Source organism: Vulpes lagopus, chromosome 4, assembly GCF_018345385.1.
Source record: "Vulpes lagopus strain Blue_001 chromosome 4, ASM1834538v1, whole genome shotgun sequence".
NCBI lineage: Eukaryota > Metazoa > Chordata > Mammalia > Carnivora > Canidae > Vulpes > Vulpes lagopus.
In genome coordinates this window covers 18,393,155-18,639,220 of record NC_054827.1, presented here as the reverse complement: position 1 = coordinate 18,639,220, position 246,066 = coordinate 18,393,155, and the positions used below count along the sequence as shown (strand labels likewise).

Genomic DNA, 246,066 nt, shown 5'->3' with positions numbered 1-246,066 from the left:
GCTCCTGAAGCATACCATCCCAGGACCCACACACCTGACCACACACCTTCAACTGTCAATCTCTTCATCATTGCTTTTATCTGCAAGAAGCTCCTTTTTCAATATTCCTCTTTTCAAATCATAGCCTCTAATAATTGGTGGTCCATTATGAACAACTAACACATTCTTTATAGTGTAAGAAAGAAATATTACCAACTTCAACCATCCTTAACCTCTGACTGAGAGGAAGGAGTTCGAGCTTTCTGACATGGTTCAATGTTACTTAAAATTTCAAATCTCTTAAATTAGTTTGTTATTTTGAAATGTCTTTGTGTCTATACTTAATTCCCACTGATTTTAATAAGTTGGGGGGAACACCATGTTGAATTAAAACTGTAATACCAGTTTAGCCAGCGTTGAAGACCAAGCGGAAACAGCAAAGTATTTACCAAGCAGAAGCTAATTTATCTAATTGTTGGCTGTTACCATTGTTACTAGGCTTTCATGCCCTGTGTCCGCCCTGGTGCCATGTGATCCCATGAAGGCAATTAGTTGCCCGAGGAACTGCATCTGGTCTGTGGGTACAGCCGGGAACTCAGACAATAAGAATGCCATCTCCTAATGTTCTTTTTTAAAATATTTTTTTATTTATTCATGAGAGACACAGAGAGGCAGAGACATAGGCAGAGAGAGAAGCAGGCTCCCTGTGGGGAACCCAATGCGGGACTCAATTCTAGGACCCCAGGATCATGACCTGAGCTCATAGCAGACAATCAACCATTGAGCTACCCACGTGCCCTGTCTCCTAGTGTTCTTTAAAGAAGGCCACCAATAGGCTTCCTTTTCAGGTGAAGGGATCAAAGCCCACTTGCTAAGAGATTGTACTGAGAAGTCCCCATCTGTGTGGAAGAAGTGATTCATTTCATACCATAAAACATCTCGGGGGGGGAAATCTCAAAGACCTACCAAGATAACCCATTATCACAGTATCTCAATTTGTCTTTTAAAGTAGGTCAAAGTAGGGGTGAAACTATCCAGAAAGAAGATCAATTCAATGCTGATTTACCTGAATTTTTCTAGTAAAAGCTGGATAAAGAATCCTTGTTGCTCTCTGCTAAAATGAGCAACCAAGCGTATTCAGGTGGCTCAGTTGGTTAAGTATCTGACTCTTGGTTTCAGCTCTGGTCATGATCTCAGGGCAGTGAGATGGAGCCCTGGTTGGGTTCTATGCTTAGCGGAGAGTTAGCTTGGGATTCTCTCTCCCTTTACCTCTCCCTCCACTTTAACACACATGCGTGTATGCATGCTCTCTCTAAAATAAATCTTTAAATAATAAATAAATAAAACTGGAGCATCCAACATGGAGAGGAAAATAAGACTGACTGTACCACCCAGGAGTACTCTACCACTCAAGGTGGGCCCATATCTCCCTAATGGAGAGCAAGCTTGTTTCTGGACTCTGGGCCCCTTAACCCATTAGTACTACACTATTGGGGAACATGAGTACCCCAGTGGCTGAGCCTCCAGGTCTCTAAAATCTTCCCCCACCTGTGCACTGATATCTGCCATTTCTTCAAGCAAGGACTCAGGAGTTCATTGTCCTGGTACAAATCAGACTCAAAATGCTATTGTTCTTGGAAATGAAACATTGACCTGGCACAGAGTTGTAAATGACTGATAGAAGGTACTTCAAAAAAAATGAGCATTTATGGGACCCCTGGGTGGCTCAGTGTTATAGCACCTGCCTTTGGCCTGGGGCGTGGTCCTGGAGTCCCGGGATTGAGTACCATGTCGGGCTCCCTGCATGGAGCCTGCTTCTCCCTCTGTCTGTGTCTCTGTCTCTCTCCTCTCTCTCTCATAAATAAAATCTTTTTTTAAAAAATGAGCATTTAGAGAAAGTAAGCAGGGAAAAATGGATAGTTGATAGTTTACCACTAAAAAAAGAAAAAGGAAAGAGAGAATGGGCATTTTAAGTCACTTACATGTTAGCCTAGAGTTGTCCCTCTCCCCCTAGCCACTTAAAGGCTCTGGTTACCAAGAGACAAGAAATACATTTTTACAGCATGCTATATCCTGGAGCTGAGAAAGTACTTGTCTTTGTTTCACCTATTTTAAGTAAACCAAATTTCTGGGACCCCCATGTGTCTCTTGATGAGTAGCTACAGGAGCATCAACAATGATTGGCATTCTATTAGATTTTCAGAGCTGTATTTAAAACCACAAAAGTTACCTCCTGCTAAAACCTTGGTTTAAAAAAATATTCATCTTGGTTGTATTTCTAGTTAGTGAAGACCAGTTTGAGGAGTGAAATGTCCTGATTTTGGACTTTTTTTTTTTTCCTTCAGCTTACATAACAAATACCTGTTGCTATATACAGGTTCAGAAGGGGAGAAGAGTAGAGGGAGCAAAGGAGTAGGGAGATTTTTCAGGACAGGTTAGTCATAGAAAACTTATTAATTAAGATTTATAATGAAAATGCAACATACAAAGTAACTCACAAACAAGGAAATAGTAATAGTGCAGACCTTTCACTTTGGCCTTTGGTAACCTAAAGGGATTGCTGACACTGCATCCAGGGGATACACATTGTGCTTTTAAAGACAACTGAAAGCAATACCCTTCTCTAGACCTAAGTCTCCAGAAGCAGCCTATTCCCCATCCCTGATGCCACTCACTTCTCCCTTCCAGTTCTCAAGTTTTGCTTGTCCCTTCTGCCGCTCATCTTTTTTCTCCAGCTTGTCATTATTAAGCCAGTGCTAGGGGCTGCTGTTGCGGCTCTTTAAAAACAGGCAGTAATGTACAGTCCCTTAAGTAATGCTATTTCCTCCCAAGGGTGACACTGGTTCCCTGGACACTATTTTTAAAAGGCCATTGCTGTGTTTCCAGCCTCTCCTCTTCCTACATCAGGAAGGATCAAATGGTTTGGAGAAGGCTTGGACTCCCTGATTTGTCCTGTCCCTGAGCCACTCTGTGTTTCATGATGTTGGGGGTCAGTGGATGACAAACAGTAAAGGCTGCTGTGCAAGGGAGGTGGAGGGAGCCCACAGGCAGCAGCTAATAAAGTGGGTATTGCTGGTAGTATGATCATTTATCTAAAAACCCCCAAAATCAGGGATCCCTGGGTGGCGCAGCGGTTTGGCGCCTGCCTTTGGCCCAGGGCGCGATCCTGGAGACCCGGGATTGAATCCCACGTCGGGATCCCAGTGCATGGAGCCTGCTTCTCCCTCTGCCTATGTCTCTGCCTCTCTCTCTCTCTCTCTCTCATAAATTTTAAAAAAATTAAAATAAAAAAATAAAATAACCCCCCCCAAATCAGTAGAAAGCTATTTGGACTAATAAGAAGGTCCATTAAGGTGATCAGATACAAGCACACAAAACTTCATCATGCCTTAGGAAACCAGGCTTCATGTTGTATTTGACTTGGACCTGTAAGAAAATGCTTATTTTAATTGGCCAGTATTCCAGCAATTGTTGCAGGAAGGATGGAAAAGACCAAGGCAAACAGAGAGTCTAGTAATAAAATTCTTTCTCACTCTAGAGAAGAAGCAAATGGGTTTTTACAGTGAAATACAATCCATAAAAATACACTTTTGGCAGTTTTATTTTTCAAATTCAGTCATCTTGAGATGGTCTCATTCAAGGATAATAAGCCTGTGATTAAGCAGCTACATGTCTTAGAAAAGCCCCTATATTTCTTGTGACTCTTGCTCCCAACCTAACAGACTATTTGTTCCCTTGGGCTGCCATAAGGAAGTAATGCAAACTCACAGCTTAACCAATAGAAATGTATTTTCTCACAGCTCTGGAAGCTAGAAGTCTGAGATTAAGGCGTTGACCGGGCTGGTTTCTTCTGAGCCTCTGTCCTGGGTTTGTAGAAGGTTATCTTCTTGTATCTTCATGTGGTCTTCCCTCTGTGCCTGTGACTAAGAGTACCAGTGATATAGGTTGAGGACTCACCCTAATAACCGCATTTTAATTTAATTATCTCTTTAAAGACCATATTTCTAAATACAGTCACATTCTGTGATATGAACTTTGGGGGACACAGTTCAGCCCATTAACACAGACTTCAGATAAGTTTAGATGCCTAAATTTATCTAAAATGCATGTGATATAGAAGAGACTGGGGAAGTAAAATTCTAAAATCATTTTTGATGTACCAATTAACCAATTTGACAAGGCACTGGGAGAAAGTCATTTGTAATGGCAAAGCAAATAAGCAAGCAAAAATAAGAAATAAGGCTTGCTTATTATTATTGCATCCTATTAAGAAGCAAGACTTACATGGAAAAAAATAGAACTGTGAATTTAGCTATATAAGTGTTTAGCTACATAGCTAAACACACACACACACACACACACACACTCACACATACATTTAGGTAGCCAACATTTAGCTAAAGATATAGGATACCAAATAAACCTGGAAATGCAGACTTTTAATATTGTTGTAATACCAGCATTAACCTTAACCGATTATAAAGTATAATGGGGACCTAAAAGTAGACTTTCTGAATAAATTGAAAGCTATATTATAGCATTCCTGGATGGAAGACTCAAATTGTAAATATGACCATTCTTCCCCCAAACATAAATTGAATGTAATCATTATCAAAATACAATAACGTTTTTATGGAGATTGACAAGCTAATTCCAAACTTCAATGATAAGTAACAAAAGAACAATGATGGAGACCAAAACAAATGATAAAACATACTAAGTCAGTACCAATTAAAGCAGTCTGATATTTCCATAGGTGTAAATAAAGAGATTAATAGAATAAAACAGAACAGACCCATGTGCATATGTAATTTAATACACACTAAAGGTCTATTCAAAAAGATGGAAAAAGGACCAACCATTTAACAAATGATAACGTGACGTTGACCATCCAATTGGCAACACATAAAATTAGATTTCTAACTTGTGATACTAAAAACAGGAAAAAATTACAGATGGTTTTAAAGACCAAACATGACAACAAAATTATGGTTTTAGGTGAAAATACAAAACAATTGGAAAACTGGAGGCAGAGAAGACCTACCTTAGGAGATACAAAACTGAGAAGCCATGAGAGACGTTACTGAAAATGTAATTGCTTAAACATTGGTTGTAACTGTTTGAAGAAAGACACGATTAAACTAAAACACCAGCAAAGGATTAGAAGAAAATATCTGCAATATGTATAACACCCAAGAGCTAAAGAGCCAGAATATATTAAGATTCTACTATTATAAGACAATAATAAAAATAACTCAATTTTCAAAAATAGGCAAACACAAGTAGCTAATAAAAATATGATTAAAAGCTCATTCTCAATAGTAACAAAAGGAATGGGAATTAAAAGAACATAATGAGGGGCATCTGGGTGGCTCAGTTTGTTTGTCAACTCAGGTGTTTGTCAGCCTTTGGCTTAGGTCATGATCCTGGGGTGTGGGGAGCCCCCCCCTGCTCAGCAGAAGAGCCTGCTTCTTCTCCCTCTTCCCCTCCAATCTCCCTCCTTCGCTCATGCTCTCTCTCTTTCTCAAATAAATAATAAATTAATTTTTTTTAAAGAGCATAATGAGATCTCCCCACCCCTCCCCAGGTTGTAAATACTGAAGAGCACGACTGCGGGGGTCAAGCTGCTCCCAAGGAAAGCGGAATTGGCTGTAAACAGGGACAGCTTTGTTGAATTGGCAGTGTTCACCAAAAATATGAAAGATCATGAACTTGGCTGAATGATTTCACTTCTAGGTGTCTATCTTATAGAATTTTCATGAGCATCAAGATATTTTGATCACAATAGTTACTGCAGCATTTTTTGTAAAAGAGCTTTTTAAACAACCAAACTAGCTATCAACAGAACAACTACTAAGCCATGGTGCATCTTGCCTGTGGACTATTTCATAGCTAGTAGGAAGGGTAGGGGACATGAAAAGGTGTTTTTACTTTTTTTTTAATTTTTTTATTTATTTATGATAGTCACAGAGAGAGAGAGAGGCAGAGACACAGGCGGAGGGAGAAGCAGGCTCCATGCACCGGGAGCCTGATGTGGGATCCGATCCCGGATCTCCAGGATCGCGCCCTGGGCCAAAGGCAGGCGCCAAACCGCTGCGCCACCCAGGGATCCCGGTGTTTTTACTTTTATCATGTTCTGTTGTATATAATTCCGTGGAGGTTTAAAATATTTTTAAGTGGGTTAATTGAGTAATTTGGGGGAGGAGAGGTTCTTTAAATAAAAGAAAACATGTGGAGCAACTGAGTGCAGCTCTTCATTAACGCCAATTCTCTTCCTATGTGGTGCCATCTGGTCTCTCTTCCTTGTCAACACCACGTAGGGGCTGATGGGAAGAGCTCCTGAGTGATTCTGGACTCTCCTCATGTCTGAATGAAGATTGATCCTCAACCTTCATTTCAATCTGCATGAGGTTTTTTTTTTTTAAACAATTCATTACAATTTTAGCTTTGTTCTTCAATGGCTGCTTTTATGGCAGCCATCTACTCTGCGGGCTCCTACAAAAGGAGGAGCAGAGTGTGTGTCTGCTGTCCCCGTGGAATGGTGTGCAATTCCACTCATCTGGTTCCCTTGCTATCTTGTACAACATTGAGGCAAGTCACAACTCATTCGCCTCTAGTCTCAGGAGCTTAAGAGGGACAATTTCATGGCATCTCCAGTTTATAGGTCAGGTAGGCCCTGTTTGACAGCTTTTATCCGTAGTGGTTTCAGCTCTTCATTTTAACCAGTAGAGCGAGGGGTTAGATCTGCAGATTTGGAAGTCAGGCAAAACCTGTGTTATGATTCAGCTATAAGTTTACCTTTGGGCACTCTCATCTATAACATGGGGACGATATTAACAATACAGCCTACCTTATAGGCTTGATTGGATGAACAAGAAATGGATGCTAAGGGTGTTACACATTGCCTGGAACACACTTAGTTCCTAACAAATAATTCCTTCTTTCCAGAAACTGGTGGTGGAATACAAAATTTAATAAGATGCATTTCCCTGCCTTGGAACTCCTGGAATAGTGTAGGAGAAAGAAGCATAACGGATTCACAGCTAAATTCTGCCTTTTGTTCTAAGTGCTGTAATAGAAAATTTCATTACCTGAGAAGTGCTAAGCCCAGCTGGGAGGAGGCAAGGTCTGAGCCAAGTCTTGGAGGGCAAGCGAGGCCAGGATTTAGGGTGTGGTGAGAGGGCAGGCAGGTGGTATAACAGGAGAGGGGGGTATGGGGGGCAGTGAACCCACAGGATGACTAGGGGGTGGGCAACAGTGTGCTGTTGCTGTGGAGGGCATGACAGAGAGTGGCACCTGGTGACTGTGTGGAATTGGGGAGAGGAGGTGTGGGTGGAACCCAGGCTCCAACATAGAGTAAGAGGTGAGGTTGTCAACTTCATGGAGTCAGAATGAAAAGGGATCTCAGTGGGGGCAGACCAGGCAGATTTAGCACAACTGTTTGTGCTCCATGACTGAGACGCACCCCATTGCGGTGGTTCAAGTGTTTGTCTTCAGGCTAGTAAACACTCCATAAAAGAGCAAGGATGGCTCCATCTTCATAAGAAACACCTGGTAAACACATGTTGCACTAATCCTCTAGGTCCCTCCCTTTACCAAGGAGAGAGCCCAAATCCTGAGAAGTTAAGGGAATTGAGGGCTTATGGTGGTACCAGAACTTGAACCTTGGTCTCCCATGTTCCCAGGCAACAGTTCTCTCCACTACACCAGAGTAGGGGACAGGAAGCCTTGGTTCCTCTGGCATGAAGTGGCTGATAAGCACTGGTTTGTGTTCAGCTTCTTTTCTTCAGTCTTGAGGGAAAAGTTCCTTTCCTGCCACTTTGAATTAAGCTCACTTTAAGAGTAATGTTTGAATGAAGGGGCTAGGAGTCCAGACCCTGCTCCTCACCCGGGGGAATGTACCTGCATGCCTGTACCTGCAAGCTGCTTTGGCCATGAGTCTGCAAGCTCAGAAACCTATGACCCTCTCTGCCGAGGCCCACATGAAGGCCTAACTCCTCCACCTCACCACAGCCCCCAGACGTTGCCTCAGTCTCCTTCCCACACTCCTCCCACAGTGAAGCTACCCTTCCAGCCTGGCCAGCCTGTGCCACCTGGTCAAGTCATGCTTTGTGCCTCAGCCCACGCTCTCCTGACCACTGGCCAAGCAATCAGTAAGGACGCACTCCTGACCCCTCCAATCCCTCCTTTACTTTCCAGAGTCAAGCCCTAGCCTGTGACTTCCCATCATTTCTCCAACCTGCACTGATTTCTTACCTCTGTGAACTTCACTAATAGCCTACATCACACCATTTAGCTTTTAATTATATTTTGGTTTGCAAAACTATCTCCTTTTCCTTATTTTTAAAGATTTTATTTATTTATTTATAAGAGAGAGAGAGAGAGGCAGAGACACGTGCAGAGGGAGAAGCAGGTTCCATGCAGGGAGCCTGACATGGGACTTGATTCCTGTCTCCAGGATCACACCCTGGGCTGAAAGCGGTGCTAAACTGCTGAGCCACCAGGGCTGCCCTCTCCTTTTCCTTTTAATCACCACCTCCTCATGGTTCGATAAGCATACAGAAGGGTCCATGCAGCACCATTTAACCTGTCTGGGTTTCCTAACCTGAAGGAGCTGGGGAAGTTTGCTAGAACTGAGGACCCTCCTGAGAGAACACAGATAGTACATTGAAAAGAAACCCAGAGTGCTGATTTGGACTCAGAAGGAAAGATGTGTTTGTACGTGTTGGGGACCAAGGGGCCCTGAGATGGTGTTACTTGGAACTGTTTTCTGGCACAGTCCGTCCTCATACCTGACTGTCACACAGGGCAGTGGGATTTCTTTTCTTTCTTTCTTTCTTTCTTTCTTTCTTTCTTTCTTTCTTTCTTTCTTTCTTTCTCTTCCTTCCTCTTTTCTCCTTCTTTCTTCCTTCCTCTTTCTTTCTTTCTTTCTTTCTTTCTTTCTTCTTTCTTTCTTTCTTTCTTTCTTTCTTTCTTTCTTTCTTTCTTGGGGGGGATTTCTGAATAAAAAGGACCGAGTCAAAAAAAAAAAAAAAAAAAAAAGGACCGAGTCATTTCTCCAAACGTGTGCTGGGATCCTGAGGAAGGCCTGCGTGGTCCCTCTGATGGAAGGCCAGCTTCCCCCTCTGGGAGCCCCAGAGTTCTAGCATCCCCGTGGCGGGGGAGATGCCGGGGTCCAGCAGGAACAGAGCTGGGTGCAGAGCCCATCTCTGGCCACACACAGAGGAACAGTAAGAAACAGCCGAGGGCAAGGGCCTTGCTAGTGAGCGCGAATACATCGAAATATTTCGAGGGCGCTTTCTACAGAGCATTACGGCTCCGCCCGAGCCACAGGGGGAAGAGTGCTGGTGATAGTTGACAATCATGGCTACGTATGACCCCAGCGGGACCTGCAGGGCTTACACTGAGCCTCGTCAACGTTTTGAACTCGGTGAAACCCTCAGGTGGAGAAATTCAAGGAGGGACGGTCGTCACCGCCGTCCTGTTCTCTGCGCACCAAAAAGCGCGTCTCCCCGCTGGCCCGCCAGGGGGCAGGAGAGGTCACAGTACAGATTTTTTTTTTTTTTTTTTTTTAAGAAAGAAAAGAAAGACCAGAAAAACTAAAGTTTTCCCCAAAACTGGTTTCCACTTCATGAAACCGAATCCTCCGGCTGCGGCGCCCGCCCCGCCCCGCCCCTCGCCCGCCGCCCCCCTGCGCCCCTGCCCGGGCCCTGCGCTCCCCGCGCCCGCCGCCCCGGCCCCCAGGATGAACGTCTGGCTGCTGCTCGGTCTTCTGCTCGTGCACGAAGCGCTGGAGGACGGTGAGCGACCCCGGGGGCACTACCCAGCTTGTGCCCGCACTGACCCCGCTCCCCAGCAGGGTCCTCCCGCGGCCAAGTCCTCCAGCCAGCTCTTCCCGGAACTTTTGACCCTGCCCTGTGCACCTGCCTCTTCCTAACCCCCCTCTCTCCACCTCCCCGGGGCTCCCCTGGGCGGCGACCCCGACCCCGACCCCGACCCTGGGGGTCCCCGCTAGGGCCGCCCCCGCGCTCCCGGAAAGCCCTTGGCGGGCCGAGCGAGCATCCCCCGCCAGCGCCTGGGCCAGCCCCGAGTGTCAACGTGTCCTGGGAGGCGGCGGCGGCGGCGGGCGGGAGCGGGGGCTCGCCTCCACCCTGCGCGGGTGTCCTCCCCGGGTCTCCTTCCGAGGGCGGGTGCCACCCAAGCAAGCCACCGCTGATGCTTTGGCAAGGTTGGAAGCCTCCCCCTCCTCCTCCCAGCTGCAGTCTTTGATTTGTTTCCTATACCACCTTGGGCTTCAATCCTGCAAGATCTACTTAAATCTTGGACCAGATATTATGTGTATTAAACCCCAAAATGAATCAAAACCCTGCAACTGTTAACCCCTCTTAACTGATTGGGGAAAGATGAAGAATGCATTTTTGTGCAGCATATGGGAGCCCTTGTGCCTCTTTACTTTTTTGAATGTGTGCCTGCCCTGGGTCCATCCTGTTGTTTAGACTCACAGGCTTTGGGGGTGCGTGTGTGTGTGTGTTGTTCTTGTATCTATATTTTTATATATGACTTTAACATTTGTTTGGTTGCCCCTCTTTTTATCCAAACAATGTTATTTGTTTGTACAGTACATTTGGCGCCTGGGTACATCTTGGTATTCTGGAACCTCCCTCGGAATTCCTCAGCTACAGCCACGATTTTTGCTTAGTTTTGCTTGAAAGCCGCTTTTGCTGTTATGCAATCTCACTCTGGAGCCACCTCAACCTAGCTCACATTTTATCCACTATTCCATCCTGAGCAGTTCCTGTATTTCCCGAAACTGGAAGCATTTGCACCCCCCCCCCCCAAAACCACATTCTAGTTAGCAAAGTCCAAAATGGTCATGGAGTTTGAAGCTGAGGTGAGGACACTCCAGCCTGGAGCCTTGCTGAATCAAGTGTAGGCAGTGCTTCTGCACCAGGAGCAACAGGCACCTTTTCTCCAGAGAGGAGTTGGCATGAGGTCACATTATAAAATGCTCTATTAAAAGGCTCCTGGCAGGTCCTGGTATGTGACTGCTCAAATGAGAGAAACGCAGATTCTGGTATCTTTTTTTTTTTTTTTTTTTTTTACTAGGGCAGGAGATAGCCAGACAAAATAACTTCAAATAGCCCACTCACTTGGCTGTACAGTTCACCCAAGACGCCTCCCTCCAAGCATCAGGAGGCAGGTTCACCCACTGCCTCCCGGATCTTTCCTAGCCAATATGTGTCCAGACCCTGAGGATGATTACAAACATCTGCTTAAATCAATTAGCATCCATTTAAGTCAAATGTAATTTATATCAGCAATAAACCTTTATGAGACAATCAGAGAAAACTGAGCACAAACGATATCTTATGAGAAATAATTAATACATTTTAGGTATGATGATAATACCGTGGCTTTGTTTTTAGAAGTATAGGTATACTAGTTATCAAGAAAATATTGAATATATAATTAGAAAAGTATATCTGCTTCATTAAATTACATAACGGTTTTCCTAAACCCATTAAGAATGTTTGTTTTTGTTTTGTTTCTATTTTGAGTTAACATGCGGCTGGCTGGGCCAGGAACAGGCCAAAGGGAGAGGCATATACAGAAGCCCTTCCAGCACCAATCTCCGATGGGCAGGCTGGAATATGCTGCACCCTGTCCACCCCAAAACACACACTGCATGCATAAGGCCCATGACTCAGCTCATCCTTTGGTTGAGGTTTTTGCTTTTCTGATCATTTCTAGAAAAAAATCTAATAGTAAAAGACTTCCTTGCAAGCACATATTGGTTCTACATCTCTTCTAAGCCAGTGAGGTTTGCCTTGCCTAAACCTAAAATGCTTTATTTACATTTTTAGAACTAGTGTTATTCTCGTGAAGAGCAGGAGGCAGAAGGGCATGTACTACTCAGGTGGCGTGAAAGTGAGGCATGAAAACAGTTAATAAACAGCCCAAGATCCCACTTAGAGGCAGGCATGACTTATAGCACATGATTGTCAGCATTTGTATAGGAATAGGTACCACTGTGTTCTTCATGGGGTGCTGCTATTTTTACATAAAAATGTAGAAAACCACAAGCATTTACCAATTTTTCATTATTTAAATAGTTTTAATATATAATATTTATTTACTAAATACATTAAAATGGATTTGTTACTGTTTTGCTGAATTTATCCCAGACCTTTGGTCAAGCTAATGTGATCTTCAGTCTAACATGGGCTTATTTGGTATCCTGGGAAAGGTTCTCTCTCTGGGAGGACTGCAGAGATTTGTTGTGATGTGAGGGCAAAGCAGTCAGATGTCTAAGGGGTAGAGAAGGAAACACGGCCAGTGATTTTTCAAGCAGGACTCTGCAGCATTTTTGTGTCTCAATGTATTCCTTGGAAAAGGAGTGTAAAAATTAGTCCAGAAATCCTTATAATGAAAAATGAATTGTGAAAATTCTCATCATTTATGGGTGCAAATAATGTTTCTAAGCATGTGGGATCTTGGCTCCTATGTTTGAGATACAAAATAATTTTTGATCTTTAGAGCCAAAAATGAGAAAAATTTGAGGGTAACACAGAGAGACAGGGCAGCGTGCTGGCCAGAGGACTGAGTCCGGAGGATTGATGGACTTCCCTGGACAGGGTTGAAAAGCCCTGATGTCGTGATGCCCGTAATCTAGTGGAGAGGACAGACAGTAGACAAGATGAAATATCAAGAAGTGCTAAGTGGCATGAAGAATCAATAGCCAGGATGTATTAGTTTCCTATGGCCACTGAAACAAAGTACCACAAACCAGGTGGCTTAGGACAACAGACATTTACTCTTGCCCAGCTTAGAGATCAGAAATCAGAAATCTACGTGTCAGCAGGATGATGCTGCCTCTGCAACACTAGTGGCTTCTTGCCTCTTCCTGGCTTTTGCTGGTGGCTTGTCTGTCCTTGGTGCTCCTGGGCTTCCAGCTATACCACCCCAATGGCTACTTCTGTTGCCACATGGTGGTCTGTCTTCCCCCATGTGTCTTTGCCTTCACATGGCATTTGCCTCTCTCTCTCACTCAAGATTTATTTATTTGAGAGCAAGCAAGCAGGGGGAAGGGGCAGAGGGAGAGAATCTTGAAGCACCATCCCCTTACCTCCCCACAACCCCACTGAGCATGGAGCCCTACCTGCGGCTTGATCTCACAATCCTGAGATCATGACCTGAGCCATATCAAGAGTCAGATACTTAACCCACTGAGCCACCCGGGCACTTCATGTGTCTTTTTTTATAAGGACAGCAGCACATTGGATGGGAGCCCACCCTGGTGACTTCATCTTAACGTGGTTACAACTGCCGAGATCTATTTCCAAAAAGGTCACGCTCAGCTGTACCAGGGGGGTAGGACTTCAGCGTGCCTTTTGGTGGGCACAATTCAATGTGTAACACGGGGTACGAGGATGGAAGGAGCACAGAGGGGAGTGAGAACTTGATTTGGACAGCAGAGTCAGAGGCCTGCCTGGAGAGAGCAAGCATGTGCACAGCAGGTGTCACAAAGAGCCAAGGGCACAGGCTGGGGGTGGATGGGAGGTGGGAGGGGCAGCGGCTTCCAGGCAGCCCCGGGCTCAGGGCTGCCAAAGGACCCTTAGGTGGGAGACAGGAAATGGCAAAGCCTAGTAAGCACAGGAAGACTTAGGGCTTTATTCTACACTGCAGGGTCTTGAGCAGAGGAGTGCCCATGATGCGATTGATGTTTTCAAAGGTAGGAGCTCTAGGGAGGAAGTTGGGAGCTTACCCAGGGAATAATTTTAATAGTTTCTGTGCAAAATGGCTTGGTGAGTGCAGCCGCAGTGGATGTAGGCCGTACTTCCTCCAGACAAGGTTCTGGTTCTATTAAGCCAAAAGGATTTGCTGCTGGATTGGATGTGGCCTAGGAGAGAAAGGAAAGAACGATGTGGGACTCTGAGGCTTTTATCCTGAGCAGCTGGGTGAATAGAGTTGTCATCTATGGGTAAAGAGACGCTGGGGAAGGAGCCAGCCAGAAGGGGCATCCAGAGGTCAGTTTGGACACGTTCAATTTGAGATGCCTACTAGCTTTCCAAGTGGCAGTGCTGAGTAAGTGGCAGACTGTTCAGATCTGGGATTTAGAGGCAAAGTCAGGACAGGACAAGGCAGCAGCTCTCAGCATATAAATACTGCTCGTACGGGGGGGTGGCTGTGTGAGGCCACTTAAGAGAATGAGTGTCATAAATGATTGAGGTGAGTTGCAAGGATTAAGCCCTTGGGACTCAGGTCAGGCAGGAAAGGAAGATGAGGAAAGGATGCTGAACAGAGTTGTCAGCAATGGAGGTAAAAATAAAACAAGCCCCAAAAGAGAGCTCTGTGTATTAGGAGCCAGGCAAATAGAGTGCTTCAAGAAGACAGTGATCATTTCATAACACATACAAATAGCAAATCATTATGTTGTACACCTGAAACTAATATATCAATTATATTTTTTTAAAAAAGAGCACAATCTACTCTGTTCTAATGGATATAATAATGTTTCAAAGTAAAGTTTTTGTTATTATTGAAATATTAACATACAGTATTACAGTATTACATTAATTTCATGGGTACAACATAGTGATCCAACATTTATATCCTTTATGAAATGCTCACCACCATGACTATAGTTACCGCACAAAGTCATTACAATATTGTTGACTATATTCCCTAGGCTGTACTTTATATCCCCGTGACTTACTTATTTTATAACTAGAAGCTTGTACCTCATATTCTCCTTCACCTATTTCACCTGTTCCCTGCCCCCACCCGCCCACCCCGGTGTTAGTAACCTGTAGATTATTTCTTGTATCTATGAGTCTGCTTATGTTTTGTTTTAGTTCATTTGTTTTTTAGATTCCACATATAAGTGAAATCTTACAGAATTATTCTGTCTGATATATTTTGCTTAGTATAATACCTCCTAGGTCCATCCATGTTGTCACAAATGGCAAAATTTCATTTTTTGTGGCTGAGTACTATTCCGTTGTGTATGTATAACACAGCTTTATCCACTCATCTATCAGAGGACACTTTGGTTTTGCTTCCATATCTTGAGGCTGTTATAAATAATGCTTCAATGAATGTAGAAGTGTATATATATTTTAGGATTTAGTGTTTTAATTTTCTTCAGATAAATGCTCAGAAGTGGAATTGTAGCATCATATAGTATTTCTATTTTTTTTTTTAGTATTTCTATTTTTAATATTTTGAGGAACTCACATATTTTATTTTTTTAATATTCTTTTTTTTTAATTTTTTAAAATTTATTTATGATAGTCACAGAGAGAGAGAGAGAGAGAGAGGCAGAGGGAGAAGCAGGCTCCATGCACTGGGAGCCCGCCATGGGATTCGATCCTGGGTCTCCAGGATCGCACCCTGGGCCAAAGGCAGGCGCCAAACCGCTGCGCCACCCAGGGATCCCCTCACATATTGTTTTCAATAGTGGCTGCACCAATTTACATTTCTACCAGTGGTGCAGGAGGGTTCATTTTCCTCCACATTGTCGCCAATGCTTGTTGTTTCTTATATTGTTGATTTTAGCCATTCTGACAGGTGTAAGGTGATAGCTCACTGTGGTTTTGATTGGTATTTACCTGATGGTTAGTGATGCTGAACAGCTTTTCATGTGTTTGTTGGCCATCTGTATGTCATCTTTGGAAAAATGTATATTCAGGTTCGGTGCCCATTTTCTAATCAGACTTGTTTTGTGGTGTTGAGTCGTGCAACATCTTTATATATTTTGAATATTAATCCTTTTAAAAAATTTTTATTTATTTATTTGTTTGGGGGGGGGGGTGGGCACAGGCAGAGGGAGAAGCAGGCTCCATGCAGGGAGCCTGATGTGGGACTCAATCCTGTGTCTCCAGGATCACACTCCGCTGAAGGCGGCATTAAGCTGCTGAGCCACCAGGACTGCCCTTAATCCTTTTTTAGATACATCATTTGCAAATACCTTCTCCTATTCAGCAGATTGTCTTTGGTTTCCTTCGCTGTGCAAACCTTTTCAGTTTGATGTAGTCTCAATTGTTTGTTTTTTTCATTTGTTGCCTTTGCCTATAGAGAGATTAAAAAAAAATTGGTAAGACTAATGTTTAATAATTTACTGCCTATGTTTTCTTTTATGGTTTCAGGTCTTACATTTAGGTATTTCATCCATTCTGATTTTACATAATGATTTGTATATTGATTCTTGTGTATGGTGTAAGAAAATGACCCAGTTTTATTCTTTTGCATGTAGCTCTCCAGTTTTCCCAACACTATTGTAGAGACTGTTTTTTCCCCATTACATATTCTTACTCCCTTTGTCATAGATTAATTGACCATAGAAGGGTTTACTGCTGGATTCTTTATTATGTTCCATGGAGCTGTATGTCTATTTTTGCACCAGTACCACACTGTTTTAATTATTGTAGCTTTGTTGTGTACTTGTAATCTGGGAGCATGATACCTGAAGCTTTGTTCTTCTTTCTCAAGATTGCTTTAACTAGGTCTCTTGTGGTTCCATACAAATTTTAGAATTATTTGTTCTAGTTCTGTGAAAAATGCCATTGATATTTTGATAGGGATAGTATTGAATCTGTAAATTGCTTTGGGTAATATAGACATTTTAGTAATATAAACTCTTATAATCCATGAGCATTTCTTATAATCCATGATCCATTTCTTTATGTCATCTTCATTTTCTTTCATCAGTGTCAGTTTTCAGAATAGATCTTTCACCTTCTTGGTTAAATTTATTCTTAAATATTTTATTCTTGGTGAGGCAAATATAAATGAGATTGTTTTCTTAATTTACTTTCAGCTAGTTTATTATTAGTGTTACAGAAACACAACAGATTTCTGTATGTTAATATTGTATCCTGCAAACAAGTAAATAATCTCTTTGGTCTGAAATAAGTATTGTTACCCCAGGTCTTTTTTTTTTAATCTCCATTTGCATGGATACTCTTTTTCTACCCTTTCACTTTTGGTCTATATGTGTGTCTTTAGTGCTGAACTGAGTCTCTTATAGTAAGCATAGAGATGGGTCTTGTTGTTTATATGTTCACTCACCCTATGTCCTTTGATTGGAGCATTTATCAACATTTAAAGTAATTACTGACAGATGTATACTTATTCATTGTTTTCTGGTTGCTTTTATAGTTCCTTCATCTCTTGCTCTCTTTTGTGATTCGATGACCTTCTTTAGTGTTATGTTTAGAAATCTTTGTTTTCGTTTTTTTTTTTTTTTTGTAAAACTATTATAGGTTTTTGCACTCTGGTTACTATGAGGTTAATATAAAACATGCTATGTAGATAGCAATCTAGTTTAAGTTAATGATTGCTTAAGTCTGAACACATTCTATAAGCACTACACTACATTTTTACCTTCTCCATGTTTTATGTATGTGACATATTACATTATTTTTTGTGTGTATCCATTAAATAATTATTGTAGATATAGTTGATTTTACTACTTTTGTCGTTTCACCTTCCCACTAGCTTCATAGGTGTTTTTGATCTACTCCCTTTACATTTGCTTTTACTGGTGAGATTTTTTTCTTTCATGATTTTCTTCCACTTATGGCTTTTTCATTTCCTCTTTTTTTTTTTAAAATTTTTATTTATTTATGACAGTCACACACACACACACACACACACACACACACACACACACAGAGGCAGAGACATAGACAGAGGGAGAAGCAGGCTCCATGCACCGCACCGGGAGCCCGACGTGGGATTTGATCCTGGGGAGCCCGACGTGGGATTTGATCCTGGGTCTCCAGGATCGCGCCCTGGGCCAAAGGCAGGCGCTAAACCGCTGCGCCACCCAGGGATCCCTTCATTTCCTCTTAAAGAAGTCCCTTTAACATTTCCTGTAAGGCCAATTTAGAAGTAATGAACTCTTTTAACTTTTGTTTGGGAAACTTTCTCTCTTTTTCAATTTTGAATGATAATCTTGCGGGGTATTCTTGATTGCAGTTTTTTCAGTCCACACTTGGAATATATTGTACCACTCCCTTCTGGCCTGTGGGGTTTCTGCTCAAAAACCATCTAATAGTCTTTTGGGTGTTCCCTTGTACACAACTAGTTGCTTTTCTCTTCTGCTTTCAAGATTCTCTCTTTGTCTTTAACTTTTGACATTCAGTTACAATAGAATTGAATGTCTTGGTATGGACATCTTTGTGTTTTCTGTTTTGTTTTGTTTTTGAAGGGTTTTTTGTTTAATACATCTGAAAAGAATGCATATACAAAGAATTGAGACATGAGAAAGCATTGGTTCAACACTAATGAATCTACAAGAATTAGGATTTGGGGAAGGGGAAGAAGATTACCTAAATATTTTTAAAAATTGGAAACTGTGACCAAAATAAGTGGACAAAATCCCTATTAATGCTTATGAAGAGTCTTCATAAGACTCCATGATTTTTTTATTAAACTAGAGAGCCTTGACTAGCTACTCTAGGGTTCCTCATATGCAAAACAGAAATAAAGGGATTCCCCTGACTGGTCCCCATGTTATTAAATGTTCTCCCCACCCCACCCCCAGCTTCTTCATGAAGTAGGTCTCCATCCTCCCAACTTAAAAGAGGATGTGCACCATCCCATAGACATCTGTCTCCTAGCGCTACCTCTCACATTTCTTCGATTTACCAGGTCTTCAGTTGTGTTCTAGGAACACCATATCATACACTATTAAGCTGGACATCTATGCTAAGCATATAAGACAATGACAGGGAAAAAATGTTTTTTAATTACATACTCAATCCATTTGGTGTATTTCAAAAGGTGCAATACTTTTCTTCATTTATCAATGAAAGAAGTTAGAAATTAACTTCAAAAAAATTCAGCAAAAAAAAAAAATCAGCAAATGACAAACAAATTTCCTTGAAAGTCACAGTCACATATATAGTGCATCCTAGAAAAGAGAAGGGGCAAGACAGGTTCCATCCACTTTCATGAGTTTCATCAAATACTGGACCTACCCAAGGGTGGAGAGAAAAGGCAACTTTCAAAAAGGAATATGTTATTAAATGAGGCATTTACTATACTCCTTCCTAAGAGCACTAGGTGGGGAACAAGTTTTCTAAACTAGATCTAGGAAGTGGAATGTGGAATCAATCCATCCTCCTCCCCTTACGGGCTGTCCAATGGTTAATGAATTTAAAAAACATGACTAAATAAAAACAAACCCCCCACACACACTCCCTGCACCACTATCCCACCCCTGCAAAAAAGAAAAAAAAAAGGAAAAGGAAAAAGAACCCTAAATGTCTCAGATCATTCTCCAGAGTGAATGGAGCCCAGCAGCAGTTTCAACAACCCAAATTAGTCTGTTACAGAATCATCACAAGCACGCCTTGCTTTTAAACAACAAAAGAATTTTTTTTTGAAACGACAGAATAACTAGTAGTAATCACTTTTCTGACAATACACAATTACTCAAATTAACTAGTACTGAGAGGGGGAAGGGGACCATACCTATGGGCCTTGTCTCACATGAATGCGGGTGGGTAGGTGCAGGGCATTTGTCATTATTGCAAAAACAAATTTTAATCTTTAATCTTTAGTTTGATTTAACACTGCTTTTAGTATGATGCTGACACCAGCTGTGTGGAAAGGGCTCTGGAGAGATGTTCATGGCAGCACACACCTGTGGCTCTTCTTTGGTTCTGGAGGCTCCAGGGCAGCCAATATTGCTTCATCAAATACATTCTTTAGGCCTTTTGGTACTAGCGCAGAACACTCCACGTACTTGATCGCCTTCAGGTCACAGGCCAGCTTTTCAGCAGTCTCTGGAGTGATAGGCTTCTGCTTGTTCTTGGCAAGTTTCTCAGTAGTAGAGGGGTCACCTCGGAGATCAATTTGAGTCCCAACAAGCAAGAAAGGAGTCTTTGGACAGTGGTGAGTTATCTCAGGCACCCACTTTTCCCTCACATTTTCAAATGAGGATAGAGAGACCACTGAAAAACAGACTAGAAATACATCTGTTTGTGGATAACTCAGCAGTCATAATCTGTCATAATCCTCTTGCCCTGCAGTATCAGAAAGTCCAAGGGCATATGGCTCTCCACCAATCATAACCATGACTACATAGTTGTCAAAAATAGTCGGTACATACTCTGATGGAAATTTGTTGTGTAGGATATCAGGAGACATGTTTTACCAATGGCACCATCACCCACAACAATGTACTTAATTGTCTCCATTGCTGAAACAATTTTGTATCCACTTTAAATATCTCAAATTCGATGATGACCTCAGCTTCTCCTGGTAAGGACATCTTTGGGTTCATCTTATTTGGGGCTTTCTGTGCTTCTTGAATTTGAATGCCTGTTTCCATCCCAAGGGTAGGAATGTTTTTGGCCATTATATGTATATTTTAAAGATTTTATTTATTTATTCATGAGACACACACACACACACACACACACACACAGAGGCAGAGACACAGGCAGAGGGAGAAGTAGGCCCCATGCAGGGAGCCCAATGTGGGCCCAATCCCGGGACTCCAGGATCAGGCCCTGGGCTAAAGGCAGGTGCTAAGCCACTGAGCCGCCCAGGGATTCCATTGGCCATTGTTTTCCAAATAAATTTTCTGTCCTTTTGTCTCTATTCCTTCTGGAAACTCTATAATGCAAATGTTAGTATGCAGGATCCCTGGGTGGCTTGGTGGTTTGGCGCCTGCCTTTGGCCCAGGGCGTGATCCTGGAGTCCCGGCAGTGAGTCCCACATTGGGCTCCCTGCGTGGAGCCTGCTTCTCCCTCTGCCTCTGTCTCTGTCTCTCTCTCTCTCTCATGAATAAATAAACAAAATCTTTTTAAAAAAAAATGTTAGTATGCTTAATCTTGTCCTAGAGGTTCCTTAAGCTATTCTCATTTTTTAAAATCTTGTGTGTTATTTCCAGTACCCTGTCTTCCAGATCACTGATCCATTTTTCTGCATTTTCTTATCTGCTATTGATTCCCTTTAGTGTATTTTTTTATTTCAGTTATTATATGCTTCATCTCTGATTGATTCTTTTTAATATTTTCTCTCTTTGTTGTAGTTCCCACTGTATTCATCCATTCTTTCCCTGAGTCCAGTGAGCATCTTTATGACCATGACTTTTACCTCTTTAGCAATAGATTGCTTATATATCCATTCTGTTTAATTCTCTATAAGGCTTTGTCTTATTTGTTTGGAACATATTCCTCTGTCTCCTCCTTTTCTGGCTCTCTGTGTTTCTATGTTTTAGGTAGATTAGTATATCTTCCAGTCTTGAAGAACATAGTGTCATGTAAATGGCATTCTGTGGGTCTGGAAGTGCAGTCCTTCTGGGTTGCCAGAATCAGACATTCCAGGGTCACCTTGTGAGGGCTGCATATGCCTTCCTGCTGTGGCTGGGCCTTCCTGCTGTGGCTGGGCCACAGCTGCTGTGGGTGGGCCCATACTCTTGGGTGAGACTGGTCATGGGGAGCCACTTTGGGGGTGCACTGGCCCTGGCAGAGGCCAGCGACCTAGTGCAAGTTGGGCAGGAGCTATCAAAGTAATATCTTTATCCTGTAATAGAAGTATTTATTCTTAGAAATACTTTAAGTAAATGATACTTTAAGAAATGGCAGGAGGGTATTTTGGAGTAGGGTTCTCAAAGGGAGTAAGGAAAGGAAAGCCTCTCATTTTTACATTTTCATTTCCCAGTTTGTCATTTCTTTCCCACCTTCTCAGAGTTGTTCTTGGGTTCTTGTGTTTTTGTGAGGTATTTCATGAAGAAACAAAAAATTAGAGTAGGGCATATTCATCAGTTTATATAACTTGCTGGGGAACCCTGAGCTATTCAATAAATTTATAGTGTGGTTATTTTCATGCTACCCTCACATTAGATCAGATCTTCACCCTTAACCATCCATGAGGAAAAAAAGGCAAACAGCTACAGATCTTTGTATTAATGATTGTATTCGTATTGAGTTCTCATCTGAGCAGCTGTTAGGGATTCTGCTAGTGAATTTGGCTTTTTTTCTTTCTTAACTCATGCAACGTAATTCTCATCTACAGAATTAGGATAATGGTCAGGTCACCTTTGTTAAAGGTTTGATTGGAATCCTCAGTACTGAAGAATTACAATCTTTTGTCCTGCTTACTTCTTGTTTTATAACATTTATTCTTTCTTTCTTTCTTTCTTTCTTTCTTTCTTTCTTTCTTTCTTTCTTTCTTTTTTTCTTTCTTTTCTTTCTTTTCTTTCTTTCTTTCTTTCTTTCTTTCTTTCTTTCTTTCTTTCTTTCTTTCTTTTCCTTTCCTTATTTGGGGGGGGGGGGGGCAGGCTTTTGACCAGTGTCTCTTCACTTAGGGATTCTAATGAATGCCTGGAAAAGCATAACCAGCCCTTCCAGGAAGGTTGTACTCTTCTCCCTGGCATCATGTTCTGTTTGATTTGGAACTTCTTGTCAAAGCCTGGGGCATGTCACACAAAGAAACCACTTAGACAAGGGTACTACACATGAGGTTTGTGAAGAAAAAAAAGAAGCAAAGAAACTGTTTATGCTAATCTTTAAGTGAATCAAAAGACAATAGCATGAATTGGAGAAGACTCTAGACTTGGCATCCAAGGGTCTGTTTCTTCACTAGCTTCTTAGTAACCTGGGATGAGCTACTTGGCATCTGAGATCTCAATTATTTCCCTGTAAATTAGGAAGAAGAATAACGGCTTTACTGTCATCACAAGTTTATCATGGAGATCACCATGAAACATTATCATGAGACAATCACAAAACAGTAAGCAGCACTTAACTAGCACTTACTTAAATGGGTCTGACACTATTCTCAGCATTTTAAATGTATTAACTCATTTAATCCCCACAACAGTCAATGAGATGGTCATTATTACCATATAATTCTCAATTTACAGATGAGCAAACTGAGAGGATAGATAACTTCCCAATGTCACACAACTACTAAGTGACAGCTAGGTCCTGAAGTCAATAATATTTAATGATTTGTGAATTTTGCCACCTTTTTCTCTGTAAAATATACTATACTGCTATAGTCTCAAAAATGCAATGGTAATGGGCTTTCATTTATCTATAATACAATTTTTTAGTCCTTTGGAAAATAATTTATATAGTTAGGTAGAAAAGTCATATTCCTTAAGAAGTTAGACATGGAATTTGGGAATCACTCAATTCCAGGTCTGTCTGGGTATCTGTGGGACCAGTAGGCTGGCTCTACTAATTTAGTGTCATTGTTATCAAACCGGGATCCATTCCATTTTCAGGCAGCTGGACAAACTATACAGGTAGATGTGTTGATAGGTCTATTTGGTGAACAAGTCAGATTACTTTGCAGGGATAATACCACATATTTGGATGCATAATATCCAAAATTAGGTAATCTAATGTTCCTGAGTAGCAGAGTCCCACAGGATCTGAGAGCTTAGAAGTCAGGTGAGTTGCACTGGTTGTCTAAATTCCGCAGGATTTACAGACAGTTGTCATTTCTGATAGCTTGGATTCCTGTTACATGATAAAGAAAACACGTCAAATTAGACTTCAACCCAGAGGTCCATGAATCCCATAGGCACAGTGTGATCAAAATGCCTGTGGGGCACAGATGATGGACATTATAATGGTACACTTTAATTTTCTGCTTTGAGTAAAGTACTGTGACTTTGACTCTATTGCAAACTTAAGGCTTCTGTTCACAATAGATGTTGCTGGATTAGTTTATTCATGTTGATCTGACATGTTCCCAGTGATTACAGTGCTTCTCCTTCTGGAAGGTTGGGGAAATATGTGCATGTGTGCCACTGCCCACCCTCCTCTGTCCTTAGAACTTCAAGGGTAAATAAGCCAAATGTGCAGGATCAGGAGAAATCTTGGCAAACAGCAGATTCAATGGCAGGCACTGGGGACTCACTTTGGAGACTGGTGCTCAAGAACACGATTCTATTCCCTGGAAGGACTGAGAAAGTTCAGCAGGGCCCATGACCCAGAGCAGCCAGAGTAGAGGAAGAATGGGAAATAATAAGGGACTCAGGCCTAGGAAAAGAAGGATCTCAACTGAACCTGAAGTGGTAGAAAAGAGCAGGGCTCAAGGAGCAAGGCATACAAGAAGGCAGCATGTTGAGGTGTTGATGTTGATTGATACTGGGTTCAGAGTGAGATTAGTTCCAGACTCTGGGCTCAGCTGAACTAAAAGTGGAATCTGAATGGCTCCTATTTCAAAGGACAAAGGGCAACATGCAAAATAAGCCAAATTTATCATTACACAGTTGAGTCCAGATCAACTGAACTTTTAGTATATAAGAGTATGTATGGTTCCATGAAATGCTCCCAAACTGCACACACCTGTAACTAGCCCAGATCAAGAGAGAGTATTCCTGGAAACTCTCCCCATAGCCCCTCCTGGTCATCTCACCCATCCAAGGAAAATTACTACCTGACTTCTAACCTCAGGATTCACATATGAAATTTCTAGAAATTGAGTTTCTGATATTTAACAATCAGGAAATCTACATTTCTACCATCCTTTGAGGCATCAGGTCCAGCAACAGCAGGTCATGGCCTTATCAGGCCCACTTGGTTTACTTTGCTTGGCCACCTACCTGGTCCACTGGTATAAGAGTTTGCAACACTTACTTTTTTCCATTTTTTGATCCTAATTTCAATATCTTTGTACTTTTAACCATGTTAAATCTGAAGTATACCAGTTATTAGATAAATACATACATCAAAAAGGAAAAGATTTTCTCCTGATTTGTCACTTCTCCCCATTTTATACAAATGCCCTGTAATTCCCTCAGTTGGCCAAGATTTGTGTGGCTATCTATTCAAAATATATACAGGGTATTTATCTACATATAGTGAAATAAGCACTTGGGAGAAGAGTCAGAAGACCTGAATTCTACTCTCACATTCTGCCACTAACCAACTGTGTGCAACTTACTTAACTTTTCAGGATCTTCTTAGTTTTTTAAGTCTACAACATGAGAATTTTACCTAAATGGCCTCATGTTCTGCCATTTTATAATTTTGTGGGTATATAGTGAGGTTGCCCTTGAGTTCATGCAGACAGATGGGCAAACTGAAACTGCATGGTCTTCTTTTCATTGTTCTTGCTGGATGGACACAAGTCCATGGCTGTACAGGCATGTCGGACATTTCAGGTTTCTGGAGCCCAGAGGCATACTAAGGGAAGGGAAGTGGAAGCGATCTTCCCTGGGTGCAGGCAATAGGGTGAACTCTCTATAGAGAAAGGAAATACAGTAATAAAATGGACCCAAAGTAGGTCAGCTTTTTATCTCCCTTTGCCAGCAATTATCACCCTTTGCCAGCAATTATCAGCAATGTTGGTGATAAAATAATCCCCCAAATCCCCAAATATTTTGTGGGCTAAGTTCTAAACCATTGCTACAATTACTGTTGAGCTTTTAATAACTTATGTGGAAGCCTTAAATGAGCACAGGTTTGGGACACCTGGGTGGCTCAGTCAGTTACACCAACTCAGTTTTGGCTCACATCATGATCTTAGTGTCTAGGGATGGAGCCCCCTGTTGGGTTCCTCACTCAGCAGGGAGTCTGCTTAAGATTCTCTCTCTCCCTCTGCCCCTCCCCTCACTCATGTGTGCGTGCACGCTCTCTCTCTAAATTCTTTAAAAAATTAAAATTAAAAATTAAAAAAATTATAAATGAGCACAAGTTTAGGTCCTATTCTTTCCTAAGCTTTGTATGCTGTGTGGATGTTGTCCACTCAGATACAGCCAGACTCTGCTGTGCACACTCATTTGGGAGACAGTTCATAGTGGTTTGGCCTATTCTGAGTGTGCTTGTGGTGTAGTTTGTGTCTGCGCTCCCTGGAGGCTACCTATTTCTGCATTTAAACAGTAAATTCAGAATGAGCAATGATAGCCCTGACACTGCAAGGACAGGAAACAGCCTTGAGTAGCTTTGATGCTTCCATTCTCTGTGACCCCTTAGAGACTGTGAGACAGGGTGAATTACAGGAATAGTCTTGTTGTTTGGTAAGTGCAAATTTTAGTTCATATGTGCAGTATTTTGCTGAATTTGAATAAAATCTTTGAAGCTGAAATGTATTCCCTCTCAGTGACTCATTGTTTTGCAACTAAAGAATGAATTGAGAAAATAAAGATTATTCCTGAAAATAATTTTCATGGATGAGAAGAGTGTCAAAAAGTTACCTGCTTGAGATGTTGAATCCTCTGGTTCATTACTATTTGAGTGCATTGTTCTTTCCTCACGTTTGTACTAGTTACTGGCCAGCATCCTCCCAAGAACAAGCGTCCAAAGGAGCCGGGAGAGAATAGAATCAAGCCTACCAACAAAAAGGTGAAACCCAGAATTCCTAAAATAAAGGACAGGGATGCAGCTGATGCTCCACCAAAGACACAGTCAATAATGATACATATGATGGATAAAGGCCGCTTCCAGAAACCTGCTGCTACCTTGAGTCTGCCAGCAGGGCAAACTCTAGAGCTTCGATGTAAAGGGAACAAAATTGAATGGAGTTATCCTGCCTATCTTGACACCTTTAAGGACTCTCGCCTCAGGTGAGCATTTATTTATTTATTTTTACTTGTGTTGGTCAAGGGTTTAGTGTTAAATACTGCATTGTTTCTGCCATCTACCACTTCACCTTAATAGCTTATAAAAAATGAAAGCTCAAAGAGCAAAAGCCTTAGATTTTCTTTGACCACTTTTAAAAAAATTATTGCAAATACTCTCCACATGAGTTAAAAGGGTGAAATTTTATAGGAAGCCAAAAGACAAATAATTGAATATGATGTATAGATATTTAAGAATTCATACCGTTAAAAAAAATGAGCCCCATCACCGGTCTCTGTTATTTTTTATGTAATCATAATGAAAACTTGAAATGACCTACTTGGAGATGCCTATAAGGGAGTTGAGGAGAAGCCAACTTAAACTGATTTTGAACTTTTCACCTGCTTCTGGTTTGTGTTTAAGTTTCCTGAGTATGTGAGGTTTATGTTCAGAGCTTCAGTTGGTGACAGGACCACATTTGAGTGTCTTCTGGAGGTTGAACGAAAAGTGGCCAAGGTGATGCTTAGGAAAAGTGTTAAAAAGCAAGAACATGGAGCATGCTTCAGTAGGTCCTAGGGGGGCCCCGGGGCCTTAGGGCTGGGGGTCCAGTGCATCTTTGGGGGTCCCCCAAAATCCCTGAGCCTCCCTTTCCTCATGCACAGAATGAAGGGACTCAGACTGCATGATACCTAAGATTCTTTCCAGCCTTTTCTTCATATGACTTAGGAAAAGGAAATTCAGGATATTGTCTATTTGGGATAACTTGACTGGAGTAAGAATGGGGATCTTGGGCATTAAAACTTCTCTGTATTGCTGACAGTTCATTTTCCACACAAACTCCACCTTCGCACCTCTTCCCCTCCCTCCAGGACACCTGCACCCACTCAGCAGCTCAGATGCTAAACTGGGGAGTATCCCTATCTCCTCCATCTCCCCTCCCAATCCCACATCCTCTCAAACTGTAAACCCGTCTGACCACAGCCCTAGCCAGTGTTGTCCCTCACTCTGATCTTGAAATGCAGCAACCACACCCCTGTCCTCCTGGGCTCCTTGACACTGCGGCTGGACAAAGGTCTTAAAAATGTGGATCTATTCATGCCCTTTCCCTGCTTAATGGGTGAGGCTCCACTGGGGATACAGTCCAGCATCTTCACCTGACTAATGAGACCCTCCCTGAACTCAGAATCTCTCTCGAGTTGCTTCTAATCTCTTGATTAGCATCTGATTTCACTGGCCTGGGCTCCTGTAAGATCATCAAATGTGCCTGGCCCCGTCTTCACCTGGCTAACTTCAGCCTGCCTGCCTGGCTTTCTCCTGGAGGCCGTGTTCCACTCCCGGGGGTGTGTTTTCCCATGGCCCTGGGTACCTTCTCTTTTAATCACTCTTCATACTTATGACTCCTTTTGTTAATCTGCGTTTCTTACAGGGCTTACTGGAGTCCTTGGCATTTAGCTTTAGCTATTGAATGATTAGGTAGTCTTCTCCCCTTCTTACACACATACACCTCGGGGAATAAAGAAGTTAAAATATATACAAGTAATATCTCTTCATCTATCTTCCCTTTTGTATTAAGACTTTTTCACATTTTATTCTGAAGATACTCTTCTGGCTTCGGGGGATATAATAGTGTAGAGTTTTCCTTGAGGGATATTGGGTTGGAAGAAGAGTGGTATGTGTGGTGTGTGTATATTAAAGTATGTGCATACGTGCCCTGCTTGGGACAAATCTGGAAAGATTTACTACCGTATACCTTTTAAATGACTTAATTTTTCAAAGTGATATTTACACACTTAAAAAAACCAATTAACTCTTTTAACTTATTATGAACAGTTAGTCTTTGATTTACACATAGTATTTTAAACCTACATGATTTGGCTCTTGAAAATATAGTATTTTCTGGAAGTATTTTCTTTTTTTTTTTCTAGAAGTATTTTCAAAGTTGTATTAGTCATAGTATGTTTGAAAATATCTTAAGGACTCAAAGTAAAATGAACATGAATCTGAATTGAAGAGAAATATCTGAGAGCTAAAAAAAAAACCCCAACTTTGACTTTTTAGCATTAAATTGTATTCATTCAAAATACAGTCAGGGCTTTATAAGAAAGTAAAGACAGATGTGAGCCCCCAAGGACTTTACCAAAAAATGTGAAAAATGTGAAAAACATCTAGTCATAACTTTATATCAAACAACAACAAAATCATGATTTATTTGACACCAGAGAATCCACAAATTAACTCTTGACATCTTTCCCAGAACATGGTACCCTTGGATAGAGAGGTATTCATCCTGTGTTTTCTTTCCCTGTGGAATGAGTTCTTACCAGTGTTCTGACAGCTTTGGGTTTGGAAGCTCCCCAGGTGTGCTTCCAACAAACCCGGGTCCCTTTAAGCAATTTTGGTAGCTTTCTGGAACAAAGTTCACAACGCTGCCAGATTTGTCCAAATTCAGAAGAGGGAACAGGTTATAGAACAGAGAGGTCAGACAGAGGCATAGTTAGATTCAAATCCTGCCTTTACCACCAACCAGCAAAGTGATCTTTGATCAGTAATTTGCCTAAAAAACCCACTTTCCTCATCTGGAATATGGAGATTATATTATCTATTGTAAACACTGCCTGGCCAATGGCAAATGTTCTGCAAATTGCAACTAATTGTTACTAAACAGTGTATATTTCTTAAGCACAACAATCAAGTGATCTTTTGGGACGGTCAATTCTGATCAAGACTCAAATGTCACACAGCCAATGTAACTTTTAATATAGAGGGTCCACAAAAGATTGTACACTTCTTTCCTTTTTCATTTAATTGATTAATTCTTTACAAACTGGAGCCTATGTCCATCTTCCCCCATGAAAATGTAAACCTGTTGTGGGCAAATACCATGTTTATTTGATTCATCATCATATTCCTAGCACCTCCAACAGAGCCTGACATACACCTAAACTAAGGAAATAGATTTTGGTTTCTCCATGGATTTAACGGTCATATTAGAAGCCAGTTCCTGGTCATGCATTTGTACACTCAACATTCAAAGATAAATACATGTGTGTACTATACATGTAGGGCAGAGGGTGACAACAAAATGTGAACATATTTTATATCTAGGGTGATATGCCACCTTGGATCCATCCACACTATCTCAGAGCCTGATGTTGCTTCCCATCATGGAGCCATTTTGTTAGCTGACTTATACACACACACACACACACACACACACACACCCTGCCCAGGAATTTCTCCCTCTTTATCCATCTAGTCCCCTTCTGTGCTCATTAGACTCCAGGGTCTGTTGTTCCTACCAACCTCTTGGTAAACCTAAGTAAATTATGTTGCCCTCTGTTTTTTGTTTATTTCTTCTTGGAAATTTCCAACCTGAAATGAACCTGTTCACCCACTTCTTCTTGTCCACACTTGGGCACTGAACACTGATAGAGGAAACCATGCAAGTAGGTGGATGGGTGCCATTAGATTATGATCACTTCACTTGTGTCTGGCAATGCTGGATAGATTTCTCTAGAGAGCTCACTTTTTCTCTCTTTCTAAACCTCTGATCTTTTCCATCTCTCTCACTTTGATCTAATTCATTTCTCACCTAACGTATTGAGAAGTTAGAGCCCTTGAATTGCCTTGACTTCATCTTATCACATCTCTTCCTTCCCTACTCTGACAGTTACAGTGGAGGAAGGGTTTCTCTTCCTAAGGCCAAACTCTGCCTATGTCCTGGATCTCACCCTTGTATGTTTTCTCAGCAGCCCTGAGATATCAGTTGTTGCCTCCCTCTTTGGCATTGTCAACCTCCCCCTTCTCAATGAGATCTCTCCCAAAATCCTTCTCCATATTAAGAAACCCCACCAACCTTGGCCCCATGTGCCCTCCAGCCACCTTCCTCTCTCACCTTCAGAGCCAGGCCCCTTAGAAGAGTCTCTGTCTACCCTCATCATCTTCACTGTCCTCTCCTATCACCCTCCACCTAAAGCACCTGACTCCTGCCCTATTTCACATGCACTTCATCACCAAGGTCAAGGTCATTAAGTCCAGTGTTTACTTTCCAGTCACCATGTGACTTGCCCTACCACATCCATTCCACAGAAAAGAATGATCTGCTCTTGGCTTCCACAATGTCATTTTTTGCCAGTTTTCTTCCTGGCTCTTAGGCCTCTCCTTGAAGTTTGCTTTGGCAGCTCTGTATCATCTACTCTCCAAGACATAAAATATTAGTTCCGTGTCTTCTTCTCTTCTCATTACATGCTACCAAATGCCCTCCATTGATCATGTGGCACACCTAGATGTTTCTGCTGAGTTCCAGATCTGACTCTCTGGTGGCCTGCTCAACTACCTGAGTCTTTCTCTGAACAGAACCATCTAAAATTGAGCTCATAAGCCTTCTCCACACCCAATGTCCTTCAGTTCAGTGATTAGCACTAATTCTACCCAGTTGCCCTTGGTCAAAGGTCTGGAATCACCTTGGATGCTTCCCTTTTACTTCCACATCCAATCAACGACTATCGGATGTCCTGATGATGTCGCTATTTATTTATTGAATCTTCCTTCTTCTTTCCATCATGGAAGCAATGACCCTCGTCTTGTACATGGACTACAGCATAATCTTGTAACTAGCTTTTCTGTACCCAATCTTGAACCTGACCTCAGTCTTTTGCAAGCAGTCAGATCTTTCAGAAGAGCATATCTGGTCCTGCTACCTTTCTGCCTCAAGCCCTTCTACAGAGTAATTCTGTTGCTCTTAGAATTGAGTTGAGGGGCACCTGGGTGGCTCAGTTGGTTAAGCATCTGCCTTTGGCTCAGTTCATGATCCCATGGTCCTGGGATCAAGCCCTGTGTAGAGCTCCCTGCTCAGTGGGGAGTCTGCTTCTACCTCTCCTCCTGGGCTCATGCTCTCTGTCCCTATCTCTGTCTATCAAATAAATAATTCATTTTTTTAAGATTTTATTTAAGTTGAAACTCCTGATACATAATGTGGCCTCTGCCTTCCCCTCCTGTTTTGTTTCACTTCCATTCTCTTATTCATACTTCAGGCTCTGTGGACTCTTTCTGATGCCTGGATGTTCCAGTCTCCTTCTTGCCTGGGCCTTTGCCCATTTGAGTCTTACTTCTTGTAATGAACATACTGGAAAAGCTGCTCAGCAATCTTCAAACCCAGGCCTGTCCCATCCTTTCAGCCCCCTGCTAGGCTGAGTTACACACCCTCACTGAAGCCCTCATCACCAATTGTGCAATCACTGTTTTATGTTTGTGTCCCTGACTTAGCTGTAGGCTTGACAGAGATGATTATAATTATTCATCGATACACTCATGCCCTCCATCAGTATCTCAGTATGAGTATGGTGCGGGGGACTGAGCATAGAGTGCGCCGAATGTCAGGCCTCTCTGGGGTCATGAGGCCTGTAACTCAGGAACAAGTTCATGGAACTTGAGGGATCAAAGGAACCTTAGTAGTTATTATGCCTAAGCGCCTCTTTTAAATATTTTTTAATTTATTTATTCATGAGAGACAGAGGCAGAGACATAGGCAGAGGGAGAAACAGGCTCCATGCAGGAAGCCCAATGTGGGACTCAACCCCGGAACTCCAGGATCACACCCCGAGTCAAAGGCAGGCACCAAACTGCTGAGCGACCCGGGTATCCTCTAAGTGCCTCTTTTTAACAAATGAGGAAACTGAGGATCATAGAATGTAGATGGCTTGTCCCAAGTGACAATGGGTGAATAGCAGTGTGAGCCTTAGACCCCGGCCCCTTGGTCCCAATATGGAGCTGCTGTTCTGCTCAAGTGCTTTAAGCTATGTCACATGGGACACACTTAGACCAGAGACCACCTTTGGCCTTGTGGAGGTAGTAACTTCAAGGAAGATAGATTTGTTGTTGACTTCCTTTCCTCCTCCTCTTCTCCTCCTCTTTTTTTTTTTTTTTTTTTGTTGCTTTTTGGATACTTTGATTTCTACAGTTAGGACCCAAAACAGATATAAAACATGATTTTCCAAAGGGATACTCTGATTTCTTGCTAGGATAGCTTTGAATTGAAAGTGATCAAAATTTTACATTGATTTCCATTAACCTTTTGGAAATCAGAATGTGAAAACATTACGTTGGGCTACTTGAAAAGAAGAGCTCTGTCAGAAGGCCGTAAAGGATCCCTTATCCTGAAAGGTAGACGTTGACCATCAGGGAAGACCAGAGATGATGCATGCATGCTCTTGGGTTTCTTCCAGGTCTTCCTCCTGTGATGTTTGCTTCCTTCACATTGGCGAGCTCATGTCATTAGAAGGCCCACTAGATGGCAGGTTTCAGCTGTGTTACACTTCTCTTCCTTTCACCAGGAAAAAACATTTCAAAGGAAGGTGGGTGGGGTAAAATGATTGCATACTTGTGCTGATGGTTCTTTCATTCTTTTGGGCTACTCAGTGGTCACAGTTTCAAGTTATATTTTAAGCAGTCTAGAAATCAGTTTCCTAACAAATAAAAAAGGGCTGGGCATTTTTAAGCTCATGTGCCCACCCTAGGATAAATTCATTGGTAGTGCTGAGTCCTCCTGAGTCTTCCCAGAGCTCTGGGCCTTTGAACAGCTTGGGCAGTGCTTCAAAGCTAATGGTAAGAGTCTGAATTTTTAGGTGATAAAGTTGATTCAGATTTTAATTCTATATTCAGTCCATTCCAGATCACATATATCTCCACTCTCTTTTGAGATTGGAAACAGCAAGGATATTTTTCTGACTGTTTGGTACCATTTATTGACTGTTCTGTTTCCTGACTCCTCTTCTGGCCCCCCTCCTGCTTTCCTGCTTTTGTCCATTCATCTTCCCCCACCACTCTCCCTTAATTTTGTTATTCTTCTTTTCCAACAATTATTATTATTATTATTATTTAGTATTTATGATGTTCAAGGTCCTATGCTAGGTAGATGCTGGAGATATGATGATGAGCAAGATAAACACAAAGTCCGTGCCCATTGATCTTTTAATAATAGGGAAAGACACTATTAAATAAGCAATTTTAATATATAGCTGTGTGAAGCACAGGGTCAGAGGAGAGAAAACTCAAGGTAATAACCTGAAGGCTGGGAGTTAACCAGGTAAAGAAGGGGGTGGGAAAAGAATGTAAGAGAATTCCAGAAGGAGGGAACAGCATAAGGAGCTGCCTAGAGCTCAGAGAGTATAGCACCTGGAACATTGAGGATGTTGAGGGGAAGATGGGGTAGCTTGAGGTAGTAGAACAGAAAGGAGGTGACCATGGAGAAATGATGCTGGAAGGTAAGCAGGAGTCGGCCTGTAGAAGACTCTGTTGGTCATGCTGAGGAATTTAGAGTGAAATGTAAGGGCATTAAGAGTTGTTGACTTAAAGCCTTCACAAATACACATCGAAAGTACAGAGGGATCTATACACCACACTGTGAGGGTTATTACTCCTCACTGCCTTTAAGAGAAAGACAACATCACTTTCTAGTGTCAGGTGTACCCACTCTCCCTCCATGTACCTCACACCCATCTTCCACAAACTGAGATCTACAGACATATTCTAGGCATAATGTTTCCATGCAAATTAAAAAAAAAATTAAAAACTTGCTTTTTTCTGTTGATACTATAAAAAAACATTAAGAATATTCTGGACCATCTGATCAACCTCTACTGGGCAAATAATATAACTCATTTCCATCTTTTCTAGAAACCTTTTATTCCTCTCATAACACACTTTCAGAGTTTAGAACAGAGGAATCTTGGCACAGTATTGAGCTGGGGAAGAAAATGAACAACAGGAAAGGTGGCCCAGATGATGGCTTAAATATAAATCAATGTTGGGCAAGAACAGACAGATGCTGTAGATTTAGGCTAGTTTGTTAGGGTTGTCAAAACTGTAAAAAAACAAGCTGGGCTGATGTGGTCATAAAGAAAACCTGGCTCTCCTCCCTAGAAAATCAGGGCCCAGACATTGTCTTTCAGGATGTTTCTGTGTGTCTGATCGGATGTTAGCATTTTCCAGTCAAGAACTTTAAGTTGGGAGGAGTGGGTGGGGTACAGGAGATCTCTCTGATGGCTGGTTCCTCTGAAAACAATAAATAGCTTCCAGAAAGAAGGGAGGGCACCGGAGTTCTCTCTCCACCACAGTGGGCAACAGCTCACTCCACCCGCAGACAACACAAAGGGAAGGCAGGCCAAGAAGCAGACAGCTGGCTCCAGGCCAATCTGATCCTTCATGGCATCACAAGGGAGTGTGGTCTGGAGGACATTTTAAAAGAAAAAGAGAAGGAGGTTAAGAAGTGTTTATAAACAGAAAAATCCCACTGTCCAGATTTTGGTAAATATTGTGAATAATATTCTGGTGTTATTACCGAGCAAGATGTCTTTTTTTTTCTTTGATATATTTTATGTTAGTCAAACGTAACACAAAATTGACTATTATAAGCATTTTTTAAGTATACAGTTCAAAGGCAGTAAATACTTTCATATGGTTGTGCAGGTTTCTTTTTAATTCAAACTCATTTTCCTTCAAAGCTCATTTTGCTTTATTTTCTGAGCAGAACAAATGACGGGGTTTCATGAAAATTCTGGCGCTCTCCCTCGGCTTTGGGATTTACCTGGATGTGCCCCTCAGGATCAATTTGCAGCAGTAGGAAATAGAAGCTATATTGCAACCAAACTCTGATGCTTACCTTCAAATGGCTCTCTACTCCAGAAAACAGTTGAATTAAAAGTAAATAGTAGGGGCACCTGGGTGGCTCAGTTGGTTAAGTATCTGACTCTTGATCTCAGCTCAGGTGTCTCAGGGTAGTGAGTTCAAGCCTCATATTGGGCTCCCGGCTAGGCATGGAGCCTACTTAAAAAAAAGAAAAAAAGTAGCTTATGGAGCCCTAAAGGTACAGCTCTCTCTTCCCAGACTCAATGGCGCCGGTGTCAGGCCTTCCAGCATTTCCAGAGATGGATTGGCGGGGGTGGCAGGGCACAAGACTTCTCTAGGTGTACTAGATGTTCTTACGGTGTTCAGATTGCAGAAAAACACAGCTATCTTCCGTTCAGGACTTGGGTGGGGCAGGACAATAATAGAACCAGCCGCATTGTGGTGTTGTCAGGATAGAATGAGGTCATGCAAGTAAAGCTTGGCATACACAGTAAGCCATCTCAGTAAAGATGAGCTATTTTTATTCAGAAGACTACCCCCAAAGAATTAAATCATGAGAAAACAGCCAGTTTTTCAGGAATTGTTTTTAAAAATTGTTGTAGACATTTATCTCAATCTGTACAAACTCTAGATGGTCTGCAATGCTACCGAGTGCTTACTGATATGTAGACTAATAGTCCTTAGTACTTGAAGATAATGTATCCTATCTCCTAGGCATTTAAGGTGGAAGATTGGGTTGAAGTGAATTACATAATTTGGGGGGAAAATGCTTCCCGCACTTATTTAAAAAGAATTGTCTTGTTAGCCAAAACATTTCATTTCCTGAGCGTTCTCATAAGGCTGGATTTATCCCAGATATGTTGCACAGTATCAAAATATAGTAAGATTACAGTAAAGTCGAGTTAATGCCTCAAACCAAAGACACTATAGGAATATCACAACACGTTCTTTCGTCATAATTTTGGAGACTCTTTGCAAAACGGGGGGATTGCTTATAGGATAGCATTAAGTGATTGCCTATATTTAACACATGAACCCTGCTTTAAAAAAGACGTATACCCACCACACGCAAAAATGTATATATGCGTGAGATCGGGGATGTAATGTACAAAAAAGTGAAAACGGGTGTTAACATAGTATGATCACCTTCTGACGAGCACTTAAATATGCAAAATGTAACTAAAGCCATTTTGAAAGGTATGTCAGAAGGAAGCAAGAAGAGAGGAATTAAGGATAAACTATAAAATGGGAAATTTTGGGTTCACTGGTATATAAGTGTATACAATGGCACATTATAAAAACCAGCTAAACTGAGATGTCAGAGCTTGGCTTCCCGGTTGTGGGCTCAGCTCCCCTTAACAGCAATATTCTCTAGCATGGCCCTGGCTGTGGGTGGGCTGGTGTGAAGTCACTGCCCTAGAGGAATATGCCCAGATGCTCGGCTGTCACCTTCTATCATCCTACATTTGCAAACTGTCCACTCTGCCCTGGGGCCTCTCCTCTTCTCTTGCTTGATGTTTTACAGTGCAAGCCCTTTTATTTAGATTATTTGGGGCTTGATCTTGACTTTGCCCTGGATTCCATCTTTCAGATCACTTCCTACTGTGTACTGCCTTAATTCCAACCTCACCCTGGCTACCTCATAGTAGCCAAGTCCCCTGATGCCTCACTTGGCTCAGAGGGGAGATCAGATGGTGCAGACTCATACTTCCCCATTAGAACCTTGCGCTTCCTTGTGAACTTGACATGGTAGCTGGGACAAAGCATGATGTGGGACCCTGTGTACCAACCAAAAATTATATGAGAGAATATGCCCTAATACATTTATTTACGTAGGTGGCTCACAAAATGGTACAAGATAAGCAGGCCACCCTGGGAGAAGAGGCAGGTGACCACAACCGTATGTATAAAAGCAGAAGGGGGGACAAGGGCACGTGTGTCGCAGCTTGAGACTAATAGGCATTTAGCTGAGCAGAGTGTGTACCAGATAGACTTTCTGGTAGCTTCATTTATATATAAAGACATCCACTATGTCAGGAAAGCATAGGTGAGAAAAAAAACAAAACAAAACAGAAATGGTCCAGACCACAGAAACTTTTGAACTAGTGGAATAAATTACACACATACCATATGTAATTACAGAGCAACTACGGACAGCTTGTGGTGAAGCGCGAGTATGTGGGGGCTGATGGGAAGGAGAGAAGGTGGCTGTCAGCAAGGGCTAGAGAGGCAGATCAATTTATTGAGTGATTGATTATTTGATCACAGCAGACTGGCCTTGAGGATAAGATGGAGAGATGTGGAAAGAACATAAAAGTTCTCCAAGAGGTCAGCTTATGCCATCAGCTTGGGGAACCACAGCTTCAGCCTGGACCCTATGTTTTATAAGTGACTAGGTTAGACCCACAGAGGGTCTAAAAGGGTTTCTAAAGTTTGTGCAGTTTTTAGTAAAAGTAAACTAAGCTTGAATCTAAATTCCAATGCCCCTCTAGTCTCAGGAAGGCAGTCTGTTTCTTCAGGCTCGTTCAGATTTACCAACCAAGTGGTATTAGCGTGAGTGGACACCTTGAAAATGTCAGCAAGATGGGAGATTTGGTGGATCTTTCTCTGCTGTGTATTCTTGTGCAGGGTGTGAATGGGGCCTGGCCCTCAGGCTCTGCATTCACTATTATAACTTGGCCATAATACACTCACTGTGGCTGTATGCCAGCAGATTAGTAACCCACAGCTTGTTTTCCTAACAAGGGTGGTGGAGGCTGGCTCCATTGTCTTCTGCCCCTCCTCTTCCAGGGTCTATTCTTCCCTGAAAATGTGGTCTTGAGCATTTAGCTAAGCAGAGCTGGGGAAAGCTTTTTTTGTGTGTTACTCACAGAAGTGCTGATGGGCTTCCTCTACCTAATATGATTAGAATTGCCAGAAATATAGTAATGTGAATTGTTAACATAAATAACCCCTATGCCTCAGAATCCTATGGTTGCCAAGTCTGAAAGATGACCTGGTCAGAGTTACAAGACAACAATGATCTGTTATTTCTATGAGTGTCTCCACATGGTGAGTGCACATCTGCTATGTTTATCTCTTACCAGCACCTGTAAACTTCCTCTAAGTCACACATGAGGTCAGAATTTGGCTATGTATTGGAAATAATACATAGGTTTCCATTCCAGTGCACAGTGGAAAGTATGCCAAGGGAGTCCATTCCCAGCTCTGGCTCCAACTGGCTGTGTGACCTTGGGTGAGCCACTTGCTCTCTGTAAAATGAAGGATCCAACTAGATGATTCCTAAGGTCCCTTCTAGTTCAAAAATGATTTTTGGCATTTGTACTTAATTTAAGTCAGATGGTGTGGGGCCAGTGAGTAAGAACCTTCAGCTCTGTTTCACTCACTGAATTCTGTTCTCTTCTGCTCAGTCACCTATAACTCTCATCTGTATAGCATTATGCCAGGCAGAAGGCAATGGGTGATACAGACAAACATGGTTTCTGCTTGGGAAGGGAGCATTTCACTAGAGAATAGAAATAATAGGGAGTTGAGAGTTACACACTGCAAAGCACTATGTGATAAAGGTATTTTAAATGTAGGGTGTAAGAAGCTTTGATCAGTGTTTACTGGGGCCGTCCCCAATAGCATCTAACATTTGTGGGCTGTGCCCACCTAGGCTGTGCCAGCGTCCTTCTAGGACCTTGGTCATTTACTAGTTTAATTCTTATAACCCTACAAGGTAGGGACTATGATTATCTCCATGTCTCAAATGAGAATACTGAGCACAGTAAGATTAAGCAACTTGTTCATGGTCACAGAGCTCTTACCAGGTGAGTTAGGGAGATCCTGAGCATTAGGGACTCCACCCAGCCAGAGCTAAAGGAGTTGCCAAATTTTCTTGACCTTATCACAAGAATGAATTCAAGGGCAAACACTAGCATAGCATAGAGGATAAATAACACAAACAGAAAAGTTTATTAAAGTGGAAAGTACACTTTCAAGATAGGAGAGCAGGCGAGCCAGAGGGTGTTCTTCCCCCAAGGTTTGGGTTTCTAGCTTTTATCAGGAGTTGTCGACTGGGAGCAGAATAGTTATTATTTGGGGCAGGGAAGCAGGGTTTTGCACTTCTTCCCAATTAGGTTGGGGGTATCCTGCCATGGCATCTGCCATCTTGGGCCTGTCTGGTTTGATCCGGCTTCTTGTGGAGGGCTGCCAAGTGAGGTCTCTGATCTTCTCAATTGCTGGCCCTGACTTCCTCATTGCTGACCTCTAGGTATCCTGTTAGACCCCGTCTATCCTAATAGAGCCAGTCATAAATGGTGGAGGCAGGATCTGAACCAAGGAAATCTGACTCCTGAATGCATGCTCTCAACCACTCCTTGAAGAACAAAAATTGCAGGCAGACTTTAATGGGCAGAAATGGGGTGAGACAGGAAGTCATTAGGAAAAGAAAAGAAAGGTTTGTTTCAGGCAAGGTCAACTTCCCTTAGGGGGTATGGCAGGAGATCTTATCATACTTCTGACCTCACAAGTGCCCATCAGGAAATTCCAGATTCATTGGTTTAAAATTCTACTCCAAGAAGAGACTGAAACTGCAGTTAGATTAGATATTAAGTCTTGGTGGAACTTAACATAAGTGACTCCATCTTGAGCTTATTATTTCTCTTTAACAATTTCCCCCTTTTGATGAAACTCAGCCTGAGAGATGTAATAAAGATTTAAGGCATTAGCACCACTCTCAGCTACCAGGTTGTTCTCAAAGCTTTCATGGCTCCTATTTTTTCCTGAATCTCTGTGATATTCACAGGTCATGACTTAGGGCTCACAGCTTTTTAGTCAACCATCCTCTTTGTTCCTTTTTTGACATTCCAGGTTTAGGAAGACATTTGCTTGGTGCTTGGTGCAGACTTGCATTTAAAGCTTTTGAGAGAATACAACATGCCAGAGAGATTATTATTATGGTAACTAAGCAGGCTAATTCCCAATGTTTGGAGCACACTTTGGAGTCATGGCCCCCAGGACACAAACCAAACAGAGACCCATGTAGATTGAGTCCCCCTCTTAAGCCTTGTGGCTTGCTCAGTGACCTTATATAACTGAGTTTCAGCTATCCCTGAAGTGATAGACTAGGTACTGCAGGTGCTTTTGGCCACTGCACGGGCACTTTTTGCTCAGCTGAAAGATAGTTATGTTTTCAAAAATAATTTTGGCCAGAGAACCTAAGGATCTTTGCTGGGCCGTTAGTATCTTGGCAATGGAATTTGAAGTGTCTCTGAGTTAAGGAGAGGTTTCTAACCATATTCTCATTTGTATTTATTCCTAAGCCAAGGGTCAGGGAGGTTTTTAGTGCATATGGGAAGAGAATCTCCTATCCTGAAATAAAAGTCATCCAAAATGCCTCACAAAGGTTAGTGAGATCTCGTAGTCAGTGGAGGTAAATCAGATCTGAATAATCATGGAAATGTGGAGACACAAATGTACTCAGATTCCCAGGTGGAAATGTGTCTAATTGGACACATATTTCTAAGGTGGGTCAATTGTAGTTGCAGTGACATTGGGAATAGAGAAAGTGGTCACAGGGGAGACCAGTGCATCTCTTACACCAGGACAAATCTAGCAATCTGAAAGTTTATCCCCTTAGTTGTGCCCTGGGAGATATAGATGAGGGCATTATCGTTCCAGGCCAATGATACAAGGAAGAAAAGAAAAAAGGAGAGAAGGTTTCTTGTTGAGTTTAAGTATGAAGTCTTGATTGGGCATCTTATGCAGAAGTAGTCTACTTCAATGTCAGCTATTTCTCTTCCTTGTCAGTTTGAGTTGTAGCATCTGTTCAGGGCCAAATGTCAGGTGGAGGCTTCTATAGCTCGAAGATGTGAATCCAAGGCTCAATGCTTTCTAGTCCTGCAGCAATGTCGGTGGTCAGAAGCACTTGGTAAGGTTCCTTCCAACAAGGCTCAAAGACTGTCTTCCTCTGCTGACATTTCTAGAATACCCAGTCATCAGGCTCTAGAAGGTGAACAACAGGATCCTTTGAATTGGGTTCCAAGAAAGCCTCTTTAATCTGTTGATATTAGCTTGAACATAAAACATTAAGGATGTACACTAGCTGATCATACTAACATGAGGAAACAAGGAATTGGAAGAAGTTGCATATCAAGAGGCATTGGTCTGCTTATGACTATCTTGTATGGAATGAGTTTGTTTCCAGAGGATGTTCTATGAACAGTCAGCAAGACCAAATGCAATACCATAGGCGGGGGGAGTCCAGTAGCTTTGGAAAGTTTAGAAATTTTAAATTTAAGAATCTCATTAGTTCTCTTGACCATGCCTGATGATTGAGGATAATACAGACGGTGATAATTCCAAGAAGTTTGCAAGGTTTCCCTTAAGGCTTGTATGATTTTCCCAGTGAAGTGGATGCCTCAATCTCTGGAGATTGAGGAAAGTGTACCCCAAGTGGAAAACACATTTTCTAACAGTTTCTTTGGCACTGTGAGGGCATCAGCTTTACACTAGTAGAAGGCTTCAACCCATCTGGAAAACACATGTTGATAACCACACTAAGAGTACTTTGAATGAAGCCAGCTGAAGCTGTTCAAAGTGTCCAGAGAGAAGAGGTCTGAAGCCTCTGTAAGCAAAAATAGTCTTTCCAAGATCATGAACCTTTCAGGTAGACTATTTTGGTAATTTTATAGAAATCTCCCTGTTCCAGATTTGTGTGGCGCCTCAGTGCCCGGGTTCTTGGTTCTGCCTTTCTGAAGAATGAAGGGGTAGACCAGACAAAGAGTGGTGGGCAGCAAAGCAAAGTTTATTGAGCAAGGATATAAAGCTCCCAGAGAGAGAGGGGATCTGAGTGGGTTGCCCTCAGAGTTTCTAAGTTTAGGGAGTTTTATGAGTTCTTTTGTGGAGCTATCTTAAGTGATCAGGGTGTGCTGAGTCGTGCCAATCGGGGCCTTGGTAACACATTTCTCTACCTATAGGTTAATGTCCATGTGCCTTTTTATTTTGTTGAAATCTGGGGGCTTAGGTCTTCATTGCCCCTTGCCCATGATATTGGCAAATGCTTCCGTGGTTCGTTGTCTTATTTTACGGTGTTTTGCAGAAGTCATTTCTGCAAAGGCTGCAAAGCAGAATGCTAGTGTGGTCCAGTCTAAGCTGCAACACAGGATGACAGTGCAGTTTGATTTTAGCTGTCCTGACTCTGTATCTTCTTGTCGGGGACTCTGGCCCTGACTACCTACCTGTCTAACTCAGTCCTAATATCCCTACTAGTGTTGATTCATAATTTGAATCATCTAAATGCACTATGGTGGGTGAAGAAATGCACAAAGTGAAAAATGAGGTTTGCCAGGGAGCCAAGAAGAATCATGCAGCTGTCTTGAGGTTCCTGTAGTCCCAACTGGTCATTTACTTAACAGTTATTGTTGGCCCATCTTAATTTCTGTGACTCAGGAACAGATAGTTGCCATTTTATGAAGACGTCAAGATGGCAAAACTCTGAGATGGAGGGCCATTTTTTTCGAAAAGCAGGACAGACTTGATCGACATGTACTACAATCTCTATGGATTCTTTTGGTGCCACCTCTGTAGGAAAGTCAGCTGGGGCATTTCCCTGATACTCAGGTCCAGTCCCTTTAGTGTGAGCCTTGATTTTGATTACAGCAATTATAGAAAGTAAAAGTATAGCAGTAAGAAGATTATTTACTTGGGTCACCTGGGTGGCTCAGTTTGAGTTCAGTTTGAGCATCTGCCTTCAGCTCAGGTAGTGATCCTGGGGTCCTGGTATGGGGTCCCACACCAGGCTCACCGCAGGGAGCCTGCTTCTCCCCCTGCCTATGTCTCTGCCTCTCTCTTTGGGTCTCTCATGAATAAATAGATAAAATCTTTTTAAAAAAAAAAGATTATTTACTTGTTGCTCATTTTTCTCCGGGGTCCCAGGGAAGATGTCGGAAAACCCCTTTGCTGCCATAGCATCCCCAAATCGTGAATAATCCCAAAGGCATATAGGCTGTCGGTGTAAATATTAACCGTCTGTCCTTCCAATAACTGACATGCTTGGGTAAGGACACAGAGCCCTGCTTGTGGGGTGGCTTTAGCTTGGAGGAGTTTTCTGCTTTTGAGTAGGTCATAGTAATAGCATAACCATCTTAAAAATTCCCTTTTTCATTCCTACAGTTTGACCCATCAACAAACAAAATTAGATCAGGATTAGTTGGAGGGATATCTCAGAAATCAGCAGTCACAGAATGGGACACTATTACCTCACAGTTACGGGACTTGCCTGCCTTGAGTGCAGGTAGTAACACAGCAGGAATATGGATATTGCAGTGAGTAGGATGTAGAGTAGATGGTGAAAGCAGAAGGATCTCATAGGAAGTTAATCTACATACAGAGAAATATTGGATGAATTCAGAGTTAAGACGTTGGAGCACATGTGGAATTTGCAATTAAATGCCATTTCCTAGGGTCAGATCTGCTGAGTCCTCCGTTATCTTGCAGCTGTGGCTATAGCCTTACAACAGCAGGGCTAGGTAGGAATGAACAACTTAATCATGTCGTATGCTAGGATGGGCAACAAGTCTATGTTTATTACTATGTTCCTGCGTGAGCATTCTCAGGGCTTGAGTATCCCTTTCCTGCACAAATAAAGTGAAAGCTTTTGAATAGTAAGCTCCAAGGTGGGTGGCTCTTACAGCACTCCTATTAGCTTAGTAAAAGCCTGCTCATGTTTGTCTTCCCAAGAAAGGGACTCAGGGATGGAAATTTTAGTAAGTTCATATTGAGTAGGGAAGCTAATAGAGAAAAATTAGGAACCCCTAGTCTACAATAAGCAGCCAGGCCCAGAAATCCATGAAGGTGTTGCCTGGTTGTGGATCGAGGAAATTCCTGGATTAGTTTAATCCTTTTTGGAGACAGCTGAATTTCTTCAGCACTGAGATGATGACCTCAGTAATGAACAATGCGTGGAGATAATGGCAATTTTTCCTTAGAGGCGTTGTGTCCCTTTCAGCTAACTATTTGCAGCAAGTAAATGCAGTCTCTTAAGGGTGCCCCTTTGGTAACGGAGCACGACAAAAGGCCTTGTCCAAATTGTGAAAGGGTCAATTTTGCAGGGAACTAGAGGAGGCTTAAATTTTGGCTAGATACTTGAGAAAATAAGAAAGGCGTCACTGAACTCTTGAGGCATAACCGTCAGGGTAGATTGTCTGTTGTTCCAAGTAAAGGCCAACAGACATTAGCTCTTGGTGTCTGCAGGGATGCTGAGAAAGACTTCGCAAAAGTCTACAATAGTGAAGCATTTTAAGTCTGGTGGAATTTGTGACAGCAGGATATCCAGGTTTGGGACTATTGGGCGAGTAACTTTGTTATCAATAGCTCTCAGATCCTAGACAAATTACCATCCTTACCTATTAGGTTTCTGGGCCGGCAGAGTCTGCCTATTGCAGTGACTAGTACAGGGAATGATTAGCCCCTGGGTGATGAAGTCTCCTCTGTGGGTGAAGCGTTGTATGGCCTCAGGTTTCATGGATATTGAGGTACTTTCAGGAGAGGTTTAGTTATATATTTTCTGAATCTTTAGAGATTCTGCACTTTTTATTCTTCCAATGCCCACATTAGAAGTAGCCCACAGATTTGTGAGCACCTCAATTAAATTAGAGGACTTTTGTTGGAAACCTTCCTCTTTCATTACAAAGACAGAATGTAGAGAACATAAAAGATCAGGTTGGTCAGGAAACTCGAAGGTGAGGTCTTCATTGAACATAAAACATACTATGTTTTAATTTAGAAAGATCTCTACCTAGCAGACTGGTTAGGGTTGTCTCACATAGCAGAAAGGAATGTTTTTCAGTCAAAGGTCCCAGAGTGATCTGTGCTGGTTGAGATAAAAATTCTCTCTGAATATGAGATACCTCCACTATGGGAACCCCTGTTTTACTCTAAAGGATTTGTTGGCCTATGAGGGTGGGGTTTAAAGGAGAAAGCAAAGCTCGAGTATTAACTACAATTTGGCAAGCTTTCCCATTAGTTTTGATTTTAGTTTCCCCATGGCTGTGTAAAGGAATTACTATAGTCATCATTTACTGGCAAATTCCTCAGTCCCATTAATTGTGGGAGGTCCTCTATAAGAACCCTCCTTTACAAGGAGGGATGAGGGCATTAGAGATGAGTTTGCATATGACCTTGAAGAACAATCTCTTTTAATGTTCCAGTAGATCATAGTGGAGAAATCAATCTTTGGACCAGAATTTTGAAGGACCCCTAACAGGGTGCATTGTGGGAGCCCCAGGTATTGTTTGAGTCTCTGGCCTTGGAGCTCTTGTGGCTGTAAAGCTAATCACCTGGGCAATTTTTGCTTGCAGTCTAATTCCAGGGTCCTTTTAAAATGCTTAACTTAGGATCACCTGGATGACTTGATCAGTTGGGAGACCAATTCTTGATCTCCAGGTCCTGAGTTCAAGCCCCATGTTGGGTTCCATACTGGGTGTGGAACCTACTTAAAAATATAAAAAATAAAATGCCTTGCTGAGACATGAATTCAATCAGATGAGTGGCCTCCTATCCTATTTGCTGTCATTTTAGAGCCAGTGGGGTGAACTTATTGTATGGAATCCTGAATGGCTTTAGGAAAAGGATTCCAAATGGGCTTTAAAGTATGCCACGGATTTATCTTTTTTGTTTGTTTGCACATCTATATTTTAGATCAATCAGTGTAGGCAGGGAGGACTCTAGGAATGGCTTGTAAGGGTTCTGTTGCTGTTTTTTGAGCTTTTCCTGGTCCTCAAGATATTAAAGATTGAGGATCTCAGATATCATCCTCAGGGTTTTGCCATCTTGCTTCCTGCATCCATTTTGGGTGTTACCAGGTCCTATTCACATGTGTATAGGTTGAGAAAGATCTGGCTCCCTGAAGACATAGGCCCCCCACAAATGACTCTAACTTCTTCAAAACACTTCAAAAAATGTCTTCAAAAAACAAAAAAATTCCTCCCTAGGCTTAGAAATTTCTTTAACAATGGCCCTTAATTTGGTTTTTGACCAAGGAATGAAGGATAACTGAGGTGGTTTGTCTACAACCTCAAGTAGTTTTATTTTAAAAGGTAACTGGCTAATAGTCTCTTCAGAGTGAAAAGGCAGCTCGGAAAGAGAATTAGTAAAATGTGAATACTCAGGTTAAAAAAAAAAAAAGATGCGAGAAAGTGGGAGTCACATCCACCCTATCATCTTTTGCTTTAAGTACCTCTTGTGTTTTTAATTTTTCATTGGCCTTTTGTAATGGATCTTTCAATGGAGTTATTTTGGGATCCTGAAGACTTCTGGAAGCATACCAATTAAAGAAGGCATCCTGTTCTGTTTGTTTTATTTGGGATCTCCTGCTGTCAAGTGCATTTCTTAAATAAGCCCACATCCTAGGCCCCGTCCAGTTTTTAGGTTGGACCTAGTCCACCTGTGGCTGATAACCACCAGCAGTTCCCTATAGCGAATCTGGAGGTTGGGGGAAGGATTGCACTAGCAGAATCCAAAAATGGGGACTGATTCCAATACATTAGGAGTTGCAGCCGCCAACAGCAACAGGGATAGAACCAAGGGCTCTAAAGGGAACTATTGGAAGCCAATGAGATCTGGAGCTGGACGCACAGCGAGTGGAGCTCAGAACCAAGAGGAGCTTACCCATAGGCCTCAGAGAGGGAGAGAAAGAGAACACAAAGTGTTTGCGGCTGCCATACCCGTGTTCTTGTTGTCCACAGAGCTGCTAGAAGTAATGAAGGAGAGTCAGAAGAAACGCAGGCAGGACGAGGGGCCCCTGTCCTAAGAGGAAAGTTACCTTGCAAAGGAAAAAGACCTCATCCTGTTATTCTCAACTTTACTCAGTGTCCTAGCTTTAGGTCTTCCTCCTGGGGGAAGGCTTATGACTTGTGACCAAAAGGAAGGGAATGGCCTTGGAATGGCCTTAGGGAATGGCCTTGGAATGGCCTTGAGCATCCTAACCCAGGCCCCGGGGGCCAGCTCAACAGCCAGTGTGATATTTAAACAAACAGTTTGGTCTGGTGGCTTGTAGCTGGCCGGCATGCCTTAGGGCAGTAGTGGACATGAATTCTGGATTCCAGAGGCTAGGAAACCTTTGGAAGGAGCCTTCCACCCTTTCCCTTGTGAACAACTCTGATCAGTAGAGGAGCTCATGGACAGAAACCTGACTGGGTGACAGGTGCATGGGGAGTGGGGTGTCAATCAGATTAAAAGAGCCCATACCAAAGAGCCTATAGAAGCTCCTAGATTTGAATGCCAAATCAGCAGGTCCCCTCCCTCTTTGGGAGCTTTGTACTATCACTCAATAAACGTTGCTGCCCACCGCTTTTCATCTGGTCTCCCTCTTCATTCTTCAAAACAGCATGATCAAGAGCCACAGGTGCTACAGGGAAAGAAATCCCATAGCAGAAGTCTCTGGCAGTTCTATGACTGCCACTAAATCTGTTAAAGAATAAAAATCTGGGGATCCCTGGGTGGCGCAGCGGTTTAGCGCCTGCCTTTGGCCCAGGGCACGATCCTGGAGACCCGGGATCGAATCCCACGTCGGGCTCCCGGTGCATCGAGCCTGCTTCTCCCTCTGCTTATGTCTCTGCCTCTCTCTCTCTCTCTCTCTCTCTCTCTCTCTGTGTGTGTGTGTGTGTGTGTGTGTGTGTGACTATCATAAATAAATAAAAATTTTGAGAAAAAAAAAAGAATAAAAATCTGACCAGGAATATTCAAAGATCTAACTGGTTTCACTCAAAGATTCATAAATCGGGTAGCATCTCAAAAACAAAATAGAAGAGGCTCCCAAGAGCTATACAGAATGGAGGGCTCCTGTAAGAAGAAATTGGGGAGGGGTAGGGACAAGGAAATTATTAGCAAAAGAAGAGAAAGGATAGTTTCAAGCATGGTCACCTTGGCTCAGGGGGAGTGGAAGGAGGTTTATCATACAGATGACCTCACTAAGGCTAATCAGGAAATTCCAGATTGATAGGTTTAAAATTCCACTCCTAGAAGAGGCTGAAATTACAGTTAGGTTAGGTATTAAGTCTTGGTGGGACTTAACATAAGTGACACTATTTTGGGCCTATTCTTAATATCACCATTTTAGAAATGTCACTGAACACAAATGTTTCTTTCTTTCTTTCTTTCTTTCTTTCTTTCTTTCTTTCTTTCTTTCTTTCTTTCTTCTTTTTTCAGTGAAATGGGAAACACTCAAGTAGACAAAGGTGTCTTTTTGTGAGCACATCCTGTTCTGTTTAAAGATTTTATTTATTTATTCATGACACAGAGTGAGAGGCAGAGACACAGGCAGAGGGAGAAGCAGGCTTCCTCTGGGAAGCCTGATGCAGGACTTGATCCCAGGATCCCGGGATCATGTCCTGAGCCATAGGCAAACCCTCAACCACTTAAGCCACCCAGGCACCCCACAAATGATCTAAGAATACAACTCTGAAGAATAAACAGGTTTAGCCCAGATGGAAAATAAGAGAGGCTTTCAGTGGGAAAGAGATGGCTGGAAGACTGGGATGGAAATAAACCAGTGTGTCTGGGGTAGGAGGGAGTTTTGTTGTGTAGAGAGGGGGGTAAATGATGGAGGTTTTGGGAGACTTGAATACCAAGCATAGATGACCACAGTTGACTCTCTGTGCTCCTATTATTATAAAGCTGGAGGTAATAACAAAACGGTTTCTAGGAAAGTATATCTGACGGTTTTGTAGAACATCTGAAGGGGATAGAGGAAGTGTTTTACTGGAAGGATCAATTTGTTGGTTGATAAAACGTAGGGAATGGAAACAGCATGGAGAGTCATTGATGTCATGACTCAGCTTGATAATCAAGATTCAGCCTGGGTGACAGCTGGAATTGTGGCTCCATTAAAAAAACAAAAACAAAAAAAAAACTGAGAGTGGGAACCAGGTGAGAGGGGAGGCTGAACAAGATCTGGGAGCCTGGGAAGCCAGGGTTAAGTTCCAGGGAAGTGGCACAGCCTGGACAGGTTACATGTGCAAGAAGAGTAGGGCAGATTTGAGAACAAAGTCATACTGTATTCAGTTACTTTTACACTCCAACTGGCAATATTTTTCTTAATCAGAACAAAATAATAGACTGGATTTTTCGGGCCTCCAAATGAATCTCTACTGCTCCTGCCTTTTGGAATTCACATGCTAGAAAGGCAACATAAAAAAAAAAAAAAAAAAAAGACTCACCTCCAGATTTTTAAACTACAAAAGAGCCAACCATGACCACATATTTATAGAATATATGTTCTAAAGTTTTATAAATGGTTTTAAGTTGCTTTGCTTTCATTATAGTTTTTATTTTATTACCAAATAATCATGTTTATATAATTTAGAAAGTTAGAAATTATAGGTTAGTAAAAAGAAAAGGTTACTAAAAACCCCAAGATCCACTGTTAACACCGTAGCATAGAATCTTCCAGCTTTAGTTTTATTTTTATTAGGTTATAATTAACACATAATGTTATACTAGTTTCAAGTGTATAGTGTAATTATTCATCAATTCAGTATGTTACTCAGTGCTCATCATGATAAGCATACTTTCAATCCTCTTTACTCTTTCACCTGTCCCCTTACCTACCTCCCTTCTAGCCAACCAGCAGTTCTCTGTATTTAAAGTCTAGGTTTTCATTTGTTTGTTTGTTTGTCTCCTTTTTTCATTGTTCATTTGTTTTGTGTCTGAAATTCCACATACGAGTGAAATCATCTGGTATTTGTCTTTCTCTGACTTATTTCACTTAGCATTATACCCTCTAGGTTTATCCATGTTGTTGCAAATGGCAAGATCTTTCTACATTCTTTTTTTATAGCTGAGTAATATTCCACTGTATATATACCACATCGCCTTTATCCACTCATTTCTTGATAAAACACTTGGGTTGCTTCCATATCTTGGCTCTTGTAAATAATGCTGCGATAAACCTAGGGATGCATACATCTTAGCGACTTCGTGTTTTTGTTTTCTTTGGGTAAATACTCAGTAGTGAAATTATTGGATCATCTGATAATTCTGTTTTTAATTTCTTGAGGAAATTCCATACTGTTTTCCATGGCGGCTATACCGATTTGCATTCCCACCAACGCTGCATGAGGGTTCCGTTCCCACCGCATCCTCGCCAACATTTATTTCTTGTCTTTTTGATTGTAGCTGTTCTTACTGATGATACCTCATTGGGGTTTTGACTTGCATTTCCCTGATGATTAGTGACGCTGAGGATCTTTTCATGTGTCTGTTGGCCATCTGTATGTATGGCTTTCTTGGAAAAATGTCTGTTTAGGTCATCCACTCATTTTTTAGTCAGGTTATTTGTTCTTTTGATGCTGAGTTATATAGGACTTTATATATTTTGAGTGCCAGTCCCTGATCAGATAGATCATTTGCAAATATCTTCTCTTGTTCAGTAGGCTTACTTTTGTTGATGGTTATTTTGGTGTCGTCATAATTGTTTACTTTTGCTTTTGTTTCAGGAGAAGACTTACCTAGAAAAATGTTTTTATGCCTGATATCAAAGAAATGACTGCCTATATTTTCTTCTGGGAGTTTGATGGTTTCAGGTCTCATATTTAGGTCTTTAATCCGTTTTGAGTTTAGTTTTGTGTGTGATATAAGAAAGTGGTTCAGTTTCATTCCTATGCATGTAGCTTTCCAGTTTTTCCAGCACCATTTTTGAAGAGACTGTCTTTTACCCATTGGATATTCTTACCTCCTTTGTCATAGATTAATTGACCATGTAAGTGTGGATTTATTTCTGGGCTGTCTATGCTGTTCCAAAGACCTATGTGTCTATTTTTGTGCCAGTTCTATACTGATTTATTATAGCTACAGAGTGTATCTTGAAATCTGGGATTGGGATATCTCCAGCTTTGTTCTTGTTTCTCAAGATTGCTTTGGGTATTTGGGGTCTTTTACGGTTCTATATGAATCTGAGGATTTTTTGTTCTTGTTCTATGAAAAATGCTATTGTTATTCTGATAGGGATTACATTAAATCTGTAGATTGCTTTGGGTAATATGGACATTTAAAAAATATTTATTTACTCATGAGACACAGAGAGAGAGAGAGAGAGAGAGAGAGAGAGAGGCAGAGACACAGGCAGAGGGAGAAGCAGGCTCCATGCAGAGAGCCCGACGTGGTACTCCATCCCAGGTCTCCAGGATCACACCCTGGGCCGAAGGTGGCGCTGAACTGCTGAGCCACCCAGGCTGCCCTAATATTAGGGCAATATTAATTCTTTTATTTTAACAATATTAATTCTTTCAATTCATGAGCATGGACTATCTTGCCATTTGTCCCATCTTCAATTTTTTTCATCAGTGTTCTATAATTTTGGAAATACAGGTCTCTCATCTTCTTGGTTACGTTTATTCCTAAGTATTTTATTATTTTTGGTGCAATTGTAAATGGGATTATTTTCTTAATTTCTCTTTCTGCAGCTTTATTATTAGTTTAGAGAAATGCAACAGATTTCTGTATACTAATTTTCTATCCTGTGGCTTTACTGACTTTATCAATTCTTGTAGGTATTTTTGTGGAATCTTTAGGGTTTTCTTTTTCTTTTTTAAGATTTTATTTATTTATTCATGCGAGACACACACAGAGAGAGAGGCAGAGACACAGGCAGATGGAGAAGCAGGGTCCATGCAGGGAGCCTGATGTGGGACTTGATCCCAGGTTCCCAGGATCACACCCTGGGCTGAAGATGGCACTAAACCGCTGAGCCATCGGAGCTGCCCTTTTTAGGGTTTTCAATATATAAGATCATGTCATCTGCAAATAGTGAAAATTTTACTTCTCCCTTACCAATTCTGATGCTTTATATTTTTTCATCTGATTCCTATAGCTAGCATTTCTAGTACCATGATGAATAAAAGTGATAAGAATGGGCATCCTGCTCTTGTTCCTTATCTTATGGGAAAAGATCTCAGTTTTCACCACTGTGATGTTAGCTGTGTGTTTATTATATATGGCCTTTATTATGTTGAGATATGTTCCCTCCAAACCTACCTTGTTGAGAGTTTTGTCATGAATGGATGTTGTACTTTTTCAAATGCTTTTTCTGACTCTATTGAGATGGTCAAATTTTTTATCCTTTCTTGTGTTGATGTGATGTGTCAGGTTGATTGATTTGCATATATTGAACCATCTTTGCATCCTATAAATAAATCCCATTTGATGGTGAATGATTTTTAAGTATATTGTTGGATTTGGTTTGCTCATATTTTGTTGAGGATTTTTACATTGATTCATCAGAGATATTGGTATTTGGTTTCCTTTTTTGGTAGTGATTGCCTGGTTTGGGTATCAGGGTAATGCTGGCCTTATAGAATGAATTTGGAAGCTTTCCTTCCTCTTGTATTTTTTGAAATAATTTGAGAAGAATAGGTATGGTTTCTTTAAATGTTAGGTAGAATTCAGCTGTGAAGATCTCTGGTCCTGGATTTGTGTTTGTTGGGAGTTTTTTGATTACTGATTCAATTTCATTGCTGGTAATTGGTCTGTTCAAATTCTCTATTTCTTTCTGATTCAGTTTTGGAAAGTTATGTGCTTCTAAGAATTTATCCATTTTTTTCTAGGGTGTCCAATTTGTCGGCATGTAATTTTTCATAATATTTTCGTATAATCTTTTGTGTGTCTGATGTGTTGGTTGTTACTTCTCTTTCATCTCTGATTTTGAGTTCTCTCTCTTTTTTTCTTAATGAGTCTGGCTGAAGATTTATTACTTTTGTTGATCCTTTCAAAAAATCAGCTCCTGGGATCCCTGGGTGGCGCAGCGGTTCGGCGCCTGCCTTTGGCCCAGGGCGCGATCCTGGAGACCCGGGATCGAATCCCACGTCGGGCTCCCGGTGCATGGAGCCTGCTTCTCCCTCTGCCTGTGTCTCTGCCTCTCTCTCTCTCTCTCTCTCTCTCTGTGTGACTATCATAAGTAAATAAAAATTAAAAAAAAAAAATCAGCTCCTAATTTCATTGTTCTGTTGTATCGTTTTTTAGTCTTTATTTCATTTGTTTCTGCTGTCATCTTTTATTTACTTCTTCCTACTGACTTTGCACTTTGTTCTTTTTCTATCCCTGTTAGATGTAAGGTTCCAGTTTTATTTTTATATATAAAATACTTGTATCAAAATGTACAAACTGTTTTATGATTAGTTTTTTCCCTAACATATCATGCATACTTTTCTGTGTTATGCCTATAATGCCATACTATGTTTAACTAAATCCCTATTGCTAGAATTTCAGATTATTTCTCACTTTTCCTATCTGAGTCATTGCTGCCATAAACATATAGGTAGCTATGATTTATTCCTACAGATGGAATTGCTGTATTATTCTTTTAAGGTATATTTGAATTTGGCTTGCTGATACTTGAGAATTTTTGCATCTGTGTTCATCAGGTATATTGGCCTATAATTTTCTTTTTTAAATAATATCTTTGGTTTAGTTTTTAGGATAATGCTGGACTTGTAGAATGAATTTGGAAGCATTCCTTCTCTTTCATTTTTTGGACTAGTTTGAGAAGTATGCTGTTAACTCTTCTTTAAATGTTTAGCAGAATTCACCTCTGGAGCTGTCTGGTCTTGGACTTTGTTGGGAGGTTTTGTTTACAATCTTATTACTAATAATCATTCTGTACAGGTATTTTATTTCTTTCTGATTTTAGTCTTGGAAGACTGTATATTTCCAGGAATTAATTTTTTCCTTCTGGACTCTTCAAGCTGCTGGTGTATAATTGTTCATAGCAGCATCTCTTACTCCTTTGTATTTCTGTAGTATCAGTTGTAACCTCTCCTTCATTTCTGATTTTTTTGGGGCCATTTCTCTTTTTTCTCCTGATGAGTCTGGCTAAAGGTTTATCAGTTTTGTTTCTTTTTTTCCCAAGAAACAGCTCTTGGTTTCATTGATCTTTTCACTTTTTTATAGTACATATTTTATTTATTTTTGTTCTCCTTTTATTATTTTCTTCCTTATACTACTTTGGTTTTGTTTGTTATGCTTCTTCTAGTTACTTTAAATGTATGGTTAGATTGTTTATTTTCTATCTTATTTCTTTAGGTTGTCTGTGTCGCTATATACTGCTCCCTCCAATTATGGAGCATGGTGATTCCATTTTAATTTTTCTCAAGGTATTATAAAATTTCCTCTTGATTTCTTCATTGACCCAGATTATTTAGCAGCATGTTATTTAGCCTCATTTGTGTTTTTTTCCAGTTTTATTCTTGTGAAATTTTCTAGTTTCAGATTGTTGTGATTGGAAAAGACCAACTGCTTGATAGGATTTATTGAGACATGTTTTGTTACATAACACGTTACCTAATTTGGAGACTGTTCCCTGTGCACTTTTAAAAAATGTGCATTCTGATGTTTTTTGATAAAATATTCTGTGTATATCTATGAGGTTTATGTAGTCTAATGTTTCATTTAAGGCCACTGTTTTCTTTATTTTTATTTTATTTTTTATTAGAGAGTGCAAGCAGCGGGGAGCAACAAGCAGAGGGAGGGGGGAGAGAGAAGCAGACTTCCCACTGACCAGGGACTCAGTGTGATATGGGGTTCCATCCCAAGACCTTGGGATCATGGCCTGAGCTGAAGGCAGACACTTCACTGACTAAGCCACCCACTCTTTCCTTATTGATGTTCTGTCTGGATAATCTATCCATTGATGTAAATGGAATGTTAAAAGTCACTTAATGTCATTGTATTACTCTCAATTTCTCCCTTTATGACTGCTATTATTTACTTTTTATGTTCAGGTGCTCCAATGTTGAGTGCATAGATATTTACAATCATTATATCCCCTTGGAGTGATCCATTTATCATTATATAATGCCCTTTTATGTCTCTTGTGATAGTCTTTGTTTTAAAGTCTGATATAAATATTGCTATGGCAGCTTTCTTTTCATTTCCATTTTTATGGGATGTCTTTTTAAAAATCTCTTCATTTTCAGTCTAAATGTGCTTTTAAGTCTGAAGTGAGTCTCTTGTAGGCAGCACATAAAGGAATCTTATTTTTTTACCCATTCATTCACTGTATGCCTTTCTTAAAAAAAATATTTTGCCTATATATTCATGAGAGACACAGAGAGGCAGAGACATAGGCAGAGAGAGAAGCAGGCTCCCGGCAGGGAGCCAGATGCAGGACTCGATCCCAGGACCCCAGGATCACTACCTGAGCCAAAGGCAGATGCTCAAACACTGAGCCACCCAGGTGCCCCTCACTGTATATATTTTGACTGAATCATTTAGTTCAGTAACATTTAAAGTAACTCTTGATAGGTATGTTTTTATTGCTATTTTTTTTTCTGGTTGTTTTTTAGTTCTCTGTTACTTTTTTCCTTGGTCTCTTCCCTTTGTGTTTTTTATCATGAAATTTGTATATAACAACCTATGTGTATAATAGCCTACTTTAAGTTGATGGTCACTGAAGTTTGAATGCATTCTAAAAGCATTAAATTTTATTCTCCTTTGCCATGTTTTATGTTTTTGACATCATATCTTACATATTTTTATTTTATATACTCCTTAACTAATTATTGTAGGTATAGTTGATTTTACTACTTGTATCTTTTAACCCTCATACTAGCTCTATAAATGTTGATCCAGTAGCTTTACTTATACATTTACTTTTATCATTGATATTTTTTTCTTTTGTAATGTCTTCCAGTGAATCCTTTTAACATTTCTTGTAAAGTCTATTTAGTGGTAAAGAACTCCTCTAACTTTTCTTGGTCTGGGAAACTCTTTACTTCTCCAATTTCAAATTATAACCTGGGTGGAAAGAGTATTCTTGATTGCAAACTTTTTCTTTGGCATTCTGAATATGTCATTTTCTTCTGGCTTGCAAAGTTCCTACTGAAAAATCAGCTGATGTATATAACTTGTATGTAACTAGTTGCTTATGTTGCTGTTTTTAAGATTTTCTCTTTATATTTAATTTTTTTGTAGCTTAGTTATAATGTGTCTTGGTGTGGACCTTATTAGGTTCATCCTATTTGGTGCTTTTTCACTTCCTGGACCTGGATGTCTAGTTCCTTTCCCAGGTTAGGGAAGTTTTCAGCTATTATTTCTTTACATAAGTTTTTTGTCCTTTTCTCTTTCTCTTTTCCTGGGATCCCTATAATGTGAATTTTATGCTTAACGTTGTCTAGAGGTCTTTTAAACCATCTTTATTAAAACAATTTTTTTCTGTTCCACTTGGATGACTTCCACTGCTCTGTCTTCCACATTACTGATTTGTTCTTCTGCATCCTCTAATCTGATGTTGATTCTCTCTAATGTATTTTTAAAATACTGATGAGTTCTTTTTAATATTTTTCTGTGTTGAAGTTCTCACTGTGTTCATCCATTATTTTTCTGGGTTCACTGAATACCTTCACTTAACCACCTGAGCCACCCAGGTACCCCAGTGAACACCTTCATAACTATTACTTTGAACTCTTTATTAGGTAGATTGCTTATCTCTCTTTCATTTAGTTCTTTTTTTTTTTTCTGAGGTTTTGTCATATTCCTCTGTCTCCTCATTTTGTCTGACTCTTTGTGTTTGTTTCTATTTATTAGGTAGATAAGTCTTGAAGGAATGGCCTTATGTAGTAGGTGTCCTCTGGGGCCCAGAAAAGCAATCCTCCCAGGGTCAGCAGAACCAGGCACTCCAGGGGTGTCCCCTGGGTGATCCATATACACCTTCTTGTGGCTGGGCTATAGCTGCTGCAGAGCTGGAGAGTAGGGATGGCCTCTGGTTCAGCTAGCTGTGAGGACCAGTTGTGATTTGTGGTAGTGCTGGTGTATGTGGTTGTGCTGGAATATGTGGCAGGCTCCCCCTTCTCAGGATGTGATTCACTTTGAGGGATAACCATCCATACCACAGTTGCCCACCAAGTATGGCAGTTGAACTGGGGAGTACCAGCCCTAGCCAAGACTACCTCCTGGGTGTGGCAGAGTGGCAGCCACTTTGGTGAGGCATCTGCTGGTCAGATGGGTCCACAGAAGAATTGTGGAGGTGGGGTGAATGGTGCTAGCAAGGTAGAGAGCATGTGTCAGAAATGGCACCCACCAGTGTTGGGCCCCCTGCCCCAGGTAGATAGAAGGAGAGTAAAATAAGATGATACTTGCCAGCACTTTCCTTCCTAGATGAAGTTCCTAGGGATCCCTGCCCCTCCAGCCCTCACAAAAATTAGTCAATAAATCTCTCTGACATGTGACTCAGACACTTTTTAAAAAGATATATATATATTTGAGAGAGAGAAAGAGAGAGAAAGCACAAGCTGGGGAAGCAGCAGAAGGAGAGGAAAAAGCAGGCTCCCCACTGGGCATGGAGCTCGACATTGGAATCAATCCCAGGACCCCAGGATCATGACCTGAGCTGAAGGCAGATGCTTGATTGACTGAACCACCCAGGTGCCCTTCCCCACCCCACCCTCCAAGCACTTTTCAAACTCCTGCCTCTGTGCTAGGTCTTAGTGGGAGTAATTTGTGTGCAAGCCCTTTAAAAGTGGAGTTTTGGTTTTCTATAGTCTCTGGCTTTCTTGGAGTTACACCTTGTTGGTTTTCAAAGCAAGACATTATTGGGGCTCATCTTCCTATTTTAGGTCCCCAGGGCTGGGGTTCCTGATGTGGGGCTTGAAGCTCTCACTCCTCAGGGAGTACCTCCTCATTGTTCCAGGGTTGTGGGTCCTGATTAGACCATGTCTTTGACCCTTCTCCCTATCTCAGTGTGGCTTTTTCTTTATATCTATAGTTGCTTTATATCTAGTGTTGCTTTTTCTTATATCTATAAAGCTGCTATGCTAGCCTTCAAGGTGTTTCCAGAGATAGTTGTTCTATATGTAGTTATAGTTTTGTTGTGTTCTGGGAGGAGGTGAGCTCAGGGTCCTTCTATTACTTCTTTTTTTTTTTTTTAATATAGAAGAATCTGGCATAAGTCATTATAGTAGAAAAATCCTGAGTCCCATTCACATACATGAACATAACCTGTTGTTGGAATAGAAGTATGGTAGTTATATTGCAAGAGTTTTGAGTAGGTCCTTGAATTGTCCTCAAACATACAGTGGGAAGAATAGAGGGAAGGAGGTGGGGGAGAAAAAGGGGGCAATGAGGGAGAGAAGGGGGGAGAGACAGGGAAGGGAGGGAGAGAGGGAAGGAAGGAAAGAAAGGAGGGAAGGATGTTTCAGCTTAGTTTCTGATATTGAAACTATATTCACTTAGTTACTCATTTTGCATATTTGTTTTTTTTTTTTTTTTAAGATTTTATTTATTCATGAGAGACACACAGAGAGAGAGAGCGGCAGAGACACAGGCAGAGGGAGAAGCAGGCTCCATGCAGAGAGCCCGATGTGGGACTCGATCCCGGGTCTCCAGGATCACACCCTGGGCTGCAGGCGGCGCTAAACCGCTGCGCCACCGGGGCCGCCCTCATTTTGCATATTTGGTTCTCTACTAGTTTCTCATACATATTTCTTTTCATCATTTTTTTAAAATCATAAACTGTGAAACTTTGGTATGTTTTACCAGCTGTCTGTTTCCCAGGGTTGTACTTTGTTGATATGGCTCCATTCCCAGAATATCGTGGAACAATTATTTTCTGACACATTCTTAAAAAGAAGCTTAAACACAAGCCCTGTACAAACACTTGAAATATGAACAAGCAAATATACATGAATCTTTATCTCCTTTGATACTTGGCATAGTTCCTTGCATGTGGTAGAAGATAAATAATTAATTTTTTGAAGTGAATGTTGAATGAGGATGATTCTGGATTGCATCTTCCCCCCTTACTCCTTATGCTTCTGTTTCATGTCAATAGAGGCAACACAGTCTCCATTGCAGAATATCTGTGTTCATATAGTTGAGTGGCCCTGGGAACGTTATTCAAACTAACCTTCTAATTCTTCTTCTGTGGTTCTAACACTTAACTCGGGAAAGCTACCTAGCCTCTTTGGCCTCAATTTGCTCACCTATAACTTGGGGCAGATAATAGCACCTACTTCATAAAGCTTTTATGAGGATGAAATTAGTCAAAATCTATAAAATGCTTAAACCAGGGCTTAACACTACTAAGCACTACCTATGTATTATTATTAGTTTGATCATCTCCATCTCATGGGATTGAGGAAAAGTAATGTGTGCCTTAGGTGCTGTCCATTATACAGTAGATTTTCTTTTTTAGATTTTATTTATTTATTCATGAGAGACAGAGAGAGGCAGAGACAGGCAAAGGGAGAAGAAGGCTTCCCTCAGGGAGTCCAATATGGGACTCATCCTAGAACCCTGGGATCATGACCTGAGCTGAAAGTGGGTGCTCAACCACTGAGCAACCCAGTCATCCCTATACAGTAGATATTTAATGACTAGTTGTTTTCCTGCTCTTGTTCCCTTCAATTACTCACTGAACTGTTAATTGGCCATTTAAATAGAAAATGGGATAGAATATTACTCAGGTAATTTAATCAGATCTTTTATGTTTTTGTTTGAGGTGTGTGTCCATATTCAATAGGATTTGCAAGCTAGTTAGAGGCACCATCCCTCAGTCAAAATTCCTTTAGGTTGCTTCATTTCAGTATGATAGAAGCCCATGGCCTTTTCATTTACAAACATTTTAAGCTGAGTCTTCATAACACTAAGACTAGAAGCTCTACTGTTCCCACTTTGAAAACAGTGGACAGGATACTTCTCTAAGTTTCAATGTCCTCATCAGTAAAAGAGGAAAAATAACGCCTCCATCCTAATTGGTCATGAGAACTAAAGGACCATAATAATTAGCAATATCCAAAATATATTAAGCTCTTACTCTGTGTCAGGCACTGTTCTAAGTCCTGAACTTATTCAAAGGGCTTAGTGCAATGCCCCACACTCCTAAGTGTTATCTGTTGTTAATTCAAGTCTGAAGAAGTAGGTGTGGTCAGCCTGTGAAAGGCAGGAGCTCTAGCTAAGGAGTCTGAAGGTACTGGTGGAGCTAGGCTTTAAATCCCATCAATCTGGCTCCAAAGTCTATGATCTTAAGCCTCAGGTGACTGCTGCCTGTCACCACAGTCCTCTGTCCACCTATGTTCCAGTCAACTATTTCTTTATCATATGAAAAAGTACCTTTTGTTTCTTTTCAGGGGATCTCCTTAACTTGGAATGCATGCCCTCCTACTCTGTATATGTTGAAATCTTTCTTTTCTCTCAAGACTTTCTCAGCCCAGAAGCTTTTCCTGGTTTCCCTTCTTGGACTTCCATGGCATTTTGTATACAGGAAACTTGAAAGGAAGAAGCTATTTAGATAACATTGTGTCCCTTACTGTCTACTTTGGAATCTCTCATTTAATTTGCACTCATTAAGTATTTATGGGACTGATAATTATTTTGTAATCTAGAGCTAACCTACTGCCCTTGGCTTATAGAGTATTAGGGAAAGGTTAGGAACATCATTACCTGGTCATTGGCCAGGTGAGATCCACAGTGGTCCCTAACTTTGAGAGTTATCAACCTCCTTTTCTGTGTCCCATGACATAGCCTTCTTACCCCTCCAGAAAAGAGTAGGCTGGGCAACATGCTAGAAGCTTCAAGCCTCTATTAATAGGAACAGACTGTTTGTAAAGGCCACATGTATACTCATGTGTGGATGCACATACACAGTCCTATATTTTATTTTTTATTTTATTAAAAGATTTTATTTATTTGAGAGAGAGAGCAGGGGGAGGGGCAGAGGGAGAAGCAGACTCCACCAGCAGGGTGCCCAACACAAGGCTCAATCCCAGGACCCGGAGATATGACCTGAGCCAAAGACAGATGCTGGGTGACTGAGTCAACCAGGTACCCCCACAGTCCTAAATATTAAATACTCTTAAATTTTAAATACTCTTTGAAACTTGGACTTGTCTATCACTAAGCTCATTGGGCCAGGTCTGGAAGAGAAAGACCTAGCAGAGGTGTGCTGGGATGCCTCTAATTAGTGCAAATTCTGTTTATCTTAAATATAATTTGGGGGGATACTTTGTCATGGCACCTCTTTTTCTCCACTCAAACTTTACACCATCCACTGTTCCATTCCTGGGGATCTGTTAAATGGTTATAAGAGAAAGGGAAAGTCCTTATATGAAGTGTCTCCCAGTTCTTTGCAGGGCTCTGTGAATCTTAGTCTCCATTTCAGTGTGCAGACTCTGTCCCCAGAGTCCTTAGGTCATAGTCCACCCCTTTGGGTAGCCTCCTGCTTGGACTATGTGAGACCATTAAAAGAAATGGACATTTTAAATCCAGGCATTTAAACTGTAATCCTGCTAAATAATTTGTTTCCTGTTTTATATTGTTTGCATACAAGAGGGGGTGGAAAAATCCAGAAATGTTTTCCAGCGGATTTCCTTCCTTCCACCCCCAATCCTGCTAAAGATACAGCATGCAGATTTCATGATGCTAGGGTTATTCCCAAGTGTTAAATTTTTATGTGCCCAATTACTTTCCTAGTAGGAATGGCATCTTATACTTTCTATCACTACAGTGCTAGCAAGTGTTGGGTCTGTAGAAGGTGCTCAACATTTATCAACAAAATACTGATTTTATACCCCAGTTCTGAGCTCTACAGGGAGTGTGGTCAGATATTTTGGTCCACCTAGGAAGATATCCACCTCCGTTTTCTCTCTACCTTTCCATTTTTTATCTGCTGAATGCCAGCACTATCCTCCCAAATGAAAATACCCTTTTGGTCATTGCCAGAAACTATCATTCTGCCAAATGAAGTGTGTGTGTGTGTGTGTGTGTGTGTGTGTGTGTTCATGAATCTCTCTTAAAGGCATATGAAGCTTTCAAGCATCCATCTTTCCTTTTTATAAAAATTTTTTATTGGGGTTCAATTTGCCAACATATAGCTCAAGCATCCATTTCTTGACCCTTATCCTTGAAGATACTTTCTTGCTTCTCTCTTCTATCTACATTTCCTTTTCCTGTTGGGCCCCCATTTTTGCTCTAGATTTGTCCTCAATCTTCTATTTCTTTTCTATACTTTCTCTTGTTGAGTTCATTCTTTTAGCTTCACTTTTTACTCTGGAGATGACTCTCCCAAATACAAATCTAGTACTGTTTCATCTTTTCTGTGTCCCAGCTTGTGTTTCCAACTGTCACATCAACTGATATCCACACTTCAGTGACCCAAATTCATCACAAATTCAAAATCTCCAGTGGCGGATCTATTATTTTGCCCCCTAATCTCCTTTCTCTTCTCAATGATTCCATCTCAGTTGGTTAAAACTCCATTCTTGCCGACACATAGAAATACAAATTAAGTGGTCATGACTAATGTATCTCTTTCTTCCACCTCTTATACCTGGTCTGTCATAAATGTCTCCCAAGAAAAAATGCCTTGAATTTGCTTCCATTCCTCTGCCAACACCCAGACTGGCCCCAGCACTTCCCTTGCTGTTCATCACAGTGACAGGCTCTCAGTCCTACCTCCCCCTCTTCCTCCTGCCTCTCCCACGTGTGTTCTCCTCACTCTTGCCCTGGCTAAGGTGGGCCACCACTTAACACCTCCAAATCTGAGGATCTCTGCTGCCTGTTCTCAAGCAGATGCCTGGTGACTCCCAACCCCCTCCCACCGTCTCCTCTGTGATAATATATTAAATCCCCAAATCAGTATTGAGTGCCTTCCACCCACCAGGCACTCAGGCCATGGCATTGAGGTAAAATGAGCAGACCAGGTCCATCCCAGCCCTGCTGGGGCTGTAATTTCCTGAGCAAGTGAGCTCATTTCCCTGCCACTCCACCCCCGGCCTTTAAAAGGCTAGTTTGTCTCACCTCCTCCTCAAAGCTGCCTTCAGCCTCTTCAACCCACAGGGATGAATCCCTTTTCAGAATTCCTATTGTTCTTGTTGTGAATTCCCCTTTTGTCATTCCCTGATCCTTTCATGTTTATTAGTCTTAACCCCTTGCCTGGATTGTAGTATCTTTGAGATCCACTCTTATTTGCTGTGCTAATTATCTCCAGTGTTGGGTGTGTATTATTTGTCATTGACTACATCTGGTAGTCACAATAGTTACTACTAGTCTGCAATTATATGTAATTAAGCTATAATCAGAATAATACAATGAACCTGGTGTGGCATGCAGCGCTTTATATGCATTTGCTTATCTAATGAGCGGCTATTCAGTACATAATTGATTCAAGTTTTTGACTTAGTGTCCTCCAGTTGTGGGTCTCAAGAAAGTCACTTCTCTCTGAGACTCAGTTTCTCCATCCAGTTTCTTCACCCAGCTCTCTAGTACTTTCTTTTTTCCATATATCACTGAATGGATGCCTTTTTTTTTTTAAGATTTTATTTATTTATTCATGAGAGATACAGAGAGAGAGAGAGAGAGAGAGAGAGAGAGAGAGGCAGAGACACAGGCAGAAGGAGAAGCAGGCTCCATGCAGGGAGCCTGATGTAGGACTCGATCAGGCTCTCCAGGCTGATCGAGGGTCTCCAGGATCAGGCCCTGGGCTGAAGGCAGTGGTAAACCACTGAGCCACCCGGGCTGCCCAGGATACCTTCTTTTTAAGAGTCTTTCCAGTTCTAACCCTGTGGTTCAATTCAATTTCAATGCCCTCATTTCTAGGGAATTTTTACAGTGTGCTCTGCACAGATTTATTGCTTAGGGAATATAAAGCAAATATGGCACAGTCCCAGCCCTCAGAAGTTTTTACCATCCATTGTAATAACAGGAAGCCATGGGTGTCTGAGGGGTAAAGAGCAAGGGAGCTAATTACATCACTAGGAGAAATCCAGAGTTGATTCTAATTAAAAGCTTCCTGAAGGAGGAGAGATTTCCGTTCGGTTGAAAGGAGGCAGTTGATGGAGTGGGAGTACAGAGGCACCTCTTGGCAGAACTGGTGGGCAAAGCAGCCATTCAGTGGTCAACCAGAACAGGGCTGCGTTTAGGACCAACCTGACATTTTGTTGTGTGCTAAATTTAACATGGTGACCACACTGATGTTGCTGCAAAATACAAACAGGAGAATCTCAACTACATCACAAAAGCATATGGACCTCAGAGGGGTGAGCCATTTAGATATTTGAGATGCATCCTCAGATTAAAAACATTTCTTTTGGCATCCCTACATGCAGAGGCTCATAAGCCGCAGGGGAACATCTGTTCCATTGATGAAACATCTGGGCTCCTGTCACAATATCATATAATTAATTACCATTACGATCAGCTAATAAAAGTGTTCAATGTTAACATTTATGTCTCTCCTCATTTCAGAAGGAACTGAAGCAGTTTGCAAACATATTCACATGCAACAGGATAAAAATACAAGGGACAAAACAAAAAAAAATTAAAGTAGAAACAATAGTGTGTAAGGCTAGAGGAAAAGTTAAATGCCCCAAAGTTCTAAATACTGTGTCAGAGGTGGGCTGCATCACTGAGGCTCAGGATCTTAGCAACCAAGCATTTTCCCCCCCAAACTTCCAAAGGGAAGTTTTAATTTTTATTATAATAATGTGGCATCTCAGAGATTCCAAGCTCATATTCAGAGATTTATGCTTGTTGATCCCAGAGATTTTGCATACTGGATAATGGTGTGTGCTTTCATTCGTGTTGACTGCTGTTTAAACCAACTCCTGAGAAGCAACATCTGCCCAGAGCTCTTTGGTTTTGTTTCTCTGGGTGTGTGGCTAATGTACCAGTGATTTTACTTAAAGAAACTCCAGAATTTCCTCTAGTTGTAAACATAATTGTTATTTCTTCTTTTTAGAAGCTTCTCTGACTACCACCCTACCCCTACAAACACATTTCCCCCAAGTCTGCTTTTCGTAGTTTGTGCCCTCTGTGAGGGCACGCTGCCTGGGCCACCAGGGATTTACGTGTGGGAACAGTGTCGCGGAGAGTGGGGGCTGCAAGGCCCCAGCCCAGGTGAGCTGGCTTTGCTTTTATTGACAGCGTGAAGCAGCACGAGCGCTATGGCCAGCTGACCCTTGTCAACTCCACGGCGGCCGACACGGGCGAGTTCAGCTGTTGGGGGCAGCTCTGCCACGGGTACATCTGCAGGAAAGACGAGACCAAAACAGGCTCCACCTACATCTTCTTCACAGGTAAACTCTTTGGTGTATTGGTGGGATTCTTCAGAATTCTGGACTGGGCCAGAGTTTCTGAATATCTAATGATGAGATATTGAGAACACTCCCTATTTGCTGGGCTCTGTGGATTTATGTCCATCATTTCATGCAAGTCTCACACCAACCCTCCAGGGTAAGTACTAACAGCATTTCCATTGCTTCCATGGGAAGAGGGGGTTTAGAGAGATTAAATACTTCCTTGAGGTCATATGCGTAAGTGACGGTACCAGGATTTGAACCCAGTCTGATTCCAGAGTCTGTGCCTGCATTGTCCAATACGGCAGCCTCTAAACATGTGTGACTATTTATTATTCATTTATTTTTGAGAGAGAGAGAATGAATGTGTGCAAGCCAGGGGAGAGGGGTAGAAGAGCAGAGGGAGAGACGGGATCTTAAGCAGGCTTCATGCTCAGCACTTGATCTCATGATCCTGAGATCACAGCCTGAGTGGAAATCAAGAGTTGGCTGCTTAACCGCCTGAGCCACCCAGTCGCCCCCATGTGTGACTACTTAGATTTATATGGAAATTACTTGAAATCAAACAATTTAAAATTCAATTTCTGAGTGGCACTCACCTTGTTTGGAGTGCTCCGTGGCCACATGTGGCTGGTGGCTCCTCCTGGCCACTGCAGACAGAGAACATGCCCATCATCACACAAATCTCTATTGGACAGCAGGGCTGCAGACTCTTAGTCACTGTGCTCTCAGGACCTATGATGACCTTTCTAGAGCTCCATAGTCATAGGATGCTCAGTCAAAGGCCTCCTCACATTTGTTCCTAGGAATACTGTGAGCGGAAATTTGGGGTCAAGATTCCCAAAGGTTGTGGCCCTAGTGGCTCCAGCCCCATCCCTGTGCCAAGTGAGGTGCCTAAAAATGCACAGGTCAGAGGGAAACCTCTTCTTGGGCAGCCTTGGGTGTGTTTCTGCCAGGTAAAATTTGCTTTTGGAGAAAGAGGCATTGCTAAATAGCTTGCCAGTCTCCTTTCTCTGCAGAGCTGTCTACACAATGACGTTTGGGGCACAATGTTCTCCAACAGGTTCAGAGGTAAGGAACAGCTTTCCAGAATCCTACAAATGCCACCCTCTGGTGCTACTGTTGTCCTTAGTACTTTGGATGAAGCCAGAAGGCTTTCTTTTATGAGCTTTGTCTACATCCTGAATCCTTCCACCTTTCAGACCTCCACTGATGTAGCCACTGTGACCCAAATGATCTTAAGACCTGGCCATTAGTGAATGCTTTAGCAGGATCTCATGTGTGTCCCCTTCCCTCCCACATAGCTCCTCTCTAGCAAGAAGATGCATTAGCAGAGCGCTCTGCGATTTGGGAGTTACATGTATCTCATTCCATTATCACCACACCCCAGGAAATAAGTAGAAGTTACTTTACTGTCTCTATTTTAGAAATTATGATGCTCACACCAAGACTTGAAAGGGCAAGGTGACTCGTTCAGTGTTCCATGTCAGTAGTGGGGAGAAAGAGTCAACCCTTATTTTCCTGACCTGGGATCTAATGCTCTTGCTGCCCTGATCCATTTCTAGGACAAAGTGATAGGTAGATAAGCAGGCAGAGGACACTAGCTAGCATAACTGGTGTTGTCAGGAGAATTGCTAACAGTTGTTCATAGGTAATCCCTTGTGAGCCTCGTTCTGGAATGTGCTGCACAGAAATGCCCATGTGCCCTTAGAGCCTGTTATTCTGGACAAGGACTGATGCCATATCTCAAATTGCAGAATGAAGATTTCCTGCCATGATTAGCACTAGCACATCTTCCTAAAATACTGGGTTTTGAATTGAAATTTTGAACTAAAGGCCCTCCCCCACCCCTTGAGCTGAACATCCCACTAGGGTTAAGGGCCGTCTGAGTTTCAGAGCCAGGTCCTCATTCTTAATTTATGGCAAGCTCTTTAGTGAATCCCAGGAAGGCTAAAATATTTACTTCAACTTTAAAGAAACCTGGATGAAAAAGGGACATGACCTTATGAGTTATATCATTTTCTCTTTTCTCCACACCAAGCCAAGAGACCAATTAGATTTTCAGTATAGGGTTTAGCATTTATCTTTTCAGGCATGGGTGGGTTTGTGAAACCAAGATGAGCTATTCTGGAAGCTGAGCTTCCCGCTGCTGGCTCTGATTCTTTCAGAACATATGCTGCCCCGCTACCCACGTAGAGAAATGTCTGGCATTCATTATGTTTGTGTGTTTCCCAGAGTTTGATTGCAAACACTATGAAGCCTCTTTTTGACTGTTGTTGATTTGTACAATTTTTGATTAAGCGACTGCCACATATTCTATTTAATCTTTATCTGGGGTGGGGGCTCTCAGGGTTATTTTTTTCTCTCTCTAAGCTCTTATTGAAGTATATATAAAGAAATCTACACAAAATATAAGTATACAACTCAATAAATTGAACTCAATAAATTGAATACGCATGTAACTACCACCCTGGTCGAGGGGAGAACATTACCAACAGCAGGGCTTTCTCCCGGCAAAGCCTTGGGCACCAATTATCATATGTACTACAACCACATTAATGAGCACTTTACTAAATATGGAGTTTGCTGAAATCTGGATATGAATTTATAGCCTATTTAGTTTTTCTTTTGAATATCTGAATTTCCATGTGTTTAGTTTTCTTAAAGTAATGCTTGCCATCTACTTGATTAGCTGCAAATGTTTGCAGGGGTCATATGTCATCTAAAACTTTTTAGATGAACTTCAGCAAAGTTTTTGTTGGTGGTTGATGGAATCTGCTAATTACAAATATGTCTTTTTTTCTGTTAAAGCAACTGGTGTGGTCACTTCTTTCAGATATTTTTTTTCTGTATTTAAATTCAATTTGCCAGTATATAGTATAACACCCAGTGCTCATCACATCATATGTGCCCTCCTTAATCAGAGACTGTTTTATAGTACAAGATCATATTTTTATATTCTGGGATTCGGATTATTCACTTATTTTCCTGGCTTTGTTTACTGGTTCAGTTCCCTCTATAAAACCTTAAAATAAATGTCGCTTCTAAATCTCACAATCAGAAATTCCACAAGTGCTTTTGCTCAAAAGCTATCTTTACTACTCCAGATTCTTCTCTGTGCAAATGGGATGTAGAAGCACAGAGATTATGTTGATACATCCAAGGATATAGACTTACTCTGTGTGAACACATGGGTTTTAGATACAACATTGACCAAAGTGCCCCTTAACTTTCAGCCAATTTATCATGAAAGTGGCACAAATCACTCAGTGTGACATAGAGCCTTATAAAGATGGAGATTCACTGAGCCATGACCTATTTCAATTCCTTCTCCATCTCAGAGCCAGGGAAAGACTTCCCTGTCATTGAACTTGGCACTCATAGCCAAAGAACTCTTGACCCATGAAGACATTTGATGTTGTGTCTAGGAATTCTGTCCCCAACCTAAAATATCATATAACTGACACAATGAGGGCTAGTGGAGGAGAGAGCCAAGAATAATTATTTGTTTCAGGAACGTTGAGAGGGAAAAACAGGGAACAACTTAATAAATGTTGGAGTATGATTACGTTCAAAGATTTCTCTTAGCAAGAACTATAATATTGCCTCACAGAATCAGCCAGAAAACAAAGGATTTAATGTGCCATGCCAAAAACAAAACCCTAACCCACAGTCCCTTGACTCTCCTCAGGAATAAATGTATGGGCAAGCTGGTCCTTGTTTCTCTCATTTCTGTAAGACCAAATGCCATCATCAGAATTTAAAGTACAGGGAGAGTGATTTCAGAGGAAACAGGAAGATATAAGAAATGGACTGAATTCCCCAGCCTAGAGTTAGACAAGCAGAGCTCAGAACCTGAGACTAGTGAACTGGCTGTCCTTACTTGATTCTCTTTTCACTGACCTTGGCAGGAAATGAGGTCCTCTGGGTTGTAAGGATATATGAGGATACCAGCACTCTTGCTGGGCTGGGCCTCTCAGAGGTTCTGCTGGGCTGGGAACCATTCCCACTGGGCCATTACGGAGCATGTGCTCTGGGGCTAACGTCTCCAGACTCACAGCAGATTGTTCAAGAGTTTTAAATTTTCTCTTAACCTCCTAAAGACATCAGTCTCCTTCCCTGCTTCCTCAGTGGGGTAATTCATGGGCCTGATTTGGGCTTGATCTCAAACCTCTTTGTTTCCTTTAAGGAGATGGGAAGTAAAATCTGTTTTATAAAAAAAAAAGGCGGTGGGGGAAGCATTAAAAAAATAGCTTTTTCTATGCATAAAGACTTAGTATCGGAGTATATTGGCATTGCCCTTTTTGTGCCCTTAGAATGTAAAAATCCTTAAAGTACTCTTGTTTCTCCAGAATAAATAAATCTCTATCTTTCCCTTTGCAGAGAAAGGAGAACTCTTTGTACCTTCTCCCAGTTACTTTGATGTTGTCTACCTGAACCCGGACAGGCAGGCTGTGGTTCCTTGTCGGGTGACTGTCCTGTCAGCCAAAGTCACCCTCCACAGGGAGTTCCCAGCCAAGGAAATCCCAGTCAATGGGACAGACATTGTTTATGATGTGAAGAGAGGCTTCGTGTATCTGCAACCTCGTTCCGACCACCAGGGGGTGCTCTACTGCAAGGCGGAGGCTGGGGGCAAGTCTCAGATCTCAGTCAAGTACCAGCTGCTCTACGTGGAAGGTGAGCCTGCTCCTACCAGTACGTAGACTTTAGTCTCTTCCGGCTGGTCAGTATCATGTACTGCTGTTCCCAACTGTGGATGGAAATTAGGAGGCACAGAATGCTGTTCTTAAAGGCTCCTCTGCTCTACCGCCATTTCTAGAATTGCCTGTGACCTGACCCAACATGCCTCGACTCCCTTCATCCACTATTCACTCTGGTGCTACCTCTGTGTGATGGATCAGCAATTCTCCAGTATTTCCAACCTCTTAGAACATCCTCTCTGATGAGAGCATCCTCTTTGTTGTAACCAAAATCCATGGTCTCCTAAGGGCACCATCCCTCCCCAACTCAAGGTCAAGTTTTTCTTGTGCCCATTCTCACTTCCTCACCCTCGCCCTCCCATCCTCTGTTAGGAACCTCTGCTACTCTGAGTCTCATGGCTTCACCACCTTTCTCTTCTCCTTTCCAGTCACTGCCTTTGTTCGCTTGTTGTCCTCCTTGTCACTTCACTTTCTGGGTGATGTCAACATCCACTTGGAGTTCATCGCGCCTGCTTCACTGACCACTTCATCCCTTCCACCTCGGGAACCCCTCCTTCAGCTGCAACTTCAGCCTGTCCTCAGCCACAGCTGCTCTAACTGGATAGTCACTCGCTGAGTCAGACGTCCAGTTCACACACGGCCTCATGCCTGCTCAGATCGTTGCTCAGTCATCAGTGACTCTGCTGGGCCTGTCCTCACCTCTACCCTCCTCCCCACATTTCCCAGTGCCCTCCTGCCCTTCCTGCCCTTCCAGCTTGGGGTGCAGGCCTTGACATTGCTATGCTTTCTGTCAGTGCCCTCAATTCCTTGCCCATCTGTTGTCCTCCCACTGTCCATGGAAATACCACCCTGAAGAACATGATTCTAGCCTTTCCCGTGCTAAGAGCTACTGGCAAATGCTATGGATGGGTAAGTTCAGTCTCTTCCAGTTGGCCTCATTTCCCACTTCTTGACACAACTTAAGTATGCTCAAATCTCTCTGGTAAAAATGGAACTATTTTTTGAGTGATTATAGTGAGTTTTGACTCAGTGAGTTCATTCATATATGAAATACATCTTTCTCCTCTTCTTCAACTCTGCCATATTGAAACCCACTTTCCTAAGGGACGTGGGTCCCTTAATGATCTCAGTCCAATTCAACATTCAACAGGCACTTTGATTAGTAAGACAGTCTCATTCCAGTTTCTAACACTGTTCATTTAAAATCTTTAACCCTACATTTGACATGAAGTCTGCTTCTGCTCTGTTCACCTGCATGCAGGCAGTACTGGTGACTCCAGCATCTCGGAGTCGGTGCAGGGTGGGGGGGTTGTAGTGGTGGAGGGGGTAGAAGGAGAGAGGCTGCAGTCCAGAGGCAGTTGTCTCTTGGTAGTATTTACTGACCTGGCTTATCCTTGAACCCAATGGGACAGATGGTGGCTCCAATATCTTGCCATGGATAAGGAATTCACCCCTAAGCAGCCCCTGTCGTGCATATGCCTTTGTCGGATTCAACCCCATTCTCCTTTTGGGTCCTCTGCTGAAGGCCCTGCTGTTCACATGTACTCTTTGCTCCATGGTGTGGTGTCGTCTCAGAAAGTATATAGCCCCTGACGTCTCTATGTCCTTCTGTTCCCCTAACTCTGGAACATGTCAGAATGAGAAACTTACAGCAGAGACACAATCTAGGTCCCCTGTCCCTGCCCTGGTGGCACAGGGGCAGCCAGCAAAGAGTTTCCTACTGCAGGATAACATGTTGCCCCCTTAACAACTGATTTTTTGGGGGTTCCCTCTCCTGACTTCCAGGGCAGAAAGCACCCCCTGCCCATAGCCCCTGTAGGTGAGTTGAAGAAATGGTTCCTTTTCATGTACTTTTCCCCCAAGAACTCTTCTTTGACCAAGGTGGGTGGTCTGTGTGTGCAATCCTGCTGCTTGAGCAGCCCTGAAGAGGCATGAGTGGTCCCAAGAACAAATGGTTCTCCAAAATGAGAATTTGGACTCTTTATTGATTTAGCAGGCAATGGCCCCCAACGTGCCACCACCAAGTAAGTCTACACCCTCCTTGACCATCGTCAGCCATCCACTAAGGTCTTCTCTTTATCCCATCACAGCCAAATGCCCTGAGAGGGTGCTCCCCATTCTCCATGTTTCCTTCCCTCCTACACTCTCCTCATCTCTCAACCCTGTGTCCCACCAAAGCAGCTCTTGCTCAGGGCCTTGGAACTCACAGGCTATTAAATCCAGTAGATAAGTGTCCGTCTTCATCCTATTAGATTACACGACACCTATGTGAAATGCCTCTTCCCTGGCTTCAAGTTTTCCTTTCCCCTGACTTTTCACATTCTCATTTGTCAGCGTTTTGCTTCTCCCCAGCTTGTGAATGTTGGAGGTCCACGAGACACTCTTCTTCCTCATGCCTATTCTCCTCCTGGCCAGCCTCGGCCATACCCACACTCTGCTTCATGTCTGCTCATCGGTAGCTCCCGAGTGTGTGTGGCCCAGCTCTGGGAGTGCCAGCTTCTGGTGTCCAACCCCCCATCTGGTATCTGCACTTGGTTGCTTCATGGGCCCTGCCTCAAACTGAGTCTTCCTCCAGGACCTGGCTCTTCAGTTTTCCCAGATATAGCAATAGCACTAGTCACCCATGTGCTGGCCCAAGACTGGGAGTCACCCTGACAGTCCTGTCTCCTCCCTCCCAGTCCTTTTCACTTCTTCCATCAAATCCTTTTCACATCTTACTTTTCATGCCCTATTTCTCCCCATCCTTACTGCAAAAAAAGTTCAAACTGTCATCATCTGCTCCTGGGACTGTATTAGTTGTATTAACTATCTTTTCAATTGATTTCCCCATTTCTCTCTGTCCTCCGCATTGTACCTGATTAGAATTAAAATTAAAGCCATTTAGTAGGTTCCTGCTTTTCTCAGGCCTCTAGTCAGAATCTTGCTTGTGGACTCAAGTGCTTGCTGGACCAGCCTCTGCGCTCCTCCTCCTCCCTGCCCTGCAGCCCACCTGGCTTTCATCCTCACCTTGGAGGCTCTGCATGCTGTGATTCCCAGGCTGTGGCTGCCTCCTACCTTCTCCCTCTGTTAGGGAGACCTGTTAGGCTCACCCTTCAGGTTTTAGTCCAAACACTGCTCTCCCAATCATGGAGGCCTTCCTTGCTTTTCAGACTGCTCTGAACTTCTAGAACATACTGGGCTTCTCCATATTCATAATACAGCTCAAGTTTTACATTTACTGCACAATTACTTGCTCAGTGTCTGCCTTCCCCAAACCACGACTAGAGGCTCCCAAGGGCTCAGAGACCACGTCTATGTTGTTTACTGCTACAGTCCCAGCTCCTAATCCATTGCCTTGCTCGAGGCTGCCATCAAAATGTCCTGGGGGAACGAACCCCTAGTGAAGAAACGTTTCTGCAGTGCTGTGAAGTAAAGGTACTATGAACAGATTTAGTATTCGTGCCCTTCCTGCAAACGTTTTTCCTCAGATTCAGACATTCTCCTCTTCCTTCTGAGGATGGGCAGCCCCACACTGGTCTGTTTTTCACCCCTTCAGCTGCCCTCCTCCCAGCCTGCCCCTTCCTGACAGTCTGCTTGCTCTTTCCCCCACACTGTCTTCTCATGTTTCTTATTTCTCTTATTGCCAGAACTGTCAGCCTCCTCTCCTAGTGTAAATATAATGGCGGGGCCCAGGAGTCCTGGATGAGTACCCCATCCTGGACCATCAAGGTAGAGAGGTGGCATCCAAGGAAACCAGAAGTGGTGGGATAGCCTAGGCCTGAAGCTGGCTGGGAAAGCTGGAAGGCAGGCAGAAATGTTACAGTTCCTTTCAAAGAACTGAGCAGGTCTCAAGATTTTTTTCCATTAGAGACAAACTCATGGATTCCATCTCACTTTCCCTGTCTCCTTTCTTTCAGTTCCCAGAGGCCCTCCATCAACAACCATCTTGGCATCCTCAAACAAAGTGAGAAGTGGGGATGACCTCAGTGTTCTCTGCACTGTCCTAGGGGAACCTGACGTTGAGGTGGAATTCAGGTGGATCTATCCAGGACAGAAGGTAAGGGTGGGCTCTTTCCATTCACAGTTTTGTCCCCCATCCTCACCCCTAAGTGAAGAGATAGGAACTTAAGAAGTGTGAGAAATGTGTGAAACTATGGTAGAAGTGCAGGCTTATTGGTTTTCTAAGAGATTTCAGTATATTTAAAAGTATCTTTTTTTTTTTTTTTTTTAAAGGACAGGGAAAAAGTGGATTCCATTAGGCACTTCAGCATACTCTCTCTATAGGTTTTCTTCATAACCTTTAAGCAAGGATGGGGCCTCCCTCTTTCCCCACCCCCAATGCTGGGTCGATTGGAGGCCAATTAGTTTCCAGCAGAGTGCTCTCCCCATACAAACTGTGCCCTGTGGTGAGGACATCCACCAAGTGGGCATATAAGCCTAGGCCATGGCAAAAAGGTGCTATGAGGCCAGAGATAATTTTAAAATAGACTTTCCAAAGAGCAATAACTACCCATTTAGCCTCTGTGCCTGTTTTGCTCACTAAAATAAACAGCTTTGCTACCAACATGGAATAATTTCTTCATTGCCAGAAGAGATTTGGCCTCCCAAGACAGACTCAGTAGCCAATATACTTCTGGCTTATGGGCTATGATTGGTGGAAAATAACTCTCCCCAGAGAAAAGTAGTTTCCTGGTAAAGGAAGTGTTGCCACACTTCAAAGACATCAATGATGCTCAACAGATTTTTTTTTTTTAATGAGCAGAAAGGGTATTTATTAACATTGGTAATATTACAGTTATGTTAAACTAAACCAGAACACACTACATTCTTATTACCAAAGTTGGATGAAGCATCTTAAAAGTGACCATCTTACTTTCTAGAAATAGGGAGTTATGTCATCGAGGGCATCATGTTACCTATCCTCGGTACAACTTTTCTCCCCACTGGAGCCCTTTGGCATATTTGACTAATTCTACTTCTCCCTCCCTCAAATCTGAATAGTTAGGAGCTCTTATTCATTCACATTTGGCTTTAAATTCTGAGACTAAGAACTATTGAGTGAGCAATGTAAAGAAGAGAGCAGTGGAAACTTTTTCCAATTTTTTTTTTGCCTAATACCAGTTCCACATTCTTGGGGTTCCAAAAGAATAAATTTTGTATTAAGTAGCCATTTACTGAAGAGCAGAAAGAACGTGCCAAACAGTATAATGTTTATACAGCATAAAAGCTCCCGTGTGCTACACATACCAAATAGTCTAAGTACGTATTTTACACTTTGAAAAGAACACCCAACGGTGTTGGGTGAATGGGAGCTGTTTATAGCAGCTTGTTGCTTGTGCTTCAGCGCATGGGGGTGTCATTCAACAGGATGAAAGGCCTGTGACAATTCAAGACACTTGGCGGCTGATCCATAGAGGCCTGGGGCACACCACAAGAATCTCCCAGAGCGTCATGACAATCGAAGATTTGGAGACCACTGATGTAGGATACTATATTTGCACTGCTCAGAATCTCCAAGGGGAGACTACAGTTGCCACCACTGTTGAGTTTTCCTGACTTGGAAAATGAAGTATAATGAATTGATGGAAAGTTCATTCGTATATACATGACCCGCTTTGGGGTTCTTTCGACTCATGCTTTGCCAGAGGCTGATGTCAAGTGCCAAACCCCACCCCCGGCCCTGTGAGTCAGACCCAGACATCCAAACTAAAAGGAAGTCACTCGGTCTAATAATAGAAGTGTTAACTCCTCTGACAGAAAGCATGTATTCTGATTGCTTACCTATGTACATGCATTTTCTACTTTTTTATAATAAAAAAGCATTGATAAAATTAAAACTCTATTAAATGAGCAAGTTTTTATAAAAAATATAAAATGAGCCAAGTATTTGTTTAGGAAGTACACCCAGAAGGACTTGTTGGCAGCATGCCTGGGTCAATACTTAAGATACTATTTGATAACACAACCATAATACATGAGGATCTAAAAATGGAACAGTACATGGTTCAACTATGTATCATATTGCATATAAAGTTATCAAAAAAAAATGACGTTAATTTGCTTTTTTCAGCTGCTGCACTCCAAAGTACTAGCTCTAGATGGGTCATTCTAGAGTATGTGTTTTGAAAGATTTTCAGTACAAGATAGATTTCTAGATCAAGGAGGATTCAACCTCATTTAGGCTTTTTTACCATCTTCAAAAATATTTAGAGCTTAGCTCTTCCCATTTTCTTACCTTATACAGCAAAATTGTTAAGATCAGTCAAAATTTCTCCAATACACACAGCTTAGAATTCAAAGAAACTTACCTGTAAGTCTGGCTCTCAGAGCCAGATTTCAGCCTGTGACCAATTTGGTCATTGCATTGGAAGCTCCTGGGAAACAAATGGTCACCTGGGTCTTGAGAAGGGTGAAAAATTGGGTTCTTTGGAGGGTGGAGTAGGTCAGAGGTTGCGGTTCTTATATTGAATATTCCAGCATTATTTATTTGATCAAAGTAAAATACATTTTCCATCACTACAAACTGAGCACAACTAGTTTACACATCCATATTTTTATGACGTGCCAACATTTTGCATCCTACGTGAAAAACATTTGGTTTGGAAAAAAATCTTAAAGTTCTCAGTCTCGTTTCCTATCTACTCTCCTGTTGTCTCCCATTTTCTGAAGACATTTTGTACTAATTGTGTGAGATTGATTTCCCCAGACACCTAAACAGTATGGAGGACAGCAAGGAACAGCACAAGATTTCCCATGTGTAGGAGATGGCAAACCCAACTTTGGCTAATGGCATTGAAAACAACCCAGAAGGGCAGGCAGAGAGATATTCCAGGAGGCGGCAGTGAACCCAGATTCCCATTTATCAGAAGCAAACATAGAAGGTTATATACATAAGAAGCTGTTGGAGGTTCAAGGCTTCAGACACAATCACTAATAAAACCACCATGCATCCCACCATGCACCATGAATATCAGTTCGCTATGTAGTGTGTGTGTGTAAATGAGGACTCAAATATCCACCTCTAGTATCCCGACTGTTACTACACTATAGGGGTCACTTGTACAGCCACTGGACCTCAGCAACACAGGTTAGTAAATACTGACTTGCAGGGAGAAGGAGATAAAGCCACAATTCTTCCTTCTACTTCCCTCCAAAGTATTAGAACTGGGGGAGGTAATAAGTTCTGAAAAGAAACTGAAATATAACTCAGAGCTGTGTATACTACAGATTTTCCATTCATTGACTATTCTGCTACTCTCATGGCAGGATTCCTCAAAGGGTACATGGAAACTTAGCATTATCTTCCTCTGCCACCCCCCAATTTTTTATTTTATTTTTTAAATACTGTATCACTGCCTGAAACAGGCTGTTCCTACGCATCAGTAAGCATGGAATCCTACCATAGCTAATGACTTATTCTTCATCCTCTCTAGGGTTTCCCAAAATGTGTTCTATGAGAGCCAGGCCTTGGTTTGTTTGGAAAGTGGTTTTGGCACTTTGATGATGAGCTGGCTCTGGAAAAGCATATTCCTTGTCCCAGAGAAAAGTAGGTAGGAGGTAGAAGGTTTGCCTTTGTGGCTCTGGTGAGAGGTGGGGTGGTGGGGAAGGAGGTGTGGAGAAGAGGAAGGGGGGGGAATGAGGATGATGGGAGAGCAGATAGTTTCAATCTGTGGGCATAGATCAAAGTAAGGCAGAAGCAAATCCACTGGTGCTGCCCTTTTTCTTTATACAGATTTTTAGAAAAGTTAGGGTTCTATATTTGCTCATAGCCTGAGAAAATAGATTGTAGACTCAAGTTAGGTTCACATGGGTACGTTACAAATCTACAGAAAAAAAAATCTAAGTAGCATCAACTGACATGGTTCAACACCGAAACACTGCCAAGTTACTCCAGAAGGATACAGAACTGTGTAGACGTGGACAAGTCAAAGCCTTTCCTGTCATTACTGCTCCCCACTGTCAAGGGCTTGAGCCGATTTGGTGCTAGAGAATCTTGATCCAAGCAACTATTGCTCCTCCTTCTATGGCTTTTGCAGAAATGCGTACGCTATTATTTGATTAGTACATACCCAGATATATGCGTTTGACTTTGAGTACACAGCAAAGGAGACAGCATCAGACACACGACACTCCGGGCATCCATCTCATTCATACATCCCCAGTCAGACCAAAGTAAAAATCACAAGAAGGTGTCTGTGGTGACGAACATTATAAAGGTTATAAATCTTAACAGGCCCCTGAGAGTTTTTTCCCCTTATGCTTAGGTGAAAAAGGCAATGAACAAGACCCTCTCATTCTTTAAGTGCTTTGTGCAACGGTGTCCATGTAGATCCGTTCGGAGATCTTTGGGGAGGAGGCTCTTGGGCTGGGTGCAAGTCTTCCTGCAGCATTCCAGTCTCCTATGGAGCCTCGGGGGTGGCGACCCTCCAGTCCCAGCGTGGGCATCACACGTCCATCACTGTAGCTCTTGCTCCCATGAGCATGGTGAGGGTCAGTCCCGCAGACCTGTACAGATGCTTTCGGACAGTCTCCTGGTTTCCAGAAAGCGTCATCTGGGTGAGATGCTGGGGCTGGGGAAGGAGCCGGAGTTCCTTGGGGACTGGAAGGGGACAGCGGCAGACGTGGGGGACCGCTTGGGGCTGCACAGATCCCCATTATGCAGCTTCCACAGCAGCTCCTCGTTCTCCATGGACAGTCTCTTGTTGACTTTGGACTCCTTCTCCAGAGACTCCTGCAGAACGGCCTGCTCAGTGGACAGTTGCCTTGAAGACAAAAAAAAAAAAAAAAAAAGGGCACTTGAAAAAAATGCTTAGCATTTAAAATTTGAGCCCCCGAAACAAGCCCTTGGGAACAAAAGGGGAGCCCTGCACAGAACTGCTGGGCAAGGGGGTGTGGCTGCTGGCCACACACCAGGAACCTGAACCTGAGCCAAAGGTAAAGTACCATTGTAGGGGGGCAGGCTGGGGAGGGGGTCATGGTTGGCTGGGTGACCCTCCCACAGCCTTTCTCCATGTCTTCTGACTCTCTTATATCTGGGGCTGTTTCTTATTTGGACTTGGGATGCTCCTTCCCCAAAAGGACGCTCAGGATCAATAAGCCAGGGACCGCAGTGGCCCACACTGTGGTGGCAAATGCACTAAAAGTGTTCCCATCTAATTTTCCATGGGGCCGTGAGCACTTGTTCAACCACATGCTTCAGTCCCACTTGCAGAGGTGCATCGCTGGAGTAAGGTTGAGAGAGCAACACTTGTCGCTCAAGGAAGGGAGGAGCTCAGGAAACGCAGGACCGTTTTGTTTTTTGTTTTGTTTTTTCTTTTTTCTTTTTTACCTTGAAATTGCCATGTGCTTGTCCATCCGAGCTTTTAATTCCTCATTCTCCTGCTGGAATCGCTTCAGTTTGTCAACCAGCACGGTGTTGTTGTCCACCTTGGTGTAAACGAGAATGCCAATGTTTATAGGTTAAAAATAAAGCCACTCCCTTCAGCACATTCCTCACCCCAGAGCACTGGCAGATTTAATTAAGGTAGGTTTAGTAATAGACTGAAGTATCTGCATTCAAGAAGAATTAAAGCAGCAACACAGAGCATCTAGGGATATATTTTTATTATTTTAAGTTATTTTTTATTTTTTAAAAGATTTTATTTATTCATGAGGGACACAAAGAGACGCAGAGACATAGGCAGAGGGAGAAGCAGGCTCCCTGCAGGAAGCAGGATACAGGACTTGATCCCAGAACCCCAGGATCATGCCCTGAGCCAAAGGCAGATGCTCAACCACTGAGCCATCCCTGGAAACAGATTTTTAAAAAAATGTATGCCAGGCCACTGAGACACCCAGGGGGAATGGATTTGTTCCGGGTCACATTGTTTTAGAACCACCCCTGAGAATCGGTGCTCTGCCCTGGGCAGCACTGGGGGCTGTGCACCTCTTTCAGTTTCAAGGTGGTAAAAGGAGAACAGCATCTCGCCTGCACTACAGCTTCCTACAGTAAATTCGGGAGAAAAAAAAATTCCCATGTTCGAAGAAAATTCCTAGCAGGCCAGCAGTTAACAGTTCTTGGCAATGTCTACTGTGGCCCTCCACATGGTTTCCAGGTTCTCTGGAGCCTTTACCTTGGGGTGGCCGCACAAAGTGCTGATTCTCAAAGCTCTGTAGGGCACCAACCGGGAAGAGGGGCATCAGAGAGAGCCTCCCTCTTCGGTTCAGTGAAGAGACATTTGTTCTCCTGCTGGCCTACCCAGGCTAAGCTTTCAAGGAAAACAAATTGATCAGGGGAGAGATTAAAAGATATAATCCCAGAAGACATCTAATTGCTTAACGTGACAAAGAGGTGATTACATCCCATGACTTTCTCAAGGTAAGCTGTTATTACTTGCTTTGGTAGTGACATCACAGCTCTGACAGAATTAATTCTAATCCCTGTCTCTACAGCGTATGACTCGTCTGCTCTGATTATGACTTTTGGTTGGGAGTCCTGGTGTTCTTACCATTTCCTATGATCCAGAAAATGCTCGGGACAAGCCCGTCAGGTGGAATAAATTTCCCCCAAATGAGACAATGTAAGAAAAAAAGGGAGCCTTGGAACTCCCAGTCATCACAAAGGAATTCAAGATAAAACATGAGGTGGTGAGATTTGGAATGAGAGACTGGGCAGGGACTGGCCTGATAGTATCATCTCATCCAATTCTTCTTTTTATAGAAGAGACTAGCCCCAGTGATGCCACACAGCTGACCACTGGCAAAGCTAGTCTTCATACCAAAATTTTTGTGCTGAGAAAGCCTCCTTGCTTTCTACGAGCCTTATTTCTACAGAGGCTTAGAGTTTACAAATACAAGCATACTTCATTTTATCATATTTCACTTCCTTGTGCTTTGCAGATATTGTTTATTTTATTTATTTATTTATTTATTTGTTTGTTTGTTTGTTTACAAATCAAAGATCTGTGGCAATCTTGTGTCAAGGAAGTCTACTGGCACAATTTTTCCAATAACATTTGTTCTCTTCAAGGTCTCTGACATTTTGATAATTCTGGAAATATTTCAAACGTTTTCAGTATTATTACATTTGCTATGATGACTTGTGATTACAGTGAATACTGATTACAACTCACTGAAAGCTTAGATAGCACTTTTTATCTAAAGTATGTGCATTGAGGTTTTTTTGTTTGTTTTTACATATAAAGCTATTGTACACTTAATAGACTTTTATATGCACTGGGAAACCAAAAAGTGCATTTGCCTCACTTTATTGCAATACTGGCATTGTGGGGTCTGAAACCTAGCCCACAGTAACATTCACTGAGGTATACCTACCAACAGGTAAACCCGTGACTACTTTATCAATCAACTCATTCTTCTGCATATGTGCATGCAATGCTAATACCATGATAACCTCTTGGACATGGCAAGAAACAAAAATATTTATGGATCAACAAAAATTATAATGTCTTGGTAATTTTATAGCAGAGACTGTTCTTCATGTATATGGTATTTCAAAAAGTTTGGATGCATGAATGGCATATGGGGCAACAAATTATTAACCAGGTTAACTGTATCACCAGTGAGCGCCACGTTAGCTGAGGTATCAGGCTTGATGTTACAGGATGCCCTTTGGCAGGAACTGGTGTCTACACTAGATTAGGCATGTTAATAAATCCTAAGGGTTCTTCTTTCCTTCCCTTAAAAGAAAAATCAAAACTTCCTGGCAATTCAAAGCACTCATATATCCAGATGGGGGCTTCACCTTTACCTTCCCCTCCACAGTGAGGTAATGGTGTCTCTAGAAGAAAACTGACCCAAACCAAACGCCAAAACCCGAACAAACAAAAAAGTAAACAAAGAGTTGCCTCTAGACTCCCTGTTGTCCAGAGCTGGTTTGAGCTTGAACGAGGCACTCAGTACTCAATAATGAATCACTCATAACTAGGGGACAGAGGACAAGGGACAAGCACCGTGAGGCAGCTGGCACAGTCAAGAGCAAAGTACAGCAATGGCTGGGATCACTGAGGCTGCCTTGTCAAACCCTGCCCACTTGGTGAGACTCCTGGCTACCAGCAGCTGTGTTCCAGGGCTGGGCGAGCACGGACTTCCGGGGAGACTTGTCATGGGTTGACATCAGTGCTCTGGCCTAGGGGCCTCAAACTCAGCTTCATTCATATTTTTCATAATGTTTGCATTTATCCAACCAGATTAATTTTCTGAGAGCACGACTCTTCTATCACATTCTACTTCACAAGAGAGATTAAGAATTTAGAAAGAGGGGATCCCTGAGTGGCGCAGCGGTTCGGCGCGTGCCTTTGGCCCAGGGCGCGATCCTGGAGACCTGGGATCGAATCCCACATCGGGCTCCCGGTGCATAGAGCCTGCTTCTCCCTCTGCCTGTGTCTCTGCCTCTCTCTCTCTCTCTCTCTCTCTCTCTCTGTGACTATCATAAATAAATAAAAATTAAAAAAAAAATAAAAAGAATTTAGAAAGAAAGTTGAATTGCCCTAAGGTGGTTAGCTTACATATTCAACTGCTTTGGGCATACAGACACCAGCCTAGAGTTGGTGATATATTCAAGTACTGATTTTTACATGATTTTAAAATTCTTCCTAGATGGGTCAAGATTCACAGATGCCTGAAACAGAAGCCTAATTAGTTTGTTGTGATTTTTCCAAGGACCCAAATGCTGCTTTATATGTTTCTTGAAAAAAATGTTCCAGAAGGCAGCAACAGATAAGCCTCAAGCAAACCCACAGAAGAAAATGTAACCTCTTCTACTGTCTGCACATTTCCAAGTATCTTTAAGCAGCAGTTAAAACGACTCCACAGTTCTAGTTCAGAGCTCAGTTCCTATGCCACAGACATTGTTCTATTGGGTAAAACTCTGAAAGAAACATACCAGTTTCTCCATTTTCATTAACTTGATGTCCTGTTGATGTAGTTTCTCATTCTTGATCTCCAGCACGGCTTTCAGGCTTTCTAACTCTTGCTCCAGATACATGAGCTGAGGGTTCTTCTGGAACAGACACAACAGAACACAGCTCTGACTGATTGTTTAACACATGTTGTTAAATTCTTAATAGAAAGTGTATTTGATTAGATTTAGAAATTGGGCAAACAAATAGCAAGAGACTTTCTTACAGCAGCTTCAGAGAAAGAAGTAGAAAAAAGGGTTAAGAACTGTAATCTCAAAGGCTTTGGTTATAGGAATGAAATTAAACATATCATCTTTGAAAACAAACATTTCACTCATTCATCAGAACTTACCATGGAAAAATATTGGTCGTACCAAGTACTTTACTGGAAGAGAAAAAAACCCATTGCTTACAATACAAAACAACTTTGGCTAGAGATGAAGCTATTACAAGTCCTTTACTGGTGTTTGGAGGGAAAAAGGGAATAATTGTTCTCTCTCAACAAAGTCAGTAACTGATCAGGAATGAAAAGGCAGTCCATTTATAGGGTGCTCTGCAAAACAACAAAATGACAATAATGTCCTGTGTCTTTGGGACTTTTATTACGATAGGACTATATTGGCCTGGCCTATACTTCTTTTTTATTCTGTGACCTGACCCCTATATGGCATAGAGCACATGCACTGTGAAAATTCTGTCCAAAATAAACACCACATAAGGGGAGACATCCTCTTGGAGCACACCACCAGGGTGCAATCCTGACTCCTTGTTTTATTTATGGAAATCCAAGTGAACCATTCAAAACATACAAATTGATAGCATCAGATCTACTGATCAGCTGTTTAATAGGGATTTTCTCAGACAAGTGTCAATAGTGTTGATCATCCAAACTATCCTGCTAGTAGAGTTATTGATCATCCAACACTATCAATAGTGTTGATCATCCAAACTATCAGTGGTTAATGCTCCGGATCAATCCTTAAGGAAGATCAGGGAATGGGTCCTCGCAGATTACTTATTCAAACCCCTCACTTCACGGGAGATAGTGAGTTCCACAACTCAGACACCCAGATCTGGGAACATGCCAGAGCCAGAAAGTGCCAGAGCAGGCATAACACCCAAGCCTGCAAACCCAGGGCTCGTTCCCAAATTTCAGAGGTCTCAAGTACTGCCATCCTTTTACATATGGTGTTCCGCCCTCCCCAGAGGTAGCAAATCCCATCTTGTTTTTGTTAAAAGGGGACAGAATAATCACTCCATCCATCCATTTTTTTTTTTTTTTATAAACAAGTTGCTCTTTATTTTTTTTTTAAAGGTTTTTTATTTATTTATTCGTGATAGACAGAGAGAGGCAGAGACATAAGCAGAGGAAGAAGCAGGCTCCATGCCCGGGAGCCCGATGTGGGATTCGATCCCAGGTCTCCAGGATCACGCCCTGGGCCAAAGGCAGGCGCTAAACCGCTGCGCCACCCAGGGATCCCCATCCATCCATTTTTAATAGTGGGGCATTCACAGCCCTGTCCCCACAGCAGCTCTGCCGACTTCCCAGCCAGCCTGTGCCTGCCTCAGATGTGCTCCCACAGAGGTCAGGCATCAGGTAACCCTGCTTTCCTCAATCTGTTTCCGTTCATTTTCAAAAGCTGCTGCAGTTCCAGGAAGCTCTTTAAAATCTGCTTCTGGAACCACTTGAAGGTTTACACCCTGCATGTAAGTCTAGAGATTCTTTTTTTTTTAAATCGCTGCTTTGTCTAAGAATCTTCCAGAATAAATAGCTTTGAAGTTTCACTGGAGATGATCTCATCTAATTGTATTCAAGTGTCTAGAGGGTGTCCTCCAAAGACATCAGCAAAAGATTTCACTGAGAACCCATACACACGTACTTTTCAAGCTGGCAGATTTTAAGTGGCAAAATAACTTTGCTTCTGCAGTTCCATGTACAAATATATGGAATGGAAATGGTGGTGGAGATAGAAACAGAAAAGAATTTTTTTTTTCTCAAAAGTAAGGTGGGGGCGGGGGAGTAAGGATACAAGTTGCAAGAGAAAGTTGAGCTTATGAGATAAATTTGTACTTTTTCAAAAGTGAGGATTATCCATAGGACATACTGTTCAGACATAAATAGGAACACAGTGCCTACACATATTACAATATGCATCAACCTAGAGAACATAAGCTGAGTGAAAGAAGCCAGACAAAAAGGCCACACAGAGCAGGATTCTATTTGTATGAAATGTCTAGAATAGGCAAATCCATGGAGATAGAAAGTAGACTGGTGGTTCCCTAGAGCTGGGGGCAGGGGGTACATGGGGTGTGGAGAGGAAGGGGTACAGGTTTTCTTTTGGGGATGGCAAAATGTTTTGAAAGTAGATAACAGGTGACTGATGCACAGCTTGTGAACCAGAACTGCAAATCTAAAGAGGTGAATGTCCTGATATGTCAATTATATCTCAATATACCAGTTAGTTAAAAAAAAAAAAAAAAGTGTAGTTTTCCCATGATACCCTAACTCTCATTGTCAGTTTTCTTGTTTTCCTGTGGCTATCAGCTTAGGCCACTTGCAATGTACTGAGCTTCATCTGTATGTCAGTTCTGAGGCTTTCTAAAAAGACACCAGTAAACAAAGAAGCCAGTTTAAAAAATCATTCTGTAAAATATGAAAAGGACCCCAAACCCATATCATTTCTCTAGCTACTGAACACTTAATTGACCCTCCAAGGCAGCTGAGCAGAAGAAAACTCGGTAGTGATGGAGAAGCACACACAACTTACTAAATTTGCTTTCTCTCTTGATAGTCTTTTTTGTTCTTCTGATTTCAACTTTTCATTTAAAGCATCATTTTCACTCTTCAGATCATTGATTTGTTTCTAAAACAAACAATGAAATGTGGAGCACAAGTTAACAGGCAGAGACCAGAAACATAGCAAATGTACACAGAAACACTGCCCAAACCACACAAACTTCAGGAATGAGGGTATTTTGGGGAAGCAGGTGTAAATAAGATTTACCGACCTCCAGCGATTCCTGCTTTTCGTGAAGCATATCCTCAAGTGATTTCTTTTCCATTTCATGGCTTTTCTTGATTTCTGGAAAGAAGGGATTTTTTTGGAGGCAATGACATCCTATGAGATCATTGTATTCTATAGTTGTTAAAGCACGGAGATCTAAGAGTTGATTATGAGGCCGTATAACTATGTTACTTTATATTTGTAAAATGCTTTTAAATGAATTAAGCTAGCTATTCTCCAATTAGCCCTATGATGGGAGGAACACAGATACTTCCATTTCATGATGGAGAGCACAGAGGCCCAGAGGCCACAGGATACAGAATGTCCATCTCAGGTGTGTGGGCCTCAAACACTGGCCTTCACACTCCTGCACTTGAGTTCCTGTGCACTTTTCCATTTGCTCTTCATGAATCAAACACAAGTCTAAAGTTGAACCCAATTCTAGCAGGAAGGAAGAATGACAATGTTTACTAAATATCTACCCTGGGCCAGTCACTTTTACATATTATCATCTCTGACTTCATGTGACAACTCTATTTTTCTGATGAGAAAAGACTTTGCCAAAGGCAGGCCAGCCAGTTCTTACCCCGTGTCTACAGGCTTCTTCCATGGGACAAGCAGAGCTAAGTGTAATAACTTCTACTACCCTCTGTGTTCTTAAAGAAGTGGCTCCTTCTATTCCTTCTACTTCAATCTTTCTAATCATGATAAAATAATTTTTTAAAAAATTATTTCTTAACTCAGCAAGTGCCATGTTCTTTTCACAGCATTGTCTGTTGTGCAAGACTATTGGCAAGCAAGTGTTGCTTAGCATGGGTCCTTTACCATGTCCAGGATATAAACTAACACTTTCAACCTCCCGCAACTTCAAGTGGTAAAGAACAACCACTGCCAAAAAGACCTTTATGTTCTATAAAAGTTAGTCTCACATCTTAAAAGGCATTTGTGACAAACTATTATTTGCATCCGAAGGGGGAAAGGGCATCTGCTTACAATGAACAATGCAAAAAGAAAGCAAAAACATTCCCAACTGAATACCACAGGGTATTCTCTGGAAGGGAAAGTTATGAATCATTTCCATTTTAAAACATATCATGCTGTTCCATTAGATCTGATTCTATTTTAAAAAAAAAAGAATTCTTGCCTGAAAGGGAGGTTTCATAGGCCTTCTTTAGTAATTCAATCTTCTCTGAGTGGCTAGCTTCAATCTCCAACTTAGAAGTTTCATGGGCAGCATTTAAGTTGTCGAACTAGAAGCGAAAAAAAAAAATAGTTTACCAGTAAAATTAAAAGTCTTAAGTTGAATAATAAGCAGCAGTATTAGGACACTTGACACATAAACTTGCGTTCAAGTTAAAAGGCTGCCTGACAATATGGATAGAACAACCTAAGCTGGATCTGTCACTCCCAATTCTCCACTCTCCCCGCTCAGGAACACAAACACACAGGTTCTCCAGAGTTCACTGATGCAAAAGGCCAAGTTCATCATAATTAATGAGGATATGTTTCACGGTGATAGGACCACAGAAGATCCATGCCTGTCATACTGGTCTTCATATCTGCAGTCCCTGGCACGTGCCCAGCATATAGTATGCACTCAGTAAATACTTACTAAATGGAGAACTGATTTTAAAAGGAAGTGAGAAAATTAAAGAGAAGCTTATGATATACTATTAAGTGAAAAATATGGGTTATTAAGTGTCAGTTTAAAAAAGAAGAAATGCAAACCAATCATGTAGCAGTATAACATCAAAAGGGATTACTTCCAGGTAGTAAGGAAGGTTTTTTTTTTTAACTTTTCTTTTTTTCTTTCCTTCTTTCATTCAACATTGCTTTGATCCTAAGAAAAAAATCGAAAAACCTCTTTTCGCTTATTTAAATAAAAAGAAGTTCAAAGGAAGTTCTTCGTCAAACAATTGGAATTCAAATAGTCATGACCAAGGACATGATCAGACTCCAAAGGCACAGACCTGCTCTTGCAATTGAGTTTTATACTTCTCTGCTTCTTCAATATAAATATTCTGGAACTTTTCACATTCCCCGGTGTAAAATTCTTTAAGCCGATTCTCTAGCTCTGATAGATCGGTCTGGTGCTGCTGGTTCAGCTTCTGGACAAATCCTTCATAAGCTATTTGCAACTCATTCTTGGCTTTTTCTAATTTCTCACAGGTAGATGAAGCAGTGACTAAAAGAGAGGAAAAAGGCAAAAAAAAAAAAAAATTCATCTGCTGAATATCCTAAATTCACCACATTCTCACATAGCTGTGAGGACTCTGGAAACATTAGCACAGTACTCTGCATACTTTGTTGTCTCTTGACCAGATTTTCAAATATAATGGTATAAAAGTGAACGATAAATAGGAACAAGAAGAAATGGTCACTGGCAGCAAAATAAAAGCCCCATAACCACAAAATAAAAACCAAAACCAATACCCCTTTTCGACCCCCTCACCCCGCCTAACACACAACCATCTAGCAAGTAGTAACATTAGTACTTGAAAAGAACCAGGTTTCCAAGGGAGAAGCACCCTTTGTGTGTTGACCGATCAGTGCAGGGGCCATAAGGAGGGGAGGCTCTGACTGGCTGAGGCGTCTCTAAGGCTGAAGAGCCTGAAGGGAGAAGCTAAGACACGAAGGGCAAGGAAGATCGGAGATAAGAAATAAATGGATTTTAAGCTTCTACTTAATTTAAGCTGATTTCAAAAATACAGTAATAAAAACAAAGTATTAGAGTATGTTGAACACAAATCACCAGAGCATACCTACTTTAGAAAGAACACATTTTAAAAGCTACGACATAGGGGTGCCTGGGTGACTCAGTCCCATAAACGTCTGCCTTGGGCTCAGGTCATGATCTCAGGGTCCTGGGATGGGACACTGCATCCGGCTCCCAGCTCAGAGCAGCGCCTACTTCTCCCGCTCCCACTGCCTGTATTGTCTCTGTGTGTCAAATAAAATCTTTATTAAGCTGAGTGGGAAAAATTAGAGAGGAAGATAAACCATGAGAGATTCCTAACTCTGGGAAACAAATGAAAAAAAAAAAAAAAAAGGTTGCAGAAGAGGGGGTGGTTGGGGGGATGGGGTGACTGGGTGATGGCCACTAAGGAGGGCACTTGATGGCATGAACCCTGGGTGTTCTATGTTGGCAAACAAAATTTAAATAAAAAATAAAATCTCCAAAAAAAGCTATGTATGAACATATCAAAAGGGTATTATTTTTAAAGACAAAGTAATCTGAAAAACATAATTTAAAATCAGATCATCTTACCTCTTCATCACCACTACTGAAAACGCATAAGGATTAACAATACATTGCAGAACTTGCACATAACTGCATACCCACTCACACTATAATAAATCCTGGAAGATCTCTATCATTTCTCAGGAAGCTTGACTTTTGATTTTCCAGCCTTCCTTCACTGACATTCAATACAGGTGAAAGGAGTGCTACTCTGTCAGGAAGATGCAAGTTCTCAATATCCTAAAATACCCATGGATTAATATAAAATCAGTACCAATAAGTCAGTTGTTAGTCCTCACCTCTCTTTTGGTAAGGATTATATATTTCTGCAGTTGTGGAAGGAGTATGAGTTTTAGGGCAGAGAGAAGGATAGGTTAGCTTAATGATCATTCTACTTAAGTCATGTGAACTGGCTGGTTCCTGGGATGAATTTCCAACAACGAGGTAGACTTGTTTTCTGGGGAATATGCCATGTGGCAGTAGAAATATTAGTCATGTGTCCCCTACTGGGATTCTTTCAGAGGCAAAATGGACCATCTTGAATAATGGCAAGGAATAGTGTCTGCTAAAGAGAACCACTGAGATTCAAATAAATCCATAAATATTTATTGAAAGGGAAAGGAGCATTAAAAAAAAAAAAAAAGAATAAAACTACTACTCAGTGACTGGCACAGAATGAAGCTCCCTACACATTATCCGATCCTCCCAGAAGTTCTGTGAGAACCTCATCACTAAATGAACAAGGGAGCCAACAAAGGTTAAGTAGTTCGCCTATAAGCACATAGCTAAGTAAGCGGCAGAAGGCTGGACTGTGGTAAGCAGTTTGGATTCTGAAGGTCTGCACCCAAAGCCTGTGCTTTCTCCCATCCCACCCAGATGTTTTTTTTTGTGCTAGAAACTAGTGAGAAACAACATGGAGCTCACTGGGAAGCTCATAGTGTAATTGAGAAGACAAGACATATACTTTTGAGAAGCAACAATACAGGGCAGTACCTAAGGATCCAATAAATGGCCCTCAAAGTGGTTTACATCCAGCTGGGATGGTCTGGAAGGTTTGGTAGCATATTAAAACAAATTTTTGTACAGTTGTGGCAAAATATATACAACATAAAATTTACCATTGCAAATCATTTTTAAGTGTATGGTTCAGTGGCATTAAGTACATTCACACTGTTGTGCAACCATTGCTGCTATCTCCAGAACTTTCTCTCTTCCCCCAAACTCAAACTCCCTACCACTTAAACAGTAACTCCTCAATCCCTCCTCCCATGGCAATTATTTGTACCTTGTCTCTGCGAATCTAAGTACCTCATATAAATGGAATCATACTGAATTTGTCCTTTTGTGCCTGGCTTATTTCACTCAGCATCACGTCTTCAAGGTTCATACATGTTGTAGTACATGTCAGTATTTCCTTCCTTTGTAAATCTGGATAATATTCTATCATATGGATAGCTCACATGTTGTGTATTCATTCAGCTGTCAATGGACAGTTGGGCTGCTTCCACCTCTTGGCTATTGTGAATGTTACCGTTATAAACACGAGCACACAAACATCTGTTCAAGTCCCTGCTTTCAATTCTTTTGAGTATGTACCTAGAAGTGGAATTGCTGGGTCAGCTGGTAATTCTGTTACTTGAGGAACCACCATCCTGTTTTCCATAATTCCTACACCATTTTATGTTCCCACTAGCAATGCAAGGCAGTTCCAGTTTCTCCACATTTTCACCAAAACTTGCTTTCCTTTCTTCTGAGCCATTCTAATGGGTGTGAAATGTCATCTCTCTGTGGTTTTGATTACGTCAGCACTTTAAAAAACTGAGCCATAGGATTATAAATGCCATTCTGATACTGAGAGTGACAACTATTCTACTGTAAGCAACGGTGGGAGATGATGCAGTGTGCCTTGGGAACTAGAACATCCATGAGGCAGAACAATGGGAGATGAGACCCAACAAGGTAGATGGGGGCCAAATTATAGAGGCGATCAAATGCACCATCACTGACAAGCAGTCCTGTGGAACTAAATTTTGGAAGTTCTTTCTTTTCTTGAAAAGAACTTAATGAAAGATAATGACTATGCTGATGGTCACACAAAACTCTTTCCACTTTTCTTTTTTATTGTATTATTCACAATGATTCAAGTAGGCAAATGTTTAGGGGCATCTGGGTGGCTCAGTAGGTTAAGCATCTGCTTTGGGTTCAGGTCATGATCTCCGGGTCCTAAGACTGAGCCCTGCATTGGGCTCCCTCCGCAGCCGGGAGTCTGCTTCTCCCTCTCTATTTCTTCCTCCCTGCTTGTGTGTGCTCTCTCAAATCAATCAATCAATTAATCTTTGAAAAAAGTGTTTTAAAACTTAAAGACAAATGCTAGTCAAGCAAGTACACACAACATGAGCTTCCATTAACCTTCCACTAACCTTCCCAAGTACACAAACAAAAGGACAGCCCCACATGCTTTTGTGTGTGAATTCCACACACTATATGAAAGTAGCCAATAGAAAAATATTCTGCAAGCAGTCAGTAAATACATCAAACAACTTTCTAATCAGGGCACTCCTGGTTTCATACAGCCTTTTCACTTAATTCCATTGGAATTTCAAATGTCAAAAAATAAAAAGTTATAGTATGATTCCAGCTGATTTGAATGTTCCTTAATAGAGACAGAAATGTCTAAGGGAACCTAAAACTAGACGATCTTGTATGTGAAGTTAACAGTATGTTACTTCTGCTGAATTTTAACAGATTTATTTGTAGTGAAACAACTGTCAGTTTGAATGTATACCTATGGTGCAGACTTCAAAATCAAATAGGATATATGGAAATCCTCTCACATGAGCCACTGTTAAAAAAAAAAAAAAAAGGCGGGGGGCACCTGGGTGGCTCAGTCAGTTAGTTAAGTGTATGCCTTCAGTTCAGGTTGTGATCTCAGGGTCCTGGGAACGAGCCCCCTTGCATCACTGGGCTCCCCAGGGAGTCTGGGGAGTCTGCTTCTCCCTCTCCCACTCATGCCTGCTCTCTTTCTCAAATAAATAAAAATCTTTAAAAAAAAAAGAAAACAAAACAAAACTTAAAAGTGTTTACATTTGGTTGGCCACTGTGAGCTAAGTGAAGCTAAGTGAGCTAAGTGAAGGGAAGGGGAAGGAAAAATGGGTCAGAATGGGAAGCAGAGGATTTACTGCTGTTAGTACAACAATCCGAAGCACAGGCCCAACCCCAAGCAGTGACATCAGCCCACAGCTGTGCACAGACCTTTGCTCTGCTACTGGCTTGGTGTGCCATGTGGACAACAGCTGGGCTGAAATCATCCCTCACACAAACAGCTTTACTTTGAATTAATTGGCCCCGGGCTCCTGAAGGATCATTTTTATTTGGCATAAAGACTCATGAAGTACTTTTTTAAAGGACATCCATGTAAACATCACATCAAGGGGTCTGAGTGCTCCTTTGCTGCCAGACACACACTGTGTGGGGAACCAGGGGGTGATGGATGTGACCCTCTGGCTTTAGTCATGGACTTTTTTTTGTGCTTGTGACAGTTTAGGAGAGATTTCTAATGCCACCTGTGCTTGCTCTTACCCCTTGTTCTCAGCCTTGTCTCTTCCTCAAATACTCTCCAGAATTCCACTCCCTTTCAGGCAATTCATCAGGTACCCAACAAAAGCCAAAACAAGAGGAGATCTTTCAGAATTTCCAGTAAGCAAGCAAGGAGTTTTCACAGTGTTAGGTAATACTGTTTCAAGAAGTTATTGCACAAATACAAAGTCCATATAGTACAAAGTATTCTTTTTGTCCTGATATTTAAACGTTTCTATTAGGTGATTGTTAAAAGCCTGTCTGTGATGAAGGATGCCTGGTGAAGAGCTGAGGAACTGTAACTTTTGTACACATGGGTCAACTACAAAAGCCCTCTCCAGCAGTCCACCTTAGAATGAGAAAGAATTTTCAGAATTAGGAAAGAAAGAAACTAACTCATTTACAAGATCAGGCCTAAAGCAGGAGGCCATGTGACAGAAGTTGACATTTTCACCCTGGGACAAACCAAGCCTGTAAAGAATTCTAGGCCAGTGACAAAACAAGGAACAACATGGTTTAAGCATATATTACCGATCAAGGAAAAAATATTTCAGAAAAAGTGGTGAAGTGCTAAAAATTTTCTCTTTTCATATAATTATCTGGATGACCTCTAGAAAAGGCCCAGTGTCATAGTCAATTATAACCACTGAAAAATAGAACTGGATTCATCCTGGGCCCTTTAGCTATTAGTCCCGAGGAGCAGAAGCACAGCCATTACCTAATTAGTCCTTTCTGACAGAGGAAGGTTAGATTTGTATTCTCTCCATTTCATAAAGACCAATTTCCCTTTGGAGATTGATAAATGTACTGTTTACAGAGAAAAACATTACACAACCATGGCCTTGAAGTTGTAATATTCTTCTGCAATGATACAGAGCTTTCTTCACTTCTATATCTGGGTAGCATGCTTCATCCTGAGACAACCCAAAATATTTTAATTCTCAAGAACATAAATAAATGACTTAATAGAGCTGGAATAATTAGGTTAATTCTCAGTCACACCATTTACCTGCCATGTGATTTGAGCAAATTACTTAAGCTTCCTAAGCCTTTATTTCCTCTTTTTTTTTTTTTTTTTTTTGAAAAATGGAGATAATATTAGTACTTCCCCTGCAGGATTAGATAAAGTAATACATGTGAAGCACCTGACCCAGTGCCTGACCAGAGTCAGGACACAATAAATGGTGCTGTTATTATTATTCCTGGTCTTGCAAAAGTCCACCAGTTCAAATGTGTCTGAAGAGTCCTCAAAGGCACGCTTGAGGTTCCATAACAGAATGTGATAGTTAAAAAACAGCCTTGCAGGTCCCTGGCTGGCTCAGTCAGTTAAGCATCTATACCTTTGGCTCAGGTCATGATCTGGGGGTCCTCGTCTGGAGTCCTGCATTGGACTGCCTACTCAATGGGGAGACTGCTTCTCTCTCTGCCCCATCCTCCTACTTGTGTATTCTCGCAAATAAATAAAATCTTTAAAATAAAAAAAAAGCAGACTTGCTTGTCTAGTATTCAAATACACACACACACACACACACACACACACAAACGCACACACGATAGGGCACTATAATACCCACCCCACTTCCAATCTTCACTTCCTGTTGCTCTTAACATTGGGTACAATAGAACTTTGCCAACTTTTAGATGATTTTATCTAAACTGGACATAAAATATAAAAAAAGGAAAAAAGGAGGAGGTAAGGTCATATGGAAATCATACCAATTTTCATGATGCCACATAGGAGGTTGTAACAGAAAATAAATAAATAAATAAATAAATAAATAAATAAATAAATAAATAAGAGAATAAAAGGACTTCATTCTCCGACTAGACAGTCACACATTCTCTAGGTGCTTCTGGCAGGCCTGCTATAGTTGCCACCTCTTCTTTGAGCCGCGTTCCCCTTCTCTGCACCAGCTATGAGAGAGATGAGATGCTTTTGTCCAGTGTTTCTTGCCTGCTTTGGGTCCCTCTCTCTTTCTGGCCACTCAGGACGTAAGGCACCTGCTTCAAGTGCTAGAGACCTTTACTCCTTTCACCTGGACGACTTTCTTATATCGTATAAAAAAATAAATTCAAAATGGATGACAGACCTAAATGTGTGATAGAAAGCTATCAAAATCCTAGAAAAGAACACAGACAGGAATCTCTTTGACCTTGGCCATAGTGACTTCTTACTAGACATGTTGCCAGAAGCAAGGAAAACAAAAGCAAAAATGAATGACTAGGACTTCATCAAGATAAAAAGCTTCTGCACAGCAAAGGAAACAATCAACAAAACTAAAAGGCAGCCTACGAAGTGAGAAAATATTTGCAAATGAGCTATCTTATAAAGGGTTAGTATCCAAAATCAAGAACTTATGAAACTCAACACCCAAAAAACAAATAATCCAGTTTAGAAATGGGCAGAAGATATGAATACATTTTTCCAAAGAAGACATCCAGATGGTTACACATGAAAAGATGTTCAACATCACTGATCATCAGGGAAATACATATTAAAACAATGTTGAGATACCACCTCACACCTGTCAGAATGGCTAAAATTAGCAATACAGGAAGTAACAGACGTTGGTGAGGATGCAGAGAAAAGGGGAACCCTCTTGTGCTGTTGGTGGGAATGCAAACTAGTACAGCCACTCTGGGAAACAGTATGGATGTTCCTCAAAAAGTTAAAAATAGAACTACCCTATAATCCAGCAATTGCACTAACTAGATATTTACCCAGAGGATACAGAAATACAGATTTGAAGGGGTACATGCACCCCAATTTTTATAGCAATATTATCAACAAGAGCCAAGTTATAGAAAGAGCCCAAATGTCCATAAACTGATGAATGGATAAAAGGAGTGGTGTGTATACACACACACACACACAATGGATTATTACTCAGCCACCAAAAAGAATGAAATATTGCCATTTGCAACAATGTGGATAGAACTAGAGGGTATTATGCTAAGCAAAATAAGTTAGCCAGAAAAAGACAAATACCATATGATTTCATTCATATGTGAAATTTAAGAAACAAAAAAGATAAACATAGGGGAAGAGGGGGCAAAAGAGCAAGAGGCAAACCATAAGAGACTCTTAACTACAGAGAACTGAGTTTTGATGGAGGAAGGTAGGTGGAGGATGGGCTAGATGAGGGGTGGGCATTAAGGAGGGCACTTTCTGTGATGAGCACTGGGTGTTGTATGTAAGTGATAAATCACTAAACTCTACCCTTGAAACCAATAACACACTATGTTAACTAACTACAATTTAAATAAAAATTTGAGAAGAAAAAGAAGTACACACTTTTCAGGGAAATACACTTGCTTTTAAAAAACTTAATTGTGGAATAATTTTACATCTATAGAAAACTTGCAAAGATAGTACACAGAGTTCCTATACACTCTCCACCTAACTGTCCCCAAATATTAGCATTTTACATAATCATGGGGACATTTGTCGTAATTAAGGTTTTAACACTGGAACAATACTAGTAACTGTACTATAGACTTCATTTGGATTTCACGAGTTTTTCCACTAATGCTTTTTTTTAAGGAAAAAATTTTAGATTAATTTTAGATCTTCAGAGAAGCTGCAAAATGCAATAATTTCCAGATACCTCTCACCCATTCTTCCCTAATAACATTGCACGTTACCAAGGGACATGGTCGGAACTAAGAAACCAACCTCGGTACAATATTATGAACTCAACTCCAAATTCTGTCCCTTATTTCTATTCTAGGATCCCATCCAAGACACCACATTGTCTTTAGTTGTCATGTTTCCTGAATCTTCCCTGGTCTGTGAGGTCTTTCCTTTTTTTCTTCCCCATAATGGAGTCAGGCGTCCCTCAATTTTGGCTTGTCACATTTTCTCTGCATAGTCCACTGACCCAGCAATTCCACCAGTAAGAATTTATCTTATATTCCCACATATATAAAATGAAGATGTTTGAGGTTTTTCATTGGAGTACTTCCATAACAGCAAAACATCAGAAACAACCTAATGTCCACTAGGAAGGAACTGGTTAAATTAACTGTAGTGTATCCATACAATGGAATGTTTTCCAAAAAATAAGATTATTTAATAGTTCTTTAGACTGGTAACAGTTCTTAAAGTTCAATATATAAAGAATGTTAAGTGTTGAGAAGCAAGGTGCAGAAATGGGTGGCTCAGTGGTTTAATGCCTGCCTTTGGCTCAGGGTGTGATCCTGGAGACCCGGGATCGAGTCCTGTATTGGGCTCCCTGCATGGGGCCTGATTCTCCCTCTGCCTGTGTCTCTGCCTCTCTCTCTCTCTCTCTGTCTCTCATGAATAAATAAATAAATCTATAAAAAAAAGAAATGCATGTATAATATGCTCCCAACTGTGTATAAAAGTAAAGGGGAAACAAATATGTATCTTATCTTACTTCTCCTGTACCCCAGCCCCAGAACCATGAATGGGAACACTATACTTTACCACAGTAGCATAATTACTTCAAAATATTATTCTTATTCTACCAAGGGCTATTCGGTCATGACACACTCCCAGGAGAATGCCTATGTAGGTTACTCTCTTAAACCAGGGTCTCGTCTGTTTAAAATGGAAGATAGTAATATAAGTGAATAAGGTTATCAGTATGCCATTTTTAAGTAGTAAATTGCTACTTAATAGAGGGGCAGTAGCTACTTAATAGAGGGGCAGTAGCCTACAAACCTCAGGGTAGGGACCTAGACTATCCAACAGTGGGAGATTCCAACTTCCCGCCTCTCAGTTCCCTGGGGAGCAAGGCAGGAGGAGCACATACCACCTGCTCTGCCAACCTTACAGTTTGGTGATGGTTTTGTAGTCTTCACAAACTGTCTGCGGAGTGATCAACTCACAAGAGCTCCAGTTTTGCTTTCCAAAAGGTACTACTTTTTCATATGATCAAGAAATTTGGCAGTCATGAGGCAGACCGTGGTCTCTTTCTAAATTTCGAAATGAGCCACAGATGGCTTTCTGATAGCTCTTGGGACTTCTATGAACCAACGTGAATTGATTTCAAAAGCCTCTCACTAGTCATAACTTATGAGGAATTTGCTTTTACAAAATGCCTGCACTCTCAATTCTCCCGTAACTCATACCAGTTTACTTTTAAAATTCAGTTCGTACTTTACAAAGTGCTCTCATGCCTATGATTTCATGTAATAGTGTTTTTGAAGTTAATAAGATATTTTCTTAAATCTCATTTTCCTGGAAAGGGAACTGAAGTAGCAAACTGGCAGAACTGTGTCCAGGACTCCAATCTGCTCAACATTTTCAATGCGGATTCCACAGCGCAGAGCCCAGAACCTGACCTGCATGGCTACTTTCTCAACTTTAGATGCGTAAGAGAGAATTTAATCCATACATATTCTAAGCCTGAGAGTCTTAGGGCTTCATTCTCTTGTGCAAGCTAGAAAGACTGACTGCAAGATAAGGCAGGTAAACAAATCTTTTTTACCCCCATTCGAATAAGATTAGTCCTGACAAAATCTTACTCGAATAGGGGAAGATGATCTGGCCCAGCCAGCTAATCTGGGTACATAGGTGCCAGCTGGGCCTCCATGGAGCCTCTGGTTCTTCCTGCCAATATGAGTCTGAAAAGGCTTTGCTGTTTTTCAACTTACTCACTGGCCAACAACATGCTGCAAAACAGATGCTCTCATAATCACAGCAGTAACATTCCATGGACCAATGAAAACATTTGAGCATGAAAGTGGATCAGAGATGCAAGCCTGGCTGCGTAATTGCAATAATGTTCTAAGCTTCAGGCCTGAGAAAAATCAGTTAGGACTTTAAAGAAATCGCATTGAAATCAAAATAATAAATGTAATGTTCATTTGGAAGCCTATGTACAAGAATGGACTCAATTCAGCTGGTGTTATTTGGAATTTACTCTCTCTTTGTGCTTATTTGATTTGTATACACTTTAAATAAAAGAAACCACATTCTGGACAACCCGTGTGGTGTCAAAGTATAGCCCACAGAGCACCTACAAGATAATCACCTTCATGGTCATTAAAAGTAGGTTGCTGAGTCAGAACTGTGAATCAGCATTCTAACCCAATCTATTTTATTACACCGTGAAGTCTGGGAACCACTGTTCTGGACAAATGACATTAAATTAGTCCAAACTGAACCTATCAAAACTGGACAAGGACAATTTAGGACAAGGAAGAGAACAAGGAAGACGACTTCATAGGCTTTGAAAACAGATAACCTTGGTAATGCCGTGCATCTGTATAGGTGACTGTACATGACCTTTTACTTACAGACACAGCCAGCCAAAGGCTGAGTTTGGGATAGATGGATATGGTTGGGAAAAATGAGCTAAGTCTCAGGTGGTATCAAAACTATCCTCAATTGGGACACCTGGGTGGCTCAGCGGTTTGGCGCCTGCCTTCAGCCCAGGGTGTGATCCTGGAAGACCTGGGATTGAGTCCCTCATTGGGCTCCCTGCATGCAGCCTACTTCTCTCTCTGCCTATGTCTCTGACTCTCTGTGTCTCTCATGAATAAATAAATAAAATCTTAAAAAAAAAAAAAAACCTATCCTCAACTCAGTGAGAGAAAGAATTCTCTTTTGGTATATGGTTGGTTTTCATTATATTAACTATTTCTTCATTAAAGTCCACTTCAAAAATCACTTCTGGAATGCTGCAACTCTTAACTTTAAAGTTAAGTCACTGTAAAGAGTTTTAAAATTACTTTAAAATACACAGGCTGTTAGGCCAAGACATTAATTTTGTAAACAAAACTAATGAAAGAATTAACACATTCCACAAGGTGTATGGTAGCCTCAAGTTCATAGACACAAGTGTTGATTAGACAATTTATATACTGTTTCTGGCAGAATCAAGTCACTTTCCTCTGATAATAACAAGTCCTATTTTAATCTAACAGTACTTCTTGAACTCTTGAATCAAATAAAAAGATTCCAAAAGTTGCTACCAACACAAAGGAGGATTTATATCACATCATTTTCTGACCTTTCAAATATTTGCATCATGCTTTTCCTGTTACCGTGAATAGGAGTTTGGACCTACCTATCCTAGGTACTTATCCAGGCACTTTGCTCTCTAGCTGTTTGACCTTAGGTTATTTCACTTTCAAACCTCAGTTTCTTTTCCTTCCTCTTCCCTCCCTTCCCTGTCCTGTCTTTTAATAAAATACTAACCAGCAGGTTTAGGGTTGAATATTGCTGTCAGGAAAGAGTTGGCACTCAATAAATGTTACTGCCATACTCAGCTCATTATTTTTATATATACAGGAAAAAATCAACTGGTCTTTTATATAATTATTATGGGAATTACTGTAATTCTTAGTGAATTAAAGGTTCAAATCCCATTTGTGTCATTAAATGGAAACAATTAGGATAAATGTATAGAGAAGATGTGCATTGTCTGAACAGCTCAGTAAAAACAGTACTAAGTTTATATGAATGCCTGGGAATAAAGGCATTTCAAAGTTTTGAAATCTAGTTCACTTGACCAGATATTTAAGTCTCAGTAGGATTTAGAAGAAAAAAACTTAAATAAAAATAGATGGAAGGCTCTAAAAGGGATATACATTAGCTATTAATTCTGATGGCTAAAGATTTTGAAAGAAAATACCTTTTCTTCATTAATTTAGATAAAAATAGGACTCTAATGATGAACATTATCAAAAAGCAGTAGGAACCTTCAAAGACCATAATTATGGTTCTCTATTATACTGGTTTTGATCCAATACAACTCCTAAAAAAATCATTGACGTGTTTATCCTCTATCTCAGAGGCCAACTGCTTGCTGTGCATAACAGACCATTAAACTGAACTGTTACCTATTTCAAGGGCTGACACTTTCAATATGATCCAACTGGGGTGCTCAGACATAATTATAAAATGTTTCCAAGAGAATTACAGCTTGCCTTACTTTATATTACTATTCATTTCTAAAAACATACATGTTATTTTTAAATGGTTTACAGGAAAACAATTGTACACAAAAACCACTATTAGAATATTATAAGGATAAAACCAACTTTCTTTGGTTACCATCTTCAATGTGAAAGTCATTCATTCACTGAAGTAGTTAAGTGCCAGGCACAAGGTATCGGCAGGTGGAGCAGCAAATGTGAGGGAGATGCTGCCTTTGCAGGGTTCATGGCTCTGGACTGTGAGAGGAGGTCTAGAAACAACCCTAAGAACAGAGCATCCTGAAGGACACAGAAGGCACAAGTAACTTGCTTGAAACTTCACTCAACTGAAGATATGGTATTTTAATTAGGACTTAGCTAGGTATTGTAGCTAGTGAGGAGTTTAGGAGACAAAAATAGAAAGGCAGTGAAAAAGGAGAGAGCATTTCAAGCAGAGAGGATAACATGTGCCAAAGAGGTCCAAGGAAGTATGAATGGACTCATGGCTGGGGCATGAGGAGGGGAAAGAAGGTGTAAAGAAAGGCAAAAGAATGTCCTGACATCCTAAAGTTGGGCTGGCAGATTCCAGTCAAATCATACATGGTGCCTATAGTATATCTGGACTTTTTGCCAAAGCCCAAATTAAGTCATTTATGTTTGTTAAAAATGTCCAGTACAGGACAGATGTGAGATTTTAAATACAGTCCTGGTAGCACAGAGGACAGAAGTAGTCCTGGAGCAAGGTGACCTGCTGGGTGACCACTGGAATATATTTGGGGTGACAAATTATGAGGCTTAAATTAGAACAGCAGGAGCCAGAAGGCTGAGGAAGGAAAGATTCAGGCGATACTCAGAACACAGATCATTATCATGTAGAGGATGGAGGAGAAGGTGTGTGATACTTTAGGTGGTGAGTGAATTATCAGGTCACTGCAAATGATGATGAACAGACCTTGAGGAAGAGGTCTGAATCAGGAGACACTGCAGGGGTTCTAGGAAGCAAGGGGCTGGATAGTCAGAAAGGTCTGATTACATTGAACTGGCTCTCCTGGAGGCAGCTCTTCACTGGGAAAAATGTATCTGCAGCTTGAGAGGAGAGAACTAGAAAAATAAATCTGTACACCATCACCCTATAGGTTGTAGTTAAAACCAGGGGAATGGATGGGATAACAGCAGACGATGAAACCCTCGCTCTAACACTACAGGGGCAAGTGAAATTAAGCTAAATCCACTCACTAAGACTTTCTCAAGTCATTCAGCATAATCTAATGAAGATTATAAGACAACATGGCAAAGTGTTTGACACAAGCTAAACAGATCAGAATACGCATAAAATAACATGGATGAATCTCAAAAACCATTTTGCTGTATGAAAAAAGCCAGACACAAAAAGACCATAATGCATGTTTCTGTTTATATGAAATTCTAAAATACACAAAACTAACCTATGTGATAAAAATCAGATCAATATTTGCTTCTGGGGAAGGAGGGGTGTCATCTACTAGAAAACAGCATGAGGAGATTTTCTGGGAGGACAGAGACCTTTAATACCTTGTTAAAGATGTAGGTTACATGAGTATATGTGTCAATAAAGCATTCCGTTGTTTGTAAGTCATACCTTCATAAAAAAACTGAAGATATAAAGTCATAAATATTCATATAAATACACAAGAAAATATGCAGAAACAAAAGCTCTGTCAGGGGTACTAAAACCATTGGCTATTTTCCTTTCACTTTGCAATTTTAATTTCTGCACAACATCCTTAAATAAAAAGAAATTTTAAAGCCCTCAAATATTTCAAATACCCATAAATATTTATCAATTACTTATGAAAATGAAAAGCATATATATATATATACACATATATATATATATATGGGGTTTTTTTTTTTTTTGCATAGGAAGCAGAAAGGAATCTCTGAAATTAAGCAATTTACTATCTGAAGACAAGAAAGCACAAGATTAAATAAATACATGATTGTAAAGTACAGAGGACTCCTTGGAGGGAGGGGAGGCTTGCGGTTTTGTTCTGAGCCCAGTTGGGTGAACTTGGCAGTAGAGGACACTTGTGAGACTAACGAGTGAGACAACAGGAAAGTCGGTCAGTGGAGAGGACAGGTTGGAGGCAATTAGATTCTGAAGGTCACTATCACAGACTCTCTACTTGGGTTTCGTTGCTCCTAAGTTTCAGCTGTTTTGTGTTTTGTTTTGTAGTTCTTAGTTTGGGAACCTTGCCTCTGTTTTCATAGAGAAGCGGAAGAAACATTATTCAACGGGAGAGTGACACCAACAGCCCCCACCCCATTATTTTGGAGAGAAATGGTGGCTACTTGGATGACGGTGATGGTAGCAGCTTTCTGGAAGTGCCTGTGGTGGATGAGGCACTATGCCAGTTGCTTCATACAGACTATTATTTTACCAAGCTCCATGACAATCCAGCAAAATACATAGTAACTTCGCATTCCCAGTGAGGAAACTGGGCTCAAAGAAGTCAAGCAACTCCTAGCTGGGGATACACAGACAGAAATCCTAGACTATGGACTCCATCCATACTGCAAGCACTTCTACTGGGCAAGGAGAGAATCAATCTCGTCTCACTGCCATTGGAGTCTGAAGACAAAAAAACAAAAAAAAAAACAAAAAAACCAACCAACCAACAAACAAACAAAAAACCCAACCCATCTCAAGGGATTTCTAATACTATTTGGTCTAATTTCAATTCCTTGCTGCAGTAGTCACTGCCCACAAAATAGCAAATGTGGGCAATTGCTACACAGCTGTAAACTAACACTCAGTGCCAGGCACTTTACAGTGAGTTACTTCCTCATGAACACCCCTGAGCAGATAATTTTTAGTGCCATTTGACGGAGAATGAAATTGGGACTCAGGACCTGTAATGTCACTTGCTCTATGTCACTCAGCTACTGAAGCTTTGGACCTAGACAGTGTGGCTACACAGTCTAACCACTTTAAACTACTGCCTCCAATTTTAAAACTGCATTTCCAACTTTGCTCAGTAACCTATAGTCTTCCATTTCAGCTGATGCTACACACAGTCCCACCGGCAGCTTTCCGAGTATCTGTCCTGGATGGTTTCATCAGAAGAACTACATAAAGGCTTCTCTTCTCTCCCCTCACAGGACTGAAACCATTCCCAAAATGTTTTTCGTAGTTCCTTGAGCAGTTCTACCTCATGGCCCTGGAACATCATCACATTCCCCCTTGTCCTCTCCACTGACAGACATTTCCACTGTTGTCTCACTCATTACCCTGACAAGAGTCCTCTACTCCTGGCATCACCCAGCTCCCACCTGGGTGACTGAACGATAGGCATAGGCCACCCACTGCATCTGGATACTCCAGGGCACACTCTCCTTATCACAGATGAGGTACAAACTGATGGCTACTTCCTGTCAGGCTATGTGACCAACTGGAGGTGCTAAGGACCTGGGTCCCAATTCAAATCATTTAATTGAGCTCTCCACTAAAAGGTAAGAAGAGGATCCCCCATTCAAGCAGCATGAATGAGAACAGTGTTCTGCTGGCGTTTCTGCCTCCTTCTGGGGAGAGGCTGAAATGTGAACCATCAGGTAGGCTCATCTCCACCTCCACTGGGCCATAATGAACTCTGAAACACATACACAAAAAGGCCTCTTTCCTGACCTGCTCACTCTATATCCATTACGTTATTTAAGGCACAGACAAAAGCAAATTAAGTTGCTCATCTGGGTAATCAAGTTAAGTAACATTGCAGAAAGCCTTGACCACTACAGCCAGGAGCCTGATTCTCAGCTGTGGTTTCCTTGAACTGTATCCCCTAGAACTCACAAGTCTTTGGGGTCCCGAAGTTCCATTTGTATTAAAATTACTTTTCTATAAAGAGTTCTTCATTTCCATAGCCTAAAATAAGGTCAGGAGAAAATGAAGCCCCAGCTAGGTATTAAGAACCTGGAGGGTTAGCTAGGAGTTCAGGGCTGCCTCCTGTCGGAAGGTGAAGAGGGATGTGGAACAGGGACAGGCCTTGGGCCCACATTCATGGCTATCTGATCTTTGCCTTGGTGGGGGTGGAGTGCTGCAGGGGCAGAAAGACCTCAAAACTTCAAGTCCAGCAAATTACATCTACAGTGCTGAAATTCTAGTCTCGTCCAAAGAAAAGTGAGCAGAGCTTCTTCTAGAACTGGACAAACACAATTTTCATCTCTGGCTGTTGCTTTTGCATTATTTATACACATCGCTACTCACACGTTAAGAGGAGGCTGCCAGCATACATAGAAATTGCAAAGGGCAAGGAACCGAGCCTTTTAATGAACAACTCCGGACCTGGCTGAGGCTAATGCAGGAAGCTGATTCTGTAGGGCTGAGGTGCCCGTGGCAGACAGGGGAATCCCAAGACAGCTGGCTCACTCCAGCACAGCAGCTGAGGTAGGAAAAGGCAGGCCTGAATCTGTTGCATGAGCCCTGAAGACCCCTCCAGGAGAGACCAGAACTGAAATGGAGCTCAGCCTGGGAAGAGCAGCAATGGGTAGTGAGTGCCACAGACATCAGAGGCACAAGCCTACCAGTGCCCCTACTTGGGTCCTTATTCACCACCAGCACTGTTCATATTGTGACATTAGCACAGAATAGGCCTTCTTTAGACAGGCAACCCTGGATGCATTGCATCCTTCTTTTCTATATACTCACTCCTAGCAAAGTGCCCTGAGCGAGTGTAATGCGAGTACCATAATCAGAGAAGGCATTTTCTCACCATCCTTCTATATGGACAGAGGTTCAGAAAAAAATATGATGGGATTATCTAACAGGAACCCACACAATCACAAAAATCACTCTGTCCCTGCCTTCAGGAAGAGCCATGTTTTGGTCATCAGAAGCTCTGCTAGGCTTAGTCAGATGAGTGCCAGGAATTCTGTGAACTTGAGGTCAAGCTGCCAAGATTCAAAAGAAATGTTGATATTAAGTGTTTGCACAGATACCAGAGTGGGACAGCTAACAACTGCCAGCATGCAACTCCAGCCACAATGCAGAGAGGAAAACCAAATTTTCCATTCGTCCCATCTTATAAAACTTAGGCAGAAAAAAAAAAAAAAAAAAGGCTCTTACCTAGCTCTCCTCGAAGGTTAACAAGTTCTTGAGATAGGGTTTTGTGTTGTTTCAGTGCTTCCTCCCGCTGCAGAAAACACACATCAAGTTACTAATGTTTTCAAGAGGGTCCCTTTCAGTAAGGCACACATTTGTTATCACCAGGAAAATGAGACTCAGAACGGAGAAGCCAAGATATGAATCATTTAGGCTAACAGTTTGTGTTGTAAAAAAACACAGATGTCCCTTAGTTGTTAAGGAAATTCATGTTTCAAAAAATCTTTATTTTCTCAGGTCCCCATGAAACTTTCGTTTGAGGCACTTTAAAAATATTTACTTTGAGCCATGCTTCATTGCTGATTCGCAGAACCTTTCAGCAAATGCATACTTAAGTCTTAATGCATTCTCCTCCTCCAAGGGCAATAAAGCACTAATCAGTTTAAGATAAATATTTAATGTTCTAAACATATGCACTTATATGCACTTTGTCCTGTATTTGCAAATAAAAAAGTTTCATTATAAGGTCAATCCTTCTAAAAGGAAGATAGAAGTTTGTGGTTAAGCTACAGCGAAAAAGGACCCTTTAAAAAAAAAAGGCAAAATTAAACTAATTTTACCCCATTCCACATTATTTTTCTAAGGATTATTATATTTGGGATCAGCTATGATTGTAAGGAGACGTTAGAGAAACAAATCAAAGAAAATCAGGCAACTGTTTCAGTATCAGAAAAAACTATTTATCCTGCAAAAAAAGAACAATTTCCAAGTTACCACAACTCAAAGCAATCTCTCTCTCTCTCTCTCTCTCACACACACACACACACACACACACACACACACACACGTATAGCAGCAATAGATACAGTTTCTTAAAAGGTAGATTCCCTACCACCAGGGCATGACTGAGAAAAAAAGCAGGATTCAAAGCTCTCTGAAAATGCCCTTACTAGATCACCCAAGACGGAGCTCCCGCCGCATCTTGATCACACTATTGCAGAGATCATGAGACCCAAGTCTTTTGCGGGCAAAAGTTGCTTGTCATTCAAAGCATTCCCCCCCTAATTCCAGACAACCTCTGCCTCCGTCTCTGACATTCTTCCAGAAAAGCACTATAAGCAAATACTAATTACCCTTGTTGCTGCACATGGAGCATAGAGGCACATTTTGCTGCTGGAGCAGCCCATTTCCAGCTTCTGTCTCCAACTGCCCCCACCCCCCCGCACTGTCCAAGAAGTGCACAGGTGGCCACACCACCCACCGGTCGGTCTGCCTACATTCAAAGCTCTACCAGGAGGAGCGCCATTGGTCCTCGGGAACCTTCCTTCCCGTCCTGCAGGTTACCGTATGCCTCTCTCCTGGCAGAAGCTGATTCTGCAGCCTCTGCCTTTGGCACGAGCAGCCTGCGATTACTTAAAGCCACAGCCCTTCATTTATGAAAAACGAGAGCCAGACATTAGACTGATCGATGGCCACTTACTTAAATATCAGCTGGTACAGTGGAAAGAAAAACTGACCTCCTCTGCCTGGATGATGGAGTTATTTTTAGATTTGTGAGCCTTTTTAGTCTCCTCTTTAATTGAGGACGTTAGATTATCACACTTACTAGGGGAAAAGAAAAACTTGTTCTCCAAAACCTGTGGACGAGAGGAGCCTGTGAACTAGGTGAAGAGCAATCCAAGTGTGTGTTTTGTGACTTACAACTGAAAATGACATTAGGATGCAGCGCATGGTGTTTGCCACGAAATTTAATCGGGATGCTTTAGAACATGGTCCGCTGATGTTTATAAAGGTAAAGTGTGAAATGCTGATTTGAGAGTTGGGGATCAGATACCTTCTAAAGCTTTTATTTTGTGATGGTCTCTTACTAAAGACCTAAGGAGGTTAACAAACAGTCACCAACGCTGTCTTACGGATAATTAACAGTGATGAGATTTAAGGAATACTTCTTCATGAGTCCATTTTGCCATTCTTGGGATTCTAGATGCTTGATCTTTAAAGTGAAGTATTACGTGGTTCTGAAATTCCAAATCAGTGAGTCCAGGTTTTTAAAAATGAACAAGTCAGGAGTTTTCTAATGTAGAAATTAAACTGAGGAAAATCAAGCTGGATAAAATTGGAAGAAAAGCATAGAAAAATGCATACAATACATGTTTCTCCTGATCTCATAAACTTAGGGCTTAATTTTGTTTGCTTAGTAATCTAGGTCAAGTAAATATAAGCAAGTTTTGTCACTCAATGTCAAGAAAACTAAAAGACAGTATAATACCCATAAACAATCCTGCAACACATTAAGGAACTTGCTTAAAATTCCCTTCCCAACGAGAGTTAATTTGCTAGTAGAAGGCAAAGCTGCAAGAAGCTAAATTACTTTTCAAACTCCAGAAATGTGAAAAGTGAGGACTGGAAAATTAAGTTGGTATATCATTTCCAGGAGTAATTTTGTGAAAATGCTTACATCTTAGCCCAAGTACATACCATGTGATCTCTTGGCTTATTAAAGAGATTTCTGGGGACAAGGAATTTCAATCCACGTGAACATTTCCCCCCAGTTCTACTGCGCTCACCCTTCCTGTACTAAAGCCCAGAAGCCACTGATGTCTCTCTTCCAAGCTCTGTCAATCTGAGTGCATGGTGGCAGGAAAGCCAGGAGGTCATCTCTGTCTCTTGTCTAAATGGGTTGTTCCAAACTCAGTCACGTCTTCTAAGGTGTCATGAATCTATCACACTTTTTCTATTTTTTTTTTTCACACTTTTTCTATTACTGCTACCTCTACCTCGGTCCTGACCTCCACCAATTCATTCCTGCACTAGTGAAAGCAACCTTTCCCATGACCCTGCAGAGGGCTGCTAGATCAATGTCCCATATTCTTTGTACACATAAATGCCCTTCCTCACAAAGAGTATTCCATGGAGTACACGAAAAAGAAACTTTACCCTAGTTCCATGAACCTCAGTGTTCCGGTACCTGTTTAGACTCACATCCCTTCCTGTTTTGGTCAAGTCATGCTTGCCATGCGTGTCCTATCTCCACAATCTGGGATGCATGGTCTTTATCTGATCTGTTATATAAACTTTCAGGGAATACTCCATGTAAACCATAGTCACCATCTCCTTCCCCCCAAAGCCTAGAGAAGACATTTATCTTTCTGAATTGATTGGCAAGTTATTACTCTGTACCAATTAATCAAGGACCATTCCAAATGCTAGGGAAAACATGGAGGAAATTTAAAATCTGGTTCTCACCTTCAAGAAGCTTGGGATGGGGGTGCCTGGGTGGCTCAGTCAGTTAAGGGTCCTGAGATCCAGTACTCTGTTGGGCTCCCTGCTCAGTGAGGAGTCTACTTCTCCTTCTCCCCCTCTGCTAGTTCTCTGCCTTCCACATCAATAAATGAGTGTGTTTTTTTAATTTAAAAAAGAAGCTTGAGACCTAGATAGAACTAAAATGTCCATACTCAATTCTTCAGTCATCACTCAAGGCAGATGACCTCATCTGCGGGGAAGCAGTACAGAATAATGGAAAACCAAGGTTTTTATATATGATCCTATCTGAAATGCCACCTGCAGTGCCCACACCATAGTAAGTGTCAGCTTCTGCCTCTCTTTGGGAGCTTGCCCTTTAAGATACCTATCCTTCAGTTGTAGATGATAAAAACACATTTTGTCACTTAGGTACTGATTGCCTGTTTCTTTTTATTCAGCTGCTCCTATATCAGTGTTTATGCCTTAGATAATAAACTCTTTATAGTCTAGATAATAATTTTTTTTAATCCTCTTTGTATTTTAACCTACAGAATTCCACACAACGTGAAAAAAGAGGGAGGTGGGAATCTGGATAGAAATATGCTTTCGTACGCATGCATTAAATATATTAAGTGCTCCAAGGAAAAAATGGATTCACCATAATTTAATTAGGAGGCCCTGGGACACAGGCACTTAATCTCTGGCTGCTGTCCCATCAGTGGGCCTGAATTTGTTGGCTATTGAAAAGCATCAACAGCACAGGGGATTTTGCAGAAAAGAGTCACGTCAGATGGCTCAGATGTGTGCTATCTCTGACCTCTTCTTCCTGCCACTCACACAATGAATCATATCCACTCTTTTGTTGTTGTTGTTCTGAGATATTTTTACTTATAGTAAACAGTGTCACTCCAAATTCACCTTATTTGGCTGCTACTTTACGTTGGATTTCACTTTGGCTGTTTGTACAGAACACTGCACAACTATGCAAGGATAAACCAAGAATGGGAACAAATTAAAACTAGCAATAGTGAGTCCTCTGGGAGACAGAAAGCATGGTATTAGTTTCCAGATTGATGAGATACTTATCAGAACTTCTACGTAATGGGAATCCCTGGACAGTTCAGTGGTTTAGTGCCTGCCTTCGGCCAAGGGCGTGATCCTGGAGTCCCGGGATCAAGTCCTGCATTGGGCTCCCTGCATGGGGCCTGCTTCTCCCTCTGCCTGTGTCTCTGCCTCTCTCTCTCTGTCTCTCATGAATAATAAATAAAATCTTTAAAAAAGAACTTCTACGTAATGAATTATGTCTGCCACAAAAGTGGAAAGTTATAGTTGTTAAACAGACTTGCAACAAAAAGATAAGTCTTGGTTCTAGGATTCCCTATAATCAATCATCTTTACCCATACCTCTAATGCTCTAAAACCATTTAGAAAAACAATAAGATATATATGTATATATAGATCAGTCTACATCTACAATCTACATCTCCTTGTCTATACATCAATCAATCACTTCTATAATGGGTATGAGAGAATCGAAGGGTTAAGAGGAAAATTGTTCTGCAGAATTACTTAACTTTTCCCCTGGTTATGTCTTTCCTTTCTAACTGTTTTATAATAGTGCCCTGTACATATTAGGCAATCAGTAAATATTTGTCGATTGGTTATAAAGAGCAAAGAACATTTACATAAAGACTTTCCATGTTCATCTCACATCTGGCAGTTCACCCTGTCCATTCATTTGTTCATGCAGGCATACACTGCACATCTGTTATGTAGAAAGCCCTACCATAGATGCTGGGGTGGTTTCCTAAGAAAGAACTAGACACAGATCCTGCTCTCAGTGAGCTTCTGGTCTTAAGCAAAATGAGTACAGATGGCTATCTGTAATATATAATAGAGAGCGACAGAGAAATACAAGTGCTCCTAGCAACCAGAAGGTGAACAGAATAGAGAAATAGAAGGGCCAGGAAATAGGGAGGTTTTTTGTTTTATTTTGTTTTGAAGACTTGTTTTAGAGAGAGAATAAGAGACAGACTGTGAGAGAGTGTGCACGTGCATTCATGTGTGCAAGTGAGGGGAGGGGCAGAGGGAGAGAATCTTCAAGCAGACTCTGCTAAGCCTGGAGCCAGATGCATCCATGGCTGTGAGATCAAAACTGAGCTGAAACCAAGAGCCAGACGCTCAACCAAGTAAGGTACCCAGGTACCCCTAAAAGAGAGTTTTTGATTTTAAGAAATGGAGTGGAGTTACAATTATATGGGCATTAAAACCTAAATCAGATGCAAGATGAAATTCACATACAGTTGAAGTCTCCCAGAAACTCATTAAGAGTTTGCCCTGTTGTGGACTGACAAGACATCTCTCAGTATGTCCAACCAAGCGAGGTTTTTCTTCTAGTGTTTGATCTACTCCTTCTCTAACTGAGCATCTGATAAAGTGTTTGGTTTGTATTTGGGGGCCAGGTTGTGTGGGGGGAAAAAGTATTATGAAACACTGGGATTACATGGATTGTGGAAGGTTCATGCCATGTGAGGGATTTAGGAACCAAAGGAAGAGCAGACACCTTTCATCTCACAGTCACTTCTGGGCCTTTCCTCACTGAGAGGCCTTTCCTTGCCTGATCTATTTAATTTGCATTTTCTACTTGTTTGTATAAGAAATTGTATGTAAATTAAACATAGGTAGTGATGCGATGCCACTGAATATGTAGGTATTAGGGAGAAGGGCAATAGCACAGCAATGGAATATGAACAAAGGATAAAAACATCGAGGAAGTAGGACACCTGGCTGGCTCAGCCATTGAGCATCTGTCTTCAGCTCAGGATGTGATACTGGGATCGAGTCTCACATCAGGCTCCTTGCAGGGAGTCAGCTTCTCCCCCTCTGCCTATGTCTCTGCCTCTCTGTGTGTCTCTCATGAATAAATAAATAAAATCTTTTTTTTAAAAATGAAAATGTACAGGAAGTTCATAGGCAATTTTGAGTTTCTTGTATCCTAGACCCAAGTTCAAGTACTGGTCTTCCTCTAACCAGCTGTCTGCTGATAGTCAAGTTACTTAACAGCTCTACATCTCCATTTTCTTCCTAGTAAATTCCAACTTATGTTTTTGGACAAGACTTAATAAGAATGTCTATGATGTAGTAAATAAATATCCTAAGGAAGGCACATGATGAGATGAGCACTGGGTGTTATACTGGCAAATTTAATTTAAATAAAATACATTTAAAAACAAAACAAAACACAAAAATAAAAGTACCAATAGCCTCCCACACCCCCTAAAAAAACTTAGTAAATATTCAATAATATTAGATTCCTCTTGCTTCTCCTCTACCTCACTAATCATACTGCAGGAGCAGACAGGCAGTGAGGTGAGGCTAACAAGGGCAGCTTGTGCCAAATTAGAAACTTACATTCCAAGTTATACCCCAGAGTCATCCAGAGGAAATCTAATGTGAGCCATGTATATAACCTTAATTTCCACTAGCTACATTTCTTAAAAGTTTAAAAGATTAAATTTTAATATATTTTATTTAACCCAGAATATCCAACATATCACCATTTCAACATATAATCAACAGAAAAGTTATTCACAAGGAATCTTACATCACCTCTTATCTACAGTCTTTGAAATCTATGTGTATTTTAACGCCTATCTGCATATCTTAATTCAGCCTCATTGCACTTCAAGTGCTTGGTAGCTTCATAAAGCTAGTAGCTTCCATATTGGACAGGTCAGCTGTAGACAATGGAGAACCACTGAAGGTTTTAATCAGTAGAGTGGAATGCTTTGGAAAGATAAATCTGTTAGCAGTGGTTGGGGTAGATTATAGTGAAAAGAATGCAGGTCTAAAGACTAAGAAGTTATCATAATCTAGTGGACAGTTATCCAGAGTCTGAACAAGGCTGGCATCAGTATGAATGGAAAAGAGGGGATGAAGGAGAGCCACACTGTGGGAATGAGGGCTCACAGCACTTGGTGACTCATCTCATGTGAGAGGGAAAGGAGAGAAAGGGGTTGAACATGGGATTGTTCCAATTTTAGTATATGTGCTGCCGAAGCGAGCATTGAACATGGGATTGATTGGGCTAGATATAGTAAAACAAAGTAATTGGTTTATTAGAAAATAGACAAATTATTTCCTACATTTGATATTACATGGCTTCCAATTTAGCTTACTTGGTTATATAAACCAGCTTTCCAATTCCTTCCTTACATATTAAAGAGAAACAGAAAGACTATATACTACTGTAATTTAAAAACTAGGTAAATGTTTACAACTCCTTCTCAAAAAAATATTTTTGGACAAAGCTGTAAAATGTTCATCAAATATTGATCTTACTATTAGCTTGGTAACTTGCAAAGGCACAGAGCAAGTGCCTGGCTCTCCTGCCCCAGACCAGCAACCATATCATAGTAGCCTCTGCAGGAAATGAACATAGATTTGTTGAACTGAACTACAGAACAAGCAAATTGGACAGTTTTCTTCTTGAGATGTTATGTAATATGCCTCTTTTTAAACTGTGATTGAAAAATATCAAAAGAGGGGAGGGAGCCTTGGTAGCTCAGTCGGTTAAGCGTGTGACTCTTGATTTTGGCTCAGGTACAATCTTAGGGTTATGAGATCAAGCCCTGGGTTGGGCTCTAAGCTCAGCAGGGAGTCTGCTTGAGGTTCTTTCCCTCTGCCCCTTCCCCAGCTCAAGTGCACACACTCTCTAATATGCTGAGTGAAATAAGTCAATCGGAAAAGGACAAACATTATATGGTCTCATTCATTTGGGGAATATAAATAATAGTGAAAGGGAATAGAGGGGAAGGGAGAAGAAATGGGTAGGAAATATCAGAAAGGGAGACAGAACATGAGAGACTCCTAACTCTGGGAAATGAACTAGGGGTGGTGGAAGGGGAGGAGGGTGGGGGGTGGGGGTGACTGGGTGGCAGGCACTTAGGGGGGCACTTGATGGGATGAGCACTGGGTGTTATTCTGTATGTTGGCAAATTGAACACCAATAAAAAATAAATTTATTATTAAAAAATAAATAAATAAAATCTAAAGAGCTTAAGTACAATCTCATCCCAGTGGGTTTTTTTTTTCCTTAGATATTTGTAGTTTTTGTTGCTAGGCCAGTAGCATATGTTCACAGAAACTTGGTTTTCTCAATGAATTTTAAGCAGTCTCTGAACTAATATCCTTGTAGAATGTTATAGAAGAATAAGTAAGCAAAGAAAACCTGTTTTGCATTTTTTGTACCAGAAACTAGTTTAGAATTAGATGGAAATTCTGAAGGGTCCCCAGACCCATAATGGGGATTACTTCAGAAGTGTTCTTTGACCCACAAATAAAATAAATCTCGTTTTTCAAAGCATTAAATTAAAGGTGATATGGAAAGCTACATACAGTTAGACAACTGTAAAATAATGCCAATATAGGCTGGAGATGTACGTAACAATTACCTTATGTCATTGTTGGTCTAAATGATTCTGGAAAAGAAAAAATAGGGAGAAATGTTTCGATCCCAAATTTCTAGAGAATGACTCAGGTATCAAGTGAGTTGACAAAGCATAATTGCAAGAATTATATCTGGTCTTATCATTCATTAACTGAACAGTACTCACAAGAGCATGAACACTGGCCCCCCCTCCTACACCCCTCAACTCAATCAGAAAAACTGTTTAGAGGGTAGACATCCTTACCTCAGAGAGTAGGTGCTGAATCACAACTGTTAATGCTTCAAACTTGATATTGCCACAGGAAAGAAGCTGCTTGAGATGCAGGATAAATCCACTTTGGTTTTCACATTTTGTTTTATACTGGGCCAACTCAAGTGTTTTTTCAGAGGATAGCACATCTGGAGATGTCTGTGTCTGGATACACAAACTTCTGGGATTCTTTTGCCTGCCCTTTTCAACTGTAAAGGGAATAAGTATACATAGGAAAATATGTGATTTTAATTTTTATAATCACTACCATCTGGGTTCAAAAACAACTAGATAAACCACAGAAATACATTTAAGCTATGTTTACGTAAGGAAAGCATATGGATCAGAACAGGAATTAATCAACTATCTAGATGTTTGGAACTTATAAACACAGACAATGTCTTTAGCTCCGACTTTAAAAGATTTACGTGGGGCAGAGAATTAGGTATATGAAACAATTAGATTTAGCAATCCAAAAACATGAAAATTATGTGCAAAATAATATTCATATCATAATTTCTAATTTTCTAGGTAAACTGGTATAGTACCCTGTGACAATTTCCCTGACTATATTCTGATCACATATGCTGAAAGAAAAACACAAGTGATTGGCCTTTCAATGCCTCTCCCTCTTCCTACACATTTTCTACATCTTCCCATCTTTTCCTGCTGATGGCCAGGTTATTACAAAGATTTATATTGCTGATGAGTCATTTCCTAATCTCTAGTAAATCATTACATATATTGAAAAATCTACTCACATTTTTCCCCTTAAGTGCTAAAAGCACTTATACTCTTGACTATACTTTTCCGTTTTCTATGAAACACAACGTTTACTGTTTTTCCCTTCTCCAAGTAGTAGTAAGGGCCTATGTATTTTTTTTAAGCTCATAATAATACTCCAAATCCAACTAAGATGTTGTGCTGATTATTCATTTTCTATGCCCCAGTGTCCTGGGAATTAGTCTCCTTTAAATGAACAACTGTTCAGTGTTGGAACTATTCCAAATGTCCCAGTCACTTTAAATATCAAACAATTTTTTAACGGAACACACAAAACAAGCTCCTTAGCTTCTTGAAATAATAAGTAGGCCAAGTAATCAAAACAAAACTAAATCTGAATAAAAGATACAAGAAGCTGAGAGAGAAAAAAAATGTTCCCTTGTTCTCAGAGGCATTCCCTACAATATTCACATTCTGTGGTAGCAAACCTAAGAACATTTTATAGACAGGAATTATTTTCTATAATTCTTCAGAGGGCAGCCGCAGTGGCTTAGCGGTTTAGTGCCTGCCCTCAGCCCAGGGCGTGATCCTGGAGACCCGGGATTGAGTCCCACCATCAGGCTCCCTACATGGAGCCTGCTTTTCCCTCTCCCTGTGTCTCTGCCTCTCTCACTCTCTGTCTCTGTCTCTCATGAATAAATAAAATCTTTAAAAAAAAAAGAAATCTATCAGATTTCTTTAAAAAACATTCTTCAGAGGAGGAAAGCTACAGTAATTTCTTGAAGGAAAATAAACAATCCTCAGTATTTATGCTCCAAGAACCAGTGACAAAATATACTCAATATATTCTTTTTAAAATAGGAGATGGGGGGAGGCTCTCATTTTCTATGGTACTTTCTATGGTTAAAGAATTCGTATTTGTGTTAATACTTGATAACTCATGATTCTAAGATGACTAAAATATCTATTGTGTTTTAAAAATACTTAAAGAGAAGAGGAAAGTATTTGCCTATTAGTCTTTCTCAGTAATCATTAACGGCTGTTTAGCACTAACCACCACTTCCAAAGCAGATGAAGAAAAGTGACCTAGTTCATAGTCATAATATTAAAATCCTGAAGGGAGAACTTTATAAAGTCCCATATTAATGAACTAATTAATGAAAAATAATCTAAATATTTTACAGTTTGTCAAAGTACTTGAAATTAGTAATCCTTTATTTAAATCATTTCCTAAAATGTTCTTAGGTGTTCTATTTCTCATGTAACATATAATAATTACATAGTGTTTTATTGCTCATTGAGTGTTCTCACTTTTCCTCTCTTTCATCCACTCAGTAACTCTCCACAGGGAAAGCAAGGTTCCAGGATGGGAAGGGTGTTGTCCATGCACGGATGCCCTCCATAGGACAGGTTCAAAGTCAGAAGCTAGGCTTCCTCCCATTCTCTACTGTTCCCACCCACCTTGGAAAGTGGAGATAGGGTGGAGATGTCCTATAATACCAAAAATAGGGGCACCTGGGTGGCTCAGTGGTTGAGAGTCTGCCTTTGGCTTAGGTCATGATCCAGGGGTCCTGGGATCAAGTCCTACATCAGGCTTCCCACAGAGATCCTGCTTCTCCCTCTGCCTATGTCTCTGCCTCTCTCTATGTCTCTCATGAATAAATAAAAGTCTTTAAAAACTAATTTAAAAAATAAAACTAGGGGATCCCTGGGTGGAGCAGCGGTTTGGCACCTGCCTTTGGCCCAGGGCGCAATCCTGGAGACCCGGGATCGAATCCCACATCGGGCTCCCGGTGTATGGAGCCTGCTTCTCCCTCTGCCTGTGTCTCTGCCTCTCTCTCTCTCTCTCTGTGACTATCATAAATAAATAAATAAATAAATAAATAAATAAATAAATAAATAAATAGAAATTTAAAAAAAAACTAAAAATAACTATTTATGCTATAATTGTAACAAAATGTCATTTTAGTATATCAAGCCTGTTATTTGGATACTCTTCAATAAACCTACATATAAACATCTGTTTTTTATTACAGTTTTACATAATTGTATACAAACAGCAAAAAATAGCCTTTAACTCTTTGGTAATCTAGAATTTCCCGTAACCTATTGATATAAATGCATTCTTCTAATATCATTGCTATGTCCTACCAATATTTACTGAAATATTCTTTAATTTATTGATAGATTGCTTTATCATTTCTTGAATCCCTTAACAATGTTTGATTCTCTTTCTAGAATTTCTATGCTAATTATTTTTTTAATTTAACACATCAGAGTTTGAAAAATGTTAGGTTATAATTATTTATAAAATTTGAGATGTAAATATTTTATATTAACATTTTTGAAGAAAACATTCTTTAAAATTCTTGCCTACTGAGACTTCCAGATGAATTTCACTGGTCATGTTCTAGTAAGTTATTTCATAGGGAGATACATTTAAATTAGTTTATTGAACATTCTTTTTCCACCTTCAGGTTCAAAATACAGGTACTCCTTTTGTAACACCAGATTTTATATCTTCCTTCAAATTTCTTATGCCAAAGTTAGGCAAGAGCTACATATCATGTTTGTTTTTTTCGTAAACTAAGTTTCTTTCACTGTATGTTCTTATGATTTACTTAAAGTATTTGCTAGTAATATTGTTTGGATAAATCACTTGATATTGTTTATCTTTTTTTCTTATTAAACACTTAATTCCATTTCTAATATTATTTTAAAAAGAGAACGATAGCTTTATTTTTCTCTGGTTTAAGATTAGCTATGTTTCTCAATGTACATAAAGTATATTTTAAAATAATACATCTGTATCATGCCAAGAATCTGTCCACACTGTTTTTGAGGTGTTTAAAAAACGTAAGTTGGATTTGTCGCCTGTATACCGGGCCTCTGAAACCATTATGGTTTTTACTAGCTTGTTTAATTTGATCAATTTTGTTAAGGTTTTTTTTTTTTTTTCTTAAGATTATATTTATTTATTCATGAGAGATACAGAGAGAGACAGAGACACAGGCAGAGGGAGAAGCAGGCTCCATGCCGGAAGCCCGATATGGGACTCGATCCTGGGACTCCAGGATCACGCCCTGGACCAAAGGCGGGTGCTAAACCGCTGAGCCACCCAGGGATCCCCCATTAAAGGTTTTCTTAAGCCATAGTGGCTTCAAATTCCTAAGACATATTCTTTCCTTTTTTAAATTAATTGCCCCCCTTTTACCATCTGAAATATAATTTCTCCCCATTTTTTGAGGTATAAATGACATTTAACATTATATTAGTTTCAGATGCGCAATGTAATGATTCACTATATATTGGGAAATGATGATGCTAATAGTCTAGTTAACATTTTACCAGACACAGTTACAACTTTTTTTTCTTATGAGAACTTTAAATATCTACTCTCTTAACAAGTTTCAAATATACAATAGAATATTATCAACTCTAGTCCCATGCTGGATATTACATACTCACGGCCTGTTTATTTGAAAACTGAAAGTTTGCACCTTTTGACCTTATTCACCTATTTCACAACCCCACCCTACTCTCCAAGACAAACTCTTAATTTTTTCCAATATGTCAGTGGAACAGGATCAACCATTCCCTAGTTTGCTGCTGAGAATTCAGATGGCTTAAGTCCATGAGTGAGACTGGCAACTATACATTTCCTTTATTATTTTGTTTGCTTTAGCTTCTCATAACAAAGTGGCATCTGTGCTTATAAAAGTCCTATTCTCCAATATTTTGGAACTGTGAACTGTTTCAAGGGCACATAAACTCTGTGGAAGGGTAGAAAATTCTCTAGGACCCAACAATGTATTAGGAATGCTAAGATCACTCTAGAATGAACGTGAGTAGTTTTTGTTAAGGTACAGCCTGGAATACATCAATTGCCCAAGTCTGACTACACCCAGTCACACACATCTCTTGGTGCTTAGCTGTTTTTCATTTGTGCTTTGCCTGGTTCCGGCTTCACCTGCAGCTCTGGTGCTAAGGTGTTAACTCTAAGGATAGGAGGGGGGAGCGATGACACCTGTGCTTCAATAAAAGCCAGCTGTCCACATGATAGCCACCTTTTCTTTCAGGCTTTCTTCATGGTTAGGGAACTGGCATTTTGAGAGTCAGGGAGCCCCTAGTATCAGCATCAGCTCTTACCTATGCAGTCATGAAGACCTCAGACGCAACCCCTCGAATGCAACACTAGTCTGCCTCTGGTAGTAATGAAATAGTCAGACCTGAGCATCATGAGGCCATTTTCAACACTACCCACCAAGAACTGCATTCAAACATTTAAAACACTTCTGATCATGTTGGTCTGCATAACTTTATACACTCATAAGAACTTAAAAGCTTTGTGATAAGCCTTCTCTACTACATTCTAACATCAACTGTTGACTTCATAGCTGGTCAGCAAGAACTTATCTTATTGTGAATCCTACACAGGAGTGCAATGACATAACTGAAGGATTGACGTTGCAAACTTGTTTGCAAAGACAAGATCAAGAAACAAGCCAACTGTCCATAAGTAGAGGACTGGCTAAACAAATTTATGGTACATTTATATAGTGAAATATCACAACTGTAATGAAGAACTAGGACAGACTCTGCAGTAAATGAGAAAACAGTAAAGAGCAAAGTAGATAATATGCTCTGTTGTGTAAAGACAATGAAAATGTAAGAGTACCTTTTCTATTCTGCTTATAAATTCCTAACAAAATTATTACATAATACACATACAAGTACTGACAATGTTTACCTTTTCAGAAAAGAGAATAGGAACCAGACAGATACAAGGTGTTCTAGTATATTTTTTTTATACTCTTTAATCATTGGGTAAACCTATCACCTTTTCAAAAGTAAGAAGTATTTTTTAAAGGTGGTTAAACTGAATTCTGAGCCCTTTAATCATCAACACTTAGCCATAAAAAAACATAATTAGTCCGTGTTTCTTCCTTGGGGAATAGAGATGGGAATCTAAATAATACAGATTTTGTTGTTATATGTGACAACTCAAAATAGATTTACATTTAAGGAGGAAAGAAAACACTGACATATTAGTCTTCTAAGAGTAGATGTCTTCAAAATTTAACTTAAGAGCAAATAAACTGTAAACAGACTGCCCTCCACCTAGAGCTGGAAAATCAAGTTGTGACCTCAATCTTCTGCTCCATATACAGTACTCCCAAAGGATAAAATCATACATGGTAGCTGATGACCTAGTTTGAGCATCTTTCCTCCCTCCTCACTCCTGGCCCAATTGAAGATCAGAGATGATGCAAAAATCTCCAGCGATGCTCAAAGCCCTAATGCTCATAAAGAGGGTACTTCATAATACTAAAGGAACAGTTTTGCTTAAATCCTATAGGAATCATGATTTATTGCAAATCAAAATATGAACCAAACTTGCCCTTGTGTCTTTTTTAACATGTTTCCATTTTTATAATGCAGCTGAATTTAAAAATGTAAAATCATTTATTTTACCATTAACAGGACATGTGATTTCAAAGAATCAACTTAGAAACCCTTAAAGTTGCATTTTACCTTCTACACAGATCTGGATATCCATCAACAAGATAGTTAGAATATCGTGTCTGATCCAATCTTCCTGGTACCAACTCTAATGAAACTGAAACCTCCATCAGGAAAACAAAAGTCGTGAATTTAAGACATGTGCTTACTTGAAAGCCAATTGGATAACACTGTTTGCTACCTTTGCTCCTTTCAATCCAAAATTTCAATTTAATAAAATTTCAGACTAGCCTAATGAATGTATTTATCACTGTCTTGAAGAAAGTAGTAGGGTAAAGAGAAATAGGCCCTCTTTTTAGGCTTCCAACATTCAGGCATATAGACCCCCATGACAAGACAAAAAGGTTTTTGAGAAAAGTTTAACCACTAAGACGTGCACCAACCTATTACCTCCTGAAGACACATTCACCTTAAGGTCAAACAAGCCATTTATTGAACATGCTGACTTTCCAAATATTAAAGTCAAATAAGAGACAAGCCCTGAAAGAATAGTTTGCCTTGGCTTCCATGAAATGCAAAACTATACACTGTTTAGTAACCAACATTGCCTAGTTTTTTTGTATACCTATTGACCTAGTCATTTGTTCACCAAATATTTTTTTTTCGAAATCTACCATGATAACCTTGTGGTGGTAGGAGGACCTGTCCTGGTGTCTTCTGGGGGAGAAGGAGGTGGTGGTATACAGGGATGCATGAAGACCCCCTCCCAGCATCTTGGCTGAATCATATTTCCTTAGTTTTCATATCTTCCTGTTCAGTTATCTTAGTATCCACCTATCTGCACTGAAAACTATTACGTGTGGGTTAATAAAATGTAGCTAATGAACTAATGGGCTGGTGAGGGTCCTGTCTCTGCTAGCAGCTTGGACAGACAACTAATTCCCTTCTTTCTGCCTTAACCTGACCCAGCACTCCCAAACCCTTTAAAGGGACCCCTATCTCTATGTAAGTTCTTTCAGTCCATTTCCTACACATTGGGTCATGGGTGCTTACCCTGGGATAGCCCATGGAAACAAAGCACTAAATGGGAACTACTGGGAAATACATGTTCTAATAGGAGGGAGTATCCAGTTTGGAATTTTTAAATGCGTTCTTTTCTCTGACTTTTACATGCTGAGCTAGCCAGCTGACATGAGGTCACTGATGTGCCAGTGAGGCCATCCCCTGTGGGTCAGTGCTCTGCAGCCACAGAGAGCATCCGTAACCACTGTATCTCTGTTCCTGCAATCCTATGTTGCAAAATAGGGACCCTAGGAAAACTGCATGACTGAGCCCAGGCACATGTAGGCATAAGACCTGAATGTGGGGGAAAAATGTGCCCAAATGTGCCAAAGTGGGTCAAAGATGTGTATTACAGTACACACTGTCTTACAGTTGAAATGAAAAAGCCAATTAAAACAACCAACACTAGAAATTTTTATGACACAAATAACGAAAAAAGAGAAGGTTATTCTCAAAAATACTAACCAGTTAAGGAAAAGAAATTGAAAAGACAAGCGCCTCAAATTCAGGTCCCTTTGTTCTCAGGGAACAAAGGGAAAAAGGGCAAGTCTCTCACCCAAAAGAAAGCTCTATTAGTCTTAATTTTCTCCAAGAGCCAGACAAATGGTATTTATAAAGAGGACTCTCTTGTGCTAAAATAACAACATATCACCTAAGACAACCACAGAAAAATGATGTTCAACATTGGAAACATTTAAAGCCACATCTGATGTCTTTTTACGTAATAAATAATGTGTATTTGCAATTCGTGTTTTTAGCTCTAAAACATGCTTTAGAGCTAACACAAAGTATTATAATCTGTATTGTTTTATTTATAGGATGATTTTCTGTTAACCAAAACTCAATCAGAATATTCTAATTGTTATAATTACGTATTTACTAAATTTTCTTGCCACACTCCTTCAGTAGTTCCTGGTGAAAAACACTGCTTATTCTTCCCATCCTGAATTCAACTCCAAACTGTAATGTATGATGTAGTTTCCACGTTTGTGAGAAAACAGATTACTACATTAAAACACAACTTAGTGTAGTAAAAGACTTCAGCTATGTGAAACTTGTGAGTTACATCTAACTTCTAAAAATTTATCAAAATATAACCTGTTATGAGTGAAAGTTGATTTAACACATCCCTGTCTTAAGTAGACCGCTCTAACTGCATAAGGGTACATTTTAGCATCATATCAAAGCTGTAGCTCTAAGACTGCCCCAACTACAGGAGCTCAGTATGGATCACTGACAAATGTTTTTAGCATAATGTCATGCACCACCGTGAGTGGCCAGTGTGGCAAAAGGCCAGCAAGATCTTCAAGCCTGCTTTCAAGGAAGCCAAAAGAAGAATGTGGATTCACAGTACAGTAACAAAGGAGTGGTGGAAGGCTACATCTCTCACCTTTTATTCTTGAATTTGGTCCCTCTGATGTCTTCTGTAATCTACAAATGACTGAATCTTTTAACTTTTTACACACAAGTTCTAATACATAGCGTTTTTAATGGAAGCTTTCTAAAATGGCTTCATTGACTCCTTCATTTTGCCATGTGAGAGAGAAACACAAGAGAAATTCAAGTTTATTTAGGGTCACCTTGGCAATACCTACCACAAATGTACTAATAAAAACATTAACCTATCGTTAACATGTTTTACATATATAAAAGCCATATGTCGAGTTGAGACGTTCTTTCTCAACGTATTATTTTATCACTGAAAACTACTTCACTTAACATCAAAATCAAATAGAGTGACTTCAAAGTGTCTAACTGAAATAATGACAAAATAGCTAACCACAACCAAAACCCATCCATGTCACAAAACAGAAAAAAAATTAAGTCTGTTATAAGATCAGACTTGTTAAATGATATACTCCCCTTTTTATAAGCAGCCAATATCAGCTTTGGAGAACTAAGGGTTTAACCCTCTCTGGGTCAGGTACTCTACCGAGGCTCTAATGCCTCTTACACCTGCATGCTCTAGAAACTGGATGAGTCACTCAGTTCCCTAGCCTACCTTGCAGGTCACTAGCCAGGTGACTAAGAATTAACCAATGAGATTAAGCTTTAGTGATTTGGCACCACCTCCAATCTTTTTTTCTGCCTAGAGCAGCATTGTGAGATCATGAGACAACGGTCACGAGGAGGAAGCTAAGAAAATAAGCAGAGATGTTGATACATTGCTGAGCCACTGGACAACATTTTAGCTGAGACAAACAAGTTAGGTGAAACAAATAATCTACTTTAGTCAAGCTGTCTTAAATCGCAGCTAAAAATCGTTCTTGACAGTCTCAAAAATGAATGCCAAACATAATTTAATGACTTCCATTCTAATAAACAGATTTATTCATATTCTACCTGGCTCTTACCATCTAGTCAAAATGTTTCTCTTTCGTGTGGCTTTAAGTAAATGGAATATTTTGTTCAATCAGTTAGACTTCTGTCCCTCCTCTGAAACTCCTGGGCAGCTCAGTGGTGAGTGCTCAGGTCATGATCTCAGGGTCAGATCACGCCTCAGCTCTCTGCTCAGTGGGGAGTCTGCTTGACATTCTCTCTCTCTCCTCCTCCTCCTCCTCCTCCTCCTCCTCTCGCTCTAAAAATAATATTTCAGGATCCCTGGGTGGCTCAGTGGTTTAGCACCGCCTTCAGCCCAGGGCGTGACCCTGGAGACCCAGGATTGAGTCCCACATTTGGCTCCCTGCATGGAGCCTGCTTCTCCCTCTGCCTATGTCTCTGCTTCTCTCATGAATAAATAAATAAAATCTTTAAAAAATGATAAAAATAAAAAAATAATATTTCTGCCCCTCAATATGTATGTACTACACTCCTTCCCTTTGCTATGATAATTGCTTTTTTTTTTTTTTTTTTTTTTTTGGAGAAGGGGAGGGAGAGAATCTTAAGGAGGCTCCATACCCAGCACATAAGATGACCCAGGGCTAGATCTCACCACCCCGAGATCATGACCCCAGCTGAAATCAAGAGTTGGATGTTTAACCTTATTAAACCACCCAGAAACCCCTATAATAACTGTTTTTAATATCACTAGCTCAGCAAAATGAATTCGAAGTGCAGTAAACTGCTTTCACTTTAATAAAAACATATATTAACTCTTTGAGGTTCAAAATGGCATTTTTAAAATAATAACTAGTACAGGTATCTCCAGGTTCAAAGAAAAACTGAATTCTAATAAAACCAGGGGTAAGTAAGATTTCAACTGAGAAGATTCTTTTCCTTCCACAGACTCATTATAAAATCAGAACCAATATGCAGAAGCAAAATTCTGAAATAGAGCTGACAATTTTAGCAAGAGAGACTACTGCCAGCATTTTGGCAAGTCACTGAAACCACTTATAGACTTCTTAGAAGATTAGCACCTTCCCTGACGCAGAGATCTTCATCCACGCTTGCCCTCCTGCAAGATCACTCAGAACTCTGACAAATTCACTCTTCCTTTTCTTGGCCCTATTTACAGACACCATGACATCCTGGATTCGACAACACATTCTGTGAATAGGTGCCACACGATAACAACATACTGGATGGTGCTCCTTATCTAAAGGTTCAATGAGAGGGCCTGGTCTACCTGGGTCCCTGTGATTACTTCCTTCTTGCTAACACCTCTGTCTATATTCTATGCTCAGACCTATTAAAATTCTTTTGTTTCCTTGAAGGAGCCAACCTCTCCCTAAGCTCCAGGCTTTCGCCTCACTTTGTTTCCTGGCTAACTCCACGTATGCTGAGATTCCAGCTTAACTAGCACTTTTTCCGGAAGGCCAGGATAAGGTTAGCTTCATCTGCTAGGAGTTGCCTGGGCATCTAGTCTATGCTCTATTGTAATCACTTGATGTTCTGTTTAATTATGGGCTGTGTGAAGGCAGGAGCCATGTGTGACTCAGTCCTGGTTAGATTATCAGCATCTAGCACTGAACCTGGCACACAGTCCATGTCTAAATAAGTATTTACTTATGAAATGGATGAATTAATCCTAGATTGTGAAAGACATTTTGGGAAGAAGTCATAAGTGGGTGCCCGGCTGGCTCTGTCAGTAGAGCATGGAACTCCTGATCTCAGGGTCTTGAGTTCAAGCCCCATGCTGGTTTATTAAAGATTTAGAGCTTATTTAAAATAAATAAAAACTTAAGAAAATTGCTTGAAGTAATCTCTATACCCAACATGAGGCTCGAACTCATAACCCTGAGATACAGAATCACATGTAGAGCTTACTTTAAAAAAAAATAAAATAAAAATTCATCACTTAGAGAAATGGGAGAGGGGGGTGCTAGTGGCAAAGACCAAATACAAAATCCTTCAAATAACCCAAACATATGAAACTGCCAATATGTGGCCATTTTTCACTTACAAGAAAAGTAATTTCAAGTGCTTCCACCTAATAAAAAAGACAACCAGAGCAGTGGCAGAATAAAACCAAATAGAGATTTCAGGGGACAGAGTCTTAGGTTCTTACAACCAATTAGTTGTGGTTAAATGAGGAAGAACAAGGATTCACCATGACTGATGTTATATGACAGGATAAAGGAAAAACATGAAAAACATGGTGTCCTGAGTATTAACTGAGTTTGGGCAATAAGGAGAGAATTCATTTAGATAAGATGCATTTTCATATGTAATTCATCCAGGGTTTTTTAAATCTATAGCCAGGAAAATCTATAGCATGTGAGGTTAAAGGAACTTCACAAATAATTTCATCTGATTCCTTTATTTTATAGCTCTGTATGTGTAAGTGATGAAGGTCATTCACTTGGTTACTAGCAGAACCAAGGCTACAACCCCAGGTTCCTGGAATCGAGGTCAGCACCACTGCCACTCTGACAACCAACAGCATTCACTTCATTAAGAATACAAACACAAGTTACAGCTTATAGACCCTAAGAATACATGCGGGGACTTTAGTACCCATTTCTTTGCAAGATTTCTCTGACCTTAAAGTTATGTAATACAGGATAAGCTCACAAAAGATTCTTACAGGGGCTAAGTAGAATTACATTCTTTACATAATTTTTAAATGCTTCTCACGCAGGGGGAAAAAATACAGCCCTCTTATTCATCATGACTATTCACCAGATCTAACAGAATTACAGCAAAAGTCACAGCCAGGAAAATCTAGAAGCCAAGAGTTCTAAACAGAGGTCTCAGTTTTCATCCCATGTCTGCTACAGTGGGCCCCTGAACACATTAATCCACATCTCTGGGCCTCTGACTTCCTGGTGTAAAAGAAGGTAAACTAGATCACTTTTTAAAAAAAGGTTTTTTATTTATTCATGAGAGACACACACACACACAGAGAGAGAGAGAGAGAGAGAGAGAGAGAGAGAGAGAGACAGAGACACAGGCAGAGGGAGAAGCAGGCTCCATCCAAGGAGCTCAATGTGGGACTAGATCCCGGGTCTCCAGGATCACGTCCTGGGCCGAAGGCAGCACTAAACCGCTGAGCCACCTGGGCTGCCCAACTAGATCACTTCTAAGTACACCCAGGCTCTAAAAATTTCACTGCAGCCAAATTAATGTTGAAAAGTATTTTTAGAGAAATTCCAAAATCAAAAGGTACCTAAAAATAGCAACAATTAGTCAAACTCTGATAATAAAAGCCTTTTGTCTTTTGCTTCAACTGCCTTGGAAATCTATCTGCTTCACAGAAATACAATAAAAACCTAAAATGTTCACTAGGTAAAGGGTGTGCGGGTGGCTCAGTAGGTTAAGTTTCTGCCTTTCACTTGAGTCATGATCTTGAGGCCCTGGGATTAAACCCCACATCGGGCTCCCTGCTCAAAGGGGGAGTCGGCTTCTCCCTCTGCCCACCACCCCACCAAGCTCATGCTTACTCTTTCTCAAATAAATAAATACCTTTATTTTTAAAGATTTTTTTTATTTATTTATTCATTCATTCCTTCATTAGAGACACAGAGAGAGAAAGAGAGAGAGAGAGAGAGAGAGAGAGAGAGAGAGAGGCAGAGGGAGAAGCAGGCTCCATGCAGGGAGCCCGATGTGGGACTCGATCCTGGGACTCCAATATCACGCCCTGGGCTGAAGGCAGCACTAAACCATTGGGCCACCTAGGCCCCAAAAAATATCTTTTTTAAAAAAACTGGTTAAATAGATCATGGTGCCCATAACTATTAAAAAGCAGGGATAAATGTGTTAACATGAAAATCTAAGTTATATTAACTTTAAAAAGCAATTTATAGAAAAATGCATATATATATATTATTTCTGTATAAGGAAAGAATCTATAAAAATTTACACAGGCTTACATATAATGAGCAAGTTACCAGAAGGCTTTGCAAGCACCCACAAGAGTGGTGGTCCCTGGAGAGAGGACAGGGGTCCCGTGCAAGACACAGACTCACTTTAAATTATATAACCTCTGTACAGTTTGACTTTCTCACTTGGAGCACAGATTTTTTTTTTTTTTAACTTGGAGCTATTTTAGATCATACAGATTATTGCAAATACAAGGCAGCCTTTTCCCCCTTTTTTTTTTAAAGGCAGAAAAAAATGACAGGGGCATTTAGGCTGGGAGAGGGCAAGCCACTGTTCTGCCTCCTAACAGCTCTTTTACCTTCAGTTGCCAGCTCAGACCAAGGGAAAGGTTGGCAGACTTCAGTGACAGGTCAAGGGGAGTTATGAAACATGAGGAGAAGCTGCTGGAAAAAAATGAAAGATATCCCTCAGGGAAGGGAGATGCCTCTGGGAAAACTAAGAACAGTCCGCTGAAAAAAAAATCACTAGGTATGGGATGGAAAACAAGACACATCAGGGCTGACACAAATATGAAAGAAGAAAAAAAATCTGTTTACATATTCAGACAGTCCTATTACAGTCAACGCTAACCAGCCAGAGTAAATATACTACCACACCTGTTTTTACAGCATAAAACAACATAATTTACCATAGCTGCAGTTATTATGTGAACAAAAGGGAGCAATGTGAGGCAATTAATTGAATCCCATGCAGGTTTACATATGCCTAAAATATACACTACATTGATTTCCATCTTAGGCACAGAGAATAAAAGACAGATACAAGCATAAATATCAAAGGCAGTCTTTTGCGATTGCAAACATTTTCACCAGGAAGCTAGGAAACTTACTTTTTTGGGGGGAGGGGCCTCACTTATTACCTCTCCACAACTACTAGGATGTTTTACTTTGGAAATATTTTGAATTTAGAAACCATTTAGCAAATTAAACTAACCTATCATAATCTCAGTGAGACAGTATCTAATAAAAAACTATAGAAACCCTCTCCTTTCATCTCCTTTAAGGATCAGAGAAATGTCCATATGTCCCAGCTCCAAAATCATCTGAAGCAAAAAGTAATTTAACAGGTGTGGTTTTCTACAGATCTTAAGTGTCAGAAAGGAGCCAGGGAGCTCCAAGGCAACAATTCTGCTCTCTCCAAACAAAACGCACACACATCTGCTTACACGGAATCAAAGTATCAGACGCTCATGTGTTGAAATGTTAAGAACAAAAATGCCTGTTTCTACCAAGAAAGCCTCATTCTCTCCCAGCTTTCTTTCCTCAATTAGGTATCTCCTTAGACTATTTCTGATAAGCAGCTGCAAGTTAATCAAGATGCCCCCCAAGCAACACTAAACCGGCATGTATGCAAGACAAACCTGTATGGAAAATGACAGTGCTTTTCCTAAACCCTGAAGGAAGTCGAAGGTTTCGAAGCAGTCCTTTGGCGGTCAGTCGGACGTGAATGGTGGATAAGGAGAATTTGGGAGACAACAACATGTCTTCAGAGCAGGTAAAAAGATTTCACAGAAGAAACAGCTTCCAGAACTATCACATACTGTCTTTTTAAACTCAGTACTCTTCAAAGCCAAGAAATAACCGCAGGAGAAAACATGCCTACATAGCAAATGTCATTCCACTGTACAGACACAAAAGGGGGGGGGGAAGGCAACCCAGAGCTATCCAAATGTTCCTGGCTTCCGTTTTCACTTCCAGATGTTGCCAAAACAATACCCGTCCTCTGACTAAAATCTCCTGTTAGCAGATCCAGCAGTAAGGAGCCTCCGAATGACATCACACTGTGCACGCTTAAGGGGTTGTTATGGTTTTCATCAGAGATGGTAAAGGGGAGGAGAAAGTGGGTGGTCTTAGGAGCTTTATATAACCACCAATAATGTCACAGATTCTCTCACTACTTGAAAGATGGATGAGGGAAATTAACTACTTTGAGTATCTCATGCTGATTTAGATATTAGGAGAAAATTAAGATTTCTTTTCAGTAATCTAGATTCTGATTTAAAAAATTTTAATTATATTTACACTAATAACACTGGGTATTTTTTCCCAATAAACATAAAACATATGTTTTATTTTTTCCCAATAAACATATAAACATATGTTTATATGTTTTATGTTTTGATCTCAAAAACCTAACACTTTTGAACATAAATCTCTATGTAAACCTGATACTTTGGATACACTTTTTTTTTTTTAAATGCCTTCAGGTAATGGATGCTCCCATGTACGGTTTTTAATAAAACTTCTATTATGACAGATTGACAAAAAGGTTAAAGTTCAACTTTAATAGGTTCTGAGGACTGCACTAATCTACAGAAGAGGTTAATGCAATTTTTCTCTATCAGATGTAATAGAATAGTTCCAGAGGAATAAAATTAATCAAGCCACATTCTTAAGACTACAGTTACTGCTTTATAAATTGCATTTATGGAAAATCAGGTGGCCTCTCATGGTGATGCTTTGAAACTAGGAACAAGCTAGGATCTGTTTTACTGGGATCTGTTCAGTGTTTATTTTGGTAGTTTGTAAAAGTACATTAAAATGTGGTGGCAAAAACTAAAGGAAGATGAAGGTAGGAATATAAATAAAGAAAAGTAGCCCAGCAACATGCTCACTTAAGCAAAGGTAATATTATTAATAACCAGGAATAACCCAACACTTAACCCTTTTTGATTTAAAAAAGAAAACAATGTATAAAAAAGGATCTATGCTTGTTTCCAAGATTTCCTAAGAAAACAAGACTTAGAAATAAATATAGAAACTGTTAGTGATAAATTTTGAATAATTCCTTTTCCCTCCTCCTCCTCCACCCAGGAGCCTAACATCTTAAAAGCTGTCAACAAGGGACACAAACCCAATTTTCTATCAAGGGTTAGCTGTGGGAAAGATATAACTTGTTAACACACACAGGATGGATCTCAAAAACACCCTGTATCCATGGCAACAGAACCACAAATATCCAAGGAATTAAGGAAGAGCTACAGTTAGATGTTGTCTTTTCACTTTATCACAGTTTATTATTAAACAACTACCCTTTTCCCAGGTTCTGCATATTAATATGCTGTAACTACCTTTCCTCCTGCCAACATCCCTCAAAAACTCGTGACTAAAATATCAATCAGGATTGCTTGCTTGGGAAACTCAGGTGAGACTTGAGGCTCAGAAGTCCTGCGCTGGTAGGTGGGTGCATACGCAGCACGCGCTCTCGGCAGCTGGTCCGGGGCTAGTAGAGCTACCAGATACCTTTGCCATATGAAGTTGAACATGGCAGAAGAAGAGGACTATATGTCTGATTCCTTCATTAATGTCCAACAAGACATTAGACCAGGATTGCCAATGCTAAGGCAGATCCGAGAAGCCCATTGGAAAGAAGAAAAGCAACAGAAGCTAATTTGAAAAATAGGGAGAAGAGTTTAAAAGAAGAACAAGAAAGACATGACATTGGGTTGAAGAATGCACTAGGCTGTGAAAACAAATGGTTTGCCTTGCTGCAAAAGATGGGATATAAAAGTGGTCAGGCCCTTGGCAAGAGTGGAGATGGTATTGTTGAGCCAATCCCCCCTTAACGTCAAAACAGGAAAAAGCGGCCTTGGTCATGAGGCATTACTGAAACAGAAAGCAGAAGAAAAACTAGAAAGTTCTAGGAGAAAGATTCACATGAAAAACCAGGCTGAAGAAACAGCTACAGAGCAGTTTTGACTGCGACTTAAATATAAGCAAGATGAAGTGAAGCTGGAAGGGGACCTGAAAAGAAGCCAGTGAGCCTGCCGGCAGTTGGATACACAGAAGAACATTCAGGTTCCCAGGGAAGCATGGTACTGGTTGGGGCTTGAAGAGGAGACTGACGAAGAGGAGGAGAAAGAGCAAGATGAAGATGACTATAAAAGTGAAGACTTAAGTATACTGGAAAAATTACAAATACTGACTGGTTAAGAGAAGAACATCTGTATTGTATTTGGTGTGGAACAGCCTCTGAAGATAAAGAAGACCTCTCTTCAAATTGCCCAGGACCAACTGCTGCAGATCACGACTAAGATTACTCTCAATAAGTACAATCTTAGAAAATGTTATTGTTGGCTAAAAACAGATAGTTGAGCAGTTAGAATTCCCAAATTATGTCAGTAAAGAAAGATGGCCTTTTATATGTTGTGTTCTTTCTGTAACTTTGGAAATACTTTGTACTTTATGGTTGTTCATCAGTTTCAAGAAAATAATGGAATGCTATCTCAGAACTCAAGGACAATTACAATTTATGACTCGATTGTGATGCTTATGGGGCTTAAGGACACCCTCTTTACTTTGGAACAAATTAAGAAATAAAACATGGGAGTCAGAGAGAGATCAAAATGTCAGCTTTATTATCAGGGAAGCCAAAGTAGAGAGCCAGGTTGTCTTGTTTTCCTATCAGGCTCCCTAAAATATCTCGCTGCCTGCATACAACTACAAACCTCTGCCTTGCCAGAGATAGAGCTCACCTTGGCATTCTGAGACCATTTAGCTTTCAAGGTGAGAGAACCCACTGGGGGCTGGGCCACACTTGCTGAGTTCCTGCTCCCAAAACCACTCATCAGATGAGAGTCTTTTGAGAGGAAATGAATGAGGATTCACAGAGCTTGTTCCCACACTTCTGTCTCCCAGGGAGGAAGAAAAAGTCCCTTCTGTCCATGCGAGCATGTGGAGGGAAAAGTATTCCCCTTGGTAAGACCAGTATAAGAGGCAATGTTCCATTAACACTACTTCATTGACATTACTTCATTCTAGCCAGTTTTAGAAACAAAATCATTATGATACTTCTGGAAAAATCATGAGTTTTCACAACAATGTGAACATCCATTGTAGGTGATCGATTGCAGGTTTTGGCTAAAGAAACTTAAGAATTGGGAGTAACCTTAGATATCAGGTGATCCAACTACTTACTAAATTTGAGGGCCTTTGGACAACATTCCCAGCAGGTGGTAATCCAACTTCTGCCTTTATTTTTCTAGCTATTGAGAGCTCACTGCCTTAAAATAGATTGTTCCATTGCTGGATAACTCTATGTGATTTTTTAAAGTTATTTTTCTAAAAATCTGCTTCCCTATAATTTAACCGAATATAGCTAAGCACATACCATGTGGCACACCTCTAAATATCTTCAGCCAAAATTTGGCATCAAAAATCATGAACTTTTTTTAAAGTTTACAAGCTCAGGTACCTCCCCTAATGATTTTGATTCAGCTGGTCTAGAATAATTTCTGGATATCTGTATTTCTTTTGAAGTTCGAAGAATGAGCCTGATAAGCACCTGTGGATGAAGACTAGTTCTACAGGTTAGAAATAGAGCACTGTTACATTCTTGGGGTACAATTTTATAGCTCACCTTTCAGTACCGTTGAGCAAAGGATCAGCTTCCTTCCTTTTATTAGAAACCGCACACACAAGAACACAGCAAAAGCTAAGCTATATTTGAGTTAAGATAATCAATAGTACAACTTGTGTCGGCCTCTGACCTAATAGGACCTAATTCATTTGTTCTCATGTTTAGCTTGGGGAACTTTAAAAAAGGATAATACGAACATCCTACCCCAAGAGATTCAGATGTAATTGGTCTGTGTGGCCTGAACATTACTACCCTTGATTCTGAGACTCAGCAAAGCTTGTGAATCACCTAGTTAACTTCCAAGCCTCTGTACTTCATCCAGAAAATGAATTATTATTTTTATTAATATAAATATACATATTTATATATATAATACTAGAGTTTATACAGTTGGATAATAGTATTTAATATTTACTTTTTCACTTAAGAAATAAAACTGAACTAATAGCTAAAACAAAGGAGTTCATCTTTCCTTGGAATTACAGTCAGATGTGTTGTTGTCATTTCAGCCAGTATGCTGACATTCATACAGCCATTCCCAAAGCCACATGGATTGTTCTAGATGGAACAGAGTTAGGTACCAGCTTCTTTTTCTCCACTAACTATTGGAACAACTTCCCACCTGCCTAGTGGCCAAGAATATTTTTAAGGTGTTCATGAGTAATTAGGCTGAGAATGTGCAAATAACCTTGATGGGATCTGGGACTCCACCAGAGTTATAGTCTGTGTTTCCAGGTCAAGGGCTAGAACTAGGCCTACCTTGGACAGCGGGAAACATCCCTCCAGTCTTATCCATCGACAATGAAAAACACAGGCTTTCAATATGAGTAAAAATTTATTTTTATTAATAAAAGTCTGTTGATATCATAATGACAATGAAAACCAAGGGAAGCAAAACATTAAAAAGAATTTTTAAATTTGAAAAAAAATAAATAAAATATCAATCAGCATGACAATCATAAATAGAATCAAATTAAATGTTGGTGTTAAAAACAGACCTGATACCACCCCATTTCAGATGTCATGCAGTTTTTTGTTTTGGATAACTTTTTGCCTGTTAGTTAATAGTAAGCTCTAGGTTATCCTGGTTAAAATGGAAATCTTTTGTAAGATTTTATTTACTTGAGAGAGAGAGCAAGCATGAACTGGGGGCAGAAGGAGAGGGAGAAGCAGGCTGCCTGCTGAGAAGGGAGCCCGATGTTCCACTCAGTCCCAGGACCCTGGAATCATGACCTGAGCAGAAGGCAGACGCTTCACCGACTGAGCAATCCAGGTGCAAAAGGGAAATCCTTTAGCCCAGACTATCCAAAAGGAGAAATTAGCAACATGCCACCAGCTCATCACATTCATTAAAATTTTGTCTTCAACTGGACTAAGCTCCCACATCTATCAGAAGTAAATGTCGCTAATGATCTTTTTTAAACAGAACAAGAAACTATGAGAATGAAAAGCAGCAGCACTAGTCAGAAAGTCAAAAGTCAGAAAGCGGTTCTTGCTGGTGCAGTCAGGTGTATATACACACGCACACACACACAGGAAAGGTGTTCTAGCTCCAGCTGGGTTTTCACTTCTTTCCCAGCACAGTCTGCCCCCTGGTGGCGATCACACGTGCGTGAGCCAAAGCAAAGGGATGCTCTTTTCATTCATACTAACAGCCAACTCAAAAAAATGTGCCAGGTACTCCCCTAAACACTTTATATGTATTTGTTTTTAAATAAGTGAGCAGTTATTGAGGAGTTACAACTATTTTTATAACATATGAACTTTGGGGAGGGGTGGATAAGGAAGCATGGATTTAAAAACTGGCTCAAAAAGGTTCCTTGATTACTTATTTGGTCAGCTGTTATCACTTCTGCACTAGCGGTAGTTTCTGAAGTTATGCCAAATATAGGAAGAGTACCTAAAGATAAGTGCCTATCTTTGTTGCTATACAAAGTCTTAACTGAAGAGAATGTCTAAAGATCACTGAGGACAGTAAAGAAAAACCTAAGGAACTTTTGTTACCTAAGAACAATGTTATTACAGTTATAAAAATTAGGAATAAGAGGAGTTTTTATGAAGGGGAGCAAAGCTTGTATTAGGATATCAAGTGGAAAAACAAAAACCATGATTTAAAATTGTATGAATAGTAAGATCTCAACTTTAAAGAATAAGAAAAAAAAAATACCTGAAGCCAAGTATACAAAAATGTCAGCACCACCGAGAGTTGGAGTAGGTAGGATTTTTTTCAATTTGTCTGCCATACTAGCAGACAAATTTTCCCATTTTAAAAACAAAAATTATAGGAGCCAAAGAAAAAAATAGACTTTTAAGCAAACTGAAGTAACAGCTTTATTAAAAGGGTACAGAATAAGCTGAGTTTCTATTAATGGCACAAATAAAAAAACAATAAACTGTGGAAAGTCTTTAGTAAGGCTTAATATACAAACAAAAGAAGATGTGATATGAATGATACAAGTGTTTGGCAGGCCAATATGTTACAGTATCCTAGTACATTCAAGAGAATCACAGATTCCACTGCAGTCTGCATGGAAGTGTGTGTGCACATGTGTGTGTATGTGCAGGTGCTTAATCAGACTCAATTTAGAATACAGTGATGTTATGATTCTAGATGGGATTCAAGCATATGCTGTGCAGGGCTGCTTAGATGCTAGGAAATGCAACTACACCAGGGCTGATGTGTTTCCTGTTAATGATCATGAAGAATCTGCAGATTAATATTTAAACCAGGGATTCAAGCCTCTCTATCCAATCTTCCCCCAAATTCTAACACCAAGTATATCCATCTTAATCTTTATTTCCTTACTTTCCCAACACGACACGACTGCCATACTCATTTTTATATCTTGTAATCTTTACTGTCTTATGTTCACATCTCTGTTCCAATTGCAGGAAATTTGACTCAGGGTCCAATTTTTCCACAATGTCCTCTTCCTTAATAGGAAGAGGAATGCCTATATTATGAATATTTTAAAATCCACATAAAACTATTAGAAAAAAATTAGCCTCTGTCTACCTATAAGACTATAAGTTCTCCAAGACCAGTGACATTGCCTTCTATTTCTTTGGTCTCCAAAAAATGAAAGCTGTTATGTTTTATCCATGTAAAATGTTTTTAAAAACAAAAACCCATCTTCACTGTAGGATATTTCTTAAAAAATAGAAGTGAAATTACCTATACATTATAGTGCTCTGTAACCAATTTTTGAACTTAACACAAGCTTAATAAACTTAGTAAATTTAAAAACTTCCTATCTTTCCAAGGCATTAGCTACCCCTTTATATTGCTTTAGTGGCTTCAAAAATGTCACTGAAATGTCAGTGAACATAATTTCAACAAGTGGTTTAACTTAAACAGGTGTTGCTGAAATCATTCAGGTTGTTTCCAATTCCCCCTCCCCTTCTAAACAACTTTGAAAGGCAATTTTAAAAAAATCAGTATTTTCACTTTAAACAATTCTGATAAAAGGAATTCCTGGGTAGAAGACTTTTTTTTTTTTTTTTTTAATTCATGAGAGACACAGAGAGAAAGAGAGGCAGAGGGAAAAGCAGGCTCCATGCAGGGAGCCTGACATGGGACTCGATCCCAGGTCTCCAGGATTAGGCCCTGGGCTGAAGGCAGCGCAAAACCGCTGAGCCACCCAGGCTGCCCAGTAGAAGACTTTTTTATACCCCCATTGTACCTCCAGAAAGGCTGTTGTAATTTATACAGCCTCAGTACTATGTGTGTGGTACCTGGTCCTCACTCATACACCAAAACCAGTATTAGTTTTAAAAACACACAAGCTGGGGATCCCTGGGTGGCGCAGCGGTTCGGCGCCTGCCTTTGGCCCAGGGCGCGATCCTGGAGACCCGGGATCGAATCCCACATCGGGCTCCCGGTGCATGGAGCCTGCTTCTCCCTCTGCCTGTGTCTCTGCCTCATTCTCTCTCTCTGTGACTATCATAAATAAATAATAAAAAAAAAATTAAAAAAAAAAACACACAAGCTGGTTCAACACTCGTAAAACCATCAGTGTGATTCATAATATCAGCAAGAGAAAAACCAAGAACCATATGATACTCTCATTAGATGCAGAGAAAGCATCTGACAAAATACAGCATCCATTCCTGATCAAAACCCTTCAGAGTGTTGGATAGAGGGAACTTTCCTCGACATCTTAAAAGCCATTTACGAAAAGCCCACAGCAAATATCATTCTCAATGGGGAAGCACTGGGAGCCTTTCCCCTAAGATCAGGAACAAGACAGGGATGTCCACTCTCACCACTGCTATTCAACATAGTACTGGAAGTCCTCGCCTCAGCAATCAGACAACAAAAAGACATTAAAGGCATTCAAATTGGCAAAGAAGAAGTCAAACTCTCCCTCTTCGCCGATGACATGATACTCTACATAGAAAACCCAAAAGCCTCCACCCCAAGATTGCTAGAACTCATACAGCAATTTGGTAGCGTGGCAGGATACAAAATCAATGCCCAGAAATCAATGGCATTTCTATACACTAACAATGAGACTGAAGAAAGAGAAATTAAGGAGTCAATCCCATTTACAATTGCACCCAAAAGCATAAGATACCTAGGAATAAACCTAACCAAAGAGGTAAAAGATCTATACCCTAAAAACTATAGAACACTTCTGAAAGAAATTGAGGAAGACACAAAGAGATGGAAAAATATTCCATGCTCAAGGATTGGCAGAATTAATATTGTAAAAATGTCAATGTTACCCAGGGCAATTTACACGTTTAATGCAATCCCTATCAAAATACCATGGACTTTCTTCAGAGAGCTAGAACAAATTATGTTAAGATTTGTGTGGAATCAGAAAAGACCCCGAATAGCCAGGGGAATTTTAAAAAAGAAAACCATATCTGGGGGCATCACAATGCCAGATTTCAGGTTGTACTACAAAGCTGTGGTCATCAAGACAGTGTGGTACTGGCACAAAAACAGACACATAGATCAATGGAACAGAATGGAGAACCCAGAAGTGGACCCTGAAATGTATGGTCATCTAATATTCGATAAAGGAGGAAAGACTATCCATTGGAAGAAAGACAGTCTCTTCAATAAATGGTGCTGGGAAAATTGGACATCCACATGCAGAAGAATGAAACTGGACCACTCTCTTTCACCATACACAAAGATAAACTCAAAATGGATGAGAGATCTAAATGTGAGACAAGAGTCCATCAAAATCATAGAAGAGAACACAGGCAACACCCTTTTTGAGCTCGGCCACAGTAACTTCTTGCAAGATACATCCACGAAGGCAAAAGAAACAAAAGCAAAAATGAACTATTGGGACTTCATCAAGATAAGAAGCTTTTGCACAGCAAAGGATACAGTCAACAAAACTAAAAGACAACCTACAGAATGGGAGAAGATATTTGCAAATGACATATCAGATAAAGGGCTAGTTTCCAAAATCTATAAAGAACTTATTAAACTCAACACCAAAGAAGCAAACAATCCAATCATGAAATGGGCAAAAGACATGAAGAGAAATCCCACAGAGGAAGACATGGACATGGCCAACATGCACATGAGAAAATGCTCTGCATCACTTGCCATCAGGGAAATACACAATGAGATACCACCTCACACCAGTGAGAATGGGGAAAATTAACAAGGCAGGAATCAACAAATGTTGGAGAGGATGCGGAGAAAAGGGAACCCTCTTACACTGTTGGTGGGAATGTGAACTGGTGCAGCCACTCTGGAAAACTGTGTGGAGGTTCCTCAAAGAGTTAAAAATAGACCTGCCCTACGACCCAGCAATTGCACTGTTGGGGATTTACCCCAAATATTCAGATGCAATGAAACATCGGGACACCTGCACCCCGATGTTTCTAGCAGCAATGGCCACAATAGCCAAACTGTGGAAGGAGCCTCAGTGTCCATCGAAAGATGAATGGTTTCTAAAGAAGATGTGGTTTATGTATACAATGGAATATTACTCAGCAATTAGAAACGACAAATACCCACCATTTGCTTCAACGTGAATGGAACTGGAGGGTATTATGCTGAGTGAAATAAGTCAATCGAAGAAGGACAAACAGTGTATGTTCTCATTCATTTGGGGAATATGAATAATAGTGAAAGGGAATATAAAGGAAGGGAAAAGAAATGTTGGGAAATATCAGGAAGGGAGACAGAACATAAAGACTCCTAACTCGGGGAAACGAACTAGGGGTGGTGGAAGGGGAGGAGGGCGGGTGTTGGAGGGGAATGGGTGACGGGCACTGAGGTGGACACTTGACGGGATGAGCACTGGGTGTTTTTCTGTATGTTGGTAAATTGAACACCAATAAAAATTAATTAAAAAAAAACACACAAGCGTGAAAAAAACACAAGCATTGTTAGCACATTATTTTAATTAGCCATTTGTAAACCTTTTCATGTTTCCTAGCCCTTCATGTTTTTTCTTTTGTGTCTGTCCATTTATTTGTCTATTGCTGGGGTCATCTTTACTTGCTGGTTTGAAATATGGAATGTGTTACATGTGCAGTCCCAGTTTGTTGTTTGCTATTATTGCTTATAATTTTTGTGATATAACCGACACAGAACATATTAGTTTCAAGATCGTTGAAAAATGATCACTACAATAAATCTACTTATGGTTAGCGTCCATCACTGTGTTTACAATGTTTCTGACAAAAGGGAAGTATAAAACTTTTGTTGTCATAATTATTCATCTTTTCTTTCGTACTAATGTTCCTGGAAGAGGTCTTTTCTATCCAAGTCGATATTCTTAGTGTTTCTTATCATCCTATTTTTTTGTTTAAAACTTCCATCAATATGGACTATATTTGTATGTAGTATGTAAAGTGGGAATCTAGCTCCTGCTGAAAAGAGATCCTTTGTGTCCCAACAAGATTTGCTAAATAATCCACACTTTGATGTGAAACACTAAATTTATCACATATCAAAACAAAATCTGCTTTTTAAGTAGGATAAAAGTTATAATCATAAACCAACAGTGAAAAGATAGGCTCATCCCTTTTCTCACCAGAGGAAATGCTGGCTATGTGAGTATTACCTCATCAGAGCAGGTTTCCAACTCTCAACTGTTTCCTAACACTTGGAAATAAGGGATACAAAAAAGCAACCTTATCCTCCTGTGCTGTATTTAGTAAATGGGTATGCAGAGAGCAGTACATTTCCTAGTCTCCAAGGCAGACACTGTGGCTCCTGAGCCTGATGATCTTGTGTAAAATACTTAGGGGACTGGATAAATACATCTCTCATGCTTTGGTATCCCAAACAGCTTTAATGTGTGGTAGAACCAAGGTAATTATAGTATGTGGTATGTGGGACATCTTCCTTCTAAAACCATGTTTTATTTAGAATCAATGTTGGCTAAAATCTTTTAGCATCAGATTCTTTAAATAAATTACAGCAGCTAGATCCCAGGAGGATGGTTCTTGACTTTAGGTGTTTTTTCCTACTTGCTTTGAGAATAATTAAACATCTGTAAAAGAACTCAGAATAAGTCACTAGAACCCTAAGCAATGGAAAGGGTTATCATTATCACGATCCCTAGCCCCAGAAGCAGCTACCATTTGAGAGCTTTTTATACAAAAATTCTATGAAGCCAAAATTACTTTTATACTGGGAATTATTCCTACAACATTCTCATATTCCCAAATGAGAAATCTGAGACTTGGAGAGGCTTGGAAACCAGCTTAAGGTCAGGACACAAAAAGAATGTGACAGGACCAAGATTCAATCCAATATTCAATGCCTCAAAAGTTTATTCTCTTTCTGCTCCTCTTTATTGCCTAATGTGATAATGGAAGTGTCTGAAGTAACTGTTGAAAAGTTAAACTAAAACAGTGACATATAGTTTTCAACTATTACATTAGCCACAATTTAAAAATAATACCCAATGTTAACCAGAGTATAGTGAAGCCAACACTCTTCTGTTGCAATCATGGTATACAGGTATATGGAGATTTTAGAGAGTAATTCACTTGAGTGAAATGACTATAAGATATGCAAAGGTATTGATTTGTTTAAACTACTTTTAAGAATCTATCTCAAGAAACTTCCCCAAACTTTGAAAGAGAGACTTGTCCATCATAAAATCATTTATGTGACAGAGGTGTCTCAAATATTCAAGAGGAAGAGTTAAAAATTTCTGCATTGTCTAAATGTAGTAGTCAATAGAAGTGATTACTCATGTTAAGTAACAAAACAGGACATAAAGTTATCTGGATTTATTTAAAATCACAAATTTAAAAAAACTATTGGGTTGATGTTTAAACCTCTACATGCTAAACTTTTTAGAATTTAGTAAACTTCTACAATTAAGTGACCATTTTACTAAAACAAAATATGAAGAGATGGCCAGATTAATCTTCACAACTATTTGTTGCTAAAAAAACAAAAACAAACAAAAAAAAGCCTATCTCAAAGCCATGGTATAGTTATTTAAAATTTAATGCTCAGAGGAACATGTTTGCATGTGGAACATTGTCTTCTGTATCATCTAAAAGAGCATTTGCAAGCAGAATATAAGGAAAGTCAAGGTGCTTTGTAGTCATAGAATACTATAGCAGAGAGAAACCTTAGTGATCATTCGTTTCAATTACACAGAAAACTATTATCAGAGAGGTTACATGATCCACCCAAAGTCACTGGCTACTTGGATACCACTTCTTAAAATCAAAGCTGTTTTTCCAAAAGCCAAAACACTGACTTTTCCTCAGTGGGCTCATCATAATGCTAGGTTAGTCTTAAATAATAAGTAACTATCAGCCAGGGGGAAAAATGGAAAATCATGTTTATGAATTTTGAAAAATACATGTTCATACCACATAATATAGATTAAACTGCTATCCAGATCCCTTAAAAAATCTTCCCCACTGCAATTATTATAACATTAGTTATTAAGGGTTAATTGGAGACAAGAATTCTCTATCATATCCCTCATTTCTACTCCATAGATAAAGGCTTTGCCAAAGAAAACCACAATCTGATTCCTATTTTCCACTTCCTTTCTCATTTATTCAGGAGTTAATTTGCCAATCTGATAACCACACTTGTCAAGGGTTACTGATACATCAAGAGTCAATGATATGCTTTGGAAATAAGGCATGATGTAAGTCCAACATTGTATAAAGGAAAAATGCAAAGAGTTTATTGTAGAAAAGTCTAATGCAAATAGTTTATTGTAGAAAGGGAATAATATACTGGGATTATTTACTATGCCTCTCAGAAAAAAATATCCTTTATAACAGTTTACATATAGACTTGAGACATGAAGAATGTCTTTCCATATTTCAGATTTAACTGAGATTAAGATTAGCATATTACATTGATTTAACCAGCACTTTTATTGTGACCAATATCAATAGCACCTTCCAAAGCATAGAAAAGTTGCATACAAATATTCACAAAAGAACTTACTGAAAGAAACTAAAGAAGATCAACACATGATATTGTAAAAATGAGAATACTCCACAAATTCATCTACAGATCCAATGCAATGTCTCACAAAATCCCAGCTGACTTCTTTGCAGAAATGGACACTGATTCAAAAGTTCACATAGAAATTCAAGGAACCCAGAATAACCAAAAGAATCTTGAAAAAGAACAAGTAAGAAAATTCACACTTCCTGATGTCAAAAGCTTATTATATACCACAGTAATCAACAGTGTGGTATTAGCAAAGAGAAACACGTAGATCCATGGGATAGATTTGAGAATACAGAAATAAATCCTCACATTTACAGGCAACTATTTTTAACAAAGGTGCCAAGACATTTCAATGAGGGGAAGACTACTGTTTTCAACAAGTGGTGCTGGAACAACTGGATATCTATGTGTAAAAGAATGAAGATGGACCCTCCACTTCATTTACAAAAATGAACTTAAAATGGATCACAGTCCTAAGCTGAAGAGCTTAAAGTATAAAAATGTTACAAGAAAACATAGGCATAAACCTTGCATCAATCAATGGCTTCTTCCATGGAACATCAAAATCAGAGAGAGGATGAAGGTGGCCGAACGGGAGGATCCTGAGCTTACCTCCTCCCCCAGACACACCAAGGCTTCAACTACATGTACAACTTTCCAGGAGAATGCCCTTAAAACTAGTAGAACAGCTCTTCCACAAAGATATAAAGGAAAAGCAAGATCAAGATAGGCAGGAGAGGCAGAGAGACAGTTTGTATGGGACCCATACCTCCAGCACAACAATACACAAGCAGGAGGGATTGCCCTAGAGATGCTCCCTGACGAGCAAGGCATTCAAGCCTCCAGCCCTGGAGCCTGGTACCAAGAAATGAGTACTCACTGAAAATCAATGAGGCTTAACTCTGGGAGAGCTGGAGGGCTGCAGAAAACCAAGACTCCATTCTTAAAAGGCCTGCACACAAACTTACTTGATCTGAGACACATCAAAGCAGCAGTTTGAGAAACACCTGGGCTATATATGAAAGAGATGTGCTGACTGATTTTAGGGCATGTGCCAAAGGTGCAGGGATCTGCAGGAACTTTCTCTGGGGCAGAAATGCTAGCAGGTACCATTTTTCTGCCCTCCTAACTAGCTAGCCTAACACTGGTGGGTACCATTTCTGACATTCTCCCTCTATATTACTAGCACCACTTGGCTACCCCAGCACCCCTCTGTGGATGTGCCCTGCTCAACATACCCATAACAGAAAACACACCTCCAGCCTACTGGCTCTACCTCACCTAGCAGGAGATCCCAGTTGGGACAACGGCCTCCCTCCCCCGCAATGTATCAAGGAGCTTTTATCTGCAACATCTAGCAAGTAGCCTCAGACAGCATGAAGCTAAAGCAGCTCCTGCCAGGAACTGGAGGGAGACCAGCTCCACCCACCAGTTTGTCCACAAGAGTAGTGATCCAGTGAAAGGGGAATGAATACATAGCCCAAAAAAGAAAACACCATGGAGCACCTGCTTCTGATGCTGGGGGACTTGGGGCAGTGTTTCCAGGCGCCAGAGGACACTTTTAACATAAAGCCAATCCTTCAAGATCAGGAGATAGCTGATCTACTGAATACATAGAAACAAACACAGATAGACAAAATGAGACAAGAATAGGTTTTTAAACAAAAGAACAAGACAAAACCTCAGAAAAAGAACTAAATGAAACAAATATAAGCCATCTACCTGATAAGAGATCACAGTCCTAAGCCTAAATAAAACTGATCTAACACCAGAGAAATATGGAGGAACAGAGTGAGAACTTCAATATGGAGATAGATAACATTAAAAAAAAAACCCCACAATCATAGCTCAAAATACAATAAATGAAATGAAAATACACTAGAGAGAATCAGCAGCAGATTAGAGAATGCAGAAAAATGGATTGTTGTTCTGGAAGACAGATCTAGAAGACAGAGTAGAAATGATCCAAGCTCACCAGCACAAAGAAAAAAAATGTTTTTAATGAGGATAGTTTAAGAAACTTATGAGATAATATCAAGCAGACTAACATTTGTATTGTGGGGCCCCAGAAGGAGAAATAAATGGGAATATAGATTTTATTTATTTATTTTTTAAATGGTTCATTTTTATTTTTTTTTTAATTTTTATTTATTTATGATAGTCACACAGAGAGAGAGAGAGAGAGAGAGAGAGAGAGAGAGAGGCAGAGACATAGGCAGAGGGAGAAGCAGGCTCCATGCACCGGAAGCCCGACGTGGGATTCGATCCCGGATCTCCAGGATCGCGCCCTGGGCCAAAGGCAGGCGCCAAACCGCTGCGCCACCCAGGGATCCCAGGGAATATAGATTTTAAAAACAAAGGGAAAATTACTGAAAGTAAGAGCTGGTTCACTGAAAATATAAAAATTGATAAACCTTTAGCCAGACACTTCAAGAAAAACAAAGAGTACCCAGATAAAGTCAGAATGAAAGAGAAGTTACAACTGACACTACAATGAACAATTATATGCCAAAACACTGAATTATTTAGAAGAAATGGATAAATTCCTACAAATATACAATCTTCCAAGACTGAATCAGGAAGAAATAGAAAATCTGAATAAACCAATTACTACTAATGAAATTGAATCAGTAATCAAAAAGCTCCCAATAAAAGTTGAGGAATAGATCATTGAATAGATACATGCACCCTTATGTTCAGTACAGCATTATCTGCAATAGTCAAGTATGAAAGTAACCTACATGTCCATCAATAAATAAATGGCTAAAGAGTACATGGTACAGATATACAATGGAATATTACCCATAAAACGAATGAAATTTTGCCATTTGCGACAACATAGATGGACCTAGAGGGTATTATGCTAAGAGAAACAAGTCAAACAGGTAGAGATGATTTCACTTATATGTGGAATCTAAAAAATAAGAAATGAACAAAAGAGATAGATGGTAAATATAGCTGACCCTTAAGAAATCCAGGAGTTAGGAGTGCTGACAATCTCCCAGGCGAAAATCTATATACAACTTCTGACTCCCCTAAAACTTACCTATTAGCCTACTGTTGACTGGAAACCTTACCGATAACCTAAAGAGTTTATTAACACATATTTTTTATGCTATATTATATATTATATTCTTACAATGGAGTAATCTAGAGAAAAAATGTTAATAAGAAAATCATAAGAAAACACATTTACACTACTATACTGTATTTATTGAAAAAGTCTTAAAGTGGACCCATGTAGTTCAGATCCATGTTGATCTGGGGTCAACTATAAAAGAACAAAGTGGTGGTTGCCAGAGAATAGGGTGGTGGGGGGATGGGCAAATAGGGGAAGGAGATTAAGAGGTACAAACTTGCAGCTATAAAATAAATATGTCACAGGGATGTTAAGTACAGCATTGGGAATACAATCAATAATGCATTAATAATTTTGTATGGTGTTAGATGGTAACTAGACTTATCGTGGTGACCATTTGGCTATGTATATAAATGCTCATTCCATTATATACCTGAAACTAATATTGTATGTCCACTCTACTTCAATTTAAAAAATACAACAAAAGCCTAAGCAATAAAAGAAAAAATCAAGGGATCCCTGGGTGGCGCAGGGGTTTGGCGCCTGCCTTTGGCCCAGGGCGCGATCCTGGAGACCTGGGATCGAATCCCACGTCGGGTTCCCGGTGCATGGAGCCTGCTTCTCCCTCTGCCTGTGTCTCTGCCTCTCTCTCTGTGTGACTATCATAAATAAATAAATAAATAAATAAATAAATAAATAAATAAATAAATAAATAGATTCTGATTCTTTAAAAAAAAAAAAAAAAGAAAGAAAAAATCAAGTAACTGGACCTCATCAAAATTGGAAATATTAGTGCTTCAAATGACACTATTGAAAAAGCCGAAAGAGTGGGGAAAAATATTTGCAAATCATTTTCTGATAAGGATCTGGTATCCAGAATATATAAAGAACTCCTACAATTCAACAGTGCAAGTAATTTTTAAATGAATAAACATTTCTCCCAAAGAGGACATACAAATGGCTCAATACCATTAGCCATCAGGGAAATGCAAATAAACAAAACAAAAACCCCAAACCACAGTGAGATACCACCTCATACCCATTAAAATGGCTATAATAAAGAAAGATAAAAACAAGTGTTGGTAAGAATGTGAAGGAACTGGACCCCTCATACATGGTGGTGGAAATGTAAAATGGTGCAGTCACTTTGGGAAACATTCTGGAAGTTTCTCAGTTAAACAGAGTTATCATACCATCTAGCTTCCTATTAAAAGTTATCTGATTTTCTAACATAAAATCATTCTAAAGCACATTAGCTCTCTTTTTCTCCCAAATACCAGGATGTGCCAGAAATTTAAAACAAAAGAAAATAAAAATCTCAATGTGTATAAGGATACTTTTTGTGTATTTTTAATTAGAAAAAGTTTAGTAAAAATATTTGAACTCACGCCACTGGAGACCTTTAGAATTTAAATCACTCTGGATGGCTGAGTCTTCTCTAGCTTTAAAAACTTACAAAAGGTTAACAAATTGTGATATAATTCCCTCACGCATCCCTGTTTAAGCTGAGAAACTGGACACAATTTTGAAACATCAAGCATATTAGTTATTCCCTACATAAATATATCAATCCTATTTTCTTAAATTACTGCCTAAATACAGTGCCTCACAAATTTATACCTCCTGCCGAGCTTCCTGAAGAAAAGGGCCTTGTTCATTTCTGGCTCACCATTTTATCCCTAGCACTCAACACTGTCATAAGCATGGTAAACCATAGTCAGTGTGCTACAAAACCTTTCTCCCTTTTAAATTGCTGTTCTAACCTTCAATGCATTTAGAAGGCACATAACTGTCTTATGAATAAATAATAAATTAGAGAATGCAGTAGTATATGGGGACCTGGTTAGCTATCTCGATCAAATATAGGAACTGTAGTAAAGACATTTTATGAGTTTTTAAGGCTTTTCAAGAGACAAAACATTTAGATTCCCAGTAGTGCTTCAAATAGGTGAAGCTGTTTTAAGGACAGATGCAAGTTTGTTCAGAAGCATAAAAAAGAACAGAAAAATGTTAAGGTGAACTGTTAAAAGGTGTTAAAACCTGATGCTAAGGTTTAGCAATGGAAGACTATACAATTTTAAAAGAGCATTTATTGTGAAAAAGTATATTCTCCACTTTAGATCACATTTTTAAAAATAATTTTAAAAATCTAAAATTATCTGTTATTAATAAAACGTCCTTTTGCATCCAATAGCTGTTAATCATGTTGACCAAATTTTAAACTATTCTGGTCCAAGTCATCAGCAGTTAAATTCATGCCACAAGCCTGAAATTCTTTCAATTTTTAAGCAAAAATAGTGAAAATTATCACCTAAATACTTGCAACAATAACATGACTTTACAAAAAGATTCTTTTTTCTCCTTCCATATTTAAAGTTGTCACTTACCCACATTAAAAGCTGTAAATAGGTTTTTTCTTGAGGGACCTAAAAAATAAAAAAAAAATTGTAAAACACACATTTTAAGTGAAATATCACACAAAAATTAGCCATTTAAAAATATTTTCTAAAAAAAATATTTTATACACAAAAACAAAACAAAAATATTTTCAAAACAAAGAAAGTATTTTCAAAAACAATCCACTGTCTACATTTTAGGTTCCAGATGAGAAATACCACTGAAATACAATCAACTTTATCAAGTACACTCTAGGTATAAAATGATATTCCAAATAACATCAGGATGTTAGTTTAAGGGTGATATGAATTCACTGTCACAAATTAAATATGATACAAAAACTAAAGTATTTTTTCAGTCAAGAACAGCTGGAATACAAATGTTAACCGTACTGAATTTACACACATATTACACAATTTATGCTATCCCACTGCTGACAGAGCAAAAAAGCAGGGTATTTATGAAAGGCAGCAACTAGTGTGTGATTTCTAAAACTGCCAGCCATTAAATCCAATACACCCGCTATTCAGCTATGAAGGAAAAAATACTGAAACTTTTTCTCCAAACTGACACAATATGAAACATAACTAGGGGATCCTTTTGCAATGGGTATGTCTATCAAACCACCATACGTATTACAATTTTGTTAATTATACATTAACAAATATGGCAAAAAATACAAGTGGTGGTGGTAATACATACAGGGCTACAAAGATACGTCACTAGAAGAAAACTAGGAATGCTTCTACTTGACCAGAAATTGTCATTTCCAGAGCATAATCTGGAAATTATGTAAAATTATGTAATGAGTAATCTGTAGATTACTTGTTAGAATAGCTGCCACATTCTATCTATAGAATTTTACAGAGACCATAATCTCTTAAATATGTGAATCTCTTAAATATGTGGCCATCAAGGGGCACCTGGGTGGCTCAGTTGGTTAAGTGTCTGACTCTTGGTTTCTTTTTTTTCTTTCTTTCTTTCTTTCTTTTTTTTTTTTTGACTCTTGGTTTCAGATCAGGTTATGATCTCAGAGTCCCCGTGTCAGGCTCCATGCTTAGGAGCCTGTTGAGATTCTCTCTACCCCCCTCCCCTAGCCCCTCCCCCAGCCTTTCTTTTTCTCAATCATCAATCTTTTAAAAAAATATGTGGCCATTATAAATAAAAATCATTCATTCTCAGTCAAGTAAAATCTTTGTGATTATATAAAAGCTTTCAAATTCAATAGCAAGAAAAGCAACTCTATTCCATAAAGTTGTCAGTGGAATCAAAGTCCCAATTCTCTGAAGTTATTTAGCATCAAAGTATGACATCTCTTTTTAGTTACTGGTGTTTGTGTAGATATTAGGGCTTTATTATTGTCAATAAAACCTGTAGATTCACATACTGATGTGATTCCAGGAAGAATGGCATCCCAGCAATGGGTCATCTGATGCACTAGAAACGTATTTAAGACCATGCACAGATAATAACCTGCTGGTACACTGAAGAATCTTTTTGCCAGTATTTATGCCTATTTTCTCTTCAATGGTGTAGAAAAGAGAAAGCATGGATATGTATTACTAGGTGATTAACCTCAAGTTATCATAGGATTCTTTACATACATTCACACACGTGGAGAAGGATGAATAGCAATGGACACTCTCACACTGCTGTGAGAGATTAAACCTTTCTGGAAAAGTGCTGAGTAACATATTAACAATTTCAAAAAGATTCATACAGTTTAACCAGTAATTCCTCTCTCAGGGATATCCCATCAGAAGTAACTAGAATCAGAAAGGAGGAATGCTTACACTCAAGAGATGTTTGTTCCTCTCAGTGTTATGTGCCACAGTAAAAGTCAGAAATAGTCCAGGAACTTATGGAATTGGAAAACAGAGTAGGTCATAGCCATCAAAAAGGAAGCAGCTTTTGTGATAACGCCACACAATAAAAAGAGCAGAGTGTACACGCTGCACCCTGAGAAAAGTGGAAGAAATGCAACAGCTATCTGTGGTTGATGGAATGAAAGAGGACCCTGTCTATTTCTCTGTTTTCCTGGACATTAAAGTGGGCGAGTGTGTACCACTGTGGCTACTGACACATTCAGTCATTGTTAAAAGTAGAGGAATTGCCAAATCAAAAGGCTAATTCATACAGGCTAAAAAAAGAGGGGGTCCTTAACTACAACTCAGGATCATAACCTGCTGACTTGTATTTCCCTTGAACATAAGGTGAAACTGAGATATATAAAAGTCGAATGACTTCTTGTACATGGTGTCATCGAGGCAGATATTCTTCAGTCATATTTGACAAGATGTTCTCTGTTCCAGGCTGGAATACTTCTCTTGCCTCCCTGTCAGCTCACTTACACAAACCACTGCATTGTTTTCATGAAACTGTTTTCTAATTGAAATTGTCTATTAAGAAAATATTCGCAATCTGTTTTTCCTTTGTTTTTATGACTAAGAGAAATCAAGAAAATTCATTAGATAGGTCTTAACCTAGATATCAGGGTAGGGTACATACATATTTTAAATTCCTCCCCCCCAAAATCATTAATTGTTTCTTACTCTATAACTAAGCAATTTCGTCCTGTTAAAATTGGAATACTGGAAGATATTTTTCCTGTTACTGATAAGACATACATATCCCAGAGTAACTACAGTAGCTGAGATCTATTAAGTAGCATAAATAGAATACTTTTCTAAAAAAAACTAATGAACCATCACCTCTAATATGGGTCACACATATCAGAGCTCAAGTTTGTCATCCATAATTCTTTCAGTTAAGCAGTCTTTCAATTCCCTAAGCATGAATCCAACTTCTAATGGGCTTCAGATGCACTTGAGATTTGGTGATAAAACTGCACATTAAGTATATATCACATATTTTATAAACCTGAAAGTCCTTCATAGTCACGGCAGTTACCGAGTACTACACCAAGGGAAAGAACAGAAAAACAAACAAACAAACAAAAAAAAACATGGCTTGGACCAAAGGTGGGAAGTAAATTATGCATTTCCATCTCACTGTTCAACAGCACTAGCTTAGAATAATTTAATTCTGGAAGTCTCATTTATTTTTACCTTATACTTGTGTTCTATCTCTTAATTTATATATGTCAAGTTTTAACTATAAAATCTACCCACTCTCAGAAGAAGAGTTCCTTTGCTGTAAAAATGTATCGTGTCTTTTTTCAGAGAGACTCTGTAAATAACTGTTCAATATACCAGGAACCTAGCTGTCAAAATTTAACTCTCTACAAGGTAAGGACTTAAAAAAGTCTTGTCTTCCCTTTTTTCACTGCAATGAGGAACATACCTTTCGGAGGAGTTTTTAGTAAGTGTGCATGAGCTCTGGATACCAAAGGCTTTAAATATAAGGATCCCGAGGAACCATTCTGAAATGCTGGTTTGGGAGGTTTTTCTTCGTACTTGATGACAGCGGCATTACCAGCTGCAACAAAACAGAAAAGTGCATTTTATTTATAGATAAATAGAGCATCAATTTTCCAAAATGTATTCCTTCCTCCATGAATTAACAAGTGTTCTCTAAGCATCTACAATGTGCCAGTCATTACTGCACCTTGGAAATGTAATGATTGATAATATGTAGCTCCTGTCCTCAGGGATGCAAGGTAAATGCTACAACCAAAGCAACCATACATCCTGGCATAATCCAAGTTTGAAGTATATGTTTTCCAGTTGAGCTTTCATCCCCAATAAAAGTTGGAAGATAAATTATATGGCCATCCATGCCATGTAATAAGCACGCCCGAGGTACAGGTAGGAAGAGCATCCATCTTCAAGAAGACAAGGCAGATGTGCCAATAATCTAACATAATAAACACAGGCAGCCAACTGTGTTAATAATGTGGGAACAACTAAAAAATTAGTCTTTCCTTAAAACGCCATCTAAACTCACCATTCTCTATAACTAAGTCATCTTTGAAAAAGTACACTGTCCAGAAGTTTAGCTTCTATAAGGATTTTTAACATTACTGTTTTGTTTTTCCTAAGGGATCACCATGTTACACAATGCTCAAGCATAAACCCAGGACTTGGTCCTTTTCTCTCCATAGCCAAGAAAAAAAAAAAAAAAATCCAAACCAAAATACTTGGGAAAAGTTTTCTGGTCCCCTTCTCCTATAAAAGTTGATCTTTTTATCCATGTTCCGTTACTAATCACACAAACCACTGGCATTTTCATATACCTATAGACTCACTGGGCCAGAGGGGAAATCTACAGGTGCACTCATTCACTACCTGGTTCTCAAGATTAAGCTCCCTGCCACCAACCCAGATTGGATTTTTTATCATCATTTTCAATGGTGTTCAAATCTTAGTTCTAAGCATCCAGTTCTATTCTAATATTCAACACATAATCATACATTTATCACCAGCCTCGATTCTATTCTTCATCTCACATTAGAAAAGGGTAAGATTCTACTTCATTTATAACTGTTGTAAATTTGAAAGCAGAAATTTTCGCTAGGTTATACCATCCTAACTCCTTCAATAGTGTTTATAGATGCCACAATTAAACCTGTAAAGACATGTTATTCTTCCCTGATCTACATCAAGTCACTCTATAATGAACCATCTGTCCCTTCTTCCTGTGACCATGTAACCTTTCCAATACTAGGTCATATCAACAGAGTCTTCCCTCCTACTGAGAGATCTGTCAACTTCCTATTTTCCTTTCCAGTTCTCTTTCTCCAGAACCCAAAGACTTGGTTTTTCTCAAGCTTAAAATTACAGGGAGCTAATATAAATAATAATAGTGAAGATACAACTACTATAAAATTCAACATACTTTTTAAAGGATGGATGGAATAGGACTTCACAGTCTTAATAGAAGCAAAATTTCATCAAAAACCTATCTTAACAAAAGCAAATTTTCATCAAAAACCTATCTTAAGGTTTTCATATAAAATGGATATTGGGTTTCAATAGCATTTAGCTTTTGCTAAATCAAAATTCCAGAAAGAAGTAAATCATGTTAAGGTCTTAACCATGTATTATAACAACCTGGATTTTGTCTTTCTTTTCTTGAAACTTGTTTTTTTAAAGATTTTATTTATTCATGAGATACACAGAGAGAGGGCGAGAGAGGCAGAGACACAGGCAGGGGGAGAAGCAGGTTCAATGCAGGGAGCCCGATGTGGGACTCAACCCCGGGTCTCCAAGACTACGCCCTGAGCCGAAGGCAGGGGCTAAACCGCTGAGCCACCCAGGGATCCCCTCTTGAAACGTTTTTTTCAATTCATCAGCTGCACTGATGATCATAAGTGACATCATAAGTTACTTCTTCAGATTTTGAAAAGTTTGAGTTTAATTTATAGACCTAATAAAAAATTGATGATCCCAAATTCATTCATACTTTTCATTTCTCAGCTTTAAAAACAAAGACCTCAGTTTCCAAAGAACAAACTAAAATGATTTTTACTAAAGCACAAATTTCTCAAGAGGCACAATACTCCTATCCCTGGACTCTGCCACACAGAGAGACAGGAGGTGCTGTCCCAGAAACAAACTGCCACTCTTCAGGCTCAGCATGAATATTAGACCCAACAACAGATCTATCATCAATTTCATAATATGGGTCAAAATCCATACACAAGGATAAAATTTCTGAGTTTGACTAGGTACAATCACATACACACATACACACACACACACACACACGTACTAACATACTTTTTCTGATCATCTATGGCACATACTTCCCACCTTCACTCTTTCCCAGTTCACTAACGGTGGGGACATATTATACTGAGCTGCACACACTTTGATGACCAACAATTACACATCGTTTAATTCCCTAAATACTCTTTGTTTGTGCGTTGCTTTCTAGTAATCCCTACTTGAAAAATGTTATTTCTCTATGAGGCATGATATGCTGAAAATATTTCTCCTGCCTTCTCTTTCAGTTCCTAACATGACAGCTGGTTGGGTATCCTGATGGTATCTAAATTTTCCCTTGTCCAGAGCTATTATATCCAAATGATAAACTCTAGTGGCAAAAGTTCCAACATAATAACTCATAATTTCAATCAATGGAATGGGATCTATGATATTTCAGTTCTGGTCCTGACTTGGCCACTGCCTAGTTATGAATCCCTTCATCTCTCTATGTATGATGAGTGGGTCTGAAAATCAAGTTTGGAAATGGTACATACGCTCTCACAGGGCCCTCACTAAACAAATATGGTAGTCAGTACCTGTGAGATAATAGAAAATATATATCAGGCTTCTGCCCCTAATTCCTAACACACATTTCCTGAAATCCTTGTAATTTCTTTGGTGACAGGAGTAGCTTTTGTCTATGAGGTGACTCTGTGTGGGTTTCTGGACAGAGGCCAGTCACTGGAAAGATCAAGCCATGATTAGAATCTTAGAATTTTCGGCCCTGCTCTTCATTTTTTTTAGAGGGGAAAAGGGCTAAAAATGAATTTAATGATCAATCATGCCCTTTTATGGAAGCCTTCAGAAAAATCCCCAACTATAGGGTTCAGAGAGCTTCTGAGCTGGTGAACATGTGCAGGTGCTGGGAGAGTAGCACACCTGTGGAGGGATGGACACTCTTCACCCTTCCTGCATACCTTCCCCTAGCATCATTTCCATCCTGTATCCTCTTGTTATATCCTTTTATAATACGTTGGTAAATGTAAATAAATGTGTACTTCAGTTTTGTAAGCTGCTCTAGCAAATTTATCATACCCAGATAGGAGTCGTTGGAATCTTCCATCTACAGCTGGTTTGTGAGAAGTCCACGTTGTCACCTGGACTTCTGACTGGCATCTGAAGGGGGTGAGCCCTTAACTTGTGGAATCAGATGCCATCTCTGGTAGACGGTGTCAGGATAGCAGACCACCCAGCTGGTGTCTAGTGACTTGCTTGTGGTGGTAAAAACTGCCACACATCTGGTGACCAGAGTGTTGTGAGTGGGGTAGCAGTGTGAAAGTCAAGGAGACACACATTAGGAAGGACTGGCTTTTCCTTATATGGGAAGGAAGAACTGTAGGTTTTCTATTATAGTCCCACTGAAGCCACATGCATCCTCAGAATTCTCAACACAGTGCTACATGGGCCACCACCCCTCGGTGACAGTTTGTCTGTAGAATCAATACATGATATCCCACGTGTGGTCACCCAGGCCCCAGCAGCTGTGAGAGCAATTTAGAATTGCCCCTGTTCTGTTGTGAGCTTTGGTCCTAGCAGCCTCAATTACGGCAAAATAATAGATTCTCTGGAATCCTTAGTTTCATCTCCCCATGGTCGAAATGTGATTCAAACAACATAAAAGAGTAAGGGAGATGAAGAAAACACAAAGAGCATTCTCAGAGAAGTCTGGGCAAAAGAAATTATTTTCTTATTACAGAAGGGCTTCTCATTGTACCAGACTTATTTGCAAACTAACATTTCATAGTACATTCTAGCATCTGGTTAACATTAGCTTTTGTTTTGTTCGTTGAGTTATGTTTATACACAGAGCCAACATTCTGTTATTTCTTGAAATTTTTTTTTTTTTTTTTGTCAATCTGTGTAATGCTACCCACTGTGCCAGATCATCTGCCCACCTGGCTTGAAACCAAGTCGCTACTGAAATCTACACTTTCAAATTCTAAAAGCAAAGTTACTCAACTGTGTAGTAACAAGAATGTCTCATTTGCACCCCCAGAAAAACACTGCAAAAATGAAAAAAAAATTAATGCCGGTCTAGATAATAGCATTTTCTTTTTAAGTAGTCCATTTGGATGGGCATAGTATCAAGCATGTAATACAGGGCCAGAGTACATCCACTGCCTCTCACCCCTTCTGCACCTATGGCAGACATCCCTAGTGAAACATAAACTTTTCAATGATCTACTCCAGGTACTTCTGACCAACTGACCTGTGTTGGCAGGTGAGACAATACTCACTTGCCATCAGACTGTGGGTAAATAAGAAGAACCCTTCTATCAGCTTGATCACTCCAACAAATCAAACACCCACCTTCCATACTACCAGACACCATCTTATTGTAGTAAAGAAAATCGAAGTGGTCAGAAATATTTGTTGCTGCAAGGATTTTTAAGATGATGTAGTACTGCCCCCCCATTTATCAGGTGAGGATCCCGAGGCTAAGGATAGTGGAAGATAATTCAACTTCCCAGGAGTGAGCAGAAAAACTAGGATGAGTCTGAGGTGAACGCCCTTTTCTATATAGCACACCTGCTAAGCCAGGGCTGGTGAAGGTAAAGAATACTCCATTTCTTTAGCTATGCTTCTATTTGCCTCAATTCCAAGAGTACAAGCAGCTTTGGTGTGCATCTCTTGCAATTCCCCCCTCACCATCAACTGTCTCTCAAAAATAAGTGTTTTCGTTTTTGTTTTTTTGCCAGCGTTGAAGAAGGAAGCCTTTGGATTTCACATTCACAAAGCGGGCAAAATTACACATTGGCTAAAGACTGCCTTCTACAATTATACAATATAGCCTCTAAACCTACAATATGTATTTTTATCCAATGATCTTAAAAATTGGACTTTAACTGAATCTCGGAGAGCTTATCAATGTCTAAACTCTATCCATGAGCACATTTGACATAGAAACTACTGTGCAATATTTCAGGCTAATATCCAAAAGAAAACCATTAACTATTAAATGTTCTATGCATAGAAGAATACACAGAAAGAACCTGCTAAAACCTCCAAAGAGAAATTTATTCTTATATATTTAGTCTTTTGTTTTATAACTCGGTAATTTCTGAAGGATTCCAAAGTACCAAGAACCAGCTGCTCATTTTACAACAGCACTGTGCAATCTCAGAAGTTCTTAAATGATGCCACTAGCAGGATCGCATCACAAAGAAATGAGCAGCAAAGCAAGAATACATTCTTGAAAGGGGTTTAAATGTTTAACCCAATATGTACCAAAAAACTGATCAAGAGATTTCCTCACATGACCCATCATTATCAGAAATAGAAAAAAGACCATTCAAAATGATTTTTTCATGTTTTAAGGTGATCTTTAAAAGGTACACATCTTTAAAATCTTTGCTTATAATGAGTAAAATCATCAAAGATGTGAGGTTTGAATTCTAGAAAAATATTTTTCTATACTCACACAACTGTAAGCTACACACGTAAAACTACTGGTTATTTAATCAGAAATGAGGCCAAAGACTTCTTTAATAATAAGGTAATTCCATGTGCCCAGCACATCAACAACACCACTGAATTATATTAACAGCCTAAAAACACAGAAAAATCTAGAATAAGATCGATTCTATTAGAACCATTCACAACTTAAATTTAAATACGCCCCGTAATTATGGCCATCAACAAAATCGCAAGTTATAAAAAAAAAATAACAATCAAGAGATGCTAAATCCATTTATTGAATAAAATGTAAGCATGCTTACAAAGAAAAGAATCAAACCAGAAATCGTCGACCTACTTCTTTTCCCAGTAAGCGTGGCTAACAAAGGAACTATACAAAGGCTGTAGGATCCGAGGACCAGCAGTGTCAACAAGGTAGCATCATAGTGCCTCTCTGAGCCAGCCGGTGGGGTGAGTGTAGAATTGATAAATATTTTTGAAGAAATATCCGTCTCTGTACAACTGCGAAATCCTCCTGGTACAGTCATTTAAAAAGATCAAAGCGATCTTAAGCAGGAAAAACTGCAGCCATGTTCACTCTCCTATCCCTCATGCTTGCTCTTGGTGAATTAGAAGGGGGGGGGGGGGGTCTGTAAGCTCCAAGGCACTACACAGAACAGATCAGACCAGCTAGCAAATCAAACTCAGAAAGACTCGTTGATTTGAATGCTTAATCTGCAACGGGGACACATTGCTGCTAGACAGGCTCTGTGGGTGTAGGGTAAACTCCTTTGTTAGGAGACAAAAAGGAAGGGACAAAAGCATTTTACAACCTCCTTCGGAGAGTCAGACACAGGACTGGAACGGTGGCCAAGCCAACATGCTGGCCCTGGGAAGCGCCGGGCAGGGCGCCGGGCACTGCAGCCAAGGGCCACATTCCTCGGCCACTGGGCTCCCCCAGAGCACACTGGGCACCCCGCTTCGCCAGTTTGCTTTTAAAATTCACACCGCAAACGGAGGAAGCTGCAAGGGGAAATAAGCTTAAGATAACACGCGTGTGAATGACCTTTGCGAATTCACAGAGCCTTGCTGGTTCCACGCAAACCTTTCCTATTTTATGCCACAACTTTAAAGGTGAAATGATAAGCGGACAGTCACCTTTTTTAATTTTAAGTGACCCATTTTAATATTCCCCAAGTTCCAGGACACGGCTACTCACTATCCTGTGAGACAAGCTACTGCTACCTCTGGGAAATGTGCTCAGTAATTCAGCCATTAGTTGGATGCCTCGTCCTCCACACGCTCACATTCTTGGTTCTCTCACGCGCTGGCTGAGGGCCCCCCTGGACCATCGACAACCTCTCTGAGCCTCCCTTGCTCACCCCATGGATATAGTCAGGGCAGTGGTAGAAGTTATAGGAGAAAGAAAAAAAAAAAAGAAAGAAAGAATGTATGGCAACCCTGTAACAGCGCTCCACACCCAGAAGGTTCAAGAACTATGACCACTTTGTCCTTGTTCTTCCACCAGAAACAAACGGATGCCTCCTTAAAGCAGAGAGAATTGCCTTCCTCTCCAACCTCACCCCCAATAATCCTATTTTATCTGGTATTCTAGTTACTCACGTGATTATCCTCTTCAACTACCTTTTAGATATGGACCAGTTCTTTTATATCCCATATCCCTCACAGCCAGCATCTGTCGTGGTGCCTGTACACTGACAGTCCACAACTGCTCAAATTAATAAATCTGTTATTTGGTGAGGAAATTTTAAAGAGGAAATGAGCAAATAGATACCAAGACCGAACAGGAAAAACATAGCTCAATTAAATCATCCATTTTATACACAGAGAACAGAATTCCTCATAGGCTTTCCTTGAGGTTAAAAAAAAAAAAGTTTCATTTTGAAAGCTTTAGGCTTATAAACTTAATCTGTGCTAACTACTGAGTCAAAACACAAAATGAATACTCAGAATCATGAAATCTTCACATAGGCGTGGTTTTTTAGTTTTGATTTAGAGGCAGAAGAGCAGAGGCGATGAGGAGACCATTAGGATATGTGAAGGGTAGACGTAACCCTGTAACCTGGAGTAATTAACTCAGTTTTGTGGGACAGAGCAATCAATCAAAAGAGCCATGTGACACAGGAGCTTCTGGCAAAGTTAAAATCAAAGCTATGACTTCTGCTCATACTGTTGATTAAAAAGTAAACAAACTAGTCCATTCACACACTAGGCTACTGTATAAATAGATGACAATTTAAAAACCCCAACAGAAAGAAAAATTTGAGGGAAAAAAATTCATTAAAAAAGTTACCTATTGCCTACCACCAGGTGGTGCTGTACTATTTTTTTCATTCCCCTTTCATCTTGACTCTATTTGTCAAACTTAAAATGGTTTTCATTCAAAATTTCTTGCAGCCTGTGCAGCCCTGGTGGCCCAGCAGTTTAGTCCAGGGCGTGATCCTGGAGCCTCAGGACTGAGTCCCACATCAGGTTCTCTGTATGGAGCCTGCTTCTCCCTCTGCCTGTCTCTGCCTCTGTGTTTCTCTCATGAATAAATAAATAAAATCTTTAAAAAAACAACAACAAAATTTCTTTTTTTTTTTATTTGTTTATTTTAATTTATGATAGTCACAGAGAGAGACAGAGAGGCAGAGACATAGGCAGAGGGAGAAGCAGGCTCCAAGCACCGGGAGCCCGACGTGGGATTCGATCCTGGGTCTCCAGGATCACGCCCTGGGCCAAAGGCAGGCGCCAAACCACTGCGCCACCCAGGGATCCCCACAACAACAAAATTTCTTGCAGCTATTGGGACTTCATCAGATAAAAAGCTCCTGCACAGCAAAAGAAACAGTCAACAAAACTAAAAGACAACCTACAGAATGGAGAAGATATTTGCAAATGACATATCAGATAAAGGGCTGGTATCCAAGATCTATAAAGAACTTATTAAACTCAATACCCAAGAAACAAACAATCTGATCATGAGATGGACAAAAGACATGAATAGAAATCTCACAGAGGAAGACATGGACATGGCCAACAAGCACATGAGGAAATGCTCCGCATCACTTGCCATCAGGGAAATACAAATCCAAACCACAATGAGATACCACCTCACACCAGTGAGAATGGGGAAAATTAACAAGGCAGGAAACCACAAATGTTGGAGAGGATGTGCAGAAAGGGGAACCCTCTTGCACTGTTGGTGGGAATGTGAACTGGTGCAGCCACTCTGGAAAACTGTGTGGAGGTTCCTCAAAGAGTTAAAAATAGACCTGCCCTGTGACCCAGCCATTGCACTGCTGGGGATTTACCCCAAAGATACAGATGCAGTGACATCTGCACCCCGATGTTTCTAGCAGCAGTGTCCACAATGGCCAAACTGTGGAAGGAGCCTCGGTGTCCATCGAAAGATGAATGGATAAAGAAGATGTGGTCTATGTATACAATGGAATATTACTCAGCCATTAGAAACAACAAATACCCACCATTTGCTTCGACATGGATGGAACTGGAGGGTATTATGCTGAGTGAAATAAGTCAATCAGAGAAGGACAAAGATTATATGGTCTCAATCATACAGGGAATATAAGAAATAGTGAAAGGGAATAAAGGGGAAAGGAGGGAAAATGAGTGGGAAAAATTAGAGAGGGAGACAGAACATGAGAGACTCCTAACTCTGGGAAATGAACAGGGGTAGTGGAAGGGGAGGTGGGCGGGGGGTGGGGGTGACTGAGTGATGGGCACTGAAGGGGGCTCTTGACGGGATGAGCACTGGGTTTTATACTGTATGTTGGCAAATCGAACTCCTATTTAAAAAATAGCAAAAAAAAATTTCTTGCAGCAGAAGCATTTCCACTTGGCAATGAAATATGTATGCTTCATATTCTCTGGCATATTTGAAACCACACAATCCTGATGCTCACACCTGCTACCTGATTATGGGCATTTCCCAAATTCAACCCTTACAACTTTCTTCTTTCCTATCTCTCACAGAATCTTCATTTATTTTACTCTAACCCTGTCCATATGGATGCATCCCAAATTCTCACCTGCAGCTTTATCCTTTCTGGATACTAATGCCACTCATATTTTAAATTCCTTGCTGAATATTTCAATTTCAACACTTAGATGCCTTTCTCCCTATTTCTGCTAATTATAAATCCATTTTTCCTTTTTCCCAGCCTCAAAACCCTGGAATCAGCCTTTCTTCCACACATCCCCATATAATCTAACATGAAGACTCTCAATACTATAGTATTATGCCACTGAAAAATATGAAGAGCTGAAAAAACTTAGATGAAAAAGATGGTGTCAGATATTCCTAATGGCCCTATAAGTGAGTAAAGTAGTATTTCTGGGAAGTGATGCTCATTGCTTTGTAGAAGTTCAGTGATTATGCTCATAAAAATTTCATCTTAATAGAGAAGGAGCTTCAACTCCTTAGATCCAGCATTTAAAGTCACACACATTGAAGTTCTACATATCTCCAGCCATATCCTTGTGCTTAATAACTATAAAAATCAAATGGCCAGTTATTTTATTAGCAAAAGAAGAGTTTATTTGGTAATAGAGAATTGCAACTCAAGACCAGCAAGCCATGGCAAAGCCATATGCAGGTCCCTCGAACATAGGAGAGGGCAATGGGAAGTTGGGAAGGCTGTTATAAATAAAAAGTCTGCTGGAGTAAGCTGGGAGTTGGATGTATAAAGGCTTTTCACTGGCTGGGTTGTTTGTGGGGTGGGGGTGGAGGGCTTCCTCCTGCAGAGACAATAGTATCTGCTTGCAAGTTAGTCTTCTTGTTGGTATATACAACTATATTAGACTCCTAAAGTTATGTCCATCCACTTTTTCCAAGTCCATAATGTTGATCTCCTGAACATGAAAAAACGGTCATGACCCAGTATAAAATTGGTGGCTCCCCCTTATCTACAGGGTAATCTTATTTTTAACCTTAATATTTAATTTTAAAGGTGGAAATGGCAGTCCTAGGATTGATTCCAATCAGCTTCTCCCCCATTATGCTTTGCCATGCTCCTATTCTTACACATGCACACACACCACCTTATTTCTGCAGGCCTTTTTATTTTTACTCTATTCTTCAGCTATGCCCATCTTTGTGAATGAACTAGCCTCTTTTCCATCTGGTGCCCTCCCTTGCCTGGTGAACACAAAGTTGAACACAAAGGTGAACACACAGCTCTTTTAAATCCTTGCCACTCATTTGTAGCCCCTACTCCAGATCTACTGAATCACAACCTCCATTTTAACAAAATCTCCTGGTGATTCAAATACACGTAAGTATGAGAAACACTGTTGAGAATCCTAACTTCTTTGTAAAACCTCTCCTGCCAGGTCACCCTCCCACGTGTGCCATGGGCCATACCTTCCTTTACCACACCAGCACTTGCTTCCACCACAGCATGTTTCAGTAGGGCTCTCAGACTACTCTCTAAGATCCCCCCCAAAAAAGATCAACCAAAAAAAAGAAAGAAAGAAAAGAGAAATACATGAGGTGAGGGATAGGTTAATTAACTCCATAACTAAAGTCATTCTGATTCTGTTTTGTATGTCAAATCACCACAGTGTACACTTTAAATGTCTTACAATTTTAATTGTCAGACTTCAATCAAGTTAGAAAAAACTAGATGTAGAATTATACAGATGATAGTAATAGCTATTAATTTTTTTTCAAAGGCCAGGAGTAAATAAATTCTGATAATACCTTCTGTCATCTACACTGAAGCATTAAACACTTAATTTTTACAAGCTTATTTGTCCTTTGTTAATATTAATAGACTCTTCAGTCTATTAACTAGATAAAAGGAAACATTTTCCTTTATAGTCCTTATAATAATTAGCAAGTAACAGATATTCAAATATTCATTTGATTTTTAAATATATATCTAGCCACCAGTTTTACTTGCTTTTGGAGATACAGAAACATATCTTTGAGAATATGCATTTAGTAAATTAGGGCCCCTTGAGAGCAAAAACATATGATGAGTCTGCATCATCCCTGGAAATAGTAAGTAAGGTAGATAGAGCAAGTAACAGATGAAAATTTCTGGGCTACAGCCACAGTATAGTCAAGGCCAAACAAGTTTGGGAACTCAACTTGTCTTTCAGAAAAGGATGTTTCATAGCATTGTTTCTGACAGCATCGTGAGTTTACAGACATTTCCCAGCGTGCCTCAGAATTACTACAGACCTGCACCCTTTCTGACTGTAACAAACAGCCAGGCACCAGAAGCAAGGTCACCCCGTCAGCCTGTGATTTCCATGACCTGCCCTACAACATTCACATGGCTCACTGTCCCTCCCACCCAGATCCACACCCTCCACTTAATAGCAACTTGTAGTCTTAGCAAAAGACTTCCCCATTGGGCCATTAGTCTGACTGGAGGACAGTAAGGGTACTAAACAAAGCCTCCATCACCACAGAATCAGCACTTTTGAACCTCAGAATAATCCTAACAGTGCACTGCCATTACTATTTCCAGCTCACAGAGGAGAGAGCTACTTGGGAAGTTAAACGGCTTCCTCAGGTCGGACACCGAAGTAGTGACAGTGATGCCAGGAAGGCAGGCAACCTACCACCACCAGCCCAGAGTTCTCTCTACTCAGCAGCAGAGCAGAAGCATTAGGCTGGAGGCCTCCTGAGCTCCTCTTTCTAGAAGGGGGCTCCCCTAGTGCAATGGTAAACACAGTGGAGATACGACCAAGGTATTTCACTGTTTTACCAACAGTCCTAATGTTTAACTGTAGAGCAAAGTTGACCTCAGGTACCTGTAATTAGACTTCATCTAAAGAAGCAGTAAAACATATACACCATAACTAATATTAAAAGATGTGGCAATACTGGGCTGAGAGACTGAGTCACCTGCACACCAAATTCTTCAACAAGGAAATCCTTATAGGACTGCTCTTACAGTTCAGAGGGGTAGTATTTAACCCTTTCACTTCACAGCATGTAACCCACCCTAGGTGTAAACCATCAAGATTTAAGACCTACCTGCAGAGGTATCACTAGCCTCAGTGGTTTTTTTAAACTTAACTTGTTAGCATAATCTTCCACAGAGACAACAGATTTGTTTTGACCCTGTAATTATTACCATCTTTTGTCTACGGGAAACACTGAAGGAACAGCATTTGCACTTAGCCTCAGACAGTAATACAGAGAGTCTATTGGGCTTAAAGTATGGCTTCATCAACAAGCAATGTACTTGGACATCCACCTTGGAAAAGCCAATTAAACGTGCTGCATTTAACAGCAAAACATCATTAAGGGATGCCTTGTAAAACTAAAAATCTAATAAAATGATTAAGTGGAAAAAAGATATTAATATTACCCTATTTTTTAAGCTCACACTTACCTATATATCCAAAAATTCCAGAAGATTTGCCAGGATCTTAGGAGGCTGTTATGAAATGCAGCACAGTGGCACACAGAGGAAAGAGGAAGGAAAGAGGCAGAAATAGGCAATTTTCCCTTTACACTTTATATGCTTATTATTACTCCATGTGTATTTTCTTTTGATAATAAGCATATTTTATCATAAAAGCTAACATAAAACATTAAAACACTAATAGATATTATTAAAGTCAGCGGAGTCAAATATTTAATCAGATAAATGATGTTCAAAACAGATAAACCAAGAAAAGATAAATTGGATCAACAATTAAAGTAAGGAGAGTCTAGGGATCCCTGGGTGGCGCAGCGGTTTGGTGCCTGCCTTTGGCCCAGGGCGCGATCCTGGAGACCTGGGATCGAATCCCACATCAGGCTCCCGGTGCATGGAGCCTGCTTCTCCCTCTGCCTGTGACTCTGCCTCTCTCTCTCTCTCTCTGTGTGACTATCATAAATAAATAAAAACTTAAAAAAAAAAAAATAAAGTAAGGAGAGTCTAATCATTTTTTTATTCCTGTGCTTCTGCAAGCATCAGTATTCTTCACTCCCATTAATTTTACTAAGAAAAACACAACAAAGACATCAATGGCCTAATTGAGGCTTTTATATGGTTATGATGAAAACAGTCCCTTTGCTACTGGAAAGTTCTTCATGAGACCATAATGGTGTGTTCCTAGGACTCAAAATTAAAGCCAAAGAAGGAACTCCTGAATGGTACTCCTTTGTTTCAACACTTCTATTAAAGGATTCATTGTCCAGGAGAAAGCTCCCAGGGCATTCACAGGTGTACAGTGTCCTCTCTCAGCTCCAGACCGGCTTCCTCTGCTCTTGACAGGAAGGCTGGGAAAGAAGGTGGGTCCCAGAAGATTGCAAATGCCTTCAAAGTAAGAAGAGCAGTTTTCCAGGCCACAGAAGTATCTACCCGTCAAAGCAAGTTCTCCTCTCTGAACTCTTAACCAGACCAGGAGAATTCAGCTTTAATATATTTTTCACGAGATGATTCAGCAGTAAGCCAAATGACCTGTTCTTCACATTTGATTAAATTTAAGTGTTCTGAAGTTTCAAGGAACTGACAATAATAAAAAAAAAAAAAAAATGAAACCTTAACTGCTATATAATCTCTATTAGAAGATACAGATCTTAATAAAAATCTGGACAACAGATTCACAAGGGGGTGATGCTATAGAAGCATTTACTTCTCTGCATAGTAAGGTAATTGCAAAGTAAGGTAATCCCAAAGCATAGATGTATAGTGTGCTAGAAACACCTGACATCTTTCTATAGAAATCACTGCCAAATATTTTCAGTAATAATTATGAATACTAGAGAATACATAGTATCTCATTAAAAATTTTTTAACGGGATTGTGGTTTACGTGGCATACTAGGTATGCAGGTATCATGGGGAAGAAGATGATGACATTGGAAAGGTAGACAGTTTACTGTTCAGGATGGCATGAAATACCAGGCTAAGAACTTCAGCGCTTAACTGTTGTGGGTGGGATGTGGTGGGAAGACTGAGAGGGCAGGGGACTGCAGTTTTCTTGGCATTTGCCCTGGGGTTTGATCAAGGGGTGGCGGCGTGCTTAACCAACCAGGAGGAAGAGTTTGAATTCAAGTCTGAAATCAGAGAAGGGCTCAGGAGGCTAGCACACTTGCCAGCGCTGGAGGCCATGGAGATTTTCACTGGACAAGGCAACAATTGCCAAGGCCAGTCTAGAATACAGAAACTACACATTAACATATACAGTTTAAATATAAGTCATTTTATAAAATATAATAAGTATCAATAAGGTAGGGCCATTAACTAGTCAGGAAGAGAAAGTGCCAAATAGACAGCTAAAAGATGAGAATACGTTTATAGCTATAATTATAACTTGGGCGGTTTTAGCACAAGTCTATAGAAAAAGTGACCTTTAGATAATAATCTACAGTAGCAGGGAATTATTATAAAGCTAAGATCAGTCTACCCAAAGGGATAAAAAAATAAGTTATGGGAGAAATGAATTATGTTCAAAACTGTGGCTGCAGGTTCATTTTTACTTAACCCAAAAGGACCACGTTTTCTCATTAATACTAATGTAGATGTTAGAAAAATTTAATTTCAATGGTAAGTGTTATTGTCTAAAAACTACATAAATAAACCTGATAAGCTGCTTATAAAAATCAATACTGTAAAACAGCTTTTCAATGTAGCAGCAAATGGAAAAAAGATCCTTTACTTTAGCAATAAAAATCCTTGCACATAGAGACATGTACATGTACACACTATTTCTATAAATTTATCAAAAAGTGCTATGACAGAAAAATATTTAAATGAGGGACATAAAAGATTTGAATAAGTGAATATCCATGTTAATTATTCCCTAAATTAATATATTAATTGAATCATATTCCAATCTAAATACATGTGATTACTTTAAAGGGGGATTTGGGAAAATTTTTAGAAAACCATTTAAATTAATTTAAAGTAACTAAGAATAGCTAAAAATTCTGGAATATAAACATGAGGGGATGACAGCTGAAGAACAGAAAACTCAGATTTTAAAAAAAATTGGATAAAGTACTTGAATAGACCTTTCTCCAAAGAAAATATATATAATGGCCAACAACACTTGAAAAGATGCTCAGTGTGAAGAAGTTGGAATTCTGTGCATTGCTTAAAGAGTAAAATGGCGAAGTTGCTGTGGAAAATGGTATGGCCATTTGAAAAATGAAACGAAAAATATACTAGCATATGATCCACTAATTCCACCTCTAGGTATATACCAAGTTGTTCCAACGGACAACCCAAGTTGTCCACTGACAGAGGAATGGATAAACAAAATGTGGTACATATGTACTATGACATATTATTCCATCCTTTAAAAAGGAAGGAAATTCTGACACATACTAGGATATGGATGAAAGTTGAAGACATTATACTAAGTGAAATAAGCCCCTCACAAGGAACAGATATCACACGATTCTTCTTATATGAGGCACCTAGAGTAGTCAAATTCAGAGACATAGAATGGTGATTGCCAGAGACTAAGGGGGTGGAGAGCGAGGAGTTAGTCTTCAATGCATAAAGAGGTTCAGTTGGGGAAGAAAAAGTTCTGGAGATGGGATGATGGTCACTCTTGCACAACAGAGGGAATCTATTTTATACCACTGAACTACAAGCTTAAAAATGATTAGAATGGTAAATTTTATGTGACAAATTTAATCACAATAAAAAAATTAAGAGGTTGTGTTATTAGTTATTATAGGATGTTACAAAATAATAGTCTGTTGTTGGCACAAAACTATATTGAAAGATTAATAAACTGCTGTATAAATCCCAGAAATATAAAAATTTAGAATAGGATAAGGGAGAGTTTTTCAAATAAGAGATTTATTTGTAGTTTTAAGACAACTGAATTTTTAAAAATTACAATTTGAGAAGCGTGTATGATGTAGTGATTAAAAGTGAACTTTCCAGATCCAGAATGCCTAGGTTTTAAACCCAGTTCCAGCACACACTGGCTGTGAGCAGGTTACTTAGCCTCTCTATTCTGTTATTTCACATATGAAATAATGGGCATGATTATAGGGTTACTTACTTTATGTCTTCTTTTAAAAGTTAAATAATTTTTATTTTTAAAATGCTTACAACAATACCTGGAACATCTTAAATGACCTAAATATTTAACGACTAGTCTCATCACACACACACACACCACAAAAAATAAAATAGGATTATAAAGAGTTTAGAACAAAACCATACAAATTAGCTGTAATAACTCGATATAGATTAGTCCCTTTCAATAGAGAAGGTCTTGTTCGGTATAAAAACATAGGCAAAATTAAAGGAAAACATGTTGGACCATATAAAAAATTGAAAAATTTAAGTCACCATATACAAAAAGAAAAAGGAAATTAATAAAACACAAGACAAAGGACAATGAACAATATCAAAACAAAGAATCATATGCTTCAAAATGTAAGCGAGCAAAAGCTCTTAATGAAACAGTAAATAAAAATAGTCCATATAATTTTTAAAAATGTTTAACCTTACTGTGTCTAGCATCTTTCCTGGCTCCCCAACTGCCATCCCTCACCCCCATTTCCATTGCTCACACACTATAGAAAGATTTAAAAACCCTAATTCTTGCATTCCCAATCTTTCTTCAAGCTGGAGTGACCACGCATCTTGGTCTGTGCCAATACGACTTAAAGACACAAGGGTTAGACGTAAGGTGCTGAACAGGATTTTTCCTCCCCAATAGAGATAGGCACACATGCTGGGAGTAAGCTTCAACTCTAGGATGTTGTCCTTCACCTTTAGCCTTTTACATAGTAGCAGGAGGACTTAGCACGTGGAACTCATAGCGACCACATTTTAACTGAAGTCACTGACAAAACAACATGCTGCATCAGGAAGATGACATTATTGAATCACCAAACCTAGACCTACCATCTCTAGACTTTCTGTTAAACACACAACCTCTGTTTTGAACCAAATGGCATTCTTAACTACCAAGTGTTCCTCTCTCAGCATCTGATGCAGTTGATTCCTCCTTCCTCCTTGAAAGGTTTTCTTTACTTGGCTTCCAGAACAACACTCTTAACTGACTCCCTCCTACCCTCCTGGCTGTTTCTTTTTGGTCTCCTTTGTGATTCCTCCTTATCTCCCTAATCCTTTAAAATTTAGGAGTTCCCCAGTGATATCCTTGACCTGTTCTCTTCTGTGCATTCTCTTAGTGGTCTTATCCAGTCTGGCAGTTTTAAATACCATCTAAATATTGATGAATCCCAAATTTATACCTGTAGATCAGACTTCTATGCACTCTACACTTGTATATCCCAGTTTCTACTCTACATTCACTTATAAGTTATTCATCTCAATTTAGTATCTCTATAGCTTGGTTCTTGCTACCCATCTCCTAATATCTGTGTCACCACCATCTATACCTATCTCAGTGGATGGAAACATTGGCCTTCCACTGTTTGCACCCAAAGTGTGTAGAGTCATCCCTTTTTAGTACTTTAGATTATCAAGCATCCTATATACTTTTACTTATGTATTTATTACCTGTCTCTCCCACCAGAATGTAACTTCAAAGACGGCATGGTTTTATCTTGTATTCACTTCTGTACCTCAGCACTTTGATCACCAAGTCTACATTTACTCAATAAAGACTTAGTGCCAAGCATATGACAATTAAAATAAGATACCGTTTTGCACTTTCTGAAACAGTAAACATTTGAAAAGAGTGTTAGCAATGTCAAAATACTGGCAAGGGTGTTGGAAAACACTTACATACTCAGAGTAGGAGCACCGACTTGTAGGCTGTTTCTGAAGGGCAATTTGGCAACATGTATCAAAAGTCTTAAAAATGCTCACACCCTCTGATTCCATCTAAAGGAATGTATCCAAGGAATTTATCTGACCAGCTCTATACTCATGTACAAAGTTCTTCAGTATGGAATTGTTTCATGCACTATAAAAACAAAATAATGGGGCGCCTGGGTGGCGCAGTCAGTTATGTCTAACTCTTGGTTTCAGCTCAGGTTGTGATCTCAGAGTCGTGAGATCGAGCCATATATCTGGCTCCGAGCTGAGCATGGAGTCAGTTTGAAATTCTCTGTCTTCCCCTTTCACTATGTTCATTCACATTCTTTAAAATAAATCTTAAAAAAACCTGAAACAACCAGACGTTCAAAGAAGTCTGAAGAAATATATGGCATTTCAATGATGAAATATTTTAAGGTCATTTAAAATCATGTTATTAAAGAATAAGAACTTAAGAATCTAGGAAAGTTGGCACTCCACCTCTTAAATGAAAAAAATTCAATCAACTCATTAAGTGCCTATTAGGTGTGGGATTTCTGAAACAGTGGGAACTGTTTGTCTCCATTAAATATATTTAAGCACACATACAGGAGAGAATGCAAAAAGAAAAGGTATTGAATCATTTATTATGAAATTTAGAAGTATTTGGCATTAATGAAATCAAGAGTGATGTGATTTTTTTTTTTCTTTCCCACTTTTCACTGAAGAGTTATACTTTTAAAATAGCCTACTAGTAGAGGTGGGAGTGCCTGAGTGGCTCAGTCAGTTAAGCATCCAACTCTTGGTTTCAGCTCAGGCCATGATCTCAGGGTCCTGGGATCCAGCTTCATGCAGGAGTCTGCACTCAGCAGGGAGACTGCTTGAGATTCTCTCTCCCTCTGCCCCTCCTGCATGCACTCACACATTTGCACTCTCTCTTCTCACTCTCTCAAAAATAAACAAATCTTTAAAAAAAAAAAAAAAAAGCCTACTAGGAAGGAGGCAGCAGAAACCTGATGAGCTATCCAAATTAACTGGTTAATTTCAAGATACAAGAGAGGTAAAATAAGATTTCCTTTGCCTGAGACCATGTTTCACCTTTCCTGACATTGACATTGAGCCCATTGACCTGGGCTCTGTCTGGACCCACTGATGGCCAGAACACCAACGGATTGGGGCCCAGCTGCCCTCCTCTGTATTTCCAATTACTTTTATTGACTTGGTCCTTCAATCTCTACATTCCATACTCTGAACTCTAATTGTCCCTTCATTTCTACTTCCTAGTATATCAGTTAAGTCCTAAAAATTACCTCAATCCAGATGTATCCTTTTTAGTTGTATTTCTAGAGTCCTTTTTTTTTTAAGGACTCCCCCCCGCCCCCCATGAGAGAGACAGAGAGGCAGAGACATATGCAGAGGAAGAAGCAGGCTCCTTGCAGGGATCCCGATGCGGGACTCAATCCTAGGACTCTGAGATCTGACCTGAGTGGAAGGCAGATGCTCAACCACTGAGTCACCCAGGCATCCCTGTATTTCTAGAGTCTTAATGGCAAAAATTAAACAGCAGAAAGCATCAACACTAAACCAAGACTGGTACTTATATTTTAAGGGTATACTTCAATCATCTTATAGAATTATCTATATTCTAGCAAAAAATTTTCAGCAAACTTTGGTATTGGTAATTTTACCCTATTCTGAAATCCTACAGTTTTCTTTAAAGTATCCTAAGGATACACGTGATAAGGAATGAACTCATCACCTCCTCTACCTGACTGGTCATAGCTGAGGGTAAACACCATGTCTTACTTATCCCACAATTCCTCTGGGTCCCCAGTACGACTTACAGAGCACACACTCCCAAGCTGTCAGGTGAATGAATTATCTTCCAAAACACAGAATTTCAGTAGCCCTCTATATATATGTACTGCAAAATGTGACTTTCATAGTCCACACTCTTGAGTTAGCCAAGACGAGGTTGTATTAATAAGGCATAAGAAATGGCAGCTTAAACTCAAGAGTAAATGCAAAAACAAAGTCACAGTAGTACAGGTGAGTCATAATAAAAACACAGCAAGTATTAAGAGGGTGGTAATTTGACAGAGAAACAAGAACATCCCACAGAGCAAGGTTCTCACGAGGGCTTGAGTTGCATAGAAGCCCAGTGTTCATGGTGATACTGTCCGTACCTGCCTCTGCAAGTGTACTCACAAGAGGTCTCTTGCTTCACGTGGAAATGAAACCAAAATAACTTCCATGGTCACGGGCCTGAGAATATGTGTCCCACAACTAAAGGAATAATAAACTCGAGAGTATAATATACTCAAGGGAAACTTAAAAGAGTTGCATCCATTCCCCCAGCTACCATACAAAGAGGATGAACAAGGGTCTTCATAGGTTTGTCAACAGATTTACTTATGTGGTGGTGAATGAGCTCACTGGCACTCCAGTGGGAAAAGGCACATGGTGAGCATCCTGGCTCATCAGAAGCCAAGGCTCAGCAGCAGAGCTTCTTTTGATGAGGTCATGGAGACTCAAAAGCAAACATCATCTTCAGTTTACTTCCTTTTCCAAGGTTACAAAAATAAATATGTGAACAGATCTTACACAAACTCACTTCAAAGATATCACCTAACCTCAGAAAAGTGAGCTGGCCAATATGAAGGAGGAAACTGTCCAGTCCATTACCCACCACTGCTATTCTGACACTTGACTCAAAATTCCCCACTTGATCTCCAGGTAGGTCTATACCGACACACTGCTGCATTCCCTTTATTTCTAAGGCTTAACTTGCCTGTACCCTGGACGCATTCGAATGCTTCAGTAGCTGACCATCAGCCATCCGCTGCCCCCCCCCCCCCGTTTTTTTAAAGATTTTATTTACATTCCAAGAGACAGAGAGGCAGAGACATAGGCAGAGGGAGAAGCAGGCTCCTCGCAGGGAGCCCAATGTGGGACACGATCCCCAGGACCCCGGGATCATGACCTGACCCAAAGGCAGATGCTCAACCGCTGAGCCACCCAGATGTCCCTGCTTTGATCTTTATCAGGTCTTTTCCTACATGCTTCCTAGCTCTCTACACATTTTTATCCTCTTAAACCTGAAACATTCACACACTCTCTGAGGTGCTTCTCAGTCTCTTCATATTCAACATGCCCCCAACTAAACCCATTGTTCTTTCTCCTCCTGATAATCTCTTCTTACTATTTCTCCATCTCGCTTCATGGCCACCCAAAAAGCAAACAGAGGAGACATGTGGGACTATTTGCCACCCACAGAAGCTTAGCAGACCCTCTTCTTCCAAAACATTTTTGATATTTTCACCCTGCTTCCTATCCCCACGTCCTGGCACGACTCTTACAAGTTTGTGTCTCAACTACGAAAGAATTGATCTGCCTCAACCATCTATGGGACTCATCCACCACTTACCCCAATACTCCATCTGTTCAAGGCATGCCAACCTGCCCTCGGTGTTTCCAGACGCACCATACCCTTTCATAACTCTCCACTTGCACCCTTGGGAATGCCAGCAACTTTCCACGTCTGGCAAACTTCTATGGGCACATTCCAAGGCCAGTACAAATGTCATCACTATTCTCCTGCCTGCCCTTAGGCCCAGTCAGTGGTGTTCCCTTTACTGTGGACACACAGTACTTTGGAGATGTCTCCATTTGAATCAGGCCAGACAACATTTTTAAACACCTGTTGTGTAATAGGTCTGCTGTGCTGAGCACTGAAAAAAAATATAAAAATAAGACCTGGACTCTCCTTATGGACCTCACAATTTAGGAGACAGACATGTACAAAAATAGTTACAGTACAGAATAAATGCAAGATATCAGGCCAGGTCAGCTGCAATTTGAAAAATTAGTTTGCATTCAGATGACGTGATTCAATACCCCTTTCCACCTCAGCCTCCAACTAGTGAGATCATTATATAAAGGCCTATTATTTCATGTTTGTATTCTCTGAATCTAGTAGACTGCCCAGTACACAGCAGGCTCTCAAGACTTTTCTTGAATTCATAAGGTAAGAGAAAGTTCATAGTGACCTATGAAGCCTCCTTATGTGTCATTCTATAAAGCAATCTTCTCTGCAATTACTTGCCAAGTAAGAACTGAGTGGAATGCCTGTAAGATGGAGAATTTACAGTGAAAATGTCAGGAAGGAATAAAAAAGAAGTCACTTGTCACCCAGGTGCCTGTAAGACCCTACTTGGTTGGCCTCATTGCTACTCTCTGCCCCCTGCCGCCCCCCCCCCCCCCCCCCACTGCACACACTGGGCAGCTCTCTGTCCCTCAAGCACCCCAGTGCTCCCTCATCTACACCTCTGCATTTGCTGTTCGCTCTGCCCCGGAAGGCCTGTCATCTCATGTCCTAATGCCTCCCTCCTTCTGTGCCTTCAGGCACTGGTTCATTTGTCACCTCCTCAGTGAGGCCTTTTGCAACCACCTGATATTAAGATTTAACTCCCTTCACCACCTTTTTTCCTCAGCACTTATCATCTTACATTCTAAATATTTTATTTAATTTTCTGTCACGCCTGACTAGAACTGAAGCTCCACAAAGTCCAGAATTTATCTGTTTTGTGCCTTTCTTCATGCCCAGCACAAGCAGGCACTCACTAGACACTTGCCAAGCGAGGAAGTCAGTGTGTCGGACTCCTGGATATACGCCACAGAGGCCAAGAGCGCCAACCCCAGCACCAGACTGCTTGTTCTGTTTCCTGTCTCCACCAATTATTAACTGTGTAACCTTGTGTGAGTTACTAAGATTTCAAAACTTCAAATTCCTCATCTGCAGAAGAGGGATAAGCATATTGTCTATACCTCATGAATTGTGAGAGTAAATGAAGTGAGGCTAAGAAAGCTTAGAACAGAGCATGGCACATCACTGGCCCTCAAAAACATTACTAGTACTATTATTTTTATGCCAAGAAAATTTGGGATATATTTTTTACAAGGGGTTTTAATTACATGCAAACACAGAAACATCCAAACCAACACATTAGTTTTTAGAATAAGTTATTAGGTGATAATTTCTGGTTATTATGAATTTATAGTGAGTATCTCCCCTCATAATTTTGCTAGCTATTTCTCTCAAACTCTCACCTCACCATAAAATGATATAAAATTGAAATAATTTTAAATTCCCTTTTAACACTAAAGAGACAAAATTAGTTCGCAAAACACAACTATGCAAAAAACAACGTAGCAAGAAAGCTCAGAAACCTATGATGCTAGGCAAGTCATTACAAGTTTGGGATGTACTCCTGGTTTGAGAAGAATCTATTTTATTAACCCACAATAAACTGAATTACAACAAAGGATTATCCTTTTAAAAAGTTATTTTTCTTTCTCCAGAAGAAAAACTAAAGACTGTTTCTTTCATGAGGCCTTTCTTCAGGCTCTGGTATAATCAGACCAACCCCTGAACATTCTTCTTTTGCCCAAAGTCCTAAAGTACTTAGGGGCTTTTTCCCACACCCTTAATACACCCTTTTTATGCTGCTCTGTGGTTGCATCATAAGCATGCACTTACCCTCCCCAGGTGGGTTATAGGATCCACGGGGCAGGGAGTGTATTTTGTCTCACTTCCGTAATCCTACCTTGCCCAGGCTGGTCACTGGAAGGGCAATTATAGGTGTGTCTGAAGGAACACACACATTCATAATCTAAAACCTGATAAGAACTGGTACCGCCTTCACAAGAGGGTGGCAGGTAGGCCTGAAAATGCCTGAATGAATCATGAAGTATTTAACTGTGCGGTGATTTCCTTACCAGCATTAATTTGCAATAACCATATAACATCTTTTAAATTATGGTAAACTGACAGAACTTTAAGCCAAGGCCCTGAAAAGAGAAATGCCAATTTCTAAAGCACTCAGCTGAGTGTGAGAATTTTAATCTTTCAAAACTCAGAGTCCTACTACAGTAGGTTGTATTTTTTTTTTTTTTTTAAGATTTTATTTATTTGAGAGAGTACAGGCACAGGGGAGGGGCAGAGGGAGAAGCAGACTCCACACTGAGCAGGAAGCCCAACGCAGGGCTCGATCCGAGAACCCCAAGATCATGACCTGAGCCGCAGGCAGACACTTAACCAATTGACCAATACAGGTGCCTCAAGAGTAGTTCTTTAGACCAATAATGTGAAGTTTAGGAGAATGGGCTCCAGAGCTCTACTGCATGGTTTGAATCCTACCTCTGCTACTTGCTAGCTGCACAACCTTGACAAGTTATTCAATTTCTGTGTGATGTTTTCCTCAATCTGTAAATGAGAATAAGCCTCACAAAACTACTGTGAGGATAAACACATCTATAAATGAAATGATTAGGACAGAGCCTAAAACTTGATAAGCATTTTGTAAGTGTGTTATCTCACTGGCATTATAATTATTATTATCCTAGTTTTCCTCACTACCTCATCTTATTTAATTGGAGTGGTTAAAACACATCCATAGTCTAAACAAAGATACTTTGAATTTGGTCTGTTACTGGTCATAATCTGGTTTCATACAAATTTCCTGATTTTTAAAATTATTTTTCCAGTTTTATTGAGATCTAGTTGGCACACATCACTGTGTAAGTTGAAGGAGTAGAGCATAATGGCTTGACTTAACATGTACTGTGCATTGGTGACCTCAATAAGTTTAATTAGCATCCACCATCTCACAAAGACACAATAAAAAGCAAAAAAAAAATTTTTCCCTTATGATGAGTATTTACTTATTTTTCATACATATCGTACAGCAGCATTAGCTATGGTCATCATGCTGTACACATCACCATTTCCAGATACTGACAAGTAAAATGGAAGAGCTCCATTGGGTTTAATTATAATTCTTTCTCCTGCTCAGTTTAAAGCTTCAAGAAAATGGCTATTTCAATTCCAGATCTGGTTTTCTACTTAGTTCTCTGAAAGGATTTATTGAAAACCCCAGTCGGCTGGAACATTCCTGCTGCTTACCTTTCAGGAGAGTAACTTTGTATACAGAATACAGAGGATGTCCATTTGGTTTCAATTTTCTAATACACAAACACCACATTGTACAGTAAATGGCAACACACTCTCAATGATCTAAAGGCACATTGTTTTTGCTCCTTGATCTTCTGCTCTACTTTTAACTCTGTAGTGATTAAATTTCCTGTCCCCCACGACAAACACCTCTCAATTTATTGTGAGCATCCACACAAGCTAGTTGCTGTTTTTTTTTTTTTTAAATACAGCATAATCAAGTTAGTCTTCAAACAGTTCACATAAAAACTCAAATGCAAATCCATGAAGTTTCTGGTTATATTAACTTTTTTTTTCCATTTCTACACAGAAAAGCACCAAGTAAAAGAAAACTTAGTTTTTAACTCAGATTGAAAACTTTGAATACATAACTTAGTTATCAAGTTTCTTTATACAGGTTAATCAAAGCTCAATAAATGTCCTTGTCTTTTCATAAGAGTAAACAGACCTACTTTCTCTTAAGGCATGATATTATATAATATACAGAAAAGGGACTTTTAAAATGCTTAACTTTTTGGTAGAACAGATCACCTACATAAATGAATCCCAGTTTTGAAAATATAGTTGGCCCTCCTTCTCCCCATCTTCCCATCCACAGGGGATAGGTTTCAAGACCACCAATGGATGGCTGAAACCACAAATAGTACCAAGCCCTATGTGTACTGTTTTTTTCCTATACATACCTACCTGTGATAAAGTTTAATTTACAAATGAGACACAGAAAGAATAAAAAAAGAATTATAACAATATACTATAATAAGAGTTATGTGAATGTGGTCTCTCCCCCTCTCTCTCTCTCTCTCTCTCTCTCTCTCTCTCTCTCTCTCTCTCTTTTCAGCCTTCTTCCTGTGAAGGGGTGAGCTGATAAAATGCCTTCATGAGGAGCTGGATTGAGGTGAATGATCTAGGCATTACGATTCAGTGTCAGGCTACTCCTGACTTTGTAACAACACATTAGAAGGAGGGTCACCTGCCTCTGTGCCATGCATGACTATGGCTAACTGAAATCATTGAAAGCAGAACCCCAGATGGCTGGGGACCACTGTCTATCCTATCCTGGGTACTGGCCTAGTCTCCTGAAAGTATGTGTGCTTCCAGTTTTCTGAGTTTTGAGCATCCTGTGGCCTAGAGAATCATACTAGTTGTAGCCACTGCTCAGAAAATTTGGCGAGTCCTCAAACTTCCCCCCAGAAAGATAAGGACTGTGAAAGCTGACAGGTCCTTACATGCTCAAATCCTCGTATTTCACTATGCAAGGCTGAAGCCCAGGGTGGATAAACAACTTGCTTGTGCAGCTCACTGGTGCTGGTGTAGTACTAGAATATAGGGCTCCTAAACTACAGGCCATGGAGTGATTGGCCATGACTCTGCAGCGCCACCAAGCCATAGGTGCTCCTAATATCCAAACAGAAAGAGAACTCCCCATTATCGGGCAACCACCACTACGCTTACCTATCATCAATGATAAAAACCAAAGCTTTGATCTCCCTAACGGTGGCATATCTATAATCAGGATCATTATTTCTCTTCTGTTTTTCTCCCCAATGAAGACGACTTCAAGTGAATTCTTTCTTCCTATTCAGCTCCTCCAGGGATGGGAATAGAAATGTGCTGCAGATCCTTTCTCCTCCCCCCTGTACTGCTTTCCTGGCTTTGCTCCTCAGAACCTCAAGATCTTAATGTAGGCCTGAATCTAAATAAATCACCCTTAAAATACTTCTGCTCATTATAGGCTTCTCAAACAGGAGTTCTCAAAACAGAATTAGAAAAGAAAACCTAAAACTATCAAGGTGTAGAGTAGTATGGAGATCCTCTGGGATCTGCTTGGTTTTGTTAGTTTCTGCAAAATGTTCTCATGTGTGTTGACACATCAGTCTAGAGGCACTTTTTCTTCCCCCCAGATCATTCAACAGTAGTTGGTATTTTTATAAGGGAACTTACTTCTAAATCCATCAGGCTTGCCTTTAATTTGCTCAAGGTTGTACCTGTTAAAATAAAGGTTGTTCCCTGCAGAGTGTTCTCAGTCAACTGGAATGGCTAGCAGTGTTTTTGGCTTAGTCTCTACAACATAGGCTGACTTTTCCATTTCCTGTTCTGATCTGCAACCCAGAGAAGTCTGTCCATCTGCCAAATTTTAATAAGACACTTAACAGCTACTCTTAAAGTGCTTCAACTTCATAAATCTAGCAGGAATTTGAAATTACTGCTTCTAAGATATAAACATAAATAAATGTTCATCTTAGCGAAGTTTAACTTCTTAGTCACTCTTACATCCCTGCAAATTTATAATACATCTTTCAGTAAAAGTTAAGGAAAAACTAATCTCTTTCCACTACCATGAGTCCAGGATATAACACTTAAGTATTATTAAGCACGTAAACATTTACAAAAAAAAAAAACTTTTCTAATTTTGAAATTATTTGTATGTAAGAGGGACCCAATTATTTGCTTATAATTTTTCTTAGTATTATAAGTTGGTTTATACACCTATATCTTTCACTGAACTAGCCTTTACATCACTCAAAGATCAGAGCTATGTCTATAACTTCTTTTTCTACCTTCCCTGTGTAAGATGCTGGTCAGCAAAAGCCTAAATGTTGTAGTGGACAGAATGTGTTAGTTTTATAACCAAAACCTGTCTTTCTGCTCTTTGACATGCCTATTCCTACATTCAAATAATTCATAAACTGCTATAAGGCACAACTGATTTATTTTATTCTTACCAGAACTGGACACACGCCTGATCCTCTGTGGAGATAAGGCCCGATCAGAATTGAGATTTCTACTGTCACTATTCCGCCTCAAACAGGAAACAGAAGGCCCCGCTTTGGCTTTTGAACCAGATGTTTTCCTTAAATTGGAGGAGTCAGGCTTGGATATGTTCCTACCTGATGTGGCTGCAGTTTTTGAAGCAGAACCCTGTGAAAAAATAGTTAAGATTTTAATCCAGATCATACCTTCCTCCTACCATTTCCTCTTGGCACTACGTCAAAGCAACAATTTCTGTCTATGCAGATATGCCAGATGGATGTTTAAATGTCATTTTTAGTATGAAGGAATTAAACCTCTTCATAGTTCTCTTTTCAATCCACCAAGATCTGTCTTTTGTGCCCATCCACGGAACTACTCCCAAGATGACCAGTGCCACGAACTAAAGTCAAGCTACAGCTTTCATCCTGTTCCTTGTAGCCCCTCCTGAGGCATAGGATTCTGTTGGCAGGGTCTTCCTCTGACTTCTCCAACAGAGCACTTTCCTGGTTTTGTTTCTACCTGCCTGGTTATTTCTCCTCTGGATCCTGTCTCAATGTTAGTGGTCTCAAGGGTCCTAAACTTGACCCAGGTCTTTCCTTGCTATATTGCTCTCCCTTGGTGATCTTGTCCACTGTTCAACTGCCACCTACACCCTATTATATCTGAAGTCCACGCGTCCAAGTTAGCACTTCCTGCATTTCCCAGCTTTCTTTACCTTTCCATTTAGCATCCTTTAGGCACCTCTGCCTTCCCATATTTACCACAACATACCCAGGTACCCAACATACATAATAAAAGCTATTTCTAGGTGCTTCCTTTACTTCCTAAATCTTGGTAGACTGCTTTCTCTTTTGCATCCACCTTAGCATGAGCCTGAATTACTGAAACCATAACCTCAGGATTTCTGGTTTCACCAGCTTCCACTCAAATCCATGTTTTACTCCATTGCTTAGGTAATCTCCTTAAAGGCCAAACTGGATTAGGCAGCTTTCCTCTGTCTTCCAGATAAAGTCAACTGTTAACAAGGCACACCCAAACCTTTTGGATCTAGCAACCTCTGCTATATCCTTCAGTTTAACCCTTAATATTCACAGTCCTATACCCCTGGCTCCCATCATACTCACTACCCTGGAATCCCCTAAATGAGAGTATCTTCTCATATTTCTTCATCTTTGTATATTTTATTTCCTCTACCCAGAGTACTCTTCCAATTTATACATGCCCTTTGAGTTCCAGCTAGTGGCTAATGTCATTGCTCCCCTAAAGCCTCTCTTGACAACACTCCCCATTTCCCCCCACCCCATCCTGCCTTCTGCAGCTCAGTAGTTTATACATACTCCCAACTTAATATTTTACATCCCCTTTATCTTCTACTGTTACCTACCATACCAGGTATGAGGTTCGACCAGAGATGGTAGTTTTCCTTTCTGTATCCCAACAGTCACCATCATATACAATAGGCAGTCAATAAATATTCCCATTCTACCCACAGGAAACGAGAACTTGAGCTTTATTCAAGGGCAAATTCCAACACCATAAGCTATTATTTGCATTCTCCCTTTACAAAAAGAACTGAGTCTCATAGAGACTAAGTAATTTGCCCAAAGTCATTCTCCCACTGAACGATGGAGCTAATCTGAAAGCCTATGTAACTCTAAATCCATACTCCTAATATCTATGCTGTGTATTTCCCCATTGGTACCCTTCTTTAATAAGTCATAAGTAGATGATTTCTAACACAGATATGTAATTCATTCACTGACAGTTGAATTCATACACCAGGTGAATTAAAAATTTAGTAGGGCAAGACTTCCAGGGAAGATAGTGGAATAGCAGGACCCTAAGTTCATGTCCACCCACATATACTACTATATAACCCTCACATTACTGCAAATAACCTGGAAAAGGACCTGAAGACTAGCATAACAAGCTCCACAACTGAATGTGAAAAAGAGGTCACACATAGATCAATGGAACAGAATAGAGAACCCAGAAGTGGACCCTGAAATGTATGGTCATCTAATATTCGATAAAGGAGGAAAGACTATCCATTGGAAGAAAGACAGTCTCTTCAATAAATGGTGCTAGGAAAATTGGACATCCACATGCAGAAGAATGAAACTGGACCACTCTCTTTCACCATACACAAAGATAAACTCAAAATGGATGAGAGATCTAAATGTGAGACAAGAGTCCATCAAAATCATAGAAGAGAACACAGGCAACACCCTTTTTGAGCTCGGCCACAGTAACTTCTTGCAAGATACATCCACAAAGGCAAAAGAAACAAAAGCAAAAATGAACTATTGGGACTTCATCAAGATAAGAAGCTTTTGCACAGCAAAGGATACAGTCAACAAAACTAAAAGACAACCTACAGAATGGGAGAAGATATTTGCAAATGACATATCAGATAAAGGGCTAGTTTCCAAAATCTATAAAGAACTTATTAAACTCAACACCAAAGAAACAAACAATCCAATCATGAAATGGGCAAAAGACATGAAGAGAAATCTCACAGAGGAAGACATGGACATGGCCAACATGCACATGAGAAAATGCTCTGCATCACTTGCCATCAGGGAAATACAAATCAAAGCAACAATGAGATACCACCTCACCCCAGTGAGAATGGGGAAAATTAACAAGGCAGGAAACAACAAATGTTGGAGAGGATGCGGAGAAAAGGGAACCCTCTTACACTGTTGGTGGGAATGTGAACTGGTGCAGCCACTCTGGAAAACTGTGTGGAGGTTCCTCAAAGAGTTAAAAATAGACCTGCCCTACGACCCAGCAATTGCACTGTTGGGGATTTACCCCAAAGATTCAGATGCAATGAAACGTCGGGACACCTGCACCCCAATGTTTCTATCAGCAATGGCCACAATAGCCAAAATGTGGAAGGAGCCTCGGTGTCCATCGAAAGATGAATGGATAAAGAAGATGTGGTTTATGTATACAATGGAATATTACTCAGCAATTAGAAACGACAAATACCCACCATTTGCTTCAACGTGGATGGAACTGGAGGGTATTATGCTGAGTGAAATAAGTCAATCGGAGAAGGACAAACAGTGTATGTTCTCATTCATTTGGGGAATATAAATAATAGTGAAAGGGAATATAAAGGAAGGGAAAAGAAATGTTGGGAAATATCAGGAAGGGAGACAGAACATAAAGACTCCTAACTCGGGGAAACGAACTAGGGGTGGTGGAAGGGGAGGAGGGCGGGTGTTGGAGGGGAATGGGTGATGGCACTGAGGTGGACACTTGACGGGATGAGCACTGGGTGTTTTTCTGTATGTTGGTAAATTGAACACCAATAAAAATTAATTAAAAAAAAAAAAAAGAAATGCAACAACAAAAAAAAGAAAAAGAAAAAGAAAAAGAGGTCACATTAAAGAGGGTGAGAAGGGCACACACATGGTGAAGAGCTAAACACAGAGGGTCTGGATACAGAAAAGAGGGAGCTTTAAGCACAGGAGAGCCACAAGAAACAATCACACCAGGGAAGCTGCATGGGGAAGACTAATCCCCATAACATTCGACTTTGAAAATCAGAGCAGCTGATTTTCATACAACCAGTTGAACTTAAAAATCAGCAGGCTGCTCAGGGAAAGACTGGAGGGCCAACAGGAAGCTGAGTCCTTGCCCTTAAAGAGATAGCAGCACGAACAGCCTGAGGAGATACAGTTTAGAAGCAGCAGTTTGAAAATGCCTGGGGTATACAAGAAGGAAAGTTAGTTACTAATCTCAGAGTTCCCTGAGGGACTTCTCCAGAAACAAAGGAGCTGGCAGGCACCATTTCCCTCCCCTACCTCCAGCATAATCACCAAGCCAACTGCAGGAAACAGCTAGTACTCACTACCAAACCTGCTTATGCCATGCCCTGCTCCCTCCAGCTGGGCCAACCCCTCTCCTGGTGCTGTGGATTCCCTCCCCCCCCGTGAGACCCACCCAAACCCTGCCAACACTGCATCTCCGACCTCCCTCAGAAGAGGCATGCACCTTGTTAAAACTATACCCCTACCCAAATGCACTTCATGGAGCTGCCATGGGCAGCCCCACTCACCACAGTGTCCCCTGTGGAGAAGGAATGGTACCTACAGCTTGTGGCACCAAGACTTCTCCTGCCATACTTCCCAGAGCTGCTCCAGCTGGCCTCCAGTCTCCACAGAGGCTGCATGATCCTGGTGGAAAAGGACCCACAGGAATAGCTTGCAGCACCCTGCCCCCACCTGCATGCACTTTATGAAGCAACCCTGGTAGGCCTGATCTTGTAGGCAGTGGCAAGTCCCCTGTGAAGAGGACCAACATGGCCTTATTATTTAAAGTGTGGTTTCATTGCTTTCAAGAGCAACAGACATAGCTGACTTTCACAACACACAGAAAATACACAGAGTTAGGCAAAATGAGGAGACAGAAGAATGTGTCCCAAATCAAAGAACAGGGCAAAAATCATAGCAAGAGAAATAAGTGAAATAGAGTTAATAAACCTGATAGATAATTTAAAGTAATGATTATGAAGATACTAGACAAGAGTGGAGGACATCAGTGAAACCCTTACACAGAACAAAAAAGAACCTATCAGAGATGAAGAATCCAATAATTGCAATTAAAAATATGTTTGTAGAATAAGAGACTAGAGGAAGCAGAGGAACAAATTAATGACCTAGAAGACAGAGTTATGGAAAGTAATCAGGCTGAACAAGTGAGAGAAAAAACAACTATGCAAAATAAGAACAGATTTGGGGAACTCAGGGAATCCATCAAGTATAATAATGTTCACAATACAGGGATCCCAGAAGAAAGGAAAAAGCAGAAAATTTATTTGAAGAAATAAGAGGTGAAAACTTCCCTAATCTGGGGGAGGAAATATATCCAAACTAGGAGTACAGAGATTCCCCATAAAAAACATCAACCCAACGAGGTCCACGCATCAAGACACATAGTAATTAAAATAGCAGGAAGTAGTGATAAAGAATGTTAAAAGCAATGAGAAAAGATAGTTACATACCAGGGAAACCCCATAAGGCTAAGAAAAAGTTTTCAGGCCAGAAGGGAGTGGTATGATATATTCAAAGCGCTGAAAGGGAAAAATCTGCAGCCAAGAATACTCTATTTTGCAAAGCTATCATTCAGAATAGAAGGAAAGATAAAGAGCTTCTTAAACAAAAACTAAAAGAGTTCATGACCACTAAATCAGTCCTATAAGAACTTCTAAAGAGAACTCTGAGTGGAAAAGAAAGATCATAAGTGAAAGTATGAAAAGTAGGAAACATAAAATAAGTAAAAGTAAATATTTCTGTAAAAAACAGTCAAGGGATTTATGAAAGGATGTAAAATATGACATCATATACCTAACACATGGTGGGAGGGGGATATGAAGAGTAAAGAATGGGTTCAACATAAGAACCCATCAACTTCATATAGATTGCTATTTGCAGAAGTTGTCATACAAACCTAATGTTAACCACGAATCAAAGCAAACCAGTAAAAGATCTGCAAAGAATCCAAGTACATCACTAAAGAAAACCAGCAAACAACAGAGAAAGTGAAAGATCAGAAAATAACTACAAGAACAAACACAAGACAAGTAATGAAACAGCAATACATATCAATAATTACTTTGAGTGTAACTGGACCAAACTCACCAATCAAAAGCCATAGGCTGACAGAATGGATAAAAAAATAAGACCCATTTCTATGCTACCTACAAGAGACTCATTTCAGACCTAAAGACACATGCAGATTGAAAGTGAGAGGATGGAGAAACATTATGCAAATAGATGTCAAAAAGAAAAAGCCAGAGTAGCAATTGTTTCATTGGGAAAAAATAGATTTTAAAACAAAGACTAGAGATTCCTGGGTGGCTCAGTGGTTTAACATCTGTCTTCAACTCAGGGCATGATCTTGGGGTCCTGAGATCAATTCTCACATCAGGTTCCCCACAGGGAGCCTGCTTCTCCTTCTGCCTGTGTCTCTGCCTCTTTGTGTCTCTCATGAATAAATAAAATCTTTAAAAAAAAAAAAAAAAAAACAGACTGGAACAAGAGACAAAGAAGGACATATATAATAATAAAGGGGACAACCCAACAAGAAGAAATAATAATCGTAAATATTTGTGCACCCAACAAGGGAGCACCCGAATACATAAAAGTTAATAACAAAGGAACTGATTGATACCAATACAATAGTAGTAGTAGACTTTAACATCCCAGTTACACTGATGCTCACATCATCCAAAAAGAAAATCAACAAGGAAACAATAGCTTTGAATGACACAATGCAACAGATGGATTTAGCATATATTTAGAACATTCTACTCTAAAACAGAATACACATACTATTCAAGTGCATGTGGAACATTCTTGAGAATAGATCACATATTAGGACACAAAACAAGTCTCAACAAATTAAAAAAGACCAAGGTCATACCATTCATCTTGTATGACTACAACACTATGAAACTTGAAATTAACCACAAGAAAAAAAACTAGAAAGAACACAAATACAAGGAGGTTAAATAACATGCTACTAAACAGTGAATGGGTCAACCAAGAAATCAAAGAAATAAATTGCATGGAAACAAATGAAAATGAAGACACAATGGTCCAAAATCTTTGAGATGCAGTAAAAGCTGTTCTAATGGGGAAGTGTACAGTAATACAGGCCTATCTCAATAAGAAAAATCTCAAATAAACAACCTAACAACCTAACCTTATGTCTGAAGGAGCTAGGAAAAAAAAAAAAAAAAACCCAAAACCATTAGAAAGAAGGAAATAATAAACACTAGGGCAAAAATAAATGATACTGAAACTAAAAATCCAATAAAACAGATCAATGAAGCCAAGAGCTATTTCTTTAAAAAATATCAACAAAATTGATGAACCTCTAGACAAAGTCATCAAAAATGAGCAGAGTCAAATAAATAAAATCACTAATGAAAGAGGAGAAATAACAACACCACAGAAATACAAACTGTAAGAATACTATGAAAAACTATATGCCAAAAAATTGGACAACCTAGAAGAAATGGATAAATTTCTAGAAACTTATAAGCTATCAAAACTGAAGCAGGAACTAGAAAATTTGAACAGAGCAATGACTAGCAAAGAAACTGAATCAAACTCCCAATAAAGTCCAGGATGAGATGGCTTCACAGGTTAATTTTACCAAACATTTAAAGAGAGTTAATACCTATTATTCTCAAACTATTAAAAAAAAAATTGAAGAGGGAAGAAAACTTCCAAATACATGCTATGAGGCCACATTACCTTGATACCAAAACTGGAAAGACCACCAAAAAAATTAATTGATTAAAATAAATTAAAAAATAAAAACACTACCGGCCAATATCTCCAGTGAATATAGATGCAGAAGCTCTCAACAAAATTCAATAATACATTGAAAAAATCATTCACCACAATCAAGTGGGATTTATTGCTTGGATGCAAGAGTGTGTCAATGTTCACAAAAATCAACATGATATCATGATATCATGTAATCAAGAAGAGAAAGGGAATCAAAAGAGAATCAAAAGGGAAAGGATAAAAATCATATTTCTAAGATGCAGAAAAAGCTTCTGACAAAGTATAACATCCATTTATGATAAAACACCCCAAGCAAAGTATGTTTAGAGGGAACATACCTCAACATAGTAAAGCCCATATATGAAAAACCTACAACTAACATCATACTCAATGGAAAAAAAATGGAGACCTTCTCTCCCTGAGGTCAGGAACAAGGCAAGGATGTCCACTATCACCACTTTTATTCAATGTAGTACTGGAAATCCTAGCCACAACAATCAGACAAGAAATAAAAGGTATCCAGTTTGTAAGAAAGAAGTAAAACTTTCACTATTTGCAGATAACATGATACTATATACAGAAAGCTCTAAAGACAAAAAACAAACAACAACAACAAAAAAAAACAAAAAAAAAAACACCAAAACAAAAACAAAAACATACTGGAACTGATAAATGAATTAAGTCACAGGATGCAAAAATCATTGAACAGAAATCTGTTTCCTTTCTGTACACTAATAATGAAGCAGCAAAAATAGAAATTAACAATCATGTCTACAACTGCACCAAAGATAATAAAGTATCTACGAATAAACCTAGCCAAGGAGGGGGAAGACTTACACTCTGGAAACTATAAATCACTGATAAACAAATTGAAGATGACTCCAAGTAAGAAAAAGACATTCCATGCTCATGGACTGTAAGAACAAATGTTAAAATGTTTATACTACCCAAAGCAATCTATAGACTAATGAAATCTCTATCAAAGTACCAAAAACAGGGTGCCTAAGTGGCATAGTCAAGTGTCAGACTCTTGGTTTTGGCTCAGGTCATAATCTCAGGGTCATGGGATCGAGCCCCACATCACACTCCATGCTCAACACATAGTCCACTTGAGATTCTCTCTTCCCCTCTCTCTGCTCCTCTTGCTTATACTCATTCACCCTCAAATAAATAAATCTTAAAAAAACAAAACATACACATACACAACAAAAGCGTTTTTCACAGTACCAGAAGAAAATTCTAAAATTTCTATGGAACCACAAAAGACCCTGAATACCCAAAGCAATCCTAAAACAAACAAACAAACAAAAACTAGAAGTACCATAGTTCCAGACATCAAGTTATATTACAAAGCTATAGTGATCAAAACAGTACAGTATTGGCAAAAAATAGACACACTGAGATCAATAAAACAAAATAGAGGGCTCAGTCCAGAACCTGTAAACCAGGGAAAATTTATGACATAGATATACTAAACCTGAGCAAAGTGGTCCAGAGCAGGCATCACAAAAATATCAATTCCTTCCCTGTTACTGTTACTAAAGGGGTGGTGAATCACTATCACCAATACATAACGTCTGTAATGGGTCGCTATGCTCAACTTGTATCAAATTAAAATCAAATTCCTTCTTCCAAATAAGCAGGCTTTCTGAAATTTCAGATAAACCATGACCAAACAACTGAGACTGTAGGCAACTTAGGAATTCAATAAACTTAGGGGCCCCTGAGTGACTCAGTCGGTTAAGTATTCCACCCTTGATTTTGGTTCAGGTCATGATCTGAGATCAAGCCCCAAGGCAGGCTCCATGCTCAGCAGGGAGTCTTCTTGAGATTCTCACTCGCTCATGCTCTCTCTCTGCCCCTCCTCCCACTCACGTGTGGGTGTGTTCTCTAAAATAAATAAATCTTTAAAAAAAATTACATAAACTCAATGCCTGTTGTAGCCCCCAGACCAAGAGAACACAATGAAAATTAACATCCCTCCGTTACTATCTCATCATAGATCCAGGATGTATTTAGAATCTCTGGGTACTGCTTAAGTGATCAAGAAATGGAAGTCTGAATCAGCATCAAGCAAATTTTCACTAATTCAACTCTCTACAATAAGCACAGAATCTGTGGCCTGTGATGGTTTGTCCTCTCCCTTCCCCAGGATATATGAAAATACCTAAGAGGTGAACCAGTGCTATTGGAGGGAATTGAATTGAAGACATCAATAAAGAATAAGTTGGGTTTGTTTTGTTTTAGTACCATTTGATAAGTATCTGTGCTGAAAATATGGGAATCCTAACTGCAAGATTCCAGAAACGGAATGTGCTTCTTCCCCAAGGTACTGGAATCCATTTCAACCCAATGATTCTATCACTTGACTCCATATGGAGTCTGAAAAATGCCTTTCTGTTTCCCATGTGTAGAATGAAAGCCTAAGATTTACTCAATGCACACAGAAAAACTTTTAATTTCAAAATTATACAATGAATTTATATTCATGGCAAATGTTCTTTAGAGAAACTTTATGCTGTTTTTTTTTTGGGCAGTAAGATGTCAATACACAATGAAAGCCTACCATAAGTCAAGGAGGAATAAATGTTTTTATTCAACTACGAATGTTGATTAGAATTACCAGAGGTTATAATTTAATTTGGCAAAACATCAAATTATCAATGATATAAGACAAGCTTCCTATGTTTCACCTGAAAAGAACTTAAAAATAAGACAAGTTTCGAAATACAGTTGCATTAGTTTAGACATCATCGTGGGGTATCATGGTTCCCCCAAAAAAGTTAGAAAAGCCAAAACATCTCTAACCTGATGTAGCTCAAGAATATCCAGTCTTTCCTAACTTCTCTCCTAAAGGGACCTAACAATTCCTTAACACACCCTAAAAACACTTCTAAAACAGCCCATTGACATTTCATTACACCACATGTGCTTCTTTGAGACATGAACCCTCCACGGTGAACACCCATGTCTCACATCCCTCCTACCTGGCACCCAGTTCCATTCCTGGCCCAGAGGACAGAAGCCAAGAAAAGCCTACGTGGGGCCAAAGATACGTGTTAAGTCCCTATGGTGAAAAACAGGGCTCAGGACAAGTACACAAAGCTCAAAACTGGCCTGACAAACATTTTTAAAACTCAGAAACTAGTTTCTTCATGCTATTGACAAAAAATATAGGTGTATTTAAAGAAAAATAATCTTCAAACTGCATGAATTTTTTGTTTAAATGATCTAGTCTCCTCCTCCCACCCCACAAACATCAGATATGCCACAAGTGCTATAGACAACAGGCTGCTTTTTCACTGTACATGAATCAAAAGGGTTTATTTTAACGGACCAGGAATCAACATGGTAGGGCTACAAGAGACCTCAGACATCTACCAGGCCAACCCTTTCACATCTGGGTGTCCAAGATTTTTCCACCAAAGTCACACTGGCTGATCCAAGGCAGAATTTGCAATTACCTTGTTCACAGGAGAGGGCTCCGCTTCCCAGAGCAGCCTCCTCCACAAGAGACCAGGAGTTATTTTTATGTTGATACTGTTTACCAGCTCTCCCCAGCCATGCCATTTCTTAAATATGGCCCAATACATCTTAAAGTTCATGAACAAATCTTTCTTTTATTTTCGTAAGTATAAAATATTATCAGATACTTAACTCCAAATAACTAATTACACCAAAATATTAACTTATTGTTTCACCTTATTAAAAGGAACATTGGTATGCAATACAAAATATTGCACTTGATTATTTTCCCCATATGCAGTTTTCCGATGTTGTAATACACAGGAAACACTTCAGAATACCTTAACATTCTAAAGTGTGCAACCTACAAGACACTCTAAAGTGTGCACCTTACAAAACAAAGAATTACTGAATAATCAACACCTGAAAGCAAATTTGCACAACTACGTCTGCAACATTTTTGATTACTTATAATAATTGCTAATACATCTCTCAGCTTCCTCCACCCTTCCCTGAAGCAAGCAAAAAAATCTTACTTACCAAAAACATAGAACCATATTCAAAGGTCTCATTCATAATTTCCTTTTTTAGCTCTTGTTTTTCCATAGGTATCCCATTTTCTTTTTCACCCTTCTTTTCAGGGCTAATCCTATCAATGCTGGAGGCATATGTTATTTCCAAACATTCTGTGCTTTCCATTTTAACAGGGAGTATGTCTTTAATCTTCTGGAAAAAGGGAGCCACGGACCCGGTCTCACATGCTGAATTAGAACTTGCTTTGTCAACATCTTCCTGATTCGATTTCATGGCAGATGTTGTTCTTGGAACCTTGTGTGAAGCATTTTTAGAATGAGTTGTAACATGTACAGCCTGGCTAGTAATGAGTTTATTAAATTGCTGCTTATGCGTCTTGTTAATTAGGATTTCTGCTTTTGTATCTGCATTCAAGTCAGACCTTGGGGTTTTGCTCAAAGTTGTCAACTGTCTTGAAGAGAGAGATGAGGGTGGTGAGGCACTGGTTAACTGAGGACTGGGGGTGACCTTTGATAATGCAGGGTCTTTGGACTGCAGCACTGGTCTAGACACAACTTTTGCTTTGACATTCTTGAAGTTTGGTCTTGGGTAACTTACAATTTCAGTTTTTCTAACTTTGCTCCCTATAGGGGTATTTATTTTAGATGTCAATTTTCCTAGATTAGGCTTAGACGTGGTCATCGGTGCCCCCTTCAAGTTTGGTAAATTTCTAAGCTCTCGATGACTCTTCTCCACTTTACTACATTTCTTGGTCGCTTCAATAGGTGAAATAGAAAAGGTTGCATTTGGGGAATCTAGGATTGGCGTTGACATGCGATTTGTGTGATTTGTGCTAATGACCATATCATTTGCATCCCAACTCAATTCAACTGATGAAGCCATCTTTTGTCCTGGTGGGCTACTCAAGATCAGTTCTGTGGTACGATTTTGGGTTTCCAAATCCTTTTCATTAGAGGCATTTTGTGTGTCTTCAGCCACAGTGACTTTGTGTTCTGGGTTCAGCAGTTGGGCTTCATTTTTATCAAAAGCTGGCACCAGTAAAGGGCATTCATCATCCCTAAGAGAATTGGACACTGTTTCTCTTAGATTTTGGCCCATTTCCTTTTGCCCATATGAGCTCTGTGAATGTGTCTCACTATTTGGTTCATCTTTAGATAAACAAAAGAACTCTTGTAATACAGACCCATTGGGAACATCCATGCCCTCAGAAACTGGTGTTTGAGCTTGTATCTCTTTTTCTCCAACCACTCTTCGCTGTGACCCATCTGTGTAGTCACTGGTGACCTGTCCTGACGAATACTGACACTGATTGCCAGTATCTGGAACACCACTATCAGTTTGCATCACATCAGAAAACACTGAGTAAGTTGTGTCTTGGGCCTCTGCTGCTGGGGCTTGTGTGTTTTCAAAGCGGTCTTGATCATAATTCATTTCTCTCACATGTACCTCAGCAGATTGGGAAGATGTATGAATGGAACAGGATAAAGATGGATTTCCACTCCTTGTGCTGGTTGGCTGCAGATTTCCAGGGGTATGCAAAGACTGATCCTTTCCAATGGCACGACGTGTTATAAAGGTGCAGTTAACATTATCCACTGTCATGTCAAATGTTTGGTTTAGCTCCAAGGCAGCAGGACAGTCTGTGTAGTACAAATCCTCGTTGTTGGGTTTCCACACGAAAGGCAGAGCTGTCTCAGCACTCTGGTCCTGAAAGGATTCTAGGGAATGACAACTGTTAGACAGGTACTTGGGCTCCTCTGTGCTTACAACATGTGCGCAAGACTGAAGTGTGGAATCTTTATGGAGATCTAACACCTCCCTACCAATCAACTCACTTGAAGACTTCTGGCAATCAAGTACTTCCAAACACGGAGGGGTTAAAGCAACATTTTTGTCAATGTCCACAGCAGAGTTGGTTTCATAATCAACCACCATGTCATCAGGCTTGGCGGAATTCCAATTCACATTACTGGCTGAAGAGTTTTGTGTATGTGGGGATTTTGGGTTGAATGCATATGTGTTTCCGTTTTTGTCACTCATAAATAAGGAATGCAGTTCATCTTCTGTCTTCTCATCTGAATTATCATCATTCATCCTGAATATTAACTTTAAACCTCTGCCATTTTATTCTCTTCGTTAAATCCTTTCAAATGAAAGGCAAGAAAAAATTGTCCATCTCCTAAGTTTTAGCACAGTTCAAAGTTTCTAAGATGCTTTGAAGTTATAATGATTTGCTGTTCCCTGGAAGAAACAAAATGATCAATTCAAGTAAGTATTATTAAAATTAGTAAGTCACTGCTTGATTTCAATCACTTTATTTTTACATTTGGAACCTATACCTGTGGATAGAGGTAAAAAAATATCTTTAGCTCAGTATCACCTCCTTTCAAAGATGCTTTTTTATGTGAGGAAATGGGGCAGAAGACAGAAACACTGCTAAAATTGTACCATGACTGACTTTACATCTGAGATACCTCCCCTCCCCATATTCTCATTGTCAGAAGAGAGAAGAAAATCTCACAAGAGCCTTTCCTTCTCGTTGGTTAACCATTGATCCTAATTTGCTGAGGACAGTTCCAATTTATGCTTGTTGTCCCAACATAATTATAATAATATCCTTTCCATTTTCAGAAGGGTTCCTTATTGTGTCCATAAAGGGTGATTACCAGACAGACCTATCAAACACAGCAAATGAGCTGAAGATCAATGAAGATTTAGGGCATTTCTCTTTCCCTGCTTTCATTTCTTAAACATACTTCAGAGTTGAAAAAAAAAGTTGTTAATTCTTAATAGTTAAAGTGGTACCTGTCGGAAGTCCCTAAACGTGTTAAATTGCATGACACAGGATTTCTACTCTGAAGTATCTACTAAAGAGAAATGAAAACTTATGCCTACACAAACACTTGTACAAATGTACAGGATTAATAGAAGCATTAGTCATAATAGCTAAGTAGAAGTCAATGTCAATTAACTGGTAAATAAAAAAAAAGACTGGTAAATACCAAAACGTTGATACCCATTCAACAGAATAAAACAATCAGCAAAAGAAAAAATGGAGTATTGACACAGCCACAACATGCATAGTGTTACAAATCAAAAATATTATACTAAGTGAAAAGCCAGTGGTAGACAACTACTTATTATATATTATATTTACATGAAATGTCCAGAATAGGAAAATCTATAGAGACAAAATAGATCAGTGATTCTCTAGAACTAAGAAAGGGTAAGAGGGAAAGGAATGAGCAGCAACTGTTAATCAGGATGGTGTTTCTTCTGAGAGTCATGAAAATGTTCTAAAGACTATGATGATAGTTGCACAATACTATATATACCACTTAAAACTACTGAATTGAACACACAAAAGATCATTAAAAACAACCCACTAAAGCTTTCCAATCCAAAGATTTCTGCTAATAACTAAGTTTATTATGCTTTTGGCCAAAGTTACGTGCTTAAAAAATGCATTCGATCAAAGACCCAATGTTCAAGAGAGGACTGCAAGTAAGTCACAGAGATATACATTCACTTGAGTTGAATTTCTAATCCTGGTATTAAGGGTCAATCAGATGTCGCTGTTCTGACCTAAAGAAATAAAATATACATGGGGGGGGGGTGACATTCCGTGACCTGTAAATTTGTGAATTAAGAGATCTCATTTTTCCATTTTGTAATCCTCTCTGTAATCAAACTTCAGTGACCTAAATACAACCAGAATTGGAACCATGGAAGAACTGAAAGGATCAGTATCTTTGCTAACAGTACTCTGTGTGTTTCTGGCCATGTATCCTGAAATCAGTTTCTACTGTGGGGAGAAAGAAAGGCTGCAATGTTCAGCGCAATAGCATGCATGTGTGCGTATACAAGCACATACACATGCACACACTCAAAAGGACATTCTGAATCCTAAAATAAGGCCTATATGATTTATACATACTGATGGGAAATATAAATTTCTGTTTTTCCACCATTAGGTTTTGTTTATTTTGTTTTTTGTTTAAGATTTTACTTCTTTGAGAGGGAGAGGGAGCCAGACTGGGGCTCAACCCCAGGACTCTAGCATCATGACCTGTACTGAAGGCAGATACTTAGCCAACTGAGCCACCCAGGGACCCCTTCCACCACAGTTCTGAAGTCAATAAATTCACTGAAGTAATAGTTGTTTGGCTAATACCCTAATAAAAGTTTTGCTAAGATGCATTAATTATGGGGAGTAGGAAATATGTTCAAGCTAAATATTTATTTTTTTAAAGATTTTTTTATTTTATTTATTCATAGAGACACAGAAAGAGAGAGAGAGGCAGAGACACAGGCAGAGGGAGAAGCAGGCTCCATGCAGGGAGCCTGACGTGGGACTCGATCTGGATCCCAGGTCTCCAGGATCACGCCCCGGGCTGCAGGCGGCGCTAAACCGCTGCACCACCGGGGCTGCCCTCAAGCTAAATATTTAAACGAAGAAGTATATTTATTCACCTTTAGACTTACGTGTGTGGACTATAATTTCAAAAAGCAGTAAATACATTATAACTGTCTGTTTCCATGAAGGTCAATATTCATTTAAGAGATTCTAGTAGTAGAAAATATAAGCACTGTAAACAACAGCTTTTAATGTAATTCAAAGAAATTGTTTGTCTACATAAACACAATCATTAGATTCAATTAAGGAGTTTTACTGAGTTCCTTCTTCCAAAGTACGTAGAAAATTATTTTTTTAAAAAACTCTGATAAAAACCGAATAAATTATTCATATGTCAAGGCATTTCAAGTTACTTTTGAAATAAATGCATAATAGAATACAAATGTATAATAGGACACAGACATTCTATACTTAGTTTTTCCCCAGTTTTTCTCCTTTATAAATAACACTAAACATACTTGCAATCTTTGACTACCTATGATTATTTCCTTTTGAACAACTTCCTAAAAATATAAGCATGTACCAAGGCAGGGCAGCTCAGGTGGCTCAGCTTAGTGCCGCCTTCAGCCCAGGGCCTGATCCTGGGGACCCAGGATCGAGTCCCACTTCGGGCTCCCTGCATGAAGCCTGTTTCTCCCTTTGCCTGTGTCTCTGCCTCTCTCTCTGTCTCTCATGAATAAAAAAAAAAAAAATCCTTAAAAAAAAAAAAAAACATGTATCAAGGCAAAGAATGTGATTTTTTTTAAGAGTCTTGATACAGTTCGCCAAGTTGTTAGATGGAAGGGGGGAGATTCTTTATTAAAAAAATATTCATATATATATGTATATATGAATACATATATATATGAAACAGATAAAGGACCTGAGTTTTACTTTTAAAGTTCATGTATTTTATTCAGCATTTTCCCCCAAATATTTTTCCAAGTCATTATACTATAAAAACATTTCTAATGGTTGTTAAATTTCACTAAAGTTTAAATGTTTTACATTTATAAGTTAGTAGTTTATGAAGTGTAATGAAAAAACCCATCAACCATTCTAATCTTCACATGACTGCTTAATATATTTGTTGTTTTGTTGTATTTTTTTTAAATTCACAAACAACCAAACTAAGTGAACAAAGCTATATAAAACACACACACACACACACACACACACACAATGCATTGAGAAGTACTTCAGGAGAGTTTTGATAGGAAATGAATTTACAGAAGTATTTTCTACCTTTGTAGCTAAGAGTAAAGAATTTGCTGTACAAAGATTTGGATACTAAAAATTTCTTAAGTTTATCAGTTATAGAATTAGTTGGAAGATAAACTTTCTCTAAAGAAAACAAAAATTTCAAGTCATCACTACGAAGATAAATCCATGGTCAGGAAAGGATTCCCTCAGGAATTCTTTTTTTTTTTTTTTTTAATTTTTTTATTTATTTATGATAGTCACAGAGAGATAGAGAGAGAGGCAGAGACACAGGCAGAGGAAGAAGCAGGCTCCATGCACCGGGAGCCCGACGTGGGATTCGATCCCGGGTCTCCAGGATCGCGCCCTGGGCCAAAGGCAGGCGCCAAACCGCTGCGCCACCCAGAGATCCCTCCCTCAGGAATTCTATCAAAAAAGCTGAAAGCTATTTTGCCTGAAGGCCAATTTCATTCCTTCCCTCCCACTTAAAGAACAGTACCCTAAATTTCTACTACATGCTGGACTCATGTTCTGTGATAATCTCACCTGATCCATGAATTTGTGTCTTTGTATTTCTATAACTCCAATGTCATTTGTGACACCTTCAAAGTTACTATTTGGGCAATGTTTATTATTAAGCAAAATCAAAAGTTAAAAAAAGGCAAAAAGGTTGAAATAAATTATTCTCCCTAAAGAGTTCATTTCTCAAGTTGTCTTTCAGCAGCATTATCTATCAAAACAAACAGAATGGTCAAGTTTCCTTTTTAAGAATGCCATTTGGGAAAATAAAGAGATCTTTCTCAAAGAACATTTTGGATGAGGGAGAATAAATACCCTACCTACTAAGATCTGAGAATATGATAGGCTAGCTCCTCTTGATTCAAGAGGAGTAAGGTTACCAAAATATATATTTTTATAATGATTTATAAGGTTAAAAACTATTTGTACTAAAAGAAAAGGTCAATGAAAATAACAGTGTAAGATTTGAGCTATTTCAATACTTTTGGAAAGCATAAGATTACTTTCTAAATCTTAGTTTAAGAACAATGATTGTTTTCCAAAGGTAGAAATTCCATTTTTATTACACTGAACAGATACACCTAAAAAGACCATTTATATAAATGATATCCTTGTGATTCAATTGAACTCCTTCTATTAATACTAGAAGATATTTTAAATATCTAATTCAAAAAAATCTAATTCAAACATCTTACAAATAAGAAAACCATCTGTACGACAGAAACTACAGGACTCCGTCAAATGGGTTGCTAGAACACTACTACTACGTTATGCAATAATTATGTTTCTTATTTGCCAACTGAACTATAAACTCAGTAGAGGCTTATACATCAATACATATCTTCTACATCTTCCCATTACCTATAATATCTAACCTGGTAATTTGAACTTAGTACAGATAAACTTGCTACCTCATATGGTAATTAAGAAAGGAGGTTTCCAGAAGTCATATACAGAAACTAGTTTCATTACTTTGTAACCATAAAGAACTTTAATTTTACTCCTTATTTATGTCTACATATGGCATACCAGCCTTAAGATTTGAATATAGTTATAATTTACAGCTTTCAAAACATGCAATCATGTCAGCTCTTATAGTTTCTATGAACTCACGAATCCTACCACTAAAGCTCCCTAGGCTTCAAAACCCAAAATATATCTGGTCTTGAACTTATTTTAGAACAACAAAAAAGACGATCTATGTACAATATCTGAGCTACCCATTTTATTTTATTCGAAAGTGAAAAATAAAGAAGTTGAACAAAAAATCATCAGCATGTGTTGCTGACATACTCATAAATCTCTCCTGTTGAAACCATTTAAGGTACTAAAAATTTTACCCTTAAGCCTCATTATAGTATCATTTTTCACAGTTTCAGCTGGAATTCTTAAGTTAGCTCCTGCAACCTACCTTTTCACAAACTCGACCTCCTCCAGTAGAGTTTAGTAAAGCACATCTTACCCCTCAGAACCAAGAACAAGCATACCAAATAGTCCATTTCCTAAGAGCAGGAGGGTTTCTGGTGAGGCCATTTAAACAGGAGGATGGCTAGCATTGGTTTAATGGATTTCAAAATGAAGGCTATGGAAGTGTCACAGCACAGCTGGCTTTACACACAACTGGACCTTTTGTGGAGAAAATGCAGATGGATTCAGTAGGTCTGGGTTGAGGCTTGAGATTCTGCATTTCTCTCCATCTCCTTGGTGATGGAGAAGCTCTAAATCCATGGACCACTGTTGGAGCAAGGAGGATGTAGCAGAGCCTTGAGGAAAAAATGTTCATCTAGACAAGCCAGTCAATATGCTCTCTGTGGGCTTTCAGAGCCAATTACCTCCACACCCAACTGTAAAACTTGTTACTCTGAAGATAGGCTTTCCTTACCTCTGAACCCTAATGTAGGCTTTTATACTTTCATCTCTGAGCATGAATACTCCCATTCATAGAAAACTGGAAATTTGTACAGTCATGGAGAATGTTGCTTCTAAATCCATCTGCAGAGGAAGTTCAATTGGTATAATTCTTCTGCCCTGTTCTGTCCCTTTACTTGCTCCACCCAGGAGAAATAGAGTGGATTAGTAGATTAGGTAAATTTGGGAAGACCTAGCTGGGCAAGGACTGGGGTGAGGGGAGTGTCCTTCAACCCTAGGCACTAATTTTTTTTTAAAGATTTTATTTATTTATTCATGAGAGACACAGAGAAAGAGAGGCAGAGACACAGGCAGAGGGAGAAGCAGGCTCCATGCAGGGAGCCCGATGTGGGACTCGATCCCAGAATTCCAGGATTCCGGATCTAAGCCAAAGGCAGACACTCAACCACTGAGCCACCCAGGCATCCCTCAGGCACTAAATTTAAGACAATAACTAACTGTGCCCCTTTGAGCCATATTGGAGCCTGAGGCAAAGAGAAAAGTCAGAATACCAACCCTCCTTGTAAAAGTATATATTTCATTATTATAAACAGAATTGATGGAAAAATCCATAATGTGTTAAGTATTACTTATCTTGATCACTGAAGGTTTCCTGGGACCCCTCACATTTGACTTGAGGCCAGGCCCTCACTCACCTGATCCTACCTTAGTCCCAATCCTGCTACCCCACAGTACAAACTCTCCCCTCCTCCCCCCGAGCAGGCCCTGTCCCTATGGCAGAGGGGTACATGCGAGACCTGCCCTACTGCTGCTCTACAGTCATGCCTAAGTGGGTCTTTCAAACACAGTCCAGCCCATCAAACTACTTTTCATCTATAATTTGTCTATAATTGTGGCTAAAATTCTATAGTTATAGAATCTGCAATTATAATTCATCTACAATCTCATCCGTAATAATTTATGGGCCTTATTCTTTTTGTTTCTCAAACGTTCATAACCAGAAGAAAAAAAAAAAGGCACGAACACTACTCTTAAGTCAACAGCCAATCCTGAACATGTACTGACCACAGCCCTGGAAGCCAGAGCCCTGGTGAGCCAGCCACACCCCTCAGGTGTAGGATCATGGAGGAGGTCCATGGAATCATCCAGAAAGGACTGCAGTGGCTGCAGCAACCCAAGGAAGCATATGGGGTTTTGGGAAGTGACTTTTCACAAATTGTTAAAATATTTTCTCCTGAAACAACCAATTCAGCCACTCCTAATAGCATTCTCGAAAAGGGGTTATTCTTGGGCAGCCCGTTGGCTCAGCAGTTTAGCGCAGCCTTCAGCCCAGGGCGTGATCCTGGAGACCCTGGATCGAGTCCCATGTTGGGCTCCCTGCATGGAGCCTGTTTCTCCCTCTGTGTCTCTGCCTCTCTCTCTCTCTCTCTCTCTGTATCTCTCATGAATAAATAAAATCTTTAAAAAAAAAAGGAAAGGGAAAGGGAAAGGGAAAGGGGTTATTCTTCATTGGGCCCTCTCAGTACTGTAAAGACATTAACTGAAGGAACAAACCAGGAGAAATCAACAAGGAGTAACACCTACAGGAGCAAAACACACGTAGAGTAATCCAGGCCTTTGCCATGAGCAACGTAGATGGCACTTTGGCTCAAAGCACAGGTCAGGTGTTTTTACATATTGGTGGTTTGCCACCTATATCTGGCTAATCCAGCTCACTTTTTTCAGTGAGGAGGATGGTTTTATTTTTTTATTTTATTTTATTTTTTTTTTTTTTAGGAGGATGGTTTTAAATAGCACAGATTGAGAACCTTAAGGAGGAGCTTAAGACCATACATCCTTTTGATCTGAGTAGGAAACTCTAGCTCATGGCAACTCTATCGGTAGGTGGTGTGGCCCGTTCCATGGAAGGAACACTGCACAAGTCTGTAACTCAAAGAAAACAAGGCCCAGGCTGCACAGCTAAAACAAAACCATTCAGAACTCAGCACAAGCACTGGCTTTTAGCAGGCTGTCTTTTTGTGCATGCCACACGGATACACCTTCAACTACCCTCCTGGCAGGTATGTGCAGACAGCTGGTAGGCAGACACCAGTGTGACACAATTACTCTAGGCAAGAGCATCTTTACAGGCCCTTTTTGACATGAGTGGCCGACAGGGTACTTATTGTTTTAAAATAGCAAAGCAGCTTTCTGTCCCCCCTACAGAAAACTAGAATGTTCCCAGCTTTAAATTGTTAATAATAGGTCTGATAGGCAATGCTAGGCTAGTAAGTCACTGAAATTCCACTCCGTATTTGAGAACAAGAAGGTAGTGGTGGATGGGAGAAGCTGCAATCCATGTGTGTGTTTTTTTTTTTTAAGGACTCAAGAATCACAACTTCACATGTGCGCATGTGCACGCACACACACACACTCACACCCCACCACCACAGTGTTCCCAATAAGCACTTGATTGGATTGTTAGATATTAGAGATCAATCTTCCTCAGGAATCATGTTTCTTAGAAGTAGATTCAGAGCATGAGGCAGTAGAAGTAGCTCTTGTGGCAGAAATCTGAAAATGCCTGTTCGACAAAGAGTGAAAGGTAGGTCACTAGGCAGGGCTCAGCTGGTGCCACAGCAGTCTTCATAAACACTATCAACTACATTCCAAGAATGTGATTTTTGCCCTGATTATTTCAGGATTAGAGGATTGGGTTGTTTTCAAAACCTGGTGATTTGGGGGCAGTGGGAAGGAGAGAAGACCATTCTGTGATCACCTGCATCCTCCTCACACACCAGGGGCTGAGAACCAGCACAACTTCAGACACCACGAGAAGACAGACCTTCTTGTGAAGCAGCCCAGACTATGGCTTCCAGAACAATCAGACCACCGAGGCTTCTAGAATACTTTAGCCTGGTAAGCTAGGCTTATTGGAATTTGAGGGGTTTTGTTGTTGGTTTTTTTTTTTTTTCTTCAAAGTCTCAAAAAAAAAAAAAAGATGTTGTAAGAGAGGGCACATGAGCAAGAAGGGGACAGAGAGAGACAGAGGGAGAAGTAGGCTCCCCACTGAGCAGGGAGTCTGACACAGGGCTCCATCCTGGGACCCCAAGATCATGACTCAAGCTGAAGGCAGACACTTAACCAACTGAACCCCCAGGCACCCCTATTTTGAACTTTTCACTCCATTGGATTTTAACATATTGGACTTGAACTTGCAAAGTTAGACCATCCTACAATTAATTTTTTTCCTGGGCATGTGACAGAAGTTTATTTTCAAATGTAGGCAACCATTATGTTCCTGGCACCTTAACTTTGTCACGGGATCTCACTACACACCTCTAAAAAGCTATGCAAGACAACATGGCTGTAGATCATTTGAGATTGAAAAGAGGAAAGCAAACTTAAGCCCTGAGCAGAGTGGTCTTGGGATTGATATAATTAATTGCCAGAGCCTTCCAAATCTCTACTGCCCTTCAGAAGTGCCAGGAAGGCGCCCAAAGGGACAGTGGACTGAGAAGCAACCTCTTGAATAGGAGGCACTGATTAACCATGGACTAAATTGCAAGCATGGTATGTGAAGAGAACAAGAAGTAGGGATGTTGCAGGGGATTGCTTCTTCCTCCATGCCTGATGCTTCTTTTAATGGGGGAGCTCAGTATATCCTTCTTTGCTTTAATCTGACCTTTTACTTTCATCCTGCCCAAAGAAGTACAGTAATGTATCTGATTTGAAAATTTGGGAGAATAAACAGAGCTCCTCCCACTGTCTTCTTGGTGATGTTTCAGTTCGTGGAGAGCACGGGAGCACTCTATCTTCAAGAGCAGCCCTGTGGTAACTGCGAGGACCAAATTCTGGGGTGTTCTGTTAGGGAGCTCCTTTTTTTTTTTGTTAGGGAGCTCCTTGATCACTCACACTAAGCTATCCCCCTCCAAATAGCCTTCAACAAAGATAGTTTGATTCTTCATAGACCAGATACCTTACTCTGTCTCATTTCTCCATTGCTCCTCAACATAGGTGGAGAAGAGGGGTATTACTTATCAGACAAAAACTATGTAATACTTACTGACCTGTTTTTCTCTAATTCTTTTTTTTTTTTTTTTTTAATTTTTATTTATTTATGATAGGCACACAGTGAGAGAGAGAGAGGCAGAGACACAGGCAGAGGGAGAAGCAGGCTCCATGCACCGGGAGCCCGACGTGGGATTCGATCCCGGGTCTCCAGGATCGCGCCCTGAGCCAAAGGCAGGCGCCAAACCGCTGCGCCACCCAGGGATCCCTTTTTCTCTAATTCTTATCTTAAATCTATGACTTCTGTGAAGTCTACTTTTTATTCTGGTAAAAATCCACATAAGATTATTTTTAATTGTACCATTATATAGCATTAAGCACATTAATAATCCTGTGCAATCATCATCCATCTCCAGAATTTTTCATCTGAGATGAAACTCTGTATCCATTAAATGATAACCTCCCATTCTCTTACCCCACCCCTACCCACCACCATTCTACTGTTGTCTAAATAATCTGACTGCTCTAGGAAACTCAGAGGAATCACATCATATTTTGTCCTTTTGTGTCCGTCTTAACTCCTTCAACATAAGGTTTGTCCATGTTGTAGCATGTGCTAGTATTTCTTTCCTTTTTAAGGCTGAGTAATATTTTATTGTATATGCCACATTGTTTATCCATTCATGCATTGATGGATACTTGGATTTCTTCCACCCTTTTACAATTGTGAATAATGTTGCTATGAACATCAGTGAATGGCTAGCTCCAAAATCCTGCTCGTAATTCTTTTCAGTATATACCCAAAGTGGAATTAGTAGATCATATGGTAATTCTAGGTTTAATTTTTCTGAGGAATCACAACTGGTTTCCATAGCATCTGTATCATTGTACATCCCCACCAGCAATGCAGAGTTCTAATATATTTACATTTCACCAGCATTTTCTGGGTTTTTTTTGTTTTGTTTTTTGTTTTTGTTTTTGTTTTTGTTTTTGTTTTGATATAAGAGAGACCCTAATGTTTGTGAAGTGGTATCTTCTGCTGGTTCTGATTTACATTTGCTTAAGGATTTCCTGATGCCAAGCATCTTATAATGTACTTAATGGCCATTTGCTTACCTCTTTTAGAGATATGTCTATTCAAGTCCTTTGCCCATTTTTGAAATAATCTTTGTTATTGAATTAGTTAACTTTGTAAAAAAAAAAATCATGATTTAGGGGCTTATTTTCCTCTTCTCTGGGAAGCAGGATGGACTTAAATAGTACACTGGAACAGAGATATTTTTCAACTCCTATTATGGGTTGAACTGTTTCTTCCAAAAAGATATGTTGACAATCCTACCCCCAGTACTTATGAATGGAACCTTTTTTTGGAAGTAAGATCTTCACTGATGTAATCAAGCTAAGATAAGGTCATTGGGGTAGGTCTTAGTCCAGTAGGACTACAGTCTTTATAGAAAGAGAAGAAACACAATAGTGCCACATGAAGACGCAGACACACCCAGAAGATGGCAATGGGAAAGCAGAGACTGGAGTCACGCTGACAAGGCAGTGCATATGCAAAGCTACCAAGAGCTAGGAATAGGCAAAGAAGCATCCTCCCACAGAAGTTTCAGAGGGAGCAGGGACCTACTGACCCCTTGAATTTAGACTTCCCGTCTTCAGAACTGTAAGAATAAATCTCTGTTGTTTTACACCACCCATTTTGTGGTGCTTTGTCACAAACTAGCACAACTCCCTTCATAGAAAATTAGTGCATTGTTCGAGTCCTTTTATGAATTGGTTGTTTAGAATTCAGAACACAGTTTCCATTATTTAAAAAAAAATACACAAAACAATTGTTAGGATTCCAGACAGCCTATATGTGACATTTTAACCCATACTGGAACATAACTATTGCCCAGGAATACTGCTATTTCCCCCAGAATTATGGGAAATACAGCCAGGATTGTACATGTGGCCCCAAAGGTTAGAAACCACATATCCCTTGCTGCAGCCATAGCCCCGAGGAGACAGTAATTACTCTTCACCTATCCACTCAGAGAAAGTGATTTCTTGTTCTATGTTGCCCAATGAGAAGATCTCCATCCTTGCTCCCCTTACCCACACCAGCTGTACAGGTAGTGACAGGAAAGATTAGATGACCTCCAGAACTCTCTCCCACCACTTGTAAAGGCAGAAGTCAAGAGTCTTTCCTGTCAAAGAGGAGTATCAGTGGAAAAGATACTTGGGGTGAAAATCTTGGTATAAATCCCAAAGTAGCTTTGTCCTTGAGAGAAGCCTACGTGGGTAGCAACTAATAGTTCAAATGGTTAGCACTGTTAGAAATAATAGAAAAGGATTTTTTTTTATTATAAATATAATGTGAGTTTAGAACCTTAAATGCTAGTGGGGTGAAGACCATGAGGCATGAACACTTGCCCTCTACCCCTCAGGACAGGTGCAGTGCAAAAGCCATCTGGAACTTTAGTGGCTTAAATGTCCAGGGGTTCCGGCAGGGAGCCCCACTCACACTCATGGTCAACCTGAAGTCAGCCTACTGGAGTCTTCATCTCAAAAAACAAACAAACAATTAAAAAAAAAACAACCAACAACAACAACAAAAACAAACTTCCATGATGTTCAGACACTAGGAAAGGACCACAACCAAGCGCCCCACTCACTCTTAAAGCCTCTGCCAAGAAGTGACACACATTACTTCTCACAGTTCACCAAAGCAGGCCACAGGACAACACCGTCAGCCAAGTTGGAAAGTGCGATCTTACCCTTGCCAAGGAGTGAGAGAACTAGATATATTTATGCAGAGCTTTAGTGTAGTTTTAGAAGAATTTATCTCCACTACAGGTGTGAAAATCAGTAATGGGAAATCTCACTAAAATGAAGTCAAGAAGTTTTGATAGGGAGAGATCTCACGTCCTACTGCCGCAGACCCTACAGGAAGAGACATACTCGACCTTGCATACATGTACTACTCTAGACCGCAGCCAGAGGAAGAGCTGCTTTCCCCATCCACCAAGAAATAGCTCAACCAATGAGAACCCATCATACTTTGAACTCCCAGTTTATTCTAATGGACTTGGCAGTTTTTGGTTTAAGATTTTATTTATTTATTCATGAGAGACACACAGAGAGAGAGAGAGAGAGAGGCAGAGACACAGGCAGAGGGAGAAGCAGGCTCCATGCAGGGAGCCCGATGTGGGCCTCGATCCCAGGTCTCCAGGATCAGGCCCTGGGCTAAAGGCAGCGCTAAACCAGGGAGCCACTCGGGCTGCCCATGACTTCTTTTTTCTTTTCTTTTCTTTTCTTTTTTTTTTTGCCCATGACTTCTTAACAGCCTTCCCAACTGACCCCTTTTCTTCTTAAAAAAAAAAAAAAGGATGCCTTGGGGGATCCCTGGGTGGCTTAGCGGTTTAGCACTGCCTTCAGCCCAGGGCCTGATCCTGGAGTCCCAGGATCAAGTCCCACATCGGGCTCCCTACATGGAGCCTGCTTCTCCCTCTGCCTGTGTCTCTGCCTCTCTCTCTCTCTCTCTCTCTCTCTCTCTCTCTCTCTCTCTGTCTCTCATGAATAAATAAATCTTTAAAAAAAAGAAAAAAGGATGCCTCCTGGACTTGTCTACGGTTTTGACACAGCTTGTTTGCCCTGGATTGCAATTCTCTCATTTCTGAACAGACCCATCTTTTGGTGGTAAAATAACAGGCAGTTTTAGTTTTAAAGTTAACATGGGGTAATTATGTCAATATTCAGTTTATGGCACATCATACAAACATAGGATCTTCACTAAAATCTGCCATGAGTGACACTACAATTCCTCTGCCCAAACTATACCACTTCAGCTGAGATAATTTATCAGGGATTCCCTGAAAGGGGAACAAAACGGAAAAAAGAAAAGATAAAAAAGTAAGTGAAGGCTTCTATCTCGTCAGCACCTGAATGCTTTCAAAATGCAGATTTAGTGAAAGTAAGTAATTGTGGCAGTGACTGGCTGGTCACCAAAACTCATTTCTTTTTTTTTTTTTTCCTGGCACACAGTATTTTCCTACCTCTCTTGCAGGTAAATGCCATATTCTCTAAACCAATATAATGTAAGCAGGAATTGTAGATACAACTTCTATTCCTGGACCATAAAACTCACAAATAATCCTTTCTAGGTTTTCCTCTTTATGTAGCTTGACACAGATGAACCAACTGGAACCACAGGATGGAAGAAGCCTGCATCTGTGAATCACTGCTTAGAGGATTATTGTCTACCCATCAGAATTACCAATTCTGGACTGCAACAGAACAAGAATTAAATTATTTGAGTCTATTCTTATGAGGGTTTTTTTGGGGGGGCAGGGCAGAGGAAAAGCAGATTATATTCTTAATACCATAACTACTTTGAAGGAAAGGTGTAATCATTACAAACTATATCATTTTAGTCAGCTCTTGTTTTGGCAAAATGGTAGATTTTATAGATAGCATTTCCAAAATATGAAAAAGCCATAAGATCTACAAATTCTTGTGGATACAAGTTGAGTAGCTCATTCCAATCGCCCTTTTACTGATAATGTCCAGACATAAAAGATAGTGATATCTAAAAACAGGAAAAAAGTAGTCTTTATGCCTTGCATTGGTATGGAAGAAAATTATATACAAACAGTAATTCAAAATGCATCTCCTATGCACTGAAAAACCGCTTTGTCCCATCTTCCCCCCTTTAATTCCTTTTAACTTTGATTCTTCTAAGAAGTCTTTCTATGTTAATATAGTCCAAGGGTTGGCAAACTATTTTCATAAAGGGCCTGAAAGGAAGTATGTTAGGCTTTATGTTTCATACTATCTCTATTGCATTTATTCAACTCAAGTGTTACAGGAAAAAAAGCAGCCCTACACCATAAGTAAATGAGCATGGGCATGTCCTAATAGATAAAACAAAACAGAGGCAGTGGGCCAGATTTGGCCCTCAGGCCGCAGTGTGATGACCTTTGCACTAGTCCTTTCTTTAATGCATCAGCATGAGCGGTCACGGGCACTATACCCTCATTAAAAAACTGTTTCTTTTTATTTCTTGACTCAGTAAGATTAATTTGTGCAAAGACAGTATAGTCTCAACTCTTTAGGTACAGTCAATTAAGTATTTATCTTGATAAAGACACTTGATCACAAAACCAAGTACCACAGGACTCCTGGAATTACATACTAACACAAAAAATATCACTAAAAATTGGTTCCTGTTTGCACAAATCCTCCCTCATCAATTCTCATAAGATACTATATGATAATTTTGTCATAGGGTAAAAGTAAAGACATTTGTGCTAGCATTTGTGGAAACAAAAAACCCCAATTCTGAGTTTAGAGGCAATATGAGAATAGCTGACAGTAGTCGCCATTTCAGTGAATTTATTCAACAAGTTTGAGATGCCCAACACCAGAAATTGAAAGCATATTTCATTAGCAAGAATAAATCTTACCAGTATCTGCACTTTAAGGACAGTATCAGATACTTGGCGACTGGTGGGTGATTAAATGTCCCCAGAGTACCACACACAAGTACACCCAGTACACAAGTAATCACCTACCTTGATTGGACACGGAGGAAACACGAAAATGTATCACTTCCACTCACCAAAGGCCACATACAGGCCCTATCCCTCTATTCAGCTTCTTCCTGCAGCTACAGCCTCCTGGGATCCCCTGCCTCCAAATTCCCGCAACTTCTACTCTTAACGGCAGTTACCACTAGGTGCTTCCCTTTTCCACATCCTGCCCTTTCTTCCCTGCTCACAGAAACCTGGATTCATATAGGCGTCCATCTCACCGTAATTTAGAAGACTCCACCCAGCCCAGGGTACCTTCTGACTGGTCTAAACCAATCATGAAAATGCTGATAATCCATGGGGTCCAGCAAAAAATCAGTTAACACCCTGGGCCCTTAAGACTTCTTCTATTCTCAAGAATACCTTTTAATAAAATCCTCAGCTTAGAGTTTCAATCGGTATAAGTTTAACAAAAAAAAAAAAAAAAAATCAAAAGACTCCCATGTAGGCTCAAAGTTTCACAAAATCATTTAAAACTCACTAATTGCTATGAAGGATTCAAATACCAAATTTAACCTTGAGCATGATGGTAGTTTAGTGAGTGCAACACACATACATAGTAACACAAAAGTGATACGGCAATCACAAAAGTGATTTTAACATTTATGATAAAAATGTTATAAACACAATAGCACTTCCAGGAATGTTTCATTCTGTAACTAAAAGTGGACAGTAATACCTTTCCCTATACTTCCTAAAACAGGAAGGTCATCTTTCCACTTCTATGTCAAAACAACATGTGGCAAACATACTTATGCTTCCTAATTTGAAGCCGTTATAATAAATTTAAATATTTGTTTTCTTGCATAGGAAGAAAAAAGTAACAAAAAATGCAACAGTATATGACACTTTAATCACAAACCTCAATATGTGAAAGCAAGAATGATTTATTGGAGCACAGGGAGGTCAAACAAGGTCACAGAGAACATATCACACAGGATGGAAGGCAGGACACTCTCTAGAACCCCAGAGTGACCCGGGTACTGGACACATGAGTAACAAAAGGTGGAGAGGCAGGGCCTCTACAGGTAGATCAACTGCAATTCTCTGTACGGATCCACGGGACATCCCTTCTCCCCCCTCCCCCCCAGGTACCTACCAATACCCTGTACATTTAGACAACTACCCCCATTCAGTAAACAGTTATATAATCTTAGAAGAAATTGATTAGACATTCCAAATTTAGAGCTACTAGACCCAGGGGAGGTGAGGCACAGGGTGCATACAAGGAAATGTAATGACATTCCTCTGTACACTGAATTGTGGGACTACCAGCATACTTCCTGTGCTCCACTCCACAATAAGCTTATAATCAGGCTGATAGCCCATAGGCAAAATAGGAGAGGATCGTTCTTGGCAGAAACTAAATTAAGTCCAGAGAACTCAATCTTAAAAAGGAAGTCAAGCATCAACCTAATATTTGAGGATATTCTTTGAAATGGAAAAGTAAACAAGAAAAAAAAACTCAGAAAATTGAGGCATGGAGGATCCTTATTATCTTAAAAAATGTATCATATTCATACAAAAACAGGCTGTTTAAAGTAATATAAGCAGAAAATTAGAATGCTCAGAAATTAACATGAAAATGGGGATCCCTGGGTGGCTCAGTGGTTTAGCCCCTGCCTTTGGCCCAGGGCGTGATCCTGGAGTCCTGGATGGAGTCCCACGTCACGCTCCCTGCATAGAGCCTGTATCTCTGCCTCTCTCTGTGTCTGTCATGAATACATAAATAAAATCTTTTTTTAAAAAGTAGAAATTAACATGAAAGCCATAATTAAAATTTTTAGAAGACCCAGATTAAGAATTTAAGCAAAAGACACACACAAGAGTACAAAAGGAAAAGGGCTTTTCTTTTTTCTTTTCTTTTTAATTAAGGCTTCATCCAAGAGATCAAGCATTCAACTGATAGTGTTAACTGAAAGAGGAGGGTAAAAATCGCATGGTAAGAAATAATCAAAGAAATAATACAAGAATTCTTCCCAGAGTTGAAGGACAAAGTCTCCAAAATAAAGAGGTCCACTGTTTGTTCTACATAATAAACAAGATCTGACCACTGTTTATCACTGTGATATTTTAGAATAGCTTGATTATAGCAAATAGCAGCCAATATGTACCTCATGCACAAAAAAGCTTTTTTAAGTGTTTTACATGAATTCTCCTACAATCCACAAACAACTGTTCAGAGGTATAAAGTACTTTTATCTTCACTGTACACATGAGAACCTGAGGCATAAGAGTTTGATAATCTGCCATAGTCACATAGCTAGGAAGTGACAAAGCTAAGCAGTTGGGTCTTGTACTCATCTGTTAACTAATATGCTAAAAAAATAATTCCAGAGGCAAAAAAAAAAAAAAAAAAAAAAAAAGGACATACAGAGACCAGATGTCAGAATTACAGACTTTGCTACAATAATGAAAGCTAGAAAATAATAGAGCATTATCTTCAAAGTTCTGAGAGAAAAATATTTTCAGACTGGAATTCCAATCCTGCCAAACTATACACCAGATATGAGGGTTGATAAAGGAATCTTTAGGCAAAGAAAGCCTCAATCTTACCTTTTACCTGCTTTCTCAGGAATTTAAGAATGAAAGCCACCAATGTGAAGAATTTAAGCCAGGTCGAAGTGTCCTCCAGGAAACAGGAATAAACCAGGTATGAGTGTCATCCAGGAGGACAAGGGAAAAAGGAATACCCAGAAACACCTGGATCCAACATCTGGATGGCAAGCAGCCCATATGGCAGCAGTAAGTCAGAGACCCAATAAGGATGTCTCTGGGAATAACATGGAACTAGTACACACTGAAAAGTTTTAACAATTGAAAAACAGAACTGAGAGAAATCTGAGGGTGCTTTTGGAGGATAGGAGCTATTTCTGCCAAGATATTCAAAGAAAACAAATAGGAAAAAAGATTAAATAAAAAATAGTACATTACTTCGGTCACAGAGACAATATTTACAGTCCTAGTTTTATTTAAAATATGGAAGTAAATAAGATAAGTAGTGGAGAGGAAAAATGACTGCTTCTGAGGGTCAGAACGCACAGGGTGCGTTATTTTTTCTTACAATCCTTCTAGCACTGCTTGTCTTAACTCTGAGCATAGGACACAAACTAAAGAATTTGGTAAGAGGATTATTTCAAACCTTTACTATCTTATCTTATTTCCTCCTTCCATAGAGAATCATCTTACCAAATCAGGCTGCTCTCTTAGTTCCTCCTTAAATCTTTTTTTTTTTTTTTTTTTCCTCCTTAAATCTTAAAGCAGCTCAGCTGTTCTTGGTCTGAACCTTAGGAAAAGCCAAGAGTGACCACCAAATGGGCTCCATGAAGAAACTACAAACTTAAGCTGCAAGTGGCCATCTTCTGAATGTAAAGTTAGTCACTTCTTCAGCTACTGCTCATACTAGGAGTCCTGGTTGGTTACTGGAACCTGTTCATTTTAAGCCAGTATTCATGCTTCAATGTTTTTCTGCTAATTCTAGCTTCTTTGGGGGATGCCTATGTATCATCAAGTCAAATGTCAAATTCTGCTCTGATTTTATCCCAAAGCTAAGGGGCTGTCTTATAAAACATATTCTAATATCAGAAACATTCCGGTGTGGAAATGTCCATTTTAGAAATGATGAAATACAGTAATTAACATAAAGCTGAACACTTCAAAGTCATGGACTCTGAGGTTAGAGGAAGCCTTAAAAATGATCTATGGAATCTTAACACTACTCAGACCTTGAATCCTCTTAGACCATAATCAACCAAATCTCTGCCCACTCCAGAGAATGTACCACATTTCTAAGGCAGTTCCTACTTCCCTGTTTTAGACGCTTCCCGTCCAGAGTCATAAAGCATACTATAATATTTGGGATTCAAAGTCTAGCCACAGTAGACAAAAACCTCAAATGAAGTGGCAAAAGACCAAACTTTATTTCTGTCTCATGCAGAAGTCTGCATAGGTTGTCCAGGATTAAGTGACCCAGCTGTCAGAAGCCCCAGCTCCACCTTTCTCATTCCTCTGTTTTGCATGACCTCAACCTATGGCCCAAAATAGAACCCTCTGTATTTTGTTGAGCAGGGTGGAAAGGCAGCAAGTATGGAAGCTACTTCCCTACGCTATTCCAGGATCCATAGCCTAACCACATGGCCACAGCTGTTTACAAGGCAGGGTGGGAAATGAACACCAATACCAGCTACTTGTACCCAGCTAAAGGTCTTATAAACATGAAGATAGGGAAAAATAGAGATTGAGAGGCAAATGGTCATCTCTGCCACACTCCCCACAGACCAAATGCCCTACTCCACAGATCACTGCTCTTCACCATAAAGAAAATGGGTTTGAACTTAGATCTCCATGATTATCTATTGTACATTCTAATAGAGGTTTTCTAGAAACCAGAAAGCCTTCAACACAGATCTGTATTCTGAAAGTACGTGGCCAGATGTAGGGGAGAAGATGGTCCTTTCATAGTGAAGCCATAGATGCGCTAGTTATGACAACCATCGTGGTAGGGTTGCTCATGGATCACTTTGAACTATTCTGATAACAGAACAGTTTAGTTGGTTTTCATAAAGATCATAAATCAAGCTCCTTTTACGTCTGGTTTTACTCATCAACGAATAAAACTCCTTGAACAGTTCACTTCTTACATGTGATAATAAATGGCAACTGTGCTTTTGGATCTTGGACTAAATTTTGTATCCAAGCAAAAATTGTGCACTTTCAAATTACAAAATGAATACAACCAGGGATACTGTTTGAAACATGTATTTGATGTCAACCATGTGCTGGAGCACAGTTAAGGGCTAGGGCTGTTGTAGACGGTTAGGAACACTTGTGTCTGCATCAAGGCAAGTGTAAGTGTCTCATTAGAAAGACGACCCATATGTATACACAACAGAGGTAACCAACAGACCACCACTGAGAGGAGATTTACGTGTGCCAAATGAAGTCAGAGGAAAATATCAAGTAGAGATGGAAAGACAGGCAATTCAGTCAGAAGGAATCATACTGGCTCTGATGTTTGAAATGACCACGATGATTGGAAAGAGTAAGAAGCTCAAAGTGGCCATGGGAGGATCAAGGACAGCAGTTGGGTAAACTCAAGACTCTGCATTCTATTCTGGGAACAACGTGAGTCTGCCAACACTGTTAAAATGGATACTAACACTTTGGTTTGGCTGAAGTGTGAAAGACGTCCCAGTGAGGAAAGACCAAGGGCAGGAAATTGCTGGGATGGATCTGAGCACAGTGATGGTAGGGAGACGAAATGCCAGACAAAGCTTAAAGGCTTACCTCTGTGTTCTGCACAGAGCGGCTGAGAGCTTGGCACACAGTGAGTGCCCAACACACAAGTGTTAAATAAAACATTATTTCACTTATGTTAATATTTTAAGAAGGAAACTACGACAGACAGTAAAGTTGCATAAATAATCATGTTAGGTAGATACGAAAGGGATTTAAGCTTTTAGTATAAATTACATGCGCTTTTGATTCTTTTTTTCTGTAGTTTGTTTACATTAAAAGGTGCTAAAAGGTTTTTATTTTCCCACTCCGAGCAATAAAGGAAAAATTCAAAGAACAAACAAGAGATCTAGGTTAAAGTTAATATTAAGCACAGAGGCAGATACTATGTAATCATCCAAGGAAAAGTAATTTACTTCTTTCTAAAACACCCAGAATTAAGTGTTTTTAAGTGAAAATACTACTCAACGATGAACTCTATCAGAGAAACTTTGTTTATGCCATGGTAAAACAATTAAAACTACCCCCGTAATTTATCACTCTATTTCCTCATCCGCCCTCAAAAGCACATGAGGTTTGTGTTTAAAATATCTTTATAGCTGCATTTCACTAGTTAGAATATTTTTGTAGGAGTGGAATGTTGCCAAGTATCCTTAAAATAGATGGAATCCCCTCGCCTCGAAAAACAAAAACAAACAACAACAACAACAACAAAAAAAAAAACAGGAAAATCACCCCAGTTACAAGACCACCAAGCGGTAAGAGATAGTGCTGGTGGACAGATGGCATACCAAAGTCCTCAAAACCATCATCAAGCATCCCAGAACAAAGATTCCTCCAAGGGAAAAACAACTTTTTATACTAGTAAAGATTAAGAAATTAATTGATATTGTTTAAACCTTGTGGGGAAATAAAGTTTGCTTTAAGCCTATGGATGCATTTTTATGAGAACTGGCATTTCAAAACAGACTTACTCTGTTAAACATGTAGTACAGTCTTAGGACATTCACACTGTGTAATTAAAAAGCCTTCCAGGGTGGTAGAGAGAGTGAGGCCCGGAGCTGATGACAAAGACACCACCACTGAAGAAAACTACCTAGCTAGAGTCTACTGAAAAGTCAACACAAAACCAACTAACTGACCTGCTGAGGCTCAAGAATTTTGATTCCTGGACTTTATTCCAAAAATATACTTTTATTCCAAGATTTTCTGTCTTAAGAATTTCCTAAAACCTCAAAACCAGCATGTGGAAGACCCCACACATTCACAAACTCTTAAAACCACATTCCTGCAAGCTTAGTCAGTAATTTCCTTAAGTAAAATGTTTAAACATTTTCCTTTTACAAATAACTATGTTTCAGGACAGCCTATATTCTTTAAACATAAGGCAGCATAAATAACAAAGCTGTGTTACCCCAATTCTCCTATCTTGTTACTAAGATTGTTTGACCTGGCAATTTGCCTTACACACTTTCTCAAAGCATTTTAAATATTCAGATAGCACTAGTTTCCTTCTACCCTTCCCTTCCCTTCTGCCTCATTCACTTATTCTTTATTCTTATACGTGATCATCCCCCTTCTGCCTCAGAGCTATAACCAAAAAAACAATGACATAAACTAAACTACATATAATTTCCTGCCACACTCCATGCTACTGCAAATGTGACCATAAAATGACCACAGTCCATTTTAACAAAAAACTTTTTTTTTTTATGTGTTGCATAGTTTTGGTATTTGACAACATAAGCCCAAAACACAGCACACTGTTAACTCTTGCTCTCCAAAAAATAGGTAAGAATGTCTCACATTTGTTCATAGTAATCTCTGCATTTTTACATATTTGAGAATTTATCCTGAAGTAGAGATATTTTCATATTGATAAATAACACAAAATCTAAGGAGATGAAAAGTATAGATAAAAAGATTTTAAAAGTAGCTTATTAAAAAAAATGATCATTTCTAAAACTTAACTCTGGAGTTTTTGCTTAATGTAAATGTCCTAATCAGTTGTATCAAGGTAACTTACCTACATTCCTCAAAGTATCAAAATCAACACCTGTGAAATAAAGAGAGGTCTTACTCAAGTTATTTGTTCAAAAAAAAAAGTGTGATTGTACATAAGAAATTATCTTTTTCACAGAGCAGAAACTGCAAGCCGACTAAAAGAAATCCAAACACCAGACCATTCAATGAATCCTCTCAGGAGACCATGGTTATTCAAAGACCAGCTGGGTCTTGCAGAGTAATTCAGCTGAGCGCTAATGCCTTTTACCCCCTCAAACTAAAGAATTTTCCTTGGACTCTTTGCCAACAAAACATCACAGCCTTGTCTGAAGCTTAAAAGGGGGGAAAACTTGTACACAGATGTCTCTTCATTATATTGCACATCACTTACAGTAAGCCTGAAAACAAAACAAAAACGCAAAGTTCTGTACAACAAGCCACTTACTGGTCTATCTGGAACATCTCTGCAAATAGGAGGGACTTTTGCTTGTCAGATTAAATTAGCATTCACTGTTGCTGGGTGACTGCTTCTTAATTAAGGAACCCAGAATATTCCAGTGACTTAAAAAAGTTTTTAAGGAAACACACTAAGTATGTATCTACATCACAACAGGAATTCAGATTTAAGGTATAATCTTTATTAATTTATGTACAATTTGATTTCTCATTTCCTACCAGTGTAGGAATACTACTTCCTATATTAAAAACTCTTATGATTTTCATAGCCTTTAAACTCAGGGAATTCTGAATGCTCACAGATTACCAAGCGATTTATGTGTAAGGGAACTTTGTTAAATTTGCCTCATAATTATTTAAATATTTATGATCTTGAGAATCTTATTGAAATACCAAAGTATTAAAAATATTTATGCTCCAATGGAATAAAACCCTCTCTTTACAGATTGTACTTTGATTGATCAGCATTTCTTTGGTAGAAACTGAGATCAGAAGATTGAGATCATTTAATCAGAACCTTGAACCAGTATAACCACTCTTTTTCATTATGAATAAGTAGTGTCACTAAAGCTGTGACTTCACCCAAGAATCAATATAGGCCCTAAAATAAATGCCTTTTAAATTTCAACAACAGATTGTCTAATTCAGTTCCTGAAAACCATGCGGAGAAATCTTGCAAGCAGGCAGTCTACACACGAGCTCTAACAGTGGGACTCAGGTGCAAACCTGGTGGTGCTGAAGCCTATACTCTGACCCATGCCCCAGAGCCTGCACATGCAGGTCTCCCCCAGCCCCACACACATCACACACCATCCTGAGCTCTGCTCTGGCAGGGGCAGAGTGCAGCGTAGAAGTAGGTGATTTCTCAAAGTTCATTTGGAAATTTATCCTAACTCAAAATCATTTTCCTAGAGAAATGCTATTGTTAATGATTACATCAATTTTCTGGAACTATAACAAGATTTTTGGTAACAAAACTCATTTTACAATTCTCCTGGGAAAGGTTAACAGTGATGATGGATGCATCTTCTGGCGCTCAGAGCATTGAGCTCATTTTACCCAACCTTATTCTGTATGTGAGAAAACGGTGGTCCATAGTGTAAATTATGATTTTTTGTAGTGCCTGTTGCCTTACTCCAGAGGTCACCATTCACACCACATCCTAGGGAAAAGAAACACAGGAGTACCATTTGAAGAGGATGGTAAGTGTTCTTAGAATTGTGAAGCGAAGTAACCCTGAGGGCTTCTGAGTTCATACAGCTGCTTGGAGACAGGACTGGGATCAGAACCCTTATTTCTAGCTGCTCTTTAATGGTGCTATTCAGATATAAGCAAATTTTTATCTCTTTAAACACTATGCATTCAACTATGTTAAAGGAAATGGCATTAAGTTACAGACTAATCCTACAGTGAGATCAAATACACTAAAAGGAAAATCTGCACGAACTAGAGACAAATCTACAGAAAACAACTTGCTAAAAAAACAAACAAAAAATGACCAAAGACAACCTACACTAATGTAACATATTGCATAGACTGTGTCCCAAAGCTACAGACGTAAACAGGAGTAAATATTTCACTTGTATTACCTAAACCCAAACCCCTCTTGTTCTTTATCTCTCACTGACTACACCACAAAGGAGATAAAGTGATTCATAATTATGACTGCCATGTGCGTCCATGGAGACAAAACTATCTGGTCCTGAGGCCAGCTTCATCTGCATTAATGTCATACCAGGGAAGCACTGTGGCTACCATCATTGATGCCAATTAAGATAAGCAGCCAGGACATTCAGTCCTCTACTGGGTCTCAAAACAGATTACATTTTTCTACAAAGAGAACCTAGGCCCCCATCTAAACACCCTATGTTCCACATTTTTGCAACCCAGTATCTCTCAATGATAAAGATGATCTAGGCATGAAAACATTTCAGATTACTCAATGGAGTAAAGAAACAGAGCAGTTCTTCCAATTCCTGAAACTGCATAACTACTTGTTCATCAGCACAAATAATCAACGGGATAGAGTAGAAGGAAAAAAAAAAATCAACATAGGTCTTTGAAAAAGTAGTGGCATGAGAACTCTGAAGATTATAGGACAAGACAAATTAATCCACGTAAGAGAATCAAGAAGATTCAACCTCCAAAAATGTGTTCCTAAGAAAGACAACCCCCTACTATAAACTAAATCATTCTTCTAGTTTCCTAGGCACATGCAACACACACTCAGAACTTTCCTTCCTTTCTCTTACTTGATTTGAAAAGTTAACTTGGGGGCGCTTGGGTGGCTCAGTGGTTGAGCATCTGCCTTTGGCTCAGGTCATGATCCAGGGGTCCTGGGATCGAGTCATGCATCGGGCTCCCTGAAGTGAGCCTGCTTCTCCCTCTGCCTATGTCTCTGCCTCTCTGTCTTTCATGAATAAATATTTTTTTAGAAAGCTAACTTGGGTTGAGAAACTTATCTATTTCCTGACATGCTAGTGAGGATCCAAGAGTAAAAAGTTATGCAATAAAACAAAGACTTGAAACCATCCCCAAAGCAAAAGTAATACTGAATTAATCACCACTGGAAATTAACACCTCTGCACCAAACTTTGAAAATGTTTTATGATGCCACAGACCACAAGCCCAGGTGCGGTGGCGGGGGAAGGGTCTTCAAGGGTTCAGCCGACACTGGTTATCACAGACGGCCTGGAGGTGCTCTGAAGATGCTGGAAGCAAGTCAGAAGACCCAGTGCTTGCAGCAGTGGCCTCTCTGCACAAAGGAAAGCTTAGGTAAGATGCTGCAATTCAAACAGCACAAAAATGTAGCAGGGACTTTGAGGAAAAACTCTCACATCTCCCTCATCACTTTGGTTGGAGTCAACCCGCATTCAGACACAGTATCTACATACACATGGAGCAACAGTACCATCTCCAAGACGGAAACTTAGGTGCAAAGCACACAACAGGAAAGTGGGGCTCCAATATAAATCTACTCATTCCAAAGCCCACGGTCTGACCCACTCCGCAGCCCCTGCACATATGCATCCTCCAAATCCCAGGCACCTCATCACAGACCCTTGAGCTATACTGCTGGGATAGGCAGTCCCCAACTTACAAGTAATCCTCCAAAGCTTATTTGGAAATGTATTCTAGCTTAAATTCATTTTCCTAGAGAGATGCTATTAATGATGATTAGGTTCCAGGGCTAGTTCCCAAACTAAAGCCCACTGAATCCATAATGTAAGAAAGACCCACCTAGCACTTAACAGCTGTATAAAGACCAAGGAGCAGAACAGCAGTTAGGTCATGGTGTCAATGGGGAAACACAGTTCTCGCCGAGAAGAGAACGGAAGCAGCTGCTCTACTAATGTGACTCCAGTGGCCACCATCTGCAGTCTCAGAAGTCAGAAGAGAGTAGAGGAAGGGGAGTGGGGGGCAAAGGGAAAAAAAAGGAGAAAGTTCTCTCCTTTTCTAAAACATAAAGAGATGAAAGAAGGAATCTCATTCTTCACCCTGCCTCTTCCTCCTCCCTTTACAATCCCAAACTAGACATAAAGTCTCAAGCCTCCCTCACTCCAGTCAGACAGGTGGAGTAGCCTACCCGGTCCACATGCATGGGGGCACACAGCCAACTTGAAAACACCAAGAGCAAAATTTTGCTTCAAAAGCTAAAATCTGTCAAGAGTGCCTGGGTGGCACAGTTGGTTAAGCAGCCAACTCTTAGTTCCAGCTCAGGTCTGATCTCAGGACCCTGAGATCAAGCCCTATGTCAGGCTCCACTCTCAGTGGGGAGTCTGCTTGGGATTCTCTCTCTCTACCCCTCTCCCTAACTTGGGCACATACACACACTCTCTCCAATAAATAAATGTTTAAAAAATGACATTTTTTTAAAAAAGACATCTTTCACCAAAACAGAAAACTTTCCCCTCTGCATTTTGAATCCAACTTTCTTCATACATAAGAAAACTAATATATAGGATCATGAAGTGAAACCAAGGAACAGAAAATTTAACTCAAAAGGTTAACACCGGTGTGGGAAATAAAGGACTTGATGAGACATTACCCTTAAGCACATGTATAAATGACCAATAAGTGCATGAAAAGATGCTCAACATCAGAAGTCTTCTGGGAAATGCAAATCAAAACCATGTGATACCATTTCACACCCATCAGCATGGCTATTATCAAAATGTTGTGAGGATATGAAGAAACTGCAACCCTCTCAAATTCATAGTCAGAATGTAAAATGACATAGCAGCTGTGGAAAACAATCTGGTGGCTTCTCAAAAAGTTAAATATCGAACTACCATACAATCTGGTATTCCACTCCTAGGTATGTACCCAAGAAGACCGAAAGCAGGGGCTTGAACAGATATCTGCATTCCCATGTTCACAGCAGTATTATTCATAATAACCACAAAGTAAAAGCAGCCCAAGTGTCCATCAACACATGACTAGATAAGTAGGTGAGTAGATAAACAAGATGTGGTGCATAAATACAATGGAATATTACTCAGTCATTAAAAGGAACAAAATTCTGACTCATGCTACAAATAGATGAACTCTGAAAACATGCTAAATAAAATAAACCAGACCAAAGGGACAAATACGGTAGAAGTCCTCTTACAGGAGGTACCAAAATAGGCAAATTCATACAGACAGGGGTTACCAGGGGCTGGTGGGAAAGTTGAATGGAAAATTATTCTTTAACGAGTTCAAAGTTTCTGTTTGCATTGATGGAAAATTCTGGAACTAGGCAGTGGTGATGGTTACACAACATTATGAATTCAGTTAATGCCACTGATCTGTATACTTAAAAATGGTTAAAATGGTAAATTTTATGTTATGTATATTTTATCACAATAAACCAAAAGCAAGCCATAAACTAAAAGAGCCAGAGCTAATAGCATAACTTCACTGCAACCGCAGTTTTCCCAGTCTACAGGATAGGAGAAAAAACACACAATATTACGTATCTTAGAATTTTGAGCTGCCTCGTGACTATCTGGTATCTGAAATACTAAACCCACAGATGGAAGGGTCTACACTATAGCATGCGTCATCATGCTGACCATTGTGGCACTACACAGCTGCCAAGGAAAAGCTGAGTTAGACCATCACATAGAAAAAAATCCACTTATACACACAGATACCTTAACTTGGCACATTTCATCATTAAAATCTTCATTTAGATTCTCCTAGATCAACAAAAAAAAATCATTTAAAAAAGGATTTCGGAGAAGGGTAGGATTATGAGTAACCAGAATGCATTTGCTGACAAAGGTTTTTAGATGAAGTTGTTTAAAATTAAGGAGGCGGCACTGGGACAACCAGTGGGACCCATGGCCAATAGTCCCCAGGTTAGTCCAGCAGACTCCAGATAAAGCAGCCTGGCCAGCCTAAGGGACATCAGCTAGGGCCTGAAACTCAAAGCAAGCATAAGACACTTAACTCAACAATGTGTCACAACTTAGGAACCGGCTTCTAGGCAAGCATTCCATAGTTAAAGTGCTTAGGTTCCTACTGGGCCCTCCAAACCACTTAGCACCATGTTGTTATTATTTCCAGACAAAGACTGACACAATTACCTGTATAGGGAACATTTCCACCATTTCCACTCCAGGCCCACTTAGTAATGAACGCCTCCTGGGTTAAACAAAAATCTACACTTGATTGCATGGTTCCAAGAATAAAAGCTGTCTGATAAACTTCCTGTATTTACAGAAGTCTCAGACACAATGCTTAACATAAAGCAAGCATTCAATAAATGCTAACAAATCAGATTTTCTTAGCTATCCATTAAACATCGTTCGTAGGGGACGGATCAAATCCAAGAAGAGGCAAACAACTCTTTTCTTCTCCTTGGGATGGGAACTTTTTTTTTTTTTTAATTTTTTTGTTAACTTTTTATTTATTTATGATAGTCACAGAGAGAGAGAGAGAGAGGGGCAGAGACATAGGCAGAGGGAGAAGCAGGCTCCATGCACTGGGAGCCCGATGTGGGATTCGATCCCGGGTCTCCAGGATCGCTCCCTGGGCCAAAGGCAGGCGCTAAACCGCTGCGCCACCCAGGGATCCCGGGATGGGAACTTTTAAGAACTATTCTCTAAGCAACTTTTAAATGTTGCAATACAGTATTATTCGTTATAGTCACTATGCTGGACATTACAGCCCCAGGACTTAAGAATACAGAGCACTTCGTGAAGTTGTGTGTCATCCTTGGGAAGGAACCATGACTCTTTCTTTATATTGTTCCAATCTTAGCATGTGAACTGCTGAAACAGGTACCTAAATGATTGTTAATATCTAAATACGAACATAAAAAATAGATCTATATAACCCTCCCAACTCCCCGCTAAGATCATACTGTAATTACCCTTTTGAAAAGCAACTTAGCAGTCAGATAAAATGGATTTTGTGCAATCTTACTTAAATGGGAATCTCTGAGTGTGGGCTTAGTTTATAGCCACCCCTTTTCTCTAAGAACATCGCCTTTTTACTCACTGAGGTGGGCTCCACTACACGCACAACAGTGAATGGTCCTGCTATGAACAACTACCTCAAATGGGTCAGGCTGCCTCTCCCCCGGCATTTGGATTTGAAATAGCGAGTTAGGCACAGTGGATCTGCACAAGTCCTGGGAACTGGAAACTATAAATCCCAGCACTACAGAGTAAGCCTCCTCCTGCCATGCACCCAGAATCAGGTGAACTAAGTCTCTGCAGAGAGAATGCTACCAGAGTCCGAAGAGAAGCAGATAGGCACAATGAGAAAGAATTACTGACCTGACAACTTCCTGGACACTAACTTCTGAGAAATATTTCATACCCTTTTGACCCCTACACATTTTTTTTTTTTTTTTTTGCCCTGGGTAGCTTGAATTGATTTCTATTACTTTAAGAGTCTTAAACTGTTGCCAGGAATTTATCATAGGAAAACTTCAGATGTTAGCACATTTGCTACAGCTGTGACAGTTTAGGAACAATCTGAGTTTCACCTAGGAACTGACTAGAAAGTTATAGTAACTCTGTGAAATGCAACCATTTTGAAACTATGCAATTTATAGAACTAGGAAAAAGGTTAGTGTGTTTTAGGATGATAGCCATGCAAAACACATAGAAAAAAACATGGGAAAATGAAAACAGACATGAAGAGGGGTATGTGGCTATGGGTCACTGATGCTGTTTTAATTTCCTATCTACTAATTAAAACCAGGAATAAAAAGCTAATAAATCACCAAAAACTAGAAAATGTAAATGTCCATCAGTGGTGGCTGAAAAAGAAAAATGGAAGTACATCCATACAACAAAATACCACTTGTCAATCAAAAGGCAGATCATTATACAGCAGCCTAAGTGCTTGAGATAGCACTCTAAGTGAAAGATGTCAGACACAAAAGGCATGTACTGCTCTTGCAGAATATCTGGAAAGGCAAAACCATAAAGACAGATTAGTATTTGCCTTGGAGTCAAGGAACAGGCTGAAAGGGAAAGAAAGAAACTGCATGATGGAAATTCCTAATTTTACTGTGGCTGATGATATTTGCTGAAGTTGAATGAACTATCCACCTAAAAAGGCCAATTTTTTGCCATGATTAAATGATACCTCAGCCAATCTGACTTAAAGATAGAAACACTGAGCTTGGAAACCAAACCAAAGCTACTGAAGCACCTCTTTTCTAATACTGGATGGCATTCAAATTTATCAGGTACCCACATGTGCCCAACACTCTTCTAGGGGTTACTACAGAGTGAACAAAATAAACAAACAACCATACAAACAAAAATTGTAGTCAGTGAAGAAAAAAGCACAGGCTTTTCTGGTTGCTATTATAGGTTGAAAGTCTCAGAACAAATCAGATGTTTAGCTGAGAGCTGAGGAATAAGTAACAGGGAAGACGAAAAGAATGGAAAGATTTCTATTATATTAACAGTTAATAACAACTGAATAGCAACTCAACTGTTTAAATATACGAAGTGGTTATATTTTAATATTTCGATATAATGCAGAATGAGGTTTCCTAGGTAAGCAAACAAAGCTCTCAAAACAGCATTATGGCCAGCAGCCAGATATTTAAAAATGTTGTGGATTTGGGGGGCCCTCAAAGAATATTATGGTTCCTGCATCCACTGTTGAGATTTCAATAGTGATTAATAGAATGTATACAGTTCCCTGAAAGGAGACTGCCTAAGGGTAATTAAATCTCCTGTTCTGGTATTTTCAAGGGAGGTACTGTACTTGTTTTTAATTTTGGCTGACTTTGCCATGGTTTCCTCAAACTTATCAAGATTCTAAATAATCACTAAACATACATTTACGTACCAAGAAAGTGAATAGAAGTGTCCTTTGTCTGATAAGCAAACTCTTCACACTATAGGGTTCAAGTTCCAAGACACTGCCTTTACTTGGCTTCAGAGGCACTCCTCTCCCTTTACCTCCTCAACTCACAGGCTGCTCCTTAGCCAAGTCCTCTGCTGGCTTCTCTGACCAACCTCCTAATGTTGGGAGTAATTCATGGCTCAGCCCCTTACTCCCCTTCTCATCCTACACTCATCATCATCTTGTTTTAAATACATTCTGTTTGACGGCAAGCCCCACAAGCATTTCATTGCCCGGATCTTTCCCCAAAGCTCCAGATCTGAAGACTCAACTGTTAACCCAACATTTGCACCTGCCTATCTAACAGGCATCTCAAACTTCCTGCATCTAAAAGAACTTCAGGTTTCTAGACTCACATAAATTCTTTCTTGCCCAAGTGTTCCTTATTTGCAATAAAAGACGTCTCTACGAGCCCAAGCTGACCATGCCAAATAACTAGCAGTCAGCCTTGATTCCTTTCTTTCCCCTCTTAAACTTGTGAGCAACCCAAATAGGCACCACATTCCAAATGCAACTATTTCTCACCTTCCCTATTAGTCCAGGTCCAAGACACCCATCTCCCTCTCCTGAAGGACTAAGTAAATCATTAGCCTCTTGCCTCCTTACAGTACATTATCCACAAAGCAATCAGAATGAGCTCTCTGCATTTTAATTCAGCTCATTGGAAATCCCCTCTCAAAGCCCTCTGTGGGCCCTCATGATGCAAAAAATATAGACCCACTCATATAGAAGTTAGCAATACATTAGCCTTTGCATTGAAGGTAGTAAGAAATATCTTCAAAGTCAAGTGAGTCCTTCTGCTACCCCTAAATCAGAGAATATTGCTTAAACTTAATAATCAACACTCAGATGCAGTGAAAGGATCCCTTTAATTAAAAAAAAAAAAAAAAAAAAAATCGGGAAGCCCAGGTGGCTCAGCGGTTTATTGTTGCCTTCAGTCCAGGGCCTGATCCTGGAGACCCAGAATCAAGTCCCACGTTGGGCTCCCTGCATGGATCCTGCTTCTCCCTCTGCCTGTGTCTCTGCCTCCCTCCCTCTCTCTCTCTCTCTCTCTGTGTCTCATGAATAAATTAATAAAATCTAAAAAAAAAAATCAATAACCATCCATCCCTAAATCAATGTGTTCAAACAAAATACTCTCTACTTCTTATCTCATCAGATCTCCCAGTCACCCTGAAGGCTGGGAGGGAAAACAAAGATCTTGGTCTTTTGATCACAGATATTTTAAATTTCTGAAGTAATCTTGTTTCACCTTAAATAGAAAAGGAGACTGGAAAATAAATACTAAAGTTTTGAATCTATTATACTCAGTCAGAAAACAGCCACCATTTGAAAGAGATTGTCTATCACTTTCAGACAGAAATTTCTTCTAACCAATAGGGCTTCAGCATAAAATGTGTACCAAAGATATCTAAAGTGTTAGTAAGTAAAACAATCTTCCCAGAAACCTTAGTTTAAAATGTACAGGTCCAGGCAGACTGCGTGGCTCAGCAGTTTAGCACCACCTTCAGCCCAAGGCATGATCCTGGAGTCCCAGGATCGAGTCCCACATTGGGCTCCCTGCATGGAGCCCGCTTCTCCCTCTGCCTGTGTCTCTGCCTCTATCTCTCTCTGTGTGTGTCTCTCATGAAGAAATAAATAAAATCTTAAATAAATAAATAAAATCTATAGGTCCACCACTGCATAAAAGAGAACAAAATACCTAGGGTAAATGTAATCAAGGAGGTGAAAAACTTATACTCCGAAATAAGACACTGATAAAAGAAATAGAAGTTGACACAAATAGATGGAAATCTATGCCATGCTTGGGCTTGAAAGAATTAATATTAATAAAATGTCCATACTACCCAAAGCAAAGCTACAGATTCAATGCAATCCCTATCAAAATACCAATAGCCATTTTTCCCCCAGAGTAGAATAATCCTAAAATTTATATTACAAAAGAACCCAAATAACCAAAGCAATTTTGAGAAAGAACAACAAAGCTGAAGGCATAAGGTGCCCATATTTCTATTATATTAACATATAATACCATATGTTCTTTGTACTACAAAGCTATGGGAATCAAAACAGTATGGTATTGGTACCAAAAAAACACATGGAATAGTGGAACAGAATGTGTTCAGAAATAAATGTACACTTGTATGGTTAATCTATGACAAAAAAGGCAAGGACATACAAGTGGGCAAAGTCTTCAAAATGGTGCTGGGAAAACTGGACAACTGAAAGAATGAAACTGGACCACTTTCTTACACCATACATAAAAATAAGCTCAAAATAGATTACACACATAAACATAAGACCCAAAACCATAAAAATCCTAGAAGAAAACATAAACATAATCTCTTTGACAAAAGCTTTAGCAATGTTTTTTTGGCTCTGTCTCTTAGACAAGGGCAACAAAAACAAAAATAAGTGGGGCCACAGCAGAAAAAACCATCAAAGAACTGAAAAGGCAGCCTCGGTGTCCATCGAAAGATGAATGGATAAAGAAGATGTGGTCTATGTATACAATGGAATATTACTCAGCCATTAGAAACGACAAATACCCACCATTTGCTTCAACGTGGATGGAACTGGAGGGTATTATGCTGAGTGAAGTAAGTCAATCGGAGAAGGACAAACAGTGTATGTTCTCATTCATTTCGGGAATATGAATAATAGTGAAAGGGAATATAAAGGAAGGGAAAAGAAATGTTGGGAAATATCAGGAAGGGAGACAGAACATAAAGACTCCTAACTCTGGGAAACGAACTAGGGGTGGCGGAAGGGGAGGAGGACGGGTGTTGGAGGGGAATGGGTGACGGGCACTGAGGGGGACACTTGACGGGATGAGCACTGGGTGTTTTTCTGTATGTAGGTAAATTGAACACCAATAAAAATTAAAAAAAAAAAAAAAGAACTGAAAAGGCAACCTACTGAATGGCAATGACATAGCCAATAAGGGGTTAATATCCGAAATATATAAAGAACTCTTATAACTCAGCACTGGAAGAGCAAACTGATTTTAAAATGGGCAGAGGGGATCCCTGGGTGGCGCAGCGGTTTGGCGCCTGCCTTTGGCCTAGGGCGCTATCCTGGAGACCCGGGATCGAATCCCACGTCAGGCTCCCGGTGCATGGAGCCTGCTTCTCCCTCTGTCTGTGTCTCTGCCTCTCTCTCTCTCTCTGTGACTATCATTCATAAATAAATAAATAAATAAATAAATAAATAAATAAATAAATAAAGGGCAGAGGATTTGAATAGGGATTTTTCCAAAGAAGACACATAGAAGGCCAACAGACACACACAAAGATGCTCAACATCAATAATCATTAGGGAAATACAAACCAACACCACAAGGTATCACCTCACATCTGTTAGAATAACTAGTATCAAGAAGATATAACAAGTGTTGGTAAGGATGTAAAGAAAAGGGAATCCTGTACTGTTCGTGGGAATACAACTGGTACAGCCACTATAGAAAACAGTAGGGAGGTTCCTCAAAAAATTGAAATGAGAACTATCATATGGTCCAACAATTCCACTTCTGGCTATTTATCCAAAGAAAAAACACCAATTTGAAAAGATATATGCACCCCTATGTTTACTGCAGCATATTTACAATAGATATGAAGCAACCTAAGTGTCCGCTAGTAGATGAATGGATAAAGAGGATATGGGGTATATACAATGGAATAGTACTTAGCCATAAAAAAGATGAAATCTTGCCCTTTGTGACAATACAGATGGACCTAGAGGGTATTATATCAAGTGAAATAAGCCATACTAAGACAATATCATAACTTTACAATAAATGTGTTACCTAAAAAACAAAAACAAAGGTAACTGAAACAGAATCAAATATGGAGAACTAGTGGGTGCTACAAGGAAGCAAGGCAGGGAGATGGGCAAAATGGGCAGAAGGGTTAAAAGGAACAAACTTCTAGTTATAAAATAAGACATGGAATACAATGTACAGCATAGGTAATATAGTTAATGTTGCAAAAATTTTATATAGTGATAGATGTTAGCTAGATTTATTGTGATTGCTTCGTAATACAAAAAGGTTGAATCGCTGTTGTACATCTGAAACTAGTATACTAATGTATGTCAACTACACTTGAATCAGAAAAAAATGTCTTTAAATGACCTGTCATCTTCAAGTTTTCAAACAATGCTTCACTCTGTGTTCTCAAGCACTTTAGGAAACAAGGCACATCACTGTTTCCATTCCTCAACAATCTGTGACCAACATTAAATACAAAATGTTTTCTTACAAATTAGAAACATCTAGAAATATATCCCACTAAGCCTAGTCTCATAAAAAGAACAGCCTCCCACATTTGCTTTTACTACTTCTAAGGCTTTTTGAAAGTCAATCTCTAAAAACATTTTATCTCCCTCTACAGAAGCCAGGAAGAAAACATTCACTCTCTTCTACATTTTTCACACCTGTCCTCAAACACACACACACACACACACACACACACACACACACACACACTCTTCCCATTTGACGCTCTCCTTATAGCATCATCTTCTGGCAGCAGGAAGGGAACAGTGGCGCTGTGCCATTCAGGCCCTCCTCCCAAACTGTGACTATTTTTAGGCCAGCAGCCCCTCTCTGATTCCTAACTTGGCCCTAGGTAATCATGAAGCAGAGAGAAATCCTTCAGGAGCCAGGCAAGTCCCAGTAGGATTAACAACACTCCACTACAAGAATCTCCCAAAGGCTACAAAGGAGAATGACCTCCCAAGCACAGCAGGGTCATGATCTTTACAGCCCAACCCACCCACCACCCTCACTTGGCCCAATCAAGGCTGGGCTCCCATTCCAGACATGCAATCCATGGTATCCATAATTTCATTAGGCAAAAAACAACAAACCAAACACCAAAGCTGAGATTTTCTACCTTTCTGAAAGTTTTAACCCATGTGCTAAAAAATTTAAAGCAATTTGGTTGATTTATTTTTTTCCCCAAAACATCATATACAGTAGCAACACTGAAATTTTGGATTTATTAACCCTGGAAAGAGGTACATCTTGATAAAAATATTCAAAGAAAATTTTAGTCACCTTTCAAAAAAAAAAAGAATAATATACCAAGATGGTATAATAAAAGCTAAGTATCTCCTTGTGCTATTTATAAATATAACCACATACTATAACATCTACAATTGGTACAGGCCTACCAGAAACACTAAATATATCTGATGTTAAAACTCTACACCATCACTGCTACACCTCTATTAAAGACAACTATAGTAACACAAATTTCAAGTTAAGCGTTGTGTTGGTTTTTCCATCTCACTACTAAAATGAAGCAGAAGAACCTCAAACTAGGTTTGAACATTTGGTAACTGAAATTTCAAGGGAGAGCACATCTGAAAGAATAGGGTAAACTACATGTATATATATTTCATTTTATACCTTTCCTCCAAGGATATCATATCACATCAAAATTCATCTCTTTCACTCATCCCCCATCTTGGATTTTGTAAAGAACTGTGCATCTTTTCTGAACCCACAGGTTGACAGCATCAAAAATGCTTGTTCTCCAGATTTCTCCTGATACCATCAAATGAAGACCTCATGAAAATGTTAAGGATAACACACACTGGGTTTTGTATTTGAAAGGACAAGCTTGAACCAATGAGTAAAGAAGATTCACTCATTGGTTCTGGCTGTGACATCTGCTCTTTGGGAGTCTCTGGCCCTAAAGATGAACACACCTCTGCTCCGATGTCCTTTCTCCATCCATTCTGGGGATGAAGGATTGCTGAATGTGGCAGTGTGCCAGGAGAACAAAGAAGTATAGCATGGACCTCAGGAAGCAAGAAACCCAGCCAAGTCCCCTCCCTTACCCTCATTAGCAGAACAAAAATCTCACTGCTCCAAAATTAGCTAATTTTTTTTTTATTTATTTCTCAGAAGGGAGAGTAGGAAAAGGGATCCTATGGGATCTTAGAGTCTGTCCTCAACAGATTTGGAGGAATAGATGGTATAATTTTTTTAAAAGACATGGAATATGCATATGGTTGTGCTATAGAAAAATTTGGAAACTCACATATTGAGCTTTTTTTTGGCTTTGTATTTCTAAAGCTAATGTGTTTAATGCAAAATCTTTAGGTTCATGAGAAGGGTCCAAGTCTGGCTACCAATTATGACAGCCTGACTGCAATAGCCTTTAGTATCAATGGCACATAAAAGTCAATCAAAACAGAAGCTCCTAAGTAACTACCCTCGGCAATAAATTCTCAAAAGAAACAATTCAGTAATAGGACTCCATCCTTAACAGCAATCTGTGGCTCAGGTATGGTCAAGAAATCTCAAACTTACCAAAGCCAGGAACACTGCTCTTATTTCACAGGTGTATGGGCCCTGATGACATGACTGGCTGGCCCAGAGTTTAAAGGAAGAGATGGATGCAAGAAGATTCAAACTTAGGAATGGGAGGGAAAAGGTTGTATCCATGCTCACTCAAGTGATATTTGTGGAATTCAACAGTCCGATTTTTTTTTTTAAATGAAGAATTTCAGGATCTACTCATGCCTTTCTCTAAAGGATTCCAACCCCTGTATAAAGTATTTTAATCAGACATTAAACAAAATAACATCTCTCATTTGGGACAATAACTTTCTAAATTAGCTTTTATACCTAAAATGTGTGATTTAACTTAATCCACATTTACAATTTAGAAAAATTCTATTCCTACCATTACATAAATGCCAGATGTTATAGTTAGCTATCCAAACCTTACCGATTTTCTTACAATTATTCTCTTAATAATAAAGACTTTCAAGCAGCAGATAATGTTTCAGTATTTAAAAAAAAAAATTCAGAACCTCCAATTAGCTACAAAAAGAGGAATCCCCTACAACAGGACTAGAGCAGTCCCAGAGAAGTTAAGTGGGGAGTCAGTCACTTCATGCACCACCGTGCCCATTTCCATACTCCTGATATAAAGTGACTTTTGCTAGACGAATACTGATGACTTGCCTACCACATGCCAGCTGCTGTGGTAGGGAGACAATGGTCAAAACAGTCCACGTGTTTAAGGAGCCTTCAAAGAGCCAATACTTAACACAAGAAAGTACAAGTAAGTAACTACAAAAGCTGCAAAAGTAGAGGTGGAACTCAACATTAGGGAACCCAAAGGATGGATTCCACTGGTGTGGACAAGGAGAGAATGAGTGTAGCTCCCTGAAGACAAAGCTTGGACTGGGGGGTAAGAATAGGCAGGTGAGTGTTTCTGAGCCTTTCAGATTTTACCAACTAGTAACATTTTCCCTCCCAAAATCTGGAGAGACAACATGAGAAAGTCGGGTTTTAATTTTGCCAACTAAGGACACTTAAAATATTGTAGAGGTTGGCTGACATAATAGCGGAAACACTAAGGCCTTGAATGTCAAAGAGACCTGTGAGAGAAAAAGCTGAGTAAACACACTGTTCGGCCCATCAAGACTGTCAAGTGGGGACCATCTCTGTGACACACTGTCATTCCCTCCCTGTCCGCCCACAGTGTATGAAATATGTGAGGCTAGGATGGGCAAGCAGGCAGTGAATTCTTCCACAGAAGTAAGGATGTCAGCCCACAGCCCTTCGAAGTCCACAAAGTGCTTTCACAGTTGTCCTCCCAGGTGACAGCCCCATAACAGACAGGCTCCATGACAGTTACCTCCTTCCTACACCTCTTCCCCTTTATAGATCTCTCCAGAAGTGGGAGATCTTGCCCAAGGAACATAGTTAATGAGTAACAATGGACATTAAAACCCAGTTCAAATGTGTATTCTTGGTCTCTACCCACCTTCCTTCCCACAGCTAATAAGGTTAACGTTTGCTAGCCACAGCCCCAGCTCTGTACAATTGCCTAGACATGGAGGGCTCCCTCATGTGCTCAGTTACTGGGCTACCTGACTTGCTTGGCCAAGCCAAAAATAACCTTGACCTCATTTTCCTCCTCCTTAAAAATTGATGCAACAGTAACAATCCATTCCTTAGAGTTGTTTTAGGGGTGAAATGAAATTTTTGGAAACTTCCTAACAAGTACAATTGTTAGTTGCTACTGTTATACTGTCAACAACCTTGTTGTTATTATTACAGCTTTATTAACTACCCTCACTTTAGCACCATGACTTAGCAACTTGACTTGAAAGTCAAGGCAACTTTCTGGGTAGGGAGAGATGTACATGTTCTAGATCTCAACTGGTCTGACCATTGCTCACATGGGAGATTATCTGTCAAGACCTAGGTACATTGTGTGATACTTAATTTTATATCAATCAAAATTTTTTTTCACAGATCATGTGGCCAGTAAACAACGGCACAGATTCCCAAATATATCCATTGACCCATTCTGGAACCTACAGAGGTCTCCCCCCACTCCCCTCCGTTCTTGTTCTATAATCTACTTTTCAACTAATCCTTCTGACCCTCTTGAAAATCTTGCATGTTGACTACATGAACTACCATATTTGTCTGATCTTGTGGAAATGAGACCTGCTTTACTTCTCCAGTTTTTCATTTTACTGTTAGCTCCAATACACGTTCACCTAAACCCTCCTAGAAGAGGAGGCTTTGTCCAGGACCCTATAGGGCACTATAGCCCCAGACTGGAAATCATCTTGAAAAGCAATTGAGGACCACATACCAGGCACCTACAGTCTCAAATCAAGAGACCACTGAGACACTAAAATATTAAGTGCCTTAACAGAAGCACTATTCTAAGTACTCCTGACAGAGAGGTGAACAAAATTAAATTCTTCCTCCTAAAGAGATTACATCATATGGTCGACATGAATTCCATCACAAAGTAAGCTTTTTCACGAGAATCGTTAAGAAGCAGGAGAGTCAAAAAACAGTAAAACCACATTCCAGGATGCCACAGAGCCCATATAGAAGGGGCTGGCTGTCCCTCTAAAAGTAAACCACTAAAACCATAGCATCACTTACACACAGTGCCTGTCAAGGACCACTGCCAGGGACTGTACAGTTTGGCTAAAGATATAACTTGACGTGAAGACTCTGCATTCTTCTGTTTCCAAGTTGTACACAGTTATGTAAAGGAATTCCTCAAAAGGTAGCACAGCTTTTGTAGGGAAATGGGGCTAGACACAGTATGCAGGACAGAGTTTTAAGCTAAAATGAATTCTTTTGCCTGAAAGCGTTAAATGCCTATGAGCAGCTCCTTGTTTAGAATCATTCAGACAGTTGCCGCATCTCCTCAGAGTCCACTTGGCTAAAAGGAAATAATTTTCCATCTGAATCCTGCCAAGACCAGTTGAAAAATGTCAGCATGTGTGTGTGTGGTTATGCAAGTTGGCACTTCACACTATCTCCCAACCTTTATTAAACATCAACTTCCTGTACCTTTTACTTGGAAAATGATTACCTATGTTAGGCTTTCCATTGGCAAATAAGAGTTCTTTAATGGATCAGTGTAAGTACATCAAACTAATAGGGTCAGCCCCAAGGAAGAAAGAGCCAACCTCCCTAAAGAGACCTACTTGTCAAGTCCTAACACCATACATTCCAGAGAAGTCATTTTGGTAACACAGAACTATTGACCTTTAGGGCTAAAAACCATGACTGATACTCAGGATGTATCTGGTTTTATGAGACATTCTCTTCCCCGTTCTGATGACACCAGGCCTCACCTTCTAGTTAAATTTCTACCTGGGATTAACTCCATCTGCCCAAGAATTGCCTGCCTCCATGTAGCTTAAAATAAGGAAATAGGATTCAGTATTTCTATAGGAAAAAGTGTTTCAGAAAAACAAGTATTAATCCCTATTCAACATACATGACCCTGGGCTGCTATCTGTAAAATGGGTACATTTTACAATGTATTATTGTACACAATCTAATGATTCAGATGACTGTCAGAATTTTATCTGGTTCCTTTGAAGTGGTGTAAAAGCTGCAAAATATTATAGAACTATCAATTTTCCATTTGTGCTACAAATCTTAGTTGGTTACAGGATTTAACATTCTGTTTTATGTTCTGTAGTTATTGGAAAAATAACAAGCCCTAATTCCAACCAATGTCAACTGAAATGTCACATGCTCAAACCAGTGACGCTTTTGATCCCACTTCAGCACCAATATAAAGAAAATCCTAGCAACAGTGATTACTTCTTATGGCATTAAAAGTAGTCAAATATCAGTATTCTACCGGAAGTATAGAATAGACCAGGAGAGAAGACCCAGGTCCTGATCCTGGTTCTATAACTGACTCATCGTAATATAAAACATTTATCCAAGTTGTTCCAGTCAATCTTCTCCTGTAATAAAACAGACCTCTCATAACCTATACCGTCTACTTCAAATGTTGCTGTGCTAAATAAATTTAAAGGTCCTTAATGTCAAACTTATAAGGTACTCTCCCAAACCAGAGTTATTATTTCACTTTAATTTTAATCATATTTGTGTGTGTCACACACACACAGGCACTTTGGGATTTTCATCTCTATTTCGATTTTTAAAAACTACAGCTCAAATATAACCAAATATCAGCAATCCCCTAAACTAGAACTCCAAAGAAAACCAAAAGGTAACAAAGCTGGAGTCCAAAAATAAATATTCTCAATCATTACTGGTATAAACCAGTTCTTTTTAAGCAAGAGGAAAAGTTATCAGGCTCCTGTGCCCGGAATTTAATTCCCAGCAGAGAGCACAAGCAGGCCCAAGCAACCATTCTCTCAAAATTCAACTGAGAAATTAAATCAGAAAAGGTGCCATATATTTGGCACTGTGGTGTGATAACCCCAAGCAATGGGTATTATCCCCGCTGTCATGATGAGGGGGAAAGGGTACAAAAGAGGAAAGTAACTTGCCAAACCCACATGGCTAACACAGAAGAGCTCAGACATGAGCCCAAATTGGTCATATTTTGAAGTCTGTGTACTCTCCATTATAATCCAATACCGAATGTACTGGATGCCAGTAACACTTTTTCCAATTCTATTAACAAAGTAGGTCTCCAAGGTTTCACACTGGATATTAGGGTGAACAAGATCTAGCCAAAATGATGAAATACCTCTTCTATTATTCCAATCTTAATAAAAGCAAGAGAAAGGAGGGGGAGGAAAAGGCAATACCCTGCCCTGGAGGCTAATAATTAAACTAAGTAGAAAATAATTTTCCTTTGGTTACATATATAAGGTTTCAAATTTTGTGTTCGGCGTAACAAGATACAACCATTTTGTAACCTAACAGTCATACCTGCAATATAAAACCATTTCAAGATTTTTTATGAAAAAGAAATGCAGGACTCTTCCTATGTCCATTCCCATTTTATTGACTAAACCCATTCCCCTCTTATATTGGAATTAAAATGTATTAGTAAATTCCTTTGCAGAGTTGCAATTAGCATCTCCATAAAGCACCATCAAGACTTTTTAAGCATTAAACAAAAAGTCAACTCTTAAGAGTACAGAATCAAATTCAATAACCAGGAAGTCTTGTGGGCCATAAAGAAGTTTTACAGAAAGGCGAAAAAACTCTTGAAACAAATCTTATTAAATGCAATGAGAGAAAGAAGAATCCTAGACTGAAACTTCATCTGAATTACTTTTTAAAATGTAAGTACATATTTCTCTAAACAAGAAACAGCCCAAGTCTGAGAAACTGTCGACTGTGACTGCACAAAAGGAGACTATAATAAATTAGCACAAGTGGAATTAATTCTGCTCAAGTATTTGCACATGGGCTTGCCAGATGTTTTGAGAATGGCACTTCGTAATAAAACAGAATTATAACTCCGAAGGAATACGAACCTCACACCTTCCAGCTCATGTTACCCTAATGCCTAAAGGCACAGGCTTTCAGAAGGACGCAGGGTGAGCCACCTCTCTGCTTGCTGTCTCCCCCAGAGGGTAAGGGGAAGAGTGCGAGTAACAGGACAAAGAGGAAGGAGTCTAGAAAAGTAAACTATTGTGTCTGGCTTTAAAAAGACCTTCGAGGAGCTGTGGCTGTTGGAGGAAAGAATCTCAAATTCCCATGCCATTAGTGCTCTAGAGGATTTACCCCAGGCTACATCTGGTACAAATAATTATAAAACTGCAAATGTACCCGACATCGTAAGGTTCAGACCCTATCCTCAAGAAGCTTACAAGTTTTAACAAAATTATGTTGGAAGAGGTCACTGAAAAGATTGTCCAGAGCAAGCAGGTGAAACTAGACTACACTGCTAAGTATCCTGCTTCTCGACAATTCTAGGAGTAATCCTGATTCCTGATTAAGGACTAAGAGTCTTGAGGGGCACTTGGGTAGCTCTGTGGTTAAGCATCTGCCTTGGGCTCAGGCCATGATCCCAGGGTCCTAGGATCGAGTCTGGAGTCCCACATTGGGTTCCCTGCATGGAGCCTGCTTCTCCCTCTGCCTGTGTCTCTGGCTCTCTCTGTGTGTCTCTCATGAATAAACAAATCTTAAAAAACAAAAACAAACAAACAAACAAAAAAAACCACACCAGATTAAGAATCTTTAGATAACCAAAAATGTCAAAACTGCCTTAGTTTTACCAAAGTTTAGTCAAAGTAGCAGGTAGAGTTTCCAACATAGGGCACAATGTTCAGGATCTGGGAGGGATATTTCTAGGACCCTCAATAGTAACATTTCCAAAACCTCACTCTGGGGACTTTTCTGCTGACTCCTCTGAAAACTGGAGCCAAAGTTTTTTCCACATCTGTGCCCTTCTACCTTGCCGTGTTTGCCCACAGGAAGTGCTCAATACATGACCTGAGACTTAGCAAACTTCAAATTCTAACAGAAAGGATTCTCACTCATGCCATTTACCATTTAATGTGAAAACATTATCCTAACTATACACTCTGCATAAATGACTGCATTATATCCATGGAGTCTAGATTGAAGATCTAATAAAAGAAGTGTATTTTTCTTGCAAGTGTAAAAGTTTACCCTTTTTAACCCACTTCTCATTTCTCCAATCCTTTGGACTTTTTCACCAAGTAGGAATTCTGAAACCCTGGCTCAAATGACAATGTATTGAATTAGGTTAGTAGAAATATGCACATATGGTTCAATTCCATAACTTGCCTAGATAAGAGGCCTATAGTATAGTAATTTATTATATAACTAAAGAACAGGATTTTTATAGCATGAGGTGATTTAACTGGTAGTATTCTGGTAAATACAGCTCAACTGACTTGACACAAAGGCTGGGAGAAGGAGGGGGCCCATGTTTCAATGTCAGCTCTTATGTGACCTGTATCTATAAAGGCTTCTATTTTTGTTCCATGCAGCTAGCCAAGTGAGCTAGGTTTTAAAAGAACATGCAGTTTTAACTTGATATTATTGTTAATAATCATGAAAACAGAGATAAACTTAAGAGAATTTTTCATTTGTCGCTGAATACTTCTAAACATGTATGAACCACTCACCTGAAATAAAGGAATAGTGACATTTTCTTCAATACTGGTATATATGTAAATAATCCCCAAGTTAAATATTACCAAGTTTTTCTAATGCAAAAAAAGTACAAGTCAAGACATAAGGAACACAGCCACAGACATTATATAAGCTCTACGCTTATTTAAACAGAATATATTTTTACACATCTTCTTCCTACTCTTCTCAAGAACTGCTTTCTCAATGCCAGTTCAGGACACACATGTCCTGGAATGTTTTAATCATAGAAGATCAGCTGAATCATGGTTGATTAGCCCACGAACATAAGCACCAATTTTCTTTGCATTCAGTGTAAGTATAAATTGACAAGGTACAAATACTTATAAGAATGTAGAAGAGTGAAAATAAGGAATTTGATGGTTTTAAACCCCTCTTTCCATGGCATCTTGCCTCTAAGACTGGGGTCTCTAACACTGGGGTCTCCTCAGTCCGTTTTCATCCCAGTCTGCTTTTTCTCTTGCTGTGTGCCCATGGTGGGAAGCTGGCCAGATCTGCCCTTCCACTTAGCTGAACTCTTACTGAAACATGAAATCATTACAATTTCAGGCAAAATTCACATTACCTGGAAGTAATGTATCAGCAACCATTTTGCCCTTTGCAGCTAGTTTGAGAAGCTTATGACCTGCATGTGATCTTCTTTCACTGCTCAAAATGAATGGAATCAGGCCTACTAAAAAGTAAACAGGTCTCCTCAAAAGAACTTTTAAGTGACTTTAAACCTACTTAGTTTTACAACTTCAAAATGAAATAAAACTTCTATGTGAGAATGGAGGGTTGTGTGATTTTTCTTACTTTTACTCATGCAAGTAATACGTACACAGAACACTAAGTTTAGACATGAGCCTATTAACAGGATGCGAGTACAGTTTAAGTATTTTCTCTTCAATATCGGGCTTAAACTGCAGGCTACAGAAAATCTACCAGCTTTAATACATAAAGTTGTTTTGGAATCAAAGATTCCAAAAATGGAATTCTGAAGTGATTGAAAGCTATTTACCTAACACCTCTAGATTCAATCTTATTATTCTCTATTTGTTGAGCAAACCCTCTCTTCCTTGATTGTGATTACCCTGATGTATATTGTTTACGCAAATCGCAAAATACCTTATGGTATATGGGAATGAAGTTTTATTGTATTTATCTACACAGTAAAGATTAATACTTTACCCCAAATACGTCACCCTCAACTGTAAAAGTCTTTTCATCCTGAGTCAAGTGAATAAGAAAAAAGTCATGCATTAATATCATGGATAACTGCCCACACAGAAGATTTCAAATAATATTGCTATCATTTCTTAAAAAAAAAAAAAAAATCAGAGATATCTTGCATAAACTCGATTGAGAAAAATACATCTTTAGAAGTAGTTGCCAATTGAACTCAGCTACTGGTTATAACAGATTTCCCAAAGTATGGGGAAACCCTGGTAAAAGCAGGGTTTTCTGAAAAAAAAAAAAAAAAAATTCAGGCCGGTGAAGTCCTACCCCATATGACCTAATTCTTTCCCTGCAGCATGGGATCACATATCCTCAGTCACTCCTTACTTCTCCAAAGGCCAAAGCCACTGCTGCCCAGGTCCCTGCCAGGCAAGTAGCAGTCATCTCCTAGAAGGCTCACCTGCCTCCAGAGATAGTTTGGGCTCTTTTTTTTTTTTTTTAACACACCCTCAAACACAAACACACCAGCTTCATCTTCAAGGTTCCTACATGGTCTGGTGGCTTCTTTGGGGGCCATAAGAGATGGAGAATATGCTCAGCAAGGCTTTTAGAAGTTCTCAGGATATATTTAAGCTTTTTTAGTATGGAAAGGTAACTCAAGTTTGGAAAAAATCAGGCTGCTTACCCATAGTTTCATCTGTGAATAGTGTTGGAAACTTGGGAAAATTTTTAAATATATACATTATCTAGACATCAAGAAAAGATGCATCAACAATTTAGTATGAACTGTAATGATTGTACAATCTAGCAAAACACTACAAACGAATCTACTACAAATCAATAAAAATGGTTTGTGAGCCTAATCACATATTTACATAATCACCGAACAACGGATCTGAAACATTTCCTGGGATTTAAAACTTTGTTCTGATTTTGAAGAATGTTGTTCCTAATGGTCTATACCATGCACAACTATTTCTTATCAACAAACCCAATCTGGTTTGCAACAGTCTCTACTCCAGGACCTGGAGGTTGTTCTATTGGATTTGAAAAGTCTGACTCAGAATTTGAGGGGGGGAGGTGGTGAGATTCTCTTAAAAGTCATTGCCCGCCATCATCACCCAATTCTGAAGCTATGATTCAGAAGTGTTGACTTTGTTGAGAAAGTCAACAGACTTGACTACATTATAGAACATCTCAAAGTCAAAACCACTATAAATACATGGTATTGGTCTTTAAAAGGCCAAGATATTATGGGGTAAAAATCTACAATAAGAACGCAAAACTTTATTATTAATCCATAAAAGTTCTTATAACTAGAAAAATACTAACAAACCAGCAGAAGAAATTTGGCACTACATTCAAAAAAGTGAAAAATAACTAAATTCTCTGGATACTCATGATTTGTAATTAAATCACTGGAAATTTAGTAGGGGTGCCTGGGTGGATCAGTCCATTAAGCACCTGCCTTCTGCTCAGGCCCTAATCCCAGGGTCCTGGGATTGAGCCCCACATTGGGCTCCCTGCTCAGCAGGTTGCCTGCATCTCCATCTCCCTCTGCCATTCCTCCTACTTGTGCCTGCTGTTCTCAAAACAAACCAACCAATCTGGAAATTTAGGTATCAAGAAAGCACTGCTTACTTATAAAGCTGGAAGAATTACTTTTCCTTTTAAGAATGATTCCCCCTTTATTAACAAGCATATAGTAACACAGGTACTCAGAGTGTTGGCGGGATCATACTTGGGTAAGACTTCTTTTTGGGGGGTGGGGGGGGCAAAGCAAATGGTCCCTCTATATCTTTGAGCCAAAAACTGTATTTCAAAGACTACATCCTAAGGAAATATGCCCTGTAGATAAAGTTTTATAAAGGATATTTGTTGCAACAGTGTATATTTAATAATAATTGGAAATAAAATTCAGCTTATAAAGTTACCTCATTATAATGTAACATTATGTAGCCACTAAAATAAAGATTCTTGGAGAACTGTAGTGACCTGGAAACTTTTCCCTCATGCTAAGCAGGAAAAAAGTCAGCATGCAACAGTGTTATTTGTATAAACTATATAACTGTTAAAAAAAAAAAAAACTCTATGTTCTATGAACAAGCACAAAGAAAATAATGTGATATTTGGGTAGTGGAATTATTTAACTCCTACTTTTTCTTAATCTACCCATTTTTATACAACAAGCATACAGGGAACAAGGCCAACAGAAGAGGACTATGACATGACATGCTTCCTAAATGCTTCAGTCTAATAACTGAAATACTGAGAAAGAAATCTAGCTAGAACTTTATAACCTGATGAAATAATCCAAAACTGTAATCATGTATTACTGATACAGAATTAAAAGGTGCAGATCTTCTACAAGCACTATTTTCTCTACAATTCTGATTTTTAAAAGAGGGAAAAGTTGGCACGAGTTAAATAAATAATACATATTAATTTAAACTCCATTCCACTAAGTTTGTTTTAAGGATAAGTAGTTCTAAGCATTTCTTTGTATAGCTTTCCTCATGGAATACTGTATTTAAGGGGAAAAAAAAAAGTCCATAAAAGCATTTTACACATTGCAAAGCACCATGTAAATAAGGCATCATTGTTTCATCTTAAGTTGTCCAATTCCTGCCCTAATTATCCCTGAAAAAGAAGCTGGTCTACTCTATTGCATTTCCAAACTCTTCAGTTTCTCTTCGGGTTAACCACACACTACTATCTGGTGTATCTAGACTCCTTAAGGAGGTCATAGGTTCCCAGGAAGCAGCGCCTTGTTTCCTTTTAATTCCCCTCCCTCCTGGAAGGTCCCCCCTTCTTCCCTCTCCTCCTAACACCTGCACCCCACCCTCCACGCCCAGGGATAAGGATTTAGCTTGCTGATGATTGAAATCCCATCACCTGGCAAAACGTGAACCCTGTCATTTCCCCACCCCCACCACCGTTTGGCATAAGACTTTGATTTTATTCAAACACGACACACTGGATTTCCTTTCTTAGCACACAAACTACGAAGTTCTCAGTAGTAGTTCCCAGAGTAGGTGAAACTTTATTGCAGGCTCCTGCAGAATCTCTCCATTCCTACCCCAAGATCATGCTAAGTCAAAGTCAACAAATAACTCAGTCACACTTGCAGTAAGTCTTGAAAAAGGAGAATTTAAGGGGATTCAACCCACAAGTCCAAGAATTAGTGCAGCGTAGCAGTCAATCGGGTGACGGGATTCAGGCGTAGGTTTTTCTAGGGAGCTAGAAAAGCACCAGGCAGCTGCAGGAAGGAGGGAGGCACGGCACGAGGGGGCCTTGGGAGCTGCGGCAGCCTCCCTGGAGCCCCACCGCAGTCCCGGGTGCCTCTGCTGAGGACGGGCCCAAGCGACCCGCAGCGCCGGGAGGCTGGGCGGCTGGGCCCCGGCGGGGCGCGTGTGTGGCGGGCGGCCTCCGGCTGCCAGCACCGCGCGGCCACTCTCTGCTGCGAGCCCCCCCCCCGCCCCGGTCACTTCCAAGGTGACAGCTCCAGGGCGCTCCGCATCCGCCCCCCCCCCCCCGCGCCAGCTGCGCGGACCCGGCCAGACCGCCTCGGGCAGCGAGCCCCGGAGAGCCGCCCCCCCTCCAGGCTGCGGCCGCCCCCGCCCCCGCCCCACACCCCCGCCGCGCTCCGGGCGGCCGGACGGGTCTCGACCCCGCACTCACCCGCAGCTCCTCCTCCTCCTCCTGGGGTGGGGGGGGGCGTGCAGAGGCGCAGCCCCCGGGAGCCCTGGCCCGAGCGCCCCGGCGCCCTTGGGTCCCCCGCGGAGGCGCCCCGCGCGCGGCGTCCGCACCTGGGCGCGCACGGCCCGGCCCGCACCCCGCCCCGCCCCGGGAGGCTGCAGCGGCCGGGCGGGAACCCCGAGTCCGGGGCGCCCCAGCCTCCCCGCCTCCCGAGCCGCGGGGGTGGAGCCAGGGCGGGCAGTTGGGGAAACTTGTAAATAGAAAAGCTCCGCCGCCGCCCCCCACCCCCCCGCCAGCGGCCCCAGCCTGCGCCTCCGCTGCTGGAGGGAGGCGGGCGGCGTGGAGGGGGCGCTGAGCCCCGGGAGGGGAGCGGCGGGGGGGGCGCTGAGCCCCGGGAGGGGAGCGGCGTGGAGGGGGCGCTGAGCCCCGGGGAGGGAGCGGCGGGGGGGCGCTGAGCCCCGGGAGGGGAGCGGCGTGGAGGGGGCGCTGAGCCCCGGGAGGGGAGCGGCGTGGAGGGGCGCTGAGCCCCGGGAGGGGAGCGGCGGGGGGGGCGCTGAGCCCCGGGAGGGGAGCGGCGTGGAGGGGGCGCTGAGCCCCGGGAGGGGAGCGGCGTGGAGGGGGCGCTGAGCCCCGGGAGGGGAGCGGCGTGGAGGGGGCGCTGAGCCCCGGGAGGGGAGCGGCGGGGGGGGCGCTGAGCCCCGGGAGGGGAGCGGCGGGGGGGGGGGGGGCGCTGAGCCCCGGGAGGGGAGCGGCGGGGGGGGCGCTGAGCCCCGGGAGGGGAGCGGCGTGGAGGGGGGGGCGCTGAGCCCCGGGAGGGGAGCGGCGTGGAGGGGCGCTGAGCCCCGGGAGGGGAGCGGCGGGGGGGGCGCTGAGCCCCCGGGAGGGGAGCGGCGTGGAGGGGGGGGCGCTGAGCCCCGGGAGGGGAGCGGCGTGGAGGGGGCGCTGAGCCCCGGGAGGGGAGCGGCGGGGGGGGCGCTGAGCCCCGGGAGGGGAGCGGCGTGGAGGGGGCGCTGAGCCCCGGGAGGGGAGCGGCGGCACCTCGGGAGGCGGGCCCGGAGCTCCCGCCGCGCTCTGCCCCGCGGCTCGGCCGCTCCTCCCGCGCTCCCGCGTCCCCGTCCGGGTCCCCGAGCCCCGCACGCTCCCGGCTACAGGCGGACGCGCCCCGAGCCCCCCCCCCCCCCCCCCGCCGCCCCCGCGCCAGCCCAGGGCCGCGCTGCACCTGTTGCCACGTGCACAGCGCGGCGCCCGGCGGCTGCTGCCCGCGCACCTGGCGGAGCCGCGCGTCCCGGGGCCGCCCAAGTCCCCGCGGGCCGTCGCAGCTGAGCTCGGCTCCGGCTCCGGCTCTGGCTCCGGCTCCGGCTCCCGCTCCGGCCCGCCGCGCTGTCCCCGCGAGCCTCCGGCTCCAGCGAGCCCCGGGGCACTGCAGCGGGGGCGGGCCGGGGGGGGGCGGGGAGCCCGGAGGTTGCAGAATTATCCCGACCGAGGGCCGCTAGGAACAGGCACTGACCGTCTTTTGAGAGCGTCCGACTCCAGGTCTGCTTTATCTTCGTACCACTAAGAGGTTGACTAGCAAACGCCTATGAAAGGTTAAAGAAATGAGCCTTCAGCTGAAAGACCGTGGAAAAAGAAGTGGAAAGACTCTATAACACTTAGGGGGACCAACGAAGTCTGACCCACTTTTCTCTAAACACAGAGGCAATCCTTCTTTGCTAAACTGAATGAATTTCATCCATAGCTGTCTATTAGACTCATAAAATGTTTTATTCTGTAGATGTATCCTTCATTCAACGCTTTTCCGAAAATGCTATTCCGCTTACGAGAGATGATATATGTATAATAACGTTGCTTCGCTATTGTCAGACAACCCAAGCCCAAATTTAAAAAAAAAGAATAATAATAATAACCGGCTTGAATTTGCTAAAAGCTTTTAAGAGAGCTTTTTCAGGGAATTAATCTGAGGATATTGTATTTGACTAAGTTTTCTATACCAGCAACGTGAGATCAACGAGCAGATGTATTGCCATTTAGAGTTGCAAAGCCTTTTCACATTACAATGTCCCAATATTTCCTCAGTGAGACCCAGGTAAATAGGTCAGATTATTATCTCCATTTTTCAGGTGAAGAAATGAAAGCTCAGAAGTCAAGTGACTTACTCAGGGTCACACAGCTAGTGAGAGGTGATGCAAACCCATCTAGCCTAACTCATGATCTTGTCTTTCTATTCTTTCGCGTGCCAACCTGCTTTGGATGTACCTATTGCAAAAACAGACATGTAACTAACATACCTGTGACTTTAAAAGGTGTGTGATTTTTTTTTTTTTTTTGGTGTGTGACTATTTTTAAAGAGAAGAGCATTAAACACCATTGAATGATTCTCCTGAATGCAAAAGCACCAAAACCAAAAAACACATCAATGCACTGATATAGTTATACAAGTCATGAGGCAATTATGCTAATTAGCAACATGCTTCCTTCCTAAGCAGAATAGTCCTAGTGTTAAACATATCATTTAATCTTTATAACCCTCATGTGACCCAGATGATTTGGTCCAACCCCCCACAGTTCTATTGTGTGGCTTAGTTTTATCTATAAATATAGAACCTGTTTTACTTCATTTTTCCAAGAGATAGATTGAAGCAAAGGGAGGGGGGGGGATGTCCCTCTTCTCAGCAATTAGAAGCAACTTTTGTGGTCCTTGGGGAATTTGAAACTTAGCTTCTAATTGCATGCACATAAAAACAGAAGTTACCTTCTAGGGACATCATCAGGGACTTTGTCAAGGCAAATATGCTTGAAATGGGGCCTGTTGATTTTTTTTTTCCATCTTGGTTCTGGGCATTTTGCCATGTTCTTGATCTCTGAACTCCAATGTTAACCTGCTACAGGCTCCAGGAACAGTATTAAGGGTCAGATAATACTTCACATAACTTACAGGTCCTTTGTCCTTAAAAAAAAAAAAAAGTTAGCATAATTTTTATCTCCACTAGAAAAATGCAAATTAAGACTACATTGAGAAAACACCTTTTCATTTATCAGAACCACAAAGATTAGAAAGTTTGATTACCACTGTGTCTTAGCA

General features: G+C 40.2%; 2 protein-coding genes and 2 pseudogenes across 6 annotated transcripts; 2 read left to right on the top strand and 2 right to left on the bottom strand.

Annotated features, from left to right (window-relative positions):
• Positions 1-9,620: 9,620 nt before the first annotated feature.
• Positions 9,621-75,901, top strand: PDGFRL (platelet derived growth factor receptor like). Its single transcript, XM_041753073.1, has 6 exons — positions 9,621-9,779; positions 26,224-26,521; positions 65,034-65,185; positions 69,569-69,862; positions 73,782-73,921; positions 75,232-75,901. Exons 1-6 carry the CDS (start codon positions 9,725-9,727, stop codon positions 75,418-75,420), a joined length of 1,128 nt encoding a protein of 375 aa, XP_041609007.1. The 5' UTR covers positions 9,621-9,724; the 3' UTR covers positions 75,421-75,901.
• LOC121489406 lies at positions 19,618-20,189 on the bottom strand (annotated as a pseudogene).
• Positions 75,902-76,323: 422 nt separating the features above from the next.
• On the bottom strand, positions 76,324-244,367 carry MTUS1 (microtubule associated scaffold protein 1). Of its 5 annotated transcripts, none has more exons than XM_041753070.1 (14): positions 244,255-244,367; positions 191,120-193,354; positions 179,774-179,969; positions 151,568-151,702; positions 148,255-148,293; positions 114,489-114,703; positions 105,577-105,643; positions 87,739-87,953; positions 86,913-87,018; positions 85,773-85,846; positions 85,532-85,627; positions 82,748-82,861; positions 79,193-79,290; positions 76,324-78,626 (listed from the first exon to the last, which is right to left on the bottom strand). In XM_041753070.1, the coding sequence occupies exons 2-14, from the start codon at positions 193,205-193,207 to the stop codon at positions 78,413-78,415; spliced, it is 3,657 nt and encodes a 1,218-aa protein (XP_041609004.1). In that variant the 5' UTR covers positions 193,208-193,354; positions 244,255-244,367; the 3' UTR covers positions 76,324-78,412. The 5 variants fall into 5 exon arrangements, with proteins under 5 accessions (XP_041609004.1, XP_041609001.1, XP_041609002.1 ...); XM_041753067.1 differs by having other exon boundaries at positions 82,748-82,864; positions 244,255-244,359; XM_041753068.1 differs by lacking the exon at positions 244,255-244,367 and adding an exon at positions 242,970-243,101 and having other exon boundaries at positions 82,748-82,864.
• Positions 131,146-134,302, top strand: LOC121489750 (annotated as a pseudogene).
• Positions 244,368-246,066: the final 1,699 nt, after the last annotated feature.

Bases quoted from the DNA above. Each gene is read 5' to 3' on its own strand.
- MTUS1 (XM_041753067.1), bottom strand. From the start codon at position 193,207: ATGAATGATGATAATTCAGATGAGAAGACAGAAGATGAACTGCATTCC. The intron at 179,970-191,119 runs GTAAGTAAGATT...ATTTTTTCACAG, and splicing joins AATATGGTTCTATGTTTTTG to GGTTCTGCTTCAAAAACTGC. The intron at 82,865-85,531 runs GTAAGTTGTGTG...TGTCTGTTCCAG, and splicing joins CAAGAGAGAAAGCAAATTTA to AAGAACCCTCAGCTCATGTA.
- PDGFRL (XM_041753073.1), top strand. From the start codon at position 9,725: ATGAACGTCTGGCTGCTGCTCGGTCTTCTGCTCGTGCACGAAGCGCTG. The intron at 26,522-65,033 runs GTGAGCATTTAT...TTTTATTGACAG, and splicing joins TTTAAGGACTCTCGCCTCAG to CGTGAAGCAGCACGAGCGCT. The intron at 65,186-69,568 runs GTAAACTCTTTG...TTCCCTTTGCAG, and splicing joins CACCTACATCTTCTTCACAG to AGAAAGGAGAACTCTTTGTA.